Source organism: Hypanus sabinus, chromosome 2, assembly GCF_030144855.1.
Source record: "Hypanus sabinus isolate sHypSab1 chromosome 2, sHypSab1.hap1, whole genome shotgun sequence".
NCBI lineage: Eukaryota > Metazoa > Chordata > Chondrichthyes > Myliobatiformes > Dasyatidae > Hypanus > Hypanus sabinus.
The window spans coordinates 10,329,929-10,618,286 of record NC_082707.1 but is presented as its reverse complement, the minus strand read 5'-3'; the positions used below and the strand labels follow the sequence as shown (position 1 = coordinate 10,618,286).

At 45.1% G+C, this 288,358-nt stretch overlaps 2 protein-coding genes and 2 long non-coding RNA genes across 16 annotated transcripts; 2 read left to right on the top strand and 2 right to left on the bottom strand.

Moving 5' to 3' along the window:
• Positions 1–67,050: 67,050 nt before the first annotated feature.
• On the top strand, positions 67,051–94,613 carry gmnc (geminin coiled-coil domain containing). Of its 2 annotated transcripts, XR_009516150.1 has the most exons (6): positions 67,051–68,034; positions 70,582–70,756; positions 80,023–80,108; positions 85,596–85,712; positions 89,036–93,493; positions 93,980–94,613. XR_009516150.1 is itself a non-coding variant. In XM_059992015.1 (5 exons), the coding sequence occupies exons 1-5, from the start codon at positions 68,032–68,034 to the stop codon at positions 89,645–89,647; spliced, it is 993 nt and encodes a 330-aa protein (XP_059847998.1). In that variant the 5' UTR covers positions 67,051–68,031; the 3' UTR covers positions 89,648–94,613. The 2 variants fall into 2 exon arrangements, 1 of the variants encoding a protein (XP_059847998.1); XM_059992015.1 differs by having other exon boundaries at positions 89,036–94,613.
• Positions 94,614–102,734: 8,121 nt separating this feature from the next.
• LOC132406399 (uncharacterized) lies at positions 102,735–137,707 on the bottom strand. Of its 4 annotated transcripts, none has more exons than XR_009516154.1 (3): positions 137,542–137,707; positions 136,488–136,718; positions 102,735–102,789 (listed from the first exon to the last, which is right to left on the bottom strand). It is a non-coding gene; the product is annotated as an uncharacterized LOC132406399 (long non-coding RNA). The 4 variants fall into 4 exon arrangements; XR_009516151.1 differs by lacking the exon at positions 102,735–102,789 and adding an exon at positions 109,579–112,169; XR_009516153.1 differs by lacking the exon at positions 102,735–102,789 and adding an exon at positions 109,579–112,169 and having other exon boundaries at positions 136,579–136,718.
• A 17,526-nt stretch (positions 137,708–155,233) lies between these two features.
• LOC132406384 (uncharacterized) lies at positions 155,234–171,753 on the top strand. The gene is made up of 3 exons (XR_009516149.1): positions 155,234–155,373; positions 159,795–162,945; positions 171,523–171,753. It is a non-coding gene; the product is annotated as an uncharacterized LOC132406384 (long non-coding RNA).
• A 47,144-nt stretch (positions 171,754–218,897) lies between these two features.
• LOC132406345 (interleukin-1 receptor accessory protein-like) lies at positions 218,898–287,856 on the bottom strand. Of its 9 annotated transcripts, none has more exons than XM_059991898.1 (13): positions 287,650–287,856; positions 267,513–267,589; positions 259,726–260,011; positions 256,401–256,572; positions 249,954–250,122; positions 243,042–243,113; positions 242,293–242,424; positions 234,698–234,824; positions 232,888–233,036; positions 231,542–231,685; positions 227,901–228,044; positions 226,292–226,372; positions 218,898–223,337 (listed from the first exon to the last, which is right to left on the bottom strand). In XM_059991898.1, exons 1-13 carry the CDS (start codon positions 287,673–287,675, stop codon positions 222,919–222,921), a joined length of 1,998 nt encoding a protein of 665 aa, XP_059847881.1. In that variant the 5' UTR covers positions 287,676–287,856; the 3' UTR covers positions 218,898–222,918. The 9 variants fall into 9 exon arrangements, with proteins under 9 accessions (XP_059847881.1, XP_059847876.1, XP_059847897.1 ...); XM_059991893.1 differs by lacking the exon at positions 287,650–287,856 and adding an exon at positions 284,252–284,577 and having other exon boundaries at positions 267,513–267,704; XM_059991914.1 differs by lacking the exon at positions 287,650–287,856 and adding an exon at positions 284,252–284,452.
• Positions 287,857–288,358: the final 502 nt, after the last annotated feature.

Here is a 288,358-nt window from a genome sequence, read left to right as displayed (position 1 = left end):
ACGGACACTCCAACATTGTCCCCTCACACAACGGACACTCCGACAGTGTCCCCTCATACAACAGACACTCTAACACTGTCCCCTCATACAACGGACACTCCAACTCTGTCCCCTCATACAACGGACACTCCAACACTGTCCCCTCATACAATGGCCAGACCAACACTGTCCCCTCATACAATGGCCACTCTAACACTGTCCCCTCACACAACGGCCACTCCAACACTGTTCCCTCATACAACGGCCACTCTAACACTGTCCCTTCATACAACGGACACTCCAACACTGTCCTCTCATACAACGGCCGGACCAACACTGTCCCCTCATACACCGAACTCTCTAACACTGTCCTCTCATTCAATGGCCACTCCAACACTGTCCTCTCATTCAATGGCCACTCCAACACTGTCCCCTCATACAACGGCCAGACCAACACTGTCCCCTCATACACCGAACACTCCAACACTGTCCCCTGATGCAATGGTCACTCCAACACTGTCCCCTCATACAACGGACACTCCAACACTGTCCCCTGATACAATGGTCACTCCAACACTGTCCTCTGATACAACAGACACTCCAACACTGTCCCCTCATACAATGGCCATTCTAACACTGTCCCCTCATACAACGGAAACTCCAACACTGTCCCCTCATACAACGGACACTCCAACACTGTCCCCTCATACAATGGTCACTCCAACACTGTCCTCTGATACAACAGACACTGCAACACTGTCCCCTCATACAATAGCGATTCTAACACTGTCCCCTCACACTAACGGCCACACTAACACTGTCCTCTCATACAAAGGACACTCCAACACTGTCCCCTCATACAATGGCCATTCTAACACTGTCCTCTCACACAACGGCCACACTAACACTGTCCTCTCATACAACGGCCACTCTCCCTTCATCCAACAGCCATTCTAACACTGTCCCCTCATACAATGGTCACTACAACACTGTCCTCTGATACAACAGACACTCCAACACTGCCCCCTCAACAACGGCCACTCCAACACTGTCCCCTCATACAACGGACACTCCAACACTGTCCCCTCATACAACGGCCACTCCAACACTGTCCCCTCATACAACGGAAACTCCAACACTGTCCCGCCATACAACGGACACTCCAACACTGTCCCCTCACACAACGGACACTCTAACACTGTCCCCTCATACAACGGCCACTCCAACACTGTCCCCTCATACAACGGAAACTCCAACACTGTCCCCTCAAACAACGGCTACTCTAACACCGTCCCCTCATACAACAGCCACTCTAACACTGTCACTTCATACAACAACCACTCTAACACTGTCCCCTCACAGAACGGCCACACTAACATTGTCCTCTCATACAACGGACACTCCAACACTGTCCCCTCATACAACGGCCACTCCAACAATGTCCCGCCATACAACGGACACTCCAACACTGTCCCGCCATACAACGGACACTCCAACACTGTCCCCTCATACAACGGACAGTCCAACAGTGTCCCCTCATACAACGGACACTCTAACACTGTCCCCTCATACAACGGCCACTCTAACACTGTCCCTTCATACAACGGACACTCCAACACTGTCCCCTCAGACAATGGCCACTGTAACTCTGTCCCCTCATACAACGGCCACTCTAACACTGTCCCTTCATACAACGGACACTCCAACCCTGTCCTCTCATTCAATGGCCACTCCAACACTGTCCCCTCATACAACGGACAATCCAACACATTCCTCTCATACAACGGACACTCCAACACTGTCCCCTCATACAACGGCCACTCCAACAATGTCCGCTCATACAATGGCCACTCTAACACTGTCCCCTCACACAACGGCCACTCCAACACTGTCCCCTCACACAATGGCCACTGTAACACTGTCCCCTCATACAACGGAAACTCCAACACTGTCCCCTCATACAACGGACACATTAACACTGTCCCCTCATACAACGGACACTCCAACACTGTCCCCTGATACAATGGTCACTCCAACACTGTCCCCTCATACAACGGGCACTCCAACACTGTCCGCTCATACAATGGTCACTCCAACACTGTCCCCTCATACAACGGACACTCCAACACTGTCCGCTCATACAACGGATACTCCAACACTGTCACCTCATACAACGGACACTCCAACACTGTCCCTTCATACAACGGAAACTCCAACACTGTTCCCTCATACAACGGACACCTTAACACTGTCCCCTCATATAACGGACACTCCAACACTGTCCTCTGATACAACAGACACTCCAACACTGTCCCCTCATACAATGGCCATTCTAACACTGTCCCCTCACACAACGGCCACACTAACACTGTCCTCTCATACAACGGACACTCCAACACTGTCCCCTCATACAATGGCCATTCTAACACTGTCCCCTCACACAACGGCCACACTAACACTGTCCTCTCATACAACGGCCACTCTCCCTTCATCCAACAGCCATTCTAACACTGTCCCCTCATACAATGGCCACTCCAACACTGTCCCCTCATACAACGGACACTCCAACACATTCCTCTCATACAACGGACACTCCAACACTGTCCCCTCATACAACGGACACTCTAACACAGTCCCCTCATACAACGGACACTCGAACACTGTCCTCTCATACAACGGCCACTCCAACACTGTCCCCTCATGCAACGGCCACTCCAACACTGTCCCCTCATACAACGGACACTCCAGCACTGTCCCCTCATACAACGGCCACTCCAACATTGTCCCCTCATACAACGGACACTCCAACACTGTCCCTTCATACAACGGAAACTCCAACACTGTTCCCTCATACAACGGACACCTTAACACTGTCCCCTCATATAACGGACACTCCAACACTGTCCTCTGATACAACAGACACTCCAACACTGTCCCCTCATACAATGGCCATTCTAACACTGTCCCCTCACACAACGGCCACACTAACACTGTCCTCTCATACAACGGACACTCCAACACTGTCCCCTCATACAATGGCCATTCTAACACTGTCCCCTCACACAACGGCCACACTAACACTGTCCTCTCATACAACGGCCACTCTCCCTTCATCCAACAGCCATTCTAACACTGTCCCCTCATACAATGGCCACTCCAACACTGTCCCCTCATACAACGGACACTCCAACACATTCCTCTCATACAACGGACACTCCAACACTGTCCCCTCATACAACGGACACTCTAACACAGTCCCCTCATACAACGGACACTCGAACACTGTCCTCTCATACAACGGCCACTCCAACACTGTCCCCTCATGCAACGGCCACTCCAACACTGTCCCCTCATACAACGGACACTCCAGCACTGTCCCCTCATACAACGGCCACTCCAACATTGTCCCCTCATACAACGGACACTCCAACACTGTCCCCTCATGCAACGGCCACTCCAACACTGTCCCCTCATACAACGGACACTCTAACACTGTCCTCTCATACAACGGCCACTCCAACACTGTCCCCTCATACAACGGCCACTCCAACACTGTCCCCTCATACAATGGCCACTCCAACAGTAGCCTCTCCGCTTAAACCACACTTCTGTTTATTGGTTTCTTGCTGATTAATCTTAGTTACTATTAACCCAAACAATCTCCCATAAGATTGAATATGTCCCATCTAGGACATAGGAGCTGAATTATACCATTCAGCCCATCATGTCTGCTCCACCATTCCATGGATGATCACAAATAACTTCACTCAAAGAACACACACAAAATTCTGGTGGAACACAGCAGGCTAGGCAGCATCTATAGGGAGAAGCGCTGTCGATGTTTTGGGCCGAGACCCTTCGTCAGGGCTAACCAAATGGAAACATCAGCTTGAAACGTCGATAGTGCTTCTCCCTATAGATGCTGCCTAGCCTGCTGTGTTCTACCAGCATTCTGTGTGTGTTGTTTGAATTTCCAGAATCTGCAGGTTTCCTCGTGTTTGTAACTTCACTCAATTCCACTTGCCACGTTACTAACTCTTCATCTCATGCTCTCAATATTTCTAGCTTATTTATTTATTATTATTTCTTTCTCTTTGAATTTGCACAGATTGCTGAACGTTCAAATTAGTGCTGTATTTCATTGATTCTATTGTGGTTAATATTCCATTATGGATTTATTGAGTACACCTGAAAGAACCTCAGGGTTGAGTATGGTGACATATGTGTACTTTGATAATACATTTACTTTGAAATTTTGAACTTTGATTTATTATCCCCCTCAACCCCATTCTCCTGCTTTTTTATTTAGAGATACAATGCAGAACAGCACTTTCTGGCCCAAAAAACCCGCACCACCCAGCGACCCAGATAACTAACACTAGCCTAATCACAGTGCAATTTACAATATTGACCAGTTAACCTCCTTTTATCTGGGGCTTCGATTTCCTCCGACAGTGGGAAGAAACTGGAGCACACAGAGAAGCCCACACAGCTCACAGGCAGAACATGCAATTGTATCAGCGTTGCGCTAAGTGCTACGCTAACATTGTGCGTGATGCAATTCTTGCAGACGTTTCCCAGAAAATAATGAAATACCATTCTATTGCCTGCAGAAAAAAATAATCTCAAGGAAGTATATGGTGACATATGCATACTTTGACAATAAGTTTACTTTGAACATTGAAAATGAATATGTAGAGAATGGTGTGATATGGGCTATGTGTAGGCAGAAGAAACGCAAGCAGGCTTTTTCCACTGAGGTTGGGTGAGAGTAGAACTGGAGGTCATGGGTTAAGGGATCCTAACTTCTTTACACAGAGGGTGGTGAGAGTGTAAAAGGAGCTTCCAGTGCAAGTGGTAGATGCAGGTTCAATTTCTACATTTAAGAGAAATTTGAATAGACACGTGGATGGGAGGGGTATAGAGGTCTATGGTCCCGGGGTGGGTCGTTGAGACTAGGCGGCATATTAGTTCGGCTTGGAATAGCTGGGCCAAGGGGCCAGTTTTGGTGCTGTAGTGTTCTATAACTCTCTAACACTCTGAAGGGATCAGTGTAATTAAGCATCATTAGCTTAATTAATTTGCCACAACACCGTGGACAAAAGGGCTTGTTCCTGTGCTGCACTCTGTTGTTCTATGTAATTTGATATTTTAAAGATGCCCCTATAGAGGCAAACCAACCTTATTCCAATGGGGAAATGACGAATTGTCAGACTTCACAATGAGATCTTTCATCGTCTCCCCGTGCTACAAATATTAATCATCTCCAGTTGGAACTCTGGGCACCACAGTAGCACAACTCTATTACTGCCAGGGCTGTTCCAGAGTCTGGAGCTCAACTCTGGTACCTCCTGTAAGGATGTTGTATGCACTGTAACGACATGGGTCCTCCCGTCGGATTCCTCCAGGTGCTCTGGTTTCCTCCCATAGTCCAAAGATGTATGGGTTAGTGGGTTAATTGGTCATTAGGCTGGGGTTAAAGAGGTGGGTTACTGAGAGGTACGGCTCGAAGGGCCTGTTCTGTGCTGTATCTCCAAATAAATTAAAATTTACATAGAAACATAGAAAGCCTACAGTACAATACAGGTCCTTCGGCTCACAAAGCTGTGCCAAATATGACCTTACCTGAGAAATTGCCTAGGGTTACCCATAGCCCTCTATTTTTCTAAGCTCCATATACCTGTCCAGGACTCTCTTAAAAGACCCTATCGTATCCGCCTCCACCACTGCCGCTGGCAGCCCATTCCACGCACTCACCACTCTCTCTGCGTAGTAAACATCTCCTGACATCTCCTCTGTACCTACTTCCAAGCATCTTAAAACTGTGCCCTCTTGTGTTAGCCATTTCAGCCCTGGGGAAAAGCCTCTGACTATCCACATGTCCAATGCCTCTCACTATCTTGTACACCTCTATCAGGTCACCTCTCATCCTGCATTGCTCCAAGGAAAAAAGGCATTCTCATAAGGCATGCTCCCCAATCCAGGCAACATCCTTGTAAATCTCCTCTGCACCCTTTCTATGGCTTCCACATCCATCCTATAGTGAGGTGACCAGAACTGAGCACAGTACTCCAAGTGGGGTCTGACCAGGGTCCTAAATGGCTGTCCCCATTGGGAAATTGAACCCCGGTCTCCCACATGTCAGAATTTAATCTGATAGATGTACATCATATTATAGTGTGTCGAAATGTTGGATACAGGTTAGATCCTCAGATATATTAACACCCAGGAATTTGAAATTGCTCACTCTTTCCATTTCTGATCCTTCTATGAGGTCTGGTGTGTGTTCCCTCATCTTACCCTTTCTGAAGTTCATCATTTGCCCTTTGGTCTTATTGACGTTGACAGCAAGGTTACTGCCGCAACACCACTCAACTAGTTGATATATCTTGCTCCTTTATGCCCTCTCAACACCATATGAAATTCTGCCAACAATAGTTGCATCATCAACTAGTTTATAGATGGCATCTGAGCTGTGCCCAGCCACACAGTCATGAGTGTAGAGAGAGTAGAGCAGTGGGCTAAGCACACACCCCTGGGCTGTGCCAGTGTTGACTGAATGAATCTGAAATTGGCTTTGCTTTGTGTCTTGGTAACTGTGCATTCTGGTGTTGGATTACTGCTACAAAATGCCTCTGTGTTGTTTACAATTACACATCACCTCATTATCAGATTTTCATCCAAAAAAATATTTTCCGGAAATTGTGAAGTTTCCAGCGAAAGCTCCCGGAGCTGTGTTTATGCCATATTACTGGACACCTGTGCCAGGGCGTGTGCTCCACTACACAATACCACCAAAGGCTAGTGTTTCAAATCACTGATGATGTGGTAATGGGGTGGTGCCTGGATTACACTCCAGGGGTTCTTCATTGTGAAGGGTGGCACGTATCAGGGAATCATTGTGGTTTACTCTTCAAGCTGCCTACTTTAACCTACTGCATTGTTTCTCACATTGGCATCTTTAGAACTTGTTGTCTATAATGCTCTTGCCTCTGAGAAACAAATAAACTCGTGATAAAACACACCTCTTAAATGCTCAAGACAAATTCTTGTTTACCCAATCAATCTTCAAAGTTCTCAAGTTGAAAGCACAAAGTAAATTTATTACCAAAGAACAGTGTATGTATGTCACCGTATACGACCCTGAGGTTCATTGTCTGTGGGCATTCTCAGTAGAACTGAGAAATACAATAGAATCAATGAAAAGCTGGGCAAAGACTGACGAGCAAGCAATGTGCAATTCTTCAAATATTACCTAAGAGCTTAGGTAAGAGCTCTACCCATGGTCAACGCACACACACAGAACACACACGCACACACACACACGCACACGCACACATGCACACACGCACACACACACACACACACACAATGCTGAGATACAAGTGAGGATGTGCTGGGACACATTATCAGTGACGTAACCTGGGGTCATTGGATGTTTCACGTCTTTCAACATTGGATTTCCTGGCCCAGGTGACGCAGACAGGGTTGACCAAGCTTGTGTCCCAGCAGCAATGGTCCACGTGTCATGCCTCAATCCATAGCCATCTGGAGACAAGCTCAGCAGCCTCTGTGATGATCCTGAAGGCTCTTCTCGTTGCAGCCCCATGTCTAGGAGAGAGCAGGTTCTGCAGAGTGAGCAACCAGCAAAACCTCTGCACCCCACCTCTATAGGCTCACACTGTTACTTGCTCCCCTGTCTCTGGCACTGGCCTACCAAAATATACAAGATTAAAAGGTCCTTTATCTCTTTGTCTACACTCCCAATCAATGTCATTCATGTTATTTGCCACATGTACATCAAAACATGCAGTGAAATGTAATAAAGTTTACAAACAACTTTACTTAAACAAAGACTGACAACCAACCAATGTCTAAAAGAAATATGCAATTAAAAATACAAACAATACTGAGTCCTTGAAATTGAGTCCATAGGTTATGCAATCCATTCAGAGTTGAGGTGAGTGAAATTATCCACACTGGCTCAGGAGCCTGATGGTTGAAGGGAAATAGTTGTCCCTAAATCTTGGCATTACAGGAGATAAGGCTCCTGCTCCTCCTTCCTGACGGCAGCAGTGAGAAGAGAGCATGGCCTGGATGGTGGAGAGGAATGAACGGATGAGGGAAACACAGATAGAGCAAACCCGATCCCTGCAGAAAGCAGAGAACAGAGGAGACGTAAAGATGTATTTGTTGGTGGGATCCCTTTGAAGATGGTGTAATGTGGAGAATGATGTGTTGGATGTGAAGGCTCAGGGATGGCAGGTGAGGACAAGAGGAACTCTATCCCTGTTAAGACAATGGGAAGATAGGGCGAGGTTGGATGTCTGGAAATGGAAGAGAAAGACGTGGGTGAGGGAAGCATCAATGGTGGAGGAAGAAAAAACCCATTCTTGGAAGAAGGACAACATCTCTGATGTCCTGGAAAGGAAAACCTCATTCTGGGAACAGATGTGGTGTAGATGAAGGAACTGAGAAAAAGTAGACAAAGAGATATAGCCATGTCGAAACAAAATGTTCCTGATACTGTATAGAATGACTGCTTCATGAAAGCGTAATTAAGAGATCAGGCAGAGTAGAGAGATTAAGCATTTAGGTATTGGAGCCTTGCTCCAATTGATCGGTGAGGAATGCATTCCTCAAATACCTCCCTGGTCCCAACAATAAAAGGTCTGCCCTTCACTTTTTCCTGAGTGCAAAGTAATTTAGCAGCAATCCAGGGCTGTTGTTTTATTTGGTTACATGGTAAACCAATTTCATTGTTGGCTTGTTGTTGTTTTTATTCTCTTCACTTACTCTCCTTAATCCGTTCGCTGGCACAGAATCACACTAAAGGTGCACCAGGGCGTCAAGGTCACAGGGATCGGATGACAGCGGCGCCTGGAAATTCACCCTCCAATCAGCGGCACCGACTGTGAACACGTCTTACGCAATCAGGAAGGCTTACTGACGCCTCTGCTTTCTGAGGAGACTGAAGAGAGGTGGACTAGGAACATCCTTCTACAGATGCACAGTAGAGAGGATCCTAACAAGCTGCATTGCTGCGGGGCATGGAGAGCACTGCAGCGGACAGGAGGGCTAGTCAGAACTGCCCAATGCATTGTCTGACCAGTCTACCAGCTGTCAAGGACAAGCTTGTATGCAGTATACAATCCTGAGATTTGTCTTCCCAAAGACAGCCACAAAACAAATACCCTGAGACCTGGTCAGAGAAAAATATCAAACCTCCAATGTGCAAGAAAAAAGAACAAATCATGCAAACAGCAAAAAAAAGCCAGTAATAAAAGAGAATATAAAACACCAAACCATAAAGTTATCAGGAGTCTAGGCACATTCAGTCCAGCTCAGATCAGCCTAACTCATATATACAGAAAGATGTCAGAAAAGGGCCAGTAATATCATGAAGGATCCCACCTTCATGACTGTTTGTCCCATTCCCATCAGGGAGGAGGCTATGTAGGAGCCACACCAGGACCATCAGACTCAAAAACAGATACTTTCCCCACGCAGTAATGCTAATCAACACCTCCACCCACTAACCCACCCCTCCACAGCCCCAACCACCACACTTTATCATTTCCTGTCAGAGTCACCATATGTACAGATACTCCTGCGTCTAGTGTCAACTTATGGACATGCAATCAACCTATTATACAAGCTATATTTAACGTGCTTTTTATTGTTGTGTTCTTTGCCTTATTGTATCTATTTTTTGGTGTTGCATCTATCAAGGAGTAACAATTATTTTGTTCTCCTTTACACTTGTGTACTAGAAGTGACTTCAAGCGAGCTTAAATGTTAAATTTTGAATGTAACTGTGTCGACTCACCAGTGCCAACTCCATTGAAGGCGATGGAGAGTTGATGTGAATGGAACTGGATAACTCTGGTTATTGTTTGGCAATGCTGGGTCAGAAGACAGTCAGTCACCCCAGGTCTTTAAAGGCACAAGAAATTCTGGCAACACACACAAAATGCTGTAGGAATTCAGCAGGAATTTCTATCCAATTTAAATGACAATACCGAACTTGCCTCTACCACTTCTACTGGAAGCTCATTCCACACAGCTACCACTCTCTGAGTAAAGAAATTCCCCATTACCCTTAAACTTTTGCCCCCTAACTCCGAACTCATGTCCTCTTGTTTGAATCTCCCCTCCTTTCAATGGAAAAAGCCTATCCATGTCAACTCTATCTATCCCCCTCATCATTTTAAATACTTCTATCAAGTCCCCCCTCAACCTTCTACGCTCCAAAGAATAAAGACCTAACTTGTTCAATCTTTCCCTGTAACTTAGGTGCTGAAACCCAGGTAACATTCTATTAAATCTTTTCTGTACTCTCTCTATTTTGTTGATATCTTTCCTATAATTCGGTGACCAGAACTGTACACAATACTCCAAATTTGGCCTTACCAATGCCTTGTACAATGTTAACATTACATCCCAACTCCTATACTCAATGCTCTGATTTATAAAGGCCAACATACCAAAAGCTTTCTTCACCACTCTATCTACATGAGATTCCACCTTCAGGGAACTATACACCATTATTCCTAGATCACTCTGTTCTACTGCATTCTTCAATGCCCTACCATTTACCATGTATGTCCTATTTGGATTATTCCTGCCAAAATGTAGCACCTCACACTTATCAGCATTAAACTCCATCTGCCATCATTCAGCCCACTCTTCTAACTGGCCTAAAGCTCTCTGCAAACTTTGAAAACCTACTTCATTATCCACAACGCCACCTATCTTAGTATCATCTGCATACTTACTAATCCAATTTACCACCCCATCATCCAGATCATTAATGTATATGACAAACAACATTGGACCCAGTACAGGTCCCCGAGGCACACCAGTAGTCACCAGCCCCCACCTGACAAACAGTTATCTACCGCTACTCTCTGGCACCTCCCATCCAGCCACTGTTAAATCCATTTTACTATTTCAATATTAATACCTAAAGATTGAACCTTCCTAACTAACCTTCCGTGTGGAACCTTGTCAAAGGCCTTACTGAAGTCCATATAGACTACATCCACTGCTTTACCCTCGTCAACTTTCCTCGTAACCTCTTCAAAAAATTCAATAAGATTTGTCAAACATGACCTTCCACGCACAAATCCATGTTGTCTGTTCATGATCAGACCCTTTCTATCCAGATAATTATATATACCATCTCTAAGAATACTTTCCATTAATTTACCCACCACTGACGTCATACTGACAGGCCTATAATTGCTAGGTTTACTCTTAAAACCCTTTTTAAACAATGGAACCACATGACCAATACGCCAATCCTCCGGCACCATCCACGTTTCTAATGACATTTGAAATATTTCTGTCAGAGCCTCTGCTATTTCTACACTAACCTCCCTCAAAGTCCTAGGGAATATCCTGTCAGGATCTAGAGATTTATCCACTTTTATATTCGTAAAAAGCGCTAGTACTTCCTCCTCTTTAATTGTCACAGTTTGCATAACTTCCTTACTTGTTTCCCTTACCTTACACAATTCAATATCCTTCTCCTTAGTGAATACCGAAGAAAAGAAATTGTTCAAAATCTCCCCCATCTCTTTCGGCTCCACACATAGCTGTCCACTCTGATTCTCTAAGGGACCACTTTTATCCCTCACTATCCTTTTGCTATTAATATAACTGTAGAAACCCTTTGGATTTATTTTCACCTTACTTGCCAAAGCAACCTCGTATTTCTTTTAGCTTTTCTAATTTCTTTCTTAAGATTCTTTTACATTCTTTATATTCCTCGAGCACCTCATTTACTCCATTCTGCCTATATTTATTGCAGATATCTCGCTTTTTCCTAAGCAAGTTTCCAATATCCTTTGAAAACCATGGCTCTCTCAAACTTTTAACCTTTCCTTTCAACCTAACAGGAACATAAAGATTCTGTACCCTCAAAATTTCACCTTTAAATGACCACCATTTCTCTATTACATCCTTCCCATAAAACAAATTGTCCCAATCCAGTCCTTTTAAATCCTTTCGCATCTCCTCAAAGTTAGCCTTTACCCAATCAAAAATCTCAACCCTGGGTCCAGTCCTATCCTTCTCCATAATTATATTGAAACTAATGGCATTGTGATCACTGGACCAGAAGTGCTCCCCGACACATACCTCCATCACCTGACCTATTTCATTCCCTAACAGAAGATCCAACACTGCCCCTTCTCTAGTCAGTACCTCTATGTATTGCTGCAAAAAACTATCCGGCACACCTTTTACAAACTCCAAACCATCCATCTCTTTTACAATATGGGCTTCCCAGTCTTTGTGTGGAAAATTAAAATCTCCCACAATCACAACCCTGTGCTTACTACTTTAATCCTAACTTAATCAAGGATCAATGAACCTAACTGATACATCTTTGGATGGTGGGAGGAAACCAGAGGACCTGGGGAAAACTCAGACATTCCATGGGGAGGGCATACAGAAATTTCTAACAGAACAAAACAACACACAGCAAATGCTGGAGAAACTCAGCAGGTCAGGAAGCATCAATGGAACTGAATTAACAGTTGATGTTTCAGAATCAGAATCAGGTTTACTATCACCTGTATGTGTCGTGAAATTTGTTAATTTAGCAGCAGCAGTTCAATGTAATACTTGATAATATAAAAAGAAAAAAGTAAGTAAATCAATTACAGTAAGTATATGTATGCATGTCGAACAGATTGAAATAGTGCAAAAACAGATGGCAGAGGGGAAGAAGCTGTTCCTGAATCACTGAGTGTGTGCCTTCAGGCTTCTGTACCTCCTTCCTTATAGTAACAGTGAGAAAAGGGCATGCCCTGGGTGAAGGGGGTCTTTAATAATGGGCTTTGCTATTCTGAAATGCCACTCCTTGAAGATGTTTTGGACACCACGGATCCTAGTTCCCAAGATGGAGCTGACTAATTTTATAACTTTCTGCAGCTTCTTTCAATCCTGTGCAGTAGCCCCCTGCCATACCAGACAGTGATGCAGCCTGTCAGAGTGCTCTCCATGGCTCATCTATAAAAGTTTTCGGGTGTTTCAGTTGCAAACCAAATCTCTTCAATCAGCTCTTTCGTCTTACTAACACTGAGTGCAAGGTTGTTGCTGCCACACTACTCCTCTAGCTGGTATATTGCGCCCCTCTATGCCCTTTCATCTCCATCTGAGACTCTAACAACAATGGTTGTATCATCAGCAAATTTATAGATGGGATTTGAGCTACACAGTCATGAGTATTGAGAAGGTAAAGCACACCCCTGTAGAAAGGAAAGGAGCTGAAACTAGGATAAGCTGGCGGGTGATAGGTGAGATCAGGTGAGGGGGAAGGTTTGTGGGGAGGGGGAGTGTAAATGATGTAATAATTGGGGGATGGTAGCTGGAAAAGGCAGAGGGCTGAGGAAGACAAAGAAAGCTTGCCAGTGATTCAACTTCATGAGGAGTTTGAGGAGTTTTTTTTATGTCAGCAAAGAGTAGCAAATTTCTACTGATGTACAGATGTAGATAAGTCACCTGGACCAGATGGTTCTGAAAAAGGTGGCTGAAGAGATTGTGGAAGCATTGATAATGACCTTTCAAGAATCACTCGATTCTCGCATGGTTCCAGAGGACTGGAAAATTGCAAATGTCACTCCACTCTTCAATAATGAAGAGGCAAAAGAAAGGAAATTACAGGGCAGTTAGTCTAACCTCAGTAGTTTGGAAGATGTTGGTGTCGATTGTTAAGGATCTGGTTTCAGGGCATTTGGAGGTACATGATAAAATAGGTTGTAGTCAGCATGGTTTCCTCAAGGGAAAATATTGCCTGACTAATGTTTTGGAATTCTTTGAAGGAATAACAAGCAGGATAGACAAAGGAGATGTAGTGTACTTGGATTTTCAGAAGGCCTTTGATAAGGTTCTTAACAAGATAAGAGCCCTTGGTATTACAGGAAAAGCTCTAGCATGGATAGAGTAGTGGCTGATTGGTGGGAGGCAAAGAGTGGGAATGAAGGGAGCCTTTTCTGGTTGGCTGCCGGTGTCTAGAGGGTCCACAGGGGTTTGTGTTGGGGCTGATTATTTTTACATTATATGTCAATGACTTGGACGATGGAATTGTTGGCTTTGTGGAAAAGCTTGTGGATGATATGAAGCTAGGTGGAGGGCAGGTAGTTTTGAAGAAGTAGAGAGGCTACAGATTTAGACAGATTAGGAGAATAGGCAAAGAAGTGGCAGATGGAATACAGTGTTGGGTAGTGTATGGCCATGCACTTTGATAGAAGAATAAAAGGGTAGACTATTTTCTAAATGGAGAGAAAATTCAAAACTCTGAGGTGCAAAGGGACTTGGGAGTCCTGGTGCAGGATTCCCTAAAGGTTAGTTTGCAAGTTGAGTCAGTGATGAGGAAGGCAAATGCATTCATTTTAAGAGGGCTAGAATATAAAAGCATGGATGTAGTGCTGAGGCTTTAAAAAGCACTGGTGAGGCCTCACTTGGAGTATTGTATTGTGAACAGGCTTGTGCCCCTTATGTAAAAGACGTGAGGACATTGGAGAGGGTTCAAAGAAGATTCATGAGAAGGTTCCGTGATTGAAAGGCTTGTCATATGAAGAGCATTTGATGGCTCTGAGCCTATGCTTAGTGGAATTCAGAAGAATGAGGGGTGACCTCATTGAAACCTGTCAAATATTGAAGGGCCTCGATGGAATGGATGTGGAGATGAAGTCTCCTATGGTGGGAGAGTCTAAGAGCAAAGGACACAACCTCAGAATAGAGGGGCATCCTTTTAGAATGGAAATAAGGAGGAATTTTCTTTAGCCAGTTACTGGTGAATCTGTGGACTTCATTTCTACAGGTGGCTGCGGAGGCCAAGTCTATGTGTGTATATTTAACAACAGAGATTGATAGATTTTTGATTAGTCAAGACAAGTATGGAAATGGTGAGAAGGCAGGAGATTGAGGCTGTGAGGGAAATGGATTAGTCATGATGAAATGGTGGAGCTGACTCAATGGACCAAATAACCTAATTCTGCTCTTCTATCTTATGGTCTTATGGTAGTATGGAGAATATTCTGACTGGTTACATCACCATCTGGTTTGGAGGCTCCAAATCACAAGATTGGAAAATGCTGTAGGATGTTATAAACCCAGCCTGCTCCATCTTGATGAGCACTAGCCCCCACATCATTGTAGACCCCTTGAGAAGTACCTCAAGAAGAAGGTATCCATCATGGAGGACCCTCACTATCCAGGACCTGCCCTCTTCTTATTACTACCATCAATGAGGAGGTAGAGGAGCCAGAAGATACACACTCAACATTTTTAGGAACAGCTTTCCCCTCCACTATCAGGTATCTGATGGGCCCATGCACTAATGCGCATATCCTCACAAATTTTGCTCTCTTTGTGCTCTACCAAATTATTTTTTATATTTATTATTGTAACTTATATTAAGTTTTATGTCTTGTGCTGTACTACTGGATTTTTTTTTGTTTTTCAGACCATTCTCTGTAAACTCTAGAGACTGTTGTGCATGAAAATCCCAGAAGATCCACAGTTTCTGAGATACTCAAACCACCCGGTCTGGCACCAACAATCATTCCACGATTAGATCACATTTCTTCCCCTTTCTGATGTTTGGTCTGAACAACAACTGAACCTCTAGACCATGTCTGTATGCTTTTCTGCATTGAGTTGTTCTCATGTGATTAGCTAATTACATATTTCTAATAATGAGCAGGCAGGTAGTAAAGCGTTCTCCTGCACTCTAGGGAATAAAGTCCTAACCTTTTCAAGTTTTTTCCTGTAACTCAGGTTCTAAAATTATCTATTTCTTATTGAGAGATAGTAGACCAGGTATTCTTTCATCCTCCTACCATCAGGCAGGAGGTATAGAAGCCTTAGGTGCTACAGCACCAACTTCCGGAACACTTACAAGATACACATGGTAACAGGCCCTTCTGGCCCATTGAGACCACACCGCCCAATTACAGCCACGTGGCAATTAACGTACTAAGCCATATGTCTTTAGAATGTGGGAGGAAACCTATGTTATCAGAGAAAGAAGATACAACCATCAGGCTTCTGAACCAGTGTGGATATCTACACTTTGCACTCACTTCAACTCTGAACTGGTGTGTGTGTGTGTGTGTGTGTGTGTGTGTGTGTGTGTGTGTGTGTGTGTGTGTGTGTGTGTGTGTGTGTGTGTGTGTGTGTGTGTGTGTGTGTGTGTGTGTGTGTGTGTGTGTGTGTGTGTGCGCGTGCGTGAAGAAAAGAGAGATGAGCAAATCAGAATCAGGTTTAATATCACTGGCATATGTCATGAAATGTGTTGTTTTGCAGCTGCAGTACAGGACAGTATGTAATAGTAAAAAAACTATAAATTACATTAAGAAATATAGAGTACATAAACATTTAAATTAAGTAAGCAGTGCAAAAAAGACAGCAAAAATATGAGATGGTGTTCATGGGTTCATTGTCCATTGAGAAATCTGACGGTACAGACTTCCTGAAGAACCCATGGCTGTAACAGTGGACCTCAACTGCAGGAGTCCTAGCTGGGAATATTTGATTATTCCCATCAGAGCTGCATGCTAAGAGCCGCCACTTATCGGCACCATCTTCTACGAATCTCCTCAGAGGATCTGAGGCAGTCTGGGCTCATTAATGGTAGGGTTCGGAGAGTGGGGTGGGAAGAGTCGGAGGGGAGGGGGGGTGGGAAACGACAAGGCAGATGGGACCGCCAGGGAGCCTGTTACGGTTGACCCCAGGTGAGCTCCTCGCATGTTGGACGGCAGCTTTCAGTACAAACAATGACATAAAATCGGAAGAAGGGGTGTGAGAGCAGACTGATTTGAAAAGTCCAAAATGCCCAGATGGCCAGTTCGGAGTTAATCAAACAAGCAGCAGCCGGCAGTTCTCTCCAAGATATGACCCGGCCTGGGGCACATCAGACTCCACAGGCGGACGGATAAACGCAGGGTCCAAGAACGACAAGGGATACAGTGTGATGCTATGGTGTCGGAAATGGTGGTTGCTCTGAAAGCTCCCCCTGTTGAGGGGAGCATGCTGATATGGCAGATTTGACATTCTGTTGGTTTCCAGTAACACCTCCACATACCGTACAACTGAAAGAGACTATCTGAAGAAGGTCGACTCTTCTCCAACCTCCTTGTAAGTCTGAGAGAGTCACAGACAGCACCACTGAGGAGGAATAGTTCATTTGGCCCATCTAGTCCATGCAGAACTACAATTCTGTGTAGTTTTATCTAACCGCATGTGGACCCTAACCCTCCATGTTGCTCCATCACGTTCCAATCCGAACTTCACTTAAGTGTTGAAATAAAACCTGCATCCACTACCTCTGCTCAAGGTTACACATCTTCCAATTCAGAATATGCTGCAGGTCTCTCACCGGTGGGAATGAAATCATACAAATATCACTGTGATGATTGTACGCTCTAGCATCAATTGTTTGGTGACAATAAAGTATGTGTATTTGTATACCTTGCTACTTTGAGGGATTTGTGGATGTGGACCCTAAGGTCTATCTGTTCCTCTGCACGGTTAATATTCCTGCTATTAAACCTATATTCTGGCTTCAAGTTTGATCTTCTAAATTAAATCACTTCACACTTTTCCAGACTGAACTCCATCTGCCATTTCTCAGCACAGCTCTGCATCTTGCCAATGATCCATGTAACCTATGACAACTTTCTATACTGTCCACAACATGACCAACCTTTGTGCTACTTTTTGAAAACTTACTAATCCACTCTCCCACTTCTTCATGCAAGTTATTTATAAAAGTAACAAAGAGCAGGGGTGCAGAATGGATCCTTGCAGTACACCACTGGTTACTCTTCTCCTGGTAGAAGAGGCTCCATCCATTACCACCCTCTGCCAATGTGCAAACCAATTTTGAATCCAATCAGCCAGGTTTCCCTGGATCCCATGCCTCCTGAGTCCATAGAGGGGAAGTTGGTTTCTGTGATGTGCTGAGCCCTGTGCAGTTTCTTGAGGTCTCATGCAGAGCAGATGCCATACCAATCCAGACAGAACGCATCAATAAAAGTTAGTCAGAGTCGACGGGGGACATGTTGAACTTCCTTGGCCTTTTGAGTAAGTAGAAGAAGTGATGAGTTTCTTGGCCATGACATCAATGTAGTTGGACCAGGGGAAGGAAATTGGTGATGTCCATGTCTAGGAATTTGAAACTTCATCAACTTAAAAGTTAATGTCGTGTGTGTTGTCTACTTACCTGTCATGCTGCTACAAGAAAGTTCTTCAATGTACCTGCCTGAATGATTTATTTTTTTTCTCTGGGTTTGGGTGTTGGTCTTTTTTAAAATTAGGTTCTTTCAGGTTTCTTATCTTGTGACTGCCTGTAAGTAGATGAATATCAAGGTTGTATAATTTGATAACAAATGTACTTTGAACTTTGAACCTCACCATACCTGTTTACAGGACAATAAACTTGACTTGACTTGACACATTTGACACTTTTGACAGTGAATTTTGAAACTCTTTCTCTAAAAAGCATGTAAATTATCCACCCTGCTATTCTCTGCAGTGTCCAGCCCAACAGGTCTACTTCACGGCACTGATTCATGGGTCCGCTGAGCTCGCTGGTTGTGAAATGTTCAGCAGTGCAGTCCAAGTTACCAAAGTTTTGGATTTATTTATTACATGTACATGGAAGTGTACAGTAAAATGCTTGGAGGTGGCCAGGACCAGCGTCCTTAGGGTCTTCATGATGTGTGAGGTCAGGGCTACTGGACAGTTGTCATTCAAGTCTTTCAATTGGCCTTTCTTGAGTACTGGGGCAACACATAATGTTTCTACACAGTCGAGACCCTTTCCAGGCCGAGACTCAGAATGAAAACGCATCTTTTTTATGATTACGGTAAATGTCATTTTCCTGTACATTATTTTATTATTTGTTAATTTATTTGTGGTATCCATTATTTGTGTATTGTGAATTTGTGGTTCCCATACCCTATGGACTCACTTTCAGAGACTCTTCATCTCATGTTCTTGATACACGAACGTATGTATGTATTTATTTATTTGTCATTTCCATTATTATTACTTTTTTCTCATTCTTTTAGTATTTGCACAGTTTATTGGTTTTTGCATATTGGATGTTGTCCATCCTGTTCGGTGCAGTCGTTCATTAATTCTAATGCATTTACTTGAATGCCCACAAGAAAATAAATCTCAGGGTTTTATATGGTGACAAATAAGACCTTGATAATAAATTTACTTTGAACCTTGAACTTTGATATCACTTTGTTGAGTTATATGTACTGTGTTGTGCACAGTGGTCCAGAGGAATATTGTTTCATGTGTACGGTTGAATGAGAATAAACTGGAACTGGAACCTGGATGTGCTGGGGGCAGCCCGCAAGTGTGGGCACACGTTCTGGTACCAGCGTAACATGCCTGCAACAACAAGAAGAAGAGAGCAAGCCCCTTTCACACTTCCACACCACCAACTCCCCCCCCTACACACACACACACCACCACCCCTCCACATACATACACACACACACACACACACCACCACCCCTCCACACACACACACACACACACACACACACACACACACACACACACACCCCACACACACACACACCACCACCCCACCCCCACACCCACACACACACACCACCACCCCTCCACACACACACCACTACCCCCCCCCACACACACACCACCACCACCACCCCTCCACACACACACCACCAACCCACCCCCCCCCACACACACACACCACCACCCCTCCACACACACACAACCACCCCTCCACATACATACACACACACACACACCACCACCCCTCCACACACACACACACACACACACCACCAACCCCCCCCCACACACACACACACCACCACCCCTCCACATACATACACACACACACACCACCACCCCTCCACACACACACACACCACCAACCCCCCCCACACACACACACACCACCACCCCTCCACATACATACACACACACACACACACCACCACCCCTCCACACACACCACACACACACACACACACACACACCACCAACCCACCCCCCCCCCCCACACACACACACACACACACACACACACACACACCACCACCACCACCCCTCCACACACACACCACTACCCCCCCCCCCCCCCACACCACCTCTGGGCACTCAGCTCGTTAGCCAATGCCAGTTTGGGACATCCCAAGCTCATGAAAGCTGCCTCACAATTTCTGGGTTGTTGCTTCATTCAACAGATAATCGTAGCTTTCAATCTGAATACGATGAGAAAGGAAGACACAGACGTCAGGGCAAAATACTTTCCCTCAATGACAACTAAGCATAAGAGCTGGTCAGCACGGATTCTCCTCTCTACATCAGGAGCAGGAGGTGTTGGGTTTGAAGGGTTGACAGCTTCATGTTTCTAGTTCTGAACATCACCAACAGCCTGTCCTGTTCCAAACACACAGATGCAGGGATCAGGAAAGTTCACCCATGCCTCCACTTCCTCAGGAGGCGAAAGAAATTCAGCACATTCCCATTGAACCTCAACAAGTTTGACTGATGCAGCACAGAAAACATCCTTTCTATATGCATCACTGCCTGTTATGGCAACTGCTCAGCCTGAGCCTGCAAGAAGCTGCAGAGAGCTTCTTTATTTATTTATTGATATGCAGTTGGAACAGTCCCTTCTGGCCCTTTGATCTGCTCCGCCCAGTAATCCCCCGACTTAATCCCCGCCTAATCACTGCACAATTTACAATGACCAATAAACCTACTAACCAGTATGTCTTTGGACTGTGGGAGGGAACCCACACACTCACGGGGAGAATGTATAAACTCCTCACAGACAGCAGTGGGAGTTGAACCCAGGCCACAGGTACCTGTGCTAACCACTACATTACCATGCTGCCCAAAGCGTTGTTGACGCCACTCAGCCTCCCCACTATGGACTCTGAATATACTTCTTGCTACCTTGGTCAAGTAGGCAGCAAGTCCACACCAACCCAGAGCATTCTCTCTTCTCCCCTCTCCGTATGGGTAGAAGATACAAAAACGTGAAGGAACGGATGACAAGGCTCAAGGACAGCTTCTATCCCACCATTATCAGACCCTGGTATGGACACCTTGTACAATAATATGGACTCTTGACCTCACAATCTACCTCGTAATGGCCTTGCACCTTATTGTCTACCTGCTACTGCACCGTCTCTGCAGTTTTGACATTTTATTCTACATTGCTATTCCTTTACCTTGTTCCAACTCAATGCACTGTGTAATGATCTGATCTGTATGAGTAGTGATCTAGTCAAGCATCTCAGTGTAGGTGACATTGATAAATCAATTCCAATACCAAGATGGTGGTTGATGCTGGCAAAACAACATACCTAGTATTCTGGGACGGGGTGGGGAGGGGTTCAGACTTTGGATAAGGGGGCAAAGGGGCAGAGGGATGGGGTGAGGTTCAGACTTTGGATAAGAGGGTAAAGGGGAGGGGAGGTACATTGCATCTTCAGTCTGGGGAGTACAGGATAATGAACAGGGTTAAATGTCACTCGACAGACTGCGATCCGAGAGCCGTGCTGGGCACACACGACTGCTGCTTCACTGATTCATTACCTTTCTATTAAACCAACACAATGGGTTGTGCACTCAACAACTCATGGTGTCCCCCCCTGGGAGGCAAGGGTCTCCGAGGGATTTACAACATGATTCTCCCCACACTGACTCCTCAAACCCCCACCCCGTACCACTTCTACACAGACTTCACACTGTCACCAGTCTAACAAAATCATAAGATTATTGTTATAAACATTTATTTATTTAGGAATACAGTGCAGAGTAGGTCCTTCTAGTCCTTCGAGCAAGCCCACGCCAGCAACCCCTGACAAACCCGATTAACCCTAACCTAATCACGGGACAATTTACAATGATCAATTAACTTATCCCTTACATCTTTGGCTTGTGGGAGGAAACCAGAGAACTTGGGGAAAACCCAGGTGTTCTACAGGGAGACACACAGACTCCTTAGAGATGAAGCCAGAATTGAACTCTGAATTCTGGAATGCCTGGTGATGTAATAGCTCCACAATAATCACTACACAAATGTGTAATAGCTTCCACAATAATCACTACGCCACTGTGTAATAGCTTCACAGTAATCACTACACTACTGTGTAATAGCTTCCACAGTAATCACTACGCTACTGTGTAATAGCTTCACATTAATCACTACACTGCTGTGTAATAGCTTCCACAATAATCACTACGCCACTGTGTAATAGCTTCCACAGTAATCACTATGCTACTGTGTAATAGCTTCACATTAATCACTACACTGCTGTGTAATAGCTTCCAGAGTAATTACTACGCTACTGTGTAATAGCTCCAGGATAATCACTACACTACTGTGTAATAGCTTCCACAATAATCACTACACTACTGTGTAATAGCTTCCACAGTAATCACTACGCTACTGTGTAATAGCTCCACAATAATCACTACACTACTGTGTAATAGCTTCACATTAATCACTACACTGCTGTGTAATAGCTTCCAGAGTAATTACTATGCTACTGTGTAATAGCTCCAGGATAATCACTACACTACTGTGTAATAGCTTCCACAATAATCACTACACTACTGTGTAATAGCTTCCACAGTAATCACTACGCTACTGTGTAATAGCTTCCACAATAATCACTACACTACTGTGTAATAGCTTCCACAGTAATCACTACGCTACTGTGTAATAGGTTTCACAGTAATCACTATGCTACTGTGTAATAGCTCCAGGATAATCACTACACTACTGTGTAATAGCTTCCACAATAATCACTACACTACTGTGTAATAGCTTCCACAGTAATCACTACGCTACTGTGTAATAGCTTCCACAATAATCACTACACTACTGTGTAATAGCTTCCACAGTAATCACTACGCTACTGTGTAATAGGTTTCACAGTAATCACTATGCTACTGTGTAATAGCTTCCACAATAATCACTACACTACTGTGTAATAGCTTCCACAGTAATCACTACACTACTGTGTAATAGCTCCAGGATAATCACTACACTACTGTGTAATAGCTCCAGGATAATCACTACACTACTGTGTAATAGCTTCCACAATAATCACTACGCCACTGTGTAATAGCTGCACGATAATCACTATGCCACTGTGTAATAGCTGCACGATAATCACTATGCCACTGTGTAATAGCTGCACGATAATCACTATGCCACTGTGTAATAGCTGCACGATAATCACTATGCCACTGTGTAATAGCTGCACGATAATCACTATGCCACTGTGTAATAGCTGCACGATAATCCCTATGCTACTGTGTAATAGCTGCACGATAATCACTACGCTACTGCGGCAGCCAAATTTATGCTCTGGTTGGAACTCACAATCAGAAGGGTTGTGGAGCCCTTACACGGGGAAATCAGGCGATGCGATCCTTAAAGGCCTGACGAGCTACACGCGCACCAGCAGGCAGTGACGGGATCCTGCTGAACAGTTTGGATGAAAGAGGGCGAGAGGGACGAGACAACTGCCAGGGCAATCATGGTGAACAGGTCCAGGGGTCTCTTGCAGGTTACTCTGTCGATGGACAGCTAATGGGATGTGGGGTAAAAGAGTGGAATCCTATAGGACCATAAGGCAAAGGGAAACAATTAGACCATTTTGCTCATCAAGCCTGCTCCTTCATTCCATCATGGCTGATTTATTATCCCCCTCAAGCCCATTCTCCTGCCTTCTCCCTGTAATTCTGCTCTGCCATTCCATCATGGCTGATTTATTATCCCCCTCAAGCCCATTCTCCTGCCTTCTCCCTGTAATTCTGCTCCTTCATTTCATCATGGCTGATTTATTATCCCCCTCAAGCCCATTCTCCTGCCTTCTCCCTGTAATTCTGCTCCTTCATTCCATCATGGCTGATTTATTATCCCCCTCAAGCCCATTCTCCTGCCTTCTCCCTGTAATTCTGCTCCTTCATTTCATCATGGCTGATTTATTATCCCCCTCAAGCCCATTCTCCTGCCTTCTCCCTGTAATTCTGCTCTGCCATTCCATCATGGCTGATTTATTATCCCCCTCAAGCCCATTCTCCTGCCTTCTCCCTGTAATTCTGCTCTGTCATTCCATCATGACTGATTTATAATTGCCTTCAACTCCATCCTCCTGCCTCCCGCCTGTAACCTTTGATGCCCTGACTAATGAAGAAGCTATCAGCCTCTGCTTTAAGTATACTCAATGTCTTGACCTTCAGAGCTGTCTGTGGCAATGAATTCCACAGATTCACCACCCTCTGGCTGAAGAAATTCCTCCTCAGCTTTGTTCTGAAGGGACGTCCTTGCATTTTGAGGCTCCGGCCTCTGTCCTGGGCTTCCCCACTGTAGGAAACATTCCTCTCCTTGCACACTCTATCCAGGCCTTTCAAGCTTGTGCTGTCTTTCAGTGGTGTTGAGGAGATGGCTGAGGGTATCAAGCCCTTAGGTGTATTTCAAACAATATATCCTGGTCTATGTAGATGCTTTGGCCAGTGTCTCTCACTGATTTTTACTGATGCACTATAGAAAGCATCCCATCTGGATGCATCACAGCTTAGTGTGCCAGTTGCCGTACCCATGACCGCAAGAATTTGTAGAGCTGTGGACACAGCACAGTCTACCGGGGAAACCGGTGAGGTGGTGCACATGGGTTCATTGACCATTCAGAAACCTGATGGCGGAGGGGAAGAAGCTGCTCATGAAATGTTGAGTGTGTGGTTTCAAGTTCCTGTACCTCCTCCTTGATGGTAGCAGCGAGGAGATGGCATGTCTTGGGTGATGGGGTGTTAAATGTGGATGCCACTTTCATAAGTCTTTTGAAGACATCCTTGATGCTGGAGAGGCTAGCGCCCATTATTATAGCTAGCACAACTCCCTGAGTGGCGTGGCCTGAAGACTGGTGGGTTGTCATAAAGTGGGAGGTGCACTTTTATGTAAGACAGAATAATATTTTTGATAAATCAAGCACACGCTAGGAAGTGCTGGAGGTGACCCACAAGAGTCACCATACAGTGTCATCTTGACAACGTAACATGCCCATCATAGTCAGCAGAATGACACAGTACACAGAACATACCAAAACAACAACAAAATAAGCCCTATTCCTGCCTACCTATACACATACACAGTTGTCTATTGACAGGAAAGGCTGTCTTCTTCAGCCTGCAGCCTCCAGCAGACTCGTAGGTTTGCACACACTGGCACTTTGACACCCCCAGTGCTTTGGCCCTCAGCTTCTGGACTTCCAATCGACTCCGAGCCGGAGATGAAATCCATAGCTCCCTGATTCAGAGGTGAGAATACGAGACACTGAGGCTCGGTGAAGAGCTTGTCTATGCTGTTCAATATGAAAGGTACATGCTTGTACTGGCTTTCAAAATGCACCACTGGCTGTGAAGGAATGTGAGCAACTTTTAATGAATTAAGGGATTTGGGTGGCAGAGTTCAAAGTTCAAAGTAAATTTATTATCAAGGTATGCAGTTGTCAGCTACCTAGAGGCCGGGGTCAAACAAAAATGAGAGGAAAACCGGTTCCTATTCAATGACTGAATTGCAGGGTAAATTTATCAAAGTCTATATATATATATATATATATATATATCTCACCAAAAGCTACCCTGAAATTCATTTTCTTGCAGGCATTCACAGTAGGCCAAAGAACAAAGACTGACAAGCAACCAGTGTGCAAAAGAAGACAAACTGCAAAGACAACCTCCCCCCTCAGAAATAATAAGTAAATAAATACTGTGTTGCTGAGGTCATGAGTTATCAAAATTTTGAAAGTGAATCCACAGGTTGTGTTCAGTGTTGTGGCAAGTGAAGTTATCCACACTGGTCCAGGAGCCTGATGGTTGAAGGGTAATAACTGTTCCTGAACCTGGTGGTATGAGTCCCGAGGCTCCTATACCTCCTTCCTGATGGCAGCAGTGAGAAGAGAGCATGGCCTGGATAGTGGGGTTCCCCGATGATGGAGGCTGCTTCCTTGTTGATGTACTCAATGGCAGAAAGGGCTTTTCCTGTGCTGGGTGCATGTTATCATAGCAGCAAGTGTAATGCTTTACAGTGCCAGTGACCTGGGTTTAAGTCCTGCCGCTGCCTGTAAGAAGTTTGTGTGTTCTTCCCGTGGAGACAGGTTCTCCAGTTGACTCCCACATACCAATGGTTTAGTAGCTAATTGGACTCATGGGTGAAATTGGACATGGGGGCAATACAGGATCGTTGGGCCAAATGGCCCTATTACCTGTATCTCTAAATAATATTATCAAAATTTAAAGATAACCAGGTAGAGCATGGAAGGATAAAGACTACATGCAGGTGAGTAGAATTAGTTCAATTTGGCATAAAGGTCAGACAGACATCGTGGGCCAAAGGGCTTGTATCAAGCTGAGATGCATCTGGATAGGATGTATTCTAAGATGCATCACAAGAAATTGGTGAGAGTTGATGGGGACACGCCAAATTTCTTTAGCTGCCTAAGGAAGTACAGGTGTCGATGATCTTTCCTGGCCAGGTGAGAATTTTACAACTGAAGAATTGCAAAATTCAAGTTTTATTGTGATGCTACCCGACACAAACAAGACTTTGCTTCTCCAGGGCCAAAATGCAGAACATAGTACGCACAGTCATACACAGCACATACGGATACAATGGCACAAAACAATGTTAACACAAGTTCTCAAGTGGCATGGCCTCATCTTTTTCTCTCTAGTCCTGCTGAAGGGTCTTAGCCCGAAATGTCAACTGTACATTTTTCCATAGATGTTGCCTGGTCTGCTGAGTTCCTCCAGCATTTTGAGTATGTGGCCTGAAAATTGATGGTGAATGGGATGTTCTCCTGGAGCCATGTTTCTGCAAGAACAAGCCTGCAGCAGTTCCTCATCTCACACTGTTTCGGCAAATGAAGGCAATCCAGCTTGTCCAGGGAGCGAATACTGGAGAGCAGCACTGACAGGAGAGCTGGTCTGTGTGGCCAACCTCAGCCCAGCACAGATTCCAGTGCCCCCACCACTTGCTGTCCTCCACCCTGTGTGGCTGCAGCATGTGACGCCATAACATGAGGGTCTGCATACCAACCGAGGCCAAACAACTCCCCCATCGTTGGTCTTTCCAATGAATGAATGAACCACATGTTACATTTTGTAACTCTGGAAAGTAATCAAAATAAAAACATGGGAGCCTGGGGATAACTGTGTGCTTTTCGTCTAATATGATGTGCAAATATGATGTTGTGATGTAATGGTGTAATGTTGTTCATGTTCTTCTTACATATAACCTGTAATGGATTTTGTCAACAACAAAGAATGCTTAATCAAACAATAGCTTTACATTATTATTCAAATACTGAATAAACAACACTGTACTTTGAAACACCGATGTCTAACGGGTCTTACGCTCCCAAGAAAAAACATTTGCACCAAGCACGTGGCCATCTCACTGGAAGATACCAGAGGATGGTAAGAACATAAGAACGAGCAGAGGGAGTCAGCCATCTGGCCCATTGAGCCTGCTCTGTCATTCAACAAGGTCATGGCTAATCTGGCCATGGACTCAGCTCCACAAACCTGCCTTTTCCCTATAACCCTTACTTCCCCTGCTTCGTAAATATTTATCTATCTGTGAATTAAACGTAATAAATGAGGTAGCCTCTACTGCTTCCCTGGGAAGAGAATTCCACAGATTTACCACCCTCTGGGAAAAGCACTTTCTCCTAATTTCTGTCTTAAATATATTCCCCTGAATGCTGAGGCCAAGTCCTCCTGTTTCATTGTTGAAGTTGGAGAGCCAGGATCGGGGGTGAAGGATGAAGGGATCTGGCATGGGCCATAAGACACAGGACATTTTGCCCATTGAGTCTGCTCCACCTTATGATCAGGCTGATTTATTATCCCTCTCAACCTCATTCTCCTGCCTCTTTCCCATTACCTTTGACACCCTGACTAATCAAGAACCTATCAGCCCCCTCTTCAAGTATATCTAATGACTTGGCCTCCACAGCTGTCTGTGACAAAGAGTTGAATAAGATTCACCACCCCTGTCTGAAGAAATCCCTTTCTAAATGGATGCCACTCTATTTAGAGACTGTGCCCTCTGGTCCTAGATTCTCCCACTATAAAAAACATCCTCTCCACATCCAATCTATCTAGGTCTTTGAATATTTATTAGGTTTCAATGAAAATTCCACTTCACTCTTCTAAACTCCAGTGAGTATATGCCTAGACCCATCATAAACTCCTCATACGCTAACCCTATTATTCCTAGAATCATTCTTGTGAATGTCTGCTGGACTCTTCCCAATATCAGCACCTCCTTTCAGGATCATTGAGATCTCTTCTGGGGGAAGTATGACGTGCACAAAGTGAACAGGTTACACTTGAACCTGAGGGGGACCAATGTCTTTGAGGGCAGGTTTGTTAAAGCTGTTGGGGAGGGTTTATACTAATTTGGCAGGGGGATGCAAAACAGAGTGATAGGACTGAGGACTGTACAACTAAATGCAGTGTGTAGAGAGGCTGTGAGGAAGGACAGACAGGTGATAGGACAAAACTGCAGTCTGTGGGGTGAGGTGAACTATAACACGGGGACAAAATCTAAAAATCTAAACGGCTGATGCATACAGGACTGAAGATGTTATATTTGAATGCACACAGTGTATGGAATGAGGTAGATGATCCTTGTAAAGCAGCTAGAGATTGTGAGGTTTAACTTTGTGGACATCATAGAATTATGGCAGAAAGGAGACCATAGCTGGGAGCTTAACATCCAAGGATACACATTGTTTAAAAGGAGCAGGCTGCTGGGCAGAGGGGTGGCATGGCACTGTCGGTAAAAACTGAAACCACATCCTTAAGAAGAGGTGGCATAGGATTGGAAGATGCAGGTGGAGTGAAGAAACTGCAAGGGAATAAAGACCCTGATGGGAGTTCTATACAGGCCTCCTCACAGTAGTCAGGACGTGGGTTACAAATTACAATGGGAGATAGAAAAGGCATATCAAATGGGTAGTGCAGCAATAATCATGGAGGATTTTAATATGCAGGTAGAGAGGGAAAATCAGGTTGATACTCTACCCCAAGGGAGGGCATTTGTAGGATGCCTACAAGATGTCTTTTTAGAGCAGCTCATAGCTGAGCACACTAGGGGAAGGGTAATTCTGGATAGGATGTTGTGCAATGAACCGGAATTGATTAGAGAGCTCAAGGTAAAGGAACCTGAAGGGTCAGTGATCATAAAGTGATGGAATTCACCCTGCACTTTGCGAAGGAGTAGCTAAAGTCAGATGTATCAGTATTGCAGTGGAGTAAAGAAAATTACGGAGGCATGAGAGAGGAGCTGGCCAAAGTTGATTGGAAGGGGACATGAGCATAGATAACGGCAGAAAAGTAAAGGCTAGAATTTCTGACAGCAATTTGGAAGGCACAGGAAAGATACATCCTAAAGATGAAGAAGTATTCTAAAATGAGGATGAGATAATCATAGCTGACAAGGGAAGTCGAGGACAGCATAAAAGCTAGAGGAAGGGCAGATCATATAGCAAAAGTTAGTGGGAAGGTAGTGGATTCGAAAGCTTTTAAAAACTAACAGAAGACAACTAAAAAAGCCAAAAGAGAAAAGATGAAACATGAAGGTAAGCTAATGAATAATATAAATGAGGATACCAAAAGTTTTTCAGCAATATAAAGAGTAAAAGAGAGATGAGAGTGGATATCAGACTGTTGTGAAATTACACTGGAGAGGTTGCAATGTGGGACAAAGAAATGGTGCTGAACTTAAGTGTTTTATGTCAGTTTTCGCTATGGAAGACACTAGCAGAATGCCAGAAATTTGAGAGTTTCCGGGGGGCAGAGGTGAGTGCCATTGCTAATACTAGGGAGAAGATGTTTGGGAACCTGAAAAGTCAGAAGAAAGATAAGTTACCGGGACCAGATGGACTACACCGCAGGGCTCTGAAAGAGTCAGCTGAAGGAATTAGTAATGATATTTCAAGAATCACTAGCTACTGGCATGGTTCTGGACAAATGGAAAATTGCAAATAACACCCTTCTCTTCAAGAAGAGAGGGAGGGAGAAGAAAGGAAATTATAGGCTAGTTAGTCTATGCTCAGTGATTGAGAAGATTCAGGGTGCTTGGAAGCACATGATAAAATAGGCCAAAATCAGCATGGTTTTCTAAAGGGGAAATCTTGCCTGACAAATCTGTGGAATTCATTGGGGAAATAACAGACAGAATAGACAAAGGAGAGCCGTGGATGTTGTTTACATGGATTTTCAGAAGATCTTTGACAATGTGCCACACATTGGCTGCTAAACAAGATAGGAGCCCATGGTTAGATACGGCAAAGTTATTTCCCATGGTAGGGGAGTCCAGGACAGGAGGCCACAACTTCAGGATTGAAGGATGTCCATTTAGAGCAGAGATGCAGAGAAATTATTTTAGCCAAAGGCTGGTAAATCTGTGGAATTTGTTGCCACGAGCAGCTGTGGAGGCCAAGTCATTTGGTGTATTTAAGACAGAGATTGATAGGTTCTTGATTAGCCAGGGCATCAAAAGGTATGGGGAGAAGGCAGGGGAGTGGGGATGACGGGAAGAATTGGATCAGCCCTTGACTGAATGGCAGAGCAGACTCAATGGGTCAAATGGCCTACTTCTACTCCTATATCTTATGGTCTTATGGTATTACAGGAAAGGTTTCTAGCATAGATAAAGCAGTGGCTGATTGGCAAGAAGCAAAGAGTGGGACTAAAGGGAGCCTTTTCTGGTTGTCTGCCGGCAACTAGTGGTGTGCTACAGGGGCTGGTGTTGGGACCATTTCTTTTCACATGGTACATCAATGATTTGGATGAAGGAATTAGTAGGTTTGTGGCCAGGTGTATGAATGATACAAAATAGATAGAGGAGTAGCTAGTGTTGAGGCAGCAAGGTGTCTGCAGATCTACTTAGACAGACTGGGGGAAAGGGCAAAGAAGTTGCAGATGGAACATAGTGTAGGGATGTGCATAGTCATGCACTTTGGTAGAAGGAATAGAGGCATAGACTAGTTTCTAACTGGATAGAAAATTCAAAAATCAGAGGTGCAAAGGGATCTGGGAGTCCTCGTGCAGGATTCCTTTAAGGTTAACTTGCAGGTTGGGTTGCTGGTAAGGAAGGTAAATGGAATATTAGCATTGATTTTGAGAGGATGAGAATATAAGGGCAAGAATGCAATGCTGGGGCTTTACTGTTCATTGGCCAGACTGCACTGGGAGTATCGTTTGCAATTTTGGGCTCCTTATTTAAGAAGTTCTGTTGGCATTAGAGAGGGCCCAGAATGATCCCAGGAATGAAAGGGTTAAAGTATGAGGAGTGTTTGATGACTCTGTGTCTGTATTTGCTGGAATTTAGAAGAATGAAAGGGGATCTCATTGAAACTTAATGAATATTGAAAGGTCTACTTAGAGCGGATGTGGAGAGCATGATTCCTATACTGGCAGAGTTTAGGGCCAGCAGATACAACCTCAGAACAGAGCGATGTCCCTTTAGAAGAGAGAGGAGGAAAAATTGCTTTAGCCAGAGGTGGTGAATCTGTGGAATTCATTGCCACATACAGCTGTGTAGGTCAAGTCACCGAGTGTGCTTAAGGCAGAGATTGATAGGTACTTCATAAATCAGGGCTTATGGTCTTATAAACGGCTCACAATGGTCCAAGTGCGGTCTGATGATGTCTTCAACTTGCATCCTTGCATTTATTTATTTATTGATCTATTTATTGAGATGCCATGTGGAGTAGTCCCTTCTGGCCCTTCAATACGTGCCCCCCCATTCAACCCCAGCCTAATTACAGAACAAATTACAGCGGCCAGTTAACCTGCCAATCAGAATGTCTTTGGAGAGTGGGAGGAAACTGGAGCGCCCGGAGGAAACCCACATGGTCACAGGCAGAATGCACAAACTCCTTACAAGCAGCAGTGGGAGTTGAACCCTTGTTACTGGACTGTACTGCGCTGTGCTACCACTACATCATTGTTCCACATTGCACCCATGCTCTTATGTCCTAGTCCCCATGAAAGGAATGCCAACATTACATTTGCCTTCCTTACCACTGACTCAACTGCACGTTAACCCTAATGGTATCCGCACAATTCCCTCTGCAACTCTGATTTCTGAATTTGCTCCCCATTTACAAAGTAGTCTATGCCTTTATTCTTTCTACCAAGGGAGAGTTGGGAGCAGAGTGTTTGGCGGCATTCTTTGTGCACTGAAGTTTAATGAAGGTAGAGTGTTGGGAGAGTGGAAAGGAGACACTGGAACTGTTTAATCTGCCAGTACTGTATGTGAGGAGAAGGGGCAGACTTACATAACATGGCTCATCGTTTGCTGAGCTTTCAGTTCTCAGGAATCTGTGGCCTTTAGGTATTTCAGACACGTCACTCCTTGACCGCGTGACTCCACTGTTCTGAGATATCCAGATAATAATGTCTCCCAGATAGCAGCTTCTCTTTAAGCTGAACTCCCATTTGACGTTTGATATGAATGTTCTGCATACTGCTACTGTCTGGAATTGATTTAGTTTGATTTAGAGACTCAATGTGGTAACGGCCCTTACACTCAACAAGCCCGCGCCACCCAATTACACGCATGCAACCAATTAACTTGCTAACCTGTACGTCCTTGGAGTGGAGGAAACCCACGTGTTCATCAGAAGAATGTACAAACTTGTTACAGATAACAGTGGGAATTGAACCCAGGTTGCTGGCACTGTATTAGCGTTTAGATAAACACCACTCTACCACGCTGCTCCTAAATTATCGGCAGTAATAGTGTCCCCTACTTCTAACCACTCTCTACCATGTGTGCTTACTGTCATTGGACTCTGTTCTCAACACAATCCCACACCACTGCTAGGAGAAGAGCAGAGGAACCCCACAGTATCTTTGACCCATTGCTGTCAGGGACGAAGTCGAGGAGCATCAGGGCTAGGACTGGTAGACTGGGTAACAGGCTGTGAGGCTAATGATGGCAAAACGTTTACTGTTTACTGCCCATGCTGCACACCTCACTTGCATTTTGAATTGTATTTTATTAACTCATTTGTGGTTATATTTTGTTTAATGTGCTGTGTGTGCTATATGTATTATATGTGGGCCATAGAGGAAGTGCAGCGTAGATTCACGAGGTTAATCCCTGGGATGTCCGGACTGTCTTACGCAGACAGGTTAGAGAGTCTGGGCTTGTACACGCTGGAATTAAGGAGATTGAGAGGGGATCTAATTGCAACATATAAGATTATTAAGGGATTGGACAAGATAGAGGCAGGAAATGTGTTCCAGCTGCTGGGAGAGTCCAGTAACAGAGGGCATGATTTGAGAATAAGGGGTAGGTCATTAAGGACAGAGTTAAGGAAAAACTTCTCCCAGAGAGTTGTGGGGGTCTGGAATGCACTGCCTCGGAAGGCAGTGGAGGCCAATTCTCTGGATGCTTTTGAGAAGGAGCTAGATAGGTATCTTATGGATAGGGGAATCAAGGGATATGAGGACAAGGCAGGAACTGGGTATTGATAGTAGATGATCAGCCATGATCTCAGAATGGCGGTGCAGGCTTGAAGGGCCGAATGGTCTACTTCTGCACCTATTGTCTATTGTATTGTGGGTTCACCTTGGTCCTTAGGAGTAGTGTTTCATTCGGTTATATGCATGTACAATCAGATCACAATAAACTCAAACCTGAGCTTGAGTCATTTGGGAGGGATTTAAACCTCAGAGGTACTTGATTGAGCAGATGCAGAATTTCCTGTGTCAGGTCAGGACAGTTAGCCTTCGAGTTATGCAGCACGGTTTGGCCCAGCTCGTCTATGCTCACTGACATACCTACAAAGGCCTGACCCATTTGCCTGCATTTGGCCCATGTCCCTCTAAACCATTCCTATCCATGTACCTGTCATAGAGTCACAGAACACTACAGCACAGAAATAGGCCATTCAGCCCATCTAATCTGTGCTGAACTATTAATCTGCCTAGTCCCATCGGCTGGCATGCAGACCATAGCATTCCATACCACCCCCATTCATGGACCTATCCAAACCTCAACTAAGTGTTGAAATCAAACCTGCATCCTTCGCATCTGCTGGCAGCTCCTTCCACACCCTCACTGCTCTCTGAATGAAGAAGTACCCCCTCATGGTTCACCTTTTACCCTTAAACCATAAGCTCTTTATCCATTGTAACTGTACCCACTTCTACCACTTCCTCTGTCAGCCTGTTTCATACACTGACCACCCTCAGTGTGAGGAAGCTGTCTCTCAGATCCCTTTTTAAATCTTTCCTGTCTCACCTTAAACCACTGCCTTCTCATTTTAAACTCCCCTACCCTGGGAAAAAGACTGTGATTCTCCATCCTATCTATATATCTCCTGACCTTATAGACCTCTTTGAGGTCACTTGTCAGCCTCCTTCGTTCCAGATATAAAAATCCCAGAATATCCAGTCTCCCCTTTATAGACTCATTTGCCACTTTATTAGGTACGCCTCTACACCTGCTCATTATTGCAAATATCTAATCAACCTATCATGTGGCAGCATATTGATGCATCAAAACATGCAGACATTTAATTTTATTTTACTTAGAGTGAGCCTTCTGGCTCTTGGATACGTACTGCCCCAGTAGCCTCCAACAACACTGATTAACCCTAACATAATCACAGGACCATTTACAATGATCAATTAGCCTATCCAGTATGTCTTTGGATAGTGGCAGGAAAACAGCGAACCCGGGGAAAATCCACCCATTCCATGGTCAGGGTGCATGGCCATTGCAGGATAGATTGTGAGGGCAAGAGTCCATCTTATCATGCAAGGAAGTAATTCAATAATCATGTCAAAGGTTCAAAAGGTTCAAAGGTTCATTTTATTGTCAAAGTATACATGTGCAATACAACTCTGATATTTGCCTTCTCCAGATAGCCATAACATGCGGAGAGCGACCACTCCCCACTGAACATTGACGGCTCCTCGACAGAGATTGTTAAGAGCACCAAATTTCTTGGTGTTCGCCTGGCGGAGAGTCTCACCTGGTCCCCTAACACCAGCTCCATCATAAAGAAAGCCCAGCAGCGTCTCCACTTTCTGCGAAGGCTGAGGAAAGTCCATCTCCCACACCCCCCCATCCTCACCACATGCTACAGGGGTTGTACTGAGAGCATCTTGAGCAGCTGCATCACTGCCTGGTTTGGGAATTGCACCGTCTCAGATCACAAGACCCTGCAGCAGATAATGAGGTCAGCTGAGAAGATCATTGTGGTCTCTCTACCTGCCATTACGGATATTTACACTACACGCTGCATCTGCAAAGCCATCAGCATTGTGAAGGACCCCATGCACCCTTCACACAAACTCTTCTCCCTCTTGCCGTCTGGGAAAAGGCACCAAAGCATTCGGGCTCTCACGACCAGACTATGTAACAGTTTCTTCCCCCAAGCTATCAGACTCCTCAATACCCAGAGCCTGGACTGACACCTTACTGCCCTATTGTCTTGTTTATTATTTATTGTAATGCCTGCACTGTTTTGTGCACTTTATGCAGTCCTGGGTAGGTCTGTAGTCTAGCATAGTTTTTTTCTGTGTTGTTTTTTACGTAGTTCAGTCTAGTTTTTGTACTGTGTCATGTAACACCATGGTCCTGAAAAACATTCTCTCATTTTTACTATGTACCGTACCAGCAGTTATGGTCAAAATGGCAATAAAAGTGACTTGACTTGAAAAACCATACATCAACTCTCCCCTGCCCCGAGAAAGAAAAAGAAACAGAACAATAACAGGAGGTATCTAATAAAGTGGCCGCTGAGTGCATGTTCATGATCTTCTGCTGCTATAGCCCATCCACTTCAAGGTTCAACGTGTTGTGCATTCAGAGATGCTGTTCTGCACACCACTGTTGTAATGTGTGGTTATTTGAGTTACTGTCACCTTCCTGTCAGCTTGAACCAGTTTGGCCAATCTCCTCTGACCTTTCTCATTGGCAAGGTGCTTTTGCCTAGAGAACTGCCACTCACTGGATATTTTTTGTTTTCCTCACCATTCTCTGTAAATTCTAGAGACTGGTATGTGAGAAAATCTCAGGAGATCAGCAGTTTCTGAGATACTCAAACCACCCCGTCTGGCACCAACAATCATTCCACAGTCAAAGTCACTTAGATCACATTTCTTTCTCATTCTGATGTTTGGATCTGAACAACAACTGAACCTCTTGACCATGTCTGCATGCTTTTATACATTGAGTTGCTGCCACATAATTGGCTGATTAGCTATTTGCATTAATGAGCAGTTGTACAGGTGTACCTAATAAAGTGGCCACAGCAGAATTAGGCCATTTGATCATGGCTGATTCATTTTCTCTTTTAATCCCATTCTGCTGATGTCTCCCTGTAACCTTTTATGTTCTGACTAATGAAGAACCCATCAATCTCTAGCTTAAAAACTATATACCCAATGACTTGGCCTCCATAGTCACCTGTGGCAATGAATTACACAGATTCACCACCATCTGGCTAAAGAAATCCTTCCACATCTCCACTTCAAATGTTAGCCTCTCTATTCTGACAAGACAACAAGGTAAGAGCCCATGGTATTACAGAGGAGATTCTGCAGTGGCTAATTGACAGGAGGTAAAGAGTGGGAATAAAGGGAGCTTTTTCTGGTTGGTTGCTGTTGATTAGTGGTGTTCCACAGGAGACTATGTTGGGACCGCTTCTTTTTACATTTTATGTCATTAATTTGGATAATAGAATTGATGGTTTTGTGGCCAAGTTTGCAAACAATGCGAAGAAATGTGGAGAGACAGGGAGGCTGCAGAAGGACTTGGACAGATTAGGGGAATGGGCAAGAAAAGTGGCAGATGGAATGCCCTATAGGGAAGTGTACAGTCATGCACTTTGGTAGATAGAGTAAAATCATGGACTTTTTTCTAAATGGGAAGAATCCGAGGTGGAAAGGGACTTGGGAGTCCTCCTGCAGGATTCCCTGAGGGTTAATTTGCAGGCTGAGTTGTGGTGGAGAAGATAAATGCAATGTTGGTATTTATTTCAAGAGTGTTAGAATATAAGAGCAAGCATGCAATGCTGAGGCTTTATAAATCACCTGTGGCATTGCTTGGAGTATTGTGAGTAGTTTTTGGCCCCTGTATCTAAGAAAGGATATGCTGACACTGGATATGGTTCAAAGAAGGTTCACGAGAATGATTTCAGGAGTGAGTGGGTTAACATATGAGCAGAGTTTGATGGTGTTGGGCCTGTACTCATTGGAGCTTAGAAGAATGAAGGGGGATCTCACTGAACCTATTGAATATTGAAAGTGGATGTGGAGCGGATGTTTCCTACAGACAGGGAGTCTAGGATCGGGGCACAGTGTCAGAATAGAGGGATGGCTATTTAGGATGGAGATGAGGAAAAAGTTCTTTAGACAGAGGCTGGTGAATCTGTGGAATTCATTGTCACAGGCGGCTGTAGAGGCCAAGTCATTGGGTGTATTTAAGGCAGAGGTTGTTAGGTTCTTGATTAGTCAGGGCATGAAAGGTGATGGAGAGGAGGTAGGAGAATAGGGTTGAGAGCGATAATAAATTGGCCGTGATTGAATGGGCTAAATGGTTTAACTTTGCTCCTATGTTTTATGGTCTAATGGTCTGATTAATATCTTTCCTATTCCAACAAACATTCTTCTCTAACCCCTCGACCTATCAATGTTCCTGACAATATGTTTCTTGGAACTAGAGCTGTGAGATTAGCTCCTGTTGAATTGTGATGAAATGACTGGTTGGGTTTGGGGTTGGAGCCTCTTGTCATTGTTAGTGGTTTCAAATCCCCATGTTTTTAGCAAACATCCTGGATTGTGGTCGCTCTCTTATGCACTAGAAATGCCTGCCATGACATTCCTTTCAAATGAACCGTTCTCAAATATCCATGTCAATAGATTTTCTGCGGTAAGTATAGGTGCCTCACCACAAGTCTTTCCTGACAATCCATTAAGTTTCCCTTTCATTATTCCTGCATTTGCCTCAGCAGTCACAGAGGGCCGATTTTCACTTATTCCCCAGCGCAGTCCTCCAATCCCCTCCTGTGAACAGAGCTGTCCATCCCTGTTGAACCTACGGTGATGAAAGAGAGCAGGACGTCTGTTCACCGACATACCCACCGCAACTAGCAGGTAACACTACACGCCAAAGGTGCACATTTACCTTGATGGATTCCCCAACCTGCCAAAGGTGGGGGGGAGAGAAACGACAAAAACAAACCAAGATGCCAATTAATAGGGGGCAGCATCGACGTGTGCCAGCCGTAACCACAACATCTCGCCTAATGAAAACCCATGTCATTAGCAAGCTGTTCTCACAACAGCATGCTGTTTGCTAACAAAGGCAGGCCGGGGGCTTTGTGGAGTCACACTAAATCCCACCCTCCACTTCAACCCCCACCCCCTCGGCACCTTCCTCCAAAACACCGGCCCTGCTTCCCAATGGAACAAGGTGACTGCCTTAGCAGAGCATATGTTGGTAATTAAGACCAGCCCTCAACAGAGGCCACAGCACTGCAGGAGATGAGGAGATGGGTGAATTGGGGGGGGGGGGGGACAATCGGCAGTTCCTCAAGGGGAGATCAGCTCAGCGCGTACATACGAGGAGAGTTAAACTGAAGTCCAGCTGTGCATTGTCCACCGAATTAACTTCAGCCTCCATTGAAAAAAAACAGCATGAAATTAGCCTTCCAGCGGAAAATAATCAAAATGTCAATCGGCTAATCTGGCGAGTGGCTGGCTGCCTGGCCAATCACAGAAGCTTAAATATTTTGGCAGCTCAGGGGATATAGTTTATTTGCTTATTTTGCTTTTGTGTTGTAATCGTGGAAGGACGTCTTAATGTTCAGCGGGGGAGTTCTCTGTCTTTGAAATCATGGTAATTCTGTAACTGCTCACCGCGACTGTCTTCTCCCTACACTATCTCATTGGAATGAAAACAGGAGTGCTCCAGGTAGGATAATCACTCGAGCCTGTACGCTGTAGTCAAACGGGGAATGTTTCTAGCTAATCCCATCACAGAGAGCATCAAGGATTGGGCCCTGTTGATATCTGTCTGATTTAACAAGGTGAGTTTTAAGAACTCTCCAGATTCAGGTCTCAAGTTTGTTTAATGACATTTTCTGTGCACAAATCCGAGGAGAATTAAGTCATTGTTACTCCAGATCTGTTGCAGCAGAAGAAAATTGATGATGTTAAAACAGAACAATTCTCTATAATATTATGCAAAAATTAACTCCTGTCGTAGACCGAGCTATCTTGGTCTAGGGTAGGTTCAGGGTGATAATTATCTGCAAATAATACCCTATCACAGATTAATTAACTAGGGTAAAGTTGCCCACCAGGGAGTTATTAATCTGCGAGTGATTGGGTATTTTGTGATCGTTATTCAGGAGTGTTTCGTTCTCCAGACAAGGTCCTCTTTGAAGCAATTGCACTCTTCCCTGGTTCCACTTGGAAAAGTCAACCAGTCCACTGGAAGTGAGGAGATTAAAATCTGTGGCATGTAGAAGGTTAATGTGCAGTGAGAAATGAGAATGTTGAAAGTGAAATAGAAAGCAGGTTTTGAAGAATGAACATAGATCTACACTCAGTAACCGCTTTATCAGATACACCCGTAGACTTGCTCGCTAATACAAATATCTAATCAGCCAATCACGTGGCAGCAACTCAGTTCATAAAAGCATGCAGACATGGTCAGGAGGTTCAGTTGTTGTTTAGGCCAAATAATAGAATGGGTAAGAAACGTGATCTAAGTGACTTTGACCATGGAATGATTGTTGGTGCCAGACAGGGTGGTTTGAGTATCTCAGAATCTGCTGATCACCTGGCATTTTCATGCACAACAGTCTCTAGAATTTACAGAGTATGGTGTGAAAAACAAAAAAAAACAACTCCAGTGAGTGGTGGTTCTGTGGGTGAAAACGCCTTGTTAATGAGAGAGGTCGGAGGAGAACGGCCAGACTGGTTCAGGCTGACAGGAAGGTGACAGTAACTCAAATAACCACACATTACAACAGTACAACAATGTTCTGTACAACATTACAGAAGTGCATTTCTGACTTTACAACACATCAAACCTTGAGTGGATGTGCTACAGCAGCAGAAGACCACAAACATTCACTCAATGGCCTCTTTATCAGGTACCCCTATATCTAATAAAGTGGCCGCTAAGTGTAGAACAATACAGCACAAGAACAGGTCTTTCAGCCCACAATGTCTGTACTGAACACCATGCATAATTAAACTAAATCTCTTCAGTCTGTACATTATCCATATCCTTCTATTCTCTGGATATTCATCAGTCTGTCCAAATGTCTCTTAAACACTCTTGTCTAAGTTCCCAATACCTGTTAAGTTCTCCCAATGACGTGCATCTCAAATAGCCTTTGACAACCAAGTCCAGCTCCTGGCCTTCACGTGTGGCTTAGCTACCAAACCCAGCAGAACCACTTCTACCGACAGGAGAAAGGGCAAAGTCGGGTTACTGGCACCTTAGAACCAGTCACTTTGGGCAGGTGGGGCTCGCCAGACGTGGTTGACAGGAAAACTGATCTCAAGCCTGGACTGCCTTGTGGCTATACTACTCATAGGGAAGGCTTCAGGAATGAACCCTGAAGGACAATCTGGACCTGGAGTCTCTAAGGCAGTCCCATGTTGACTTCAACACTGACTGGCAGCTGCCATTGCAACACTGGTGGCAAACTATCAGTGTCTGCTGTTCCTCTGAAATGATCAGCTGTGTGCAGAAAGGGAGCCTTCCACACGGGCAGCAGCTTGTTCTCCATGTTGGCTTGCATATCATTGAACACTAGGGACACAACATCTGTGCCCATAGTGACCATATGCTCCTTCTGCAAGGACACCCAGGCACAGATGTAACCCTGAAAGCGGGCAGACAGTCATCTTGGGCAGAGCCCTTTACTGCCGGCCGCTTGGACTTATGAATGGCCATCTTGGCCGGGCTCAGAAGCAAGCCCACCAATAGATCCCTGAGTGACCCACCCCCATCTGTACTGGGTGCCCATAGCTTGAGGAACAGGCTTTTAGTGATTCAACCTTTCATACTCCATATAAACATTGTGTACCATCCTCTCCTGGCCACAGAAAGGACAGGAGGATGGGCTGTAGGTATCTTAGCACGCCACTTCCATCCCAGTCCCCAGTGTACAGGGAAGGACTCCTGAATAAAGAGACTTTCACTGGGGACATTCTTCATCGCCAGCCGGTAAAGTACGTCACCACAGCGTGTCCCGATGGCACGGATAAAGTTATTGGCCCATTCAGTCAGCGGAAGTGTATCGCTCCCCGTCTCAAGGATAGATTAATAATAATATTTTTCACTACACAACAAGGAAGATGTAACCCTGCTCTGACCTGAATATAAACCTTTGATGAGTTTGAACCCACAACCTTTTCCTCAGGAGTCTCCTTCGACACCAGTTGTGCAGTGTGTGACCAGGACAAGGCAGGATGCAGGGACACCTCAGCCCAAGACTGGTAGGAGACAGGTGGGCGGTTAAAATGTGAACTTCCCATCTCCTTCTGTGTATTTCCCATTACATGGACCAGGTGTCCTCCACACCATTCTGAAAGACCCTTCACTCTTAATGAGAGCTAGGAATTCTCAGGAGTCCATGGCCTCCTCCACTACCACTCACAGATTTAAGGAGCAATATCACATATTCCATCTGGGTAACTATCACTAAAGAGGTAGTGCTGAGTAAACTTGTGGGCCTAAAGGTACATAAGTCCCCTGATGGAATGCATCCCAGGGTACCGAGAGAAATGGCAGAGGTTATAGTTGAAGCTTGGGTGATAGTTTACTGAAATTCTCTGGACTCTGGTTGTATCTAGCTTTGCAGATAACACTAAATTGAGTGGAAAAGCATATTGTGCAGAGGATACGGTGAGTCTGCAGAGAGATATGGATAGGTTAGGTGAGTGCACAGGGGTCTGGCAGATGGAGTACTATGTTGGTAAATGCAAGATCATCCACTTTGGAAGGAAAAATAGAAGATTAGGTTATTTAAATGGTGAAAGATTACAGCACGCTGCTCTGCAGAGGGACTTGGAAGTGCTTGTGCATGAATCACAAAAGGTTGGTTTGGAGGTGAAGCAGGCTGTCAAGAAGGCAAATGGAACACTGGCCTTCATTGCTACAGGGACTGAATTTAAGAGCAGGGAAGTTACACTGCAACTGTACAGGGTACTGGTGAGTACTGCTTGCAGTTCTGGACTACTTACTTGAGGAAGGATATACTGGCTTTGGTGGCAGTGCAGAGGACGTGCACCAGGTTGATTCCAGAGATGAGAGGATTAGACTATGGAGAGAAATTGTGCTGCCTGGGACTCTCTGGAATTCAGAAGAATGACAGGAGATCTTATAGAAACATATAAAATTAAGATAGCAATAGATAAGATAGAGGAAGGAAAGTTGTTTCCACTGGTAAGTGAAACTAGAACTAGGGGACATAGTCTCAAGATTTGGGGGAGTAGATTTAGGGTGGAGATGAGGAGGAACTGCTTTTCCCAGAGAGTTGTGAATCTGTGGAATTCTCTTCCCAGTGAAGCAGTGGAGACTACCTCAGTAAATATATTTAAGACAAGGTTGGGTAGATTTTTGCATAGTAGGGTTATGGGGAAAAGGCAGGGAGGTGGAGATGAGCCCATGGCAGATCAGCCATGATGGTATTGAATGGTGGAGCAGGCTTGATGGGCCAGATGGCCGACTCCTGCCCTTGTTTCTTATGTTCTATTGTGGTTCAAGTGAAAGTTTATTGTCATTCAGCTGTACACATGTACATCGTCAAATGAAACAACATTTCTCCAGACCAAGGTGCACAACACAGTATGAATACAATAACTCACACGTAAGACATAAAGTAATATTTCCACCATTAAATTAACAAACAATAAGGTGCACTTATGACACCAGTCAAGAAGTAAACAGTAAACACTACTTGCACTTCATAGGTGATGAGACCTAGATGGTGGCAGAGAGTTCAGTAGTCTCACCGGCTGGGGGATGAAGTTGTTTCCCATCTTAATATTCCTTGTCCTAATGCTGTGGTATCTTCTGCCTGATGGGAGGTGGACAACGCTGGACGAATGGGAGGGATCATTGAAATGCGAAGAGCCTGGTGGAACAGACTCGATGGGCTGAATGGCATAATTCTGCTCCTATGTCTCATTGTCTAAATATTCCTGATGAGTGGAAGAGAGATCCCAATAATCCCTTCAGCAGTCCTTGCAATCTTTTCTATGGTCTTATGGTCAGTTTCTTTGTATTTCTTTATTTTCCTGTAAATACCTGTAAGAAAATTAACTTCAAGCTAATATATAACAACATACACTCAGTTGCCACTTTATTAAGTACACCTACTCATTAATGTAAATACCTAATCAGCCAATCATGTGGCAGCAACTCAACGCATTAAAACATGCAGACATGGGAAAGAGGTTCAGTTGTTGTTCAGACCAAACATCAGAATGGGGAAGAAATGTGATCAAAGTGACTTTGACTGTGGAATGATTGTTGGTGCCAGACGGGGTGGTTTGAGTATCTCAGAATCTGCTGATCACCTGGCATTTTCATGCACAAAAGTCTCTTGAGTTTTCAGAGAATGGTGTGAAAAATAAAAAAAAAACATGCAGTGAGCAGCAGTTCTGTGGGTGAAGATGCCTTGTTCATGAGAGAGGTCACAGGGAATGTCCAGACTGGTTCAAGCAGACAGTAACTCAAATAACCACGCATTAACACAGTGGTGTGCAGAACATTGACTCTGAACGCACAACACATTGAACCTTGAAGTCGATGAGCTACAGCAGCAGAAGACTATGAACGTACACTCAGTGGCCACTGTGTTTACTAACATGTGGGGAAGAGGCTTTAGATTAATTAGGTGTTTTGATTTAATTCATTCTGCACCTTATTGTTCTACGTTCTGTGTAAACATTACATCATCTAAAGATCTTTTTAATCTTCTGAAAATTTCAACGTGACCTCCTCATTTGAGTGCGTTCACCTCTTGAATACCATTCTGCAGCCTTACTTCCTTCTCTGCCTCATTTGAATACTACAGTGCATCTCGTTAGTTGAATCCCAATCTGAGACTGACTGGCTCAGTGCCAGAAAGCACTTTGTTACACCGATAATCAATCTGGTTCCATCTCCACCGTGTTGACATTAAGGGACAAGCAATTAACTGGAGAAACTCAGCAGGCCGAGCAGCATCAGTGGGTCCGCAGCACTGCCCACGCTTCAGGTCAAAACAGTGTAGAACATAGAACATAGAAACAGGATCTGGTGCTTTCCTGACATATATGACAAATAAAATCTTCTTGCGCTTCTAGCTGGGTACAGGAATCGATTATAACCAATGTTTCGATAACAAAGATGGCAGAATCTTTCATCAAAATGTCAGTCATAATTGATTCCTGTACCCAGCTGGAAGCCCGAGAAGAGTTTTTAGAACAGAATATAGAACACAGAATATGAAACATAGAACTTAGAGCAGTACAGCACAGTACAGGCCCCTTGGCACACAATGGTATACTGACCTTTTAACCTACTTTAAAATTACCTGAACCCTTCCCTCCCATATCATCATCATCATTGTGTGCCATGTTGTATGGCATTGGCGATCGTGGTCTTTATCACCATGATTGTTCTAGCCAAATTTTTCTACAGAAGTGGTTTGCCATGACCTTCTTCTGGGCAGTGTCTTTACAAGAGGGGTGACCTCAGCCATTATCAATACTCTTCAGAGACTGTCTGCCTGATATCAGTAGTCACATAACCGGGACTTGTGATATGCACCAGCTGCTCATACGACCATCCACCACCTGCTCCCATGGCTTCACATGACTCTGATCGGGGGATAAGCAGGTGCTACAACTTGCCCAAGGGTGACCTGCAGGATAGTGGAGGGACACTTTCTTTGGTAGAGATGTATCTTTCCCCCCCCCCCCCCCCCATCCATCCCTCCCATATAACCTTCCATTTTTTCTATCATCCATGTGCCAATCAAAGAGCCTCTTAACTGTCAGAATCTGGTTTATTATCACCGGCATGTGACGTGAAATTTGTTAACTTAGCAGCAACAGTTCAATGCAATACATAATCTAGCAGAGAAAAAAAATAAAAATTATAATTATAAATAAACAAGTAAATCATTAATGTATATTGAATAGATTAAAAAAATGCAAAAACGGAAATACTGTATGTTAAAAAAAAGTGAGGTAGTGTTCAAAAATTTAAACGCAACACTAGTGAATCTGCAGATGCTGGAAATAAATAAAAACACAAAATGCTGGCAGAACTCAGCAGGCCAGACAGCATCTATGGGAAGAGGTAGTGTCGACGTTTCATTACCTCCTCCCCTAGATGCTGTCTGGCCTGCTGAGTTCTGCCAGCATTTTGTATTTTTATTTGTCTAAAAATTCAATGTCCATTTAGGAATCGGATGACAGAGAGGAAGAAGCTGTTCCTGAATCTCTGAGTGTGTGCTTTCAGGCTTCTGTATCCCCTACCTAACATTGAGTAAAGGACATGCCCTGGGTGCTGGAGGTCCTTAATAATGGATGCTGCCTTTCTGAGACACAGCTCCCTAAAGATGTCCTGGGTACCTTGTAGACTAGTACCCAAGATGGAGCTGACTAGATTTACAACCTTCTGCAGCTTCTTTCAGTTCTGTGAAGTAGCCCCTCCATACCAGACAGTGATGCAGCCTGTCAGAATGCTCTCCATGGTACAACTATAGAAGTTTTCGAGTGTATTTGTTGACATGCTAAATCTCTTCAAACTCCTAATAAAGTATATACACTGTCCTGCCTTCTTTATAACTGCATCGATATGTTGGGACCAGGTTAGATCCTCGGAGATCTTGACACCCAGGAACTTGAAACTGCTCACTCTCTCCACTTCTGATCCCTCTGTGAGGATTGGTATGTGTTCCTTCGTCTTACCCTTCCTGAAGTCCGCAATCATCTCTTTCATCTTACTGACATTGAATGTCAAGTTGCTGCTGTGGCACCACTCCACTAGTTGGCATATCTCACTCCTGTACGCCCTCTCGTCACCACCTGAGATTCTACCAACAATGGTTGTATTGTCAGCAAGTTTACAGATGGTATTTGAGCTGTGCCTAGCCACACAGTCATGGGTATAGAGAGAGTAGAGCAGTGGGCTAAGCACACACCCCTGAGGGGCGCCAGTGTTGATCATCAGCAAGGAGGATACGTTATCACCAATCCTCACAGACTGTGGTCTTCTGGTTAGGAAGTCGAGAATATAGTTACAGAGGGAGGTACAGAGGTCCAGGTTCTACAACTTCTCAATCAGGACTGTGGGAATGATGGCATTAAATGTTGAGCTGTAGTCCAACAACATCCTGATTGTGAAGAGCCACTGAGATCACATCTGCCATTGACCTGTTGTGGTGATAAGCAAACTGCAACAGGCCCAGGTCCTTGTTGAGGCAGGAGTTCAGTCTAGTATTCCAACCCTTCAAAGCATTTCTCACTGTCGATGTCTGTGCTTCTTAGGCACTGGTGCCTTTTTGGAGCAAGTGGGAACTTCTGCCCATAGCAGTGAGAGGTTGAAAATATCCTTGAATTCTTCTGTCAGTTGGTTGGCACAGGTTTTCAGAGCATTACCAGGTACTCCATTGGTACTTTCTGCCTTGCGAGGGTTCACTCTCTTTAAAGACAGCCTAACATCGGCCTCTGAGACAGAGATCACAGGGTCATCAGATGCAGCAGGGGTCTACAGAATGTACAGTGAGTCTTTGTGGGCACACACTCATCCACACAGGTTTTAATGAAGTCGGTAACAGCTGCAGCATACTCGTCGAGGTTCGAAGATAAATCCTGAATACCGATTCAAAGCAGTCCTGTAGGCACTCCTGTGCTTCCCTTGTCCAAACCTTCTTGGTACTTACTGCTGTTGCTGCAGTCTTCAGTCTCTGCCTATGTCAAGGAGTAGAAGTACAGCCAGGTGATCAGACTTTCCAAAGTGAGCGTGTGGAATAGCACGGTAGGCATTCTTGATGGTGGTGTAGCAATGGTCCAGTGTGTTGATTCCTCTGGTATTGCAAGCGATCTGTTGATTGTAGCAGCTTAGTGATTTTTTCAGGCTGGCCTGGTTAAAATCTCTCAAAATGACTCCAGTACTCTCTGTTGTTTTGGAAGCCTTACTGTTCTACCATTAGGAAATCTCCATCCATTCCCACCTCAGCTCTCCCCGTTGCATTGAAACACCAACTGAGTGACATCAGTAGGTTGTTTAGGAAGCCTAACCCTTCCCACCATTATGAAATCGCCATCCATTCACCACCCAGCACTCCCCGCTGCATTGAAACACCCACTTGCCCATGGTGTCATCTAACAGGCCTTTGTGATCCCGTCAAAGGATGAATATCACCTTGCAGCAAGAATCTTGGCTAAGGGTGCAGATTAAGGTCTGTGATATTTCTAGAACATTTAATGCAACCATCCACAAACTTCTTTGAAAGTGTTTGAACACATTATTAAAGCTATCAGATTGCAGGAATTGTAACCCACTGTCCCAGTTACTCCTGTTCCGCTTCCCATCCTGACTTTGCCATGTTTTTGAAGACCAGCTTTATTTGTTACGTCTACATTGAAACATCAAAACAGAGAGTGAAATGCATCATTTCTAACGCAGTCTGACAATGTGCTGGGGGCTTTCCTCAAGAGGTGCCACATTGCTGGCAGCCACATACATACCCATACTTACTAACCCATGCATTTTACAGGGAGAACATACGAAATCCATACAGACAGCATTGTGCTAACCTTGATGGGAAGGAGTGTAATGAGTGCGGAGGACATTGAAACCCCGCAGGGGGACATAGATAGGCTGAGTGATTGGGCAGACATTAGGCAGATGAAATATAATACTGACAAGTGTGAGGTCTTGCACTTTGGCAGGAAAAGTAATAGAGCAAGTTATTATCTAAATGGAGAGAAACTGGAAAGTGCTTCTGTGCAAAGGGATCTGGGGGTTCTGGTGCAGGAAACACAAAAAGTTTGTATGCAAGAAGGCCAATGGAATGCTGGCATTTATTGCTAGGGGGATGGAGTATAAGAACAGGGAGGTCTTACTGCAGTTGTACTGGGTATTGGCGAGACCACACCTGGAGCACTGCGCGCAGTTCTGGTGTCCATATTTAAGAAAGGACATACTGGCTCTCGAGGCAGTGCAGAGAAGGTTCACTAGGTTATTTCCGGGGATGGGTGGGTTGATGTATGATGAGAGGTTGAGTAGATTGGGACTCTACTCATTGGAGTTCCGAAGAATGAGAGGCGATCTTATTGAAACATATAAGATTGTGAAGGGGCTTGATCGGGTGGATGCAGGGAGAATGTTCCCAATGATGGGTGAAACTAGGACTAGGGGGCATAATCTTAAAGTAAGGGGATGCCGTCCCAGGACTGAGATGAGGAGAAATTTCTTCACTCAGAGGGTAGTGGGGCTGTGGAATTTACTGCCCCAGAGAGCTGTGGAAACTACTACACTCAATAAATTCAAAACGGAGATAGACATTTTCCTGGATAAAAATGGCATTAGGGGATACGGTGAGCGAGCAGGTAAGTGGACATGAGGCCAGGTTTAGATCAGCCATGTGATCTCCTGGGCCAGTTTTCGATAGCCTGGATGGGTTGGAGAGGAATTTTCCAGATTTTTTCTCCTCAATTGGCAAATCTTTTTTTCCCCCCGGGTGATCACATGGGTTTGGGCGGGATGAATCATAAAATAAAATGGGCGGCATGGTGCCCTGTGGGTTGGCACTGTTCCCTTGTGGGATTCGGTAAAAACTAGAGTTAAGATTGGATCAGCCATGATCTTGTTGAATGGCGGAGCAGGCTTGAGGGGCCGATTGGCCTACTCCTGCTCCTATCTCTTATGTTCTTATGATGCTACCATGTCATTAAACCATAAGACATAGAATATAATTAGACCATTCAGTCCATTGAGTCTCCCCCACCATTCCATCGTGGCTGATTTATTATCCCTCTCAATCCCATTCCCCTGCCTTCTCCCCGTAACTTTTGACACCCTGACTAACCAAGAACCTATGAAACTCCAATTTAAATACACCCAATGACTTGGCCTCCACACCCTTCTGTGGCAATGAATTCCACAGATTCACCACCTTCTAGCAAAATAAATTCCTTCACATCTCTGTTCTGTATGGACGTCCCTATATTCTAAATCCTCTGGCCCTAGACTACCCACTATAGGAAACATCCTCTCTACATCCACTCTGTATAGGCCTTTCAATATCTGATAGATTTCAACGAGATCACTACTCACTTTTCTTAACTCCAGCGAGTACAGGCCCAGAACTATCAACCATGCCACATCTGTTAACGTTGACATTCGTGGAATCATTTGTATGAACTTCCTCTGGTCCTGCACATCTTTTCTTAGATAAGGGGCCCAAAGCTGCTCACAGTACTCCGTGTGGTCTGACTAACGCCTTGGAAAGCCTCAGCATCGCTTCCCTGCGCTTCTATTCTAGTCCTCGTGAAATGAAGGCCACCTCACCACCCAATGGAACACACAAATTAACCTTTAACGGATTTCAGTGCCATAGTTGTCACATGTATATCAAAAAAATTGAACGTACCTGTACATAAATGTGTTATTTTGCATCGATGACCAACACAGTGCAATGATGTGCTGGGGTCAGCTTCAAACATTGTCACATTTCTGTTGGCAGCATAGAACATGGCCACAGCTTACTAACTCTAACCCGTACATCTTTGGAATGTGGGGAGCACCCAGAGCAAATCCACGCCGTGTGCGAAGAATGTACAGACTCTTGATAGGCAGCAGCAGGAGTTGAAAGCTGATAGGTGATCGTTGGCATGGTACAGCATTGTGCTATCGGCTAACCCACCAGGCCACCTTACTGAGCATACGCTGAGCAGAGCTCCAACAATAAGACTTTTTAAAACTCTGAAACCTATATTAACTCCTCCTACTTCCTTCATTCAGTGCAACTCAGATCACTAACCATTGCCGCACAGTCAGAGCAGCTAAATTGGTAAATTGGTTTAATATTGTCACATGTACTGATGTTTGGGGAAAAGCTTTTGCTTAGCAATGCATCTATATAGATCGTTTCATCAAACCAGTACTGTACATCAAACCAGTACTTTACATCGAACCAGTACTTTACATTGAACCAGTACTTACTTCAAACCAGTACTGTACATCAAACCAGTACTGTACATCGAACAAGAACTTACTTCAAACCTGTACTGTACATCGAACAAGAACTTACATCAAACCAGTACTTTACATCAAGCTAGTACTTACTTCAAACCGGTACCGTACATCGAACCAGTACAATGGAAAAGCATTAACAGAACACACAAAAAGTACTGGAGGGACTCAGCAGCATCTATGGAAAAGAATAAAGAGCCGATGTTTTGGACAAAATTCCTTCTTTAGGACCTGAAACATGAATAATGTTACAGAATAGTATTCATTTCCATACATGCAGCCTGACCTGCTGAGTTTCTTGAGCATTTTGTGTGTGTTGCTTTGGATTTCTAGCAATTGTAGAATCTCTTCTGCTGAGCGCTAGCAGAATACATCCTTATTTTTGTTTAATGATTTAATGGTTCCATTTAATAACAGAGAATGTATACAGATTACAACCTGAAATTCCTTTTCTTCACAGACATCCACGAAACAGAAGAAAAACCCCAAAGCAAAACGTTAGAATCCCAAAGCACCCTGCCATACACAAATAGTATCAAAGCATCAACCCTCCAACTCCTGCTTCAGCAAAAGCATCAGCGCCCCCCCATCGACACGCCCGTGTACAAGCAATAACAAAGCTCCAAAGAGACCATGATCTAGAGTCCATAAAACAAATACTGTTCAACCCACAGGATCTCTCTCTCACTAATGAGGGAGAGAGTTATTGTTCCTGCCACAGCGAGAGGGAAAACCAGCAGTTTGCTGTTCTGCTGTTACAATCTACAGTGTCACTCATTTTGACACCAGTGTACACTGCTGTCTTGATGTTTCAATCTCCAGCAACACTCAGTCAGTGACTTCCACAAGGATTGGTCATCCGCAGGACCACACCCTGAAGACGCATGTCTTCCAGGCTGTTCCTGGAGATATCAAGAATGCTAGGCTGCTTGGCGACCTCCAAGAGCGGGAACCCACTGCCGTGGAAAACCACAGTCTGAGTGCAACTGTAGATCATGGACTCTGACAGAAACCCCGCCACCTTGAAAAGGATAAAAGAGACATTATAGAGAAGAATTTAAACTGTTTCACAGATGAACTGGAAGAAGTCGCCCTCTCTCACCCTTTGCAATTACCTCCATGGCCCAAGTCCACTACAACCTCTGTTCTCTAATTATGTCTGAGAATCCCTCTCCAAATTTAATGGTAATTGACCATGCATCATCTACCTGGGCATTAGGTCTGGAGAGTTATAAGACCATAAGACATACAGTATTGGTTAAAGAAATTCCTCTTCATCTCTGTTCAAAAGGGACATCTTTGTTTTCTTAGGTTGCATTCACTGGTCCTGGGCTCCCCTTCTATAGAAAGGGTCCTCACTTAAGCATTTTCCCCTACCACCTTCAAGACATTTTGGTTGCCCAAGGTTGGTGAGGCCTCATTTGCAATATCGTATTCAATCTTGATCATCCTGCCACAGGGAGAATGCCATTAAATTGGAAAAGGTGCAGAGGAGATTTATGAGTGTGCTGCTGGCACTTGACGGCCTGAGCTATGGTAGGTGTTTGATCAGGTTGGGACATTGTTCATTGAGGGACGGTATACAGCTGTATAAAATAAGAAAGGGTATAGATAGGATGAATGCATTTAATCTTGTACTCAGCACTGAGGAAGCCAAGAGCCAGAACATGGGTGACATTGTCACTTTGCAGATAGTGCAGCACTTTACAATGGCAGCTGTAATTCTGGGGTTCAAATCCCAGCACTGTCTGCAAGGAGTTTGTCCCTTCTTTCTCTTGATCGAATGTGTTTCCTCCAGGTGCTCCTGTTTCTTCCCACGTGCCAGCTTAGGGCTATAAGTTGTGGGCTTGCTGAAAGCGTGGTGACACTTGCAGACTGCCCCAGCACATCCTCAGACTGCGTTAGTTGGTGATGCATTTCACTATATGTTTCAATGTACATTTGACAAATAAAGCAAATGTGTAATCTTTAAATCTTTCTCTAGAAGACAATGGTTTAGTATGAGAGAATTAGTAAGAACCTAAGGGCTAACCTTTTCACCCAGAAGAAGGTCTGTACATAGAATGTGCTGCCAGGGGAAATAGTTGATGCAGGTACATTAACATTTAATATTGACAGTAATAACTTTATTTATCAAGCACTTTTCATACAATCAGTGCAGTTCAAAGTGCTTTACAATGCTTTACAAAGCATGAAAATAAAATAAAAAATAAAAATAAAAATAAGAATAAACATGAAAATAAAAGGTGAAAAGTTGTTCATTAAAAGCAAGGTTAAATAAATAGGTTTTGAGCTGGCATTTAAAACTGTCAAATAAGACTGCATCTGCATCCATTACAGATTTAGGTATTTAATTCCACAGTTTAGGAGCGTAGTTCAAAAAACCAAACTTATCTTTTGAGGGAGTGATGCACCATCAATAACTCTTGGAGACGGGAGGCGAACGATAGGCTTTAATTAGCTGCAAGAGACCACGATTAGCAGCAAGAGACCACCACACAACATCCTGGAGACTGAGGGAGGAGCAGTGCCTCCAATCGCCTTTATACAGGGGTCTGTGGGAGGAGCCACAGGAGCAGTTAGCAGAGGGGCGTGTCCAGACGGGTATATGTAGTTACCACAGGGAGGTTTTTAAATTTTCAGAGACTAGCAGAAGAAGACCTGAGCACTTGAGCAGGATAATAAAATGAAAATGATTCTGTGATGTACTCCAGTTTTAGTGCATTCAGAACTTAAAAATCACAAGGAAGGGAACATAAAAATCAATTCTAAACAATACAGGAAGCCAATGCAGAGTAGCTGGGATGGGAAGTGATATGTTCCCTCATCCTGGTTTTAGTTAAAAGTCTAGCAGTGGCATTCTGAATGAGTTGAAGTTTGTCAATAGAATACTTTGGATAACCAGTAAAGAGTACTTTGCAATACATTTAGTCTATTCAATATAAAGGTGTGAATTTGTTTTTCAGTATCATTAAGTGATTGTAGTTGATGTGCTGTATCTTTTCAATATTTCTTAAACATAAAAATGCTGCTCTGGTCACTTTCATTATGTGGGTTTTAAAATTCAAATCTGAATCAAGGATAACACCCTTGCTTGTTACTCCTGATTTTATGAGGCATTTTGCAAAATACAAGGTACTTAGAAAGTACATTTAAAAGGTACTCTGATAGGTGTACAGATAGAAAAGGTTTAGTGGGATATGGGCCAAACACAGGTAAATGGGACTAACTTAGAAGATAATTGTGGTGAGACATATACCTGTCTGGACACACTGCCCCCCGCTGACTGCTCCTGTGGCTCCTCCCACAGACACCTGTATAAAGGCAATTGGAGGCACTGCTCCCCCCTCAGTCTCCAGGATGTTGTGTGATGGTCTCTTGCTGCTGATAGTGCTCTTCCAGCTGATAAAAGCCTATCTCTCGCCTCACGTCTCCGAGAGTTATTGATAGTGCATCAGTAATCTCGGTTGGAATGGCCCTGTTAGGCTGAAGGGAATTTGCCTCTGTGACTTACCTACCCACAGGCTGTACCATTGCTGAGTCTACATTCTACGGTTCTCCACTCATCACATGCAAATGAACCAGTTCATTAAATAGAGCAGCTCCAAGAACAGGCCAGTGGCTGGATCATTTCAATGGTGAATGATTGCTTTTGCCAGTGCCAGATATTCTCCTCTGGCCTGTGTGATCACTGCTCTAACAGCACCTGAGGAACCCACATCCACCAGGAACCAAGCAAAGTCATAAACATGAAAATTGGAGATTAGTGGTATTTGCCATATGTACATACTCATACAACATGACACATACAACTCACACAAACCAGTGAAGTGAGTTGTTTGCGTCAACAACCACCACAGTTTGAAAATGTGCTGGGGGCAGCCCACAAGTATTGCCATGCTTCCAGTGCCAATGTGCCCAGAACTTATTAACCCTTAATATTGTGTGTGTCTTTGGAATGTGGGAGGAAACTGGAGCACCTGCAGGAAACTCACACGGTCACAGGGAGAATGTACAAGCTCCTTACAGACCACGGCAGGAGTTGAACTCTGATCTTCAGCTTATTTGTGCTGCAAAGCATTACACGCTATTATGCTACTGGGCCAGCAAAGTCAAAGTGGTGTTTATTGGCATAGGTATAAGTATATATCTGTTCTGAGGCATTGAAAAACATACCTGGAGCAGCTTTTCAGGCACATAGCATTAGATAAACAGGTATTCATGGATAAAACATAAATTATACCACATTTACAAGAAAGAACACAATTAGAACAAATCAAAGCAAAGTCTGTTATAGTATAATGTGACAAAAGTGGTCATCATGTTGCTAAATTGTAGTGATTAGTGATTTGCTGGTTGCTTCAAGTACTGTATCATTGATAGAAGTAGCTGTTCTGGAACCTGGTGGTGTGGGGTTTCAGGGTCCTGTACCTCATATGGAAAGGAATGAACAGCTGATGTTTTGGGCTGAGACCCTTTGTCAGGACTGGAAAGGAAGCAAGTAGAAGCCAAAGTAAGAGGGTGAAAGGAAGGAAAGGAATTCAAACTAGAAAGTGATAGATGTCCCCTCCTCCTTCCCTTTCCCCTATTGTCCACACTCCTCTCCTATCAGATTCCTTCCTCTCCAGCCTGTTATCTTTCCTACCCATCTGACTTCACATATCACCTTCTAGCAACCTTACTTACCCTCTGCACATTATTTTATTCTGGCACCTTCCCCTTTCCTTTACAGTCTTGTAGAAAGGTCTCGCTCCAAAACGTTGACTGTTTATTCATTTCCATAGATGCTACCTGACTTGCTGAGTTCCTCCAGCACTTTTTGTGTGTGTTGCAAGTAGAAGACGAGGCCAGGTGAGAGGCAGAGTGCAAGGATGGGAGAAGGGAGGATGAAATAAGAAGCTCGGAGGTGATAAGTGGAAAAGTTAAAGGCTGAAGAAGAAGAAAATGATAGGAGAGTAGAGTGGACCATGAAAGTAAGGGAAGGTGAAGAGGCACCAGAGGGAGGTATAGACAGGTGAGGAGAAGAGAAGGGCTAAGAGGGGTGCTAGAATTGTGGATGGGAAAAGGGAGAACGAGGGAGATTAACCACTGGAATTTAGAGAAATCAATGTTCTGCCATTAGGTTGGAGGTTACCCAGACAGAACATGGGGTGTTGCTCCTCCAACCTGACAGTACTCTCATTGTGTCGGAGTGGGAATAGGAAACAGAATTAAAATGGGTAGCCACTGGAAAACCCATCTTTTGTGATGCTTGGAGCGAAGGTGCTCCAACAGTTTGACATTTTGCTTTTTCATTTCCAATTTCTTTTAGGACAGGCGCACAATAGATGGGTGTTGATAAGTATTGATAGCACAGGTAGAAGTTGCTATGTTTTGATGGGCATATTAGGGTGTTAATGGACGTTAATGGGCATTGATGGGTATTGCTGTTTTGATGGGCATTTGTTTGTTTTGATTGGTGTTGATGAGTATTGATATACATCATTAGGGGTTTATGGCAGTTGATAGGTATAGATGGGTGTTGATAGGCATTGATGCACATTAATTGGGGTTGTTGGGTATTGATGGGCATAGATACGCATTAATAGGAGTTGATGGACGTCAATGGGCATTGACGCACATTTATAGGGTTTGATGTGGGTTAATGAGCATTGATTGGCATTGATGGGTGTTGCTACTGTTGATGGTGATAGATAGGTGTTGATAGGAGCTGATGGGATTTGATGGACATTGATAGGTTTTGATAGGTATTGTTGAGTGTGATGGCTGATGATGTGTGTTGATGGCAATTGATGAGTGTTAGGCATTGATGGGTGTTGATGAGTGCTGATGTTTGTTAATAGGTGTTTATGGAAATGATGTATGATGTTCATTAATATGTGTTAATGGTGCTGATATCCATTAATGGGTGCTGATGGGTGTTGATTAGTACTGATGGGCATTGATTAGTGTTGATTGGCATTGATGTGTGTTGATGGATATTGATTGGTGTTGCTGGGCATTGATTGGTATTTATGGGCATCGACTGGTGTTGATGGATATTGATTGGTGTAGCTGGGCATTAATTGGTGTTGATGAGCATTAACTGGTGTTGCTGGGCATTGATTGGTGCTGATTGGCATGGATTAGTGTTGATGGGCTTTGATTGGTGTTGATGGACATTGATAGATGTTGATGGGCGTTGATGGATATTGACTGGTGTTGCTGGGCATTTATTGGTGTTGATAGACTGACTGATGTTGATGAGCATTGATGGCCTTTTATTGGGTTTGATGGACATTGATGGGTGCTGATTGGCATTGATACACATTTATGGGCATTGATGGGTGTTGATGGGCATTGATGGGCATAGATACACATTGATCGGGTTGATGGACGTTAGTGGGTGTTGATGTGCATTTATGGGGTTGTTGAGAATTGATGGGTGTTGATGAGTGTTGATGGGGATTGATAAATGTTGATGGGAGCTGATGGGTTTCGATGGGCATTCATAGGCGTTGATGTCTGATGATGGTGTTGATGGAAGTTAATGAGTATTGGGCATTGGACGTTGATGGGTGCTGGTGGCCATTAATGGATGTTTATGGAAATGATGGATGTTGATGTTCATTAATGGCATTATTGTGTGTGAATGGTGCTGATGTCCATTGATGGATGTTGATGGGTATTGATTGGTATTGATGGGCGTTTATTGGTGCTGATGGTTACTGATTGGTGTTGATGTGGGTGAAGATAGATGTTAAAGGGTATTGATAGATGTTGATGGGTGTTGATGGAAATTGATTGTTGTTGCTGGGAGTTGATTGTTGTTGCTGAGCGTTGATAATGTTAATAGACATTGATGCATGTTGATGAGCATTGGTGGATGTTGATGGGTGTTGACTGGTATTGATGGACGTTGATTGGTATTGACAGGTTTTGAAGGATATTGAATGGATGTTGATGGGCATTGATTGGTGTTGCTGGGCGTTGATTGCTCTTGCTGGGAATTGATTGGAGTTGCTGGGCATTGATTGATATTGATGGGTGTTGATTGGTGTTGATGTGGACATTGATAGATGTTGATGGCTATTGATTGTTGTTGCTTAGAGTTGATTGCTGTGCTGGGTGTCGATTGATGATGATGGGTGTTGATGGGCATTGATTGGTATTGATGGATGGACGTTGAAAGATGTTGATGGGTGTTGACGTATATTGATTGGTGTTGTTGGGTGTTGATTGGTATTGATGGGCTGTTGATGAACGTTGTTTAGTTTTGCTGGGTGTGATTGGTATTGATGGGGGTGATTGGTTTTGCTGGGCGTGGATTGGTGTTGATGGATGGGTGTTGATAGATGATGAGCATTGATGGGTGTTGATGGATATTGATTAGTGTTGCTGGGCATTGATGGATGTTGTTGGGAATCAATGGTTGTTGACGGGCATTGATTGGTGTTGATAGATATTGATTGGTGTTGATCGGTGTTGATGGGTGTTGATTGATATTGATTTGGTGTTGATGGAATATGATTGATGTTGATGGGTGTAGGTGGATGTTGATGGATTTTGATGTGTATTGATGGCTGTTGATGGGTGTAAATGTGTGCTGAAGGTAATTAATCATTGTTGATTGGGATTGATTGTTGTTAATGGGTATTGACAGATTTTAAAGTGCATTGATGAGTGTTGAAAGATGTTGATTGATGTCAATGTGTGTTGATAGATACTAATTGGTGTCAATGGTGGTTGATGGTTTTGGATGGGTGTTTGGTACAGATTAAATGGGCGGAAGGGTCTGTTTCTGTGCCATATGTGCAATGCCCTGTGCTACTGAAAGTGTGGGTGAGGGAACTTATGCATTAAGATGAGTTCTTTTGAGGATGGAAGATGAGTTACTAATCTCTCTATAGTTAGTGTTGTCACTTGTAATAGAGTGCAAAGCTGCACATGCGTGACAGCCACTGTTCCCTGTAAGATGTGTGGGTGTGCAGCCGTGCAGTAGCTGATCTGCTCCCATGCACGTAGCCTTCGTTGCCGTTCAGCAGGAATTTTTCTTTTATATGATGTCATAGAAGAAATGAGAGGGTTATTTTTCAAATGGAGAGAAAATACAAAAAAAAAACACTGAAGTGGAAAGGGACTTGGGAGTCTCTGTGCAGGTTTCCCCAAAGGTTAATTTGCAGGTCGAGTCTGTGGTGAGGAAGACAAATACAATGACAAATTCATTTCAAGAGGATTAGAATAACAAAATAAAGATGTAATATTGAGACTTTATGAAACACTGGTGTGGTTTCACTTGGAATATTGAGAGCAATGTTGGACCCTCTGTCTTAGAAAGGATGAGCTGAAACTGGAGAGGGTTCAAAGGAAGTTCACAAAAATGATTCTAGGATTGAATGGCTTGTCAGATGAAGAGTGTTTGATGGCTCTAGGCCTGTGTTCATTACAATTCAGAAGTGTGACTTAACTGAAACCTATCAAATAGTGAAAGGCCTTTATTGAGAGGGTGTGGAGAGGATGTTTCTAATGGTGGAAGAGTCTAACACCAGAGGACACAGCCTCAAAGTGGGGTATCCTTTCAGAACTGAGATGAGGAGGAATTTCTTTAGCCAAAGAGTAGTGAATTGGTGGAATTCTTTGCCATAGGCAGCTGTAGAGGCCATCTTTATGTATATTTAAGGCAGTGTTCGATAGATTCTTGACTGGTCAGGGCATGAAGGGATACAGGGAGAAGGCTGAGAGCCGTGATGAAATGGTGGAGAAGACTCCATGGGTCAAATGGCCTAATTCTGCTCCTATATCTTACGGTCTTACATAATTTTGAAATTATGCTAATTTAATTTGAAATCTGTGTTAATATAATTATGAAGTACCCTGTGTTGATGAATATGATCCATAAAATTTCTAAATAACAAATATAAAACCACTCTTACTTTGAAACATTTTAGAGCTTCAACGTATTTACATTGTCAGTGCTTCAAGTTGCAATACTGATACAAATTGAAACAATAAAGATATAGTGGATGTCATTAGCTCATTGTTAATACACCACCGGCCAGCTGAATGCCAATGCTATTTCAAGTGCTGCTTAGCTTTCTGGCGCTATAAAAATTTCCTGTTCCAAGCAATGGTTGGTCCGTGCAGCTGTGTTAAAAATATGGAGAGAATATCTCTGATAGCGTGTACCCACATTACACATGGCAAATTGTATGTTTTGTGATATCATTGGCTTTAACTTTCCAGGCTAAGGTTTTACATCCAAATATATGTTACCAATCCAATGAGTACCACGAAATACATATAATAATGCCACATGAAACAGTTTTTACAGAGTTTTCAGTTTTCAAGGATCACGTTTGTTTATTGTCATTCATCAGTACCAGTACACTAATGTAAAGGAGAATGAAATGATTGTTACTCTGGATCCGATGCAGTGTGTGTGTATATATATAACAAAACAAGCATAAATAACGCAGTAAAACACTATATATATAAGATAGCTTACATACATAACAACATACAATATATTGGATGAAGTCAGCAGATCAGACAGCATATGTGGAAATAAATAGATGGTCGACGTTTGGGGCAGAAACCCTTCTTCAGGACTAAGGAAGGAATCCTGTCAGACTCTCTTCTCCAGCTCTTGATGGTTTCCATGCAATTGGCTTCACCTATCACTTTCCAGTTACCTTCTTTCTCCCCAACCCCACCACTTATTTAATCTGGCAAATTCCCCCTTCCTTCTCAGTACTGAGGAAGGGCCTTGGCTCGAACCGTCGACTTCCACCGAGGCTGCCTGGCCTGCAGAGTTCCTCCAGCATTTTGTGTGTGTACTTTGGATTTCCAGCATCTGCAGATTTTCCCTCTGTACGCGCGCGCCAGGAAGGACTGTTCGGGGCCCTGAATGGAGGTGGATGGGCGGCTGTACACTTGGCCGCTTGCAGGGTTGTGCCGGGTGGGAGATGAGTAGGGAGGGTCGAACGGAATCACAAAACAACACATTTCATGACATATGCCAGTGATATTAAACCCGATTCTGATTTGCTCATCTCTCTATTCTTCACACACACACACACACACACACACACACACACACACACACACACACACACACACACACACACACACACACACACACACACACACAACCACCACCACCACCACCACCACCACCACCCCGTGATTCCGTTCGACCCTCCCTACTCATCTCCCACCCGGCACAACCCTGCAAGCGGCCAAGTGTACAGCCCCCATCCACCTCCATTCAGGGCCCCGAACAGTCCTTCCTGGCGAGTCTGCTGGGGTCGTCTACTGTGTCCGGTTCTCCCGATGCGGTCTCATCGAGACCAGTAGTGAAATGGGGAGCAGCTTCATTGAGCACTTCCGCTCGTCTGGGTACCCTCGAACATGATGGCATGAATATCAATTTCTCCCCCCAGTAACAAAAGCCCCTCTTCTCCCCCCCTTCTTTTGTTCCCCACACTGGCCTCTTACCTCCTCTCACTTGCCTATCACCTCCTCCTGGACCCCCTCCTCCTCTTTCTCCTATGGTCCAGGCTCCTCTCCTATCAGATTCCTTCCTCTCCAGCTCTTTACCTTTCCCACCCACCTGGCTTCACCTATCTCCTTCCAGCCAACTTCCTTCCCTCCCCGACAACCCTTTTATTTTGGTGCCCTCCGGATTTCCAGCACCTGAAGAATCTCTCATGATTATGATCTTTATTCTGTTTAGAGAAATTGCACAGTAACAGGCCTCTCCGGCCCAACGTGCCAGCACTGCCCAGTTGCACCCATTAACCTACTAACTGCTATGTCCTTGGAATGTGGGAAGAAATTCGGGCTCCTGAAGAAAACCTACAAACCTGTTACAGACAGGCCGGAAATTGAACCTGGATCACAGGCACGGTAGCACTGAACTGATTCCACAACCAATACACTCACTTCAAGGACTTTACAACTGATGTTCTCAATATTATCTAACTACCTATCTAGCTAACTAGCTATCTACTTATTTATCTACCTATATACGTACTTTCTTTAATAATAAATTTACTTTGACTTTGAGTGGTGCTGTGCTGTTCTCTCCCCCCTCCCCCCCCACACACACACGTTTGTGATAAGTTTGATTTAACTTCTCAGTCTTACAGTGAAGTAAATGTCACCCAACAATCACACACACGGAGTACAGTCCAGATAGACTCTGTGGAAATGAATCAACAGTTGATATCTGGGGTTGAGACCCTTCATCAGGACTGAAAAGGAAGGGGGAAGTTGATAGGTGGGGAGGGGGAGGAGAATAGGCTAGAGGACGATAGGTGAGACCTGCTGAGGGGGAAGGAGGTTGAAGGGGAGATGATGTAAAGAGATTGGAAGTGATAGGTGGAGATCTGACAGGAGAGGAGAACGACCACAGCGGAATCATTAGGAGGAGCGGCATCATGGGAAAGCGATAGGCAGGCAAGGAGAGTAGGCAGAGTGGGGACTTGAAGAGGGGAAAATCCTGGAAGTCTGAGAAATCGATGTTCATGCCTTCAGGTTGGAGGCTACCTAGATGGAATATGATGTGCTGCCGCTCCAACCTGAGAGTGACCTCATCGTGGAGGAAGAGGAGGCGATGGACCGACATGTCGGTAGGGGAATGGGGATTAAATTAAAATGGTTGGCCGCCGGGTAATCCTGCTTTTTGCGGATGGAGCGAAGGCGCTCGGCAAAGCCCCCAGATCCATGTCGGGGCTCAACAGCCTACAGGAGTCTGCATCGGGAGCAGGCTTGAGGAAGAGAGTGGCCTGCATCGGTTCCTACTGCGGGCACAGCGGTGCCATTTAATGTGGAATGGAGTCACAAGGTTAAAATGCCGGCACAACATGGAGAGCCGAATGGCCTGCACAGGCCAAAAGACCCGACCACTAACGACAGCAATGACTTGCTCCTGTCTACGCTACACCAAAATGTATGGATCCCGGATTGGTCTGTACAGGCAGCCGAGGGGAGCATCAAATCGAGTGTTTGGACTATTACCAGCGTGCTGTAACGTTCAATGTGTTTATTTTAAAATACCGGAGGAACTCAGCAGGTCAGGCAGCATCAATGGCGCAAAATGAGCAGGGTCGTAATGAGGTTTCAGGGCAGGTAAACCCGTCAATGCATCTCCCCCAGAATCAGAATCAGGTTTAATATCATTGACATATGTCGTGAAATTTGTTGGTTTGCGGCAGCAGTATATTATGATACATAATAATAATAATATATAAATAACAATAAGTATTTTGAGAAATAAGTAAGTGGTGCAAAAGCAGCAGTAGTAAAGCAGGCAGACGCTCCCGACTTGCTGAGTTCATCTGGTGTCTTGTGAGCGTTGCTTAAGATTTCCAGCATCTGCAAATTGTCTTGTGTCGGTCAAACGGAAACGAGTCGGAGGCGGCGGGGTAAGTTGCCACTGGGAAGAGCAGTGGGCAGGTCTCGCACGGTAAGTTCCCACAAGCGGCTGCCCGCCCGGTGACCGGGGATGATGGAGTGTATTCGGAATGTGGAGCCGCCTCCTCCCAGGATCAATGTCCGAGTCCCGACTCCAGCTCCCTCTAGGTAATCCCAATACGGTGCGGATTCCAGTCTTTAGACCAGAGCGTGCGCGACTTTCATTAATACTCAGTCCACAACAAGACGCAAGACCATAAGACATAGGAGCAGAATTAGGCCATTCGGCCCATCAAGTCTGCTCCGCCACTCCATCATGGCTGATTTATCATTCTTCTCAAATCCATTCTCATGCCTTCTCTCCGTAACCTTTGACACCTGACTAATTCAGAACCTATCAACCCCCGCCTTAAATAACCCCAATGACTTGCCCTCCACAGCCGCCCATGGCGATGAATTCCATAGGTTCACACCATGTGTCTAAAGAAATTCGTCCTGTCTCTGTTCAATCCTAAAGGCGTGTCCTCTGGTCCGAGACTCGCCCACTATAGGAAACATCCTCTCCACATCCACTCTATCTGTGTCCTCTGATCCTAGACTCCCCCACTATAGGAAACATCCTCTCCACATCCACTCTATCTGTGTCCTCTGGTCCTAGACTCCCCCACTATAGGAAACATCCTCTCCACATCCACTCTATCTGTGTCCTCTGGTCCTAGACTCCCCCACTATAGGAAACATCCTCTCCACATCCACTCTATCTGTGCCCTCTGATCCCAGACTCCCTCACTATAGGAAACATCCTCTCCACATCTACTTTATCTGGGGTTTTCAATGTTTGAGAGGTTTTTAACGAGACGACCAGCCGATTCTCCTGAACTCCACCGAACACAGGCTCAAAGCCGTCAAACGCTCCTCATAGGTTAACCATTTCATTTCCGGAATATCCGGAGCCTCCTCTGGAACCTCACCAATGTTAGCACATCCTTTCTGAGATAAAGGGTCCAAATTGCTCACAACACTCCCGGTACAGTCTGACCCATCTCCACGTTTCGAAGTTGAGAATTAGTTGTGCAGAGGGTCATGTGGAGTTTTGGGCACATTGTCACGGAGAACCCCAGATGTACGGACTCCTACCTCGACTTCACAGAGCCCTCTTCTGCCGGCTAAACGGTCCTTTCCTCCGGCTATCGGGACCCTATCCGCCGGCTGAACGGACCCTTTTTATATCTCCAACAGGACCACAACTTTGTCGATGACCCGATGCCGGCTGGAGTTGGGGCTGTGCTTTGGGTCACCCGTGCCACACAGGTCAAAGGGCAGAGGCCGGACTGAGAGTGACCAACCGGTCCTGGTTCAAGTGCGAAGCTCAGGGCTGACAATCCTGACCGGTCAAACAAAGCTGATGATGAAACTCCTTCTACAACTCAGTGCGACGGTGTTCCCGAGTCTCCACCCGGGACTGGCTAGCAATGAAAACCGAGAGGAAGCTACTGACATGACGAAGGACGCCCTGTACACCCCCGGGGATGAAGGATCTTCATTGCTGCACTGTGTCACCGGCAGTCAGTACGTACGGACCCCTCCTCCCGTTTTCCCCCGGGGGTGTACGGACCCTTTCCCCGTCCGTTCGTGCCCAGCTCCAGGGAGAAACATCAATCATTATTGTTAGTTGGTCAGAGAATGGTACGGTCAAATTCTCAGAAACCTGGTGAGCTCCGGATTCATACATCCCGGTACGTCGAATCCAAGAATGACGATATTCGGCGCGTCGCGTTGGTGCTGTCACTTAGGAACAGTGCCCAGCTTTGCAACTTCTCAAGTGGGTCCGGATATCAGGCCGGTTGAATGGGACCCGCTTTAGAGCATAGAACAGTACAGCGCAGAAACAGGTCCTTTGACCCACAACGTTGTGCAGAAATAATTAAATTCGGAATCAAACGCATATCTAATCTCCTCTGACTACAAAAATTTCCACATCTTTCCATCTTCCTCACCTTCTTGACGTCTCTAATGTGTTTGCCCCAACCACCACCTCGGGCAGCGCATTCCAGGCATCCGCTGCTCTCTGTAAAAACCTACCCCTTGCATATCCTTCGAAATTACCCCCGATCACCCTAAAACATGCCCTCTGGGGGGGGGGGGAAGGTTGTTGTCTCTCTTCTCCATCTATGCCTCTCATAATCTCATAAACCTCTCACAGATCTCGGGCGCTCCAGAGAAAACAGCCCAAGTATGTCCAACCTCTCGTTTGTAGCAGATGCCTTTATTTGTCTTGGCTCTGGGTATTCGATGAAGTTCTCCCCAGCAAAATCTGCCAAGTATCGAAAGGGTCCTTCGGTAAAGGGAGTAAAGAGGATGGTCACGCCAGTGCTCGCATCCAGATCCCCGCTCCGTCGAAATACTCTAGTAGCCACGAACTGGTCTCCAACGCGCGTTTTCTTTTGACTTAGAGCTTCTATCGAGGGTTCCTCTTCGAGCCACCAGACAACCTGGTCTTGGACACGGTGCAATATTGGACAAGTGCCCATTTCCCAGCCCCTTCCCCTTCCCCTCTGACCGACCAGGACCCTTGCCTAAGACCAGCACAGCCTTTGAGCCATGGAAGGAACCCACTTGCAACCCGACTGAAGGCATACCTTTTCGGGCTATTTATCCCAGCACATTCGTTAACCCTGCCCATAGACAAGTCGCCAAGAAAATATCCGGCACCATTAGGGGGCGGTGTCTGAAATATACCAAAGTGAAAACTATAATTTCCCCTAATTTTTATTGCAATACATTTAAATATTTTAATTAATCAAATTTTTACAAATGAACTATTTTTCTTCAAACATCTGAAGATGGGAAATAACACAGGAACGATGCATGGAATAACCTGATATTTTATAAGCACTTGGCAATTCATTATAGTAATTATCATCATATTTAGGGAGAGAAAGCCCCCTTGCAAGTAAAATAGCCTGCAATAATTGGTCACTGCACGAACGATGGTCTTAAAACTGAACGAAATTTTTGAAAAATCTTGCAAAAGTTTTTAGCGTGCTTATTAAATAACACAGCCAAACGAATTATGCACTAAAAACCCAAATTTGTCATATTTCTTCAATAATTATAAACAAAAAGTTTTTTTTGTCTTTGTAAAACTTGCTAGTTTATCTTTCTTCGCTTGGATATGTAAAGGGAATTTGAAATGAACGGAATATGTTAAAATGGTATCGAATATGATGATAATTTTATGGTTCCAAACCAAAAGAGAATAAAACAGATATAATCTTAGACCAGATTGGGCTGTGGCCCGTTTGCAGCCACTTGGAGGTAGAAATTGCTGCTGTTCAGCACTCCAACTAATTTTCATCAGAGCAAATTTTGATTGGTATTTCTCTAGACATTAAGATCAGGGTGGGGGATGGGCAATGTGAATTTTAGCAAACTTTGATAAAGTTTTCAAAAAGTTTGGAGTGAAAGTGGACGCAAAGTGATGACGTCAACCTCAGCCAGGCTTTAACCTTTCAACTCTGCAACATGGCGGCAGTCTCGAGGAGTTTTAGGCCGATATTGGGGGCAATTTGCTGGAATTGTGGAAAAGGGCAGGCGCCCCTGAGTGAGCAGAGGCAGCAGGTCGATAGCTGGGTTTCTCCCCTCTGCATATTTTTATTTGTGACCGATGAAATTGTGGCATTGATGAGTTATTTGGGAGGATTTCATCCCGAGCCGACGTGAGTTGAGGTCTCACAGGGTGCCAGGTTGTACTGCAGATGCAAGGCAGTTAGCATCCATCTATTGCCTAGAACCCACTATAGTTACTGTGATAACTAAGTAGAACACAGAACCAACACAGGACTAATGCAAAATAGAAAAAATATATGCATTAAAATAAAATATTATTTTTTTAAAAATAAATTATTTTAAATCCCATCTCTATTCATTGACAAATTCTCATTGCATTTAGCGCTTTTGCATCTAGATAGTATCTGATATCACAATAAATCAATTTAAAATGTGTGTTAGAATTATAATTTTATATGTAATCGAAACATTTCTCTCTCGTTCCCGAATAACAGGTAAACCTCTTAACACCAATTCAGCAGGTGACTGTGAATTAAAACAGATTAACGAATGTACTTAGTGTTTTTTTCCAGATCCTCTCCCTGAACAAAATGGAAAATGAGCAGATAGATGTGAGGCTTTTTACATACGTGACGTATCAAATATTCGTAATAAAAAACAAATCGGACCGTTTATTTTGAGTCTTGTTTTGAAATGGTATCATTAATTTATTCATAATCTAAATATTTAAGCGTTCATTTCACCGAGTTTAATTCGACTAGAAAATGGAGAATTGAACGGCACAGGCTTAATCTGATCGTTTGCAACCCTCCCTTCCAAAGGGAGACAGACAGAATTGACATGATGTGGGTTAGTAATTAACCTCAGCACATGTTAGCAGAGTGGTTAAGTAGTGTTGTGTTAATGCTAATGGGGAAAGATTTGTCCTATTCTATTCATGCAAAATGCCTAATGGATTAACTTAATGAAACACTCTCCAGGGTAGAATGAAATGTTAACTTTCCATATGTCGGTGTATTTTTTCCACGGGTGTTTTAAGCATCCCTGGGGTTGGATTTACTGTCTCACAGAGGAGAGGGGCGGGGTCAGATTACCTGCACACTCCTCCCCTGACAGCAGGTTATTAAACGCTCTCTCGGAGTCAACTCTAATTGAGATCTCTCCACGCCTTGCTGCCGGGCGCTTTGAAAACCGAAGAAGTCCTGCTGCACAAAGGTGTCAAACACCCACTTGATGGACTTCAGGGCTTAGATGGGCTTCATGTTGGCGTTACACGCTTTAAGTAGAGAACCCGGTTCTCTGTATTTAAAAAAAACGCACCCCGGTACAGTCTAAACCACAACAGTCTGCGCTGAAGGTTATCTTTTGGTGGCCCACTCTTGTATCCTCGGGAGTTCGCTGTGCAGTGCAATGGAGATAAAGGGAGCAGTGACACTCAGAGGAACGGCGGCTCCCCGACAAACTGAAGGCTTTCTTTTTCTGCTTTGCTTTCCTTGACTTTTATTCCAGGAGGTTTGCTGCCCATTGCACGTCACGAAGCTGACAGCTTTTTGCACCAAATCAGATCGCTCGTCGAGCTGCTCCGGGAGGCGTCACTGGTTTAGATTAGAAACTCAGCACCACCCTGGGGCCACACTCCGAGGTCGGTTTAAAGGGCTGTAGGAGTTTAAAACCGAACGTGTGCGCCCGTCTCTGTGACTGACTGCCTGTACTGACCTCTCACTGTACTCTTCAGGATGGTAAGTGAATTTGAATTGGTGACCAAGGTAGAGGGAGGGGCTCTTTTTAATAATATCTACATTTTTTTTTTAAAAAGATGCAACATCAGTGGATAGCTTTTGAGATCTTTCAGTGCAGTGGTGCACCTGGATTCGCGAGTCAAACTCGCAGTAAGTTGTAAAAAAAGCTGTTGTCAGAGTCGCAGAGAAGGCTTTTCTGTTTCCTCCTCGCGAATGCCGATTCTCTGCGCCCCCCCCCCCAGCTCCTTTCCCAAGCAGCTAAATGAAATCTGTGCTCATCACAGTCAGGCCAATGGAAGTCTCTTACCCCGCGAGGGACGCTGTGAGGAGAGAAACTCGCAGCTTGGAGCACTGCAGAGTTGTGTGAGCAGTAGTCTCCTCATTCCACAGCACACGCACAGAGTCCACTCGCAAAGCCTGTCTGGCGCTCCCTCTGCGCTTAGTTGCGCTCTTTTGACGAAACTTGAGGTGTGGAGACTGCACTTTGGTTTGGGGAATCCTTCTGCCCAGAGAAGCATCAGGTCCCGGTGATAGATCGAGTCGAGTGTACTGTTCAAGGCCACTTTCTCTGCAGCTTTCCCCATGTGCCACTGAAGCTTCTCAGCTTCAGCTTCGGAAAGCTGGCAAAGCCCGTCAGCGCGATCTTACAGAAGTATGCGCCGAAACTGTGCGGGACTAGATGAATTGGACGGAGAACCCGGTGTCATGCCCCGAATGAAGAACCCCTCTGAAAAACAGCAGCTGAGGCAAATCCAAAACCTTAACATGTTTCCCAAACTTGTTACCACTTCGTGCCGTGACAGGAGGTGTTTGCTGTGCGGTTCGTGGATTCTGCACTTAGAATACAATATTTCCTCCACTATAATCTGATTGTTGTGGTAGCTTTGTTTATAGTGTGTGGGCGAGAGTACAACTCATTTCGTCCAATGCGTGAAGAAACCTCGAAACTAACGCTCGAGTAAATGGGATTGTATTTCATTGAATTACCAGGGCCTGGCTCTCTTTTCCGCTCCCACTCTCTCTGCCCCTTTATCCTTTCGAACCCCTTTCTCGCCTCACTCGACCCCTCTTTCTCTCCTCCCTCCCACCCCTCTCTTCCATCATCTCCCTCCTCTCCTCCCCCTCCCTCCTCTCCTCCCCCTCCCTCCTCTCCTCCCCCTCCCTCCTCTCCTCCCCCTCCCTCCTCTCCTCCCCCTCCCTCCTCTCCTCCCCCTCCCCTCTCTCCTCCCCCTCCCCTCTCTCCTCCCCCTCCCCTCTCTCCTCCCCCTCCCCTTTCTCCCTCCTCTCCTCCCCCTCCCCTCTCGACCCCCTCCCTACTTTCGTCATTTAGTCGACCTCCCTATCCTCTTTCGACCCCTCTTTCCTCTTCTCCCTCGACTTTTTCTGTCCCCCCTTCTCTTCCCGCTCGGTTCCACCTCCGTTCTGTACTCTTCATCTTCCACGTCTATTTCCACAGCTCCTGCCTCTCCCCTTTACTCTATTCGGCCCTCTCTCCTCCTCCTTTCCTCCTGCTCTGATGCCTCTATACTCTTCTGGCTTTGTTTCCCCTCCTCCTCTCCCCGCCTCCCCGTGCCCGTCCCCTCCCGCTCCCGTCGGCTTGGTGTCTATTCTCTTCGCTGCCCCTCCCTCTTTCTTGCCGTTTTGAGGTTCCCTTCTATGGTACCCAACTCTCCTCGCCATCAGGCTGTGTTTTTTTTACCCACCCCTATATAGTTTTTTCCAGCGCTTGCTGGTCGCAGGAATCCCGCACACCAATTTGTAAAACTGAGAATAGAGTTCTGGATCTTGAAAAGAGGACCAGGAGCAGGAGGAAGGGGGAGGGGGGAGTGGTGTTACGGTCTGTGGTCTGTCTCTTCCCGGTAGGTGGGTGCGTTGTGGGCAAACAATTTCCTCCCGGGATCCCACGATCCCAAAGTGTAGGAACTGGGAACCCGCGCTGAAATTATCACAGGCTCAAGAGCTGGAGGCGTGTTAGGGAGTCTCCAACAAACGGCCACAATCCAGGGACAGAGAAAGAGAGAGCGGCGCTCACACGCCAGACGTGGCAATGGCGAGGGTCCAACCCGCGAAAACACGTCGCCGTCTCTGTACAACTTCGCTCATTAGTCTTTATATTGTGTGTGTGTGTGTAAAAAAAAACAAAAACAAAACTTCTCTCACTCTCCACTTCCTCCTTTTAAACCACCCCTTTCCCACACTCCCTCCACTTCCCTGCTCCCGGTCCCCTCTTTTTTCCCTCTCTTCCCTCCTTTCGCCTTCGCTCCTCTCCCCTCGCTTTGCCATTCTAATCTCTATCCCTCTCTCACCCCTGCCACCCTTCCCCCTCTCTCCCGCCCATCCCCTCCCGTTTCTCACTCCATCCCGTTCGCCCTGCCTCTCCCTTTTCTCTCCTCGTCAACTCTCTTCCCCTCCCCTCTCTCTGTCACACTTTCTCACTCAACCCGCTCTCCCTTTCCCTCCGTCGTCCTCCTTCTTGCTCTCACTCGCCAATCCTCTTACTCCCATCTCTCTGCCCCTTTTCCCTCCTCCCTCTCTCTCCCTCCACAGAACACAGTCCTCTCCTGCCAGGACCAGTCCTTTGTAGGAGACCACAGCTATGAGTGCTCTTCCTCGCTCTCGACGTCAGCCTCTGTTGACATTTCCATGGAAACCTGGTACTCCCAATGGCCGGGCTGTATCCGGGACAACAGCACAGGCAGCCAGCAAGAAGCTCCGCCGCGAGGTAAGACCCGCGCTGCGCAGGGGTGGGAGCTGCGAGCCGGCGAGGGCGAGGCGAACCGGGGCCGCTGCACAGACCCCTGGCGGCGCGCACCCTCGGTGCGTTCACCCTACCTCTCACCGCAGAACCACAGCCGCGACTCCCACCTCGGGTTTAAAACCCTGATCCCTGCCTGAGATTTTTTTTTCCTTAAATTAATTTCTTTGCACAACCTGTTACTTCGACCTTTGGATCGTTTCGCTTGAGAGACTCCATAAATAACCCCGGCTAAACATTAACCGTGCAGTGGCCCCCCTGGCGTGAGACGCGTGGAGCACCTCGAGTGCCCGCTGATTTACAGCCGCTGCAACTGGCTCGGACCGCGGAGAAAGGCAGGGGAGCTGGCACCCGCGACCGGGGCTGAAGCTCCACCGTTCTCGGCGCGGTACAGATCTCAGCGACCATTCCGCTGTCTGTAAGGAGTTTGTGCGTTATTCCCACACCCCAAAGACGGACGGGTTAAGGTTAGCAGGCGCGGTCGGAAGCATGTCGATACTGAGGGGCTCCTCCTCTGCGTACACCTCGGACTGTGTTGGTCGTTGACACAAAACGACGCATGCCACTGTCTGTTTCGGTGTACATGTAGCAAGTACACCTACCCGCCATCAAGAAAATGCATACAGAAAAGTATCGGAAGAGGCCGGCGACATCATGAAGGATCTCACCCGTTCTGCCCATGGATTGTTTGTCCATGAGAGAGGGCGGATACCGAGCATCCGCGCCAGAACCACCAGTCTCAAAAACAGTTACTTTCCCAAGCAGTGAGGCCGATCACTAACCTACCACTCCACACCCCAACCACCACCACTTTATATAACTTCCTGTCAGAGCCACCCTGTACAGGCACTCCTGTGCCTAGCGTCACTTTATGGACACAATCAATCCAACTATGTAAGGCGATAAGATATTGGAGTAGAATTAGGCCATTTGGCCATCGAGTCTGCCCCGCCATTTCATCATGGCTGATCCAATTTTCTCTCTGCCCTAATCGCCTACCTTCTCCCCATATCCCCTCATGCCGACCAGTCAAGAGTCTTTCAAACTCTGCCTTAAATACACATAAAGACTTGGCTTCCACAGCTGCCTGTGGCAATGAATTCCACAGATTCACCACTCTCTGGATAAAGAAATTCCTCATCATTTCTGTTTTAAAAGGACACCCCTCTATTCTGAGGCTGTGTCCTGCAGTCTTAGACTATCCCACCATAGGAAACATCCTCTCCACATCCACTCTATCAAAGCCTTTCACTTTTTTGATAGGTTTCAATTCATTAAGTCACCTCTCATTCTTCTAGGTGCCAGTAAATACAGGCCCAGAATCATCATAAATTCTTCATCTGACAAGCTGTTCAATGCTGGAATCATTGTCGTGAACCACCTTTGAACCCTCTCCAGTTTCAGCACATCCTTTCCAAGATCAGGGGCCCAAACCGGCTCACAATACTCCCAAGTGAGGCCTCACCAGTGCTTTATGAAGTGTCAACATTACATTTTTGCTTTTATATTCTAGTCCTCTTGTAATGAATGCTAACATTGCATTTACCTTCCTCAACACAGGCTCAACCTGCAAATTTACTTATAGGGAATCCTGCACAAGGACTCCCAAATACCTTTGCACCTCTGTTCTCTTTTGTGTTTTCTCTCCATTCAGAAAATAGTCAGCCCTTTCATTTCTTCTACCAAAGTGTATTACCATACACTTCCTGACACTGTATTCCATCTGTCACTTCTTTCCCCACTCTCCTACTTGTCTAGGTCCTTCTGTAGCCTCACTATTTCCTCAAAACTAGCCACCCTCCACCCATCTTCATATTGTCTGGAAACTTTGCAACAAAGCCATTAATTTTATCATTGACATATAACGAAAAAAGAATTGGAGAATATGTTTCCTATGGTGAGGGTTATCTAGAACTATAAGACCAATAGAGAAGAATTGGGCTATTTGGCCCATCGAGTCTGCTCTGCCATTCAATCGTGGCTGATCTTTTTCTCCCCCTCCTCAACCACACTCCCTGTCCTTCTCCCTGCAACCTTTGATGTCGTGTCCAATCAAGAAGCTATCTAGTTCTGCCTAAAATACACCCAATGACCTGGCTTCCACAATTGCCTGTGGTAACAAATTCCACAAATTCACCACTAAAGGCATTTCTCCTCACCTCTGTTTTAAATGAATCCTGAGGCTGTGCCCTCTTGTCCTAGACTTCCCCACCATGGGAAACATCCTTTCCACATCTACTCTGTCTAGGTCTTTAATATTCAAAAGGATCCAATGAGATCCCCCCTCAGCCCTCTAAATTCCAGTGAGTACAGACCCAGAGTTATCAAACGTTCCTCGTATGATAACCATTTCATTCTCAGAATCATCCTTGTGAACCTTCCCTGAACCCTCTCCAATGCCAGCACATCTTTTCTTGGATGAGGAGCCCACAACTGTTCACAATACTCAAGGTGAGGCCTCACCAGTGCCTCATAAAGCCTCAGTATCACATCCCTGCTCTTGCACTCTGGACCTCTTGAAATGAATGCTAACATTGCATTTGCCTTCCTCACCACAGACTCTAGAATGTTCTGCACAAGGACTTCCAAGTCCCTTCGCATCTCAGATTCTTTGATTTTCTCCCCATTTAGAAAATAGTCTTCACATTTATTTCTACCACCAAAATGCATGACCGTGCATTTTCCAACATTCTATTTCATTTGCCACTTTCTTGCCCGTTCTCCTAATCGAAGTTCTTCTGCATCCTACCTATTTCCTCAACTCCACCTGCCCCTCCACCATTCTTCGTATCATCTGCAAACTTGGCAACAAAGTTATCTATTCCATCATCAAAATCATTGATATACAGTGTAAAAAGAGGCGGTCCCAACAGTGATCTCTGTGAACACCATTAGTCACCGGCAGCCAATCAGAAAAGGATTATTTTATTCCCACTCGCTGCCTCCCACCAATCAGCCAATGCTCTAACCATGCTGGTAACTTTCCTGTAAAACCATTCTTAACTTGGTAAGTAGCCTTATGAGTGGCACCTTTTCAAAGGCATTCTAAAAGTCCAAATATACACATCCACTGCATCCCCTTTATCTATCCTCCTTGTAATCCAACAGGTCAGCAGGTAAGATTTTACCTTAGCTAGATGGCATGGCCTTATAATTGAAGGGCGACTTTTTAGAAAAGAGGTAAGGAGGAATCTTCTTTTAGCCAGAGTAGTGAATCTGTGGAATGCTCTGCCACAGATTGTGGTGGAGGCCAAGTCCGTGGGTATATTAAGAGGGTCGTTGCTTAGTTTTTGATCAATCCACACTCTCACCATTGATTTCTTGATTGATCAGGGCATCAAAGGATATGGCGAGATATGGGATCTGGGATCAGCAATGATGGAATGACGGAACAGGCTCAATGGGTTGAATGGCCTAATTCTGCTCCTATGTTTTATGGTCTTATGGTTCCGACAAAGACCACTGTGAAACACCACTAGTCACTAGCAGCCAACTGGAAAGGCTCCCTTTATTCCCACTCTTTGCCTCCCGCCAATCAGCCACTGCTTTATCCATCCGAGAATTTTTCCTGTAATACCGTGGGTTCACAGCTAGTTCAGCAGCCTGGTGTGGTACTTTGTCAAAGGCCTTCTGAAAATCCAGGTACACAATATCAACTGATTCTCCTTTGGCTATCCTGCATGTTATTTCAAAGAATTCCAACATCTCCAAGGAATTTCAATGGCTCCAACATCTTCCCACCACTGATATCAGACTAACTGGCCTGTAATTTCCTTTCTTCAGCCTCTCTCCCTACTTGAAGAGTGCAGTGACATTTGCAATTTTCCAATCTTCTGGAAGCTATCTTATGTATTTATTTTCATTGTTTTATAATTATCATGTTCTTTATCTTATTGTGTTTTCTTTGTGCTGCATTGGATCCAGAGTACCAATTATTTTGTTCTCCTTTACTATCTCATTTACACTTGCATATAGGAAATGACTTTAAATAATCTTGAAGTACATAGTTCTGTGAGAGTGGGTCACAGGGAGGCATGTTGGTGAAGAGTAGCTTTCGCACGCTGGCATTCATCAGTCCGGACAGTAAGTATGGAATCTGTAACATTATGTTGCAGTTGTACAAGATGTTGGTGAGACTACATATTCAAAATTGTGTTCAGTTTTGGTCACCCTCCTACAGGAAGGATGTCATTAAACTAGAAAGTGTGCAGAGGAGATTTACGAGGATGGTGCTGGGACTGAGTTAAGGAGAAGGCTTGAGCAGATTGGGTCTATTTTGCTTGGAGTGTACAAGACTGAGGGGTGACTTTATAGAGGTGTTAAAATTAAGGGGCACAGATCTAGTGAATATACTCATGTTTTCAGGATTGGAGAATCATGAACTAGAAAATATATAAAATTAAATAAGTAGTGCAAAAAGAGAGCAAAACAAGATAAAAGTAGCGAGGGAGTGTACATGGATTTGTTGTCCATTTAGAAATCTGATGGTGGAGGGAAGAAGCTGTTCCTGAAATGGTGAATGTGTGTCTTCAGGCTTTTGTACCTCTTCCTTCATAGTAGCAAAGAGAAGAGGGATATCCTGGCTGACAAGGGTCCTTAATGATGGATGCCAGCTTTTTGAGGCATCGCCTTTTGAAGATATCCACAGGCAGAAGGTGGGAAAATGGGGGTTAAAAAAAATCAGCTACAATTCAGTGGCAGTGAACACCCAATGGGCCGAATGGCCTAATTCTGCTTCTGTATTCTATGCTGTTATTTATCTAGTTCGGTATTCATCCACTGATGATATTGATTTCTCTAGACAGGTCACAGCGTTAGATTTGCCTAGATTTGAGGCAGTTACTCTGTGTGTGTGTGTGTGTGTGTTTTCAACATTTTCACTCAGTAGTACAGTACAGAAACAGGCCCTTCAGCCCAATCCCTCAATGCTGACCAAAGTGCCCATCTGAGCTAGTCCCATTTCCCATATCTCTATAAAACATTCCTATGTACACCTATTCCTTTTAAATGCCAAAAACAAAAGATTCTGCAGATATTGGAAATTCAGAGCAATGCACACAAAATATGGAGGAATTCAGTAAATCTGGGGGACCTGACAAAAGGTCAAATAGGTTAGAGCTTTACTCTCTGGAATGTGGAAGACTGAGGGGAGATTTAATGGAGATATACAAAATTATGTTGGTTTATATAGGGTGAATGCAAGCTTTTTCCACTGACGTTGGGTGAGACTACAACTAGAGGTCATAGGTTAAGGGTGAAAGGTGAAATGTTTAAGGGGAACATGAGAGGAAACTTCTTCACTCAGAGGGTGCTGAGAGTGTGGAGCGAGCTGCCAGTGCAAGTGGTAGATGTGATTTCAATTTCAGCATTTAAGAGAATTTTGGATAGGTACACAGATGGGAGAGATATGGATAGCTATGGTCCTGGTGTAGATTGATGGGACTCGGCAGTTAAAATGGCTTGACACAGACTAGATGGGCCAAAGGGCCTGTTTCTGGGCAGTAGTTTTCTCTGTCTCTAAGTCAGGCAGCATCTTTGAAGTTCAGGCTGAGGCCCTTCAACAAGAGAAGGTCTTTTAAATGCTGTTATTGTGGCTGCCTCAACCACTTCTTCTGACAGCTTATTCTACTTAAATACAACCTTTTTGTAAAAGATTAGTCCCCGAGTTCGTAATAAATATCTCCCGCTCACGTTAAACCCATGCCATCTATTTCTTTACTCCTCTACCCTGGGGAGAAAGTTTGTGTGCATCACACATCTATATATGGTAGGGTGGCAGATAATGTAATGCTTTGCAGTGCCACTAATCACCAAATGGGATTCAGTTCCTGCTGATGGATGTAAGGAGTTTCTGTGACCGTATGGGTTTCCTACGGGCGCTCCGGTTGCCTCCCACTTTCCAAAGACCTGCAGGTTTGGGTTAGGGTTAGTAAATGCTATATTGGTGCCTGAAACATGGCGACACTTGCAGGCTGCCTCCAGTGTATCCTCGGATTGTGCTGGCCATCGACACAAACAAAACCTTTCACTGGATGTTTCAGTGTACATGTGACGACTAAATCTAAGGTTTATCTTTGCATCTCTAAGTTCTTCTGTCTGTCTCCTAAGTTGCTGTGCCCTCTATTAACTCAATTAACATTTAACAAAAAAAAAGCTGGTTATCACCACATTACCATAGGTGGGATAGTGCAGTTATCATATTGGCTGAGGGATGAACATGGTGCCTTGTATACACAAGAGTTTTATTTCTGGGATTGGAGCAGAAGTTGGCCAGGATTAGCTATGGGGACTGCTCCAGGAATGGGATTGTTCTCTGTGTACCAAATATTTACTTACTAATTTGTGCAAGGCAAACTTCCCACAAGCCCCCTCATTCTTTAGGAGAAATAAGACCATAAGACATAGGAGAAGAATTAGGCCATTCAGCCCATCGAGTCTGCTTCGCCATTCCATGATAGCTGATTTATTTTCCCCCTCAATCGCAATAGCCTGCCTTCTCCCCGTAACCTTTGATATTCTTACATATCAACATCTGCATCAACACACCCAATGACCTGGCCTCCATAGCAATCTGTGGCAATGAATTCCACAGATTCACATAAGTTAAAATACAAAGTAGATTAGATGCTACTGATCAGATAATCTAAACTGAGACCCAGTGGTTATCTAAATAATGAATAGCACTGATCAAATTACTTACCTAAGCCCATCACCCCGATTGGACATAGGTGAAAGCAGCTCACCAGAGTCCTCTATCCTGGGCAAGTCTTTCCCAAGTGTAAATCATCTTCAAAGAGTCTTCCTTTCCCAGGGTTGAAGTGTTTGGGGCTTTTGTTGGCATTTTTCCAGCTCTGGGTTTTTATGGATGCGGTTGCTAGCCCCGTCCCAACCCTCCTCCTTTCACAGCCCAAGCTGGCTGTGGAGAATGGACCAGCCATGCTGGAGTTATGATCTGGGATAGTTTACAAGGAATAGATCCAATTATGCAGAACAGGTATCTAACATTGAATCCATGTTTTTGTTGGTTTATGTAGACTGAGATGCAGCATTGATAATTATTAATGCTTGTATCTATGATCTGAGATCTTTATTTGGTCTGGAACTTTGTGATTATAATGGCTTATTTACTTCTGAGCTTACTGATAATGATTTATTTAAAAACAAAAACACAAGGAAGTCTGCAGAGGCTGGAAATTTAAAGCCACTCACACACACACGCTCACTGCTGGAGTAACTTAGCAGGTCAGGCAGCACCTATGAAAAAAAGTGAATGGTCAATGTTTCAGGCTGAGACCCTTCTTCAGGACTGAGAAGGGAGGGGGACAATGCCTGAATAAAAAGTTGGGAGGGGGAGGATGTGGCCAGCCAGAAGAAGATAAAGGAAGCCAGGTGAGTGGGAAGGGTCGACAGCTGCAGAAGAAAGAATCTACTAGGAGAGGAGAGTGGACCACAGGAAAAAGGGAAGGAGGAGGGGGCCCGGGGGAAATGAGAGGTGGTTGAGATGAAGTGAAAAGTCAGAGTGGGGAATGGGGGGGGGGGTAGAAATTTGTTCACTTGAAGGAGAAATCAAAGTTTATGCCATCAGGTTGGAGGGTACCCAGACCTCCACCCTGGTGTTGCTCCTCCACCCTGAGGGTGGATTTATTTAACCTGTATCATTGGTGATTTATATAAACTGGGATTGTTTACCGGGACAAGTATCCCTTGAATAGGCAAGTTGTAGCAGACATTGACTCGATGCAACCAACATAATTAGTTTCATCATCATCATCATCATCATCATCATCATTATGTGCTGTGTTATATGACATAGGCAGACATGGTCAATCCATGACCATGATTGTTCTTGGCAAATTTTTCGACAGAAGTGGTTTGCCATTATCTTCTTCTGAGCAGTGTCTTTACAAGACGGATGACCCCAGCCATTATCAATACTCTTCAGATTGTCTGCCTGGAATCAGTGGTCGCATAACTGGGGACTGGTGATATGCACTGGCTGCTCATACGACCATCCACCTGCTCCCATGGCTTCACGTGACCCTGATCAGGGGTGAAGCAGGTGTGCCACCTTGCCCAAGGGTGACCTGCAGGTTAGTGGATGGAAGGAGCCCCTTACACCTCCTTTGGTAGAGATGTATCTCCTCTCTGCCACCCAAATTAGTGTAGTTGGGCAAAAATGTTAGCATAGAAGTGGTAGGCCTAATGGCCTGTTTTAGTGTTGTACAATGATGTCGCAGGAGGCCAGGGTTGAATCTGGTCTGGAACTCTGAGGTAATAGTTCCTCAAATTGATTTATTACTGTCACATGTAGTGAGGTACAGTTGAAAAGCTTGTCTTAGAAACCATTAATGGAGGTAACAGTGTATGGCGGTAGAACAAAATAAAGCAATAACGGATTGCTGAATAAAGTGTTACAGTTACAGGGTGCGGTGCAGGTAGACAATAAGGTGCAAGGTCATAGTGAGATAGATTGTGAGGCCAACAGTCCATCTTACAAAACTGGGGAACTGTACAGAAGTCTGATAACAATGGTGTAGAAGTGGTCATTGATCCTGGTGGTACGCTCTTTTCGGCTTTTGCACCTTTTGCCCAGTGGGAGGGGAGAATAGGGAATGTCTGGGGTGGGGAATTTCAGAGTCAAAATCAGGTTTAATATCACTAGAATATGTTGTGAAATTTGTAGTTTTATAGTTTTACGGCAGCAGTACATTGCAACACATAATCAGAAAAAAACTATAAATTACAATAAGAAATATATTAATGTATCTGTGTATATACGTACATATGTACTGTATATGCACGTGTTTGTGTATGTATATATATAAAAATTAAATGTAGTGCAAAAGTAGTAAGGTAGTAATCTGATGGCAGAGGGAAAGAAGCTGTTCCTAAAATACTGAGGGTGTGTTGATTTGTGATTGTGCCGGCAGTGAGTTCAGATTGTTCCATTTAATAGAGATTTTTGATGGTTATATTTGATCTGGAGTCAGTGAGAGGAGAAACATGAGAAAATCTGCAGGTACTGGAAATCCAAGCAACACAGACGAAACGCTGGAGGAACTCAGCAGGAGTCCTGATGAAGGACCTCGGTCCGAAACGTTGACTCTTCACTCCTTTCCATGGATGCTGCCTGTCTTCTGAGTTCTGTATGTGTTGCCCGGACAGTGAGAGGGTATTGTTTGCATTATTTAGTGTTTGGTTTTGTCCACTAATCAGCTTCTATTTCTCTCCAGAGTACTTCTCTATCTTTGACACCTCTGCCCAGGATGATCTCAGATGGACAGCCCATTTATCATCTCAGCTCCATAAAAACAAACAGGTAATGTGATGCAAGAAAAGTTGTCCTGCAGGGTCCTGTTGATTTGACTGCAACTATGTGTTGAATACAGATCGTGTGGCCTTTATTTCATTCCAAGACAATAAGACATGGGACCACAACTGGTCATTTGGGCCATCATCTCAAGTTCAATATTCATCATAGGCGATTTTTTAAAAACCACATTCTGCCACCTTAACCCCTTTAATCAATCAAGAACCTATCAATCTCTGTCTTAAATACATCCAATAACTTAGTTAAAAAAGTTAACATAGAACTGGACAGCACAGTACAAGCCTTTTGGCCCACAATATTGTGCCAGCGTTTAACCTGCTCCAATACCAAATCTAACCCTTTCCCTCTTACATAGCCCTTCATTTATTTTTCATCCCTGTACCTATATCTTAAATATCCTTAATATATCTGCCTCTACAACCACTCCTGGCAGCAGGTTCCAAGCACCCACCACTCTCCTCCAAACACCTTAAAATTATGCCCCCTCATATTAGCCATTTCCACCATGGAGAAGGTTTACTGGTTGGCTATTTGATCTATGTCTCTTATCATCTTGTACACCTCAGTCAAGTCACATGTCATCCTCCTTCTCTCCAAAGAGAAAAGAATAAGATCATTCTTATTCTCATAAAATATGCTGTCCAGCATCCTGGTCAATCTCCTCTGCACCCTCTCTAATCCAGGCAGCAAACTGGTGAATCTCCTCTGCACCCTCTCTAATCCAGGCAGCATCCTGGTGAATCTCCTCTGCACCCTCTCTAATCCAGGCAGCAAACTGGTGAATCTCCTCTGCACCCTCTCTAATCCAGGCAGCATCCTGGTGAATCTCCTCTGCACCCTCTCTAATCCAGACAGCATCCTGGTAAATCTCATCTGCACCCTCTCTAATCCAGGCAGCATCCTGGTGAATCTCCTCTGCACCCTCTCTAATCCAGGCAGCATCCTGGTGAATCTCCTCTGCACCCTCTCTAATCCAGACAGCATCCTGGTAAATCTCCTCTGCACCCTCTCTAATCCAGGCAGCATCCTGGTGAATCTCCTCTGCACCCTCTCTAATCCAGGCAGCAAACTGGTGAATCTCCTCTGCACCCTCTCTAATCCAGGCAGCATCCTGGTGAATCTCCTCTGCACCCTCTCTAATCCAGGCAGCATCCTGGTGAATCTCCTTTGCACCCTCTTGAAAACTTCCACATCCTTCCTATAATGAAGCAACCAGAACTGAAAACAATATTTCAAATTCCTCCTCATCTCAGTTTTAAAGGGATATCCCTTTATTCTGAGGCTGTGCCCTCAGATCCTAGACTCCCTCATTAATGGAAGAATCCTCTCCTCATCCACTCTATCCAGGCCTTCCACTGTTTGGTAGGATTCATTGAAACCTCCTTTCATCCTACTTCATTGAGTACACAACCAGAGATATCAAATGCTCCTCATACATTAAAGGCATCTGTGAGTCAAAAGTTTAACAACATCGGTCAATAAAATCATTGAGCACATCGTTTGCTCCCGACTGTGGTAACAGCTGTAGAAATTAGGCTAAGTTGCAAGTTAATTCATTATGTGTCATGTCATATGACATGGGCGATCATGGTCTTGACCATGATTGTTCTCGACAAATTTTTCTACGGAAGTACTTTGCCATTGCCGCCTTCTGGGCAGTGCCCTTACAAGACGGGTGACTCCAGCCATCATCAATACTCTTCAGAGATTGTCGGCCTGGTGTCAGTGGTCACATAACCAGGGCTTGTGATCTGCACCAGCTGCTCATATGACCATCCACCACCTGGTTTCATGGCTTCACGTGACCCGGCTCCGGGAGGCGGTGGGGTGGTGCTAAGCAGGTGCTACACCTTGCCCAAGGGTGACCCGCAGGTGAGCCGAAGCAAAGAGTGCCTTTGGTAGAGACCCCACAAACAAAAATTACAAGTACCTGGGCAATTTATATGAGGAGAAAACTATACTTGTGTCTTTAAGGTCAAGTATGAATGTTATTCACTATGTACATTTATAGCTTAGAAATTTGCTATGGTGAGTTGGTCAGGGTGCAATATGCAACAAAAAACAACATTCAACAATCATAAGCAAATAAAGAATTATGTAAAATAAGTTAGAGATTAAAGTACGGATATGGACTAAAATGTGCATAAATACATAGATACCAGTATGTATTTACTCTGTAATCAGCAATGTAAAAAGCGGTTTAAAATGTTTACAGTGCAGTGACGGGGTAATAGATAGAAGGGGCTGGGGAGGCTAAGATCCGAAGCTATAGGAGCAGAATCAGGCCATTTGGCCCATCAAATCTGCTATGCCATTTCATCATGGCTGATCCGTTTCCCTCTCAGCCCCAATCTCATGCCTTCTCCCCGTATCCCTTCATGTCCTCAGCAATGAAGAATCTATCAACCTCTGCCTTAAATACACCCAATGACCTGGCCTCTACACCCACCTGTGGCAATGAACTTCTCTGCCTAAAGAAATTTCTCCACAGCTCTGTTCTAAATGGATGCCCCTCATTTCTGAGGCTGTGTCCTCTGGTCCTAGATTATTCCACAATTAGCAACATCCTCTCCACATCCACTCTATTGAGGCCTTTCAACATTCAACAGGTTTCAATGGGATTCCCCCTCATTCTTCTAAATGTTTGGAGATATTAACTGCCAAATGGACGAAACTTTTAAGATGGTGTGAGGTTTTTGTTTTAATAGCCATATAGCGTTTTCCAGAAAGGGTGCTCTTTGAAAGGCAAACACGAGGAAATCTGCAGATGCTGGAAATCCAAGCAACAACACACAAAATGGTGGTGGAACAAGCAAGTCAGGCAGCATCTATAGGGAGAAGCGCTGTCGACGTTTTGGGCCAAGAACCTTCATCAGGACTTGAAAGGCAGTTTGCTGGGTGGATGGGTAGGTATGAGCCTGGGGGCTTAAGAGACTGCAGATACTGGAATCTGGAACAACAGACAGCCTGCTGGAAGGACTCAGTGGCTTAGCAGCATCTGTGGGAGGGGGGAGAGAGGAAATGAGTGTTTCTACCACACAGATCCTGCTCTATCTTCTCAGTTCCTTCATTTGTCCTAATGTACCAGTGTTTAGAAGCCAGCTTGATTCATCTAATTTCTACCTCCACTCTGCTCAGTGGTTTAAACTGGAATTATCCTCATATTCTGCTTGGGTAGCTTCCAAGCTGAGGGCACAAACATTGATTTCTCTAACTTCTGGTAATTTCTTCCCTCTTTTTGCATTCCCATTCTGCATCTCCTCTTATCCCTTCTCTTTCCGTTACCTGCTTATCATACCCCTCTGGTGCCAATCCTCTTTCCCTTTCTCACATGGTCCATAGTCCTCTCTTATTAGTTTCTTCTTCAGCCCTTTATTTCTTTCTGCTATCAACTCCCAGCTTCCCAGTTCACCCCTCCCACCTTCCCCCCTCACCAGGGTCTCACCTGTCAGCTTGTCCTCCTTCCCCCCCCCCCCATCTTCTTCTTCTGGTTTCTTCCCCCTTCCGTTCTAGTCCTGATGAAGGACCTCAGCTCAAAATGTGATTATTTATTCCTGTCCATGGTGGCTGCCTGACCAGCATTTTGTGAGTGTTTCTTCAGATTTCTAACATCTGCAAAATATCCTGGGTTTAAATTAGTACATTGGAATATTATCGTCACATACACCAAGGTACATTAGAAAACTTGTCTGGCATACCGTCCACACAGGTCACTTCATTACAACAGTGCATTGAGGTAGTACAAAAGAAAACAATAACAGAATGCAGAATAAAGTGCTGGAGTTATGGCAAAAGAGCAAGCGATAAAGTGCAAGATCACAACGTGATATGAGGTCAAGTGTCCATCTTATTGTACTAGGGGACTGTTCAATAGTCTTACAACAGTGGGATAGGAACTCTCCTTGAGTATGGAGGTATGTGTTTTAGCAATACTATGACCACTTTGCACCAAAGGGGAGTTTCTTTTTGTTCTAATTATGTTCTTTCTTGTAAAAATTAGATATAATTATGTTTAATTTGCTTTTTTCTTGTGAATGTTGTGTCTGTGATGCTCTGTGCCTGTGGTGCTGCTACAAGTGAGTTTTTCATTGCATCTGTGCACGCATGGACTTGTGCAGATGACAATAAACCCAACTTTGATTTTTCCAAGCAAAGTATCATGTTTCATAGAAGGAGGAACGGTTCAGGTTGAGGGCTTATCACCAAAGGTCCTCTGACCTGCAATTCTGATTAACCCTGATTTCCTTTTCACACTTGATGCCCTACCTGCTGAGCCTTTCCTTCAAATTCTATCTTTATTTTAGATCTCCAACATCTGCAGTATATTTTGAATTTCAAGCATCAGCCTCCAGTTTGAAAGTTCCTAGTGAATCATGTGGTGTATCTCACATCACAACTGCTGTACAAAAATAAAAATGACCCACGTTCCCCCGTGATTCAGTAAGACCACAGCACCATAAAACATACAGCAGAATTAGGCCATGTGGCCCAATGAGTCTGCTCTGCCGTTCCATCATGGCTGACTTGTAGCTCTCAATGCCGATCAGTTTAGATGGTTGTTCTTCAGTTAGTGACTCCCTCAGCTTGTAAACAGCTGCTCTACATTCAAAGCCTCCAATGGAGTAGACCACAGATGTTGCATCCTAGCTCTGCAAGCCAGGCCAGTACAGTATGGAGAGCAAGCTGTTGCCCATTTAGCAGGCTCCCTCTCTCTACTCAGCTGGTGAAGCCAAAGAAATGGCAGAGACCGATACAGTTTGACACCAGGGGCACCACAGTAGTTGCCTATCCACATTGAACTCAACATAGGACTGCCTTAGGAACTTCAGCTCCAGATTTTTCCTCGGAGTTTACTCCCAAAGCCCTCCGCATGAGTGGATATAGCTGCAAGACAGAGGTGGTTTGAGATCAGAGCTTTCCTCCTCCTGGATGAGTTGCCAACCATGTCTGATGAGCCCCATCTGCCCGAAGTGACTGGCTTTTGCTGCTTCTCCTGTCAGCTGAAACGATTCTGCACTTTCACTGTAACCGTATCAGTTTATTCTACATTTTGATATTACTTTCCCTTGTATTACCTCAATGCACTGATGTGATGAAATAATCTATATGGATGACATACAAAATAGTTTTTCACTGTAACTTTGCTGCATGTGACAATAATTAGCCAATTTACCAATTTACTTCCTCGAATTAACCATCACCGCTTAATGAACAACCTTAGTGTTTATTCTGAGCTCTAGTAAAAGCTATCAAGAATCTGATGGAAAGCTTCCAGCAGCTGGAATCATGCCAAATGTTTCAGACATGGTTTGGATGTCAGAAGCAATTATTGTGGTTGTTGCTGGAAGTCTTTAGAAGGTCAATATCCCTGGACCAGCCACTTTTAGCTTCTTGTTAAGGCCCAGGATTCTGGAGAGGTTATGTTCCAAAGAGTGACTTGTCTGAAACAATGGTCTTCCTTCATTATTTCCATAGCTCCAGGAGACACTTGAACAAAAGGAGGAAGAACTTGCCCGGCTCCACGAAGAAAACAGCAAGTTGAGGGAATACCTGAACTCCACTTATGTGAAATCCCTGGAAGACAAGGCGAGGGTATGTGTCCAGCAGAAGCTGCCACAGGACCTCTGGTCCTCCTTGCAGCAAAGCATGTTGCAAAAACACTTCAGTTACGGTCAGCCTCCCACAGGAGTCTATTTTGGAGAATGCCTGTACTCATTCACAAGATGATAATGTGAGGGTGCAAAATTTTAATATGATTGGAGGAAATTATAGGGGGTATGTCAGAGGTAGGGCTTTTTTTTACACAGAGAGAGACGGTTGCCTGGAATGCCCTGGCAGAGGCAGATTCCCTAGGGGCACTAAAAAAAACTCTTAGAAGGGCATATGGATGCAATAGTGTTGTGGTTAGACACTATTACAGCTTGGGGCATCAGAGTTCAGAGTTCATTTCTGATGTCCTCAGTACATCATCCTGGGACAGGTGGGTTTCTCCAGGTGCTCCGGTTTCCTCCTCCAGTCTGATGTACCGGTTAGTAAGCTAATTGGTCATTGTAAATTGTCCTGTGATTAAGCTAGGGTCAAATTGGGGATCGAAAGGTCAGCACAGCATCATCGACTGAAGGGCCTGTACTGTGCTGTAATGTTCTGTGTGTGCTGGGCTGTTGGAATGCACCTCCATTTTGAATGTACTGTGCCTACAGCCAGCAGTTACAAGGACCCATTGGGGCAGTGAGCGGAGCTATTGTCTCGCAGCATGGTTTCCTCCTGTCTGTTGTATTTGCCTGTTTCCCTTGTGACCACGGAATATCGAAAGGATGCAGAGCTAGGCGGGGAAGTGGCAGATGGAATTCAATCCAGGCAGCACTGAAGGTTGAAATTTAAAGGAAGAGTACAAGGTTAACGACGGGATTTTTATCAAAGGTGAAGGAACAGAGACATCTTCGGGTCCATGTCCATGGATCCCCCTGGTTGCCCTCAAGTTAATAGGGTAGTTAAGAAGGCATATGGTGTGCTGGCCTTCTTTAGTCAGTGGATTGAGTTCAAGAGCTGTGAAATGATGTTGCAGCTCTATAAAACTCAGGTGTATAGCTTTCTGTTCTGCTCTGGGTTTTTACAGAATGAGGTTGCTGGCCTCATGCCCAACCCTTCCCCTTTTGCAGATGGGCTTGGGGCCTCCCATTACAGAGTTTGCTTGAGAAATGCGGACAATTATTTTATCCATTGGACAAAATTGAGAAAAGTGTTGGTATTTTTTTGGCCCTACCTGGAAGATGTACTAAGATTTGAAGATATTGTCAGAATTTGAGTGCTTGAATTACGGGGAGAGGTTGAACAGATTAGGACTTCATTCCTTGGAGCATAGGAAACTGGAGCTACTGTATAGAGGGGGTAAAGTCATGAGGGACACAGAAAGGGTGAATGTACTGAGGATGGGGAACCAAGCACGAGAGGGATCAAGGGCCATGAGGTAATGTGGCACCTCTGTAAAATCAGATTTAAGGTGAGGTGGGAGAGACTTAAAAGGGGACCTGAAGGGCAACTTCTTAACTCTGGGTGTGTGGTGATTATTTAGGACGAGGTGCCACCAAGTGGCTGAGGTACAAATAATAACAACACTGAACAGGTACTTTGAAAGTTACTACGAAGATGATCACCGGGGTCTCTCTCCCCCCATATTTGTGGCATTTATTGGGAGCATTGTAAAGGCCCTGAAACATTGTTGAGGACCCCTACCACCCACCCCACAATCTTTTTGACCCACTACCATCAGGAAGGAGGTACAAGAGCATCAGGACCAGGACTGTCAGACTGTGAAACAGATTCTCCCTTCACGCTGTGGGACTAATGAGAAGTGTGCCTGCACTGAGGTCTCATCACCAGGTCAACGAGCTGTTTATTGTTCTATTTACTGTTTACCTCTACTAGGCAATAAATGCATTCTAAATTATATTTTATCAACATTTATGGTAATTTTTACGTGCTGTTTGTGATATAAGTGTTGTGGTGCACCGTGGTCAGGAGAAATGGTGTTTTATTTGATTGTGTATATGTACAGTTGTATCAATGATCTGGATGATAATGTGGTAAACTAGATCAGTAAATTTGTGATGACACCCAGATTGGGGGTGTAGTGGACAGTGAGGAAGACCATCAAAGCTCGCAGTGGGATCTGGACCAGCTAGAAAAATGGGCTAAAGAATGGCAGATGGAATTTAATGCAGACAAGTGCGATGTGTTGCTCTTCAGTAAGATCACCAAGGTAGCTCTTTCACGGTGAATGGCAGGGAACTGAGAACAAAGGGATCGGGGAATAAAGATCCATAATTCCTTGAAAGTGGCATCACAGGTAGGCAGGGTCGTAAAGAAAGCTTTGCACACATCGGCCTTCATAAATCAAAGTACTGGGATGTTATACTGACGTTGTATAAGACAATGGTGAGCCTTAATTTGGAGCAGTTTTGGTCACCTACCTACAGGAAAGATGTAAATAAGACTGAAAGAGTGCAGAGACCTGAGTTATAGGGAAAGGCTGAATAGCTTAGAACTCAATTCCCTGGAAGGTAGAAGATTGAGGGGAGATTTGATAGAGGTATTCAAAAGGATGAGAGGTATAGATAGGGTAAATGTAAGCAGGCTTTTTCCACTGAGGTTGGGTGAGACTAGAACTAGGGGTCATGAGGTAAGAGGGGAAAGATGAAATATTTAAAGGGAAAATGAGGGAAATATTCACTCAGAGGGTAGTGAGAACATGGAATAAGCTGCTAGCACAAGTAGTGGATGTGGGGTTGATTTCAACATTTAACACAAATTTGGATAGGTACGTGGATGAGAGAGGCATGGAGGGCTGTGGTCTGAGTGCCAGTCAATGGGACTAGGCAGATTAATGGTTTGGTACAGATTAGATGGGCCGAAGGGCTATTTCTCTACTGTAGACCATGACTCTATGACAGTAAGATGACAATAACCTTGAACTTGAACCTGGATATGAAAGGTCTAGGGAAACATGGGCCAAACAGCTTAGATGGTAGTCTGGGTCAGCATGGAGGAGATGGGCCAAAGGGCCTGCTTCCCTGCTGTGTGACTCTACCTAGGAAGGCACCGAAGAGCAGTGGTTAGTGCAATGCTTTACCAGGCCAGCAATTGTGATTAGTGTTCAGCTGATAGCAGTGTCTGTAAGAAGTTTGTACGTTCTCCCCATGACTGTGTGGGTTTCCTCCCACATTACAAAGACGTACGGGTTAGGGTTAGTGAGTTGGTTACATGCCGTGGGGAGCATGGCGACACTTACGGGCAGCCCCCAGCACATCCTTGCACTCCTTGACGCGAACAATGTGCTTCTGTACACGCTTCGATGTAGATGTGACAATTAAAGCTGATCTTTATCTTAATCATATGATCTTTGGCCTTTTTTACAGAAATTGTTGACGCAAAATACGCAGAAGAAAAGAGGGATCTTTAAAGTTAAGAAGCGTTTGTTTGAGGAACAGGAGGAAGCTGACATTTACTCGACAGACCCCACCTACTTCTCCAAGAGGGGACGGAGAGACTCAGCTCTCACAGACCGAGGTGGCTCGTACCCTGGCCAAGAGGAGCACTGTGTGCCTTGCGTCGACACTTGGGTATTGAAGACTCTAGGATTAAAAGATGCCAACACCATTGATGAGAGTTCCACAGCTAACTACAGTGCCATTGTCAGTGAGGTGTGCCCTGATTACAGCAGGGAGGCTGACTACTGCGCGGAAATCACCGCTCAGGGTCAAGACACTGCCGCCTTGATGGATGTTCACACCCCTTCTTGCCAGCTGGAGTCTTGCTGCAGTGCTGGGCTGGTCTCCGCCTCACCCTACTCCTTACTGCCTCCGTCCGGGGTGCCACCTTACCCCAATAAAACGTGCGTGGCCTTTTCCACCTCCCTTAGCCCTCACCGCAATGTCAAAACGCATAGCTTCTGCCAAGGCCAGGCCTTTGTGCAGAGGGATGGGGGAGGAGGCTGGAGGTTCACCTGGGTGCCCAGCCAGAGGGACTGAACACTCTCACACTCTACACAGTATACCTGTGGGACAATGCCCCCTGACTTCACAAACCAGTCGCCTCGAAGCAGACTCGAGGAATTTGCGTGGATAACTGAAACTGCAGCTTCATTTGGACTCAAACCTGAAGTATTGACTCCGGCCCATATCATCGACTCTTTTATTCTTCTCCATAGATGCCGCCAGACCTACTGAGTTCCTCTAGTGTTTCGTGTTTGTTGATGTTGACTGCAAACTTAAGATAGTGTGTTGTTTGCCCCATGTTAGTTGGAGACTTCCTACATCCCAAGTCCCTCAGGAAGTAGATCAAATGCCGTGAAGCAGCTGAAGCATTTTGCTGTTCTCTGTGATCCTATTGGCTGACTTTTCTTGTTGCTAACCAGGCCCTTGGTAGAGAAAGGAACCCACAGCTTCACTCTGTCGGGCCTTGGAGGATTAGCCAGCAACCCCTCTGAAGGGGCGAGACGTGGCCAATCTCTCGTCCACTGAGAGCGAATTACTCCACAGAGCGAGTGAGGCGGAGCGTCGCGGGATATGTCACGGCCATTGCAGAGTGCAACCTGAGTGAAGCGGCTGTCTTGTGCAGAGCGACCGTCTGGGGCGAACCTCCCACCATGGCGGGTGAGACCTCTCTCTCTGGGAAGAAGAGGTCAACCAACATCAAGGGAAAGGTGGCACAGGCTCACCCTGACCACAATGATCAAGACTGTACCACAACCTGCAGATCTATAATCTGCAGCAGATGCAACCTGACGTTAAATGGTGACTGGATTCTCTTAAAAACTGACCTGGGTCCCAATAGTGCAGGTTATTTCCATGTGCAGTACTGTGGATTGCTGAGACTGGTGACAATGTGCTGGGATGGTTTACTCTGAATTTGAGGGACAGCACAGAGACGCAGCCCAGTGGAACTGGGTTTGAACCTGAACCTTTCCTTATGCCTGACCTGTGTGGCATTTGTGCCATCTCCCAGTGACTGTGCAGGCCTTCCCGGTCTCCTTCCACTTCCCCAAGATATGTTAATAATATGTAATGGCTAGGTTAATAACCGACTGGAAATTGCCCCTAACAAGTAGAATCTGTGGGGAATTGGAGGGTAATAACTTGGAACCTGCTCCGCCCATTTGCTCCCAAGCGACCAATTACTCTACCAACCTGTAAGGTATGGATTGAGGGAAGAAACTCATCCGTCACGGGGAGAATTCTAACATACAGTGGTGGGAAGTGATCCCGGGTCAATTACACAAACCACAACTTTACCGCGCCACTACTTTTGAGCAGGATTGTGAAGTCCTATTCCATTTAAATTCATCTCTTTCCTACCCTGAATATTCCCATGTCAGTGATTTCTACATTCATACTACTTGGTGGAAATGTGCATCCTCTCCATTTCTGCTCCGTCCAGGCCTCGATCAAAATCCCACCTTGTTTGAAGGAAACACTTCCTTTCAACAGAAAAGTGCCCCAGCTTGGTCAGATGTTTCTGAACACTAATTTCTGGTCATCCTCATAAGATTTTTCTGCATCTTCTCTAAAATATCTATAACCTTTTATCTCTGAATATTCATGAGTTCATCCTGAAGAACACAAGATAAGATATAGAGGCAGAATTAGGCCATTCAGCCCATTGAGTCTGCTCTACCACTGAAAAATATTTTTAACCCCATTCTCCTGCCTTCTTCCCTTAACCCTTAACCCATGCTTACCAACCACAAATTCATCAATCTCTGCCTTATCCAATATATTTAATTTAATTAATATCCATAAATATCTAATGCCTTGATTTTCACTGCCCTTCCTGACAACAAATTCCACAAATTCACCATCCTCTGGTTAAAGAAATCAGTCTTTATTACTGTTCTTAAGGGACATGCCTTTATTCTGAGCCTGTGCCTTCAGGTCTGTGATTCTCCCACGGCAGAAAACATCCTCTCCCTGTCCACTCAATCCAGGCCCTTCAGTATTCCGTGAAATCCGTCCCACACCCATCCTTTTAAACTCCATTGAGTGCAGGCCCGGAGACATAAAGCACTCATCCTATTTTAAGCCTTTCATTCCGGGAATCATTCTTGTGTACCTCCTCTGGACCCTCTCCAGGGCCAGCACAACTTTCCTTAAAAAATACGGGGCCCACATTTGTTCACAGAATGGCAAATGCTGTCAGGCCAAGGGCTTATACCTCTCAGCAGTGCATGCTTGGTTTGAAATGACTGAATTTACCTTCCTCACTACTGACTCAACCTGTAAATTAATATTACAAAAATCTTGATCTAAAACTCCCAACTCCCTTTGAAGCTCCTGTTGATGAATGTTCTCCCCTTTTAGAAAATAGTCTACACATTTATTCTTCCTACCAAACTGCAGTCAGTGGCCACTTTATTAGGCACACCAGTTCGTTAATGCAAATACCTAATCAGCTAATTGTGTGGCAGCAATCAAAACATTAACTTATGCTGACATGGTCAAGAGGTTCAGTTGTTGTTCAGACCAAACATTAGAATGGGGAAGAAATGTGAAGTAACTGACTTTGGCTGTGGAATGATTGCTGGTGCCAGATGGGGTGGTTTGAGTATCTCAGAAACTGCTGATCTCCTGGGATTTTCTTGCACAACAGTATCCAGAGTTTGAAAAAAAAAGAAAACAAAAAAAAAAATCCAGCAAGTATGAGTTCTCTGGGTAAAAACACCTTGTTAATGAGAGAGGTCAGAGAAGAATGGTTCAGGTACGGAAGGTACCTCATAAGGTGGCCACTGATTGCAGAATTCCATCTGCCACTTCTTTGTCCACTCTCCTAACATGTCCAAGTCCTTCTGCAGACTCCCTGTCTCCTAAACGCTCTTGGTTCTCCCACCTATCTTGTCCCCATGTCCTCCATACCACTGCTCCTTCATCCATTTAATTACTCTTTGTCCATGTGCATCACTTCCCAGCATGTGGACATTAGTGGTGGTGCCAGAATTTATTGTCCAACCCTTGTTAATATAATGTCTGCAGGAAGAAACCTTTTCTGGTATTATGTGGCGCCGGGTCCCATAATTCTGTACAGAGTCTTCATTCTTGCTTTTATTACCTCTCTGAATGATGCATTCACTGGGTAATTGTGTGTAATTAAATTCTAACACTAATCCTTCTTAAAAAGATTAACAAAGGATGTTTCAAAGGTTTCCTGAAAACCAATGTTGGGTGTACAAATAGAACATGGCATAGCACAGAGCAGACCATTCGGCCCACTGTGATGATTGAGATGATGCCAACTTGGACTAATCCCCCCTGACTGCACATAGCCTCATCTCCCATCCTATCCTGTCTGAAAGCCTCTGGAATCCCACTGTCGCATCTGCTTCCACACCAATAAGTTCCACTCTTAAAACAAAATGTGTCTTGCAAATCTCTCTTCAACTTTCCCCTGCTCTCACCTTTAATACGTGCCTTCTAGTATCAGTTGTTTTGATTCTGGACAGAAACCGTCTACCCTACCTGTGTCTCTCTTAATTTTATAGACTAATGAATGTCAGTGAAGAGGAGATCATTTGACAGCAGGGTTGTGTCATTAAAGATGCAGTAACAGGCCCTCCCAGGCCCAACGAGCCTGCACTGCCTAATTACACCCATGTGACCAATTAACCTATGTCTTTGGAATGTGGGAGGAAACTGGAGCACCCAGAGGAAACCCCCAGGGAATACGTGCCATGGTAGCGTTGGAGTTTGGAGCTAAATTCTGGTGTCGCCTGTAAGGAGTTTGTACGTCCTTCCCTGAGTCTGTGGATTCCCTCTGGCATCCCAGCACGGCATCAGCATGGGAACGGCGTCCCAGAGCAAAGTCACTCTGGGAATGGCTTCCCGGTATGATTTTCACATTTTCATTAATAAATGGGTGTTGTAAGTAAGTGAGAGAAGAAATGTTATTTCCTGATGTTTAGTGTTGAAGTATGTCCCCATAAATATTGATTTTAACTAATTAATTTTACTAATGGTTAAGGCTACTTTGTAAAGTCATATCTCTGGAGATGGGGCTAGAGATATTAGTGTTGTTAAGGATCTCACTTGGGTACACTGCCAAAGCTGATCATTTCTGTATTCAGGGGATGGTTCTCACCACAGTGTTGGTGAGAACTCCATTAATGTTTGCTAAATGCCATCGCTGCCAGAGGATTTTCTGAGTGAAATGTTTACCCTAATGCCTCAATGTCCCCGAGCACTTGTGGAACCCACTCAGTATTCTACAGTAGAGTTATTTATGATCAGGAAGCCATTTTGAGTGCAGTCAGATACCATAGGAGAGGACTTCCTTGCTCTTTGCCTTTGTGAATTTCCTGTCCTCTTGTTAAGGGCACTCTCTACATCCAGCCTCTCTGTGTTCGTGTCTGGACTGGGGCTCGAACTCCCAACCTTTGCACTGAGTGGCAAGAACGCTGTCCATTGAGCCAGAGGCATCGCTAATCGGCTGGATTGCTGCCGGAGCCAATAAATTGTTGAGAGCTGGTGAGGAGCATCGGTAAGTAGTCTCCACGTCCTGACTCATCCTGCCTGGTTTCTCCTCCTTGGTATCTGTGATGACACATGTAATGAGACATTTTCCCCAACTCTGCAATTCCCCCCACCGATGTCCCCCTCTGGGAGGAGTGGAGATGGCTCACCACTTCCTTTACGGAGGGATTTCACTCTCTCCTGATCACCGGTCCCACCAATCTAACACGGGCAGATCAAAGCTGTAGAAATTCTAACCACGAAACTAACAATTGTATATAATTGTGTATTTTGTACAGTTTTTAACATTTTGGTGCGAATTAACAGTGTTTTTTTAACAGATTGTGCCAACGTTTTTGACAATTTAACTGTAGTTGGATTTTTTTTGTACATTGTTGTTCAGTTTTGTTCTGTCTGAAACCTAAAGGAAATTAAAAAGACTAATAGTGTTTTGTATTTGGATATCGATTCTAAATAAAGATTGAAACTGAATTGACTGGTACAGAATGAGGACATTCTGCCCCTTGAAGTGTTCTTGAACCACGCACCCGTTTCTGTGAACCATTAACCGATGATAGCCACAGCTTTACACAACCTGCTGGAGGAACTCCATAGAGCAGGATTAGGCCATTTGGCCCATCAAGTAGGCTCTGCATTCTATCATGGCAGATTTATTATCCTCCTTACCCCCACGCTGCTGCATTCTCCCGATAACCTTTGGCTCCCTTACTAATCAAGACGCTACCAACCTCCATTTTAAGTATCACTAATGACTTGGCCTTCACAGGTGCCTGTGGCAACAAATTCCACAGATTCACCACCCTCTGGCTGAAGAAATTCCTCTTTGTCTCTCTTCTAAATGGACATCCTTGTATTCTGAGGCTGTGTCCTCTGGTTTTAGACTTCCCCACTATAGGAAGCATCTTGTCCACACCCGTCCACTCCAAGCAGGACTTTCAATAGGTTTGTGTGAGGTCCCCCCTCATTCTTCTGAACTCCGGTGAGTACAGGCCCTGAGCCATCAAATGGTCCTCATATGTTAACCCTTTGATCCCCAGGATTGTTCTTGTAAAGCTTTTTTGGACCCTCTCCAATGTCAGCACATTGTTCTTTAATAAGAGTCAGAAAGCTGCTCATAATACCCCAAGTGTGGTCTGAGCAATGTCCTATAAAGCCTCAACTTTCTGTCCTTGGTTTTATATTCTAGTCCTCTCAAAATGAATGCTAACATCGCATGGGCCTTCCTTATAAAAAGTCAAGTTCAGAGTATTAAAGTACATGTATGTCACCATATACTACCCAGAGATCCATTTTCGTGTGGGCATTCACAGTAAATGCAATAGAATCAATGAAAAGCCGCACAGATCCCACAGGGGAGAACTTGCTTGGTCTTTGGCCTTGTGACCTTTTTGTCCTCACATTTACGGCCCTCCCCACACCATTGCCACTGACCCACCCTGCTGTTCAGGGGGTCAGGTAGCACCTGTGGTGAGAATGTGCTGTCGATGTTTTGTGTCGAAACCCTTTATCTCAGTCCAGGTTTATTTATTTTGTTTAGAGGTACAACACTGTAACAGGCCTGTCTGGCCCAATTAGCCCACACTGCTCAGTTATACCCACCTGACCAATTAACCTTCTGCCTAGTATGTCCTTGGAATGTGGGAGGAAACCCCACATGTTGACCGGAATAACAAACAGACAATGGTGGGAATCGAAGCTGGGTCCCTATCACTGTAATAACATTATGCTAATCTCTATGCTACCGTCCCCCCCCACCCCCCCAGGATGAAGCATCTTGACTTGAACTGTCAACTGTCCATATCTCACCAGTTTTGCCTGACCCACTAAGCTGTGACAGTGTTTAGTGAGTTGTGCCAAATTCCAGCATCCACCCCCTCTCTATGTCTCAGTAGATGCTGAGTTCCTCTGGCATTTTGAAGGGCATAGACAGGGTAAATGCAGCAGGCTTTTTCCCTTCAGATTGACTGAGATTAAAATTAGGGGTCATAGATTAAGGATGATGGTAAATAGAGTGGGTGGAGGAGGGGAGAGTGCTAGATGATTGGGGTTGTGGTTGTCAAACATAGAACACAGAATAGTACAGCTCAGTAACAGGCCCTTCACCCTATGCTGTTGAATAGGTTAGGACTTTATTCCCTGGAGTGTAAAGAAGATTTGATAGAGGTGTATAAAATAATGAAGTAAATGCAAACAGGCTTTTTGTGTGTGTGTGTGTGTGTGTGTGTTGCTTGGATTTCCAGCATCTGCAGATCTTCTGTTGTTTATTTTTCCAGAGGTGGTGTGACATTAGAACTTGAGGTCATGCATTAAGCGAGCAAGGTAAAATATGTATGAATGTGTGTATATAGGTATTTGTAGTTTATTTACACATATATTCACTAACTGTGTTGGCACGTGGCCAAGCGGTTAAGGCGTTCATCTAGTGATCTGAAGGTTGCTAGTTCAAGCCTTGGCTGAGGCAGCGTGTTGTGTCCTTGAGCAAGGCACTTAACCACACATTGCTCTGCGACGACACCGGTGCCAAGCTAATGCCCTTCCCTTCCATTGTCCAATGCCCTTCCCTTGGACAACGTCGGTGTTGTGGAGAGGGGAGACTTGCAGCTTGGGCAACTGCCGGTCTCCCATGGAAAAAAAAGACCTTGCCAGGCTTGCGCCCTGGAAACTTTCCAAGGTGCAAATCCGTGGTCGATCGAGACTAACGGAGGCCTACACACACATTCACTAACTTGCTTATCTATTTATTTACTTTTTGATTGATTCATTGAGATACAACGTGGAATCGGCCCTTCTGGCCCTTTGACCACTCTGCCCAGCAATGTAAACCTAGCCTAATCACAGGACAATCTACAATGACCAATTAAACTTTGGGGGAACCTGAGGGGGAACTTCTTTGCTCAGAAGGTGGTGCATGTGTTGAATGGGCTGCCAGCAGGACGTGCTGTGGGACGTGGGTTCGATTGCAACACTTAAGAGAAATTTGGATAAGTACATGGATGGGAGGGGTATGGAGGGCTATGGTGCGAGTGTGTGTCAATGTGGTTAGGCAGAATGACAGTTCAGCAGAGACAAGATGGGCCAAAGGGCCTGCATCTGTTCTGCAGTTGTCTATGACTTATTAATCTATGACGCTGTTTTGATGTGTGTGTTCTGGGTGAGAATGTTGTCTTTCAGGGTCCCTGTCAAGTCACTCACCTTAAATCTAGTTATGGAGCTAGGAGGAGATTAGAGAGAGAATGAGAGGGCATTGTTAAAGCTGGGAAGGATTTGCAAACAGGAATGAGAATTTTCAGGCCAATTTTATGACAATAGACAATAGGTGCAGAAGTAGACCATTTGGCCCTTCAAGCCTGCACCACCATTCTGAGATCATGGCTGATCATCTACTATCAATACCCGGTTCCTGCCTTGTCCCCATATCCCTTGATACCCCTATCCATAAGATACCTATGTAGCTCCTTCTTGAAAGCATCCAGAGAACTGGCCTCCACTACCTTCCGAGGCAGTGCATTCCAGACCCCCACAACTCTCTGGGAAAAGTTTTTCCTTAACTCTGTCCTAAATGACCTACCCCTTATTCTCAATCCATGCCCTCTGGTACTGGACTCTCCCAGCATCTGGAACATACTTCCTGCCTCTATCTTGTCCAATCCCTTAATAATCTTATATGTTGCAATCAGATCCCCTCTCAATCTCCTTAATTCCAGTGTGTACAAGCCCAGTCTCTCTAACCTCTCTGCATAAGACAGTCCAGACATCCCAGAAATTAACCTTGTGAATCTACACTGCACTTCCTCTATAGCCAGGATTTCCTTCCTTAACCCTGGAGACCAAAACTGTACACAATACTCCAGGTGTGGTCTCACCAGGGCTCTGTACAAATACAAAATGATTTCCTTGCTCTTGTACTCAATTCCCTTTGTAATAAAGGCTAACATTCCATTAGCCTTCTTCACTGCCTGCTGCACTTGCTCATTCACCTTCAGTGACTGATGAACAAGGACTCCTAGATCTTTGTATTTCTCCCTTACCTAACTCTACACCATTCAGATCATAATCTGCCTTCCTGTTCTTACTCCCAAAGTGGATAACCTCACACTTATTCACATTAAACGTCATCTGCCAAGTATCTGCCCACTCACCCAGCCTATCCAAGTCACCCTGAATTCCCCTAACATCCTCATCACATGACACACTGCCACCCAGCTTAGTATCATCAGCAAACTTACTGATGTTATTCTCAATGCCTTCATCCAAATCTTTGACGTAAATGGTAAACAGCTGTGGTCCCAATACCGAGCCCTGTGGCACCCCACTAGTCACCACCTGCCATTCCGAGAAACACCCATTCACCGTTACCCTTTGCTTTCTATCTGCCAACCAGTTTTCTATCCATGTCAATATCTTCCCCCCCCAATGCCATGAGCTCTGATTTTACCCACCAATTTCCTATGTGGGACCTTATCAAATGACTTCTGAAAATTGAGGTACACTACATCCACTGGATCTCCCTTGTCTAACTTCCTGGTTACATCCTTGAAAAACTCCAATAGATTAGTCAAGATATGAACCTTAAAGCTTGGAGCTGATGGGTGAAGGAGCCTGCATTTGGGTTAGAACATAGATACCAGACTTTAGAACATAGAATAGTACAGCACATTACAGGCCCTTCGGCCCACAATGTTGTGCTGACCCTCAAACCCTGCTTCCTGTATAACCCTCCACCTTAAATTCCTCCATATACCTGTCTAGTAGTCTCTTAAACTTCACTAGTGTATCTGCCTCCACCACTGACTCAGGCAGTGCATTCCACGCACCAGCCACTCTCTGAGTGAAAAACCTTCCTCTAATATCCCCCTTGAACTTCCCTCCCCTTACCTTAAAGCCATGTCCTCTTGTACTGAGCAGTGGTGCCCTGGGGAAGAGGTGCTGGCTGTCCACTCTGTCTATTCCTCTTAATATCTTGTACACCTCTATCATGTCTCCCCTCATCCTCCTCCTTTCCAAATAGTAAAGCCCTAGCTCCCTTAACCTCTGATCATAATCCATACTCTCTAAACCAGGCAGCATCCTGGTAAATCTCCTCTGTACTCTTTCCAATGCTTCCACATCCTTCCTATAGTGAGGCAACCAGAACTGGACACAGTACTCCAAGTGTGGCCTAACTAGAGTTTTATAGAGCTGTATCATTACATCGCATCTCTTAAACTCCATCCCTCAACTTATGAAATCTAACACCCTATAAGCTTCCTTAACTACCCTATCTACCTGTGAGGCAACTTTCAGGGATCTGTGGACATGTACCTGCAGATGACCCTGCTCCTCCACACTACCAAGTATCCTGCCATTTACTTTGTACTCTGCCTTGGAGTTTGTCCTTCCGAAGTGTACCACCTCACACTTCTCCGGGTTGAACTCCATCTGCCACTTCTCAGCCCACTTCTGCATCCTATCAATGTCTCTCTGCAATCTTTGACAATCCTCTACACTATCTACAACACCACCAACCTTTGTGTTGTCTGCAAACTTGCCAACCCACCCTTCTACCCCCACATCCAGGTCGTTAATAAAAATCACAAAAAGTAGAGGTCCCAGAACAGATCCTTGTGGGACACCACTAGTCACAAACCTCCAATCTGAATGTACTCCCTCCACCACGACCCTCTGTCTTCTGCAGGCAAGCCAATTCTGAATCCACCTGACCAAACTTCCCTGGATCCCATGCTTTCTGACTTTCTGAATAAGCCTACCATGTGGAACCTTGTCAAATGCCTTACTAAAATCCATGTAGATCACATCCACTACCCTCATCTATATGCCTGATCACCTCCTCAAAGAACTCTATCAGGCTTGTTAGACATGATCTGTCCTTCACAAAGCCATGCTGACTGTCCCTGATCAGACCTCTCAGTCTCAGTTTTACAGAGAATGGAATGCAATCACGAAAAAAAAACTCACCAGCGTCTATACTTCATTAGGAGTTTGAGGAGGTTTGCTATATCACCAAAGTCTCCAGCAAATTTCTACAGATTTACCATGGAGAGTATCCTGACTGGTCACGTCACCATCTGGTCTGGAGGGGCCACCGCACAGGATCGGGAAAAGCTGCAACTCAGCCAGCTCCATCATGGGCATTACTTCACCACTGAGGACCTCTGCAAAAGGTGAAGGCTAAGAAGGTGAAGGTATCCATAATTCAGGATTTCCACCACCCAGGTCTTCCCCTTTCCTCAGGGAGGAGGTAGAGGAGCCCGAAGACACACATTCAGTGTTTCAGGAACAGCTACCTCCCCTCCGCTGTCAGATTTCTCAATGGTCAATGAAGCCATGAACACTACCTCACTATAATTGTTTCTCTTTTTGCAATACTTACTTGTATCTGTGTGTATGAGGGAAGGTGACAGTAACTCAAATAACCACACGTTACAAGAGTGGTGTGCAGAGGACCATCTTTGAACGTTGAAGTGGATGGGCTACAGCAGCAGAAGATCACAAGTACACATTCAGTGGTCACCCTATTAGGCACAGAAACAGAGATGGCTGTTCTGGATCAGGAGGTGATTGAGATGGACTCAAATACCGAATAAGTGCTGAAGCTGCTGGACTTTGGCAAGCTTCTTCAATCTACGAGCCACACAGCGTTTATGAGTCCTAATCTCTGATGTCATTTCTGCAATGTTCTTCACATAGTAAAGTGACTGGGTTCCTGGAGTTTGTCAGAGCCGGTGGAGGTGGGTTATGGTGGGCAGTGGGCAGATGCACCCACCACCTATTAAGTGCTCCTGTGTTGTCCATATCAAAAAGCCTCTGATGAACAAGTCCAGCTCTGGCTTTCAAGTGTAGCTTACTTACTAAGCCCAGTGGAACTGTTTCTACCGACAGGAGAAGGCACAAAGGTGAGTTACTAATGCCTTAAAAACTGTCATTTCAGGCAGATGGGCCTCATCAGCCATAGTTGGCAGCTCATCTAGGAGAAAGGAAAGTCTGATTTCAAACCTCCACTGCCTTGTGGCTCTGCCCACTCATGGGGAAGGCTTAGGGAGTAAACCCCGAGGAAAAAATCTGAAGCTGGAGTCCCCAAGGCAGTCCTACATTGAGTTCAATGCTGACTGGTAACTCCTGCTGATACCAAACTGTATCGGTCTTTGTCGTTCTTTTGGATTTATCAGCTGCATGGAGAGAGGGAGCCTGCTACATGGGCAACAGCTTGCTCTCCATATCGTACTGCCCAGGCTTGCATATCACGAAGATAGCTGGGACACAACATCAATAGTCAACCCCAAATGATGGCGGGACTCAACGGCAGCAAGAAAAAAAAAACTTGCATACAATAAAATGTTTAGTGGAAAGGTCAAATGCCTTGGTACCAGGTATGAGGTCAGAAACTTGCACATTGACCCTCCTTTGAAAGATAGGTATAACTAATGGGTTGTAGGGCCAGGTATTACCCAACCACAAAAAATGGGCTTCATAGTAAAATAGGCACACCTTGCAATCACTCACTGGTTGTCATGGCAGCTTCTAAATGAAGTTCAGACTGAATTGTTTACTTTGCATTCTCCTGTTATTAATTTAGGTAATTTGCCTTTGCAGAGCAAGATAAGGACTACGTTCTCGGAAGGAGAGCGTTGATACCTCAACAATTGGTTCAGCTCCACTGACCTCTTCCTTCTGAACTGTCGACATCACCATCTCCTTTTAAAAGGGATATGAGGGTGGCAGATTCACAGACCACAAGCAACCACCAGCAGATCCATGCTGGCCATCAAGCACCCCTTTACACTCAGTGGCCACTTTATTAGGTATGCCTGTACACTGGCTCGTTAATCAGCCAATCATGTGGCAGCAGCTCAGTGTATAAAAGCATGCTGACATGGTCAAGAGGTTCATTTGTTTTTCAGACCATTCATCAGAAATGTGATCTCAGTGAATTTGACTTGGCTGTTGGTGCCGGACGGGGTGGTTTAAATATCTCAAAAACTGCTGACCTCCTGAGATTTTCACGCACGACACCTGCTAGGGTGTACTGGTGCAAAGAAACAAAAGATATCCAGTGAGTGGCAGTTCTGTGGGTGAAAATGCCTCGTTAATGAGAGAGGTTGGAGGAGAACGGCCAGACCGGTTCCAGCTGACGGGAGGGTGACAGTAACTCAAACAACCACACGTTACAACAGTGGAGTGCCCAAGAGCATCTCCAAATGCACAACATGACAAACCTTGAAGAGGATGGGCTACAGCGGTGGAAGACTGAAGATACACGTTGTTGCCACTTTACTAAGTACAGAGTTACCTAATAATGTGGCCACTGGGCACATAGATAGCACACTCAAAAGACTGGAGGAACTATCAAGTCAGGCAGCAGAAAATAAATTTCCTGTTGGATACAAACCCAGTCTGTTCACCTTTCCCTTTTAGATATTCCAGTAAACCTACTCTGAAATGTTCTCAACACTGCTACATCTTGTGTTCAATATGCAGGCAGTACCTGCACTTCTTCAATAAGCAGCACATTGCACATTTAGATGGAGACGTAACGTAAAGATTTTTACTCATGTATATGAAGGACGTAAGTAATAAAATCAATTCAAATTCAAACTTACCATCCACAGCAACACACTCAGAATACTGGAGGAACTTGGCAGGTCAGGTAGCATCTATGGAGGGAAATAAACAGACAATGTTTCAGGCTGAAGCCCTTCGTCAGGACTGGAAAGGAAGAGGGAGGAAGCCGGAATAAGAAGGGGGGGGGGGGGGAGGATGAAGGCACAAGATGCCAGGTGATATGTGAGACCAGGTGAGGGGGAAGGTGGGTGGGTGGGGGGGGGGGTTGTGAGTAAGAAGCTGGGTGCTGATAGGTGGAATAGCTAAAGTGCTGAAGAAGAAGGCCTCTGATAGGAAAGCACAGTGGACCATGGAAGAAAGGGAAACAGGAGGAGAATGAGAAGGAGTCGGGCAAGTAAGGAGAAGGCAAGGGGTGAGAGGGAGAACCACCCTCCTTACCCTACTCCCACCTTCTTATTCTATCTTCTTCCCCCTTCCTTTCCAGTCTGAAATGTTGACAGTTCATTCATTTCCAAAGGTGCTGCTCCAGTATTTTGAGTGTGTGGCCCTGGATTTCCAGCAGCTGCAGAATGTCTGGTGTTTCCCATCAATAATAATCCCATTTATGCCAGCAGTCAGGAGGTATGAGATTCTGTTTTCCATTTGGTTTGCATTTACATTCACACTGAAAATCTCCTCAAGCAGCAACAAGGGGAAGAAAGGAGACTGGCCGCTCACAGCCAAGTCATCAAATGAGTGACTTAGCTTTCTCAGAGCTAAGAGAGATGGCACTTTGATTTAAAATGGGCTATTTGTTTTCTAACTGTGTTCTTCCTTCTAAAAATTTCTTACAATTTGTGTTTATTCTTGCAAACCCTGCTTATCTGACACCATACGCCTGTGATGCTCTGCTTTCATTGCACCTGTCTGCACACGGACTTGAGCAGATGACAATCGACTTGACTTTGACTTTGGCTATGTATTTGCTTTAACAATGATTTAACAGGTATTGTGCATCAGTGACTGGAAGCATCCTGGGTTGAACAGAATTGGCGATTGTCACCAGGTAATTTTATCTTATTTATTTTGCGATACGGTGAGGAGTTGGCCCTGCCAGCCATACTGCCCCAGCAATGCCACAACCCCAACTACTCCTAACCTAATCACTGGACAATTAACAATCATTCGTTACCTACCTGGTATGCCTTTGGACTGTGGGAGGAAATTGAAGGACTTGGGAGAACCCACATATTCACCATTTATTCACACGTGGTTATTTGAGTTACTGTCACTTTCCTTATACACACAGATAAGTAGTGAAAAAAGACAACAATTATAGTGAGGTAGTGTTCATGGCTTCATTAACCATTCAGAAATCTGATAGCAGAGGGGAAGTAGCTGTTCCTAAAACATTAAATGTGTGCCTTCAGGCTCCTTTACCTCCTCTCTGATGTAGGAATGAGAAGAGGGAAAATCCTGGGTGGTGGAAATCCTTAATGATAGGTGCCACCTTCCCAAGGCTTCATAATGGAGCTGGCTGAGTTTGCAACCCTGGACAGCTTTTTCCGATCCTGTGGCCCCTCATACCAAGCAGAGGTACAAGCTCTCCGTGGTACAGAGACTCCTTACAGAACTGCACCGGAATTGAACTCCAAACTCCGATTGCCTCGAGCTGCAATAGTGTTGCACTGACTGCTACACGGCCGTGGCATAATTGGCACTTGGTTCTGAATGACAAGATTGCGAAAGACGTTGAGCCAGGCCTGGTGATCCACACTGGGAAGGAATCCAGAGCAACACACATAGAATGCTGGAGGAACTCAGCTGGTCAGGCCTCATCTATGGAAATGGATGACCAGTCAACGTTTCGGTCCGAGATCTTTCCTCAGGACTGGGAAGGCAGGGGGAAGAAGCTAGAATATGGAGGTGAGTGGAAGGGAAGAAATACAAGCTGGCAGGTGATAGGGGACACCAGGTGGGTGGGGGAAGGGGATGAAGTAAGAAGCTGGGAGATGATCGATAAAGGGAGGTGGAAGGAGGGATCAGAATCAGGTTTAATGTCACTGACAAAAGAGATGGCTGAGTCTACGACCCTCTGCAGCTGTTCCTGATGGTGGATATTGGAGCCTCCAGACCAGGCGGTGATGTAACCAGTCAGAATTCTCTCCACCATACAGCTAAAGAGATTTGCAAGCGACTTTGGTAACATAACAAATTTCCCCAAACACTTAATGAAATATAGCCACTGGAATGCCTTCTTCATGATTGCATCAGTGCGTTGGGTGCAGGATAGATCGTCGGTCCCACCAAAAGGTTTTCGCTGTGCTCTTTTCCGAGATGCCATGTTGCATCCAGCATCCCTCCAGAATTCTGTGTGTGTTCCTCAGATATCCAGCATCTGCAGATTTTCTCTTGTTTGTAGATCCTCTGAGATGTTGACACCCAGGAACTTGACCCTGCTTGCCCTTTCCACTGCTGATCAGTGTGCACTCTCCTGATTTCCCTTTCCCGATGTCCACAATCAATTCCTTGATCTTGCTGACATTGAGCGCAAGCTTGTTCCCACATCACCAGGGTCAGGAACAGCTACTTTCCTTAAACGAAATGGTTCTTGAACTGACTGCGCAACCCTAATACTACCTCATTACCAGAATACTACAGACCACCTTTCACGCTATGATGGACTTCCTCGTTTGCACTATTTTATCTCCATGCTCTTGCGTAACTTATTCATAATTTATGTCAAATGTATTGTCTGCACCGACGTGTCTATGATGCCACTGAAAGCAAGTTCTTTATTGCACTTGTGCATAGGACCTTAAGCAAGACTTGACTTGATGACTTGATATGAGGAGTAATTTCTTTACTCAGAGGCTGGTGAACCTTTTGAATTTGCAACGTCAGAGGGCAATGGAGAGGAGGGTACTGAATATACGCTCAGTAACCACTTCGTTAGGGACCTCCTTAACCTAATAAAGTGTTCACTGAGTGTATATTCATGGTCTTCTGCTGCTGTAGCCCATCCACTTCAAGGTTTGATATGTTGTGCATTCAGAGGCGCTCTTAACGCCTGACTAGTTGAGTTACTTCCACCTTCCTGTCAGCTTGAATCAGTCTAGCCATTCTCCCCTGACCTCTCTCATTAATGAGGCGTTTTTGTCCTTAGAACTGCCACAGACTGAATTTGTTTTTGTTTTTTTTATCTCATTTTCTATACACTTTACAGACTATTTGCATCAAAATCCCAGGAGATCAGAGTTTCTGATATACTCAAACCACCCTGTCTGGCACCAACTATCATTCCCTTGTCAAAGTTGCTTAGATCACATATCTTTCCCATTCTGGTGTTTGGTCTGAAGAACAACTGATCTGGTTTAGGATGGCATATCAAAAGTGTGCAACAGCTTACTGGCAGTAATTCAACTAAAAACATTACTATTAATACCTTTTCTGAAGTAAATTGTGGTAAACTATCACTGCAAACAATGAAGAGACAAGCAAAGGCAAAGCAAATCTGAGAGCTAAGCCGCACAGATGAGGTTGAGCCTGAGGAGTTTTGATGCCTGTCCAATTAACTGGGTATGTGATTAGTTACCTCGCCAAATTAGCTCTAAGTGCCGAGCCGATTTGGAGAGGTCGAAAATGGCTTCAACCTGGGTGGTGAGATCTAGACCCTAAGTGAATTGCTGGGTGTCACAGTCTAGGCACGGTGCGTTTGCTGCGCCAGGACCTGGGTCCCAAAAGCGAGGTACGATCCACGGTTTGGAGTCCAGGTGGACTGAAAGGCAGGGCATTGGGATCGGAGTGGGAGAGCTGGGCCAATTTTGTTTGCTTCTCTTTCCGTGGTGCTGAGACTGCTGCTGTACTTTCTGTCTGCGAGCTTCGCGGTTTCTTGCCACGCTGATATGATGAACTGATACTGAGGCTTTGGGCCTACTCCGGGGAGCTGGATCTAAGGACCCGGATTCCTGTTACATGCTTCTATTGTTTGTATGATTTGTGTTTATTTCCTCTGTTTCTCTGCGCATAAAGAGTTGGTCTTTATTTTTTTAATTGGGATCTTGCAGGTTTCTTGCTTTGTGGCGGCCTGTAAGCAGACAAATCTCAAGTTTGTATAATTTATACATTCTTTGATAATAAATGTACTTTGAATCTTAGAACCTTGAACCTCTTGACCACGTCTGCATGCTTCTATGTATTGAATTGCGGCCACATAATTGGCTGATTAGATACTTGCATTAACAGGCAAATAAACAGGTGTACCTAATAAAGTGGCCACAGAGTGTAAAATTTCTGTTTCTCCAACGTCAGCAGGACAACATTGACTGGTTCTACATCTCAAATCTGCTTCATGAACCTTTGTTCAAAGTGGTTTGTTACTATAAAAATAAGTCATTGTGGTTTGAGGTTAATTCACTGCGTGTGAATAGTTCTGAGATACAATAAGATGTTTCAAAGCCATGGCACAAAATATGCTCTGAGATTACTTGGCACTCAGTGATTCGAACCACAATGGAATTACTTATTAGATGTCTTGATACCTTTCCCATCAGATAATCATTTGGTGGGACTCCATGTCTCAAACAACGTTCAGACTTCCAGTTTCTTTCTTTGTCTTTGAGCTTCCTTGCTGATGTTATCACCAAGTTCAGAGGCAGGATGGTTTGTTCTACTTCAAATCATTACCGCCACTGGCCATTCACACCACCTCGAGGGGCCAAATGGCCTTATTTGCTCCTATGTTTTATTGACTTGTTTTTAGAGTTCAATCCATGACTTCCAATCATCAATGGAGGGTCTGAATTGTTAATTCATTTCCACAGACGCTGCCTGATCTGCTGAGTTCCTCCAGCATTTTGTGTGTGATGCTCTGGATTTCCAGCCTCTGCAGAATCTCTTGTGATCAAGACTTCTAAAGATGATTTCCACAATTTACTCCCGGCTTGCTTCTCTCTCCTGTTCATCCTCGATCTTCCTTCAGCCGACAGAAAAGTGATTCCTCTTCCTCAGCCACCTTCCTTTCATTGTTCATTTCCATTCACCACTGACCTTCCCCTTTGTACAATCCAAGTGGCCCCTGGCTGTATTTGTAATCAAATGCCCAACTATACCACGCCATATCCTGCACGCTCATGTGCCTATCTTCTACTGTTTCTCTCCACCACTACCCCATGCACCCACCAATCTCTGCATAAAGTTCTTGCCCTACACATCTTCTCTGACTCTCCCCCTCTCATGTTAAGTGCATGCCCTCTGGTATTAGACACTTGACCTCTTGTACAGAGGTGCCACTGACACAGCAGCATGGCGATTAGCGTAATGCTGTTAGAGTGGCAGACCCCCCCCCCCCCCACGTTCAGTTTCCACTGCTGTCTGTAAGGAGTTTGTGCGTTCTCCCTGTGACCGTGTGGGTCTCCTCTGGGTGCTCCTGTTCCCTCCTACATTCTGAAGAGCTACGTGTGAGTAGGTCTATTTAGTGGTTGTAATTTGGTGACGCAGGCTCGATGGAATAGAAGGGCCTGTTACCGTGCAGTATTTCTACATCTACTCTGTCTTTGCCTGTCAGAATTTTATAAACCTCTATCAGATCTTCCCTCAGCCTCCGACACTCCAGAGAAAGCAACCTAACTTTGTTCAACCTGGCCTCTCATCCAGGCAGCATCCTGGTGAACCTCTCCTGAACCCTCTCCAAAGCCTCTACATCCTTCCTACAGTAGGATGATCAGAAATGAATGCAAAGATTAAACATTAGTTTTATTTGTTACATGTACGTCGAAACATGCAGTGAATGTGTTATTTTTGACAAATCAAGTCGTCACGATTGCAGCAGCAACATAGGGCACTCACAACTCACTAACCCTAAACGTATGCATTACGAATGCACGGAGCAGGAATGATGACTGAGTGGAATGATTAAATGTTCTTACTGAGTCACGTACACGTTGGGCAGGTTATAGGCCAGGAGAGATGAGCCAGCCCACTGAGACAAATTACATGTGCACTCGAAAGAACGTGCTAAAAGAGAGGGCCTCCCGCACGTCGGAGGCCCAATCGATTTACTGTGCCATCGATCGGCCGTGAGCGCACCTGCTATGGATGATCTGGTGTGGTAGTGTAGGACCTTGGAATGCTGTAGGAAGCGGAGCTCTCACAGGGAGTGTGTACGGACAGCAGTGGGAAACGAACCCCAGCTACTTGTGAAACATTGCAATAACTGTTACACCACAGGTGTAGCTTTACGGGAGTTTTATAAAGACCAGAATTAGGCCATTTCGCTCTTCGAGTCTGCTCCATGGCTGATCTACTTTCCCTCTCAGCCCCGTTCTCCTGTCTTTACCCCGTAACCTTTGACACCCTTACTAATCAATAACCTATCAGCCTCTACTTTAAATATACACAAAGTCTCGGCCTGTAAGTCAAGTGACAATAAGCATCGCCTCAGATTCCAAGATTCACCTCTAGCTAAAGAAATTCCTTCTTATCTCTATTCTGAGGCTGTGCCCTCTGGTCTTAGATTGCCCCACTAGGGGAAACATCACGTCCACTCTATCTGGGCCTTTCAATGTGTCAATGAAATCCCCTCATGTTCTTCCAAACTCCAGCAAGTACAGACCCAGAGCCATCAAACACGCCTCATATTTAACCCTTTTGTTCCTGGGATAATTCTCCTGAGCCTCCTCTGGACCCTCTCCAATGCCAGCACATCCATTCTCAGATAAAGGGCTCAAAACTGCTCGCAAGGATCCAGATGCAGTGAGACCAATGCCTTATAAAACCTCGGGTGCAGCATAACTTCCCGGCTCCTGTACCCAATTCATGGACTAATAGGGGCCATCTTGCTCCATGCCTTCGTTCCCTCACCATCAACCTGTGCAGACGCTTTCCCGATGCTAAACCTCTAACAAACCCTTTGGTGTCTGGTGGGTAGAGATGGATTTTAGTGTTTTCACTCACTGCTCTAAAATAGCTGCATTCCTCCACAGAGACGATATCAGTAAGGAACAGGTGCAGAGTTACTGATAAACCAATTCAATAAGACAAGTAAGTTAATCAGCAATAGACAGTGATTATGGCTTTATTCAGACGTAACTTATTGGGAGCAGTGTAGTGAAGACTGAAGACAGAAACCCTTACCCCCACACATACTAATTTTTATGTAATTCAGTTTAAATAACTTAATTGCATATGCTTATATATGATTACAAAGGCCCCTTGTCAGAGCCAGATGGGGCTTTAGAGGGGCCAAGTCCCCACTACCTATTAAATGTTCCCAATGGTGTGTGCCTCAAATAGCCTCTGACAATCAAGTCCATTTCCTGGCCTTCATGCGTGGCTTAGCTTCTAAGCCTGGTGGACATGTTTCTACCGACAGAAGAAAGGGTTAAGGCAGGTTATTGGCAGCTTAAAACCAGTCGCTTCGGGCAGATGGGGCTCATCAGCCCTGGTTAGCAGCTCATCTCGGAGAAGGAAAACTCTGACCTCAAACCCCCGCTGCCTTGTGGCTGTACCCACTCACAGGGAAGACTTCAGGAATAAATAAGAATAGAAAAATAGAAAAGTTCTATGTTGAGTCCAATGCTGACTGGCAACTCTTGCAATGGTGCTGCTGTCAAACTGTACGTTACTCTTCCATTCCTTTAGATTCATCAGCTGTGTGGCAAGGGGAGTCCTGCATGGACACCAGCTTGCTCTCTATAATGTACTATTCTGGCTTGTGTACACGTAGACAGCCAGGACACAACCAACAGATGGTTTTCTATATCATTCAGGAGACTGGCAAAATCATCCAGCATAGAAACAGGATATTTGGCCCTTCATGTTGATGCTGACCCATCTACAGCAATCCCATTTTCCAGCACGTGGTTCATAACATTCTATAACTTTGCAATTTGAGACTTTGACAGATGTTTCTGAAAAGTTATGGGCCTTTCTAATTGCACCACCACCTCAGGCAGTGTCCCAGATTCCAAAACCCCTCTGGGTCAGCATAGAACGGCACATTACAGGCCCTTCGGCCCACATTGAAACTAGTCCTCCTTCTGCCCCTTTGGATTTCTACACCTCTGCTATGGGGCAAAATTGACTGCTATATGTATATCTATGCCCGTCATAATTGGTACATGAGGTCCTCCTTCAGTCTCTTCAGCTGTAAGAAAACTAGACCATAAGAATGGGAACAGAATTGGGCTGTTCGGCCCATCAAGCCTGCTTCACCATTCCATCATTACATATGTAATTATTTAGACCAATCACCCCTACTGGGCCATAAGACTCGGAAAGTAGCTTGCCAGAGTCCTCTGTCCTGGGCAAGTCTTTCAAATTGTCACCACCTTAGCATACCCTCCCTCTCTCAGGAACAAGGTCTTTAGAGCTTCTGTTAGGGTTTCTGTAGCTGGGTTTTTATGGAACGGGGTTGCTTGCCCCACGCCCAACCCTTGCCCTTTCACAGCCAGGCTTGGGATCTTCCATGGCACAGCTGCCATTCCATCATGGCTGATTTATTACCCCTCTCAACCACATTCTCCTGCCTTCTCCCCGTAACCTTTGGGACTCTGACTAATCAGGAACCCATCAGCCTCCAGAGACCCAGCCTCTCCAATAACTGAAATGCTGCAGTCCATTTTCCCAGAGTGGAGACCAGACCTATCCACACTATGTGACCAGCTAGCTAATGAAAGCAACTCAGAGAGTTTACAGCACAAAACCAGGCCCTTCAGCCCAACCCATCCATGCTGACCAACATGCCTACCTGAGCTAAGCCCATCTGCCAGCACTTGGTGAATGCCCTGGGAGTTGTGCAATTGCTTGCATCGAGGATGATGGTCTCCTCAGGTGTTTGTAGAGGCTGATCCAGGATCCACATACTCTGTTGCAGTGTGGCCAAGAGTAAGTGGTGGCTGTGGTTAGTGGCTGCACCTTTTGGCTGTTCAGTCCCTCCATTTGCAGCTGCCACTCAGCAGAAGGCTTCCTCATGCAGTGTACCTCCCTCTTAAACAGATTTCCTCCAGGTGGACTGGATTGAGTGGAAAATCTTCCCAGTTTTTAGATGTAGATGGATCATACAGCAGAGGTGTAGGCCCTTCACTCCACAAGGTTGTGCCAAGCCAATGAATAATAAGCTGCCTACACGATGTCTGCAGCCTTTCATTTCCCTCACATTCACATAGCTATCTAAACATTTCTTAAAAGTCCCTAATGTATCTGCCTCTACCACCACCCCAGGCAGCACATTTGAGGCCTCCACCACTCTTTGAGTGAAAATATTTGCCCCTCACATCTCACCTTAAGTGCATGTCCTCTGGTATGAGACATTTCAACCCTGGGAAAATGTGTTGAAAACAGATGTAATGCTGAATCTCTTCAGGCTGATTTTGAAGCGTTTCCTTTGCCCACCAGGGCTCGGTGACCTTCCTTCAACTAGGAGAAAGGATCTGTTTGGGGAGACCCGTATCCTTCAAAAACTTTTCCATCCATGTACATTTATAACACGGACCTGTAGAACAGAGAAACAGGCCCCTCAGCCCACAATGTTGTGCCTAAATAATTAAGGTAATGATGCCTAATTACACTAATCCTTTCTGCCTGAAAAAGGCCCATTTGCCTCCATTCTCAGATTTACTGATGTAAGAACTTCTTAAATGTCTCTATTATACTTGCTGCCACCAACCCCCCCCCCCCCCACTCCATCAGTGCATTACAGGTGCCCACCACTCTTCGTGTAAAAAAAAAATTGCCTCACTCTTCTCTTTGAATGTATCCTTTGTCACCTTAAATGCCCTCTGTTATTAGATATTTTGACCCCTGTGAAATATATACCGGCTGGCTACTCCATCTATCCTTCTCATAACTTCAAAAACATCTGTCAAATCTCCTCTCAGCCTTCACTGCTCCAGAGAAAACAGCCCAAGTTTTAGCTAATAACTCATAATCTTTAATACCTTATTAACTTATAGCACATAACCTTTAATTCAGTTAGGATCCCAATAAACCTCTTCTGTATTTTTAAATGTCTTTAAAGCATAATTGTACTTGCCTCAACTACTTCCTCAGGCAGGTAGTTCCATACACTGACCACTCTCTATGTGAAAAACCTGCCTCTTTAAATCTTTCCCTTCCCACTCTAAACCTGACTGCTCAACCTTGGTAAAAGGAATGTGGCCATGAGAATGGTCCTGGGAATGAAAGAGTTAACAGGAGGAGCATTTGATAGCTCTGGGCCTGCAGTCACTGGCATTTTGAGGAATTAACCTAGTGAATGTTGAAAGGCTAGATAGAGTTCATGTGGAGAGGGGATGGGGGAGAAGTCCAGGACCAGAGGGCACAACCTCAGAATAAAAGGATGTCCCTTTGGAACAGAGATGAAGAGGAATTTTTTCAGCTATTGGGTGGTGAATTTGTGGAGTTCATTGCCATGGAAGGCTGCTGAGGGCAAGCCACTGGGTAGACTTAAAGCACAGGTTGATAGGTTCTTGGTTAGTATGGGTGTCAAGGCATAGGGAGAATACAGGAGAAAGGGGTTCAAAGAGAAAGGAAATCAGATATGACTGAATGGCTGATTGGACTTGATAGACTGAATGGCTTAATTCTGCTCCTATGTCTGGTCTTATGGACCATTCACCCTATGCATATCCTTATTGATGTTCTAAGATGCTTACCACTCTATAGGGCCACCTTTGCTCCAGAGAAAGCAGTCCCGGCCTGTCCAATCGCTCATTATAACTTCATCCCCATAGTCCCTGTGAGTCCTTTCTAGTTTAATAATATCCTTCTGGTAGTATGGCAGTTACAACAGGACAGAATATTCCAGGAGCAATTTTGCCAACATTTTGTTCAGCTGTAACATGACGTATTCAGCGTGCCAAGATTCAGGGTTCAAATTTATTCATCACATGTGCATCGCTTGCATTAACGGCTAACACACCCGAGGCTGTTCTGCAAGTGTTGCCACACATTCGGGCGCCAACACAGCATTCCCGCAATACTCACCAGACAACACTGAGCACAATACACAACAACAGTAACAGCAAAAGCAAGCTCCACTCCTCTCTCCCACCCGCTCACACACCCCAGGACACGCCTCTGGCATGAGGGACAGGCCTGCAGACACCTCGCTTCGACCTCCCCAGTGAACCCACAGAGATTCATAGACTTGGCTCCAGCCAACGGGCTATTAGCATTTACTTAATGCCCATTACCCTGCTGGTGTTGAGGGCAACAGTGAAGTGTTCAGGGCTTCCTTCATCGTGTCAGCAGCTTTCTCACAGTTTTCACTTTTTCACTACTGTCAGTTATGCAAGTCCCGGGAAGAGAGTCAGGAATACCGTTGCACACAGATGTAGAAGGATTCTTCATTGCTGTTTCTGTAACAATTTAGTTTTACCAGTCAGGGTTGTTAGCCCAGAGCTGAACCCCTGAACCTGGAGGACAGGTCATCTGGTCTCTTACCCTTTGACCTTTTTGGAGCCAAAGCGTAAATCCGTCACTCCAGCCAACACAGCTCTCTGGGTCATTGAGGCACATAAGCCTACAAACCACAATAAGGTTGTCCTCCTCTTGGAGGTAAATCACTAATGAAGGAAACCAATGGGGTAGAAGCTCGATGAATTGACCAGACAGGATCTTTCTATTGCCAAAGCTATGATGACGAGCTTTCATTAATCCCTCACAATAAACACAAGAGATTCTACTGTTGTTGGAAACCCAGACCAACACGCACAAAATACTGGAGGAACTCAGCAGGTCAGTGAGCATTCAGGGAAGGGAATAAATTGCCAACGTTTTGGACTGAGACCCTTCATCAGGATGAACAGAGATCTCATTTCAGTGCTGTCTAGCTTTCTAGACTATAAGTAAACACAAAGTGCACTGCAGATGCTGTGGTCAAATCAAGACGTACAAAAAAGCTGGATGAACTCAGCAGGTCGGGCAGCATCCGTTGAAAGAAGCAGTCAACGTTTCGGGTCGAGACCCTTCGTCAGGACTAAAGAAGGAGGGGGCAGGGGCCCTGTAAAGAAGGTGGGGGGAGGGTGGAAAATCAATCAGAGGAAAGATCAAGGGGTGGGGGAGGAGAAGCAGGGAGGGGATAGTCAAGAGAGGTGAAGAAGGAATCTAAGGGATCTCCCTTCCCAACATTGAGTCCATTAGTGGCATGGTTAGCATAATGGTTAACAGTGCCAGCTATCGGGGTTCAGTTCCCACCAATGTCTGTAACAAAAGTTTTGAAATCATCTCACACTTCAGCTTACTACAACTACTTCCACTGAAGCTGAGGCCCTGATTTTTGAATGATAAATGATTTTAAAAATGAACAAAGAAGAACAATGAATTTTCACATTTATTGGCTTGTCCAGCTCATACAACTCTAAAAAACTTGTCCCATTAGCTTCAGAATAGAATAGTTCCTGAAGGTTGTCATAGACTGGGGGAGGAAGCTCCCACTGCCTACTAAATGTTCCCAATGGCATGCATCTGAAATAGCCTTTGACAACTAAGTCCAGCTCCTGGCCTTCACGTGTGGCTACTAAGCCTGACAGAACAGCCTCTACTTCCAGGAGAAGGAGAGAAAGTGGGTTATAGGCACCTTAAAACCTGTCGCTTTGGGCAGATGGGGCTCCTCAGTCATGGGTAGCAGCTCATCTAGGAGAAGGAAAAGTTTGCTCTGAAACCTCCACTGCCTTGCAGCTATACCCTTTCATGGGGAAGACTTTGGGAGTAAACACCAAGGAAAAGTCTGGAGCTCGAGTCCCCTAAGGCAGTTTGACATTGAGTTCAACACTGACTGGTAACTCCTGTGATGCTGCTGGTGCCGAAGTGTATTGGTCTCTGCCATTCCTTTGGATTCTGCAACTGTGTACAAAGGAGGAACCTGATGCATAGGGAACAGCTTGTTTTCCATATCATATTGCTCTGGCAGCTAGGACATACCCCGAGCAACAGAGGACCTCAATGTTACAAGACCATAAGACATAGCAGCAGAATTAAGGCATTTGGCCCATTGAGTCTGCTCCGTCATTCAGTCATGGCTGATCCTTTTTTCCCTCCTCAGCTCCACTCCCTGACCTTCTCCTGTAACTTTTGATACCATGTCCTATCAAGAACCTGTCAAGCTCTGTCTTAAATACACCCAACAACTTGGTCTCCACAGCTGCCTGTGGTAATAAATTCAACAAATTCAGCACTCACTGGCTAAAGGAATTTCTCTGCATCCCTGTTTTAAATGGATGCCCCTCTATCCTGAGGCTGTGCCCTCTGTCCTAGACTCCCCCACCATGGGAAGCATCCTTTCCACATCTACTCTGTCCAGGCCTTCCAACATTTGAAAGGTTTCAATGAGATTTCCTCCCCACATCCTTGTAAATTCCAGTGAGTACAGATACAGAGCTATCAAACATTCCTCATATAATAACCCTTTCATTCCCACAATCATTCTTGATGAACCTCCTTTGAACCCTCTCCAATGCCAGTACAACTCTTCTTAGATGAAGAGCCCAAAACTGTTCACAATACTCAGGGTGAAACCTCTCCGGTGCATTATAAAGCCTCAGCCTCACAACCCTGCTCTTGTATTCTGGATCACTTGAAATGAATGTGAACATTCCATTTGCTTTCCTCATCACCAATTCTGCCAGCAAGTTACCCAGTAGGACGTTCTGTAGAAAGACTCCCAAATTGCTTTGCATCTCAGATTTTTGGATTCTCTCCTCGTTTTGAAATAGCCTGTACTATTGGAAGCTGACTTGTTAGATGCTATTATGAATATGAACCCTTCGATGAAAGGTTCTATTGGAAGAATTTATAATTTATTATTACAATGGGCTAAGTGTCCTTTATTTAAGATTAAACAGGATTGGGAAAAGGAACTCAATTTGACTTTTATATGGGAGGATTGGACTCGGATTCTGAACCTGGTTAACTCTTCTTCGATCTGTGCTAGTCATTCACTGATTCAATTTAAAATTGTACATTATTACCATTTGACCAAGGAGAGACTCTCTGAAATATTTCCCAATGTTGATAGTTATTTGTGATAGATGTAAAACTGGGATAGCTACACTGACACATATGTTCTGGTCATGGTCTATATTAAAACAGTTTTGGAAGTCAGTCTTTTCGACAATTTCTAAAGCACTCAGAATCAACTTACAACCTAATAAATTGACTGTGCTTTTTGGAATAATTGCTCAAAATATCCACGGTATTTCTGTGTCTGACCAACATGTTATTGCGTTTGTTACCTTGATAGCAAGGAGGGCCATTTTGTTGAAATGGAAGGATGTATCAGCTCCTACTTTGTCACAATGGTTCTCTCAAGTGATGCTGTGTCTTAGCTTGGAGAAAATTAGAAGTCGAACCTTTGAACCTTTATTTGATTTTGAGAAGAGATGGGGCTCATTTGCTCATTATTATCATTTCAGTTAACTGATAGATGTCCTCCACGATCTAAGTGTATTTTTTTAAATGTCTTTCTTTCTTGCTGGCGGTCTGATGTTTATTTTTAGAAGCTTTCTGTATGACGCACGGCTCCGGGGTTGTGCCCTCAATGGGTTTCTTTTTCTTCTCACTTTTCTTGCTTAGTAGGGTTTTTTTTTATTCACAAAAACCTTCAATCTTTAAGTTAGTTTCTTTTTTTTGAGGCATTGTAAGTGTTGTTACTTCAATGTACATGTGTTATTTTTGAATAATAATAATAAAAAGATTTGAAAAGAAACGAAATAGCCTGCACATTTATTTCTACTACCAAAGTGCATGACGAAGCATTTTCCAGCATTGTATTTAATTTGCCTCTCTCTTGCCCATTCTATTAATCTGTTTAAGTCCTTCTGCAACCTACCTGTTCCCTCAACACTACCTGCACCTCCACCAATCTTAGTATCATCTGCAAACTTGTCAACAAAGTCATCTATTTCATCATCTAAATTATTGATATGCAGCATAAAAAGAAGCGGTCCCAACACCAACTCCTGCAGAACACCACCAGTCACTGGCAGGCAATCAGAAAAGGATCCCTTTATTTTTCCCACTCACTGCCTCCTACCAATCAGCCAATGCTCTAGCCATGCCAGTAACTTTCCAGTAATACCATGGGCTCTTAACTTGGTAAGCAGCCTCATGTCTGGCACCTTGTCAAAAGCCTTCTGAAAGTCCAAATGTACAACATTCACTGCATTCCCTTTATCTATCCTACTTGTAATCTCTTCAAAGATTTCCAACTGGTTCATGTGACTAGTGGTGTGCCACAGAGATCAGTGCTGGGTCCATTGTTATTTTTCATCTATATCAATAATCTGGATGATAATGTGGTAAATTGGATCAGCAAATTTGCTGATGATACAAAGATTGGAGGTGTAGTGGACAGTGAGGAAAGTTTTCAAAGCTTGCAGAGGGATTTGGACTAGCTGGTAAAATGGGCTGAAAAATGGCAGGTGGAGTTTATTACAGACAAGTGTGAGATATTGCACTTTGGCAGGAAAAACCAAGGTAGAACATACAAGGTAAATGGTAGGGCACTGAGGAGTGCAGTAGAACAGAGGGATCTGGGAATACAGATACAAAATTCCCTAAAAGTGGTGTCACAGGTAGATAGGGTAGTAAAGAGAGCTTTTGGTACATTGGCCTTTATAAATCAAAGTATTAAGTATAAGAGTTGGGATGTAATGGTGAGGTTGTATAAGACATTGGTGAGACTGAATTTGGAGCATTGTGTGCAGTTTTGGTCAGCTAATTACAGGAAGGATATTAATAAGGTTGAAAGAGTGCAGAGAAGGTTTACAAGGATGTTGCCAGGACTTGAGAAACTGAATTACAGAGAAAGGTTGAATAGGTTAGGACTTTATTCACTGGAGCGTAGGAGAATGAGGAGAGATTTGATAGAGGTATATAAAATTATGATGGGTATAGATAGAGTGAATGCAAGCAGGCTTTTCCAATGAGGTTAGGGGAGAAACCAACCAGAGGACATGGGTTAAGGGTGAAGGGGGAAAAGTTTGAAGGGAACATGGGGAGGGGGTACTTCTTCACACAGAGAATGGTAGAAGTGTGGAATAAGATGCCAGATGAAGTGGTAAATGCGGGCTCACTTTTAACATTTAAGAAAAACTTGGACAGGTACATGGATGAGAGGGGTATGGAGGTATATGGGCCAAGTGCAGGTCAGTGGGACTAGGCAGAAAAATGGTTTGGTACAGCCAAGAAGGGCCAAAAGGCCTGTTTCTGTGCGGTAATGTTCTATGGTTCTATCAGACAAGATTTTCCCTTAAGGAATCCATGCTGACTTTCTCCTATCTTGTCTTGTGTCACCTAGAACTCCATAGCCTCATCCTTATCAATGACTCCAGCATTTTCCTGCCCACTAAGGCCAGGCTAACTGTTCCAGAGTATCTTTTCTGCTGCCTTCCTCCTTTCTTATAAAGTGGAGTGACATTTGAATTTTCCAGTCCTCTGGCACCACGCCAGAGTCCAATGATTTTTAAAAGATCATTAATAATGCCTCCACAATCACTACTGCTACCTCATGCAGAACCTATGGTCCAGTTCATCTGGTCTGGATGACTTATGTACCCTTAGGTCTTTCAGCTTTTCCCTTGTAATAGTAACTGCACTCCTCTTCCCTAGCACCCCTCAAAAACTGGCACACTGCTAGTGTCTTCCAAAGTCTGATGCAAAATACTCATTTAGTTCATCTGCCATTTTCTTTTCTCCTCTTATTATTTTCCTGAACTCATTTTCTAGTGGTCCTATATCCACGCTCATGTTTCTTCTGTTGTTCTTACATAACTGAAATATCCACTTTGATATTGTTTGCAAGCTTGCTTCCAGATCTTTTCCCTCCTAATAATTCTTTTAATTGCTCTCTGTAGGGTTTTAAAAGCTTGATATTGTCATGTCTGGAGACTTTTCTCATTTCTGTTTGGTGATACCCAAGTCAATGCATTGTGTCAACTTGTTTAATTGAGCTTGGATATTTGGTGATGCCCGGTCTAATAGACCTTGGCTGATTGATAACCTTGTTCAATAGCTCATAGCCTTTGCTTGTGCCCAAATGAATATACCTTGGCTGTCTGATGTCCTTGTTCTCTCAACCTTGGCCCTTTATATGTACCTTGTCTAATGGACCATGGCTGCAGGTATTCTTGCTCATCAGACCTTGGTCCTTTAATTGTGCCTTGTCCAATGGACCTTGGCTGATGGAGAACTTGTTGAACAGAACTTGGCGCTAAGTGGTATATTGTCCAATGGACTGTGGTTTCATGTTCAATAGACCTTAGCTCTTTGATATTGCCCAGTTCAATGAAACCAGATTCTTTGCTGGTGCCCAGTTCAATGGTCTTTGGTTCTTTGATGACTTCCTTTCCAATGGAGCTAAGGTACAGGACAGCCAGTGAATGACAAAGACTTTACTCCTGTGGATAGCAAGAACTCTCCGCATTCTAACAATGAATATGGACGAACAGCCTTAACTCATGTCTATTGTCAAAACTGTTTAAACAGCTTTGTCACCAAAAATGGATTAAAAAAAACCACCTCATGGTGATGAAGTATCTATGAGGTCAGAGCCCAGGGATTTTACAGGAAAGGTACTAGACGATATAGAAGATTAGCCAACTGACAGGAGGCAAAATGTGAAAATAAAGGGGATCTAATCTGGTTAGCTACCAGTGATGAGTGGAGTTCCACAGGGATTGGTGTTGGGACCGTTTCTTTTCATATTATATGTTAATGATCTGGAATAGTCTTTTGCTTGCAGTATGGTCACCTCTGCATTGGTGAGACCCAACATGGACTCAGGGATCGTTACATCAAGCACCTTCCCTCTTGGTGATCACAAAAGGTGGTTACCCATTCTGACATCTCTATCTATGGCCTCCTCTACTGCCAAGAAGAGGCGAAACTTGGGTTAGAAGAGCAACACGTCATATTCTATTTGCATTTCTCCAACTCCTAGCAATTTCTTACTCCTCCCTCTCTCGATCTTTTTCTATTCTCCATTCTAGCTCCATTATCCTTTCCCTCCTCCTCACCTGCCTATCACCTCCCTTTGGTTCCTTTCCTCCTTCCCTTTCTTCCATGGTCCAATGTCCTCTCCTGTTGGATTCCTTCTTCTTCAGCCCTTTACCTCTTTTACCTATCAGCTCAGTTTTGCCCCTCATCCCCTCTTCCCCACCCACTCACCTTGTTCTCCATCTGGTCTCACCTATCAACCCTGATGAAGGGTCTTAGCCTGAAATGTTGACTGCACTCTTTTCCATAGATGCCGCCTGGCCTGATGAGTTCCTTCAGCATTTTGTGTGTTGCTTGGATTTATAACATCTGCAGATTTTCTCTTGTTCACTTATTATCTGTCAGCTTGAACTCCTTCTCAGTGAGTCTTACTTCAGTGGTGGGCAAGATGTTCAACTGAAGAAGATCCTGAGAGCTATGATTTGTGAGCATTTGGAGAGACATAATCTGATTAGAGATAGTCAGCATGGCTTTGTCAAGGGCAGGTCGTGCCTTAAGGTATGATTGAAATCGTTGAGGATATAAGAAGCACATTGATGAAGGTAGAAGAGATGTCATGTATATGGATTTCAGTAAGGCATTTGATAAGGTTCCCCCATGTAAGGCTCATTCAGAAAGTATTGAGGCATGGGATTCGAGGAGACTTTGCCTTGTGGGTCCAGAATTGGCTTGCCCACAGAAAGCAAAAGGGGGTTGTAGGTGGTTCACATTCTGCATGGTGGTCAGTGTCGAGTGGTGTTCCACAGGGATCTGTTCTGGGACCCTCCTCTTTGTGATTTTTATAAATGACCTGGATGAGGAAGCAGAAGGGTGGGTTTCTAAGTTTGCTGATAACACAAAAGTTGGGGTGGGGGGGCAGGGATTGTCAATAGTCTGGAGGATTGTCAGAGGTTACAATAGGACATCAATAGGATGCAGAACTGGGCTGAGAAGTGCCGTATGGAGTTCAACTCAGATAAGTGTGGAGTGGTTCACTTTAGTAGGTCAAATTTGAAGACAGAATATAGTATTAATGGCAAAACTCTTGGCAGGGTGGAGGATCAGAGAGATCTTGGGGTACATGCCCAATGGACACTCAGAGCTGCTGTGCAGATTGACAGTTCTCTTAAGAAGGTGTATAGTGTGATGGCCTTCATCAATCGTGGGATTGAGTTTAAGAGCTGTGAGGTAATGTTACAGCTGTATAAGACCTTAGTTCGACCCCATTTGGAGTACTATGTTCAGTTCTGATCACCTCACTACAGAAAGGATGTGGATGCTGCAGAGAGAGTTGCAGAGGAGATTTACAGGGATGTTGCCTGGATTGGAGACCACGCCTTATGAGAATAGATTGAGTGAACTTGGCATTTTCTCCTTGGAGTGACGGAGGAGGAGAGGTGACCTGATCGATGTGGATAAGATGATGAGAGGCACAGATCATGTGGATAGTCAGAGGCTTTTTCCCAGGGCGGACGTGGCTAACATGAAGGGGCATAGTTTTAATGTGCTTGGAAGTAAGTATGAGTGATGTCAGAGGTAAGTTTTTCACACAGAGTGTGGTGGGTGAGTGGAAACGATGGTGGTAGAGACAGATACAATAGGGTCTTTTAAGAGAGTCTGAGATAGGTACATGAAGCTTAGAAAATAGAGGGCTATGCGGTAGGGAAATTCTAGGTAGTTTCTAGAGAACGTTACATGGTCGGCACAATATAATATGCTGTAGATTTCTAAGCTCTGTGTCAGTCTTCACTGTGGAAGACGCTCACAGTATGGTGGAAGTTCCGGGTGTCAGGAGAACATGAAATGTGGTGTTACTGTGACTAGAGAGAAGATACTTGGAAAACTGAAAGGTCTGAAGTTAGCTAAGTCACCTGGATCGGATGGTGTGCACCACAGGGTTCTGAAAGAAGTAGCTGAAGCTATGTGGAGGTGTTAGTAATGATCTTTCAAGAATCACTGGAAAATTGCAAAATGTCAGTCCACTCACGAAGGGAGAGGCAGAAGAAAGGAAATGATAGGCCAGTTAATCTGACATCAGTGGCTGGGAAGATGTGGAGTTGATTATTAAGAATGAGGTCTCAGGGTACTTGGAGGCACATGATAAAATAGGCTGTAGTCAGCATGGTTTCCTCAAGGGAAAATCTTGTCTGATACATCTGTTGTATTTCTTTGAAGAAATAAGGAGCAAGATAAACAAAGAAGAATCATTTGATGTTGTACTTGGATTTTCAGAAGCCATTTGACAAGGTGCCTCACATGAGGCTGCTTAATAAGCTATGAGCCCGTGGTATTACAGTAAAGATTCTAGCATGGATAAAGCAGTGGCTGATTGGTGGGAGGCAAAGAGTGGGAATAAAGGGAGCCTTTTCTGGCTGGCTGCTGGTGACGAGTGGTATTCCACAGGGTTCTGTGTTGGGAACTGGTTCTTTTTATGTTAGATGTCAGTCAGTTGGATGGTGGAATTGATGGCTTTGTTCCAAAGATTGCAGGTGATCTGAAGATAGGTGGAGGGCCAGGTAGTTTTGAGGAAGCAGAGAGTACACAGAAGGACTGAGACAGATTAGGAGACTGGGCAAAGAAACAGCAAATGCAATATAGTGTTAGGAAGTGTATGATGATGCACCTTGACAGAAGAAATGAAAGGGTTGACTATTTTCTAAATGGAGAGAGGATACAAAACAGTGAGGTGCAAAGGGACTTGGGTGTCCATGTGCAGAATTCCCTAACAATTTATTTGCAGTTTGTCTGTGGAGAGGAAGGCAAATGTGATGTAAGTATTTCAAGAGGACTGGATGTAATGTTGAAACTTTATTAAGCCGCACCTGGAGTATTGTGAGCAGTTTTTGGAGCCCTTATCTTAGGAAGGATGTGCTGAAACTGTAGAGGGTTCAAAGGAGGCTCACGAAAATGATTCCAGGATTGATCAGCCTGTCATATGAAGAGTGTCTGATGGCTCTGGGCCTGTATTCACGAGAATTCAGAAGAGTGAGGGATGACCTCATTGAAACCTATGGAATGGTGAAAGGCTTTGATTGAGTGGACAAAGAGAGGATGTTTCCAACGGTGGGAGAGTCTGAGACCAGAGGACAGAGTCACACAATAGAAGGGCGTCCTTTTCGAATGGAGATGAAGATAAATTTCTTTTGCCAGTGGAAACTGTGGAATTCTTTGCCACAGGCAACTGTGGAGGCCAAGACTTTATGTATATTTAAGGCAGAGGTTTATAGATTCTGATTAGTCAGGACATGAGGGCTATAGAAACATAGAAACACAGAAAACCTATTGCACGATACAGGCCCTTCGGCCCACAAAGCTGTGCTGAACATGTCCTTACCTTATGAAATTACCTAGGGTTTATCCATAGCCCTCTATTTTTAAAATCTCCATGTACCTTTCCGGTCTCTTAAAAGACCCTATCGTATCCATCCCTCCACTTCCTCATCCAGGTCATTTATAAAAATCAAGAAGAGTAGGGGTCCCAGAACAGATCCCTGAGGCACACCACTGCACATCGACCTCCATGCAGAATATGACCCGTCTACAACCACTCTTTGTCTTCTGTTGGAAAGCCAGTTCTGGAACCACAAAGCAATGTCTCCTTGGATCCCATGCCTCCTTACTTTCTCAATAAGCCTTGCATGGGGTACCCTATCAAATGCCTTGCTGAAATCTATATACACTACATCTACTGCTCTACCTTCATCAATGTGTTTAGTCACATCCTCAAAAAATTCAATCAGGCTCGTAAGGCACGATCTGCCTTTGACAAAGCCATGCTGACTATTCCTAATCATATTATACCTCTCCAAATGTTCATAAATCCTGCCTCTCAGGATCTTCTCCATCAACTTACCAACCACTGAAGTAAGACTCACTGGTCTATAATTTCCTGGGTTATCTCTACTCCCTTTCTTGAATAAGGGAACAGCATCCACAACCCTCCAATCCTCCAGAACCTCTCCCATCCCCATTGATGATGCAAAGATCATTGCCAGAGGCTCAGCAATTTCCTCCCTTGCCTCTCACAGTAACCTGGGGTACATCTCATCTGGTCCCAATGACTTATCCAACTTGATGCTTCCCAAAACCGCCAGCACATCCTCTTCTTTAGTATATACATGCTCAAGCTTTTCAGTTCACTGTAAGACATCCCTACAATCACCAAAATCCTTTTCCGTAGTGAATACTGAAGCAAAGTGTTCATCAAGTACCTCTGCTATCTCCTCCAGTTCCATGCACACTTTTCCACTGTCACACTTGATTGGCCCTATTCTCTTACATCTTATGCTCTTGTTCTTCACATACTTGTAGAATGTCTTGGGGTTTTCCTTAATCCTGTCTGCCAAGGCCTTCTCATGGCCCCTTCTGGCTCTCCTAATTTCATTCTTAAGCTTCTTCCTTCTAGCCTTATAATCTTCTAGATCTCTATCATTACCTAGTTTTTTGAACCTTTCGTAAGCTCTTCTTTTCTTCAGCCTTTGTACACCATGGTTCCTGTACCCTACCATCCTTTCCTTGTCTCATTGGAATGTACCTATGCAGAACTCTACGCAAATATCCCCTGAACATTTACCACATTTCTTCCATATGTTTCCCTGAGAAAATCTGTTCCCAAGTTAAGCTTCCAAGTTCCTGCCTGATAGCCTCATATTTCCCCTTACTCCAATTAAACGCTTTCCTAACTTGTCTGTTCCTATCCCTCTCCAATGCTATGGTAAAAGAGATAGAATTGTGATCACTATCTTCAAAATGCTCTCCCACTGAGAGATCTGACACCTGACCAGGTTCATTTCCCAATACCAAATCAAGTACAGCCTCTCCTCTTGTCAGCTTATCTTCACATTGCATCAATAAACTTTCCTGAACACACCTAACAAACTCCACCCCATTTAAACCCCTCGTTCTAGGGACATCACAATCGATATTTTGGAAATTAAATTCTCCCATCACAATAAACCTGTTATTATTACTCCTTTCCAGAATCTGTCTCACTATCTGCTCCTTGATGTCCCTGTTACTGTTGGGTGGTCTATAAAAACACCCAGTTTTACCCCTTCCTGTTCCTAATTTCCACCCACAGAGATGCCGTAGACAACTTCCTCCTTTTCTGCAGCTATGACACTATCTCTGATCAGCAGTGCCACGCACCCACCTCTTTTGCCTCCCTCCCTGTCCTTTCTGAAACATCTAAAACCTGGCACTTGAAGTAACCATTCTTGCCCCTGAGTCATCCAAGTCTCTATAATGGCCACAACATCATAGCTCCCAGTACTGATCCATGCTCTAAGCTCATCTGCTTTGTTCATAATACTCATTGCATTAAAATAGACACATCTCAAACCATTGGTCTGAGAGCATCCCTTCTCTATCACTCGCCTATCCTCCCTCTCGCACAGTCTCCAAACTTTCTCTATTTGTGAGCCAACAGCCCCTTCCTCTGTCTCTTCAGTTCGGTTCCCACCCCCCAGCAATTCCAGTTTAAACTCTCCCCAACAGCCTTAGCAGACCTCCCCACCAGGATATTGGTCCCCCGGGATTGAAGTGCAACCTGTCCTTTTTGTACAGGTCACACCTACCCTAAAAAAGGTCCCATTGATCCAGAAATCTGAATCCCTGCCCCCTGCTCCAATCCCTCAGCCAGGCATTTATCCTCCGCCTCATTCTATTCCTATTCTCACTGTCGCATGGCACAGGTCGTGGCTTAAGGGTGAAAGGTGAAAAGTTTAAGGAGAACATGAGGGGAATCTTCTTCACTCAGTGGGTTGCGAGAGTGTGGAATGAGCTGCCAGCAGAAATGGTATATGGAAGCTCGATTTCAACGTTTAAGTGCAGTTTGGATAGGTACATAGATAGTAGGGATATGTGGGCTATGGTTCTGGTGCAAGTTGATGGAACTAGACAGTTTAAATGGTTTTGGCATGGAGTGGATGGGCTGAAGGGCCTGTTTCTGAGCTGTACTGCTTTATGACTCTATACAAGATTCCCTGAAGGTTCACTTGCATGTTGCATCTGTGGTAAGGAAGGCAAATGCAATGTTAGCATTCCTTTCATCAGGACCAGTATGTAAAAGCAAGGATGTAATGATGAGGCTCCGTAAGGCATTGGTCAGACTATATCTGGCATATTGTACGCAGTTTTAAGCCCCATAACTATGAAAGAACATGGTGGCATTAGAGAGGGTCCAGAGGAGGTTCCTGAGAATGATCCCAGGAATGAAAGAGATATGAGGGGTATTTGATGGCTCTGGGCCTGTACTTGTTGGAAATATATTGACCAGACTAGATAGAATAGATGTGTAGAGGATGATTCCTATAGTAGGAGAGTATAGAACCAGAGGGCACGGCTTCAGAATACAGGATGTCCTTTTAGAACAGAGATGAGGAGGAATTTCTTTCGCCAGAGGGTGGTGAATCTGTGGAATTCATCACCACAGAGAGCTGTGGAGGCCAAGTCATTGGGTAGATTTAAAATGGAGGTTGATTAGTAAAGGTGTCAAAGGTTACAGGGAGAAGGCAGAAGAAGGGGGTTGAGACAGATAATAAATCAGCCATGATGGAATGGTGGAGCAGGATCAATGGGCTGAATGGCCTAAATCTACTCCTATGAACCAATTACCATTGTTAGATTTGCTGAGGAATTGTAATGCTCCAATTAGCCGGTGCAGAAATGGGAAACAATCGGTCAGATGGAGAAGTTCCTACTGAGGAGCAGGTGCAAGGGTCATTTGTTTCCTGAGGTGGTCTATCCAAAGGCCAAGGGGGGATTTGCAAAGGTAATGCTAATGTGAGTGTCTGCTTTCCTCTCTGCCTTTCAGGCAGACCATAAACAGATCAGTAGACAAAGAGGTGTTGCACACACAGTATAAAATGAGCTTTATGGATTTATTACCATCTTTGGATGATAACTCCCATCATTAACCTGAGTGGTGTTTGTCTTCACACTAGGCCATGTGACAGTTTACAACCGGAGCAATGACTTCCATGATTGTATTTCATTCAGGAAATGTCCCATAATTTGATTTAGCCCCGAATCCATAAGTTCATAGTTCAAAGTAAATCTATCAACAACGTATATACTGTATGTATCACCATTTGCTGTACAGTAGCATTTCCTTGTGGGTATTCCCAGTAAATATAAAAGAATCAATGAAAAGCTGAACACACAGATGGACAAACAACCAAAGTGCTTAAGATGACAAACTGTGCAAATACAAACTGGAAAAGGAAAACAAAATAGAAATAATAATAATAAATAAGTAATAAATATTGAGAATTTGAGTTACTGAGTCTGTAGGTTGTGGGATCAGCTCAGTGAAGTTATCCACAATGGTCCAGGAGCTGATGGTTGAGGGGTAACAACTCTGGTGGTGTTGGACCTGAGGCTCCTGTACCTATGCCTGAGGGTAGAGGTGAAATGAGCCTGGCCTGGATAATGGGGGTCCTTAATGGTGGATGCTGTTTTCCAGTGACAGAACTCCTTGTAGATGTGCTCAATTCGTCAGGGGGCCTTACCTATGATGGATCAACACAGGTTCAGAGTTCAAAGTACATTTATTATCCAAGCACGTTTGTAGTATGCAACCCTGAGATCTGTCTGCCCACAGATAGCCACAAAACAAAGAAACACCATGTCAACCATGCAAAGGAAACATCAAACACCCAACCCCGCATAAAAAAACAAATCATGCAAATGGCAGAAAATGAGTGAGAAACACAGAATAGTAAATGACAAAGCATGGAGCCATTGAAACAGTCCCGATGTGTTTATTTTAGGTCAGTTCATTGCAGCTTTGCACTGTGCTATTTGTTGACTGCAGGCCGCAGAGCCAGTCTGAGCCAGTTAACAAAATCATGCCAATTAGCAATATAAAAAGGAGTCACCAGAAACCAGAAACACACTTAACATGAACTGTAATGTCCAATCCACAATCCACACTGATTGATCCTTGCTCAAGATCTAAGACTCCAGCCTTATCAAATGAGAGGGAGAATGCAAGCATCTTCCACAGAAGCTTAGCCAACCAATGCTGATGCCGATCTGAGCTCAAATGGTTCTAATGGCAGCCCTTTAGTATCAGCGAATCCCTGAGAAGGACAAAGGTCGGCTGAAAGTACACGTCTCCACATGTAGACTGAGTCCCTGGTCAACAGGGATCACACAATGTCAGGCTGGACAATAAAACTGAATGTGAAATAAAGAATGAGTTAGCTGTTCTAGCTCATTTGGGCTGTCTGGTATGGAAACACTAATGATTAGGAATGGAAAGGTCTACAGAATGTGCTGGATACAGCCCAATCCGTCACAGGCAAAGACCTCCCCACCACTGAGCATATTTACAAGGAATACAGCAACAAGAAAGCAGCATTCATGCCCCCCTCCCCATACCGACCATACTCACAGCTTACTAATACCATCAGGCAGGAAGCACAGAAACAGGTCCCGCACCACCAATTCAAGAACAGTTATTACCCATGAACTGTCAGGCTCCTGAACCAGCGTGGACACCAAATTGATTCCACTATCTCTGGGCTCACTTTCAAGGAATCTACAGCTCATGTTTTCAATATTATTTATTTATTTGCACAATTTGTCTTCTTTTGCACATTGGTTATTTGTTTTTCTTTGTTTATGTATAGCTTTTATACGTTCTATTGTCTTTCTCTATTCTACTGTGAATGTCTGGAAGAAAATAACTCTCAAGGTAGTACTATGTGGTGACCTATATGTACTTTGATAATACATTTACCCTGACTTTGAATTCCATCTTCACTGGTTTGCAGAGCATGATGTAGTTCCCTATTAACAGCTTTAAAGTGAGCGTATTTCAGTCCTTTGCATTCCTGTTCACCAATCCCTTTCCCAATCTGGATCCACCTCTGTTCCCTCCTTATGCACCCCTACATTTCAATCTAATATACATATCCCTCCAGTATCTTCAACACACATAATCCTTCCATCCAAGGTGAGAAATTTAAAGTTCACAGTAAGATCAAAGTATGTATATGTCACCATGTTCATTTTCTTGTTGGCAATTAGAGTAGAACACAGGAATACAAAAGAACCGTTGAAGAACTACACACAGTGTTGTGTCAAACTAATTAAACTAGTAATTAAATGCCTACCTAAACTAGTCCATTCTGCCTACACAGCGGCCACATCCCTCCATTCTCTGCATACACATTTGTCTATCTTAGAGCATCTTGAACTCCTATATCATATTTGCCTCCCTGGTAGCCCTCTTCCAGCGACCACCATTCTCTGTGCAAAATACTTGTCTGTTCATCTCTTTTTAACAGCCTCTCTCACCTTAAAAGCATGCCCTCTGGTTTTAGACACTTCAACCTGGGAAAAAGATACAAGCCCTCTCGTTGCCTCTGATCCATTTGTACACTGGAATCACATAGGAAGCTTTCTAATCAATCAGTACCTCTCCAGAACCCAAGAAATATTTGGAAGATTACGGCCAATTCATTGGTATCTCTATCAATATCATTATGTATCATGTCATATGACACGGGCCATCCTGGTCTTATGGCCATGGTTGTTCTTGGCAAATTTTTCTACAGAAATGGTTTGCCATTGCCTTCTTCTGGGCAGTGCCTTTACAAGACGGGTGACCCCAGCCATTATCGATACTCTTCAGAGATTGTCTGCCTGGTGTCAGTGGTCGCATAACCAGGACTTGCGATAAGCACCGCTGCTCCTACGACCATCCACCACCTGCTCCTGTGGCTTCACATGGCTCTGATTGGGGGTCTAAGCAGATGCTTCACCTTTCCTAAGGGTGACCCGCAGGCTAGCGGAAGGAAGGAGCACCTTACACCTCCTTTGGCAGAGACGATTCTCCACCCTGCCACTCACTCATCTAGGATCCTTGTATGGAATCCGTGAAACACACACAAAGTGCCGGAGGAACTCAGCAGGCCAGACAGCATCTATGGAAAAGAGTAATTTGTCAACATTTTGGGCTGAGACCCTTTGGCAGGACATGAAGTCCAGCAGACCCATTAGGTTGCCATGATTACCAGGATCGTTTTGGTCAGAACTCAGAAAGTCCCTTGGCACGATTTTGAAGATGTTTTCCCAGTGTAATGGGGTAATATTTATCTATCATCAACGGTATTGATGAGATGGCAGCATGCACCGTGGCCTCTCTGGGTCCAACAAGAGGTGAAAATGTTTGTCTATTAAGCATTTCTGTTGTTGTCACAAGAACCTGTTGGACACTGGTAATACAAAATACTGCAAATCCATTTTTTTGTTTTTTTGGTGAGACCGATGGGGAAGGAGTTGCATGGCCTCAGATGTTTCACAGTCCAGGCCCTCATGACATGGCATCACCTGTTACAGCTGCCCAGGAGAGGAGTTGGGTGGACGAGAACAGAGATGCAGCTGGTACGCTGGAATCTGTGTTGGGATTGGGGCTGGCCAGGCAGGCCAGCTCCCTCGTCAGAGGTACTCTCCAGTCTTCACTCCCTGGAAGACAATCTGGATTGCCTTTGTCTGCAGCTGCAGGAGATGAAGAACTGCTGAGTGCTTGTATTGCAGAAACGTGGCTCCAGAATAATATCCTATGCACCATCAATCTTCAGATCATGCCACTGTGGGACCTTTGCTGATATTATTCATGACTGACTGTGACTGTATGTACTCTGTTTTGCACGTTGGCCCTGGAGGAACACTGTTTCATTTCGCTGTATACATGTGTATGGTTGAATGCCAATTAAACTTGAATTTGAACTTGAACGTACACCAGAGACCGTGCCCATTTTTACTGTATTTGTAAAGGCAGATATTTCCTGCTGTAGTTCCACCTGAGTCACTTTGACTAGATCCAAATCACTTCACAACAAGTCAGCGAATCATACAGCAGAAAAACAGGCCATTTGGCCCATCTCATTCATGCTGACTGTGTTGCCCAGTGAGTTAACTCCACCTGCTGCTGCAAAGCAGCATATCCTGTATGACTGTGATAATAAGCCTAATTCTGATTCTGAGGTATTTGAATGAGCAGGATAGACGGATACTAGTGAAAGGGGTTTGCATGGTCAGTGTAGGTGAACTGAAGGGCTGTATGCTTCAATAAGCTGAGGTCATTATTGAAACAAAGAGGAGATCTGATAGTGATGGATCTGAAGGCAGTGCAGATGAAATTAGTTCCCTTAGAGGGTCGCCCAAGGGGTAGTGGTATCAAGCGGGGCTTCAGGGAAGGGGCAGAATGATTTTGTGTGGATTGCTTTAGAAGGAGCCAGTCTGAATTGACTCCTTCTGTACCAGAACAAAACATATTCATGCAAGGTGCACACCTACACATGTCCAGGTACCCATGCACTTGTGCACATGTACAAATACACATGCACATGTATACGTGCACGGGGGCACATTCAGATTGTGCAGCCTGCGTATAAACTCAGGAATCAAAATGTCGAGCATGGTGGGACTAACGTTCTGAGCTGCTTATACTTCAATTGAAGGAATCATAGAATGATAGAAAAATACAGCACAGAAACAGGCCCTTCAGCCCATGTCATCCATACCAAACCGTTTAAACTGCCTACTCCCATCGACCTACATCAGGACCATAGCCCTCCATATCCCTACAATTATGTACCTATTCTAACTTCTGTTAAATGTTGACATCAAGCTCTCGTGCACTACTCGTGTTGGCAACTTGTTCCTTAAACAGTTCACTTTTCACTCTTAACACATGACCTCCAGTTCAAAGTTAAAATTTTAGAGTTCAAAGTATACATAGAAACATAGAAAATCTACAGCACAATACAGGCCCTTCGGCCCACAAAGCTGTGCCAAACATGTCCCTACCTTAGAACTAACTAGGCTTTACCCATAGCCTCTATTTTTCTAAGCTCCATGTAGCCATCCAGGAGTCTCTTAAAACACCCCATCGTTTCCACCTCCACCACCACCGCCGGCAGCCCATTCCATGCACTCACCACTCTCTGTGTAAAAAACTTACCCCTGACATCTCCTCTGCACCTAATAATATGTTAATAAAGTATGTATAAATTATACAACCTTGAGGTTCTTCTCCCTACAGGCACTACATATCAAGAAATCTGAAAGACTCTATTAAGGAAAGACAAACATCCAATGCAGAGAGAGAGAAAAAAGAAACAAATTGTTCAAACAATCAAAGCAAGTAACCACATTCAGAATGACAGTGAGTCCATGGACATGAAGCCCGGAGCAGGCCACAGACCCAGCCTCAGTGCTGCGGAGAGTGCAGTAAACGTCGCAGAGCAGCGAGCAGAACCGGTTTAATCCTTGCCTCTATTCCTGACACCCGGCCTTTTCAATCCATCCAACCTGGCGTTTAGATTCTCCAAGCACTGGTTCATTCCTTGCATTAGGACCTAGGTCTGTTGCTTGGATATGTTCTGGGCCTGGTCCTGCCATCACATTTCGACCCGTGTCCAACCTTTCCAAATTGACCCGGCACTAAGATCGATCCAGCCTTGCTCTCGATTTAGGTGGATGAGCTCCAAAATTCCTCAGTTCCGTCTTTTCTCCACTTCACACACCCCGATTCCGTCTAGAACATTCCTCGATCTCGCTCCAACTTTGCTTCTGACACATATGCCCTGACCCTTGAGTCAGCCTCACCTTCACTCATTTCTTCATTGTTTGCAGTGATCATTTACCAAGATTTCCCACAGAAAAAGTGTTATTAATAAAGTTGTATTTCTTGCATTATGAACCACCAGTAAGCTGTCACCCATCTTAAACCGGAACCAGAACTCTCAAGTAACACCACCCAAGCACTATGCCTGCTTGCATTCACCCCAGCTAGAGCCTTCATATTCTTGTATACCTCTATTGGCGCCGCAGGAAAGGTGGATGAGCTTAGGGCATGGATCAGCACGTGGAATTAAGACATTGTAGCCATTAGTGAGACTTGGTTGCAGGAGGGGCAGGACAGGCAGCTCAATGTTCCGAGGCTCTGTAGCTTTAGATGCGACAGAGTGAGAGGGATCAGAGGAGGAGACATTACTCGTCAGGGAAAGCTTCATGGGAGTGCTCAGTCAGGACAGACTGGAGAACTCAACTGGTGAGGCTTTGTGGGTAGAACTGAGAAATAAGTAAGGTATGACCACATTAATGGGATCATATTATTGCCCGCCCAACAGTTCCTGGGATGTAGTGGAGTAAATTTGTAGTGAAATTGGATTGTTGCAAGAAACATAAGGTTGTTATAATAGATTATTTTAATTTTCCACATATTGACTGGGACTTCCGTATTGTAAATGGACTAGATGGAATAGAGTTTTTCAAATGTGTTCAGAAAAGTTTCCTTAATCAGTAAAAGTCCCGATGAGAGAGTGCGCAATACCTGATCTGCTATTAGGACAGGTGACAGAAGTGTGTGTGGGGGTACAGGTTGCATCTAGTGATATAATGCCATTAGTTTCCTAAATATGGAAAATGATTGGTCTGGTCTGTGAGTTGAGATTCCAGATTGGAATAAGGCCAGCTTTGATGATATCAGAAAGGATCTCACAAGTGTGGATTGTGTCAGGATGTTTTCTGGAAAATGTGTACTTGGTAAGTGGGAGGCCTTCAAAAGTGAAAGTTTGAGAGTACGGGTTTTGTATGTGCCTGTCAGAATAAAAGGCAAGGGTAACAGCTTTAGGGAACCTTTTGTTTTCGAGAGATATTGAAATCCTGGTTAAGAAAAAGGAGGTTCATAGCAGGAATAGGCAAGTAGGAACAAATGAGGGATGAAGAGTGTATAAGAAATGCTTGAGAACAATTAAGAAGGAACTGAGGAGCTGAAAAGATGACATTAGGATTCTGTAGCAGACCAAGTGAAGGAGAATCCCAAGGGATCCTAAGGATATATTAAGAGCAAGAGGTTAGCAAAGGACAAAATTGATCCTCTGGAATATATGAGTGGTAATCTATGCATGGAGTTGAAAGAGATGGGGGAAGATCTTAAATAGCATCTTTGCATCTGTATTTACTTGGGAGATGGATGCGGAGTCTATAGGTGTGAGGCAAAGCAGCAGTGAGCTCATGGACCCTATACAGATTACAGAGGAGGTAGTGCTTGCTATCCTGAGGCAAATTAGGGTGGATAAATCCCTGGGGCCTGACAAAGTGTTCCCTTGAACCCACTTGGAAGCTAGTACTGGGCCCTAGCAGAGATATTTAAAACATCCTTAGCCACGGGTGAGGTATCAGAGGACTGGAGGATAGCTAAGGTTGTTCCATTGTTTAAGAAAGACTCTAAGAATAAGCCAGGAAATAATAGGCTGGTAGGCCTAACATCAGTAATGGGCTAGACAAGAGTCTGATCACAGATAGTCAACATGGCTGTGTGTGTGGTAAGTCATGTCTAACCAATCTTATAAGTTTTTTTGAGGAAGTTATCAAGAAAGTTGATGAAGGCAAGTCAACATGGACTTCAGCAAGATTTTTGACAAGGTTCCGCATGGAAGGTTGGTCAAGAAGGTTTGGTCGGTTGGTATTCAAGATGGGGTAAAAATTGGATTAGACATTGGTTTCAAGGGGGAAGCCACCTCTCTGACTGGAGGCCTGTGACTAGCGGTGAGCCATAAGGATCGGTGCTGGATCCACTGTTGTTTCTACATCAGTCATCTGGATGATAACGTGATTAACTGGATCAGCAAATTTGAAGATCACTTCAAAATTGGGAATGTAATGGACAGCAAGGATCTGGAAGATGCGTGTGCGTGTACATTTGCAGAGATGTTACATGGTGCATACTCACAATAAACAGTGGAAAATGGGCTTGGGCTAGCGTGTACAATATGTGCACTGATACACACAAGCACATACGCACATGTAGATATACACATGTCTAACTCCATAGAGCCCCACACATGTAAACATCTACCATCATAGAAATACAACATTTCTTTAAAGCTTCTCAGACATTAGTACTACCAAGTTACCCTAGACCGCTTGTTCATGTTTTGTGATACGTCGTGCCCTCATCCCAAATAAAGCACTTCCATTGTTTGAAGACAAGGACCAATGTCTCCACTCTCGCTGTGACACCACTCTGTGAGAGAGTGAGAGAGAGCCTGTGGTACTGTCAGGCGAATAATTAGTTTTTGTTGTACTGCAGATCATGGTCTTTCTTGGGGGCTTTGCTATTGCTTGCTTGGCGCGTGGAGGGGGCTGATGCTTTTCTTCTGAAGTAAATGGAGGAGGGGGAGGGCTGATGCTTTGCTGTTGCCTGTGTGTGGGAGGGGCTTTAGGGTTCTAACATTCTTACTGTCACTCATTCTTTGGGGCACTCTTCTGTTTTATGGATGTCTGTGAAGGACAAGAATTTCAGGTTGTATATTGTAGACATTCTCTGATAGTAAATGGAACTATTGAACTATCAAACCATTGAACCATGCTGGATTCACACCATAAGACCACAAGACATGGCCATTCAGCCCATCAAGTTCTCTCTACCATTCCATCATGGCTGATTTATTATCCCTCTCATCCTCACTCTCCTGCCTTCTCCCTGCAACCTTTGACACTCTTACTAATCAAGAACCTATCTACCTCCACTTTAAATATACCCAATGACTTGGTCTCCGCAGCTGCCTGTGGCAATGAATTCCATAGATTCACCTCATTCTGGCTAAAGAAATTCCTCCTCATCTCTGTTCTAAAGGGTCATCCTATTTTGAGGCTGTGCCCCCTAGTCATAGACTCCCCTGTTATAGGAAACATCTTGTCCATGTCCACTCTATCTAGGATTTTTATGGCACCTCAGCCATCTCTGCAGTCCACAGATGTCCTGTTCTTTCAGGTCTTTTACCCCGGTTCCACCACCCACACACCCACTGACCGATGGAGGCAGAAGAAGGTGAAATATCTCCTCTGGAAGATAACATGCTCCATCGTTGCCCTTCCTCATCAGAACCCAAGAGTTGCCGTACCGGGGTTTGAATTCTGGACATTCTCGCGGTCAAGGTTGCTTCCCACAAGCTGGAGTCAGGACCTGGGTACTACAATACATGAGAGGTGCTGGAAATCTGGAGCAACATGCACTGGAGGAGCCCAGCATGTCAGGCAGCATCTATGGAGAGAAATAAACAGTCGCCATTTCAGTCTGAGACCCTTCATTCTCTGGAAGGAATGAGAACAGAAACCACAGTAATCAGGTGAAGGAATTGGAGGAGGAGGGGGAAAGCATGAGCTGGTGAGGGAATCCAGGTGTGGTGAACTACATATACCTGTCTGGACACGCCCCCTGCTGACTGCTCCTGCGGCTCCTCCCACAGACCCCGGTATAAAGGCGATTGGAGGCACTGCTCCTCCCTCAGTCTCCAGGATGTTGTGTGATGGTCACTTGCTGCTTGTGCTTTCTTCCAGCCAATAAAAGCCTACCTTAACCCACATCTCAGCGTTATTGATGGTGCATCACCAGGTGGGAGGGGAATTCCAGTTTCCTCTGTAAGAAACTTGTACATCATTCCTATGAGTCCCAGGGAGCTTCGGTTTCCCCCCACAGTCCAAAGACCAATTGGTTAGTAAGTTACTTGCTCACTGTAAATCGTCCTGTGGTGAGGATGGTGTTAAATAGGTGGGTTGGTGTGGTGTCAAAGGGCCTTTTCCACGCTACATCTCTAAATAATAAATAAATAAATACGCTCCATGGATCAAGCATCGTCTGTGGGAGGAAAGAAACTGTTGAAGTTTGGGTCGAGCCCACAGTTCTGATTTAAGGCTTCAACCTGAAACATTGAAAGTTCCTCCCACAGATGTTGCTCGGTCTGCTGAGTTCCTCCAGCAGATCGTGTGTTCCTCCAGATTCCTGCACCTGCGGTGTCTCGTGTGTCTACTTTCGCTACAGCCCTTCCCTGCAGTCACAGCCACCTCCTGCCTGGCCTTGTTATTACCTGGGTTGTTGAATGGTGTCAGGCTTCACTTTGGGCCTAGTGGAGTCCCGAAGCGTTGCTTGCTGGCTCCTTCTTCCCTGTGTAGTCAAGTGCTCCCCTCCTGGATGAGAGGGCGGACAGGCACGCTGCTTAGATTGACTGAAACTCCTTACTGGTGTCAAGCCGCCCTCGGACTCGAACCAGTGATCACAGGAATGCAAAATGAATGCCTCACTAGCAGCTCGGAATCAACTGGCCTGCAATCTCAACAGCTACTGCCTAAATCATGGAATACTTGATATATAAAGAGGCAGAGGCGTGCGGTAACCATCTCGCACTGTGAGCTGTACCTCAGCAGGTCACACTCCCAGGGTGTGAAGCACAAGATTCTTGGCCGGGGTACTGGCTGGGCACTGGGACGTTGGCACGCTGCTCTGTCTAAACTAGCATTTCTCAGACGAGGCTTTAAAATGACAGGGAAGGCAGGTGCAATGTTGGCATTTATTTCAAGAGGACTAGAATATAAGAGCAAGGATGTAAGGCTAAAGTTGTATAAGGCATGGGTCAGACCACAATTTGGAGTATTGTGAGCAGTTTTGGGGCTCCTCACTGAACAAAGGATGTGCTGGCATTGGAGAGAGTCCAGAGGATGTTCATGAGGATGATCCTAGGAATAAGAAGCTTCATGCATGAGGACTTCTGATGGCTCTGGGCCTGTACTCGTTGGAGTTTAAAGATGAAGGTTAGCTTTATTTGTCACATGTACATTATTTTGAGGATGTGACTAAACACACTGATGAAGAGCCGTAGAAGGAGCGTATATGGATTTCAGCAAGGCATTTGATAAGGTACCCCATGCAAGGCTTATTGAGAAAGTAAGGAGGCATGGGATCCAAGGGGACATTGCTTTGTAGATCCAGAAATGGCTTGCCCACAGAAGGCAAAGAGTGGTTGTAGATGGGTCATTTTCTGCATGGAGGTCGGTGACCAGTGGTGTGCCTCAGGGATCTGTTCTGGGACCCTTACTCTCTGTGATTTTTATAAATGACCTGGATGAGGAAGTGGAGGGAAGGGTTAGTAAGTTTGCTGTTGACACAAGGGTGTTGTGGATAGTGTGGAGAACTGTCAGAGGTTAAAGCGGGACATTGATAGGATGCAAAACTGGGCTGAGAAGTGGCAGATGGAGTTCAACCCAGATAAGTGTGAAGTGGTTCATATTGGTAGGTCAAGTATGATGGCAGAATATAGTATTAAAGGCAAGACTCTTGGCAGTGTGGAGGATCAGAGGGACCTTGGGGTCCAGGTGCATAGGACACTCAAAGTTGCCACGCAGGTTGAATCTATGGTTAAGAAGGCATATGGTGCAGTGGCCTTCATCAATCGTGGGATTGAGTTTAAGAGCCAACAGGTAATGTTGCAGCTATATAGGACCCCGGTCAGACCCCACTTGGAGTACTGTGCTCAGTTCTGGTTGCCTCACTACAGGAAGGACGTGGAAACCATAGAAAGGGTGCAGAGGAGATTTACAAGGACGTTGCCTGGATTGGGGAGCATGCCTTATGAGAATAGGTTGAATGAACTTGGTCTTTTCTCCTTGGAGCGATGGAGGGTGAGGTGTATAAGATGGTGAGAGGCATTGATTGTGTGGATAGTCAGAGGCTTTTTCCCAGGGCTGAAATGGCTATCATGAGAGGGCACAGTGGGTCTTTTAAGAGACTTGTGGATAGGTACATGGAGCTTGGAGGGCTATGGGTAACCCTAGGTAATTTCTAAGGTAAGGACATGTTCGGCACAGCTTTGTGGGCCGAAGGGCTTGTATTGTTCTCCAGGCTTTCTATGTTTCTATGTTTCTAAGAACAGGCTTTGTCAGTAACCGAACTGTGTGCATTTTTTTTACAGGGCAGGGCACCTCTACAACCCGCAGCTCCAATTTAATCTCATTGATAGGAACACCTGACTCCAAATAGCTTTTGTAGAAGGCATTGAGTGAAGTTATTCAGTTTGACCATCAGACATAGGAGCAGAATTCCGCTATTCAAGTCTGCTCCGGGTCTGCTCCTCCATTCAATCATGGTTCATCCTTTTCTCCCCTCTTCAGCCCCATGCCCCGGCCTTCTCCCTGTAACCCTTGATGCCATGTCCAGTCAAGAAACTATTAAGCTCACCCAAAGATCTGGCCTCCACAGCTGCCTGTGGTAACAAATTCCACAAATTCACCACTCTCTGGCTAAAGGGATTTTTCTGCAGCTTTGTTTTAAATGGACGCCTTTCAATCCTGAGGCTGTGCCCCCTTGCCCTAGACTCCCCCACATTGGGAAATATCCTCTCTACATCTACTCTGTCTAGGCCTTTCAACATTCAAAAGGTTTCAATGAGATCCCCTTGCATCCTTCTAAATTCCAGTGAGTACAGACTCAGAGCCATCAAACATTCTTCGTAGGATAACCCTTTCATTCCCAGAATCATCACTGTGAACCTCCTTTGAACAGTCTCCAATGCCAGCACATCTTTTCTTAGACGAGGAGCCCAGAACTGTTCACAGTACTATTAAGTGTTCTTGGGTTCGTTGTCCATTCAGAAATCTGATGGTGGACGGGCTGAAGCTGTTTCTGAAATGTTGAGTGTGTGTCTTCAGGCTCCTGTACCTTGCCCTTGATGGTAGCAATGAGAGTTCTGGCTGTTGTCCATGCAGCTTCTTGTGAAGACACCCTGTAGAGACTACTTTTGAAACAAACTTTTGGACTCCAACCTTCTTCTGTGGCTCTGTGATGGGCTTTGACTGATAAATGCTTCTGTGGGTTACTTGGGGCATTTGAACTGCATCAGTTGTAGATTGTTGAAAGGTTATGAAATACAAGCTGTTGTTCCTGCTTGTGCTGAGGCAATCGTTGGCCTGGTCCCAGATTACCCAACTGATGGAAAGGCACTTAACTTCGAACGTTTCTTACTACCCAATTGTGCTCTGGTCATGGTGACCTGAGAGAATCTGGGCATCACCACAAAGGTCACTCGGTTCGAGGAAATCCATTTTGCTTGTTGGCCTCCACCTGAGGCTGCATCACCAACTCATCGTGGCAACCAGACTTCTGTTCATGGCCATCTCCCCACACCCACCCGCCTGGTTTAGTGGCACCTTCGCAGCTCTATTGAACCTATTTGCAAAGGCCATTTCTTATTTCGTCCGGAGTTCAAAGCTGGCCTGTATTGTTTTCAGTGATTTTCATGCTACAAGGACACAGATCGAGACACAGTTGCTGGACTCAATTGCCACGTGACTCCACACACTGCTGAAAAATCTCTTCAGTTTGACTGCGATTGTATTTCACTCCTGACAAACCTGATTGTTCAAATGGGTTAGAAGTTCCAGGAAGGCTTTTGAACCAGCAGTTTATCAAACATATAATGAAATGACCTGCGTCTTAGCCAACGACTGCTCACCCCACTGCTTCCAGCTAGGTTTTCCACCTGACCACTGGATGGTGGGAGTGACAGGGTGGTGCAATCACTCAAATCGAGTATGATGTTCTTTCAAGGGGTCTGAGGTATCCATTTGCTTCAAGGAGGCCCAAGAACAGCATGGTGACCTGCCACAATGGCAACTCCCCAGCAGCACTTACATCCACAGTGATGAAGTGTATTGAGTGGTTGGGTGAAATATATCAACTCCTGCCTGAGAAGTGATTTGGATTCACTTCGATTTGCCTACCAGAGCAACTGGTCCACAGTAGGTGCCATCTTATCAGCTCTTCACTCAACCCTTGAACATCTAGACAGCAAAGGTACATACATCAGGATGCTCTTTATCGACTACAGCTCAGCATTCAGTACCATCACCCCCTCAAAACTAACCAGAAAGGTCCAAGATCTTGGCCTCAGTACCTCCTTGTGCAATTGGATCTTCGATTTCCTCCCCAGTCACTTTGGATTGGCAACAGCATCTCCTCCACAATCTCCATCAGCACAGGTGTACCACAGGGCTGTGTGCTTAGCCCCCTGCTCAACTTCTTTCCACTTAAGACTGTGTGGCTAAGCAAATCTCCAAAGCCATGTTCAAGTTTGCTGACGACACCACTGTTATAGGCCCAATCAAAGGTGGTGACAAATCAGCATGTGGGGGTAGATTGAAAATCTGGCTGAACGATGCCATAATAATAACCTTTTACTCCATATAGTCCTATGTTGAGTTTAACACTGCCTGGAACTCCTGTGATGCTACTGGTACCAAGCTATATCGGTCTCTGCCATTCCTTTGGTTCATCAGATGCGTGGAGAGAGAGAGAGAGAGAGAGAGAGAGAGAGAGAGAGAGAGAGAGAGAGCTTGCTACGTGGGCAACAGCTTGCTCTCCATATCGTACTGCCCCGGCTTGCATATGTATAGATAGCTAGGATGCAACACCTTGACCTATGGACGCCTCACTCACTCACTCAACGTCAGCAAGACCAAGGAGCTGATTATTGACTTCAGCAGAAGGAAACCAGAGGTCCTCATTGGAGGATCAAAGGTGGAATGGGTCCTCAGAGGACCTGTTCCGGGACCAGCACGTAAACGCAAATACAAAGAAAGCAGGGCAGCACCACTATGACCTAAGGAGCTTGCAGAGATTTGGCGTGACATCCAAGACTTTTTTTGTTAAACTTTTTTTTATTGTATTTCAAGTAGTTACAAAATAAAAGTAGTGAAAAAAAATGTATATTACCCATCCCCCCTCCCCTTAACCCCTCCCCCCTAGCATCCCTATAGAAAAAAAAGAGAAAGAAAGAAAGGAAAAAAAAGAAAGAAGGAGTGCCTGGATATTGGAAGATCCCCACATGCTCCATGGAGTTCATAATAACTTTAATATATATATTTATTTCTTTCCCCAAATAACCAATTATTTCATCTTCGGAGCATCTATATATTTAATCCTGTCTTTTGCAAATAAGGGCGCCAAATTTTCAAAAAGGTTTCATATTTATCTCTTAAATTATAAGTAATTTTTTCAAGTGGAATACAGCTATAAATTTCTTTCTTCCAGTGATCTATACTTAAATATGTATCCAATTTCCAAGTAACTGCAATAGCCTTTTTGGCTACTGCCAATACAATTTTTATAAATTCTTTCTGATATTTATTCAATTTGGGTATCGGTTTTATCCCTTCAATATCACCTAATAAAAATTATATTGGATTATGTGGAAGTTGTATTCCAATAATTTGTTCCAATAAAATTCTTAAATTTGTCCAAAAAGGTTAAATTTTAGAACAAGACCAAGTAGAATGTGAAAAAGTACCAATTTCTTGGTTACATCGGAAACATTGATCAGATAGATTTGGGTTTAATTTATTTATTTTTTGTGGTGTAATATATAATTGATGTAAAAAGTTATATTGCACTAATCTTAACCGGACATTTATTGTATTTGTCATACTCTCAAGACATAGTCTTGACCAATTATTTTCTTCAATTTTAATATTCAAGTCACTTTCCCATTTTTGTCTTGATTTATGGACTCCTTGTTTAATTGCCTGTTTTTGAATCAAATTATACATACAAGAGATAAATTTTTTAATCTTTCCTTTTTGAATTAAAGTTTCTATTTCATTAGATTTCGGCAATAACATTGTTTGACCTAATTTTTCTCTTAAATAAACCCTTAGTTGAAAGTAACAAAAAAGAGTGTTGTTTGATACTTTATATTTATTCTTTAATTGATCAAATGACATTAATATACCTCCTTCAAAACAATCACCTATATATCTAATCCCTTTTTGAAACCAATTATATAAAAGTTGATTATCCATTGTAAAAGGAATAAGTCTATTTTGAATTAAAGATCTCCTTGCCAATAAGGATTTCTTTATCTCATCGTCAACATTTATCTTATTCCATAAGTCAATCAAATGTTTTAATATAGGAGATTCTTTCTTTTCCCGCATCCATTTAGATTCCCATTTATATATAAAATCTTCTGGTATATTTTCTCCTATTTTATCTAATTCTATTCTAATCCATGCCGGTTTATCTTTCTCAAAAAAAGATGCAATAAATCTAAGTTGATTTGCTTTATAATAATTCTTAAAATTTGGAAGTTGTAACCCTCCTAGATCAAATTTCCATGTCAATTTTTCCATCGATATTCTTGACATCTTACCTTTCCCAAGAAACTTCCTCACATATTTATTTAACTCTTGAAAAAACTTCTGGGGTATTTGTATTGGTAGTGATTGAAATAAGTATTGCAATCTAGGAAATATATTCATTTTTATGGTATTTACTCTACCTACTAATGTTATTGGTAATACCATCCATTTATCAAGATCTTCTTGAATTTTTTTCAATAGTGGTAAGTAATTTAATTTATATAAATTCTTTGTATCATTATCAACTCTTATACCTAAATATTTTATACCATTTGCCGGCCATCTAAATTGGGTTATTAATCGACATTGACTATAATCTCCTTTAGTAAGAGGTAAAATTTCACTTTTATCCCAATTTATTTTATAACCTGATATTCTCCCATACTCTTCTAATCTATAGGATAATTTACGCAACGAATGTAATGGGTTTGTTAGATAAAGCAGAACATCATCAGCAAATAAGTTAATCTTGTATTCTTCATGATTAACTCTAAAACCCTTAATATCTGGGTCCACTCTAATTAACTCAGCTAATGGCTCTATCGCCAACACAAATAAAGCAGGTGATAATGGACAACTTGCCTAGTTGACCTTGTTAACTGAAATGGTTTTGAAATTTGACCATTTGTCACTACTTTAGCTTTGGGATTAGTATTTAAGGTTTTAATCCATTTTATAAAAGATACTCCTAATCCATATTTTTCCAATACCTTAAATAAAAAATCCCATTCCAATCTATCAAATGCTTTTTCTGCATCTAAAGCAACTGTCACGCTCATTTCTTCCCTCTTTTGTGCTAAATGAATTATACTAAATAACCGAGTTACATTATCTGCTGATTGTCTGTTTTTAATAAATCCTGTTTGATCCATATGTATTAATTTTGGTAAGTATTTAGATAATCTGTTAGGTAAGATTTTTGCTATTATTTTATAATCAGTGTTTAATAAAGAAATAGGTCTATATGATGCTGGCTTTAAAGGATCTCTATCTTTTTTTGGCAATACTATTAAGATAGCTGTCGAAAAAGATTCTGGAAGTTTATGTGTTCTTTTCGCTTGATGCATTAACTCCATAAAAGGAGGAATTAATAAATCATTAAACTTTTTATAAAATACAGGCGGAAAACCATCTTCTCCTGGGGATTTATTACTTTGAAGTGATCCTAGGGCTTCTTCGACCTCCTTCAATGTGAAAGGCATATCTAATCCCTTCTGTTCTTCCGTATTTAATTTTGGAAGAGTTATTTGTGATAAAAGTCTTTCTATCTTGACATTGTCATTTTGTGATTCTGATTTATACAACTCAGAATAAAAATTCTTAAAAGTTTCGTTAATTTCTAAAGGTTTATAAATAATTTTATTTACTCTTGTTCGAATTGCATTTATTGTTTTAGAAGTCTGGTCTGTTTTTAACTGCCATGCAAGGACCTTATGTGATCTTTCACCTAGTTCATAATATCTCTGTTTAGTTCTCATAATTGCTTTTTCTGTTTGATATGTCTGGAGACATCCAAGACTTTGACAGACTTCTGTAGATGTGCAGTGGAGAGTATATTGAATTGAATTGACTTTATTTCTTACATCACATACATGAAGAGTAAAAATCTTTACATCTCCGTCTAAATATGCAATTTATAGTAATCTGTAATAAATAGTATGTACAACAGGACAGCCAATATAACATAGAAATACAATTGTATCAGCATGAATTAATCAGTCTGATGGTCTGATGGAAGAAGCTGTCCCAGAGCCTGTTGGTCCTGGCTTTAATGCTGCAGTATTGTTTCCCACATGGTAGCAGCTGGAACAGTTTATTGTTGGGGTGACTCGGGTCCCCAATGATCCTTCAGGCCCTTTTTTCGCACCTGTCTCTGTAAATGTCCTGCATCGTGGGAAGTTCACATCTCCAGATGCGTTGGGCTGTCACACCACTCCCTGTAGTATCCTGTGATTGGGCGAAGTAGAGTTCTTGTACCAGGCGGTGACACAGCCAATCAGGATGCTCTTGATAGTGCCCCTATAGAAAGTCCTTAGGATTTGGGGATTCATGCCAAACTTCTTCAACCATCTGAGGTGAAAGAGGTGCTGTTGTTCCTTCTTCACCACACAGCCTGTATGCACAGAACATGTGAGATCCTCGGTGATGGGGTTGAGAGCTGTTCACCTCTCAACCCCAGGTCCATTGATGTCAATAGGGGTTAGCCTGTCTCCATTCCTCCTGTAGTTCACAACCAGCTGCTTTGTTTTTGCGACATTGAAGGAGAGATTGTTTTCTTGACACCACTGTGTCAGGCAGATGACTTCTTCTCTGTAGGCTGCCTCATTACTGTTTGAGATTAGGCCAATCGATGTAGTGTCATCAGCAAATTTAATTAGCAGATTGGAGCTGTGGGAGGCAACACAGTCATGGGTATACAGAGAGTAAATGAGGGAGCTAAGGACACAGCCCTGAGACAGACAGACAGACAGGCAGACAGACAGACATACTTTATTGATTCCGAGGGAAATTGAGGGTCTCCTGTATTGAGGGTCAGAGGGGTGGAGGTGAGGGAGCCCACTCTTACCACGTGCCGGCAATCTAACAGGAAGTCCAGGATTCAGCTGCACAAGACAGGGTGACGGCCGAGGTCTCAGCTTCTTGTCGAGCCTGGAGGGAATTATGGTGTTGAATGCTGAACTGTAGTCCAAGAATAACATTCTCACATAAGCATCCTTCTTCTCCTTTATCTCTCACACCAACCAATTTCCCAGTTCTTTGTTTCACCCTTCCCGATCTCTCAGTTTCACCTATCACATACTACCTTGTACTTCTTCCTTCCCACCCCCACCTTCTCAGTCTGACTTCTCATTTCTTCTTTCTGGCCCTGTTAAAGGGTCTTGGCCTGAAACGTCAATTGTTTACCCTGTTCCATAGATGCTGCCTGGCCTGCTGAGTTCCTCCAGCATTTTGTTTGTATTACTTTGATTTCCAGCACCTGCAAGTTTTCTCTTGCTTGTAACTTCACTCAAATTCGCTTGCCCCGTCAGTGAAATGTTCCTACAATCAAACTGACTCATTTTCAAGGACTCTTCATCTCGACTCCTCAGTATTTATTGCTGATTTATTTATTATTATTATTTCTTTCTTTTTGTACTTGCATAGATTGTTATCTTCTGCAGTTTGGTTGAATGCCCAAATTGGGGCTTCTTTCATTGATTCTGATCTGATTATTATTTATAGTTTATTTATTTTATTGAGATACAGTATGGAATAGGAAGCCTTACAGCCTTTTGAACCATGCCACCCAGCAACCGTAGCCTAATCATGGGCCAATTTACAATGACCAATTCACATACAAACCCATACATCTTTGGAGTTGGGAGGAAACTGGAGGAAACCCACGTGGTCACGGGGTGAATGTACAAACTCCTTACAAACTGTGCTGGGAATTGAACCTGGGTCACTGGTACTGTAAAGTGTTCTGCTAACCACTACGCTACCGTGCTGCCCCTCTTCTGTAGATTATTGAGAATGCCCACAAGAGAATGAATCTCAGGGTTGTATATGGTGACATATATGCACTTTGATAATAAAATTACTTTGAAATTTGAACTTTAACATTAACTTTCAGAAGGCCTTTGACAAGGCACTATGCTTGAGTCTGCTTACCACATCAAGAGCCCATGTTATTAAAGGAAAGTTTCGAGCATTGGTTGATTAGTAGGAGGCTGTGAGTGGGAATAAAAAGATCCTTTTCCGGTTGGCTGCCAGTGACCCCGCAGTGGTGTTCCTCAGGGGTCAGTGCTGGGACCACTTCTTTTTATGCTGTAGATAAATGATTTAGATGATGAAATAGAAGGCTTTGTTGCCAAGTTTGCAGATGATACGAAGATTGGTGGAGGGGCAGGAAGCGCTGAGAAAACAAGTAGGATGCAGAAGGACTTAGATTAGGAGAATGGGCAAGAGAGTGGCAAATGAAATACAATGTTAGAAAATGCAAGGTAATGCACTTTGGCAGTAGAAATAAATGTGCAGACTATTTTCTAAATGGGGAGAAAATCGAAAAATCTGAGATGCAAAGGGACTTGCGAGTCCTTGTGCAGACCACCCTAAGGGTTAACATGCAGGTAGAGTCGGTGGTGAGAAGGCAAATGCCTTGTTAGCATTCAGTTCAAGAGGTCCAGAGCAGGGATGTGATGCTGAGGCTTTATAAGACACTGGTGAGGCCTCACCTTGAGTATTGTGAACAGTTTTGGGCCCCTCATCTGTGCAAAGGTGTGCTGGCATTTTAGAGAGTCCAAATGAGGTTCACAAGGAATGAAAAGGTTATCCTAAGATAAGGCCATAAGATATAGGAGCAGAAGTAGGTCATTCAGCCCATCGTCTGCTCCGCCATTCAAACATGGACTCATATAATTCATCCAGTCATCCCCACTCTCCTGTCTTCTCCCCATACCCTTTGATGCCCTGGCTAATCAAGAACCTATCACCTCTGGATCATTGCACAGCACCCAGTCCAGCACAGCCAATCCCCTAGTGGGGTCAACAATAAACTACTCTAAAAAGCCATCCCTTAAAACACTCTACAAATTCTCTCTCTTGAGGTCCAGTACTGACCTAGTTTTCCCAATCAACTTTCATGTTAAAATCCCCAACAATTACCATGACATTGCCCTTCTGACACGTCTTTTCTATCTCCTGTTGTAATTTGTAATCCTCATCCCGGCTGCTGTTTGAAGGCCTGTATACAACAACATTAGGGTCCTTTTACCCTTGCCATTTCTTAACTCAACCCATTGACACTCTACACCTTCCGATCCTATGTCATCCCTTTCTAAAGATTTAATATTATTTCTTATACACAGGGCCTCACCACCCCCTCTGCCTACTAACCTATCATACGAGGAACCTTATCATACGAGGAACGTTTGATGGCTCTGGGTCTGTACTCACTGGAATTTAGACGGATGAGGGAGAGGGATCTCATTGAAACCTAACTCAAACGTTGAAAGGCCTAGACAGACTTTACTGCTGTACCATTGAGAGCAATTGCATCTCAGTGTGGTATGGAAATTGTCCCTTATTGGACCGCAAAGCACTCCAGCGTGTGGTGAAAACTACCCAGTGGATTATCAGCACCCAATTGCCCACCATTGAGAACACCTACCATAAACGCTGCCTGGGCAGGGTGAAAAGCATTATCAAGGATGCATCTCACCCTAACCATGGACTTTTTACTCTCCTCCCATCCGGTAGGCACTACAGAAGCCTCCACTCCCACACCAGCAGGCACAGGAAGAGCTTCTTCCCTGAGGCTGTGACCCTGCTGAACCTCACATCACAGCGCTAAGCAGTATTGCACCCATATTGTACTGTCTCAGTACTTTTATATTTGTGTGCTGTAGCACTTACTTTTTATTCGCAGTTATTTTGTAAATAACACTATTCTTTGCATTTCTGGTTAGATGCTAACTGCATTTCATTGGCTTTGTATCTGTACTCGGCATAGTGACAATAAAGTTGAATCTGATCTAATCTAATCTAATCAGAGTAGATGAAGAAAGGGTGTTTCACACTGGTGGTGGAGCTTCTGACAAGAGGGCACAGCCTCAGGATTGAGAGGCCCTTTCAAAACAGAGATGCAGAAAAATATCTTTAGACAAAGGGTGGTGAATTTGTAGAATTTGTTGCCACGTGCAGCTATGGAGGCCAGGTCATTGGGTGTATTTAAGGTGGAGATTGACAGTCTCTTGATTGGACATGGAATCAAAGGTTACAGGGAGAACTTGGGGAACTGGGGTTGAGGGGGAGAAAAAAAAGGATCAGCCATGATTGAATGGTGGAACAGACTCGATGGGCCAGATGGCCTAATTCTGTTCCTATGTCTTATGGTCTTCTTCTTGTCTAGCACTATACTCCGGCCACAAAAGAACAAATTTCATGACATATGTCAGTGATAATAAACTTGATTCTGCCTTCTTCTCATAACATAGAACACAGAACATTACAGCACAGGACAGGCCCTTCACCCCACAATGTTGTGCCATCTTTTTAACTTACTCCAAATTCAATCTCTCAGACAGCCCTCCATTTGTCCTTCATGAGCCTGTCTGAGAGTCTCTCAAATGTTCCAAATTTATCTGTCTCTACTACCACACGGGCATGGGCTCACAACAGCACAGAATCAGGACTTTTGACCCATACCAAAGAAAATGCCCATCTAAGCTTGTCCCATTTGTTGAAGTTTGGCCTAGACCTCATTAAATCTCTCCTGTCCATATATCTGTCTGTGTTTTTTAAACATTGTTAATGCACCTACCTCAAATATAAGACCATGAGATATTGGCACATAATTAGGTTATTTAGTCCATCAAGTCTACTCCCCTATGACTTTGTCTCCACAGAATTCCACAGATACATCACTCTTTGGGTAAAGAAATTCCTCCTCATCTCCATTTAAGTAGATGTCCCTCTATTCTGAGGATGTGTCTTCTGTTCTTAGACTCCAACACTATTGGAAACATCCCCTCCACATCGACTCTATCAAGACCTTGCTACATTCAATAGGTTTCAATGAGATTCCGCACTCCTCACCCCCCCCACTTTTTCTTTTAAATTCCTGTGAGTACAGGCCCAGAGCCATCAACCGTTCCTCGTATGATAAGTCTTTCAATCCTGGAATCATTTTCGTGAATCTCCTTTCAAACCTCTACAATGACAACAAATCTATTCTGAGATAAGGGGCCCAAAACTGCTCACAGTATTCTATGTGAGACCTCACCAATGCTTTATTAAGTCTCAACATTATATTCTTGCTTATTTCATATACTGACTACATTCTGGGTGGAAAAGTTGCCTCTCGGTTTTCTATTAAATTTTTCCCTTATCCTGCTTGATTCCCCAACACTGGGAGAAGATTCAGGGTTCTCTCCTTATCCATGCTGCACATGATTTCTATAGACCCCACAGTTCCCCAATATATCAATGAATTTACATCTGGTACATAACTACACTGAAAACTGCAAATAACCATGGATGTTATAGTCATTGAAAATTATAGCACAGAACCAGACACTTGGGCCCATCTGATCTCTGTGGTCTGTGTTGGGATCGATATTTTTTACGTTATATGTCAATGATTTGGATGATGGAATTGATGGCTTTGTTGCAAAGTTTGCCGATGATATGAAGATAGGTGGAGGGGCAGGTCGTTCTGAGGAAGTAGAGAGGCTACAGAAGGACTTAGATGGATTAGAATAGGCAAAGAAATGGCAGATGGAATACAGTGTCAGGAAACATACGGTCATGCACTTTGGTGGAAGAAATGAACAGGCTGACTATTTTCTAAATGGAGAGAAAATTCAGAAGTCTGAGGCACAAAGGGACTTGGGAGTTTTCGTGAAGGATTCCTTAAAAGTTAATTTGCAGTTTGAGTCTGTGGTGAGGAAGGCAGATGTAATGTTAGCATTGATTTCAAGAGAACTAGAATATAAAAGCAAGGATGCAATGTTGAGACTTTATAAAGCACTGGTGAGGCCTCACTTGGAGTATTGTGAGCAGTTTTAGGCCTTTTATCTTAAAAAGAATGTGCTGGAACTGGAGAGGGTGCAAAGGAGGTTCATGAAAATTATTCCAGGATTGAATGGCTTGTCATATGAAGAGTGTCTGATGGCTCTGGGCCTGAATTCACTAGAATTTGGAAGAATGGGAGGTGATCACATTGAAACCTATCAAATAGTGAAAGGCCTTGATGAGTGGTTGTGGAGAGGATGTTTCCTATGCTGGGGAAGTCTAAGAACAGAGGGCACAGTCTTATAATAGAGGGACGTCCTTTTAGAATGGAGATGAGGAGGAATTTCTTCAGCCAGAGAGTGGTGAATCTGTGGAATTCTTTGCCACAGGCAGTTGTAGAGGCCAAGTCTTCATACTTAAGGCAGAGGTTGATAGATTTTTGATTGGTCAGGGCTTGAAGGGATACGAAGAGAGGGCAGGAGATTGAGGCTAAGAGGAAAATTGAATCAGCCATGATGAAATGGCGGAGCAGACTTGATGGGTCATTTGGCCTAATTCTGCTCCTATATCTTAATGTCTAATCTGTGCTGAACTATTAATCTGCTTAGTCCCATTGACCTGCATCCGAACTATGTTCCTCTATACAACTCTCATCCCTGAACTTATCCAAATTTCTTTTAAATATTACAATTGAATCTGCATTTTATTTATTTATTTACTGAGATACAGTGTGAAACAGGCCCTTTGGGCCCTTCGACCCGCACTACCCAGCAATCCTCCAGTTTAAAGCTAGCCTACAATGACCAACTATCTACCAACCGGTACGCCTTTGGACCGCGGGAGGAAACCGGAGCACCCAGAGGAAGCCCACGCGATCACGAAGAGAACGTACGAGATCCTCACAGGCAGCGGTGAGAATTAAACCCGACTCCCCGACTCACCTGTACTGTAAAGCATTGTGCTAACCACAATGCTATCATGCCACACTTCCAGCAACAGTTCGTTCCACATTCTTAATCCCATCTGTGTGAAGATGTACTCCTTAAACTTTTCAACTTTCACCCTGATGCACCATCAATAACTCTTGGAGACGAGAGGCGAACGATAGGCTTTTATTAGCGGCAAAAGGGAGCATGGCATCTTGGAGACTGGGGGCGGGGGGGGGGGAGCAGTGCCTCCAATCGCCTTTATACAGGGGTCTATGGGAGGAGCCACAGGAGCAGTCAGCAGAGTGGCGTGTCCAGACAGGTATACATAGTTTAACACACACCCTTAACACATGACCAGTCTCATCCAATCTCAGTGGAAAAAGCCTATTGGCATTTATCCTATCTCATAATTTTGTAAACCTCTGACAAATCTCTGTCATTCTCCTAAACTCTGGGGAATAACGTCCTAACCGTATCAACTTCCCCAATAACTCAGGTCTCCAAGCCCTGGCAACATCCTTGTGAATTTTCTCTGTACTCTTTCAACTTTATTGATATCTTTTCTGTGGCTGGGTAAACACAACTGGACAGAATACTCCAAATTAGGTCTCACCAAGGTCTTATACAACTTCAGCCAAACATCCCAACTCCTGTACCCACTACTTGGAGTTATGAAGGCCAATGTGCCAAAACTCTCCTTATGACCCCATTTACCTATGATGCCACTGTCAAGGAAGTATGGACCCAGACCCCTCTGTTCTACTGCACTCTGGTGTGCCCTACACTGTGTAAGTATCTCCCCCAAAGTGCACCATCTCACATTTTTCTGTAATTAGTATTTTCCAGCCCATTTTTACAGCTGGTCTTTCAGCAAGTTCCAAGATCTATCTCTTTTAACTTCCATGCCCGTCGTTCCACGAACCTGGCTTCTGTCACATTAAAGGAAGAATGTGGAGGCTTTGGAGAGGGTGCAGAAGAGGTTTACCAGGATGCTGCCTGGATTAGAGGACATGTGCTCTAACGAGAGGCTGAATGAACTTAGGTTGTTTTCTCTGAAGTGGCGGAGGCTGAGTGGAGATCTGATAGAGGTTTGTAAGGTTATGAGAGGCATAGATAGAGTAGACAGTCAATATATCTTTACCAGGGTTGAAATATTTAAAACCCGAGTACATGCAATTCATGTGAAGGGGGTTAAGTTCAAAGGAGATGTGAAGGGTTAAGTTTTTTACACAGAGAGTGGTGGGTGCCTGGAACACACTGCCAGGGGCTGCTGATTAAGATTTTTAGATAGGCACAGTGTATGTGCAGCAAATAGAAGGATGTCGGTATTATATAGGCAGAAGGGATGAGTTGAGTTGGGCATTTGATTACTCATTTAATTGGTTCAGTACAGCATTGTGGGCTGAAGGGCCTGTTCCTGTGCTGTACCGTTCTATGTTCAGTCATGGTCCATACTGACCATCACCACCCCTCTGTGCTAGCCCTATTTAATCCTTTACCATCTGTCCACAATGTTCCAGAGCCCAACACTTACCCACAAACTTGGAACAATCTACAACAGACATTTACCCTGTCAATTTGCATGACTTCGGGACGTGGGAGGGACCTGGAGAACATGAAAATTCCACACAGAGCTCATGCATGAGGGTGCAAGGTGAAAAGTTTAAGGGGAACTTGAGGGAAAACTTCTTCACTCAGAGTGTGGTGAGAGTGTAGAATGAGCATCCAGTGCAAGTGGTGCATGTGAGCTTGATTTCAATGTTTAAGAGAAGTTTGGATAAGTACATGGATGGTAGGGGTATGGAGGGCTGTGGTCCTGATGCAGATTGATGGGAGTAGGCAGATTAAATTGTTCAGTCATGGACTCGATGGGCCGTTTCTTTGCTGTACTTTTCTATGACTCCATGATTTCTATAACAGCAACTGAGGTCAGGATCAAGTTGGGTCTCCGAAGCTGCATTAAATCATGGCAAGAAGGTTATTGCAGGTTACAACAGGAAGCAGAGCTGGGCTGAGAAGTGGCAGATGGAGTTCAGTCCTGAAAGGTACAAAGTGACTCACTTTGGAAGATCAAACCTGAAGACAGTGTGCAGAGTTAATGGCAGGATTCTTAGCAGTGTGGAGTAAGAGAGGGTTCTGGGGCTCCACCTCCATACACTGTAAGCCTCAAAGTTGCCACACAAGTTGATAGGGTGGTTAAGAAGGCGTATGGTGCACTGGCCTTCATTAGCCAGGGGACTGAGTTCAAGAGCCACGAGTGATGTTGCATTTCTAAAAAACTCTGGTTAGATCAGAACTCAGAATATTGTGTTCAGTTCTGTTTGCCTCATTATAGGAAGGATGTGGAAGCTTTACAGGAGAGATTTACCAGGATGCTACCTGGATTAAAGAACATGTTTTATGAAGATAGGTTGAACAAGTTAGGCCTTTTCTCTTTAGAGCAAAGGAGGATGAAAGGAGACTTGATAGAGGTGTATAAAATGATAAGAGGCACAGATAAAGTGGACAGCCAGAGAATTCTTCCCAGGACTAATATGAGAGGGCATAATTTTAAGATGATTGGAGGAAAGTATCTTGGGGGGGGGGGTAATGTGAAGGGTGAGTGTGCTGGGTGCATGAAATGCGCTGTGGGGGTGGTGGTGGAGGCAGATGCATTCGGGTTATCTAAGATACCCTTAAATAGGCATGCGGATGTTAGAAAAATGGAGGGAAGCATTAGACTCAGCTTGGATTACGTTAAATGTTGGCACCCCATTGTGGGCTGAAGGACCTGTACGGTGCTACACAGTTCCATGTTCTAGTGTCACCATACTGTCTAAGTTAGCACGCTGTCACTGATCCAGTAACCTCAGTGTTGGCTGTGAGATCTTACATCATCCATGTTCGTGATACCAACTACGATCTACCTTCAAGCTATTCCTGCTGGATCTGGTGTGTAAGACCAAGAATTTTCTTCAAATAAAAAAAAACGATTTTTTCCCTATTCAGAAGTATTATTGGAATTCTGCGAGAAGCTTCATTCAGAACTGTCAAAACACCAGCGTACGATGGTTTGATGCCTGAGTGAGGACGAGTTAAACTATAATACATTAATTGCTGATTTACGGCAATGTTGGCAGTGTTTGGATCACCGAGATTCCTGCTCAAACTCAAACCCTTTATTGAGCAACAGTAACACAGCGCGGATACAGTCCCTTTGGGCTGACCAGTCCATCCTGACCATTGCGCAGGAATGACCAGACAATGATCTATTCCATTTTGCTGATCAGAGCAATGAGGAAGATTGAAACATTGAGGCAAACATGGAAGGTGAGTGAGAGGATAGCGGCAACTACCTGCCTTTTGATCACTGATGGGATCCCTCTGCTGCCGGAGAAGGAAGCATTGTGGTGTATCGCTGCGCCTGCAGGTCAGGCCTTTGTGTTCAAGCAGCATTTCTCTTTCCATGATGTCGGAGCATGTTACTGAGGTTCTGCGTTTATAGATTTAGACTATGGACTGTTGACAGTTTCAGCTTTATGGTTTTTATATTGTGTGTTGCCATCTGTTCTTTCTTGTTATTTTTTGTGTGGGGGGGTTAGGGATCAATGTTCTTGTTGCATTTTGTGCAGGGGGAGGAGGGATAGGGGCCAATGTTTTATTTTGCTTTTGGTGGGGGGGGAGGAGGGTTTGGGGGTCGATTATTTTGTTTTTGGGTTTATTGTTGCTCTTTGAACTGAGTTCCATGGTTTTCTTTGTTTCTTGGCTATCTGGAGAAGAAGAATCTCGGAGATGTATACTGCAAACATACTCTGATAATAGATGAAACTTTGCACTTTGAACTTTAAACATTCCAGCGTCAATGTAGCATGTCCCCATTGTTCAGCTGAACAGCACAAGCAACAACAACAGAACAAAAGCAACTAAATGACAGTAAATCAAAAACTCTTTCCTCCCTACTACCCACCCACCAATCAGACAGCCCTTCAGCCGCAGAACAGGCCACCTCCAGGCCTGCAGTCTCCACTGCACTCACGATATCAAGCTCCGACTTCCCCAGTGACCTCGCAGACTTACAATCCCAGGACTTCGGCCATTGGGTCTTGACCTCTGTGGTGAACTAAGTATACCTGTCTGGACATGCCCCCGCTGACTGCTCCTGTGGCTCCTCCCACCAGACCCCGGTATAAAGGCGATCAAGGCCTGAGCCCGGCCTCTCAGTCTCCAGGATGTAGTATGGTGGTCACTCATTGCTTGTTCCTTCTTCCAGTCAATAAAAGCCGATATCTCGCCTTTACGTCTCAGAGTGAGTTATTGATGGTGCAGCAACCTCCAAACATGTCAACTTTAGCCTTTGACCTTAGGGCTTCAGTTTTTGGTATTAACCCATTTTCCTCCATCCTCTCCCTCATGTATCTATCCAAGTGCCCCTTAAATGATACTGTTGTATAAGCCACAATCACTTCCTCTGACAGCTCGCTCCATATAGTGACCACCCTCTGCATGAAGAAGTTGTCCTTCATGAACCTATTAAATCTTTCTCCTCTCACCATAAGCCAATGCCCCCAAGTTTTGGACTCCCCTACCCTGGGGAAAAATGAATTACCATCCACCACATCTTAGTCTTTCATATAAGGTCATCCCTTAAGTCCTCCTAAAGACCCAGCCTCGTCAACCTCTCCTCATAACTTAGACCCTATAGTCCTGGCAACGTACAGAATCAGAATCAGGTTTATTATCACCAGTATGTGTCATGAAATCTGTTAACCTAGCAGCAGCAGTTCAATGCCAAACATAATATAGAAGAAAAAAAACAAAATAAAATAATAATAAATAAATAAATAAATTTACAGTATATATTTATTGAATAGATTAAAATCCTACAAAAAACAGAAATAATGCATATTTAAAAAGTTAGGTAGTGTTCACGAGTTCAATGTCCATTTAGGAACCGGATGGCAGAGGGGAAGAAGCTGTTCCTGAGTTGCTGAGTGTGTGTCTTCAGGCTCCTGTACCCCCTTCCTGATGGCAGAGGGGAAGAGGCTGTTGCTGAATCGCTGAGAGTGTGTCTTCAGGCTCCTGTACCTCCTCCCTGATGGCAGAGGGGAAGAAGCTGTTCCTGAATCGCTGAGTGTGTGTCTTCAGGCTCCTGTACCTCCTCCCTGATGGCAGAGGGGAAGAAGCTGTTCCTGAGTTGCTGAGTGTGTGTCTTCAGGCTCCTGTACCTCCTATCCGATGGTAACAGTGAGAAAAGGGCATGTCCTGGGAGCTGGAGGTCCTTAATAATGGATGCTGCCTTTCTGAGACACCACTCCTTGAAGATGTCCTGGGTACTTTGAAGGCTAGTACCCAAGATGGAGCTGACTAGATTTACAACCTCTGCAGCTTCTTTCGGTCCTGTGCAGTAGCCCCTCCATACCTGTCAGTGATACAGCCTCTCAGAATGCTCTCCACACCACCTTTATAGAAGTTCTTGAGTGTACTTGGTGACATACCGAATCTCTTCAAACTCCTAACGAAGTATAGTTGCTGTCTTGCCTTCCTTATAACTACATTGATATGTTGGGACCAGGTTAGATCCTCAGAGATTTTGACACCCAGGAACTTGAAGCTGCTCACTCTCTCCACTTCTGATCCCTCTATGTGGATTGTATGTGTTCCTTCATCTTACCCTTCCTGAAGTCCACAATCAGCTCTTTGTTCTTCCTTGAGTGCCTGGTTGTTGCTGCGGCACCACTCCGCTAGTTGGCATATCTCACTCCTGTACATCCTGTCATCACTATCAGAGCTTTTAGCAGCAATGGTTGTATCATCAACAAGTTTATAGATGGTATTTGAGCTCTGTCTAGCCACACAGTCATGTGTATATAGAGAGTAGAGCAGTGGACTAAGCACACACCCCTGAGGTGCACCAGTGTTGATCGTCAGTATGAAGGAGCTATTATCACCAATCCCCACAAATTGTGGTTATCTGGTTTGGAAGTCGAGGATCCAATTGCAGAGGGAGGTACAGAGGCTCAGGTTCTGCTACTTCTCAATCAGGATTGTGGGAATGATGGTGTTAAATGCTGAGCTATAGTCGATGAACAGCATCCTGACGTAGGTGATTGTATTTTCCAGCTTGTCGAAAGCCGTGTGGAGAGCCATTAAGATTGCATCTGCCATTGACCTATTGTGGTGATAGGCAAATTGCAATGGGTCCAGGTCCTTGCTGAGGCAGGAGTTCAGTCTAGTCATGACCAACCTCTCAGAGCATTTCAACCTGGAACATGTCGAAGCCATACAACCTAGAAAAAGACCCTTTAGATCAACTTGTCCAACCCAACTGCGTTGGCCATTGAACTTGCCCCCGTAGCAGTGAGAGGTTGAAAATGTCCTTGAGTACTCCCGCCAGTTGGTTGGCACAGGTTTTCAGAGCCTTACCAGGTACTCCATCGGGACCTTCCATCTTGCGATGGTTCACCCTCTTTAAAGACAGTTTAACATTGACCTCTGAGTCAGAGGTCACAGGGTCACTGGGTGCAGCAGGGATCTTCACAGCTGTCGTTATATTCTCCCTTTCAAAGCGGGCATAGAAGGCATTGGGTACATCTGGTAGTGAAGTATCGCTGCCATTCGTGCTATTGGGTTTCACTTTGCAGGAAGTAATGTCTTGCAGACCCTGCCAGAGCTGTTGTACATCCGATGAAGCCTCCAACCTCATTTGAAACTGTCCCTTCGCTCTTGAAATCACACCTGGTTTTCTGGTACAGGCCTTGGTTGCCAGACTTAAGTGCCACAGATCGAGCCTTCATCCTTGGAAATCTGCTCCGCACTCTTTCCAGTTTAGCCACATCTTTCGTATTTTAGGGTGACATCTTCAGGTGGTGGTGCCTCAGGACAGTGTTATCCATCATTAACCAGGGCATATACACTAATGAAACCCACCCTCAACAATTCAGGACAGCTTCTTCCCTCCGCCATCGACTCCTGAATGGCCCGTGGACTCATGAACAACACTTATTGCTCTTTGTGCACTATTTATTTATCTTTAATATTTCCTATTATAATTTATAGATTATTTTATGTATTGTTCACTCAACAGCTGCAAAGCAACAAATTTCACAAGATGGTAGTGATAATAAACCTGAATCTGGTCCTTTCGACCATGAAGGAATTCTTTCTACACTTCTGTAGAAAGCTTTGACAAGAACAGCCACGGTTAGGTGAAGACCCTGACCACCCACGTCATATGACATGGCACATAATGAACGAATGAACATGCCTCAAGTGTGAAATAATGCTGGAATAACTGGTCACGCAGTGGTTAGTGTGACTCCCTCACATCTCCAGTCACCCTGGGCTGAACCTGATCTCTGGTGCTGACTGTGTGGAGCTGGTGCGCTCTCCCTTTGGAGACAGAGCACACAGTTAATGCTCAAGAACTAGAAAATAGGAACGAAAGTGTTGAATTTCCATAGCATCACACACACATCCTCAGCACATCGCAAATACTTTATGGTCTAGATGACTATAAAATAAAGATTTCTACAAATGGAGGCATCTATACATTGGAAACTCTTCTGATCAGTGATGTGGAACTAATTGTTAATGTTAAATCTGAGGTTGATAGATATTCCTTAACCAACGGTAATAAGGGACAAACTGTTGGATTACAGATCAACTAGGAAGGCTGCTGTGCTAACTAATTGCTTGAAGTGTGTTCCTTTAGTTTCTGGAACGTTGAACCAGCTTCTGTCTGCTCCCTGCAGTTTGACCGAGCAACTTGGATCAACAGACCTGCCCAGGACTGAGGACTGCTCTTAATCTTCCTACAAAGCCTGAATTTTCTTTTGCTAAAGGCTGTGATTGGAGGTTTCAGCTGAAGTAATCCTAAACTTGAATATATTACGACTCCCCTCAGAGCTGCATGCAAAGAGATGCCACTTTCCAGCACCATCTTCATCTTGATCTTAGCCATTGTTGGTTCAATGACTTGCAATGCTGTCTCAAGTTCAAGTTTATTGTCTATCTGACTGCGTGTGTATATAGCCAAATGTAACAATGTTCCTCTGGACTATGGTACACTCACTAAACATTTATCACACATAGCACATAAACAAAATATTACCACAAACAAGTTAATAAAATATAACTCAAAGTGTATGTATTGCACAGCGCAGGCAAACAGTGAACAGCTCGCCATCCTAGTGATGAGACCTCGGTGCTGACAGGGTTTTTATCAGTCTAATTTTCTCCTTGGAGCAACGGAGGATGAGAGGTGACCTGATAGAGGTGTGTAGGATGATGGGAGGCTTTGATCGTGTGGATAGTCAGAAGCTTTTCCCCAGGGCTGGAATGGCCAACGTGAGGGGGTATAGTTATAAGGTGCTTGGAAGTGGATACGGAGGGATATCAGAGGGTGGTGGGTGCATGGAATGGACTGCCAGCGAAGCTGGTAGGCAGATACAATAGGGTCTTTTAAGAGACCCTTAGAGAGGTACATGGAGCTTAGGAAAATAGACTATGTGATAGGGTAATTCTAAGCTGTTTCTAGAGTAGGATGCACAGTTGGCACAACATTGTGGGCCGAAGGACTTGTAATGTGCTGTAGATTTCTATGTTCTATGTTCTCACAGCTTGAGGAAAGAGGCTGTAAAATCATAGAAAAAAACAGAATACCAATCTGAATTACTTATATAGAGAGAAAGGAAATAAAAGGCAAAAATTTCACCTTACAGTTCTGAGGGAAATAGTCCGACATGGAATATTCAGTTCACAGACAATTCTCAGAAAGGGATCTCTTTGTTAAGTTTATTGTCATATTGAAGATATTGTCATTGAAGATATAGGAGCAAATAAGGCCCATCGAATCTGCTCCGCCATTTCATCATGGCTGATCCATTTCCCTCTCAGCCCCAATCTCCTGCCTTCTTCCCGTACCCCTCCGTGCTCTGACTCTATCAACCTCTGCCTCAAATATACACAAAGTCTTGGCCTCCATAGCCACCTGTGACAACAAATTCCACAGATTCATCACTTTCTGGCTAAAGAAATTCCTCCTCATCTCTGTTCTAAATGGACATCCCTCAATTCTGAGGCAGTGTCCTCTGGTTTTAGACTCCCCCGTCACGGAAAACATCCTCTCCACATCCAGTCTATCAAGGCCTTTCAATATTTAATAGGTTTTAATGAGATTCCTCCTCATTCTTCTGAATTCAAGCAAGTACAGACCCAGAGCTGTCAAACGCTTCTAATATGATAAGCCTTTCAGTCCCAGAATCATTTTTGTGAACCTCCTTTGAACCGTCTCTAATGTTAGCACATCCTTTCTTAGATAAGGGGCCCAAAACTGCTCACAAAACTGACCGATCTCTTATAAAGGCTCAACATGGCATCCTCACTCTATGTTCTAGATCTCTCGAGATGAGTCCATGTACGCACAGGCGCATTAAAAAAACTGGCAACGGCATCACAGGCTCATAGCATCAGGTAATCAGCGTTCACAAGAAAAGCATAAATTAAATAAAATTATGCATGCCTTTTTACAAGGAAGAACACAAATAAGACAAAATAGTCCATTGTAGAACAAGTGGTCACAGTGTTGTAATAGTGAAGTAGTGAGTGGGGTTGTGAGAGTTGGTCCATGAACGAAATGGTTGAAGTGAAGCAGTTGTTTGTCCCTGAACAATGATGCAACCAGTAAGTACACTTGCAAGAGGACATCTGTATGATAAACCGGAAAGAGTTGTGAACTCAGCCAGCTCCGTCATGGGCACTAGCCTCCGCAGGATCCAGGGCATCTTCAAAGAACAATGCCTGAAAGAGGTGGCGTCCATCACCCAGGTCATGCCTTGTTCTAGTGTTACCGTCAGGTAGGAGGAACTGGAGCCAGAAGGCACACACTCAGCTATTCAGGAACAGCTTCTTCCCCTCTGCCATCCTATTTCCGAATGGATATTCAACCCATGAACACTGCTTCACTACTTATTTAATGTAACTCTTTAATATATATTTACTGTAATTCACTGACTTTTCCCTATTATTATGTACTGCATTGTTCTGCTACTGCAAGGTTAACAAGTTTCACAATGTATGCTGGTGATATTAAGCATGATTTTGATTCTGATGTTTGAGTATTTAATGCGACTTACCTTCTGAACCTTCTAGGAAAGTTACCGGCATGTTTTCCATCTGTGTGCTGGGTCCAGGACATACACCTATATACCTGATTGTTAATGCAAGTATCTAATCAGCCAATCATGTGGCAGTATCTCAATGCATAAAAGCATGCTGACACAGTCAAGAGGTTCAGTTATTGTTTTGACCAAGCATCAGAACGGGGAAGAAATGTGATCTGAGTGACTTTGACAGTGGAATGATTGTTGGTGCCAGACGGGGTGGTCTGAGTATCTCAGAAACTGCTGATCTCCCAGGATTTCCACGCACAACAAACTCTAGAGTTTACAGAGAATGATATGAAAAGCTTTAAAAAAAATGCAGTGAGAGGCAGTTCTGATGGCCAAAAACATCTTGTTAATGTGAGAGGTCAGAGGAAAATGGCCAGACTGGTTCAACTTGACAGGAAGGCAATGGTAACTCAAATAAGCAGAAGAGCATCTCTGAATGTACAACACGTTGAACGTTGAAGTGGATGGACCACAGCAGCAGAAGACCATGAACATGCTCTCAGTGGCCATGTTATCAGGTATTGGAGGGACCCCTCCGTCAAGATGCAGTCTTTCATTGGAGATGGTAAACTGCAGAAAACTTTGAGACAGAGATCCTGCAGCAACCTGTCATGTAATGGAGCAGGGAGAAGCTCTTTCAGAGAGCCGCCACAGGCTGCCTCCCGTGTTCTGTGAGCAGAGGCTCCTCCCCTGAACATCGAGAAGCATCAGTGCAGTGACCGTTCCAAACAGGGTAAATAAATGACTCCACTCCCTGACAAGAACGCTGTGAAACTATAACCAGGGCTGCACTCAGGCACAAGTATGGGGTCTGGCCTCTCATAAAACAGACACACAGATGCCACAGCCTGCGTTAAATCCAAGCAAAGCCCTGACAATGGGATGGGAGTTAATGTTTAATGATGAGTGCATTAGACTGATCCTGGTCAGTGCCTGAACGTGACACAGTGTGTGATTGTGGCACAGGCTGGCAGGTATCCACAGCACACGCGTGTACACACACACACACACACACACACACACTTTCCAGAAAGGACCAGTAACATCATGAAGGATCCCACCCCACCCCCCTGCTCACAGACTGTTTGTCCCACTCCCACAGGGAGGAGGCTATGTAGCATCCAAACTCAAAAAGTTACTTTCCCCAAGCAGTGAGGCTGATCAACACCCCCCACCCACTAACCCACCCCTCCACACCCCCAACCACCACTGCTTCATCATTTCCTGTCAGAGTCACCTTATGCACAGACGCTCCTGTGCCTAGTGTCACTTTATGGACATACAATTAATCTACTATAAGCTATCTTATATTTACTGTGTTTTTTTTATCTTACTGAGTTTTTTTGGTGCTGCATTGGATCTGGAGTAACAATTATGTCATTACACTTGCGTAAAGGAAACGCTCTGGAATCTCAGCCGGCCAGTGGCGCAGTGACGTCAGCCCCAGACTTTGGGACGAGTGGTCCTGTGTTTGATTCTGACCGGCTACTTGCATGCTTTCCATCTGTGCTTCGTCGATCATTGAGCAAGCAACTCGGCCTCATAAAAAACAAGACAAAATGCTACGGAAATGGCAAAAATGCCACCCGATGTGCCACAAGGTGTGAAAAGGAACAACAAAGATCTTGAATCTTGAATCTTCTCAAGCATTCCGGGAGTTGACCTGCTTCTCCCTGGCCTGTTCATTCCGAAATCCCTGATGAGTCTAGTGTTGAAGCTGTACACGCTGTTGTTGATGGGTCTGTAAGGATGGGTGGGTGGGTGTGTATTTTGTGAAGGAATGTCCTCTTTCCACCTCTACACAGGTCCTCTCCAAAGAAATATAGCATATCTTCTCCCAGTGATCACAGTGAAAGAGGGGATGAGCTGGATGATGGGGGCCTTGATGCCTTCCTGACGCAGCGACTTCTGCAGGTGCTGTCAGTGGTGGAGAAGGCTTGTGCCTACGATGGACCAGGCTGTCTCCAGTACTCTCCGCAGTGTTCCGGAGTGTCGGAATCGCATCCCCGGCCATGATGCAGTCTGTCAGGATTCGTGCTGCTTGCATGCCCCTTCAGAAGTTACAGAGAGTCAATGTCAAAGTGGCAGCAACGGCCTTGCACAGTAAGACCTAAGAAATTACTGTGAGCTTCAGAAAGGGTAATATGAGGTAATATGAGGGAACACACACCAGTACCCACAGAGGGATCAGAAGTAGAGAGAGTGAGCAATTTCAAGCTCCTGTGTGTCAATATCTCTGAGGATCTATCCTGGACCCAGCATATGGATGCAGCTATAATGAAGGCATGACAGCGGCTGTATTTCACTCAGAGTTTGAAGAAATTTGGATCGTCACCAAAGGCTCGCAAATTCTCTGAAGTACCACAGAGAGCATTCTAACTGCATCGCCATTTGGTACAGGGGGTGTGGGGTGGGGGCCTGCTACTGCTCAGGATCAAATTAAACTGCAGAGAGTTGTAAACTCAGTCATCTCCATCATGGGCACCAGCCTCCATAGTATCCAGGACATCTTCAGGGAGCAGTGTCTGAAAAAGGCAGCATCCATCATTAAGGGCCCCCATCACCCAGGCCATGCCTTGTTCTCATTGCTGCCATCAGGGAGGGGGTACAGGAGCCTGAAGACACACACTCAATGATTCAGGAACAGCTTCCCCTCTGCCATCTGATTTCTGAATGGACGTTGAACCCATGAACACTACCTCACTACTTTTTTTATTTCTACTTTTGCACTACTTATTTAATTATTTTATATAATATATACTTACTGTAATTCACATTTTTAAAATTGTTACGTATTGCATTGTACTGCTGTTGCAAAGACAGCAAACTTTGTGACAGTGCTGGTGATATTAATCCTGATTCTGAAAGTGAAGTTTTTGGTCAGACGCACAAGTCACTGTAGAAATGCGCGTAGAAATTGCAGAGGCCCTAGCAGAGATATTTATATTATCCTTAGCAATAGCTGAGGTACCGGAGAATTGGAGGATAGCTAATGTTCTTCCGCTGTTTAAGAAAGGTTCTAAACATAACAGAAAATTGTAAACCATTGAGCTGAACATCGATAGTGGGAAAGCTGTTGCAAGGTATCCTAAGCAACTGGACATACTGTATGAGGATTTGGATAGACATGAACTGATTAGGGATAATCAGTATGGCCTCCTGCATGGTACTGATCTTACAGAGTTTCTTGAGGAGGTTACCAGGAAAGCGGTTGAAGCCAGGGCACTTGACAAGGTCCCACATGGGAGGTTGGTCTAGAAGGTTCAGCCATTCGGTATTCAGGGTGAGGTAGTAAACTGGGTTAGTCATTGGCTTTGTGGGAGAAGCAAGAGAGTGGTGGTACAGGGTTGCCTCTTTTGACTGGAGGTTTGTGATGGCTGGAGTGCTGTAGGGATCGGAGCTGGATCTCCTGTTGTTTGTCATCTATATCAATGATCTGGATATAATGTGGTGAACTGGATCAGCAAATTTAGGGATGAGATCAAGATTAGGGGTGTAGAGGAAGACTATCAGAGCTTGCAGCAGGATCTGGACCAGCTGGAAACATGGGCTGAAAGATGGCAGATGGGATTTAATGCAGATAAGTGTGAGGTGTTGCACTGCAGTAGGACCAACCAGGGTAGGTCTTACACAGTGAATGGTAGGAAACAGAGGAGTGCGGTAGAACATAGGGATCTGGGAATACAGGTCCATAATTTGTTGAAAATGACAGGGTCAAAAAGAAAGCTTTTGGCACATTGGATTTCATTAAAGTATTGAGTACAGGAGATGGGATGTTATTTTGAAGTTGTATAATAATTTGGTGAGGCTTAATTTGCAGTAATGTATACAGTTTTGGTCACCTAACTAGAGGAAAGATGTAAGTAATGTTGAATGAGTCCAGAGAAAATTTAGCAGGGTGTTACCAGTACTGGGACCAAAGTTATAAGGAAAGATTGGCCATAAGACCATAAGGTATAGGAGCAGGATTAGGCCATTTGGCCCATCGAGTCTGCTCCACCATTTCATCATGGCTGATCCAATTTTCCTCTCAGCCTTAATCTCCTTCTCCCTGTATGTATGACTTCATGATCTGACCAATCAAGAATCTATCAAACTCTGTCCTAAATATATATGACCTGGTCTCCGCAGCTGCCTGTGGCAAAGAATTCCAGAGTTTTACCGCTCTCTGGCTAAAGAAATTCCTCCACATCTCCATTCTAGAAGGATGCCCCTTCATTTTGAGGTTGTGTCCTCTGGTCTTAGACTCCTCCGCCTCTCCACATCCACTCAATCGATGCCCTTCCCCATTCAATAGGTTTCAATGAGGTCACTCCTCAATCTTTTGAATTCTAATAAATTCAGGCCCAGAGCCATCAGACACTCTTCATATGACAAACCATTCAATCCTGGAATCATTTTCATGAACTGCTCACAATACTCCAAGTGAGGCCTCACCAGTGCTTTATAAAGTCTCAACATCACATCCATGTTTTATATTCTAGTTCTCTTGAAATGAATGCTAACAATGCATTAGAGTTTCCTCATCAGAGACTCAAACTGCAAAATAAACGTTATGGAATCCGGCACAAGGACGCCAAAGTACCTTTGCCCCTCAATTTTTTGTATTTTCTCTCAACTTAGAAATAGTCAACCCTTTCATTTCTTCTACTAAAGTGCATGACTGTACACTTCCCAACACTGTATTCCATCTGCCATTTTTCTGCACATTCTCCTAATCTGTCTAAGTCATTTTGTAGCCTCTCTACTTCCTCAAAACTACTTGCTCCTCCACCTATCTTCATATCATCTGCAAACTTCGCAACAAAGCCATCAATTCCATCATCCAAATCATTGACATATAACATTAAAAGAAATGGTCCTAACACAGACTGTGGAACACCACTAGTCACCAGCAGACGGCCAGTAAAAGCTCCCTTTATTCCCACTCTTTGCCTCCTGCAAATCAACCACCACTTTATCCATGCTAGAATCTTTGTTGTAGTACCACGAGCCTGTAGATTGTTAAACAGCCTTACATGTGGCACCTTGTCAAAAGCTTCTGTAAATCTGTAAATCAACCAATTACCCTGTATGTCTTGCTTGTTCAAAGAATTCCAACAGATTTATCAGGCAAGATTTTCCCTTGAGGAAACCATGTGAAAATCATCTATTTTATCATGTGCCTCCAAGTACCCTGAGATCTCATCCTTAATAATTAACTCCAACATCCTCCCAATCACTGAGGTTTGATGAATTGGCCTATAGTTTCCTTTCTTCTGTCTCTCTCCCTTCTTGAAGAGTGGAGTGACATATACCATTTTCCAGTCTTCCAGAAGCATTCCAGAATCTAGTGATTCCTGAAAGATCACTACTAATGCATCCATGATCTCATCAGCTACCTCTTTCAGAACTCTGGGGTGTACAACATTTGGTCCAGGTGACATCTAACTTCAGACCTTTCAGTTTCTCAGGAATCTTATTTCTAGTTATGGTAACTACACACAATTAATGCCCATGACATCTGGAACTTCCGCCATACCGCTAGTGTCTTCCACAGTGAGGACTGATGCAAAATTCATATTCCAATTCATCTGCTATTTTGTTGTCACGCCATTACTACATCTCCAGCATTGTTTTCTAGTGGTCAATATCCATTCTCACCTCTCTTTTACACTTTATGTATTAAAGAAGCTTTTGGTATCCTCTTTAATATTACTGACTAGCTTATTTTCATATTCAATCTTTACCTTCTTAATGACTTTTTCAGTTGCCTTCTGTTGGATTTTAAAACTTTCCCAATCCCCTTACTTCCCACTAATGCTTGCTCTATTATATGACCTCTCTTTGATTGTTATATTGCCTTTAACATCTCTTCTTATCCACGGTTGTGTCATCTTTAGAATGCTCCTTGGGATGTACCTCTCCTGTGCCTTCTGAATTGTTTCTGGAAATTCCAACCATTGCTGCTCTACCATCAGCATGCCAGTGTTCTTTTCCAATCAATTCTGGCTAACTCCTCTCTCATGCCTCTGTAATTCCCTTTATTTGTGTGTGCCATACTCTGCCAGAGCCTTTTTTTCCCAAGTGGTTGTCTCGGAGGAAAGATTCGGTGATCCTTCTCACAGCGCAGTGTTTTTTTTTATGAAGCCAAGTTGTGAGCTTGACACTCAACCCAGCATGAATGGAAAGCGTGTCCAGGAGCAGCATGGACTGGATTCGAACTTGGGAACCTTCGTTCCGGAGTCCGGCGCTGATGTCTCCGTGGCCAGTTCTGGCCAATTCCCTTTACTCCACTCTAATACTGATACATCTGACTTTAGCTTCTCTTTCTCAAAGTTTAGGGTGAATTTGATCATATTATGATCACTTGCCCTTAAGAGTTCTTTTACCTTAAGGTCTCTAACCAATTCTGGTTCATTGTACAACAGCCAATCCAGAAGAGCTGAACTTCTAGTGAGCTCAACCATGAGCTGCTCTAAAAAGGATCTTGTAGGCGCTCTAGAAATCCAGCACCAACCTGATTTTCCCAATCTACATGAATATTGAAATTCCCCTTGACAATTGTAACTTTGCTCTTTTGCCGTGCATTTTCCATCTCCCATTGTAATTTGTAGACCACATCCTTACTGCTGTTAGAAGGTCTGTATACAACTTCCATCGGGGTCTTTTTACCCTTGCAGTTCCTTTGCTGCATCCACAATGATTCAACACCTTCCGACCCTTTGTCACTGCTTTCGGCTTTTTACCAATAGGGCAATGCTGGCCCCTCTGCCTTCTTGCCTGTCCTTTCAATACAATGTGTATCCTTGGGCATGAAGCTCCCAGCTATAATCTTTCAGCCAGGATTCAATGATGCTTACAGCATCATACCTGCCAATCTGCAACAGTACTAGATAGGTTAGGACTTTATTCCTTGGAACAGAGAAGATTGAGGGTAGATATGATAGAGGTATACAAAACTATGAGGAGCATAGATAGGGTAAATGCAAGCAGGGTTTACCCACTGAGGTTGGTGGGATTAGAGGTCATGGTTTACATTTTAAGGGAAACATGAGGGGAAATCCTTGATAATGCTTTTTGCCATGGACTTTTTACTCTGCTCCCATCCGGTAGGCACTACAGGAGCTTTGTATCCACACTCAGCACAACGACAATAATGTTGAATTTAATCTAATCCAATTTGTCACGTAGAGGGTTGTGAGAGTGTGGAATGGTCTGCCAGTGGAACTGGTGCATAAAAGTTTGATTTTCATGTTTAAGAGAAGTTTGGATAGGGACATAGATGATAAAGATGTAAGACCATAATACTATAAGAAATAGGTGTCATGGTCCAGATCATTTATTCCCTATCTTGCTCCTAATTTCCTTCGATTATGCCACGGTCCTGATCATTAATTTCCCAATTGCATCCTATTCTTTTTGATGATGGCACACCTGGTTTCCATCAAGAACTCAGTATAAGAACCCCAAGTCTGGGCCAGAGCCCTGAGTTGGAGCCTGAGCTAGAATGAAAGAGTAATTAGCTGGAACACACATACTCATGAGTGTGCTTGCTGAAGCAGTAATGAAGCCTGTGTCCGTGGGTGCATAGACTCTGCAGCAGAGTCTGTGTCTGTGGGTGCACAGACTCTGCAGCAGAGTCTGTGTCTGTGGGTGCACAGACTCTGCAGCAGAGTCTGTGTCTGTGGGTGCACAGACTCTGCAGCAGAGTCTGTGTCTGTGACAGGAACCATGTAACAGAAACACAGACAGAGCACAGAGAGTTAGGGTCATCGGTCGGGGGATGGAGAGTTAGGGTTACCAGCTGGGGGGGACGGAGAGTTAGGGTCACCGGCCCGGGGACGGAGAGTTAGGGTCACCGGCCCGGGGACGGAGAGTTAGGGTCACCGGCCCGGGGACGGAGAGTTAGGGTCACCGGCCCGGGGACGGAGAGTTAGGGTCACCGGCCCGGGGACGGAGAGTTAGGGTCACCGGCCCGGGGACGGAGAGTTAGGGTCACCGGCCTGGGGGACGGAGAGTTAGGGTCACCGGCCCGGGGACGGAGAGTTAGGGTCACCGGCACGGGGACGGAGAGTTAGGGTCACCGGCCCGGGGACGGAGAGTTAGGGTCACCGGCCTGGGGGACAGAGAGTTAGGGTCACCCGCCTGGGGGACGGAGAGTTAGGGTCACCGGCCCGGGGATGGAGAGTTAGGGTCACCCGCCAGGGGATGGAGAGTTAGGGTTACTGGCCTGGGGGATGGAGAGTTAGGGTCACTGACCCGGGGATGGAGAGTTAGGGTCACCCGCCAGGGGATGGAGAGTTAGGGTTACCGGCCCGGGGATGGAGAGTTAGGGTCACCGGCCGGGGGGGGAGGGAGAGTTAGGGTCACCGGCCCGGGGATGGAGAGTTAGGGTCACTGGCCTGGGGGACGGAGAGTTAGGGTTACCGGCCGGGGGGGAGGGAGAGTTAGGGTCACCGGCCTGGGGGACGGAGAGTTAGGGTCACCGGCCCGGTGACTGAGAGTTAGGGTCACCGGCCTGGGGGATGGAGAGTTAGGGTTACCGGCCGGGGGGGAGGGAGAGTTAGGGTCACCGGCCTGGGGGACGGAGAGTTAGGGTCACCGGCCCGGTGACTGAGAGTTAGGGTCACCGGCCTGGGGGACGGAGAGTTAGGGTTACCGGCCGGGGGGGAGGGAGAGTTAGGGTCACCGGCCTGGGGGACGGAGAGTTAGGGTCACCGGCCTGGGGGACGGAGAGTTAGGGTTACCGGCCGGGGGGGAGGGAGAGTTAGGGTCACCGGCCTGGGGGACGGAGAGTTAGGGTCACCGGCCCGGTGACTGAGAGTTAGGGTCACCGGCCTGGGGGACGGAGAGTTAGGGTCACCGGCCTGGGGGACGGAGAGTTAGGGTTACCGGCCGGGGGGGAGGGAGAGTTAGGGTCACTGGCCTGGGGGACAGAGAGTTAGGGTCACTGGCCTGGGGGACGGAGAGTTAGGGTCACTGGCCTGGGGGACGGAGAGTTAGGGTTACCGGCCGGGGGGGAGGGAGAGTTAGGGTCACCGGCCTGGGGGACAGAGAGTTAGGGTCACTGGCCTGGGGGACGGAGAGTTAGGATCACTGGCCTGGGGGACGGAGAGTTAGGGTCACCGGCCCGGTGACTGAGAGTTAGGGTCATTGGTCAGGTTTCTGATATTAGAGCCATCGGTTGGTGCATTTAACATCACGGTGATCACGTCACAACCATGTATTCGGCAGGGCAGCAGATTTGGCATTTGTGCTCATGAATATGCATATATCAGCTAATTAGACTCCATTGTGATGGTACTTAACTCCATTCTTTTCCTTGCAGTGCTTGTCGAAACTTGAGCCAAGTACGCGTCGTTACCTGCTTGCATTCGACCTTGCCTGAGGAATTGGACTGTCGAGTCAACTGACTCTGAAGATTAGCAGTGTTTGTTTTGTATTCAGTTATTCCTTTCAGCCACAGTGTTGGCTTTGTTTTCCATGAGAATTTTTTTTTAATTAACAGCCCTGTTTGGCCTAGCATTTATTGTTTTCCTTTCCCTCTACTCTGTTCGCATTAAAGTCTGTGAGCTATTGGACCTCTTCAGTGTCTCTCTGTCTCTCCACACTTGGGCAATATCCCAACATAGTGACAGCAAGTCTCAACCACACAAAGATGAACCCACCAGAGAGAGAGCAGCAGATCTTGGCCCTGAGATTGGGTAGGGGACAAGCTGCAGGCAATTGAATCTATACTGGGTGAAGTTATGGAAGCAAGGAGGCAGATAATCTCATGCGAATGAACCCAGTCTTATCTGGAAGAAGGGGCAACATCCTTGGCCACAACTGTTCAACGGCTCACCGCAGACAATTGGACTCAGGTGTCTATGATTTCCGCTCTCACGGTTGCCGTCCATGAGCTTGCTGTGGACAGCCAACATCAGCTGACACCCATTAGCTTCTTGCCAATAGCAATTCAGCAGCCTCTGTCAGCACCAGTCTCAGCTTCTGAGACTGATGCTGTCCCAGTATCTCGTAGGTCCTCCTTTTCCGCTGCCCCGACAACCTCTGCTACTAAAGCTCTCACACCCTAGCCAGAACTGACAAACACCTTCGGACCCCCATACACTTCCGTGTCTGTACAGGAAACTGAGTATTCCACCACCAGGCAGGTATTCCGGTGATCCCAATGGCTGCAGGAACTTCCCAATGCGAACTGACAAAAGGATGTAGAAAAACTAGGAAAGAAGAAAAGAAAACCTATTAAAGGTTTTAGAAACTAGGCACCGTCAGAGCTCTAGAAAATTACAAGGGTACCAGGAAAGAGCTCAAAAATGAAATTAGGAGAGCCAGAAGGGGCCATGAGAAGGCCTTGATGAGCAGGATTAAGGAAAATCCCAAAGCATTCTACATGTATGTGAAGAGCAAGAGGATGAACCGTGTGAGAATAGGACTGATCAGGTGCGATAGTGGAAACGTGCATCGAGCTGGAGGAGGTTGCGGAGGTACTTAATGAATACTTTGCTTCAGTATTCACCAGGGTCCTTGACAATTGTGGGGATAACTTGTAGTGGACTGAAATGCTTGAGGGAATGTGCTGGAGATGTTACATCTGATAAGTCGCTGGGTCTGGATGAGATATACCCCAGGCTACTGTGGGAAATGAGGGAGGAGATTGCTGAGCCTCTGGCGATGGTCTTTGCATCATCAATAGGGATGGGAGAAGTACTAGAGGATTAGAAATTCGCAAATCTTGTTCCCTTCTTCAAGAAGGAAGTAGAGATCACCCAGGAAATTATAGACCAGTGAGTCTTACTTCAATGGCAGACAAGTTGTTGAAGATGCTGAGAGGTAGGATTTATGAGTATTTGGAGAGACATGATCTGATTAAGGATAGTCAGCATGGCTTTGCCAAGGGCAGGTCATGTCTTACGAGCCTAATTGAATTCTTTAAGGGTGTAACAAAGCACATTGATGAAGTTAGTGCAGTGGATGCAGTGTATATGGATTTCAGTAAGGCATTTGATAAGTTTCCCCACGCAAGGCCCATTCAGAAAGTATTGAGGCATGGGATCCAAGGAGACCTTGCTTTGGCTTGCCTACAGAAGACAAAGGGTGGTTGTGGATGCCCTATCAAAAGTGTCTCCTCACTACACAATGCCTCTGTTTGTAAACAAGCTACCTCATCTTCAGCACTAATATCCACCTTTCCTACAAAACTTCTTGCATTGAGGTATCTGCAGCTCAGGCCACCAGTCACAGCCTGCTCAACCCTTTGATTCCTTACCTTGTCTGAGGGCTTACCAACATCTACCTCCACAACCTCTCCACTATCTGTTCTGGCACTCTGGTTCCCATCCCCCTGCAACTTCAGTTTAAACCCCACCATGCAGCATTAGCAAACCTTCCCACTGGGATATCAGTCCTCCTCCAGCTCAGGTGCAAATCATCCCTTCTGTATTGGTTTTACCTTCCCTTGAAGAAAGCCCAATGATCCAAAAATCTTATGTCCTCCCTCCTATACCAACTCCTTAACCACGTATTAAACTGCATAGTCTTCCTAGTTCTAGCCTCACTTCCACATGGCATGGGTAGCAGTCCTGAGATCACAACCCTGGAGTCTTTCCCTTTAACTTAGCACCCTGAACTCCCTATGCAGAACCTTGTTACTCGTCCTACCCATGGTATTGGTACCTACATGGACCACGACTTCTGGTTAAGAGTGCTGAAGACTTAATCCGAGATATCCCGGACCTTGGCAACCAGGAAGGAACATACCATCCAGGAATCTCGTTCACATCCTTAGAACCTTCTGTCCATTCCCCTCGCTGACAAATCACCCATCACCACAGTGTGCCTCTTCTCCTCCCTTCCCTTCTGAATCACAGAGGAAGACACAGTGCCAGAGACTCGACACTACGGCTTCCCTCGATTAGGCCATCCTCCCAATAGAATCCAAAGTGATTTATACCTGTTGCTGAGTGGAGTGGCCATGGGGTACTCTACACTGGCTCCTTAACCCCTTTCCCCTTCCTGAATGTCACCCAGAGTCATCAGTAAAGAGGTGGAAAAGCGCATCAAGGAGCACAGGAAGTGTATCGGTTTGTGCTACCTGAAGAAATCACAGGTAGCAGAATATTGCATTTGCAATGGCCATAGGATTGACTTCGGCACAAAACTATTGTGCCACGTGGTGGCTTTTGGGACTGCCTAGTGAAGGAAGCCATTGAAGTGAAACCAAAGAAAAAGAATTTTAACAAAGATGAAGGTCTCGCTCTAAGTAAGAACTGGAATTCAACTGTAACAAAGGTGGGACAGTGGAAACCTGATTGGATGAGGATGGAATCAGGAGGGACGGATGACGGGGGTAAATATACCACCAGGCTAGACATGCCTAGGCATCATCCCTGAAAAAAATGGCAGAATTTGTCACTGAAATGCCAATTAAAGTCTTTCCCTGTACTCGGCTGGAAGCCCAAGTTTATTCACCCGGAAAGCACCGTATCGTTTTCTTTCTTTTGATTATTAGAGCCACCAGCCGGCCAGTGTGTGTGAGAATCATCGGTCCCAGCTCTGAGAATGATCTGTCCAAGCACTGAGTATAGGAGTCGCCAATCACGGTACTGAATATTACAGTATTCAGACAGAGCAAGAGTCATCAGCTGGGGAATTGAGTATTAGTCACTTGTCTGATGTCTCTAACACTCAGTGACCTGCTAAGTTCCTCCAGCATTTTCTGTGTGTTGTAGAATCTCTTGTGTCTACCCTTCATTCTCCTACTGTCCAATGAAAAAAGACCTTTCTCCTCAATTCAGTTCCTCGTGTTGCAACAGCACCTTTGTAAACCTCCTTTGCACTCTTCCCAGCTTAATGACACCCTTCATATAACAGGGTGGCCAAAACTGGGCACGTTATTGCAAATTCAATCTCACTAATGTCCCGTCCATTATGAACATTTTTTAAACAAAGCATGTTCAGGAATTACACGTCCAAGAATGGTTTGAAGCTCAGTGTGAAAGAATGAGGTGGGGAGGGGCACTGGGCTTGCAGCCCCATCCTGTAAAATCCCAGTGCTACAGAAACATCAACAGATATGTGAAGTGGTTCATTTTGGTAGGCCAAATATGATGCCAGAATATAGTATTAATGGTAAGACTCTTGGCATTGTGGAGGATCTGAGAGATCTTGTCCATCGGACACACAAAGTGGCTGCGCAGGTTGACAGTTTGTTAAGAAGGTGTATGGTGTGTTGGCCTTTATCAACCGTGGGATTGAGTTCAAGAGCTGTGAGGTAATGTTACGGCTATACAAGACCTTAGGTAGACCCCACTTGGAGTACTGTGTTCAGTTCTGGGCACCTCACTACAGAGAGGATGTGGATATTATAGAGAGAGTGCAGAAGGGATTTACAAGGATGTTGCCTGGATTGGAGAGCGTGCCTTATGAGAATAAATTGAGTGACTTGGTCTTTTCCCCTGAGAGTGACGGAGGGTGAGAGGTGACCTGGAGGAAACTCACATGGTCTCGGGGAGAATGTACAGACTCCTTATGGACCGTGGCTGAGAGGCATCGATTGTATGGAAAGCCGGAGGCTTTTTACCAAGGCTAAAATGGTTAACACAAGGGGGCATAGTTTTAAGGTGCTTGGAAGTAGGTACAAGGGGGATATCAGGGATAAAGGTTCCACAGAGAGTGGTGGGTGTGCCGAATGCACTGCCAGTGACGGTGTAGAGGTGGATACAACCGGGTCTTCTATGAGACTCTTACATGGTTATATGGAGCTTAGAAAAATAGAGGTCTATGCGGTAGGGAAATTTTAGGCAGTTTCTAGAGTAGGTTACATGGTTGACACAACATTTTGGGCCAAGGGGCCTGTTATGTGTTGCAGATGTCTATATTCTATGTTCGTTGTTCAATTGGGCAGAATCCACAGCTACCTGCAGCTTCTTGAATAGTTGTGCATTCAATTTGATGTACCAGACCAGGATACTTGTGTTGGAGTCATGCAGTCATAGAGACGTAGAGCACGGGTACAGGCCCTTTGGCCCAACTAGTACCTGCCAACCACAGTGGTCAGCTCTAATTTCCTGCTTTCAGCCCATACCCTCCAAACCGCGTCCCCTCTGAGACCATTGCACCTGCCTCAAACCATTTCACCTGGCAGCTCCTTCGATATAACACCCACCTCTGCATGAAAAAGTTGCCGTGCAAGTCCCTTTTAAGTCATTTCCCTCTCACCCTAAATGATGCCCTGGTTTTGGACTCCACTAATCTGGGGCAAAGACTATTACCATCTGCCTTATTTATACCCCTCATGATTTTAAATAAGTTCACCCCTTCTTCTCCTTCATTCCAGGGAACTGAGACCCAGCCTGGCCAAGCACTCCGTATAACTCAGACCCTCTAGTCCTGGCAATATTCTGGTAATTCCTTTCTGCACTTTTCCCAGTTTAACCTCTGTTTTCCGAAGACAGGGGTGAACAAAACTGTGCACGTGTGCAGCCTTGCCAATGAATTATACAGAGGCAACACAATGTCCCAGCACCTATACTCAATGCCCTGACAGTCCGCCAGCACGTTAAATGTCTTTTTTACCACTCTGTCTCTCTGTGACACCACTTTCAATGAACTTGTAATCCTCCATCCCCTGTTCCATTCACTGGCGGCCTACCATTCCCAGCGGAAGTCCTGCACTGGTTTGATTTTCCAAATGGTATTGGCTAATTTTGCTACTTAATTTTAGAGGTACAGTGCAGAACAGACACTTCCAGCCCAACGAGCTGCTCAGCCCATCTATTTAACCCTAGCCTAATCACGGGACAACTTACAATGGCCAATTAACCTACTAACCCAATATATCTTAGGACTGTTAAAGGAAACCAGAGCACCTAAAGGAAACCCATGCAGTCATGGGGAGAACATGCAAACTCCTTACAGACAGCAGCTGTTTGAAATGGGTCAGTGGTTCTATAGTAGTTGGACTGCAGGAAACTGGAGCACCTGGGAGGAAACTCACATGGTCTCGGGGAGAATGTACAGACTCCTTATGGACAGTGGCTGTTTCAACCTGGGTCAGTGGTTCTATAGTAGTTGGACTGTTGAAGGAAACTGGAGCACATTGAGGAAACTTACGTGGTCATGGGAGAAATGTGCAGTCTCTTTACGTTGAGATTGAACCTGGACCTCTGGTTCTGTAATGATATTACTCTAACCACTACACTATCACGCTGCCTGATAGAGCTATGGAGCACAGACACAGGCCTCTCCGCTCAAGCGCCCGTGCCAACTGCATTCAGCCCATGCCCTCTGAGACGCACCCCCTCCAAGTGCTTCAACCACTTCCTCTAGCAGCTCGTTATGCACTCTGTGTGAAAATGTTGCCCTTCAGGTCCTTTTAAGTCTTTCCCTTCTCACCCTGAATTATACCCCCTATGTTGGCAAAAAGACCGTTAACATCCACCTTATCTCTGTCTCTTTTAATTTTAAACATTTCTGTAAGTTCATCCTTCTTCTCATATATTTCAATGAACGAAGACCGGGCCTGAACAGCCTCTCCCCATAACTCAGTCCTGGTGAGATCCTTGTAAATCTTTTCTGCACTCTTTCCAGTTTAACCCACAGCTTTTCTGTAACAGGGTGACCAAAATTTTACAAGTGCTGCCTCACCAAAGGCAACATTATGCCCTGGCTCCTATTCTCAATTCCATGACTAAAGGCTAAACACCTTTTTCTCCACCATGTCTCCCTGTGATGTCACTTTTAATGCACTATGCACTTCTTCTGCTACGTCCCTCTGTTCCATTACATCTCTAGTGCCCTAGCATTCCCAGGAGAATCATAGAAACATAGAAAACCAACAGCACAATACAAGCCCTTCGGCCTACAAAGCTGTGCCAAACATGACCTTACCTGAGAAATTACCTAGGTTCACCCATAGCTCTCTATTTTTCTAAGCTCTGTGTACCTGTCCAGGAGTCCCTTAAAAGACCCTATCATATCCGCCTCCACCACCGTCGCCAGCAGCCCATTTCACACATTCACCACCCTCTGCATAAAAAACTTACCCCTGACATCTCCTCTGTACCTACTTCCAGGCATCTTAAGACTGTGGCCTCTCGTGCTAGCCATTCCAGCCCTGGGAAAAAGCCTCTGACTATCCACACGATCACTAGGAAATCTGGCACTGGTTTGACTTTCCAAAATGGTATTGCTTTTAGTTAATTATTGTTTCTGGCATTGGTTTGTATTGGTACAGACCCTAAAAGCAGCTGATGAAAATAAGTTGACAGCATTTGAGATGTGGACATACAGACGGATCCTCAGGGTGTCATACATTGAAAGGAGATCCAACAATTTCATCCTAGGAAAGATTGGTGCGAAACCAATAATTCTGGAAAACGTTATCCAAAGGAAACTTCGCTATTTTGGACACCTCTCAAGAACTGATGACACACAGGAACGCACTGTGCTTGAAGGAAGAATAGAAGGAAGCCGCTCCCGAGGCAGACAGAGGGCAACGTGGATCGACAACATCAAGAAGTGGACCAGAGATGCAAGAGGTTTGACTGCAGTGGAGGAAAGTGGTCACCGAGGCTCTGGCAGAATATGGCACATGATGGTGATTGGTCTGTTTGTGCTAACTGAATCAGAATCAGGTTTGGCATAGGTCATGAAATTTGGTGTTTTGAGGTGGCTAACATTGCAATTAGAATGCAAAAGGAGAACAAGGAAGGAAAAATAGTGAGTCGTGTACATGGGTTCCTCATCTATTCTGAAATCTGATGTTGGGCTGAAGAAGCTGTTCTTAAAACACTCCTGTACCTCCTCCCTGATGGTGGCAATGAGAAGAGGACATGTCCTGGGTGATGTGGGTCCTTAATGATGGATGATACCTTGATTTGTTATTGTCTCGAGGTACGATACTTGTAAATCCTCACTGCAATCTTTCTGGTTGTGACCGCGTTCATGTCCAGGGGATCAAATTGTAATTTTACACCAGAGGTTCCATTTCAAGGGAGCTTTTGAAGTATCTGTCGTGTGGACTTCACTTGACCCTGACTTTGTCTGAGATAAGGAACATGGCTCGCTGTGAAATGGTGAACACAAATAGCCTGAAGGAACTGGCAACCATCGTCAAGTGGAGACACCTGTTGCGAACCACCAGGTTAATGAACTTTTAAAAGAGATACGGTGTACTGTCTGTACTGTGCTCAGAGCCGCGTTTTTGGAATCCTGGGCTGCTCTGGAAGCGCGCCAGCTCGAGCGTGTTGGAAGAAACAAGAGCTGCAGTGTGCAGAATGCGCTCAGACAGAACGGTGACACCCCCCTGCATTGCCACTTCCTCCCTGTTGTTCATTGTTTGTCGGCCGGCCACACTCCGGCAGCCCTGCCCCCTCACGCAAACGGCACGCTGTCACCCACACTGCTTGAGGGAAGCCACAGGTCAGCATTCACACCAGGGCATCTGCTTGGAAAAAGGACCCAAAGAGGTGGCGAGGTCTCGGAGAGACGTGGCTAGGGGAAGAAATGTGGCAAGAGAGGACAGTGTGGTCCGTTGGCTGTAGATTGTGGATAAAGTAGGGGCCTGAGGAAGGGTCTCGGCCTGAAATATCAACTGTTTACTCTTTTCCATAGATGCTACCTGGCCTGCTGAATTCCTCCAGCATTTTGTGCGTGTTGCTCGGATTCTGTTGATGGTCGGATCAATTTTCATTAGATTTTGGAACGGCAGGGATGATAATTCTGGATGCTTCTTCCACGGGAGGCTAAGAGAATTTGGCACGGCCTCGTCAACTCTTGTGGACGTGCTACATTGGGGCTGGAATGTGTGACGACACCTGCAGGCTGTTCCATGGCACATCCATCGGTTGTGTTGTTTGGTAACGCTAATGACACGTCACACTACAAAGTCTGAATCTGAGTGTACCCATGATTGATGCGCCATAGAAAGCATTCTGCCAGGATGCTGCTCAGTCCATCTCAGAAACCACGGGCCCTGTCTGCATTTCTCACTGCCACGGCAAAGCAGCCAGCAGAATCAAAGAGCCGATGAAGCCATGGGCATTCTCTTTTCTCCCCTCTCCCACCGGGCAGAAGAGACAAGAGCCTGAGAGCACGTTCCACCAGGCTCAAGGACAGCTTCTACCCCACCGTTACCACACTCCTGAACAATAAGATGCATTCTAGGCCTCACTATCTACCTCGTTATGATCTTGCTGTTTATCGTTTACCTGCATTACATTTTTTCAGTAGCTTTAACAATTAATTCTGCATTGTTATTGTTTTACCTCGATGTGCTGTGTAATGATTTGCTCTGTATGAACAGTATGTAAGACAAGCTTGTCACTCTATCTTGGTACGTGTGGCAATAATAAACCCATTCCAATTCCAATACTAATGTCTTTGTAGATCTGCCCCAATCTTGAATAACATCTGCATATGCTGGAAAGTTCACTGAGATGTAAGGTTGACTAAGAACTTATGGGAAAGTAGAACAAGCATGAGGGCCCAAATGGCCTGGCCCGACTCCTGATTCTTATCTGTTCTAATGTGTGATGGAATTTTACTATTTAAGTGAGGCACTCACCTCGGTCCATCATAAAAGCACAGCCTCCTCTCCATAGACTCCATCTACACTTCCCCGTTTCGGGAAGGTAGCCAACATTAGCGAGGGCTCCTTCCTCTTTGGTCATTCTCTCTTCTAGCCCTCTCCCATCAGGCAGAAGGTTCAAAAGCCAGAAAGCACAGACCACCAGGCTCGACAACAACTTCTACTTCGCTGCTATAAGGCGCTTGTATGGAATCTTTGAATGATGAAGATGATCATTTGATCTTGTCGTCTACCTCGGCATGGCCCTTGTTCAAGCGATCGGCGTTTTCAGGTTTTTGTATCTTCTGCCTCATGGGAGAGGGGTAGGAGAGAGAATGACCAGGGTGGGAGGGATCCAGATTGTGTTGGCTGCATTTCTGAGACTGTAGGACGTGTAGATAAAGAGGAGGCTGGTTTCCATAATGGACCAAGAAGCGTACCTCAGTTAGGTGGTAAAATTCCATTGTTATTGGAATTGGAGGTGTCGGCACAGCCCTTACTCTGTTGCTGTAACACATTAACCTACATTCTGTTATCCTTTTCCCCTGTATGGCCACAACGTGCTGATGTGATGAAATGGTCTGTATAGAGGGCACAGAGTAAACAATGTATTTTTTACTGTACTTCAGTACAAGTGACAATAATAAACCCATTTACCAAATTGTTCTTCACACAAATCCAATTTGCAGGGGACATCCAGAACAGAAACAAAACTAATCTGCCTAATGGGGACATACAAGGTCATAAAGAGACAACCCATCTTTCTGTTAACCAAACTTTCTCGGTGGGACCCATTGTCATATCTTGGTACGTGTGTGAATAATAAATGAATCCAATACCAAATGTATTGCCAGTGACTGTGTATGAGTGTGTTTTTGTGTAGGTTGTTTGTGTGTGTGTTTGTATGTGCATCTGTGTGTACATTCAATGACCTACCTCATAAAGTGGCCGCTGAGTGTATATTCATGGTCTTCTGCTGCTGTAGCCCATCCACTTCAAGGTTCGACGTGTTGTGCATTCAGAGATGCTCTTCTGCACACCACTGTTGTAATGTGTGGTTATCTGAGTCACCTTCCTGTCAGTGTAGACCAGTCTGAACTTTTTCCTTCCAACTCTCCTATTAACAGGCAGTTTTGCCCACTGAACTGCCACTGGCTGGATCCCTTTTGCTTTTTGCACCACCCCCTGTAAACTTCAGAGACTGTTGTGCATGAAAATCCCAGGAGATCAGCAGTTTCTGAGATAATCAAACCACCCCATCTGGCACCAGGAATCACTCCACAGTCAACATCACTTGGATCAGATTTCTTCCCCGTTCTGATGTTAAGTCTGAACAACAATGCATGCTTCTATATGTTGAATTGCTGCCACGTGATTGGCTGATTAGGTAATTGCATTTATGAGCAGGTGTACAGGTTTAATCTAATAAAGTGGCCATTGTGTGTGTGTGTGTGCGTGTGTGTGTGTGTGTGTGTGTGTGTGTGTGTGTGTGTGTGTGTGAGTGTGTGTGTGTGTGTGTGAGTGTGTGTGTGTGTGTGTGTGTGTGTGTGTGTGTGTGTGAGTGTGTGTGTGTGTGTGTGTGTGTGTGTGTGTGTGTGAGTGTGTGTGTGTGTGTGTGTGTGTGTGTGTGTGTGCGTGTGTGCGTGCTTTGAGGGGTTGGTACTACTGTTCTGAGGTACATTCACACTTCACTACATCCGGCCGAAAATTCTTCACTTGAGTTTCTGACTCAATTGCAAACATAATTTATCTCAGCATTGTTTACCTGCTTCTTAAAATACGCGATTCTGTTGAACAAGAGTTGACTTTTATTGGAAGTAATTGAAGGGGAGAATGATATGAATGAGTGGCAGGTGTGGGGGTGGGGGAAGAAATATTACTAGGTCACTCTACCCAGTGACGCTACCTGAAACTGACCGAGGTTTTTTTATGGAGGAGAGGTAAAGAGGAGTGTGGCTGACCTCGCACAGAATGTTCCTATTCCTCGCGAACAATGCAAGACACACGCCAAGTTGGTCCCCTGCCAACAACTATACAATATTCACACTTTAAACAGCCAGGAACACAAAGGAAGGGGGGGGGTTAGCACTCATTACTCCCAAATGTCACCCATCACCCAGAGTTTCCTGGTCTTCACCATGCACTCTCTGTAAAGGTTTTGCCATGGTGCTGCCGTTGGGAGGGAGGTGCAGGAGTCTAGGGTTCCACACCACCCGGTTCAGGAACAGCTGCTGACCTAAAACCAACAGGCTCCTGAACCGGCATGGAGGGCTTCACTTGCCTCGGCGCCGAACTGACTCCACAACCTATAGACACTCTTTCAGCGATTCAGCCGATGCTGGAAATCCAGAGGAACACACACATGCAAAATGCTGGCGGATGTCAGTAGGTCAGGAAGCATCTATGGAAAGAAAGAAATAGTCGATGTTTGGAGCCTTGGCTGAAATGACGACTGCTTATTCCTTTCGGCAGATGCTGCCTGATCTGCTGAGTTCTTGTGTGACGTTCTCAGTGTTACTTGTTTTTCATTTGCACGGTTGGTCATCTCGAGCACATTGGATGTTTGTCAGTCTTGGTGGTTTGTGTAGTTTCTCTTGGATTCTATTGTATTTCTTCATTTTACTGTGGGTGCCTGCGAGAAAATGAATCTCAGCGTTGTATATGGTATACATACTTTGATAATAAATGAATTTATTTATTTATTGACATAGAGTCAGAACGGGTCCTTCTGGCCCTTTTAACCGTGTCACCCTGCAACCCAGTGATTTAACTAGGCTAACCATGGGACAACTTACAATAGCCAATTACCCTATCGACTGGTATGTGTTTGGACTGTGGGAGGAAACTGGAGCACCTGGAGGAAACCCATGCAATCATTGGGAGATTGTACAAACTGCTTACAGACAGCGGGGCAGATGAACCCAGATGATTGGTACTGTAAAGGATTGTGCTAATTGCTATGCTGCTTTGAATAGCGGACAATGGAGGACAGAGTTGAGGAGCTTTTGATGGAGGTCCCATGAACCTTCTCCAGGTCAAGCTAGTGGTTCTTTGCTCTTACCCAAAGCAACAATCTGCTGGAGGAATTAATGGGTCGAGCAGCACCTGTCAAGGAAAGGAAGCAGTCGTGACCCCACTTGAGAATTCTTTGCCTCCCCAGCAGATGCTGCTCAACATGCTGAGCTTCCGCGCAGTTTGTGTGTTGCTTCAGATTCCAGCGTCCATTGTCCAGACTCAACCAGACTGGTCTGCACCTACACACAGTCACTTTTCAGCTGTTTAGGGCTTGAGTTCAAGAGCCACGAGGGATTGTTGCAGCTCTATGAAACTCTGGTTAGACCACACTTGAAGTATTGCGTTCACTTCTGGCCCCATTATAGAATGGAGAGGATGCATAGGTTTACTAGGATGCTGACAGGATTAGAGAGCATGTCTTATGAGGTGAGGTTGAGTGAGGCAGGGGTTTTTTCTACAGAGCAAATGAGGATGAGAGGCAATGATAGAGATGTATAAGATTTCAAGAGGCACAGACAGCCAGTGATGTTTCCCCCAGGTGGAAATGGCTAATACAAGGGGGCATAATTCTAAGCTGTTTAAGTATGAGGAGTATCTATTTTTATACACAGAGAGTGGTGGGTGAGGACTATGTGGGAAGGAAGGGTTAGGTTGATCTTGGAATGAGTTAAAAGGCCAGCACAGAATTGTGGGCTGAAGGACCTGTACTATCCTCTCATGAGAAACCAGCGGGCCACTTTTGTGCATGTTGTACTATTCTATGTTATGCTTTTCTTGTGACTGTTGCTTATCTGATACTAGGTGTCAGTGATGCAGCTGCAAGTGAGCTTTTCATTGCAATTGTGCACACGAGGACTTGTGCAGATGACAGTAAACCCGAGTTCAATTTTGGCCCTGGCCTATCAGTGGTCCATTTTTGCCTAGTCCTATTTCTTTGTCTCGAATAGTTAATGTATGATTGTGTTCTGCATGTTATCTGTACCCATGTGCCTGTGATGCTGCTGTGAGTATGATTTTCATTGCAGCTGTACAACCTCAGCACTTCACAATAAGTTCAACCTGGACACTATCGGCGTTGGTCGGTAAGACCAAAGAACTTCAGAAAGGGTAAGGTGAGGGAACACACACCACTCCTCATAGAGGGATCAGAAGTGGAAAGAGTGAGCAATTTCAAGTTCCTGGGTATCAATATCTCTGGGCGCGACATATCAATGCAGCTACACAGAAAGCAATAATGCAGCTATTTCATTAGCAGTTTGAGGAGATTTGTTATCTCACTAAAAGCACTTGGAAATTTCTACAGATGTACTGTGGAGACTACTCTGACTGGCTGGTGTGAGGATGCAGGGGAGCTACTGCTCGGAATTGAAATAAGCTGCAGAAAGTTGTAAACTTAATTGGCTCCATCATGGGTACAGCCTCTGTAGTATCCAGCACATCTTCAAAAAGGTGGCATCCATCAGTAAGGACCCCCATTACCCAGGCCATGCCTTGTTCTCATCACTACCATCAGGGAGGAGGTACAGGAGCCTGAAGACACACTCTCAATGATTCAGGAACAGCTTCTTCCCCTCTGCCATCTGATTTCTGAATGGACATTGAACCCATGAACACTACCTCACTACTTTTTAATTTATTTTTTCACTATTATTTAATTTAACATTTTATATACTGTACATCATTTACTGTAATTCAAGTATTTTTCCATTATTGTGTATTACATTGCACTGCTGCTGCAAAGACAACAAATTTCATGACACGTGTCCGCGACTTTAAACCTGATTCTGATCCCAGCTGACTTGAAGGAGTCATGACACTCTTTGACCACTAGATGGGGTAAAGTGGAGTTGTCGTAAATAGGTTTGTTATTATGTGTACCGGGATGCTGGGAAAATATATCTCGTGTAGCATCTATGCATGTCAATTCATGATATTGAGGTATTGAAGTAGCACAAAGTAAAATAATATCAATATGCAGAAAGAATGTTGCAGTTACAGAGAAAATGCAGTGCAGGTAGACAGTAAGATGTAAGTCCATAACAAGGTAGGTTATGAGATCAAGAATCCATTTTATCATACCAGAGAGCCATTCAATAGTCTTATAACAGTGAATTGGAAGTTGTCCTTGCGTTTGGTGGTCTGTGCTTTCAGTCTCTTCTGCCTTCTGCCTGATGGGACTGGTGGCTGTGTGGAGATACGTCTCTACCAAAGGAGGTGTGAGGTGCTCCTTTCCTCTGCTGGCCTGCAGGTCTCCTGCTTAGCCACCCGATCAGTGTCACGTGAACCCATGGGTGCAGGTGGTGGGTGGTCGTATGAGCAGCCGGTGCACATTACAAGTCCTGGTTATGTGACCACTGACACCGGGTGGACAGTCTCTAAGGAGTATTGATAACGGCCGGGGTCACCCATCTTGTAAAGACACCGCCCAGAAGAAGGCAATGGCAAACCAGTTCTGCAGAAAACGTTGCCAAGAACATTCATGATCAAAGATCATGATCACCAAGTCATACAACACATCACATAGTGATGATGATCCCCCAGGGGAAGGTGCAGGGGATCAGAGGAAGGGGTTAAAGGTCAGCTGAATCAATACATGCAGGAGACGAGGACGCTGAGAAACAGAACATAGAATATTACAGCACAATACAGGCCATTTGTCCCACAGTGTTGTGCTGACCCTTAAACCTACTCTAAATCCATCTAACCCTTCTTCCCCACATCAACCTCCATTTTTATATCATCTGTGTGCCTAAGAGTCCCTTAAATGTCCCAAATGTATTCCTCTACACCCAGCACTCTCTGTGTAAAAATAACCTACCTCTGACATTTGCCCCTACTTTCCTCCAATCACCTTATAATTATGCCCCTTGAACTGGCCATTTCTGCCCTGAGAAACAGTTTCTGACTATCCACTTTATCAATGCCTCTTATCATCTTTTACACCTCTATCAGGTCACCTCTCATCCTCCGTCGCTCCACAGAGAAAATCCCCAGCTCACTCAACCTTTCCTCATAAGACGTACTCTCTAATCCAAGACTGAAAGACCGGGTCCTGGAGTGCTGCTGTCGATGGCACAAGCTGATCACCTAGATGCCTGACACAAGAGTGTGGAAAAGAAAATGACCTGGAGGGGTGGGGTCTTTGATTATGTCGGCAGTGAGGAGTGTGGACAGAGTCCATGGAGGGGAGGCTGGTTCCCGTGACGTGCTGTGCTGTGTCCACAACTCTCTGTAGTTTCCTGTGGCCATGGGCAGAGCAGTTGCCATAACCAAGCCATGGTGAAGGTAGGATGCATTCTGTGGTGCATTAGTAAAAGCTGATGAGGGTCGCTGGTGGCATTCAAAGGTTGGAAAAACATGGGATTGAATGGGATTTTCGGAGAGCTGACCTCAACTCAATGGGCAGCATGGTCTTTGCTTATGTAATAAGGAGCAAGAGAAAATTGAATAATATGTGAAATTCTATTCTGGCAGCAGAGGAATTAAATTTAAAAGGCTACAAATGTCAGGAATTTAATGTAAATCCTGTTAACGAAAACAGAAAATGCTGGGAGTGCCGGTGGGTCAGGCAGCGTCTGTAGAGAGAGGACTGGTTTCTGTCTCTCCACAGATCCTGAGATTCATTGGGTATATTTAAAATGGAGGTTGATTACTCAGGGTGTCAAAGGTTAGGGGGAAAATGCAGGAGAATGGGGTTGAGAGGGATAATAAATCAGCCATGATGGAATAGTGGGGTAAACTTGATGGGCAGAATAGCCTAATTCTGCTCCTGTATCTTATGATCTTATGGTCTCACAACCAACAATGTCTCTTATTAACTCGCAAACATGCCCTCCAAACCAAGCAACATTCTGGTGAGGTCCTGAAGTAGGACCCATGACCCATGACCCAATTCCCCATGACCCATGACCCATAACCCATGACCCATAATCCATGACCCATAATCCATGACCCATGACCCTGTACCGAGGAAGGGAGCTTCATAGCTCGAGGAATAAGGCTTTATATAGCATTGGTCAGACGTCATTTGGAGGACTGTGAGCAGTTTTGGGCCCCTTATCTAAAAAGTATGTGCCAGCATTGGAGAGGGTCCAGAGGAGGTTCACAAGAATTATCCCAGGAATGAAAGGGTTAATTTATGAGGAGTGTTTGATCACTTTTGTCCTGTACTCAGTGGAGTTTAGAAGAATGAGGCAGGTTCTTATTGAAACCTACCAAATACTGAAAGGCCCCAGATGGAAAGTATGTGAAGAAAATGTTTCCTATAGCGGGTGAGTCTGGAATCAGAGCACAACCTCAAAACAGAGGAACATCCCTTTAGAACAGAGATGAGGAGGAACTTGTTTAACCAGATAGACTCATAGAACGGTTCAGCACAGAAACAGTCCCTTCGGCCCATCTAGTCTGAGCTGAGCCATTTGAACGTGATGGTCTGTGGAATTCATTGCCACACACAGCTCTGGAGCACAGTCACTGGGTATATTGAAAGCATCTGTCGATTGGCTATTGATTACTAAGGGAGTCAAAGTTTGCTGGGAGAAGGCAGGAGAGGGATAATAAATCAGCCATGATGGAATGGCAGAGCAGACTAAATGGGCTGAATAGCTCCCATTTGCTCCCATTTGTTATGGACTATGGACTTATGGGTTCCAGCAGTTTAATTTCAGATTTCTAGTATCTGCAGCTTCATTTTCAATAAGCTAATTTAGTGAAGGTGGTCACAATAATACCTCTGACATCCTCCCATACCTTCCTCCAAAAAACTTACAACTATTGTCCCTGGGAAAAAGTCTCTGACTGTCCATTTGATCTATGCCTCTTATCATCTTGTACAACTCTTTCAGGTCCACCTCTCATCTTCCTTTGCTTCACAGCAAAAAAGCCCGAGCTTTATGTCTCTCATACATAGTTGTCTCTCCAGTCCAGGGCAATTAGGGATGAGCAATAAATGCTGGCATGTATGGAAGAAAAGAATGGGATGGGCTGACTGCTTTCTCTCTCATTAGTGCTCTTTCAAAAGGAACAGGATAAATGTGTGTGTGTATATATATATAGAGAGAGAGAGAGAGGGGGGGGAGGGAGGGAGGGAGAGAGAGAGAGATCCGGGATCCGGTGTTCTCTCAACGGGACAGCAAGCAAACATGCCTCAGGTCAATGGTAATGGGGTAGACACCAGGAATGAAAGGGTTAATATATGAGGAGTGTGTGATGTCCCTGGACCTGGACTTAATGGAGTTCAGATGGATGGGAAAGTGACAGATCTCATTGACACCTACTGGATATTGTAAGGACTGGACAGAGTGGATGTGGAGAGGATGTTTCCTATAGTGGGGGAGTCTAGGACCAGAAGACACAGATAGAGAGGATGTGGAGAGGATGTTTCCTATAGTGGGGAAGTCTAGGATCAGAGGACACAGATAGAGTGGATGTGGAGAGGATATTTCCTATAGTGGGGGAGTCTAGGACCAGAAGACACAGATAGAGTGGACGTGGAGAGGATGTTTCCTATAGTGAGGGAGTCTAGGACCAGAGGACACTGATAGAGTGGATGTGGAGAGGATGTTTCCTACAGTAGGGGAGTCCAGGACCAGAGGACACAGCCTCAGAATAGACAGACATCCCTTTAGAACAGAGAGCAGGGAGATTTCTTCAGCGAGTTGGTGTGGAGGCCAAGTCAATGGGTTTGTTTAAGGCAGAGATTGATAGGTTCTTGACTGGCAAGGACATTAACAGTTACAGTGTGAAGGTGGGAGAATGGAGTTGAGAAGGAAATCACCAATGATGGAATACTGGAACAAACTCAATGGGCTGAATGGCCTAATTCTCATCCTATATCTTACAGACTTCTGGAGAATGCCCAGACACCTGTGGTGCTCTGCTACTGATTGAGGTGCAGGCTCACTGTGACCTGCCTCTGCCTTTCCAGCCTTCATAACCGTAGCTAATGAAGTGTGTCGGCCTCAGACTTCAAATTAACAATTGGCAAAGGCAACACTTTCGCTGTGTCGTCTTCACTTTTACACAGACAGACAGACTGATTGAGGCTGATAATTAACATCCCTGAGGTAAGCTGAAATGGGAGATGATGTTAATGGCTATTAAGATTGACATTGAATTACTGATTCAAGATTCAAGATTGTTTAATGTCATTTCCAGGACACAAGTGTGAAGGAGAACAAAATAATTGTTACTCCGGGTCTGATGCAGCACAAAAAACACAATAAATATAAATACAAAGATAGCTGATATAGATTGTATGCCCATGAAATGACGCTAGGTACAGGAGTGTGTGTACATAAGGAAGGAATGTGATCTAAGTGATTTTGACTGTGGAATGAGTATTGGTGCCAGTGAGAGTGGTTCGAGTGTGTCAGAAACTGCTGATCCCCTGGAATTTTCACATACAACAGTCTCTGGAATTTACAGATAGAAACAAAGAAAAATAGAAATTCTACAGCACAACACAGGCCCTTTGGCCCACAAAGTTGTGCCGAACATGTCCCTACCTTAGAAATTTACCTATAGCCCTCTATTTTTCTAAGCTCCATGTACCTATCCAAAAGTCTCTTAAAAGACCCTATCGTATCCACCTCCACCATCGTTGCTGACAGCCCATTCCACGCACTCACCACTCTGAGTAAAAAACTTACCCCTGACATCTCCTCTGTACCTACCCTCCAGAAACTTAAACCTGCGTCCTCTTGTGGCAACCATTTCAGTCCTGGGAAAAAGCCTCTGACTATCCACACGATCAATGCCTCTCATTGTCTTATACCCCTCTATCAGGTCACCTCTCATCGTCCATCACTCCAGAAAAGGCCGAGTTCACTCAACCTATTCTCATAAGGTATGTTCCCCAATCCAGGAAACATCCTTTAAATCACCTCTGCACCCTTTCTATGGCTTCCACATCCTTCCTGTAGTGAGGTGACCAGAACTGAGCACAGTACTCCCAGTGGGGTCTGACCAGGGTACTATATAGCTGCAACATTACCTCTCAGCTCTGAAATTCAGTTCCACAATTGATGAAGGCCAATGCACCATACGCCTTCTTAACCACAGAGTCAACCTGCACAGCAGCTTTGAGTGTCCTATGGACTCGGACCCCAAAATCCCTCTGATCCTCCACACTGCCAAGAGTCTTACCATTAATACAATATTCTGCCATCATATTTGACCTACCAAAATGAACCACTTCACGCTTATCTGGGTTGAACTCCATCTGCCACTTCTCAGCCCAGTTTTGCATCCTATCAATGTCCAGCTGTAACCTCTGACAGTTCTCCACACTATCCACAACACCTCCAACCTTTGTGTCAACAGCAAACTTACTAACCCATCCCTCCACTTCCTCATCCAGGTCATTTATAAAAATCACGAAGAGTAAGGGTCCCAGAACAGATCCCTGAGGCACTCCACTGGTGACTGACCTCCATGCAGAATATGACCCGTCTACAACCACTCTTTGCCTTCTGTGTGCAAGCCAGTTCTGGATCCACAAAGCAATGTCCCCTTGGATCCCATGCTTCCTTGCTTTCTCAAAAAGCCTTGCACGGGATACCTTATCAAATGCCTTCCTGAAATCCATATACACTACATCTACTGCTCTTCCTTCATCAATGTGTTCAGTCACATCCTCAAAAAATTCAATCAGGCTCGTAAGGCACGACCTGCCTTTGACAAAGCCATGCTGACTATTCCTAATCATATTCTACCTCTCCAAATGTTCATAAATCCTGCCTCTCAGGATCTTCTCCACCAACTTACCAACCCTGATAAAGGTTGACAACCCTGATAACCCTGGTGTAAAATAATAGAGCAAAAAACAAAAAAACACCCAAGTGGGTGGCAGCTCTGTGGGTGAAAATGCCTTGTTAATGAGAGAGGTCAGGGAGAATGGCCAGGCTGGTACAGACTGACAGGAAGGTGACAGTAACTCAAACAACCTCACGTTACAACAGTGGTGTGCAGAAGAGCATCTCTGAATGGACAGCATGTTGAACCTGGAAGTGGATGGGCTGCAGCAGCAGACGACCACAAACAAACATGTATTATGAATTTGCTGTGGTGTACTGGCATGACCAATTGTGGAATGTAAAACGTACAGCACAGCAACATCATACCCAGCTAATGTCCAATTAAAATAATCCCTTTGAATTTTGGAATTTGAATTCTCTTTGAGTTTTTGAAGGGGTTGTTTCTCATGACCTGCCTGCACTTGCACCCCACCATCCTGGTTGCTGGTCTAAAACAAAAACACAAAATACTCAGCTTATCGAGCAGCATCCATGGAGAGCAAAACAAGTGTTAACATTTCAGAAACACAAGGGGTTCTGCAGATGCTAGAAATCCAGAGCAACACACACACACACACAATGGTGGAGGAACTCAGCAGGACAGATAGCATCTGTGGAAATGAATGAGCAGTCGATGTTTTGGCTAACACCCTTCAAGACCGGAAAGGAAAGGGGGAAGTCACCAGGAAAAGAAGTTGAGGAGAGGTAAGGAGGATAAGCTGGAAGGTGATAAGTGAAGCCATATTGGTTGAAGTAAGAAACTGGGAGATGATAGGTGGAAGAGTAAAAGGGCTAAAGAAGAAGGAATCTGATAGGAAAGAACAGTGGACCATGGAAGAAAGGAAAGGAGGAGGGGTACCAGGGGGAGGTGAGATTTCAGGCTGAGGCCCGTCATCAGAATGAGGATGGAGAGAACACAGAGTTAGGTTTCAGATGTAGAGAGAGTGAAGGATGGATGGAAAGGACGAAGGGAATACATCTGATAGGGAGAGGATACTGGTTCTGGGTCAGAGGTCTATACGAAGTGGAAAGTCCCATGATGTTCAATAGCCTTCCCCACCCAGGTCACCACTGTTTGAGGTCTGTTTGGAGCATAGAAGGTTGAGGGGGGACTTGATGGAGGTATTTAAAATTATGAGGGGGATACATAGAGTTGACGTGGATAGGTTTTTTCCATTGAGAGTAGGGGAGATTCAAACAAGAGGACATGAGTTGAGAGTTAAGGGGCAAAAATTTAGGGGTAACAAGAGGGGGAACTTCTTTACTCAGAGAGTGGTAGCTGTGTGGAATGAGCTTCCAGTAGAAGTGGTAGAGGTAGGTTCAATTTTGTCATTTAAAAAAAAAATTGGGTAGGTATAGGGACAGGAAAGGAATGGAGGGTTATGGGCTGTGTGCAGGTAGGTGGGACTAGATGAGAGTAAGCGTTCGGCACGGACTAGAAGGGCCGAGATGGCCTGGTTCCGTGCTGTAATTGTTATATGGTTATATATGGTTTGAGTCCACAGGTCGATGCCCAAAAGTCAAATCTGGTGCAACCTGGAGCACACAACTGAAGTTTGAAGTCCATAGCATGGTGTCTGGAGGTAGAAACTTGTAGGCTGAAGATCAAGAGTAGAGGCCAGATGGAGTCACAGGGATGCAAATGATTCATGAGGGCCTGGTCACTGGGGTCGAAGGTCCTTGTAAGTTCAGTAGCCAAAGCATAGATGTCAAACACATGACAGGTGAGGCCTGGAGTGAAGTCTGAAGTTGCACCTTTGATGTTTGTGAGTCTGAAAGTCGGGACACAAGGACTGGAGGCCTGCAGGTGACCTGTCCTTGGCTTGGAGACCTGTCTGTGTGTGTGAGTGGCTGGGGGATGGGCAAAGGGCTTGTTTGTCCTGTCATTTTGTTGTTGCTGGTGTAGTTCTCCTGAACATGATGGACATACTGTGTTGGGGCTGGAATGGTGCTGGCTTCCCCAACACAACTCTCCGACTGGGTTGGTTGTTAACACAAGTGCCACATTGTTTCAATGCACATGCAAATCAAAATGGCTGTGGTGATGCGTCTAGTGTGGTAGTGTAGTGCGTAGTGCTTGTCACTCTCACTTTCAGCAGCCTTGTGGAAAGGAGAGCTGAATGTGTAATTCTCTCTCTACCTCTCCACAGCAAACACAAGTAGTGCCTCCTTGTTGGCAACACACCGAAACTGAACTCCTTTCAGAGTCCAGCTGAAGTACGGAGGTCGGGCAGCAGGTCTGGCCCTGCACATGCAGCACGCAGGTGTGTGTGAGACGCCCTGGTGGTCATGAATCAGGTCCCCAGCTATGGGTAAAGGCAGCCTCTGGAGAGACAAAAGCTATGGAGTAAACTCAGACAGCTGAACGTCCTTCCAGCAGCTCTTGCAGCCACAGACTTTCCTTTGGACTACACTGGAGAGGCCGAGAGGGGGATCTTGACCACTCGGCATCTCAGGATCTCCATACCTTCCGCCCAGGCTTGTGGTGACGATCATCACCCATTGTCCTTCGAGACAGATGGATGCCAACCACCACATGTGAATCTGAATCTGATTGTAAAAGAGGGGTGTAAGTCAGTCAGGGGAACCTTCTGTCACGGTCTGCATTGGCAGACGGCCGAACCCAGGTGTGAAGGAATGAGAGATTCCTTTGTAAAGGCAGAAACAAGAGTTGATTCACAGGAACTGAACATTGGAGGCTTGACTCTGTGAGATGAATCTTTGTCCAAATACAAGGCCCCCCATGACAAGCGCTAATTGGGAGCCCTCTTTAAGTAATCACAGTATGCTGAAAACCTGTGCCAGTCGAAATAAACTTAACAAAACTAAACAGAAAGCAGGAGGGCTTAGCGACTCTAAAAGATAATAAATAAATATTATTGAGAACGTGGGTTGTAGAGCACTTGAAAGTGAGTCTATAAGCTGGAGAATCAGTTCGTTGTTGTGTTGAGTGAACTTATCCCCTCTTGTTAAAAAGCCTGATGGTTGAGAGGTAATAACTTCCTGAACCTGGTTGTGCGGCTCCTTCTTGATGGTAGCAGTGTGAAGTGTAGAGCCTGTCATGGTGAGGATCAAAACCCATACCTGTTTATTTATAACCACTAAATCAACACACTTTCAATTGTTTCACCTTGCCCGCTGATTCAATCCCTGCATGCTGCTCCATCAATAAATCTTGGCAAGAATTTGGCGCTGCATACTTGGCACATTGTAGAAGAGCTTTGCAACTTTGTATGCTTGAGAGGGGTCACAAGTCTGTTGCAGAGACTGGAGGGCTTCAGTTATACGGAGAGACTAGACTGCTTTCCCTGCAATGAAGGACACTGAGTGACAATTTGAGGGGCATAGATAGTTGATAGTCCTCTACCAGAGTAGAAGAGATAAAACTAGAGGGAATCTACAAGGAGCACCTTCAGAGGAAAGCAGCTTCCCTGCACCAAAGTCATGCTGTCTTCTTGCTGCTCCCATTGAGAAAGCAGCACAGGAGTCCCAGGACCCACACCACCAGGTTCAGCGACAGTCATTCCCCCTCAACCATCAGGCTCCTGAACCAGAGGGGATAACTTCACTCACACCACCAGGTTCAGCGACAGTCATTCCCCCTCAACCATCAGGCTCCTGAACCAGTGGGGATAACTTCACCCAACTTCATTCACACCAACACTGAACTGTTCCCACAACCTACGGACTCACTTTCAAAGACTCTTCAGTTCATGTTTTTGATAATTATTGCTTATTTATTTATTATTGTAATGTTTTTCTTTTGTATTTGCACAGTTTGCTGTTTTCTGCATTCTAATTGAACATCAAAGTTGGGTGGTCTTTCTTTGATTCTGTTATGGTTACCATTCTATATGTTTACTGAGTATGCCCACAAGAAAATGAATAAGATATCATATAGGTACTTTGCTAATAAATACACTTTGAACTTTGAACATTTTATAGGTTTCAGATGTGAGGATAGTGTGATAGAGTCATAGGGAAGTACAGCACAGAAAAATTGAAAAGAACCCTGGGTATATGGAATGAGAAGCCCGAGGAAGGGGTAGAGGCAGGTTGTTAAAATGTGTATTATACGACCAAAGCAAACAATGGCTGAAGCTGCTTAGCACCTCAGTGCAAGAGTGTTTATTAGGTGCATCAAAACTCAAACACAAAAATTAGCAAAAATAGTGAAAAGAAAGCTGTTAATATTTACAAAATGATATCTATCAGAAAACACAATAATAGCTCCGTATTTATATTCTTGTCCAGTGTGGCTCAAATCAAATCAAGTTTAATTATCATTCAACCACACAAGGATACAGCCAAATGAAACAGTGTTTCTCTGGGGCCAACAGCAAAACATACACAGCACATTCAAAACGGCGAGCAAAAATAACCCATAGTCACACAAAACACACATATGTGGTCCAAGGCTCTGAGCGACGTATCCCCCAAATTGATGGTACAATTCCAGGCCATCCAGCCTGTCATTCCAACAATCAAACACTAGAGGGCAGCACTGACAACAAAGGCCAGTCCCCAACTGAGCATGGACGCCATGCTATACCGCCTTCAGTGTCCCCACCTGGATTACAGTAGCAGGCAAATTCGCAGCTTGAGACCCAGTCCTTGCTATAACTGAGCTCCCACAGCTCCCATGCCACCTGTCTCACCACTAAACAAGGGAAACGGGCCTGTGGCATCTTACGTTATCAATGTCCAACAGGGCTTTGCGGTCATAAGGAAAACACCCAAGACAGTCACTCCAATAGCTTCGAGTAGCTGGCAGGACCCTGGTCAGCTCCTCTGAACCCAGTCCAGCTCCCTTGAGCATTCCGGCTGCCTCTTCTGATCAATGACCAGCTCACTGATGCTGTAGACCTGCTGTACCCGAAGTTCTTGGAGTCCAGTATAATCTAGCGACTATAAAAAATGTATTTAATAAAGAAAAAACACCTTTGGTTGGCCCCCAGGAGGCCGCTGCATCTGAACATGCCGCCATTTTACTGTAAGAACTCCTGGCAGCCTGAGTCTCTCTCTCTTACTGAGCACAATCTTTAATTACCAACAAAGTTAACTTATGACTACACATGAATCAGAATATGATGCACCCCACAGTGTCGTTACAATCATATTACAAAATAAACAGAAGAATCTCCCCTAACTACAGTCTACAGACAACATATACACATTTACACATCCCCACGGCTAAAGGAATGTAAAATTCCAACATGTATGACGTGAAAGGTAATGTAAAGCCAATCGGATGCGCATCAACTCGGTTTGGGACCCATTTTGAGAAGATACAGGGAAGACATTAAAGGGCACAATTCAGCACGACAACAGCAAGGAAATGTTTGTGTGTGTGAGGAGTACGTTTACCGAGTGCTCTCCATCACTTAGTTGCAATACATTGTACCTGCATCTGCCACATATAAACTCACCTATTTGCTCTCGACCAATGACTCTACAAATCATGTTCTCAGTATTATTTAATGCTTCATGAGCACAATTTGTTTTCCTTTTCATATTAGTTGCCTTTTTAGGTATAGTTTTTCATAAATTCCATTGTATTTATTTATTTTCCTGCAAATGCCTGCAAGGCAATTGATCTCAAGGTGATAAAATCACTCAGTGGCCACCTTAGGTACCCCTGTGTACCTGCTCATTAATGTAAATATCTTATCAGCCAAATACATGGCAGCGTGTCAATGCACAAAAGCATGGACAAGAGGTTCAGTTGATGTTTAGACTAAATATCAGAGTGGGGAAAAATGTGATCTAAATGACTTTGACTGGGGTGGTTTGATTATCTCAGAAACCTCTGATCTCCTGGGATTTTCACACACAACCGTCTCCGGAGTTTACAGAGACTGATGCAAAAAGCAAAAAAAAAAATCCAGTGAGCGGCAGTTCCGTGGGCAAATACGCCTTGTTAACGAGAGAGGTCAGAGGAGAATGGCCAGACTGGTTCAAGCCGACAGTAACTCAGATAAGCACGTGTTACAACAGTGGTGTGCGGAAGAGCATCTCTGAACACACAACACGTCGAACTTTGAAGTGGACGGGCTACAGCAGCAGGAGATCACACCGGGTTCCACTCCTGTGGCCACTTTATTAGTTACAGCAGGTACTTAATAAAGTGTTCACTGAGTGTACGTACTTTGATAATACATTAGAATTAAAAAGACTTTTGGACAGGCACATGGACAGGAACAGTTTACAGACAAATGGGTCAAGACAGATTTGTTGAGCGGACGAGTTGCGCAGAAGGGCCTGTTTTTGACCTCTATAACTCCGTGACTCCATTGTCCTTGCTCATGTTCTCCAATGGCAATTTGCACCTGCAACTCGGTTTGGTTTCTCTGGACCATTGGAGGCTGATGGGAGGTCCGATAAATGTTTACAAGATTCTGAGAGGCGTGGACGGGGAGAATTCGTATCCAAGGGCTGAAATCTCTAATACCAGAGGTATGCATTGGAGGTGAGAGGGGGGTAGGTCCAAGGGGGATGTGAGGTGTAAGTTTTTTACAGAGAGAGAGGCGGGTGCCCGGAATGCGCTGCCTGCAGTGGTGTAGAGGCAGATACATTAGAGGTTTTTAAGAGATGGGGCAAGGATAGAAGGAAGATGGAGGGATATGGGTGTGTTTTAAGTAAGAGGGATTTGTGTTAGATTGTATTTAATTTGCTTTTTGGCTGGTATGGTACAACATAGTGGGCCGAATGGCCTGTTTCTGTGCTGTACTATTGTATGCTCTAGGTTGCTCCTTCAGGTAACAGCCCAGGTGTCATCACACAGACACAGACATGTCAGGTAGTAGGATGCTGTCTGGATTAGAGAGCGCGTCTTATGAGGAAAGGTTGAGTGAGCTGGGGATTTTCTCTGTGGAGCGACGGAGGATGAGAGGTGACCTGATAGAGGTGTAAAAGATGATAAGAGGCATTGATAAAGTGGATAGTCAGAAACTGTTTCTCAGGGCAGAAATGGCCAGTTCAAGGGGCATAATTATAAGGTGATTGGAGGAAAGTATAGTAGGTTTTTTTACACAGAGAGTGGTGGGTGTGTGGAACACCCTGTCAGGGTAGTGGTAGAGGCAGATACATTTAAGAGACTCTTAGGCACACGGATGATATAAAAATGGAGGTTGATGTGGGGAAGAAGGGTTAGATGGATTTAGAGTAGGTTTAAGGGTCAGCACAACACTGTGGGACAAATGGCCTGTATTGTGCTGTAATATTCTATGTTCTGTTTCTCAGCGTCCTCGTCTCCTGCATGTATTGATTCAGCTGACCTTTAACCCCTTCCTCTGATCCCCTGCACCTTCCCCTGGGGGATCATCATCACTATGTGATGTGTTGTATGACTTGGTGATCATGATCTTTGATCATGAATGTTCTTGGCAACGTTTTCTGCAGAACTGGTTTGCCATTGCCTTCTTCTGGGCGGTGTCTTTACAAGATGGGTGACCCCGGCAGTTATCAATACTCCTTAGAGACTGTCTACCTGCTATCCAGGCCCAGAGCATATTAATGCGACAGGTCCCGGGTCTATCACAAGGAACGACCCCATGTTGGGATGCCAGGCCAGATAGATAGAAAAGGTGCCAGGACAGGAGGCGAGAATCGGGCCAGTTCGGCTCACTGCTCCACAGCATTTACGTTGCTCGGTGTTTATGTCGCTCGGTGTTTACGTCGTTCGGTGTTCATATTGCTGGGTGTTAACATCGCTCGGTGTTTACGTTGTTCGATGTTTACGTTGCTCGGAGTTTACGTCGTTCGGTGTTTAACTCGTTCGGTGTTTATGTCGCTCGGAGTTTACGTCGTTCGGTGTTTACGTCGCTCGGAGTTTACGTCGTTCGGTGTTTATGTCGCTCGGTGTTTAGGTCGTTCGGTGTTTACGTCGTTCGGTGTTTACGTCGCTCGGTGTTTACGTCGCTCGGTGTTTACGTCGCTCGGAGTTTACGTCGTTCGGTGTTTAAGTCGCTCGGAGTTTACGTCGTTCGGTGTTTACGTCGCTCGGAGTTTACGTCGTTCGGTGTTTACGTCGCTCGGTGTTTACGTCGTTCGGTGTTTACGTCGCTCGGAGTTTACGTCGCTCGGTGTTTACGTCGCTCGGTGTTTACGTCGTTCGGTGTTTACGTCGCTCTGTGTTTACGTCGTTCGGTGTTTACGTCGTTCGGTGTTTACGTCGCTCGGTGTTTACGTCGTTCGGTGTTTACGTCGTTCGGTGTTTACGTCGCTCGGTGTTTACGTCGTTCGGTGTTTACGTCGCTCGGTGTTTACGTCGCTCGGTGTTTACGTCGTTCGGTGTTTACGTCGTTCGGTGTTTACGTCGCTCCGTGTTTACGTCGCTCGGTGTTTACGTCGTTCGGTGTTTACGTCGCTCAGTGTTTACGTCGTTCGGTGTTTACGTCGTTCGGTGTTTACGTCGCTCGGTGTTTACGTCGCTCGGTGTTTACGTCGTTCGGTGTTTACGTCGCTCAGTGTTTACGTCGTTCGGTGTTTACATCGTTCGGTGTTTACGTCGCTCGGTGTTTACGTCGTTCGGTGTTTACGTCGCTCGGAGTTTACGTCGCTCGGTGTTTACGTCGCTCGGTGTTTACGTCGTTCGGTGTTTACGTCGCTCTGTGTTTACGTCGTTCGGTGTTTACGTCGTTCGGTGTTTACGTCGCTCGGTGTTTACGTCGCTCGGTGTTTACGTCGTTCGGTGTTTACGTCGTTCGGTGTTTACGTCGCTCGGTGTTTACGTCGTTCGGTGTTTACGTCGCTCGGTGTTTACGTCGCTCGGTGTTTACGTCGTTCGGTGTTTACGTCGTTCGGTGTTTACGTTGCTCCGTGTTTACGTCGCTCGGTGTTTACGTCGTTCGGTGTTTACGTCGCTCGGTGTTTACGTCGCTCGGTGTTTACGTCGTTCGGTGTTTACGTCGTTCGGTGTTTACGTCGCTCGGTGTTTACGTCGCTCGGTGTTTACGTCGTTCGGTGTTTACGTCGCTCAGTGTTTACGTCGTTCGGTGTTTACATCGTTCGGTGTTTACGTCGCTCGGTGTTTACGTCGTTCGGTGTTTATGTCGCTCGGTGTTTACGTCGTTCGGTGTTTACATCGTTCGGTGTTTACATCGTTCGGTGTTTACGTCGTTCGGTGTTTACGTCGTTCGGTGTTTATGTCGTTCGGTGTTTATGTCGTTCGGTGTTTACGTCGCTCAGTGTTTACGTCGTTCGGTGTTTACGTCGCTCAGTGTTTACGTCGTTCGGTGTTTACATCGTTCGGTGTTTACGTCGCTCAGTGTTTATGGCACTCGGTGTTTATGTCATTCAGTGTTTAACTTGTTTTTTTTAATTACAAAATCCTTTATTACAAATTTCGGTGCTATACAATATATACAAAACAGTGGCAAACACAATTACTGCACTACAAATAGATAATGGACATTACACCAGAATGTTGCCATCCCTATCCACGATGGCATTTACACCCCGCGGAGCCCAACGGTCTCGAAACTCCTCCAAGGCCGCTGTGGACTGCGCGTGTTTTTTTTCAATAGTTACCCGGGCACGAACATACCCCCTAAACATTACCAGGCAGTCTGCCCGGGGAGATCCTCCCGCCACCCATTTCCAAGACCCACGGATGGCGGATTTCGCCAGCTCCAGGAGCAAGTTGACTAGGACATCCTCATCCCTCCATGTCCCCTTCCTTACTGGATGACCATATATAAACAGGGTGGGACTAAAATGCAGCCAGAAGGCGAGAAGCAGCCCACGCAAATATGCAAAAAGAGGCTGCAGCCTCATACACTCCATGTACATGTGGTACACGGTCTCCTCCAGCCCGCAGAAGTGGCATGTGGGTGGGAAGTCCATGTACAAACTGAAAAACTTATTGCAGGGCACTGCCCAATGCAGTACCCTCCAGCCGAGATCCCCCAGGTGCATGGGAAGAACCCCGGCGTAAAGGGACTTCCAGTGGGGACCCTCCTCACCTCTGGGTGGAAGGACCGACCGCCATGGCGTGTCAGGACAGTGTACAAGGGCAAGGAAGTGGAGGATGTGGAGTAGCAGCCCATACAGATACCTCCTACTTGCATCCCTGAATGGGACTGTGGGTATCGATGAGAGACGGCTCAAGTTGTGTGGACACGGCTCCCGGAGAAGATTGCGGGGTCTGGGCCCGACCAGCAGCTCGGCCTGAGTCGGTCCACACAACTGAGCCGCACCGACAGCCACTGAGGTAGGGCAAGGGCCGGCCAGGACCCCGCCCTCCGCCTGAGGAGGGGATTCCCAGCCTGAGGGGACCATGTTCCAGACTCTCAGTAGGTCCTGATAGAAGCTGGGCAGACTCCGCAAAGCAGTACGGCTGACACCCGCCGGTGGTAGCCGCATATCTTCATGAAGACAGCAGGCCCTCCGGAGGAAGAAAGTCGCCAACACGTGCCACCTGGGAGGGTGCTCAGCGCACAGGAATCTCTGCAGAGTCCTGAGGTGGAGAGCCGCCAGTTGCGTTCGGACGCACACCAGCGACTGTCCGCCCTCTCCCACTGGGAGACTCAAGACCGCTGCAGAGACCCAGTGTTTCCTGTTGCCCCAGAAGAAGTCCACTAATTTCCTCTGCAGTCTTGCAACAAACGGGGCAGGAGGGGCCAAGGTGACCATCCGATACCACAACATGGAGGCCACCAGCTGGTTTATGACCACCACCCTGCCTCGATAGGAAAGCACCCTGAGAAGGCCTGACCAGCGCCCCAGCCGGGCCATGACTTTCGTCTCCAGGTCCTGCCAGTTTGCCAGCCAGGTTTCCCCAGAAGGACTCAGGTAGACTCCCAGATAACTTGTTTGGTGTTTACGTCGCTCTGTGTTTACGTCGTTCGATGTTTACATTGCTAGATGTTTACGTCGCTCGGTGTTTCCGTCGCTCGGTGTTTCCGTCGTTCGGTGTTTACGCCGCTCGGTGTTTAATTTGCTAGATGTTTAAGTTGCTAGATGTTTACGTTGCTCGGAGTTTACGTCATTCGGTGTTTACGTCGTTCGGTGTTTACGTTGCTCGGAGTTTACGTCATTCGGTGTTTACGTCGTTCAGTGTTAATGTCGTTTTTTTTTATTACAAAATCCTTTATTACAAATTTCGGTGCTATACAATATATACAAAACAGTGGCAAACACAATTACTGCACTACAAATAGACAATAGACATTACACCAGAATGTTGCCATCTCTATCTACTATGGCATTTACACCCCGCGGAGCCCAACGGTCTCGAAACTCCTCCAAGGCCGCTGTGGACTGCGCATGTTCCTTTTCAATAGTTACCCGGGCACGAACATACCCCCTAAACATTGCCAGGCAGTCTGCCCGGGGAGATCCTCCCGCCACCCGTTTCCAAGACCCACGGATGGCGGATTTCGCCAGCCCCAGGAGCAAGTTGACTAGAACATCCTCATCCCTCCATGTCCCCTTCCTTACTGGATGACCATATATAAACAGGGTGGGACTAAAATGCAGCCAGAAGGCGAGAAGCAGCCCACGCAAATATGCAAAAAGAGGCTGCAGCCTCACACACTCCATGTACATGTGGTACACGGTCTCCTCCAGTGTTTACGTCGTTCTGTGTTTACGTCGCTCGGTGTTTACGTTGTTCGGTGTTTCCGTCATTCGGTGTTTATGTCGTTCGGTGTTTACGTCGCTCGGTGTTTACGTTGCTCAATGCTTACGTTGCTCGATGTTTACGTTGCTTGGAGATTACGTTGCTCGGTGTTTAACTTGTTCAGTGTTTACGTTGCTCGGTGTTTATGTCGCTCGGTGTTTAACTTGTTCAGTGTTTACGTCGTTCAGTGTTTACGTTGCTCGATGTTTATGTCATTCGGTGTTTACGTTGCTCGGTGTTTATGTCGCTCGGTGTTTAACTTGTTCAGTGTTTACGTCGTTCAGTGTTTACGTTGCTCGATGTTTATGTCATTCGGTGTTTACGTCGCTCAGTGTTTATGTCGCTCGGTGTTTACGTCATTCGGTGTTTATGTCGCTCGTTGTTTATGTTTTTTTTATTACAAAATCCTTTATTACAAATTTCAGTGCTATACAATATATACAAAACAGTGGCAAACACACTTGTTCGGTGTTTATGTCGCTCGGTGTTTACGTTGCTCGGTGTTTATGTCATTCGGTGTTTACGTCGCTCGGTGTTTAACTTGTTCGGTGTTTATGTCATTCGATGTTTATGTCATTCGGTGTTTACGTTGCTCGGTGTTTACGTTGCTCGGTGTTTAACTTGTTCGGTGTTTACGTCATTCGGTGTTTACGTCGCTCGGTGTTTAACTTGTTCAGTGTTTTCGTCGTTCGGTGTTTACGTTGCTTGATGTTTATGTCATTCGGTGTTTACGTCATTTGGTGTTTACGTTGCTCGGTGTTTATGTCGCTCAGTGTTTACGTTGTTCGGTGTTTATGTTGATCGGTGTTTACGTCATTCGGTGTTTACGTCATTTGGTGTTTATGTTGTTCGGTGTTTACGTCGCTCAGTGTTTACGTTGCTCGGTGTTTATGTCGCTCGGTGTTTATGTCGTTCGGTGTTTATGTCGATCGGTGTTTATGTCGCTCAGTGTTTATGTCGTTCAGTGTTTACGTCGCTCAGTGTTTACGTTGCTCGGTGTTTAACTTGTTCGGTGTTTACGTCATTCGGTGTTTACGTCATTCGGTGTTTATGTTGTTCGGTGTTTAACTTGTTTGGTGTTTACGTCATTTGGTGTTTACGTCGCTCGGTGTTTATGTCGCTCGGTGTTTATGTTGTTCGGTGTTAACGTCGCTCAGTGTTTACGTCGCTCGGTGTTTATGTCGCGCGGTGTTTATGTCGCTCGGTGTTTATGTTGTTCGGTGTTTACGTCGCTCAGTGTTTACGTTGCTCGGTGTTTAACTTGTTCGGTGTTTACGTCATTCGGTGTTTACGTCGCTCGGTGTTTACGTCGCTCGGTGTTTATGTTGTTCGGTGTTAACGTCGCTCAGTGTTTACGTTGCTCGGTGCTGAACGGAAGCTGAGGCTGTGGCCTGCTCCGACTGCTCTGTGTATGGACTCCTTTTTGTTCTGAATACTCTTTGCTTACGTTTGTTGTTTGCACAGTTGGGTTTGGTTGAGCGAAGTAGGGCTTTTCCCTCTAGAACAGGGGTTCCCATCCTCAGGCCCACAGACCCCTTGCTTAATGGTATTGGACCATGGCATGACATGTCTGGGCCCCTCTGCCTTGGAGCGAGGAGGTGGGGGGTAATGGGTGGGAATGTGATAGAGGTGCACACGATGATAAGAGGTATAGATTGAGTGAACGGCTAGAGACACTTTCCCAGGGCAGAAAAATTTTAAAGTGTTTGCCAGAAAATATAGGGGGGAGGTCTTTTACACTGTGAGTGATGTGATGAGTGTGTGGAACAACCCCCCCTCCCCCAGGTGGTGGTAGGAGCAAATATTAAGATAGCCACATGGATGAAACTAAAACGGAGGGTTAAGAGGAAGGGAAAGGTTAGATTGATCTTGTAGGGTTAGCACAACAATGTGGGCTGAAGGGCCTGTACTGTTCTATGTGCTATGTGGCCCAGGGTTTCCGAGGCATGATTATTGGTAGTGAATGATACAGGTGCACTGTAAGCAGTGACTCACTGCTGGACCCCCACTGAAGATGGAATTACCTGGCGTGTGTACAGCAACGCACCTAAAGCTCTTAACAGTAGTTAATTTAATTTTCTGAGCAGGTGAGGCTCCTGACTCAACCCTAACCTGTCATTAGGCACACCCACTGCCGAGGCCCCACCTATAATTTCAGCTGTCACACTTCAGCGGACTCTGAAAGCCGGGTCAGCGGAGTGACAGGATGTGCAAAATGCACCCCAGACTCTTCTCTTCCACAAAGTAACACAGAGAGCTGATCAGACGGAGGTTTATAACATTGTGAGAGGCATAGAGTAGGCAGACAGTATCCTTTCCCTTGGGGTGCAATCTCTAATACCAGAGGGTATTAGATGAACAATAGTTTCATTAACTACTTACAGTTTCAAATGGAAATACAGTTTTTACTATCTACAACACACTCAAACGCCTGGGAGTTACACTGTGCTCCCCCACTGTGTCCACAGAGACTGTGTGCTCCTTCCCCAAGGTCAGCCGGGCACAGACGTCACCCCAGACAGGGGCAGGTAACCAACTCAGGCAGACCCTTTGACACAACCCACCCACTTGCTCTTCCCCCGTCCCCCTGAGGGAAGAGCCCCACTCTATGCCCACAAACTTTACAAAGTGCAGGCAGGGGAAATCTGAAACAAGAACAGTGCTGGCAACACTCAGCAGTTCATGCAGCGTCTGTCACTCGAGAAACCATCAGCGTTTCAGATCTGCGAGAGAGGAAGGGAGGTTAGTTCAGGCCAAGGGCCACTGCACTTCAGGATTAAAACAGAATGTCAGGGACTGGTCCCAGAGCAGCTCAGTTCCTGAAGTCCAGAGAAGGTTTCCAGGAATGATCCCGGGAATGAAAAGGTTAATGATGGCTCGGAACCTGTACTCAATGGAGTTTAAAAGAAAGAGGGGGTCTCGTTGAAATACTAAAACACCCAGGTCTAATGGACATAAGACCATGAGACACAGGGGCAGAATTAGGCCATTTGGCCCATTGAGTCTACTCCGCCATTCAATCCTGGCTGATCCTTTTCCCCCTCCTCAGCCCCAGTTCCCAGCCTTCCCCCGTAACCTTTGATGCTGTGTCCAATCAAAATCCGATCAAGCTCTGCCTTAAATACACCCAACGACCTGACTCCACAGCTGCCTGTGTAACAAATTTCACAGATTCACCACCCTCTGGCTAAAGTAATTTCTTCCATCTCTGTTTTAAATGGACTACCCTCTATCCTAGACTCCCCCCACCGTCAGGAACATCCTTTCCACATCTGCTCTGTCTGAGCCTTTCAACCTTTGAAAGTTTTCAATGAGATCCCCTTCATTCTTCTAAATTCCAATGAGTACAGACCCAGAGCCATCAAATGTTCCTAGTATGATAACCCTTTCATTCCCAGAACCATCCTTGTGAACCTCCTCTGAACCCTGTCCAATGCCAGCACATCTTTGCACAGACGAGGAGCCCAAAACTGTTCACAATACTCAAGTTGAGGCCTCACCAGTGTCTTATAAAGCCTCAGCATCACATTGTAGTTTCCAGTCAGGAATCAGTGCTGCTAATCTTAGTATTAAATACTTTGTAAGATTACGTGCATTATTACTGAATACATTGAGCTGATTTTAAATGAAATTCTGTGTAGATAAATGGAAAGAATGTTTCCTATAATGGGGAGTCTAGAACCTGAGGGTACAGCCTCAGAATAGGTCATCTCTTTCGAACATAGGTGTTGGGGTGGAGATACGTCTCCACCAAAGGAGGTGTAAGGTGCTCCTTCCCTCTGCTATCCTACAGGTCACCCTTGGGCAAGGTGACGCACCTGCTTAGCCCACCTGATCAGTGTCACGTGAAGCCATGGGACCAGGTGGTGGGTGGTCGTATGAGCAGCCGGTGCATATCACACATCCTGATTATGCGACCACTGACACCAGGCAGACAATCTCTGAAGGGTATTGATAATGGTTGGGGTCACCCATCTTGTAAAGACAGGAGAAGGGAATGGCAAACGACTTCTGCAGTAAAATTTGCCAAGAACAATCACGGTCCTGGAAAGACCATGATCGCCCACATCATATGACAAGTCATAGTGAATGACTTTTGATGAGATGAGGAATTTCTTTAACCAGAGGGCACTGAATCTGTGGAATTGCTGTGGAGGCCAAGTCATTGAGTATATTTAAAGTGGAGGTTGATGGGTTCTTGATTGATCAGGGCATCAAAGGCTATGGGGAGAGGGCAGGAGATTATGGTTGAGAGGGATAATAAATCATAGTCATTGAAAGGCAGAGGGCACTCGATGGACCGAATAGCCTAATTCTGCCTCATTGTCCTCGGATCGATGTTACAGCAGCTAACCACAGGGAGACAGATTTACAGAGTAATAATATGCAGAAACAGACCTGTTGGTCCAAAACTTCTGCCAATCAAGATGCCTGTCTGAGCTGGTCCTATCTGCCTGTATTCAGCCCAAATCCCTCCAAACCTCACCAATCTATATATCCGTCCAGATATCTTTTCAACATTGTAATTGTACCTGCCAATGTAAATTATGACTTGACAATTATTGTCATTATTGTACCTGTCTCAACCATATTAGCTGCAGCTCGTTCTGTATTCTCTGTAACTTAGGGCTCAAGTGCACCTGATGTGAGAGGGGAGTAATTCCTTATCTAACTTTAAAAGAGATGGTTGTTGACTTCAGGAGAGCATGGAGCAGCCACTCTCCACTGAACATTGATGGCTCCTCGGTAGAGATCGTCAAGAGCACCTAATTTCTTGGTGTTCACCTGATGGAGAATCTCACCTGGTCCCTCAACACCAACTCCATAGCCAAGAAAGCCCAGCAGCGTCTCTACTTTCTGTGAAGGCTGAGAAAAGTCCATCTGCCACCCCCCATCCTCACCACATTCTACAGGGGTTGTACTGAGAGCATCCTGAGCAGCTGCATCACTGCCCCGTTCGGGAATTGCACCGTCTTGGATCACAAGACCCTGCAGCGGATAGTGAGGTCAGCTGAGAAGATCATCGGGGTCTCTCTTCCCACTATTACAAACATTTACACCACATGCTGCACCCACAAAGCTAACAGTACTGTGAAGGACACCAAACACCCCTCACACAAACTCTTCTCCCTCCTGCCATCTGGGAAAAGGTACCGAAGCATTTGGGCTCTCACGACCAGACTGTGCAACAGTTTCTTCCCTTGAGCCATCAGGCTCCTCAATACCAGAGTCTAGACTGACATCTACATCATTTATTATTATATTGGAATTTGTCCTCTACTGTGCCTATCGTCTTGTTTATTAATTATTGTACTGCCCTGCAATGTGCTGTACACTTTTTGTAGTCCTGTGTAGGTCTGAAGTCTAGTTCAGTTTTCATGTTGTTTTATGTAGTCTAGTGTAGGCTTTTGCTGTCTCACATAGTCTAGTGTAGTTTTGTGTTGTTTCTTGTAGCACCATGGTCCTGGAGGAACGTTGTTTCTTTTTTACTGTGTACTGTACCAGCAGGGGGCTAAGCAGGTCCTACCCCTTGCCCAAGGGTGACCTGCAGGCTAGTGGAGAGAAGGAACGTCTTACACCTCTTTTGGTAGAGACGTATCTCCACCCCAGCACTTGTGCCTCCTTAAACCCCTCTATCAAGTCACCTCTCATCCTCCATTGCTCCAAAGAGAAAAGCTCCAGCTCCCTCAGCCTATCCTGATAAGACATGGTCACTATTAAAGGCAACATCTTGGTGATTCTCCCCTGCATGCTCCGTAAAGTTTCCACATTCTTCCTATAATGCGGCATCCCGAATAGAACACATCTATAGACAGTAGAAATCTCCCTTGGTATGATGCTATGAATGTTGGGTTGGAATGCAATGTGACTGAAACCATAGCGACGATCCCTCAGCATCATGACCCCTGACATCACAATCACACACGGCTCACCACGGAAACCACCAAAGGACTCGACAGAACCAAGATGTCTGTGGGTCTGTGCTGCCTTTTGAAGAACTCCCTGCCCCACAAAGTGCGGAGATGCCTCGGTGCAAGGCTGTTCCAGCTTCCGGGTACAGAAGGTCGGAAGATGTCCAGTGGATCGATACGAGACAGTGGAGGCATCTTTGCAAAAAGGGAAGAGGCGCTGGAGGAAATGTACTTCAGGAAAAGGGAGAAGGAGCTGATTGACTCACTTAAGTCCCACCACGAGGAACAGATAACAGCTCAGCACAAGGAGATTAAACGTCTACAGAAAGCCATTAATTGGCATAAGTCTAAACTGGAAGAACTTGAAAATAAGAAACCATCATCAAAGTAATTACACCAAAGGACTCACAGCTCATGGAGAGCCCTCAGTATTGTACAAAATCAGGGTGCGTTCTTTGAATAAATTTCATCTTTTCAAACACCAAAGGCAGTGATATGGGATCTATAATAAACATCAGGCATCAGAGTGACAGAAATTGATTCACTGGGTCACACTCTCTCCTCAAACCACAGTCAGATTTATCTATTTTATATATAGATGTGTGTGTGTGTGTGTGTGTACATTGAAACACACAGCGGAGAGGGTCCAGAGGAAATTCACAACAATGAACGTAAGGGTCATGTATGAAGAGCATTCGATGGCTCCTGGCCTGTATACGGTGAAGTTTAAAAGAATGGGGGGTGGGGGTCTCATTGAAACCTATCAAATGCTTAAGTGCCCACATAGAGTGGACGTGCAGAGGATGTTTCCTATAGAAGCAGAATCAGAATTGGGTTTAATATCAGTGGCATACGTCATGAAATTTGTTCCTATAGAGGGGGAGTCTAGAACCAGAGGACACACTCAAAATATAGGGACATCGATTTAGAACAGAGATGAGGAGGAATTTCTTCAGCCAGAGAGAAATCTGTGGAATTCATCACCGCAAACAGTCGTGGAGGCCAATCCTTTGGGTATATTTAAAGTGGAAGGAGGTAGGGTCGTGATTAGTCAGGTGTGGTGAACTATGTGCCTGTCTGGACACGCCACCTGCTGACTGCTCCTGTGGCTCCTCCCACAGGCCCCTGTATAAAGGCGATCTGAGGCCTGATGCTCGGCCTCAGTCTCCAGGTCATAGTATGATGGACACTCACTCCTGGTTCCTTCTTCCAGTCAATAAAGGCGATATCTCGCCTTACGTCTCAGTGTGAGTTATTGATGGTGCATCATCAGGGTGTCAAAGTTTACAGGGAGAAAGCAGGAGAGTAGGGTTGAGAGGGATAATATATCAGCCATGAAGCTGACTCGCAAGATCAAACAGCCTAATTCTGCTCCCATGTCCATTTGTCTTCATGTCTAATTTTGATCGTCATTTGCAACATGCCAGGGACAGTCCTTGTGCTTACTAACCCTAACCAGTTCGTCTTGGAATGTGCGAAGGGACCGGAGCACATGGAGGAAATCCATCAGGCCATAGAGACATGGAAAACCTACATCACAATACAGCCCCTTCGGCCCACAAAGTTACGCCGAACATGTCCCTAACTTAGAACTACCCAGGCTTACCCATAGCCCTCTATTTTTCTAAGCTCCATGTATCCATCCAGGAGTCTCTTAAAAGACCCCATCGTTTCCGCCTCTCCCACCGTCGCCGGCAGCCCATTCCACGCACTCACCACTCTCTGCATAAAAGACTTAGCCCTGCCATCTCCTCTGTACCTACTTCCAAGCACCTTAAAACCGTGCCCTCTCATGCCAGCCATTTCAGCCCTGGGAAAAAACCTCTGACTAGCCACACAATCAATGCCTCTCGTTATCTTATACACCTCAATCAGGTCACCTCTCATTCTCCATCACTCCAAGGAAAAAAAGGCCGAGTTCACTCAACTTATTCTCATAAGGCATGCTCCCCAATCCAGCCAACACTCTTTTTGTCCCTCTTCCCTCCGAGAGAAGGTTCAGGAGCTTGAAGATTCATACAGCCAGATTTGGGAACAGTTTCTTTCCAACTGTATTAAGACTGCTGACCAGATCCTGACCCGGATCTGGGCCGTACCTTCCAAATATTCGGACCTGACTTGCACTACCTTACTTTCCCTTTTCTAATTATGATTTATGATTGAAGTTTTTATTATATTTACTTCGATTTGTACTTCAGGGAGCACAAAGCGCAGAATCAAATATCACTGTGATGATTATACACTCTAGTATCAATTGTTTGGTGACAATAAAGTAAAGTAAATCTCCTCTGCACTCTTTCTATGGTTTTCACATCCTTCCTGTAGTGTGGCAACCAGAATTGAGCACAGTACTCCAAATGGGGTCTGAAGGGGGTCCTATATAGCTGCAATATTACCTCTCAGCTCTTAAACTCAATCCCATGATTGATGAAGGCCAATGCACCATATGCCTTCTTAACCACAGAGTCAACCTGTGTAGCAGCTTTGAGTGTCCTATGGACTCGGACCCCAAGATCCCTCTGATCCTCCACACTGCCAAGAGTCTTACCATTAATATTTGACCTACCAAAATGAACCACCCCACACTTACCTGGGTTGAACTCCATCTGCCACTTCTCAGCCCAGTTTTGCATCCTATCAATGTCCCGCTGTAACATCTGACAGCCCTTCACACTATCCACAACATCCCCAACCTTTGTGTCATCAGCAAACTTACTAACCCATCCCTTCTCTTCCTCATCCAGGTCATTTATAAACATCACGAAGAGTAGTGGTCCCGGAGCAGGGAGAGTGTACAAATCGTGGTGGGAATCAGATCCCAATCAGTGATTGTTGGCACTGTAAAACGATTTTGCTGCTATGTTATCGTACTGCCCGACACAGGAACTCTCAAATAATGGTGTGTGTGAGCCTCTTGCTCCCTCAGTAAAGCAGCTAACACATCCTCTCTGCTCCTCCCTCTCATCAGGCAGAAGATACAAAAACCTGAACACACGTCCCACCAGGCTCAAGGACAGCTTCCATCCCACTGCTTAAGACTTGCTTGGACCTCTTGTGTGACAATAACAAAGAGTATAGGCCCATCAGCACACAATGTGGTGCCAACCTTCTAACCTACTCTAGGGTCAATCTAACCCAGAGGTTTCCAGCCTGGGATCCTCGCTGAATGTACTGGTTAATGGCATAAGAAAGAAAGGCAGTGTACCAGAGAGTGGCCATGCTAACAGCTACTTGGAGCCACAGGTGAGAGCTGAGTGTCCTCTGGGGACCAAAGATGGGTGAGCTGGCCCTGAGTGAACATGACAAGCCCCTTCACCAGAAGAGGTCGCCCTCCCTGGACAGTGAAAAGCTCATCTTGCAAACTGATCCAGTACCTGCCCCCTAACGGTAGTAATGAGGAGAGGGCAATCGGGAGGGCCCCAAGAGCTAGATATCGCATTCTGGAAGCGCTGCTTCTTGGAGGTGTCCTTGAACGTGAGTCTACAGCACTCTGCAGCCTCTTGCAGTCCCGTGCACTAGCCTCCATTCCAGGCTATGGTGCAACCAGCTAAAGAAATTTCTAAGTCTTTTGGTGACAAACCCAATCTCTTAAATCTTCTAATGAGATAGTTGGCGTGCCTCCTCTGCGATTGCATCAATGTGTTGGTCCTCTGAGATGTTGACGCCTTCCAAGTTTGTAGGCTGGTGTGATTAAAAAAACGATTATGTTGTAGGGCAAAAGTTTGGGGAGAGGCACGACACTGAATAAACCTGTTCTCTCTCCTGGATGGACCCCCTTCTGTAATTACTGGAGTGCCCACCAGATGTCAGACATGGTCCATTTGCCACAAAGTCCACGTTGCCTGTGAGCACACAAAATGCCGAAGGACTCGGGGAAGCAAAGTAACTGTTTTTATTATTGACGTACATATATGCCATCGTCCATGAATCTATGGAATAGTAGCTATAACAGAAACAATGAAAGACCACCTCACTCTGCACCTCCTGAGCTGTGCAAATACAAACGGCAGAAATAATAGTAAATAAATAAGCAGTAAGTATCGAGAGCATGAGATGAAAAGTGCTTGACATTGAGTCCACAGGCTTTGGAAACATTTCGCTGATGGGGCAAGTGGAGGTGAGTGACCCTTTGGGTCAAGAGACTGATGGTTGAGGGATAGCAACTGTTCCTGACCTTACTGGTGTGAGTGCTGAGGCTCCCATAACTCCTGGCAGCGGTGAGGAGAGAACATCTACTGGACGGTGGATTGACGCTGCTTCCCTACGACAGCTTTCCAGGAGGATGTGAGAGAGCTTTTCCAGCGACGGACTGGGCCGCGCCCACTACTTTCTGTAGGACTTTCCGTTCAAGGGTATTGGTGTTTCCACCCCAGGCAGTTAGTGTTCTCCCCACTACTCACCAGGCAGCGTATGGAAATGAATAAACAGTCAACGTTTAGAACCGAGGCTCTTCATCAGGACTGGAAAAGTATGGAGGAGAGGCTAGGAACCATGTTGCCTTTCTCCAGCGCGGGATGTCCTCCAGTGACGCGTCTGGCGAGTTCTCCTAATGCGCATAGGGAAAGTTTCCTTCACTTTCTGCACAGCAAGAGGCCAGGTACAGGAGGGAGATGGCAGAACCGCAGATGCAGCACTCTGGGGGGGGGGGGGGTGGGGGAGGCCACCCCTTCCTCAAGAACTTTATATACCACGTGATGGTAACTGGAGGATAAAGAGATAAAGATTTAAAGATTAGCTTTATTTAAGCCATAAGACCATGAGATATAGGAGCAGAAGTAGGCCATTTGGCCCATCGAGTCTGCTCCACCATTCAGTCATGGGCTGATCCAATTCTTCCAGTCATCCCCACTTCCCTGCCTTCTCCCAACACCCTTTGATGCCCTGGCTAATCAAGAACCTATCTATCTCTGCCTTAAATGCACCCAATGACTTGGCCTCCACAGCCGCTCGTGGCAACAAATTCTGACTAACTTCTTCGCATCTCAGTTCTAAATGGACGTCCTTCAATCCTGAAGTCGTGCCCTCTTGTCCTTGACTCCCCTACCATGGGAAATGACTTTGCCGTATCTAATCTGTTCAGGCCTTTTAACATTCGGAATGTTTCTATGACCAAAAGACCGTAAAGCAGAAGAGCAGAATTAGACCACTCGGCCGGTACAGTCTGCTCCCATTCCAACATAGCTGATTTATGATCCCTCTCAACCCCATTTTCAGAATCAGAATCAAGTTTATTATCACTGGCATGTGTCATGAAATTTGCCAAGTTAGCAGCAGCATTACAATGCAATACATGACAAACATAGAAGGAAGAAAAACAATAAGTATATTGATTACAGTATATGTATATAGAATAGATTAAAAATCATGCAAAAGCAAGTAATATATAATTTTAAAAAGTGAGTTAGTGTTCATGGGTTCAATGTCCATTTAGGAATCGGATGGCAGAGGAGAAGAAGCTGTTTCTGAATCGCTGATTGTGTGTCTTCAGGCTTCTGTACCTCCTTCCTGGTGGTAACAGTGAGAAAAAGGCATGCCCTGGTCGCTGGGGGTCCTTAATAATGGACACTGCCTTTCTGAGACACTGCTCCTTGGAGATGTCTTCGGTACTTTGTAGGCTAGTGCCCAAGATGAAGCCGACTAATTTTACAATTTTCTGTTGATTCTTTTGATCCTGTGCAGTAGCCCCCCCCCCCACCCCCATACCAGCCAGTGATGCAGCCTGTCAGAATACTCTCCACGGTATGGCCATCTAGTCCTGCACCAGGAGTACAGCCCTCCATACTCCTACCACTCATGTACCTATTCAAACTTCTCTTAAATGTTGAAATCGCGTTCGCATGCACCACCTACACTGGTAGCTCATTCCACACTCTTATGACCCTCTGAGTGAAGAAGTTTCCCCTCATGTTCCCCTTAAACTTTTCACCTTTCACCCATAACCCATGACCTCTGGTTGTAGTCCCACCCAACCTCAGTGGAAAAAACCTGCTTGCATTTACCCTATCGATACCCTCCATAATTTGTATACCTCTATCAAATCTCCTCTCTATCTTCCACATTCTCGGCAATATAGTCCTAACCTATTCAATCTTTCCTTATAACTCGGGTCCTCCAGACCCAGCAACATCCTTGTAAATTTTCTCTGCACTCTTTCAACTATGTTTACATCTCTCCTGTAGGTAGGTGACCAAAACTGCACACAATACTCCAAGTTAGGCCTCAAAGAAAGCATTGTGTCTGGATGCATCAGGCCCTCTCTGCTTGTGATTGCAAGAAACTACAGTAAGCTGTGGACTCAGCTCAGTCCATCTCAGGAACCAAACCCCTTCATGCCTACACTTCTCACTGCCTCAGCAAAGCCTCCAGCATAACCAGAGACCCCACCCACCCCGGGCATTCTCTCCACTCCCCCCTCCCAAGGTACACAGGCTTGAACGCACGTCCCACCAGGCTCAAATGCTGTTGTCAGACTTGTGAACAGACCCCTTGCAGCAAGATGGGCTCTTGTCCTCGCGTTCTACCTCGTTCCAATCTTGCACGTTATTGTTTGCCAGCGCTGCCCTCTCTCTGTTGCTGCTTCGCTTCATTCTGCATCGTCAATCTTCTACCTTGTTCTATCTCAGCACACTGTGCAACGATCTGATCTGTACAAACAGTCTGCAAGACAAGCTTTTCATGGTATCGTGGGGGAGGTGACAATAATAAACCCATACCAGTAATAATGAAATGTGTCTTGCTATGCCTGGTCAGTACCTCTGGAGATGGGGGCTGCCATGTTGTTTGGGATGGCCTCTCTTGCTTCAGAGCTTGTCAAGAGATCATTTGGGGTCTCATAAAACTCGCTCTGGAGGCCCAGCATCTTCCAGAACAAAAACAGACACAGACATAAATACGGGGCATTTTCTAGATGCTGGAACTCTTGAGCAACACACATAAAATTCTGGAGGAACTCAGCTGGTCAAGCAGTATCCATGGAGGGGAACATGGAGCTGACATTTCAGGCCGAGACCCTTCAGCAGGACTGGAAAGGAGCGAAAAGAAGCCAGAAAAACAGTGTGTGGTGAGGGGGAACATGGCTGGGTGGAGGGGAAGGTAAGATGCTGTGAGGACATTGGTGGAAGAGGAAAGGTCTGAAGAAGAAGGAATCTGATAGGAGGAGAGGCACCAATGGCAGTTGAGAGGAAGAGGTAAGAGGGTAAGGAGAGTGAGGAATGGGGGAGGGGTAGAAGTTACCAGAAGTTTGAGAAATCGATGTTTGTGCTGTCAGATTGAATGCTACCCAGATGGAATACGAGATTTTGCTCCCCCAACCTGAGCATGGCCATGGACCAACATGTCGGAATGGGAATGAGATGTAGGATATCCTGCCTTCTGACAGAGCAAATGTACCCACCCATCATTGCCCCTTCTCCTGACACACAGGCTGTGTCAGAAACCCAGTTTCACGGGGAAGGTTCACTCTTTGCATCTGCCAAAAGGTTAAAGTTTAACTAATCAGAATCAGGTTTCATATCACCAGCATACGATGTGAAATTTGTTGTGTTTGTGGCTGCAGTACAATGCAATACATGATAGTACGGGCCGTAAATGACAGTAAATATCTATGAGTAGTGATGTCCATTTAGAAATCGGATGGCAGAGGAGAAGAACCCCTTCCTGAATCGTTGAATGTGTGCCTTCATACCTCCTCCCTGATGGTAGTAATCAGAAGCAGCCATGTCCTGGGTGACTATAGTCTTTAATGATGGATGCCGCCTTTTTGAAGCATTGCTGCTTGAAGGTGTCCTGGGTGCTACGGAGGTTCGTGCCGGTGCTGGAGCTGACTGAGTCCATCTTTCTGCAGCTTGTTTCGATCCTGTGCGGTAAGAAGAATGTGGTACCTGCCTCCATGACGATCATCCAGTAGCTCTGACGCCCAAGGTGATGAAGTGCTTTGAGAGGTTGGCGATGAGACATATCAACTTCTGCCTGAGGTGCAACCTGGATCTGCTCCAGTTTGCTTATACCAGTATCACAGGCCCACAACAGATGCCATCTCACTGGCTCTTCACTCAACCCAGGAACATCTGGTCAGCAAAGATGCTCTTTATCAACTGCAGCTCAGCATTCAATACCATTGTCCCCGCAAAACTAATCAATAAGCTTCAAGAGCTTGGCCTCAATACCTCCTTGTGCAATTGATACTCTGATTTCTTCACTTGCAGACCCCAGCCAGTTTGGATTGGCAACGTGTACTCCACAATCACCATCAGCGCAGGTTCACCACAAGGCTGTGTACTTAGCCCCCTGCCTTACTTGCTTTACATTTACAACTGTGTGGCTAAGCACAGCTCCAATGCCATGTTCGAGTTTGCTGCTGTAGGTCGAATCTAAGGTGGTGATAAATCAGGCTACATGAAAATCTGGCTACATGGTGTCACAACAACTACGTCTCACTGAATGCTCGCAAGACCAAGGAGCTGATTATTGACTTCGGGAGGAAGAATCCAGAGGTCCGAGAGCCAGTCCTCATCGGTGGTGGAGAGGGTCAGCAATCTTAAATTCCTCAGTGGTATCATTTTAGAGGGCCTGCCCTGGGCTCAGTGCATAAAATCAGTTATGAAGAAAACACGGCAGTGCCTTCACTTCCTAAGGAGTTGCGAAGATTCGACATGATATCTAAAACTTTGACAAACTTCTATAGCTATGTGGTGGAGAGTATATTTACTGGCTGCATCACAGCCTGGTATGGAAATACCAATACCCTCGAACAGAAGATCTTCCAAAAAAATAGTGGAAACAGCCCAGACTATCACAGGTAATGCCCTCCCAACCATTGAGCACATCTACAAGAAACATAGTTGCAGGAAAGCAGCACCCATCATCAGGAACTTCCACCACCCAGGCCATGCTCTCTTCTTGCTGCTGTCATCAGGAAGGAGGTACAGGAGCCTCAGGGCTCACACAACCAGTTTCAGTAGGAGTTATTACCCCTCAACCATCAGGATCTTGAACCAGAGGGGATAACTTCACTCAACTTCATTTTCCCCATCATTGAAATGGTCCCATAACCTATGGACTCTCTTTCAAGGACTCCTCATCTCATGTTCTTGATGCTTATTGCTTGCTTGCTTGCTTATTTATTTATTATTTCTTTCTTTGCACAGTTTGTTGTCTTTTGCACACTGGTTGAACGCCCAAATTGGTGCAGTCTTTCACAGGTGCCCCCCCCTTTACAAAGGCAGAGCGTTCCTACGAAACCTTTCTTAAGCCGAAATGGTGTAAAGCGAAAATTTATATGGGAAAAATTTTCGATAAAGTGAAATCCTCTTTGTAATGCGAAAACAGGTTACCAATGTAGGTCTTTTGGAAAAGTGAAGTGGCATAAAACAAACATTCGTAAAGCAGGGGATACCTGTATTATGATTATTATTCTATTACGGTTTTTTTGAATATGTTGTGTATGGTGGCATTAAACTAAATTTACTTTGAACTTTGTACCTGCTGAAGTTTAGAAGAATTGGGGGGCTGGGGAAGAATCTCATTGAAACCCACTAACTATTGAAGACCAGATAGAGTTGTTGATTAGTCAGGGTGTCAAAGGAGAAGGCAGGAGAATGGGATAGAGAGGGATAATAAATCAGCCAATGATGAAATGGCAGATGGGCCAAATGGCCTGATTCTGCTCCTACTGGGTATTTTATGATGTTATTGCCTCACATCCAACACTATCCCTGTCACTTACTTATAAACTACATTTCAGTTCCTACCATGTGGACTCTAAATTCGATTTATAAAGTTCACATACAAGTTCAAATTGAAGTTTATTGTCAGTCAGCCATATACATGTACATCGCCAAATGAAGTAATGTTCCTCCAGACCAAAGTAAACAACACAGTACATATAACTCACACAAAACACAAAGTAATATTACCACAAATAAATTAATAAATATTCAAATATATTCCAGAAGTTTGACATTCAGCATAAGGTGCATTTACAACACAAGTTAAAAAGTAAACAGGGTGCCATTACTGGCACTTCATGTGTGATGGAGCCTGGGTGGTGACAGGAGGTTCATTAGTCTCACTGTTTCCCATCAACACAGTTCTTGTCCTAATGCTACAGTACCTGTGACTGATGGTAGGGGGTCAGAGAGATTATTGGACAGGTGGACAGATCACTGACAATACCAAAGGCCTCTACATACACAGATAAATATTTTGATGGGCGTAAGTGATACCCCTTTCAGCAGTCCTCACAACCCTTTGTAGAGTTCTGCGTTAGATGCTTTGCACTTCCTGCTGGAGCTTGTCAGAACGCTCTCAATGCTGCTCCTGTAAGAATTGGTGAGATTGGGGAGGTGAGTGGAGCCTCACTCACCTCTATCTCCTCACAGAGTGGACATTCTGACGTGCTTTCTTGACTAAAGTGATGATGTTAAGACCCCAGGTGAGATCATTCACTGTGGAGAATTGATGTTCCTCTCTTTGCAGGGGAGCCATTTATGTGCACTTAGAGGTGGTCAGCCTGCACCTTGCGAAAGTGCACAATCATCTGTTTGGTCTGGTCCACGTTGAGACACAAGTTGTGCTCACTCCATTCTACCAGCTGCTCCAGCTCCTGTACACTGTCTCATGGTGGCTGACGAAGCCAACCCGTTATGTCAGCGGGTTCCGGTTAGTACTGGATCTACTGGGCAACAGCTGAAGGTGCGGATAAACTGGCTGATGGAATAGAGTTTCTTTTGGTTTTCTTAGGAGATTGAGAGACAGTAACGTGCGGCTTCTCTGCATACCTTATCCTGGTGAAACCATCAGAGCTGTTACACTACAACCAGTCTCTGTTTAATAGCTGTTCTGTTGCTGGACCTCTGGCCACAGTTGGCAGTGTCACAATTTTTGACTCTGTTTGTCAGGGAGGCAATGAAACCCACTCCAGCCCCCACCCTCTCCTTCTTGTACTCCCAGCTGAACCACACGCTGTTCAAGAACAACATATACACACAGTGGCCACTTGATTAGTTACCTCCTGTACCTAATAAAGTGGCCACTGAGTGTATGTCTGTGATCTTCTGCTGCTGTCGCCCATCCACTTCAACGTTCGATGTGTCGTACATTCGGAGATGCTCTTCTGCCCACCACTGTTGTATCGTGCGGTTATTTGAGTTACTGTCGCCTTCCCGTCAGCTCGAAGCACTCTGGCCGCTCCCCGCTGACCTCTCTCGTTAACGAGGCGTTTTCACCCACAGTCCTGCCGCCCACTGGATGTTTCCGTTTGTTTTCACACCATTCTCTGTAAACTCTGCTGTGCGTGAAAATCCCAGGAGTTCAGCAGATTCTGAGACGCTCAAACCAAAAATCATTCCATGGTCAATCACTTGGACCACATTTCATCCCGTTCTAATGTTTGGTCTGAACCACTGAAGCTCCTGACCATGTCTGCATGCTTTCGTGCATCGAGTGCTGCCACGATCGGCTGATTAGACATTTGCATTAAAGAGCAGGTGTACCTAATAAAGTGGCCACTGCGTGTATGTCATCTCTGAATGTTTAACCCTTCCTACTCTCAGGTAATGTTCATGAAAAGTTGTGAGACAATCTACCAGCACGGGTAAGAAAGAGAGGCTCTGTCCGTGACTGTAGGGAAGCACAGAGAGTCAAGGACACAACGGAGCACTCCACTCCATGGTCACTCTACACTCCTCACTGCCTCAGCAAAGCAGCCAGCATCATAAAGGTGCCCTCTCACCCCAGACATTCTGTAATTGAAACTACCTTTACCTGCACAATATAAGCCTCTTTACTCCTCATTTAATCTCCCTACATTGTTTAGAGGGACCTCGGTGTCTGAGTCTGTAATTAGGCCATGAAACACAGTCATAGAATTAGGCCATCTGGCCCATCAAATCTGCAATGCCATTCTGTCATGGGCTGATTTATTAACCCTCTCAATCCTATAATGTCTCTCCCCCACCCCGCCCCACACCATGACCTTTGGAACCCTTACTAATCAAGAACCTTTCAATCTCCACATTAAACGTACTCAATGACTTGGCTGTCCATGGCAATCAGTTCCATGGATTCTCTACCCTCTGGCTAAATTCCCCCTCATCTCTGTTCTAAAGGGATATACTAATATTCTGGGACTGTACCCGCTGGTCCTAGACTCACGCATTATAGGAAACATTCTCTCCATATCCACTCTATCTAAGCCTTTCAAAATTCAATGAGATCCCTCCTCAGATTTCTGAACTCCAGCGGGTACAGGCCCAGAGCCATCAAACGCTCCTCTTTTTCAGGATCATTCTCGTGAACCTTCTCTGGATTCTCTCCAATGGCAGCACATCCTTTCTCAGGTAAGGGGCCCAAAACTGCTCACCTTATTAACTGACCAATGCTTTATAACTTTGATAGGGGCAATGTGTCTCCATCACTCACTGAACACAATCCAGGCTCCCACCTCACTGTGTGTGGGAACTCCCGTCGCACACATTCTCCACTGAACGTATCCCCATCTCATCTTAAATGCATACCCTCTGGTGTTAGACTGTTCAATCCTGACAGAACGATACTGTCTATTCTGTCAGTGCTTCTCATCACTGTGTAAAGGGCTAGAACTCCTTTACCACAACTGTGTGCCAATCCGAGCTAAGGCCTCCATAATGTACTGGTTAGGCACAGGAGTACATTCAGCCAGAGACTCATTCCACCGAGATGTAACACTGAGCGTCATAGGAAGTCATTCTTGCCTGTGGCCATCAAACTTTACAACTCCTCCCTCGGAGTGTCAGACACCCTAAGCCAATAGGCTGGTCCTGGACTTATTTCCACTTGGCATAATTTACTTATTATCATTTAATTATTTCTGGTTTTATTTTGCTATATTTCTACTCTATTCTTGGTTGGTGCGACTGTAACGAAATCCAGTTTCCCTCGGGATCAATAAAGTAAGTCTGTCTGTCTGTGTGGGAGACACCGTTCAGGAAACAAGAACACAAGGTAAATTCAGTTACTTAGTCAAAAGAATATATTATATCATTCTTAAAAATCTGGCCACTTTGTGGGGCACCTTCGCTCTGTCCACAACAAACACGGATTTCCTGCGGCCAACCATTTTAATTCCAAACCCAGCTCCCATGCCAATTCATGGCCGCCTCTTCTGCCAAATAGACCCACTCTCAGGAGGAAGACGTGTGTATCCTCCAGCCTGATGGCATGAATATCAATTTCTCCAGTTTCTGGTAATTTCTCCCCCTCCCCTTCCCTCTTCTTCTAATGCACCTGGGCTCCCCTCTTACCTTTTCTCTCTCCTCAGCTGCTGATCACTGCCCCCTGGCGCCCCTTCTCCTTCCCTTTCTCCCTTGGCCCACTCTCCTCTCCTATCAGGTTCCTTCTTCTCTATCCCTTTACCTCTTCCACCTATCTCTTCCCAGTTTCTTACTTCTTCCCCTCCTGCACCCACCTACCTTCCCCCTCACCTGGCTTCACCTATCACCTTCCAGCTTGTACTCCTTCCCCTCCACCCACCTTCGTATTCTTTCACCTTCCTTCCCAGTCCTGATCAAGGGTCTTGGCCCAAAATGTCGACTGCTTTTCCCTCTCCATAGATGCTGTCTGACCTGCTGCGATCCTCCAGCATTTTTGTGTATGGTACTCTTAAAACATCTGGATTGTCATACCAGGTAATTGAGACAGTGGCAGCCCCCACTCTTCTCCAGGGCAGTGATCCCTGACCATGCCTGCAGTGTCCACACGTACAACCGCTGTCCCCATTGCTTGGGTCTCTACGTGGTTGTTTTGCACAAAGCAGGTTCCACAGAAAGGGTTAAAGCATGGAGGACTCAGCCTGTAGCAACTCCTCGGGACACGAGTCAGTTGTGCTTGGCCGTTTCTCGTGGCCGATACGACCATCGCGGGAAAGCGACTGGTCATCTGAAACCAAAGGTCTAGGGAGATCCGAGGAACCGAGTTTCTTGTAGATCAGCCTGGAACTCTTTGCCGCAGGTGCCCTGGTCGCTCGCCGCGTGGGCAGGGAGACACGGAGCTGCTTCCAGAACTTGCTCTTGGGGTCCCGTGATTGCTCCCCTCTCCACTTGATAGTGGCCATCACAGCTTTCAGTCTCCTCAGCTCGGCCACCTGACTGACCTTCTCCACCGGGCGGAACTCCACCAGGATCACCCGGATCTGGCCTGTGCTGGCCATCCGCTCCATGCCTGCCCTCAGCTCCAGGAGCGCCTGGGTACCTGCAAGGAAAGAGTTAAATCTAATTCCTCCTTGGTACATGCCGAAATAAAGTTAGACAAAATCATGTTAGCTTACAGGGGCTTTCAAGATTTTTTTAATGTAAGATTGTTTGAAGCCTTTTCCAGTACACGTGTAAAATAGAACAAACTAATTGTTACTCCAGATCTGGTTCATACTGCAATCTGAGAGAGTGAGGCATAACTCACTCGTATCAGTATCGCAGTGGAACAAAGGGAATTACAGAGGCATGAGAGAGCAGCTTGCCCAGGTGGATTGGAGGGGGATACAGGCAGGAATGACAGCAGAGCCAGTTCCTGGGAATAGATCACAAGGTGCAGGATTGAATGTCCCTCAGAAGAATGACAGGGGAAGGCAACTGGCTAACATGGGAAGTTAAGGACTGCATAAAAGCCAAGGAAAGGGCTGAATAGGTAGCAAAAGTGAGCAGGAAGTTGGACGATTGGGAAGCTTTTAAAATCCGACAAAAGGCAACTGAAAAAACTATAGGAAGGGAAAAGCTGAAATATGAAGGCAGACTTGCCAATAATATAAGCAGGATATGAAAAGATTTTTCAGTTGTATAAAGAATAACAAGGAGGTGAGAGTGGATATTGGACCACTCGAAAATGCTGGTGAGATAGTAATGGGGGACAAAGAAATTTGCATCAAGCTTTGCTGTGGAAGACACCAGCAATGTGCCAGGGGTCTGTGAGTGTCAGGGAGCAGGAGTGAGCGCCATTGCTGTTACAAAGGAAAAACTGCGAGGCAAACACAAAGGTCTTAAGGTGGATAAGTCACCTGGACCAGATGGACTACTGAGTCCAGTGGAAGGTTGCTGAAGAGAATACAAATACACTGGTCATGATCTTTCAAGACTCACTTGACTCTGGCATGGTCCTGGAGGACTGGAAGATTACAAATGTCACTCCACTCTTTAAGAAGGGAGGAAGGCAAAAGAAAGGAAATTATAGGCCAGTTAGCCAAACCTCGGTGGTTGGGAAAGTGCTGGAGTCCATTATTAAGGACGAGGTTTCGAAGTACTTGGAGACTAATGACAAAATAAGTCAAAATCAGCAAGGTTTCTGTTAAGGGAAATCTTGCCTGAAAAATCTGTTGGAGTTCTTCAAGAAGTAACAAGCAGGGTGGACAAAAGAGAGGCAGTGGATGTCATTTCCTAGGATTTTCAGAAGGCATTTAATAAGGTGCCACACAAGATCTGCTTAACAAAATAAAATCCTATGGCGTTACAGGAAGGATACTGGCATGGATAGAGGAATAGCTGACAGGCAGGAGGTAGTGGGTGGGAATAAGAGGCCTTTTCTGGTTGTCTGCCAGTGACTAGTGGTGTTCCTCAGGGGTCAGTATTGGGACACTACTTTTCACATTGTTTGTCAATGATTTAGATAATGGAATTGATGGTTTTGTGGCAACGTTTGTGGATGATACGAAGATAGGTGGAAAGGTAGGTAGTGCTGAAGAAGTAACGCGATTGCAGCAGGACTTAGACAAAAAGGCAAAAAAGTGGCAGATGGAATACAGTGTTAGGAAATGTATGATACTGTATTTTGGTAAAAGGAACAATAGTGCAGACTATTACCTAAATGGGGAGAAAATCCAAACATCAGAGGTGCAGAGGGACTCAGGAGTCCTTGTGTAAGACTCCCAGAGTCTGTGGTAAAGAAGGCAAATGCAATGTTGGCATTTATTTCATGGGTATAGAATATAAAAACAAGGAGATAATGCTGAGGCTTTATAAGACACCAGTCAGGCTGCACTTGGAGTATTGTCAACAGTTTTGGGCCCCGTATCTCAGAAAGGATGTGTTGTCATTGGAGAGAGTCCAGAGGAGGTTCACAACAGTGTTCTGGATTGAAGGGGTTAACATATGAAGAGTGTTTGGCAGCTTTGGGACTGGACTCCCTGCAATTTAGAAGAATGTGAGGGGATTTCATTGAGTCCTGCAGAATGTTGAAAGGACTGGATAGGGTGGATGTGGAGAGGATGTTTCCTCTGGGGGGTATCCAAAACTGGAGGGCACAGTCTCAAAGTTGAAAAGGAGACCCTTTAGAACAGAGCTAAGGAGGAATTTGTTTAGCCAGAGAGTAGTAAATATGTGGAATGCTCTGCCACAAACTGTGGTGGAGGCCAAGTCCTTGGGTGTATTTAAGGTGGAAATTGGCTGAATGGCCTAATTCTGCTGCTATATCTTGTGGTCTTCATCGCAGAAAAAACACAATAAGTTAAAGAACGCAATAATAAAAAACACAAAAATATAAATGCATAAGATAGTTTATATACATAGACCGATTGTACGTCCATAAAGTGACACTAGGCACAGGAGAGTCTCTACATAAGCTGTCCGACAGGAAATGATCGAGAAGTGGAGGTTGGGGGGATTAATGGGTGCAGGTGTTGATCAGCCTTACTGCTTGGGGATTATTTTGAGAAAGTACAAGAGAACCAGCCACAGCAATATTTTGAGAACTAGAGGGGAGTACAGGTCTATCACCGTTATCATAATAATGAAAAACATGAGTGGGTGGGGAAGTTGAGCTCATTGTGCTGGTGCCGGTACATAATGTCATGGGAAAGTACTAGTGCTAGGGTTTGAAGGGTATCAAAAGTTGCAATTTCTTTGTGCAAGAGAGAGAGAGAGATATTTTACGAATATAGAGAGACAGATGGAGAGACCATTTTTAATGTTAAATTGGAGAAGACAGGGACAAGATAGGGAAGATAGGGCACCACAGTAGCACAGCAATTAGCAGCGTTCAGAGTTCAATTCCCACGTGGATGTTGGTTTCTTCCAGGTGCTCCGGTTTCCTCCCACAGCCCAGAGGTGGTTAGTAGTTTGATTTGAGTCAGCTTTATTTGCAAATTGTTACGCAAACGCCTCCTGCTGAATCAAAAAAACGATGTGGAACAGATTTTAAAGTAATTTTCATTACAGTACCGTTCGTCAGGTAGTTTGGGCTCAGCACCACCACCAGCCTGCGGCTCCTCCAGATACAGGCCAGGGTCTCGTCCGTGATGACTGGAGAAAATGGAAAAAGACAGGTCAGGGGGTTGGTGTGAAAGTTCACTGCGGGGACAACAAAGTCTATTGGGAATGAAGCACTGACCCTCCCACAGCCCACCACCGGTTAGCCCACTGTGTTCCCACACAATGACATCTCGATAGTGAACGTGAGGAGAATGGAGGGATATGGAATTGTGTAGGCAGAAGAGATGAGTTTAGTTGGCCATTTGATGACTAATTTAATTAGTTCAGCACAACATTGTGGGCCAAAGGGCCTGTTCCTTTGCTGTACCGAGGTAATACAACAAATGCAGAATAAAGGGTTTTGGCCCAAAATGTCAACTGTACTCTTTTCCACAGATGCTGCCTGGCCTGCTGAGTTCCTCCAGCAATTGGTGTATGATACTCGGATTTCCAGCATCTGCGGATTTTTTCTTGTTTATACGGAATAAAGTGTGCCAGTTACAGATAAAGTTCAGTGCAGGTAAGCAATAAGGTGGAAAATCATAACAAGGTGGATTGTGAGGCTGAGTGCAATTTATAGTACTAGGGAACTATTTCATGGTCATACGTCATCAGGGTGGAGGCTGCTCCTGTGCCTATTGGTTTGTGTTTTCCGAACATCAACCAGTAGAGCTACAGAGAAAGTACAGAGCACTCAAACAATCGTCAGGTAAGACAAAGATAATAAAATTGATTCTGATTCTGTAAGAGGTTCAAATGAAATGTTTAGAAGATGATTGAGATAAAATATTAGGTTTATTTGTCACATGTGTATCGAAACATAGATGGAGAATGAGGACGGCATCTCATTGAAACTGATCAAATTTTGAAAAGTCTAGATAGAGTGGATGTGAATGGGATGTTGGGGGAGTCCAAGACCAGGGGACGCAGCCTCAGAATAGAGGGACGACATTTAGAATGGAGATTAGGATTATCTTTCACCAGTGATGGTGAATCTGTGGAATTCATTGCCACAGGTGGCTGTGGAGGCCAAGTCATTGAGTGTATTTAAGGCAGAGGTTGGTAAGTTCTTGATTAGTCAGGGCATGAAGGGATATGGGGAGAAGACAGGAGATTTTGGGCTGAGAGGGAAAATGGATCAATCATTATGAAATGGCAGAGCAGACTCAATGGGGCAAATGGTCTAATTCTGATCCAATATGTTATGGTCTTACAAAGTGAGATGTGTCATTTTGCATCAAGCATCAACACAGTCCGATGGTGTGCTGGGGGTAGCCCACAGGAGTTGCCATGCTTCTCGTGCCAACGTAGCATGCCCACAACGTACTATTCCTAGCCCATTGTCTTTTGGCTGTGAAAGGAAACTGGAGCACCCGGAGGAAACCAAAAGGGTTATGAGGAGAACATACAAACTCCTTACAGACAGCAGCTGGAATAGAAACTGGGTCACTGGCACTGTAAAGTATTACGCTAGCCTCTGCACAACCATGCCATAATTTTCGATGGAGAGTAGGGTGAGGAAGATTATGAAGTGACAGTGGCGAAGAGAATGATTATCCGCTAGAAACCGCACACATACCTCCACCAGGCAAACTGTCCCGGTCGTAAATACAGATCTTATAACCATACTCGTTTTCCAGGACAGCTTGAAGAGTCATCAGGACAAACTCCTCCTCTTCGGTGCTCCGTGCGTATGACACATAGGCATCATATTCCTTCCCATCTGTAGAGCATACAAACACTGGCAGTGCACTAATGCTCAGCTGTCGACTGTTGTCCTCCCCTTGCACAGGGTCCGGTGTTAACTGGTCTGGGCCAAGGCTACACTACGGAGGGCACGACCACCAGAAAACATAGGAGCAGAATTAGGCCATTCAGCCCATTGACTGCTCCACCATGGCTCATTTACTATCTCTCTTAACCCCATTCTCCTGCCTTCTCTGCATAACCTTTGATTCCCTTTCTAATCAAGAACCTATCAACCTCTACTTTAAATATACCGCATGGCTTAGTATCCACAGTCATTTGTGACAATGATCCACAGCTTCAACACACTCTGGCTAAAGAAATTTCTCCCCATCTCTGGTCTAAAAGGATGTCCCTCTTTTCTGAGGTTGTGCCCTCAGGTCCTAGACTCCCCCAATTATGAAACATCCTCTCCATATCCCCTCTATCCTGGCCTTTCAATATTTGATAGAATTCAGTAAGATCTCCCCTCATTCTTCTCAACTCCAGCAAGTATAGGCCCAGAACTATCAAACATTCCTTTCATTCTCGTGAACTTCCTCTGGACTCTCTTCAATGCCAGCATATCCTTTCTTAGAAATGGGACCCAAAACTGCTCACAATACTCCAAAATGTGGCCTGACTAACGCCTTATAAAGTTACATTCCTTGTGAGTTCACCAGAGAGCCAGGTCAGTTCTTGGTAAGTTCCATATAGTGGGCTCTGTGATTGACCCTGGCTTCAGATAGATATGGACAGAGACTCTCTTGCTAGCAGTCTCACTACACCAAGTGCATCATCCTAACACTGTCACTCCAGTCCCCAACCCCCTGCAAAATTAGTTTAAACCCACCTGAATGGCTCTCTCCTCCAATGACCTTAAAATTATTTCCCAGGCCACTTCCAACAGAGAAAAAGTCTCTGGCGGTTCACTCGATCAATGTTCCTTATCATCTCCCACTCCTCTATTAAGTCATCTCTCGTCCTTCACCCCAAACAGAAAAGCCCGAGCTCACTCAACCTGTCCTTATAAGACGTGCTCTCTAACCCAGACAGCATCCTGGTGAATCTCCTCTGCACCCTCTCTAATCCAGGCAGCATCCTGGTGAATCTCCTCTGCACCCTCTCTAATCCAGGCAGCATCCTGGTGAATCTCCTCTGCACCCTCTCTAACCCAGGCAGCATCCTGGTGAATCTCCTCTGCACCCTCTCTAATCCAGGCAGCATCCTGGTGAATCTACTCTGCACCCTCTCTAATCCAGGCAGCATCCTGGTGAATCTCCTCTGCACCGTCTCTAACCCAGGCAGCATCCTGGTGAATCTCCTCTGCACCCTCTCTAATCCAGGCAGCATCCTGGTGAATCTCCTCTGCACCCTCTCTAATCCAGGCAGCATCCTGGTGAATCTCCTCTGCACCCTCTCTAATCCAGGCAGCATCCTGGTGAATCTCCTCTGCACCCTCTCTAATCCAGGCAGCATCCTGGTGAATCTCCTCTGCACCCTCTCTAACCCAGGCATCATCCTGGGGAATCTCCTCTGCACCCTCTCTAACCCAGGCAGCATCCTGGTGAATCTCCTCTGCACCGTCTCTAACCCAGGCAGCATCCTGGTGAATCTCCTCTGCACCCTCTCTAACCCAGGCAGCATCCTGGGGAATCTCCTCTGCACCCTCTCTAACCCAGGCAGCATCCTGGTGAATCTCCTCTGCACCCTCTCTAATCCAGGCAGCATCCTGGTGAATCTCCTCTGCACCCTCTCTAACCCAGGCAGCATCCTGGGGAATCTCCTCTGCACCCTCTCTAACCCAGGCAGCATCCTGGTGAATCTCCTCTGCACCCTCTCTAACCCAGGCAGCATCCTGGTGAATCTCCTCTGCACCGTCTCTAACCCAGGCAGCATCCTGGTGAATCTCCTCTGCACCCTCTCTAATCCAGGCAGCATCCTGGTGAATCTCCTCTGCACCGTCTCTAACCCAGGCAGCATCCTGGTGAATCTCCTCTGCACCCTCTCTAATCCAGGCAGCATCCTGGTGAATCTCCTGTGCACCCTCTCTAATCCAGGCAGCATCTTGGTAAATCTCCTCTGCACCCTCTCTAATCCAGACAGCATCCTGGTCAATCTCCTCTGCACCCTCTCTAATCCAGGCAGCACGCTGGTGAATCTCCTCTGCACCCTCTCTAACCCAGGCAGCATCCTGGTGAATCTCCTGTGCACCCTCTCTAACCCAGGCAGCATCCTGGTGAATCTCCTCTGCACCCTCTCTAATCCAGGCAGCATCATGGTGAATCTCCTCTGCACCCTCTCTAACCCAGGCAGCATCCTGGTGAATCTCCTCTGCACCCTCTCTAACCCAGGCAGCATCCTGGTGAATCTCCTCTGCACCCTCTCTAATCCAGGCAGCATCCTGGTGAATCTCCTCTGCACCCTCTCTAACCCAGGCAGCATCCTGGTGAATCTCCTCTGCACCGTCTCTAACCCAGGCAGCATCCTGGTGAATCTCCTCTGCACCCTCTCTAATCCAGGCAGCATCCTGGTGAATCTCCTCTGCACCCTCTCTAATCCAGGCAGCATCCTGGTGAATCTCCTCTGCACCGTCTCTAACCCAGGCAGCATCCTGGTGAATCTCCTCTGCACCCTCTCTAATCCAGGCAGCATCCTGGTGAATCTCCTCTGCACCCTCTCTAATCCAGGCAGCATCCTGGTGAATCTCCTCTGCACCCTCTCTAATCCAGGCAGCATCTTGGTGAATCTCCTCTGCACCCTCTCTAACCCAGGCAGCATCCTGGTGAATCTCCTCTGCACCCTCTCTAATCCAGGCAGCATCCTGGTGAATCTCCTCTGCACCCTCTCTAATCCAGGCAGCATCCTGGTGAATCTCCTCTGCACCCTCTCTAATCCAGGCAGCATCCTGTTGAATCTCCTCTGCACCCTCTCTAATCCAGGCAGCATCCTGGTGAATCTCCTCTGCACCCTCTCTAATCCAGGCAGCATCCTGGTGAATCTCCTCTGCACCCTCTCTAATCCAGGCAGCATCCTGTTGAATCTCCTCTGCACCCTCTCTAATCCAGGCAGCATCCTGGTGAATCTCCTCTGCACCCTCTCTAATCCAGACAGCATCCTGGTGAATCTCCTCTGCACCCTCTCTAATCCAGGCAGCATTCTGGTAAATCTCCTCTGCACCCTCTCTAGTCCGGGTAGCATCCTGGTGAATCTCCTCTGCACCTTCTCTAATCCAGGCAGCATCCTGGTGAATCTCCTCTACACCCTCTCTAGTCCAGGCAGCATCCTGGTAAATCTCCTCTTTGCCATCTCTAACATCCTTCCTATAATGAGGCAACCAGAACTGAACACAATACTCCAAATTGTGGTCTAACCGAAGAGTTAAACCCCGGTTGACCTAAAACAGGTAAGTGGGGACGAGATGGGCTGAAGGGTCTGTTTCTGTTCTGTCATGCTCTGTGATTCTATGACTGTGTGGAAGGATAGATGGCTCACCTCCTATCGTTTCATCAGTGCCGAAGTACAATCTGTAGAACAGAACGATTTCAATCCACCAGAAGTGATATACAGCGACTGACGTGACAACAATCAGCAACGTGGCCCCCAGTGCACAGCCGAGTCCAATCGCATAGCTGGGCCCTGGGTTCGGACAGATCAGAAGATGTGGGTTAAAGGGGAAAGGACAGCAGAAGGAGTAAGGAAGGAAAAAGTCAAAAATCTCTGCGGATTCTGGAAATCTGAAATAAAAAACCCGAAGCACTGGGGAGAAAAGCTCTGTAGGGCAGGCAGCATTGCAGAGATAGGAACTGTCAATATTTCCATTCCAGGACCATTGCAGAATTCGATTCGAAATGTTGACAACCCCCTTGATCAAAATCAGAATCAGAATCTGAAGTTTCCCCTATAGATGCTACCTGACCTGCGAAGTCCCCAAGAAGATAACGTGTTGTTCCTGTACGTGAAGAACTGTTAGCTTCATACAGGTCCGATTCCTGCCACTGTCTGTAAGGAGTGTGTACCTTCCTCCCATGACATGTGGGTTTCCTCTGGGTTCTCTGGTTTCCTCCCACAGTCCAAAGACATATGGGTTAGTGGGTTAGATACAATGAACACTTGACCTCACAGTCTACCTCATTACGTTCTTGCACCTTTTTGTCTACCTGAACTGCACTTTCTCTGGAACTGAAAACAGTTTATTCTGCATTCTCATTATTTCTCTTTATCCTACCTCAATGCACCATGTAATGAATTAATCTGTATGAATGGTACATAAAGATTAAATTAATTAATTAGTGATCAACTTCGCTTAATTGTCACATGAACATTGAGGCATCAAAATACACCACAGTGTGTTCCATTGCTTGCATCAAACACCAACATCTTCCACGGATGGGTGGGGACGGCCTGTTGTCGTCAAGGCCATAAGACCATAAGATATAGGAGCAGAATTGGGCCATTTGTCTCATTAAGGCTGCTCCGCCATTTCATCACATCCCTTCATGCCCTGACCAATCTAGAATCATTTAACCTCTGCCTTAACCTTACCCAACGAGTTGGCGTTCACAGTTGCCAGAGGCAATGATTTCTACAGCGTCACTACATTTTGGCCACAGAGTATGCCCACAGCTTAATCATCCCAGCCGTACTTCTTTGGGATGTGGGAGGAAACCTGGAGCACCTAGAGGAAACCCACACGGTTATGGGGAGACGCACAAACCCATTACAGACAGTGGTAGGAATTGAACCTGGGTCCCTGGTACTCTAAAGTGTTCTGCTAACCACTGAGCTGCTGTGCCACACATTCCAATTCCAATCCCAATCCCAATTCCAAGTTCAGGTACCTTTCCAGACTAAAACCGCTTGGATACTTTTGGATCCCTTGCTATTCTGGGCAAGGCAGGTGTAGTTCCGCTGAATGTCAGCCCTTGTCACCGCTCGGATGTTCAGAGTACTGGTAATTCTCTTGTCCCTGAGTCGCTGCTTCTCTTCACTAGGAGAAGGAAAGAAAACCATTGACATGTTAGACAATTATTGACATGAAAGACAACTCATTGAAAGTGGCGTCACAGGTAGATCGGGTCATAAAGAAAATCAAAAAAGTATTGAGTACAGGAGATGGGATGTTATGTTGAAATCGTATAAGACATTGGTGAGGCCTAATTTGGAGTATTGTGTGCAGTTTTGGTGTCTGACCTTAGGAAAGAGGTAAATAAGGTGAAAGAGTAGTGGTGAAATTTCTATTCTAGGGTTGAAACACAGTAGCGACAAGGAGGTGATAGACACCAGCCTCGGCAATGGTGGTAGAAAATAGTGTGGCTTTGGGCTCAAGTATTAAACTAGGGCTTGCTCCACTTCGAAAGCCTTAGCTCTGCCTCAGCTCCACAAACACTGTCTGACCCACTGAGTAATCTTGGCATTTTTTGTTTTAAATCTGATAATCTGATTTCTGACATCTGTAAAGATGTCAACAATACAGAGAGAGTACAGAGAAGATTTACCAGAATGTTACCTGGGTTTCAGCACCTAAGTTACAGGGAAAGATTGAACAGGTTAGGTCTTTATTCTTTGGAGCGTAGAAGATTGAGGGGGGACTTGATAGAGGTATTTAAAATTATGAGGGGGATAGATCGAGTTGACATGGATAGGCTTTTTCCATTGAGAGTAGGGGAGATTCAAACAAGAGGACATGAGTTGAGGCTTAGGGGGCAAAAGTTTAAGGGTAACATGAGGGGGAATTTCTTTACTCAGAGAGTGGTAGCTGTGTGGCATGAGCTTCCAGTAGAAGTGGTAGAGGCAGGTTCGGTATTGTCATTTAAAGTAAAATTGAATAGGTATATGGACAGGAAAGGAATGGAGGGTTATGGGCTGAGCGTTCGGCACGGACTAGAAGGGCCGAGATGGCCTGTTTCCGTGCTGTAATTGTTATATGGTTATATAAGTCTTTGCTGGTATTTCACCGGGTTCTGCAATCCCTGACTGAGCAGTCATGAGGCTCCTACTCACCTCCTGAGAAGACTGATACGAGCAAGACTGTTCCCCACCCCCCCACTGCACAAATTCTAACTAATTTGTGTGGGAGCGCCATCGAAAGTGACCTAACAAGCTGCTTCACGGTCTGGTATGGGAGTTGCAAGGCAGCGGACTGTCAAGTCTCTAAAAGGATTGTGAGGACTGTTTAGAGGATCATCGCGGTCCCTCTTCCACCCATCGGAGATATCGATCAGGACAGTGCCCACGGCATTACCAGTGACCCCTCCCATATGTCCAACTGTCCCTTTGACCCTGCCTCCCCCCCACTGCCAGGAAGGAGGTACTGTAGCATTAGGTCAAGGACGGTTAGGCTGGGAAACGGTTTCCCCTACAGACTATAAACCTACTGATCTCTCTGCCATCACCCAGGTCTCATCACTAGCGTCAGTCATGTTAAACCATTTACCTTTTTAAACTTGTGTCATAAACGCACCTTAATTGTTGTTACTTTATGTGTGGTAATATTACTTTGTGTAGTGTGTGAGTTATGTGTACTGCACTGTGCACCTTGGTCCGGAGGAATGTTGTTTCGTTTGGCAGTATGTAAGGCTGAATGACGATAAACTGCAAATTGAACCTAAATACAGAGATGGAATATGAAGACAGCTCAGAGAAAGGTACCTCAGAAATACTTGCATAGCTGGTGCCAATTCCTCCGCCTGTCTCCCATCAACAGACCACTGGACTGTTGTGGGTGACTCCAGGATGTAATGGAAGAATGCACTGCAGGTTAAATTTACTTCCTGACCTGGACAAGAATTGAACACTAAAGGTTAATGTACAGAGGAAATAAGACCATAATAGACCAAAAGACATTGAGGATGAATTAGCCCTTTCAGACCATCAAGTCTGCTCCGCCATTCCATCATGACTGATTTATTCTCCCTCTCAACCCCATTCTCCTCGCAACCTTTGACACCCTTACTGATTAAGAGCCTCCCAACCTCTGCTTTAAATATACCCAATGACTTGGCCTCCACAGGTGTCTGTAGCAATGAATTCCACAAATTCATCACCCTCTGGCTGAAGAAATTCATCTTCATCTCTGTTCTATTTTGAGGTTGTGCCCTCTGGTCCAAGACTCTCCCACTGAAGGAAACATCCTCTACATGTCTACTCTATTTAGGCCTTTCAATATTTGATAGGTTTCAATGAGATTCCCCTGTCATTCTTCTGAGCTCCAGTAAGTACAGACAGGAGAAAATCTGCAGATTCTGGAAATCTGAGCAACACACACACAAAATGCTGGAGGAACGCAGCAGTCCAGGCTATTTTTCTATGGAAAAATGTACAGTCGATGTTTTGGGCTGAGACCCTTTGGCAGGACTGAACTAGTCAAAGACCCTACTCAAGGACGGACAAACAACCAATATGTAAAAGACAATGAAATTTGCAAATACAAAAAAGAGAAAAACTATTAATAATAATAATAAATAAGCAATGAGTATCAAGAACATGAGATGAAGAGTCTTTGAAAGTGAGTCTATAGGTTATGGGACCACTTCTGTGTCGGGGTGAGTGAAGTTGAGTTGAGTGAAGTTCAAAAGCCTGATGATTGCGGGGTAATAACTGTTTCTGAGCCTCCACCATCAGATTTCTGAATGGACAATGAACCAAGCCATGGAAACAACCTCACTATCTTTGCTCTTTTTGCACTATTTATTTAATGTAATTATTTGTAATATTTAATATTTTTCTTTCTGTAACTTATATGGCTGGGAACTGCAGACAGCTACAGTGGACGTGCAGGATGACTCTTTATATTGTGAGGATAGACAGTACTACTGTCAGAGTCAAAGCCAATTTACTATCGGAGTGCTTACAGTACGTGTCTCATGAACTGTCTCAGCGTGAAATGTCGACTGAGCATTCATTTCTATCGATGCTGCCTGGCCTGCTGAGTTCCTCCAGCATTTTGTGTGTGTTGCTCTGGATTTCCAGCATATGCAGTGTCTCTTGTGCTTTTGCTACCATATACTACCTTGAGATTGTCTTTATTGCAGGCATTTAAAGGAAAGTGAACAAATACAATAGGATTTATGAAGAACTATAAATAACAAGGACTACGTTGAAAGTGGCGTCACAGGTAGAGAGGGCGTGAAGAGAGCTTTTGGCGCAATGGCCCTCATACATCAAAGTACTGAGTACAGGACATGGGATGTTATGTTGAAGTTGTACAAGATGTTGCCGGGACTGGATGATCTGACTTATGAGGTAAGTTTGAATAGGTTAGGACTGTAGCTTTAGAACACAGAAGATTGAAGTGCCGTTTGGTAAAATAATACAAAATTATGAGGGGGATAGATAAGGTAAATGGAAGCAGGCTTTCCCACTTAGGTTAGGTGAGACTATAACTAGAGGTCATAGGTCAAGAGTGAAAGATGAAATATTTAAGGGGAACATGAGGGAAAACTTCTTCATTCAGAGTGTGGAATGTGCTGCCAGCGCAAGTTGTGAATGTCATTTTGGTTTAATGGCTTTAGAGAAGATTGGATAGGTAGACCGATGGGAAGGGTATGGAGGGCTACGGTCTGGATGCTGGTCAAATGGACTAGGCAGTTTAAATGGTTTGGCATTGTCTAGCTGGGCCAAAGGGCAAGTCTCTATGATTGAAAAACTATGCAAAAGAATATAAATTAGGCAAATAATTTAAAAAAGTAAATAAATAATATTGAGAACATGAGTTGTAGACTCCTGGAAAGTGAGTCTGTAAGACGACTAGAACCAGGGGCTTACTGTCTCAGTGACAGGTGCACCATGCAGAACTGAGATGGGGAGAATGCTTTTTTCTCTCAAAGGTTTTGGAATAACGGAGGCTGATTGTTTGAGATCATTCAAACCAGAGATAGATAGGTTTCAGGATATAAAAGGACGCGTGGTTAGTGTGGGAAAATAGCGCCAAGGTCAAAGATCAGCCGTGGTCTTGATGAATGTTAGCGTAGATCAAAGGACAGGATGGCAGAGAGCTGCTCCCAATTCTTATGCTAATGTCTCTGTTAGTGTGTGCAGCCTTGGTATTTATGCATGCCACCATTAACCCACAATGTTGTGAAGCCACTAATCAAGAGCAAGAGATTATGTTAAAAATTCCATCTGGACCCCAAGGTTCATGGCCAGGAACAGCTCTCCGAGGCTGTGTTTGAACGCACAGCATGATGGGGGGATCTTAGTGTGTCAGCAAGTCTCAACGGTCGGCGTTTCAAGTTGACACCCTTCATCAGAACTTTGGAGTCATGTTGTACTGTCCATATTTCTCAACTGTAATTGAAAGTGTCCGATCCAGCTTGGTATGGTAACTGTTCTACCTGCGACCACAGGAAAATACAGGGTTGTGGACACAACTCAGCAGATTGTGCAAACCTGACTCCCCTCCATGGACTCTGTCTACACTCCTCACTGTCTCTGTAAATCAGCCAACATTTTCAAAGACAGCATCAACCTCAGACTTTTCGCCCTTCTGTTGGGCAGATAGAAAAGCCTGAAAGCACATGGTACCACCAGGCTCAAGGACGGCTTCTACCCCGCTGTTAGTATGACAAGGTGGACTCCTGACTTCACCATCTACCTTGTGATCTTGCACCTTATTGACCACCTGCACTCCATTTTTATTTATTTTTTTGTTCTTTAAGATATAGACTATAAGATCAGAATTAGGCCATTTGGCCCACTGAGTCTGCCATTTTATCATGGCTGATCCACTTTTTCTTTCAGCCCCAATCTCTTGCCTCCATGCCCTGACCAATCAACAAGCTATCAACCTCTGCCTTAAATATACATAAAGACGTGTTCCCCAGAGCTGCCTGCGGCAGTGAATCCCACAGATTCACCACTCTCTAACTCCCTCTTCATCTCCTTTCTAAAAGGATTCCCCTCTATTCTGAGGCTGTGTCCTCTGGTCTTAGAATCTCCCACTATAGGTTTCAATGAGGTCACCCTTCATTCTTCTGAATTCCAGTGAATACAGGCCCAGAGCCATCAAATGTTCTTCATCTGACAAGCTGTTCAATGCTGGAATCATTATCGTGAACCACCTTTGAACCCTCTCCAGTTTCACCACATCCTTTCCAAACCGGCTCACAATACTCCAAGTGAGGTGCCAGACAGACAGACATACTTTATTGATCCCGAGGGAAATTGGGTTTCGTTACAGCCGCACCACCAAGAATAGTGAAGAAATATTGCAAATATAGCCACTGATACATTATAAAATCTCAACATAACATCCTTGAAATGAGTGCTAACAATGGATTCGCCTTTCTCACCACCAACCCACCCTGCAAATTAACCTTTAGGGAATCCTGCACAAGGACTCACAAGTTGCTTTTCACCTCAGTTTCTTTCTCCATTTAGAAAATAATCAACCTTTCCGTTTCTTCTACCATGCTCTTCCCTACACTGTACTCCAACTGCCATTCTTTGCCCATTCTCCTAATCCATCTAAGTCCTCTTGTAGCCTCTCTGCTCCCTAAAAACTACCTGCCCCTCCACCTATCATCTGCAAACTTTGCAACAAAGCCATCAATATCATCATCCAAATCATTGACATATAATATAAAACAAATCAGTCCCAAAATAAGACACCTGTTGAACACCAATAGTCACTGGCAGCCAGTCGGAAAAGTCTCCCTTTATTCCCACTCTTTGCCTCCTGCCAATCAGCCACTGCTTTATCCATGCTAGGATCTTTCCTGTGATACCATGGGTTCGTAGCTAGTTCAGCAGCCTCATGCAAGACACTTCGTCAAAGACATTTTGCAATTCCAAGTACACAACATCAACCGATTATCCATTGTCTATTCTACTTGTTACTTCTTCTAAGAATTCCAACAGATTTGTCAGGCAAGATTTTCCCTTGAAGAAACCACGCTGACTAAGGCCTATTTTATCATGTGCCTCCAAGTACCCTGAGACCTCGTCCTTAACAATCGAGTCCCACATCCTTCTGACCACTGAGGTCAGACTAACTGGTCTATAATTTCCTTTCCTCTGTCTTTCTTCCTTCTTGAAGAGTTGAGTGACATTTGCAGTTTTCCAGTCTTCTTGAACCATTCCAGAATCTATTGATTCTTGAAAGATCACTGCTAATGCCTTCACAATCTCTTCAGCCACCTCTTTCAAAACACCAGGGTGTACATCATCCAGCCCAGGTGACTTATCTAACTTCAGTCCTTTCAGTTTCCCAAAGAAACTTCGATCTAGTAATGGTGTCTTCACACTCTTCATGCCCCCTGACATGTGGAACTTCCACCCTACTGCTCGTGCCTTCCACAGTGAAGACTGATGCAAAATACTTATTCAGTTCATCCACTATTTCCTTGTCCTCCGTTACTAACTCTCCAGCATCGTTTTCCAGTGGTCCGATATCCATTCTTGCCTCTCTTTTATACTTTATATATCTGAAGAAACTTTTGGTCCACTATTTAATATTATTGGCTAGCTTTCTTTTGTATTCTATCTTTACCTTCTTAATGACCTTTTTTAGTTGTCTTCTGATGGTATTTAAAAGCTTCCCAATCCTCTAACTTCCCACTAATTTTTGCTCTATTATAAGCCCTTTCCCTGGCTTTTATGTTGGCTTTCACTTCCCTTGTTAGCCATGGTTGTGTCATCTTGCCAATGGAATACTTCTTTTTCTTTGGAATGTATATACCAAGTGCCTTCTGAATTGTTTCCAGAAATTCCAGCCATTGCTGCTCCGCCACTATCCCTGCCAGTGTTCTTCTCCAATCAATTCTAGTCACCTCCTCTCTCACGCCTCTGTATATCCTTTACTCCACTGTAATACTGATACACCTGACTTTAGCTTCTGCTTCTCAAATTTCAGAGTGAAGTCGATCATATTATGGTCACTTACCCCTAAAAGTTATTTTACCTTAAGCTCCCTAATTAATTCCGATTCATTGCACGACACCCAGTCCAAAATAGCTGGTCTCATAGGCACTCTACAAAATCCCCCTCTTGGAATCCCACACCAACCTGATTTTCCCAATCTACCTGCATATTGAAATCCCCATGATAATTGTAACATTGCCCTTTTGGCAGGCATTCTCTATCCCCCACTGTAACTTGTACACCACATCCTTACTGCTGTTTGGGGTCTGTATATAACTCCCATCAGGGCCTCTCCACCCCTGCAGTTCCTTAGCTCAATCCATGATGATTCAACTACTTCCGAACCTATGTCACCTCTCTCTGATGATTTAATTTTTTACCATCAGAGCAACACCACCCCCTCTGCCTTCCTGCCTGTCCTTTTAATACAGTGTGTATCCTTAGACATTAAACTCCCAGCTATAATCTTCCTTCAGCCTATGACATCACACTTGCCAATCTACAGCTGTACCGCAAGTTCATTGACCTTATTTCATATACTGCGCACTTTCACCTTTTCCAACTTCGTCCACCTTTTATGTTGCAACTCATCTTCTTAATTTTGCTCTCTCATCTGCCTCTCTTTGCTAGGTGTCTCACTGCACATTACCTCTGTTTATAAACCAACTACCTCATCCTCAACACTATCACACCGGTTCCCATCCCCTTGCCAGATTAGTTTAAACCCACCCGAACAACTCTTAGCTGTAACCAGTCCCTTTTGTACAGGTCATACTCACCCCAGAAGAGATCCCAATGATCCATAAATCTGAAACCCTGCCTTCTGCACCAGTTCCTCAGCCATATCATCTTATTCATACCCTCACGTGGCACAGGCAGGAATCCAGAGATTAATACCCTGGAGAGTCTGTTTCTCAGCTTTCTGCCTAATTCCCTAAAATTTCTCTTCAGGACCACCCCACCTTGTCTACCTATGTCACTGATGCGACTATAGACAAGAGGTGCAGGAGTGGGCCATTTGGCCCTTCCCTGTACCAAGACTTCTGGCTGCTGGCCCTCAGCATTGAGAAGTCCATGGTCACGATCTGAGACATCCCTGATCCTGGCACCAGGGAGGCCTCATACCATCCAGGTGTCCCTATCGTGCCCACAGGACCTTGTCTCGGTTCCTCTGACGGAGGAATCTCCTATCAACTCTGCAGTCCTTCTCACCTCTCTGCTCTTCTGAGCCACATGACCAGACAGTGTCAGAGACCCCATCACAGTGGCCCCCACCGGTAGGTTGCCCCCTCAATAGTCTCTAAAGTTGTATAATTGTTATTGAGGGGAACAGCCACAGGTTACTCTGTACCGGCTGTGCTTTCCCCCACCTTTTCCTCACAGTCACCCGGTAAACCTGTCTCCTGCAACCTAAGGGTGACTTCCTCCCTGTAGTTCTTGTCCATCACCTGCCCATTGCCCAGTACGAGTCAAAGGTCATCAAGCTGCCGCTCCAGTTCCTGGAGCCCTCAGTGTCTGGAGCTGCAGTTCGGTGCACCTGGTGCAGATGTGTTTATCAGGGAGACTGGCAGTTTCCAGGACTTCCCACATCCCACATACAGTACAAAACCCTGCCCCGGAGCTCTATGCAATGAGAGAGAGGGGAGAGGGGAGAGGGAGAGAGAGAGAGAGAGAGAGAGGGGGGGGAGGGGGAGGGGGAGGGGGAGGGAGGGAGAGGGAGAGGGGGAGGGGGAGGGGGAGGGGGAGGGAGGGGGAGGGGGAGGGGGGAGGGGGAGGGGGAGGGGAGGGGGAGGGGGAGGGGGAGGGGGAGGGGAGGGGGAGGGGGAGGGGGAGAGGGAGAGGGAGAGGGAGAGGGAGGGGGAGAGGGAGAGGGAGAGGGAGAGGAAGAGGGAGGGAGAGGGAGAGAGAGGGAGAGAGAGACTAACTTGCAAGACAACGTATCTCGCCTAAACCTGATGAGCCAGACTGGCACAATCCAAAAGAATGGCTGCGCTGCTTACACTTGAACTATTCTTATTGGCCCTAGCTAAGTGGTCACTCCTCAAATCAGGAAAATTGCCGCAAAACTCTGCTTCCAAAATCTCAACTGCCACCCTGATTAAAAAGTAGCTCTTTTCACGCACCCCTGGTGTAGATTATCCAACTTTTAACATAACATTTTACTCTGCGTTTTGTTATTATTTTCCCTTCTACTACCTCAATGATCTGATCTGTATGAAGAGAATACAAGACAAGATCTTCACTGTACACGCGACAATCATAAACCAATTTGCCAGCTGCAATTGTACACCCCGGCCAGCCGGTGGTGCTGTCGAGCAGTACGCCTCGCTTTCCTATTGAAATGAACACTGAAAATGCAATTAAATTCGTTACTACAAGCTCACCTTGTAAGATAATCTTAAGGGACCTCCTTAACTGCAGCACAGTTATCGAGAAAGCAAATAACGTGCAAGGGCCACGACAACGTAGCTTCAGAGATCGTGGGCACTTGCCTCTCCATCTTCGAAATACCATGCCTAGGAAGGCAGAATCCATCATGAAGTACCCCCGGCACTCAAAACATGCTCTCTCTCATCAGTACCATCCGAGAGGAGGTAAGGGAGCCTGAAGAAACACTCAACATTTTAGGGACATCTTCTTCCTCTATGTCATAATATTTCTAAAAGGTCCTTAAACTCATGTATATTACCTCTCAAATTTGGCTCTTTTTTCCCAGTTTTGGGGTCCGTATTTACGGATGGATATGCTGCCGTTGGAGAGGGTCCAGAGGAGGTTCACGAGCTATCCCGAAAATAAAAGAGTTAACGTATGAGGAGCATTCGATGGCTCTGAGCCTGTATTCACTGGAGTTTAAAAGAATGGGGGGGGGTGGGGAATCTTATTAAGACATCCAATATTGAAAGGCCTAGATAGAGCACAGATTCTTGACTAGTCAGGGTGTCAAAGGTTGTGGGCCGAAGGCAGGAGAATGGGGTTGAGAGGAATAATAAATCAGCCATGTTGGAATGGTGGAGTAGACTCGATGGGCCGAATGGCTGAATTCTGCTGCTATGTCTTACGTCAAATTCACAGACAACTCACTGACACTTGTTGGCAGAAAGCAAACATCAGCCGACAGAGCGAATAAACCCACCGTACTCCACTTCCACTCGAAGGCCTGCAGCTAGTTGGTTTAGAATCGGGGGCTTCAGTTCACGCTGGCTAGCTGCAGTGAGAGAAAATCGCCCGTCAGGAATTAGCGGCATGGCATGCAATCTATCAGACATTACCCATGACAAAAAGAAAGCAAGATACTTCAGGAAACAGTGGACTCTATGCACTACATGACAGGCACATCCCCACCACTGGAGGTATCTACAGGAGGTGCTGCGTTAAGAAGGCAACATCCATCATCAAAGATCCCCACCACCTGGGCCATGCCACCTTCTCACAGCTGCCACTGAGCAGGAGGTACAGAAGCCTGAAGTCCCACACCACCAGGTTTAAGAACAATTACTTATTTTCAACCATTCCGCATAACCGTAATCACTATGGGTTAGCTATACTAGGAGCACTTCGATCACTTCCATGACATTACTTGTAAATCTTGTGTACAATTTGTGTTTTTCTTGTGAATTTTGCCTATCTGACACTCTGTGCCTGTGAGGCTGATGCCAGGCTTTTCATGCACTTGTGCAGATGACTTTGAGGCACAGCCATATTATGGGAGAGGGGGAATGTTACATTAATTCGATACATTCAATGCTAATGTGGTCAAGGTCAAGTTCATTGTTGTTCAGGTTGAGGATCCCGCATCCGAAATGCTCGAGGCCGGAAATGTTTCGGATTTCAGATTTTTTGGGGATTTAGGTATACTTGCATCTGTATGATGAGATACCTTGGGGACGGGACCCTAGTCTAAACATGAAATCCATTCACATCTCTCATCGACAGCTTATGTACAGCCGGTGTGCAGCTCACAGAGTGAACGGTCTGCAGTCTGATGTGATGGAGCCGGGCCCTCCACAGACTGTCGGAATTAAGCGACCTCTCCCAACCATGTCTATTACCGGGTTCTAGCACTGCGGTTAGCTTCATAACCGCCACTGATTTCAAAGAGTCACCCATTCTACAGCAACTATGATGGGAGGCAGCTCGGTTCATACGATATTTTAATAATAGTGTGCATTAAACAATACCTTCAATTTTCAGTTTGTCATGATAGATCGTTGCCTGCTTTACGATCAGCACACCATTAGGTGGCATTATGGTCAGACTGATGCTGACGACTCCACTTTTTCAGTTGAGGCCCTTTGTTGATCGGTGTCGACCATGGGTGTTGTGATCTAGCTGTCTACATGATATCCAAGCCCCCACAGCAGGCTCCCCCTCTCCACTCAGCTGATGGAGCCAAAGGAAGGGCAGAGACTGCACTTTTGCACCAGCAGGGTCACAGGAGTTACCAGTCAGCATTGAATTCAACGTCGGATTGCCCTGGGGACTCGGAGCTCTGGAGCTCTGGAGCTCAACACAGGACCTACATCCAAAGCCTTCCTCAGCTTTGCGACTTCTTGCAGTAGAAACAGTTCCACTGGGCTTAGCAGCTAAGCCCCACATGAAGGCCAGGAGCTGGACTTGCTTGCTACTTGCAGCATCTAATAGGGACTGGGAGCTTATTGTCATCACCATCCCTAGCTAGGACAACCTTAACCAGATTGAGACCTTCAGCTTTCACTTGATGCATTAACTCCAGTTCATCACATAGGTGAAGCCACGTCTCAGAACTGTGTGAAGTGCAGAAGGCCGCCCATCTCCTGAGACCTTTTCCAGCACCTTGTGGAATTTTCCATTTGTGGCATCATTCAGTGAACGTGCTCTCGTGTGTGACTGTTGGCCCTGTGTTTCAGCACCTTGACTCCCACAGGAACGCTGTCTCGTTTGGCTGTATTCATCAGCGTTCGTGTATGGGTTGAATGACAATTAAACGTGAGTTGAATTGAACTGCATCATGCTTGCACTCAAAACATTTTGGATTTGAGATTTACGGATTTTGAAGTTTCGGACAAGGGGTGCTCAACCATACACCATGTCTACCACCAAAATGGACCTGGTGTACAACACAGTGGAATGGATGGGTCGACACCTTGTGGTGATATCGAGTAACACACACAAAATGAGTAAACTGCTGATGTTTCGGGCTGAGTTAACATTGAATTCTCCTTCCAGTACAAAAATAGGAAGTAGAATTGAAGTGGTTGGCACTGGGAAATCACTCCTTTTGTAGTGGGCAGAGAGAAGGTCCTCAGTGAAGCAGTCTCCCGATCTACGTTGGATCTCACCAATATACAGGAGGCCACACCAGGAGCACCGGATACGGCAGATGAGCCCAACATACTCATAGGTGAAGCAGTGCCTCAGGGGGAAGGACTGTTCGGGGTTCTGAATGGTAGTGAGGGAGCAGGGGCAGGTGTAGCACTTGTTCTGCTTGCAAGGCTAAGTGCCAGGAGGGAGATCAGTGGGGAGGGTCGAATGAACAAGAGAGTCATATTGCGAGCAATCCCCGTGGGGGGAGGTGGAAGATGAGCTTGATGGTGGGAGTCCAGTTGGAGGGCATAAGTTCCAGAGAATAATGTGCTGGACGCAGAGACTGGTGGGGTGGTAGGTGAAGTCAAGAGGGACCCTATCCCTGGCAGGATGGCGGAAAGATGAGGTGAGATGGAAGAAGTGCAGGTGAAGGCAGAGCTGATAGACAACCCTTTTCTTTGAAGAAGGATTCTGGAATGAAGAGACTCACCTTGAGAGCAGATACAGTGGAGATGGTGGAACTGAGAGAAGGTGATGGCATTTTTACAAGTGACAAGGTGGGAAGAGATATATACAAGTGACAGGATGGGAGACCACTTCATCCAGCACTTTCACTCCATCTGCCATAAAAAGTGGGATTTTCCAGAGACAGCCATTTCTATTCTTCTTCCCATTCCCATTCTGACACGTCAGTCCATGGTCTCCTCTACCACCACAATGATGCCACACTCAGGCTGGAGAAGCAAAACCTTATATTCAGTGTGGGTAGCCTCCAACCAGATGGCATGAACCTTGGTTTCTCCAGCTTCCGGTAATTTTCCCTCCCACCCCCCCACCCCACCCAGCAGTACTCATTCCTGGTCCCCTCTCTCACCGAATCTCCTTACCTGCCCATCAACACACTCTGATGATCCTTCCCCCCTTCCCTTTCTTCCATGGTATCCTGACCTCTCCAAGCAGATCTCCCCTTCTCCTGCCCTTTATCTCTTTCACCAATTGATTTTCCTGCTCTTTATTTCACCCCTCTCCCTCTCCCGGTTTCACCTTTCACCTGCCACCTTGTACTTCTTCCTCCCCTCCCCCTGACTTCTTACTCTGACTCCTTCCTTCCTGCCCAGCCTTCGTGAAGGGTCTCGGTCCGAAATGGCAACTGTTTATTCCCCTCCCACAGATGCTGCCTGGCCTGCTGAGTTCCTCCAGCATTTTCTGTGCTTTGCTCTGGATTTCCAACACCTGCAGATTTTCTTGTTTTTGTGATACATTCCAGCTAATCTTCCTTCCCCTCCCACCACCTTCCCATTTAGCATCTTCCCCTTCCTTTCCAGTCGTGATACTCAGCCCAAAACGCTCTTTATTCACCACATAGCTGCTGCCTGACCTCCAGCATTTTGTGTGTGTGTTGCTCTGGATTTCCAACATCTGCAGAATCTCTTGTGTTGATGATATCAAGTGTATTGTTCCAGAGTCCTAAATTTAAACCAAGATCCTTACTCATCGTTATCGCAACACAGACAAAATACTGAAGGAACTCAGCAGGTCCATATGGCCATGAGGCCATAAGATGCAGGAACAGAATTAGGCCATTCAGCCCTTTGAGTCTGCTCTACCATTCCATCACGGCTGATTTCTTTTCCCTCTCAACCACATTCTCCTGCCTTCTCCCCTCAATCTTTGACTCACTTACAAATTAAAACCTATTAACCTCCACTTCTTCCCCTTCACAGCCATCCTTGGCAATGAACTGATAGTCACCACCCTCTGGTTAAATAAGTTTATCCTCATATTTGTTCTAAATGGACGTCCCTCTATCTGAGACTCTCCCACTATAAGAAGCATCATCTCCATGTCCATTCTCTCTAGGCCTTTTCAATATTCAGTAGGTTTCAATAAGATTTCCCACCTCATTCTTCTGAACGCCAGTGAGTACATACTCAAAGTATCAAACACTCCTCATACATTAACCCTTTCATTCCTGGGATCATTCGCATGAACCTCCTCTGGACCCTCTCCAATACCAGTACATTCTTTCTTAGATAAGGGGCCCAAAGCAGACCTGGAGACCACTTTGCTGATCACCTATACTCTATCCACCAGAGAAAGTGGGGTCTTCAGGTGGCCACCCATTTTCATTCTATTCCTACTCCTATCCCGACATGGCCTCCTCTACTGCCACAATAAGGTCATATTCATGTTGGTCATATTCCAACTGGGTAGCCTCCAGCCTGATGGCATGAGCATCAATTTCTCAAACTTTTAGTAATTGCTTCCTCTCCTCCTTCACCATTCCCCATCCCCCTTTCCTTCCCTCACCTTACCTGCCCATCACCTCCCTCTAGTGCTCTTTCCCCTTCCCTTTCTTCCAGGCCTTCTGTCCTCTCCTATCAGACTCCATGAGACCATAAGATAGAGGAGCAGAATTAGGCCATTTTGCTCATCAAGTCTGCTCAACCATTTCATCACGATTGATCCAGTTTCCTCTCAGCTACAATCTCTTGCCAAACCCCCCCCCCCCCACACCGTCCCACCCCAGCATATCCCTTTAAGCCCTGACTAATCAAGAATCTATCAACCTCTGCCTTAAATACACATAAAGACGGCCTTCACAGCTGCCTGTGGCAATGAATTCTACAGATTCACCACTCTCTGGCTGAAGAAATTCCTCCTCATCTCTATTCTCAAAGGACGCCCCTCTGTTCTGAGGCTGTGTCCCATAGTCTTAGATACTCCCACCATAGGAAACATCCTATCTATCAAGGCCTTTCACCATTCAATAGGTTTCGATTAGGCCACTTCTCATTCTTCCAGATTCCAATGAATACAGGCCCAGAGCCATCAAACGTTCTTAATATGACAAGCCATTCAAATCCTGAAATCATTTTTGTGAACCTCCTTTGAACCCTGTCCAGTTTCACCACATCCTTCCTGAGATAAGGGACCGAAACTGCTCACAATCCTCCAATTGAGGCCTCACTATTGCTTTGTAAAATCCCAACCTTACTTCTTTGCTTTTATATTCTAGTCCTCTTGAAATGAATGCTAACATTGCATTTGCCTTCTTCACCACAGACTCAACTTGCAAAGTAACCTTTAGTAATCCTGCGCAAGGTCTCCCAAATCCTTTTGCACCTCAGATTTCTGTATCTTATCTCCATTTAGAAAACAGTCAACCCTTTCATTTCTTCTACCAAGGAATACAACCAATACAACTTCCTGACACTATATCTCATTTGTCACTTCTTTGCCCATTCTCTTAATCCAAGTCCTTCTGTAGCCCCTCCCCTCATTTCCTCAAAACTACCTGCATCATCTGCAAACTTTGCAACAAGGCCATCAATTCCATCATCCATATTATTGACATATAACATAAACAGAATCGGCCACAACACAGACCCATGTAGAACACCACCAGACACCAGCAACCAACCAGAAAAAGCTCCTTGTCCAACCCTCAACCCTTTATCTCTTTCACCAATCCTACTTCAGTTTCTTAAGTCACTGCTCCACCTCTTCCCAGTTTCACCTATCACTAGTTCTTCCTCCTCTCCCCCCACATTCTCACTCTGACTTCTCATCTATTTTCTCCAGAACTGATGAAGGGTCTTGGCCTGAAACGTCGACTGTTTACTGTTTTCTATAGATGTAGCCTAACCTGCTGAGTCCCTCCAGCATTTTGTGTGTGTTGCATAATACTCTCAAGTCAGGCAGCAATCTGTTGACATTTCTGGCTGAGACCCTTTATTGGAACTGCAGGTGCCAGAATGAGAAGGGTGGGATGAGTACAAGATGTCAGGTGATTGGTGAAATCATGTGACCAGGAATAGCAGATAGTTGGAGGAAGGAGAGTGGGACGAAGCTGGAATGTGATTAGTGGAGGTAAAGGGCTGAAGGAAGGAAGGAATCTGATAGGAGTGGAGAATGGACCGTGGGAAAAATGGAAGGGGGAGGGTAACAAGATGGAGGTGATGAGCAGGTGAGAAGGGAAGGGGGTGAGGAGGAACCAGAAAAATTACCGGACGTTAAAGAATTCAGTGTTCATGCCATCAGGTGCAGAGGGAAAATAAGGTGTTGCTTCTCCAATCTGAGTTTGACCTCACTGTGTTAGTAGAGGAGGCCGGGCAGGAATGGGAATGGGATTCCTGCCATCAATGCCTTATAAAGCCTCAGCAGTAAATCATTGCCTTTATATCCTAGTGATACAAAATGAATAGTAACATTATATTTGAATTCATCACTGCCACTTCAACCCGTGAGGGTCTCCAGCAGGAACTGAACCACGATCACTGGCGCTGTGAAGCATTGCGCTACCTTGTCACCATGCCGGCGACCAGTTTATTCATTCATTCATTCTGAGGTACAGCACGGAACAGACCCTTCCAGCCCAATGAGCCATTCCGCCAGACCCCCACCGATTTAACCCCAGCCTAATCACAGGACAAGTTACAATGACCAATTAACCTCCTAACTGGTACACCTTTAGACTGTGGGAGGAAACCAGAGCACCCAGAGGAAACCCACGAGATAATGGGAAGAATGTACAGACTCCTTACGGACGATGTCAGAACTGAACACGAGTCCCCGACACCCTAAGCTGTTATAGCATTGCGCTAAAATGCTGCTGTGACTGGCAGGGGACTGCATCCAACTTTGAGAAGACTGCACGCGTTCCTCCCCCCCAACCCAGCTGAGTACGCTGCCCCTCCTGACCGAATATTTTAGAAAATTTGCAGCCAGTTGACTTCGACAACTGAGAGAGAGCATTTACCTGCGATGGTGGCACAGAGAATCCTGGTCAATTTGAAAGCCAAGCCCCTACGCATCACAGTTACGATGCAGGTGTAATTTCCTTCATGGTGTTCCATGACAATATTGACCCTCAGTTGTCCGTCAATGTTGTTCAACATATTGCTGCCACTGTCAATTATTTGGCCCCTCTGGGTGATGGAGAGAGAGAGAGAGAGAGAGAGAGAGAGAGAGAGGGAGGGAGGGATTATCACAATTAGCAGTGCCAGGGGTGAGACCATAAAATCATAAGACATACATAGGAGCAGAATTAGGCCATTCAGCCCATCATATCTGCTCCAACATGATTGATTTATTATACCACTCAACTCCATTCTCCTGCCTTCTTCTTTGATGCCCTAACTAATCAAGAACCTACTCCACTTCAGATATACTCAATGACTTGGCTCAATTAATTCCCCAGATTCATGACAATCTGGTAAAATAAATCCTTCCTCACCTAAAGGGATATTTATTAATTCCGAGTCTGTGACCTCTGGTCCTAGATACACCCAATATAGGAAACATCCTCTTCACATGCACTATATCTAAGCCTTTCAAAATTCATAGGTTTCAACGAGGTCCCCTTCATGCTTCTAAACTCCAGTGATTCCAGGCCCAGAGCTGCAAGATGCTCCACGTGTGTTGAACCTTTCACTCCTCTGGACCCTCTCCAATGCCAGCACATCTTCTTTAGATAAAGGGCCTAAAGCTGCTCACAATACTCCAAGTACAGTAGTGCTTTATAATGACTCAGCATTACATCCTCGCTTTTATATTCTAGTCCTTTCAAAATGAATGCTAACATTTACTTTCTTCATCACTGACTCAACCTTCAAGTTAAACATAGAAACAAAGAAAACCTGGAATATCATACAGGCCCTTCGGCCCACAAAGCTGTGCCGAACATGTCCTTACCTCACAAATTACCTAGGGTTACCCATAGCCCTCTATTTTTCTGAGCTCCATGTACCTTTCCAGGACTCTCATAAAAGACCCTATCGTATTCACCTCCACCACAGTTGCCGGCAACCCATTCCATGCACTCACCACTCTCTGCATAACAAGCATACACCTGACATCTCCTCTGTACCTATTTCCAAACACCTTAAAACTGTGCCCTCTCATGCTAGCCATTTCAGCCCTGGGCAAAAGCCTCTGACTATCCACACGATCACTACCTCTCATCATCTTATACACCTCTATCAGGTCACCTCTCATCTTCCATCATTCCAAGGAAAAAAGGCTGAGTTTACTCAACCTATTCTCATAAGGCATGCTCCCCAATCCAGGTAACATCCTTGTAAATCTTCTCTGCACCCTTTCTATGGTTTCCATATCCTTCCTGTAGTGAGGCGACCAGAACTGAGCACAGTACTCCAAGTGGGGTCTGACCATATAGCTACAACATTACCTCTCGGCTCTTAAACTCAGTCCTATGATTGGTGAAGGTCAATGCACCGTATGCCTTCTTAACCGCAGAGTCATCCTGCACAGCAGCTTTGAGTGTCCTGTCTCGGACCCCTAGATCCCTCTGATCCTCTACACTGCCAAAAGTCTTACCATTAATACCATATTCTGCCATCATATTTGAACCACCTCACACTTAATCTGAGTTGAACTCTCAGCCCAGTTTTGCATCCTATCAATGTCCCGCTGTAACCTCTGGCAGCCCTCCACACTATCCACAACACCCCCAACCTTTGAGTCATCAGCAAATTTACTAACCCATCCCTCCACTTCCTCATCCAGGTCATTTATAAAAATCACGAAGAGTAGGGGTCCTAGAACAGATCCCTGAGTCACACCACTGGTCACTGACCTCCATGCAGAATATGACCCGTCTACAACCACTCTTTGCCTTCTGTGGGCAAGCCATTTCTGAATCCACAAAGCAATGTCCCCTTGGATCCCATGCCTCCTTAATTTCTCAATAAGCCTTGCATGGGGTACCTTATCAAATGCCTTGCTGAAATCCATATACACTACATCTACTGCTTTACCTTCATCAATGTGTTTAGTCACATCCTCAAAAAATTCTATCAGACTCATAAAGCATGGCCTGCCTTTCACAAAGCCATGCTGACTATTTCTAATCATATTATGCCTCTCCAAATGTTGATAAATCCTGCCTCTCAGGATCTCCTCCATCAGCTTACCAACCACTGAAGTAAGACTCACTGGTCTATAATTTCCTGGGCTATCTCTACTCTCTTGAATAATGGAACAACATCTGCAACCCTCCTATCCTCCGGAACCTCCCCCATCCCCATTGGTGATGCACAGATCATTGCCAGAGCCTCAGCAATCTCCTTCCTCGCCTCCCACAGTAACCTGGAGTACAGCTTGTTCAGTCCCGTTGACTTATCCAACTTGATGCTTTCCAAAAGCTCCAGCACATCCTATTTCTTAATATCTACATGCTCAAAGCTTTTCAGTCTGCTGTAAGTCATCCCTACAATCACCAAGGTCCTTTTCCATTGTGAATACTGAAGCAAAGTACTCATTAAGTGCCTCTGCTATCTCCTCCAGTTCCATACACACTTTTCCACTATCACGCTTGATTGGTCCTATTCTCCCACATCTTATCCTGTTGCTGTTCACATACTTGCAGAATGCATTGGGGTTTTCCTTAATCCTGTCCACCAAAGCCTTCTCATAGCCCCTTCTGGCTCTCCTAATTTCTTACTTAAACTCTTTCCTGCTAGCCTTATAATCTTCTAGATCTCTATTACCTAGTTTTTTGAACCTTTCGTAAGATTTTCTTTACTTCTTGACTGGATTTACAACAGCCTTTGTATACCATGGTTCCTGTATCCTACCATCCTTTCCCTAGCTCATTGGAACAAACCTATGCAGAACTCCACGCAAATATCCCCTGAACATTTGCCACATTTCTTCTGTATATTTCCCAAGATCATCTGTTCCCAATTTATGCTTCCAAGTCCCTGCCTGATAGCCTCATATTTCCCCTTACTCCAATTAAATGCTTTCCTAACTTGTCCCTATCCCTCTCTAATGCTATGGTAAAGGAGATAAAATCGTGATTACTATCTCCAAAATGCTCTCCCACTGAGAGATCTGACACCTGACCAGGTTCACTTCCTAATACCAGATCAAGTACAGCCTCTCCTCTTGTAGACTTCTCTACATATTGTCTCAAGAAACCTTAATGAACACACCTAACCAACTCCACTCCATCTAAACCCCTCAGTCTCAGGACATGCCAATTGATATTTGGGAATATCTGTTATTATTACACCTTTCCAGAATCTGTCTCCCTATTTGCTCCTTGATGTCCCTGTTACTATTGGGTGGTCTATAAAAAACACACAGTAGAATAATTGACCCCTTTCTGTTCCTAACTTCCACCCACAGAGACTCTGTAGACAATCCCTTCATGTCTTCCTCCTTTTCTTAACCTTTGGGGAATCCTGCTTGAGGACTTCCAAGACCCTTTGAATCTCTAATTTCTGAATTTTCTCCCCATTTATACCTTCTACCAAAGTGCATGACCAGACACTTCCCTACTCTGCCACTTCTTTGCCCATTTCCCCAATTTGTCTAAGTCCTTCTGCAGATTCTTTACTTTCTTAATATTGCCCCTCCAACCATCTTTGTATTTCTCACAAACTTAGCCACAAATCATCAATTTTGCCATTCAGGTTATTGACATACAAGCTAAAAAGAAGTGGTCCCAGCACACACACCCCTGAAGAAAACCTCTGGTCACCAGTAATCTAAAGGCTCTCTTTATTCCCACTCTTTCCCTCCTCCTGGCAGCCAATCTTCTATCCATGCTAGTATCTTTATCTTTCCTGTAATACTCTGGACTCTTATCTTATTAAGTAGCCTTATGTGCATCAGCTTGTCAAAGCCCTTATGAAAGTCCAGGTGAACAATTTCCACGACTTTGTCTATTCTGCTTATTATTTTCTCAAAGAATTCCAACAGATATGTCAGGCAAGATTTCTCTTTAAGGAGACAATGCTGACTTTGGTCTATTTTATTATGTGCTTCCAAATATCCTGAAACCTCTTCCTTAATAATGGACTCTACCATCTTCCCAACCTCTGAAGTCTGGCTAACTGGACTACAATGTCCATTTCCGGCCTCCCTCTCTTCTTAAAGAGTAGGGTGTCATTTGCAATTTTCCAAAGCTCTGGAACCATTCCAACATCTACTGATTGTTGAAAAATCATTACTAATACCTCCACAATCTCTTCAGCCACCTTTTTCAGAACTGTGGTGCACACCATCTGGTCCAAGTGACCTATCTAACTTCAGACCTTTCAGTTTCCCAGAACCTTCTCTCTAGTTATGGTAACGTCACACAGTTTGTGACCCCTGACACGTGGAAATTCCACCATACTGACAGCATCTTCCACAGTGAGGAGTGATGCAAAATACTTTTTCAGTTCATCTGCCATTTCATTGCCCCCCCCACATTACTACCCTCCAGCATCGTTTTCCAGTGGTCTGAAATCCACTCTTGCCTCTCTTTTACACTTCAAGTATCTGGTGAAACTTTTAATATCTGGAAAAAAAAGCCTTTTGGTATCCTCTTTAATATTATTGGCTAGCTTACTTCTGTATTCCATCTTTAGCTTTTTAATTATATTTTTTATTGCCTTCTACTCTGGGAATGTAGTCCATCTGATCCAGGGGACTTATCTACCTTCAGTCCTTTCAGTTTCCCCAGCAGTTTCTCCTCAGTACTAGCAACCGCACTCACTTCTGCCCCCAATGGTCTCCAATTTCTGGCATACAGCTAGTGTATTCCACAGTGAAGACTGATGCAAAATACATATTAAGACTGTCTGCCATTTTTTTGTCCACCATGACTACCTCTCCAGCATCATTTTCCAGTGGTCCAATATCCACTTTTGCCTCTCATTTTCTCTTTATATATCTGAAAAAAAAAAGCCTTTTGGTATCCTCTTTAATATTATTGACTAGCTTAGCTTCATATATCTTCTTTCCGCTCATTTTAGTGGCCTTCTATTGGTTTTTAAATGATTCCCAATTCTCGATATTTACATTAATTTTTGCTATATTATATTTTCTTTCTATACTGTCTTTGACTTCCCTTGTCAGCCATTGTTGCCTCATCCTCCCTTTAGAATATTTCTTCATCTTTGGGATGTATCTATCCTGCACCTTCTGAATTGCCCCCAGAAACTTCAGCCACTGCTGTTCAGTCATCTCTGCTAGTGTACCCTTCCAATCAACTTTGGCCAGCTGTAATTTAAGAACATAAGAGCATAAGAATTAGGAACAAGAGTAGGCCATCTGGCCCGTTGAGCCTGCTCTACCATTCAATATGATCATGGCTAATCTGGTCATGGACTCATATCTCCACCTTCCTGCCTTTTCCCCATAACCCTTAATTCCCCTTCTAAGCAAAAATTTATCCAACCTTGTCTTAAATATATTTACTGAGGTAGCCTCCACTGGGAAGAGAATTCCACAGATTCACCACTCTCTGGAAAAAGCAATTCCTCCTCATCTCCACCCTAAATCCTGAGGCTATGTCCCCTAGTTCTAGTCTCATCTAACAGTGGAAACAACTTTCCTGCTATCTTATCTACTCTTTTCATAACTTTATCTGGTTCCATCAGATGTCCTCTCATTCTTCTGAATTCCAGTGAATACAGTCCCAGGCAACTCATCTCTGGATTCAACCTGGTGAACCTTCTCTGAACTGCTTCCAAAGCCAGTATACCCTTCTTCAAGGAAGGAGACCAGAACTGCACACAGTTGCCCTCCAGGCACCTACTCCAGGTGCCCTCTGCCTACCTGTCTCTTCTTTCAATACAAAGTGTACCCTTAGATATTAAGCTCCTAGCTATGATCTTCTTTCAGCTCCGACTCAGTGATGGCCACAACATTATACCCGCCAATCTTTAACCGTGCTACAAGATCATCTACCTTATTCTTTATACTGTGTGCATTCAAATATAACATCTTCTGACCTGTTTTCATCGCCCATTTTGATTTTGCCACCATGTTACATTTCAGCTTATCCGACTTTGCCCTTTCACCTGCCTGTCCTTCCTCAAAGTTTCACTGCACACTGATTCGACTTGTATGCTGACTGGACCATCCTCCACCCTATCCCATCAGTTCTCATCGCCCCTGCCAAATTGTTAAACCCTCCCCAACAGCTCCAACAAATCTGTCTCCCTAGGGTTCAGGTGTAACCTGTCCCTTTGCACAAGTCACACCTTCCCCCAGCAGACAGTGCAAGCACTTGGAGGGGCAGGATTTTGAGGGATATATGCTGAATAGCAGGGTGGGCGCTGTGGTCGGTTGTGCTCTATGAGTGAAGAGAGCTCTCCTCATCTCAGTCCCTGAAACATGACACAGAGCAAAGGCACAAATCCCCACAGGAGGGGTTTTTAAATTAAACTCTCCTGATTGATCGTACCCAGTACCAGATAGTTGACATGTTGAATAATTCTGGGGAGAAATCGCTGGTTCCCGGACATTGCTGGAGGCTCAGATCACCAAGATAAAGCTCGACGTTCCTAGCACATCTGTTGGGTCTCTTCTGGGTAATGAACAGTGATACTGACACCCTGAGACAACCAGACGCATTTCTGGGATGGGAGAAAAAGGGCAGAAGATGCAGTAAAATAGAAAATTTACAGAACATAACAAATTTAGAGCTTTCTCTCCAACAAATTTCACAACATATGTCAGTGATAAAAAACCTGATTCTGATTCACACACACATCAATTAGCCAGCTTTCATCTTCCAGGAAAAGAGTCAACTGACTTATTCAGAGTTCAGAGTAGAATTTATTATCAGAGTACATACATGCCACCACATACAACCCTGAGATTCTTTTTTGGTGGGAGCCCCTCTTGTACTAGAAATCTCCGGTCTGAATCCCACTCCTTAAGATAGATTCGTAGAACACTACCACATAGAAACAGGCCTTTTGGCCCACCTAGTCCATGCCAAAATATTATTCTGCCTGATCCCCACAACCGGAACCCAGACCACAGCCCTTCATATTCCTCCCATCCATGTACCTATTCAAATTTCTCTTAAATATTGAAATCAAATCTGCATCCGCTACTTCTGCTGGCAGCTCATTCCACACTCTCACAATTATCTGCATGAAGAAGTTTACCCTCATGTTCCCCTTAAATATTTTGCCCTTCACCCTTAACCCATGACCTCTGGTTCTCGTCTCCCCTATCCTCAGTGGAAAAACACTGATGCATTTACCTTATGTCTATCCCTCATTATTCTGTATGCCTGTATCAAATACCCCTCATTCCTCTACGCTCAAGGTAATAAAGTCCTAACCTATTCAACCATTCCTGATAGCTCAGGTCCTCAAGTCCCAGCAACATATATAGAAACATAGAAATCTTGAGCACTTTACAGGCCCTTCGGCCCACAATGTAGTGCTGACCATGCAACCTACTCTAGAGACTGCCTAGAATTCCCCTACTTTAATAGTCTTTTATTTTTCTAAGCTTGATGTACCTATCCAAGAGTCTCTTAAAAGACCCTATGGTATCCACCACTACCACTTTCACTGGCAGAGCATTCTACGTGCCCACCGCTTTCTGTGTGAAAAACTTAGCCCTGACATCCCCTCGGTACCTGCTTCCAAGCACCTTAAAACTATGCTCCCTGGTGTAAGCCATTTCAGCTCTGGGAAAAGCCTCTGACTATATCCACATGATCAATGCCTCCCATTATCTTATTCATCTCTATCAGGTCACCTCTCACCCTCCGTTGCTCCAAGGAGAAAAGGCCGAGTTCACTCAACTTATTCCTGTAAGGCATACTCCCCAATCCAGGCAACGTCCTTGGAAATATTCTCTGCACTCTCTCTATAATATCCACATCCTTCTTGTAGTGAGGTGAACAGAACTGAACACAGTACCTCCAGGTGAGGTCTAACAATGACCTTATATAGCTGTAACATTACTTCACAACTCTTAAGTTCAATCCCACGGCTGATGAATTCCAACACACCAAACACCTTCTAATCAACACAGTCAACCTGCACAGCAGCTTTGAATGTCCTATGGACACAGACCCCAAGATCTCTCTGATCCTCCACATTGCCAAGAGTCTTACCATTAACATTATATTCTGTCTTCATATTTGACCTACTGAAATGAACCACTTCACACTTATCTGGGTTGAACTCCATTTGCCATTTCTCAGCCCAGTTCTGCATCCTATTGATGTCCTGCTGTAACCTCCAGACTGTCCACAACACTCCCAACCTTTGCGTCATCAGCAAACTTACTAACCTACCCTTCTACTTCCTCATCCAGGTCACTTACAAAAATCAGAAAGAACAGAGGCCCCAGAACAGATGCTTGTGTAATACCACTGGTCACCATCCTCCATGCAGAAATTGAACCATCTTTGTAAATTTTCTCTACACTCTTCCCATCTTATTGGCATCTTTCCTAAAGCACAGTAACCAAAACTACACACAATACTCCAAATTTGGCATCACCAACGTCTTATACAACTTCAACATAACATCCCATCTCCTGCACTGAATGCATTGATTAATGAAGGCCATTGTGCCAAAAGCTTTCTTTGTGACCTTATCCTCACTGCCCTATGCTCTCTGTGGAAGACCTACCCTGGTTGGTCCTCCCAGACTGCAACACCTCACACTTGTCTGCATTAAATTGAAATGCTGATCAAGGAAGATTTCTTCCCAGTTTGATCCACTTGGAAGGATTGAAAAAAAACATGTACTCAAACTAAATCCTCAGGGTTATGAAGGAAATATGATTTGCTGGAAACACTCAGCAGGTTAATTGGTATCTATGGAGAGAAAAACAGGTTAAAGCTCAACTCCAAGAACATTTCAAATCGTCTTTGACCTGAAATGCTGACCATTTTTCTTTCCAAATGTGCAGAGTGTTTCCAGCATTTTTGTGTTTTTCTCCATACACTCAGTGGCCACTTCATTGTGAAGCTCCCGTGCCTAATAAAGTGGCCATTGAGTTTGGGGTCTTCTGCTGCTGTAGCCCATCCACTTCAAGGTTCGATGTGTTCTGCATTCAGGAATGTCCTTCTGCACACCGCTGTTATTTGAGTTACTGTCGCCTTCCTGTCAGCTTGAACCCGTCTGGCCGTTCTCCTCTGACCTCTCCCATTAACGATGCTGACTGAACTGCTGCTCACTGGTTGGCTTTTGTTTTTCCACACCGTTCTCTGTAAACTCTACACGCAGCTCAGAAAAACAGAGGGCTATGGGTAAGCCTAAGTCAGGGGTGGGCAACCTTTTATGCTCCATGCATCAATTTTTTCACCCACGAGTTCAGATGCAACTTTTTCACGCACAAGTTCTATAAGAAAAGGACTAACTTGAGAGCTTGTTCGTAGTGCGAGAATACAGTGTGAAATTCCACCCTATGCCCCATGCCTCCATGGCAAACCTGTTCGAGAAGACAAGCTGGATTGTTGCTGTACTTGAGCGAAATGAGGAACTGCTGTGGGCGTGTTCTTGCAGAAACGTGGCTCCAGGCTAACATCCTATGTGCCTTCAGTCTACAGACCATAACGCTTGGGGACTTGGGCTAGATTATTATTATTTTTAATTTTGTTTTGCAACAGTATATTTTTCGGCTATATGCACTGTGTGGTGTGTGTGACTGTCAGTACTGTGTTTTGACCCTTGGCCACAGAGGAATGCTATATTCATATGTATGGTTTAATGACAATTGAACTTGAAAGTGAAATTAATCAACTTCTGTACCTCAACATGCAAGTGTAGTTCCCAGAATCGTTGACAAATGCAGGCCAGAACCACAGCCCCTCCTCCTCATTTGACACCCGCTCCTCCGCCTGGCGAAAATCAATGGGCTCGTCCAGTTCTTCGCCCTGCCTGCTTCTGTACCACGATAGTGTCAGGCCTGACTCGTGGGCCATACTGTGGTTAGTCCTGATGTCCGCCAGGGGGAGAGGGCAGCTCACTTTCACTGGCTCCCCATCATAGGCCTCCACTGCAATGCTGGTGTTGGCACCCCAGACCACACATCCTCCTGAAACAGCATGCACAGGGGAAGACTGTAGTACAGGTAAACATATTACAGGCAGAGGACAACCAGAATTAAAATCAGGTTTAATATCACTGGCATGCATCTTGAAATTTGTTGATTTGTGGCAGCTGCACATTGCAATACATAATAATAAAAGATATAAATTACAATAAGTACATATATATAATTAAATAAGTAATGCAAAAAGAGGAAACACACAGTGAGGCAGTGTTCCTGGGTTCATTGTGCTTTCAGAAATCTGATGGCAGAGGGGAAGAAGCTGTTTCTGAAACATTGAGTACGCGTCTTCAGGCTCCCGTATCTCGTCATCGATGGTAGCAATGAGAAGAGGATGATGGGGAAGACAACTTCTTCCACTCAGTCATCAGGCTTTTGAACAATTCATGAATCCATAACCATTCAATTTCTCTTTCGTACTATTTATTTGCTTGTTCATTTATTAACAGAGCAATTTTTATGCCTTGCTGCCACAGAACAGTGATTTCGTTCCATGTCAGTTCTCCCCGTGACCAAATTAGATTGCTCTGGGTTTTGTGGTTTCCTCCTACAGTGCAAAGGCATGGCATAATTGGGCAGAACAGGCTCATTGGAACAGAAGAGACTTTAGCGCAAAATTCTAGCAACAACTTCTTCCCCTCCACCATTCGATTTTAGAGCAATGCATAAACTCACGATTATAGAGACCGCTGCTCACCCTAGGGTGCATATGGGGCATCCAGGGAGGGCTAGTACTTCTGGTGAAGGGGCTTGTCATGTCAATTCTGGGGCAGCTCACTCACTTTGTTCCCCACCAGACACTCAGCTCTCTCCGGTGGCTCCAAGCAACCGTTTGCATGCAAGAGCAGCCACGCCCCGGTACGCCACTTCGACAGCCGGCCAAACTGGGTGAGGGTAGCCAGTGAGATTAGGACATGCCTGCCCTAGCATGCAAAGTCAGCTTCAGCAGACTGGTCAGATGAGATGAGCAGTGAGATCCCACGGCCAGCGAGTCAGTTCTGCAACACTTTGTGGGAGCAAAAGACATGACCAGACATGGTCATCCAAGAAAGATTCCAGTTGTGATAGCTGGACCAGGACTTCCGAAGTCGAGAAGGTGTCACTGCCCCAGTGCAATGGCTTTTCCACTTTAAAAACTCTCCCACACAGGTTCCTTGTGTCATCGTCAGATACAAGGGACAACCAATTATTACAGTGCCATGTGGGGTTCAGTTCCCACTGCTGTCTCTAAGGAGTTTGTATGTTCTCCCCTTGACTGTATGGCTTTCCTCCCATTCCCCTCATTTATTCCAGTGACGAGGAGGTTAATTGGTCATATGGCTGTATTGGGCAGCATGAGCTCATGGGGTCAAAATAGTCATTACTATGCTAAATCTCTCACTAATTCTCACTCAGAAGCCCAAAAATGTTTTAATCTAGCCTTATAGTGTTCTAGTCCTGTAGCCTGTCCACCAGGGCTTCCTGCAAAGGAAAAGCATTCTTACATTTTAGCAATTCTAAAGTCTAACCGGAGATCATTCTAACTGGCTGCATCACCACCTGGTAATGGAGGGGCCAAAAGCAGCAGGAATCTGCAAATTCGGCTAATTTTATCATGGGCAGTGGTGCCTGCAGCATCAAGGGCACCTTCGAAAGGAGATGATTCAAAGTGAGGGACCCTCATCAACTGGGACATGCCCTCTCCTCATTGCTCCCAACAGCGGGGAGGGAAAGGAAGCTGAAGGCACACACTTCAGTGGTTTAGGAACAGATTCTTCCCCTCTGCTATCAGAGTTCATTTTTTATTTTATTTATTGAGATATAACATGGAACAAGCCATGCTACCTAGCAACCTCCAATTAAACCCCAGCCTCATCATGGCACAGTTTACAATGACCAGTAGGTCTTTGGACTGTGGGAGCACCCAGAGGAAACCTTTGAGGTCATAGGGAGAACATTCAAACTCCTGCTCATTGTCTTCTGAAGAGACAATGAAGACATGTACATATCTTTGCTCTCTTTTTTTCCCTCTAATTTAATTACATATATTCCTTATTCCAATTTATAGTTTACTTTGTGTATTGCACTGCACTGCAGCCGCAAAACAATAATTTTTATGACATGTGCCAGTGATATTAAACCTGAGTCCGATTCTGATTATTAAAGTAAGAAGACTGAAGCCATGCTAGAAGCTGCTGATCTGATTACTCAGAAGGAACACAGCCACAGGTAGCACAGCATGTTATCTATCATGTGGAGCATTTCTCTTGCCTTGTATATAATACCAACAACAAAACTGCAGAGTGAACCACAGGAATTCTTCACACTCCTGGACGAGTTGACTACAAACTGCTTTGAATTTTATTGTCCAAGCAGCATTGCTTGGTATGTACAACTGTGCGACTCCGACCAAGAGCATTTATACTGTGTCCTACTTTACGGTTTGTACAATGTTTAAAGCAATGCTTGGAATTTAAGTAGTCTAAGGCAGTTCATATACATGGTGGCCTCTTTATTAGGTTAATTAGAGAATTAGTTAATATTACAATCAGATTGCTCTGTGTTTGGCTCCTCTGATCATTCGCAATGTTTCCAAGCACTGGGAACTTAAAATGATTTGCTATTCCAGTTAAGATGGCGCTGAGCTGTAGTCTCTCTCCATTGAGGTAGTGGCTCAGACTCAGCTGTCTGTTAGTTTTTTTAAGTTCGTAAGGATTGTTTTGGGACAGAAATGGGAGTTAAATGCGAGGTTAGGGTTTAGGGACGGGGATTTGAGGGAATTAGAGGACAAGCCACAGTCTGAGCCTCCTCTCCACGTTAGAAGAGGGCGTAGTCAGATGTCAGGCCTGCAGACCAGTGAGGATGTTTGGGGTAATGTCCAGAACTCAAGGCGGAGAATTTGGGTCCTCATTGAGGGGCCTCATTCGTTGTCATTGATGTGTCCTTGCGTAATACTAAAGATCAAAGCCTGTAAGTCCAGCAGAAGTCCAGATCAAAGCGCAAAGGCCAACTGAAGATCCAGAAATTGAGGACTGATGGCTGAAGCCCCAAGTTTGCAAATCTCCATGAGGATGCTGGGGAAACTGAAGGTCCAATGTCTGTGAATCTACAATGCACTGCAGGACTGTGTGTATGCAAGGAGGAAGGGGGCTTGATTTGCTGTTGTTGCTTTGTCACTTAGGATGTTGTTTTGTTCTGCGTTGTTCAGCCGAACAATGTGGGTATCCTTCCACAGGACATCCAACGCTGTAATGAGGCAAGGAGAAGGAGCGGAGGTCAGATTACACCGAGGTTGGAAGGCAGTGATCTCCGAAGACCAAGGTCTGAAGCCCTGACCTGAAAAATGAGAGCTGGAGACTCCCGAGATCAGTGAATCCTGGGCGCAGAGGTCCAATGCCAGTTCAGACCCGGGACTGGAGGTCCGATTTCAGTCAGCGGACCCAGAGGTTGGAGGCCTGTGATTGGTGAGTCCAGAGATCAAAGGCTAGAAGTTGGCAAATCCAGAGTTTGAAGTCTGAAGGTCAAAGTCCCGAAGTAGGCAAGTATGGACATTGGAGGCCTGCAGTCACGGACGACTGGGGGCGGCTTGTTGGTGTCGGAGGCCTGTCCACGTGTGTGCATGGATGTACATGTGATAAGTAAATCTGAATATCAATATGATGTTCAAGATCACAGACCAGGGAACAAGTACAACGAAATGTGAACAGGAAGACAGGAAGAGATTGTTCCACAGGACATCCAACACTGTAATGTGACAAATGTAGGGGAAGGAGCCGGAGGTCAGAGTTCAGGTTGGAGGACCCCAAGATCAGAAGGCTGTGTGTGGGTGGAGGCAGGGTTTGGTGGAAAAGTGGTCTGCCCTTCTGCTGCTAATTGTTGTATATTGGCTCAGTGACGTTAGGCTGAATTTTGTGTGTGTGCTACATTGGGGCCACTTGTGGGCTGTCCCCACAAGAGTGAGTGAGTGAGTGTGTGAGTGTGTGAGTGTGTGAGTGTGTGAGTGTGTGTGTGTGTGTGTGTGTGTGTGTGTGTGTGTGTGTGTGTGTGTGTGTGTGTGTGTGTGTGTGTGTGTGTGTGTGTGTGTGTGATAGATGCTGCCTGTCCTGCTGAGTTCCTCCGGCACTGTGAGTGTGTGTGTGTGTGAGTGTGCGTGTGTGTGAGTGTGAGTGTGAATGTGTGTGTGTGTGTGTGTGCATGTGTGTGTGAGAGTGTGTGTGAGTGTGAGAGAGTGTGAGTGTGTGTGTGTGTGTGTGTGAGTGAGTGTGTGAGTGTGTAAGAAGGAGGGGTGGTTGGGTCAGGTTGTATTCTGGTTTCTGCCCCCTTTCTTCCCAGTCCTGATGAATAGTCTCTGCCAGAAACTTTCACTGTTTTCCCCCTGCATAGATGCTGCCTGTCCTGCTGAGTTCCTCCGGCACTGTGTGTGTGTGTGTGTGTGTGTGTGTGTGTGTGTGTGTGTGTGTGTGTGTGTGTGTGTGTGTGTGTGTGTGTGTGTGTGTGTGTGTGTGTGTGTGTGTGTGTGTGTGTGTGTGTGTGTGTGTGTGTGTGTGTGTGTGTGTGTGTGTGTGTGTGTGTGTGTGTGTGTGTGTGTGTGTGTGTGTGTGTGTGTGTGTGTGTGTGTGTGTGTGTGTGTGTGTGTGTGTGTGTGTGTGTGTGTGTGTGTGTGTGTGTGTGTGTGTGTGTGTGTGTGTGTGTGTGTGTGTGTGTGTGTGTGTGTGTGTGTGTGTGTGTGTGTGTGTGTGTGTGTGTGTGTGTGTGTGTGTGTGTGTGTGTGTGTGTGTGTGTGTGTGTGTGTGTGTGTGTGTGTGTGTGTGTGTGTGTGTGTGTGTGTGTGTGTGTGTGTGTGTGTGTGTGTGTGTGTGTGTGTGTGTGTGTGTGTGTGTGTGTGTGTGTGTGTGTGTGTGTGTGTGTGTGTGTGTGTGTGTGTGTGTGTGTGTGTGTGTGTGTGTGTGTGTGTGTGTGTGTGTGTGTGTGTGTGTGTGTGTGAGAGAGACAGAGACACACACACACACACACACACCCACGGGTGGTGATAGAGGCAGATACATTAGGGATATTAAATAAACTCATAGGTTTATTGTATAATAGAACAAAATGGAGGATTATGTGGGAGGAAAGGGTACGTTGATCTTGGAGTGGCTAAAAGGTCAACATAACATCATGGGCCTGTATTGTGCTGTAGTAGTCTATATTCTATGTTCTATTTGGGCAAGTACATTGTCAGTGGGATATGGGCCAAATGGGACTAGCTTAATTGGAATCTTGGTCAACATGGATTAGATGGGCCGAAGAGCCTGCTTTGATGATGTATTGACTTGAATTGACTTTATTTCTTATATCCTTCACATACATGAGGAGTAAAAATCTTTATTTTACGTCTCCATTTAAATGTGCAATATGCAATCATAGCAATTTATAATAAATTGAACAGTCAATGTAACATAGAGTACACTCAAATCAGCATGAGTTAATCGGTCTGATGACCTGGTGGAAGAAGCTGTCCCGGAGCCTGCTGGTCCTGGCTTTTGTGCTGCAATACCACTTCCCGGATGTTAGCAGATAGAACAGTTTGTGGTTGGGGGGACTGAGGTCCCCAATAATCCTATGGGCATACACAACTGTCTTTGTAAATGTCCTGAATCATGGGATGTTCACAACTACAGATGCGCTGGGCTGTCTGGACCCTGCGATTGAGGGGGGTCCAGTTCCCATACCAGGCAGTGATGCAGCCAGTCAGGACACTCTCAACTGTGCCTCAGTAAAAGTTCTTAGGATTTGGATACCAAACTTCTTAGGATACCAAACTTCCTCAACCGTCTGAGGTGAAAGAGGCGCTGTTGTGCCTTTTCTGCCACACAGCTGGTCTCTGTGAAGCAAGAACTAACTCAGGGTCACTGTGAGGTTGTGTCAATGAGGCACTTACTGTGCCACTCACCACATTAGGTACCACAGAAAAGGAACATTAATTGGCTGGTTAGTTCTCCATGGCCTCCAAGTGCCACAGACAAGTTAAATTCAGGAGATCCAAAGGCTGTTAAATGCACCATGTCATAGAAACATAGAACATTACAGCACAGAAACAGGCCTAGTCCCACTGACCTGTACCTGGGCCATATCCCTCCAAACCCCTCTCATCCATATACCTGTTCAAGCTCTTCTTAAATGTCAAAAGTGAGCCCGCATTCACCACTTCATCTGTGAGAGACTTTCTGTTTCAAGGTTGAATCACAATTTTAATGGACGAACTCCGGGTACCCAACCAACAACTCACTAGCAACCATGGATAGAAATGTCCATGCCCATGTCCCTAAAGCATAAGAGAAATAAGCATCGAAAAAAAAACCCTTCAGGATCGTAAAGAGTGCTTCTGGCACAGTGGCCTTCATGTGTGGGTTTTCCCCAAGTGCTCTGGTTTCCTCCCACAGTCCAAAGACGTACCAGGTAGGTTAATTGGCCATTGTAAGTTGTCCTATGGCTAGGTTAGGGTTAATGGGGGTTGCTGGGGTGGTGTGTCTTGGAGGGCCAGAAAGATCTGCTCTGTGTCGTGCCGTTAAATAAAACTAAAATGTTGAGGTTGTACAAGACATTGGTGAGGTCCAACTTGGTGCAGGTCTCATCACCTGCCTTCTGGAAAGATGTCAGTAAGAGTGCAGAGAAAATTTAGAAAGGTGTTGCCAAGACTTGACCTGAGCTCTAGGGAATGCTTGAATAGGTTAGGCCTTTATCCCCTAGAGCACTGCAGAATGAGGGGAGATTTCACTGAGGTATACAAAATTATGAGCGGGATAGATAGCATGCAGACTTTTTCTACTGAGATTCAGTGGAGCTAGAACGAGAGGTCATGGGTTAGCGGTGATGGGTGAAATGTTTAGGGGGAACATGAGGGGGGACTTAACCCAGAGGGTTGGGAGAGTGTAGAACGAGCTGTCAGTGGAAGTGGGGAGTGTAGGTTTGATGTCAGCAATTAAGAGAAGTTTGGATAGGTACTTGGATGGGAGAAGTATGAAGGGCTAGGGTTCAAGGACAGGTCAATAGGATTTTGTTTTCTTTCTCGCAGCATTCTCTGTAAATTCTAGATTCTGTTGTATGTGAAAACTTCAGAAGATCAGCAGTTTCTGAGATACTTAAACCACCCAATCTGGCACCAACAATCATTCCATTGTCAAAGTCAGTTAGGTCACAGTTCTTCCCCATTCTGATTTTTGGTCTGAAAAACAACTGAACCTCTTGACCATGCCTGCATGCTTTTATGCATTGAGTTGTTCCCACATGATTGGCTGAATAGATATTTCCATTAATGAGAGGATATACGGGTGTACCTAATAAAGTGGCCACTGAGTACAGGTGAAGAGGAGGGATTTGCATTAAAGCTCATTGGACACCAATTCATAGGCTTGCCTTAAACCAGATGGGCTGAATGGCTCCATTGATTTGGCCAAAATATTGCCTACAAGGTTGGTTGCATTCTGACACTACTAAAAAAGTCAACCGATCGCAGTGTCTCACTCACCAGATTCACCGTGGATCTCCCTCACTTCAGTGCTGAACAACAGGCCCAGGACCAAGATCGAGAGGGCACGACGCATCCTGGTACAAAGCAAGAGCAGCCTTAACACTTCATTACAGAACACAGTTGAAGCTGAAGGCAAGAGAGCTGTGACCACAGGCACAGAGCAGGTTTCCTGCTGTAAACGCTCCAACACTGTAACGGAGAAGAGTTTAGGAAACTGTTCCTCAGAATTTCTAACTGCTGGATGAGCTCAGCAGGTCAGGCAGGATCCGAGAAAGGAAATGGACAGTTAACATTTTCAAGTGAAGACCCTTCATCTGGACTGAACGAGAGGGGATTTCAAAAGGCTCTTAGATAAGCCCTTGGATGTACAGAGAATTGAGGGACAGATAGGTAAAATGGATCTGTTGCACATTTAATTACAAGTTTAATTACTTAGGCACAACTTTGACACAGAGCATAGAAAGAGGCACTTCGACCCATCAAATCCATGACCAACTATTATCCTGCCTAGTCCCATCAACCTGCACTGGGACCATAGCCCTCCATATCCCTCCCATCCATACACCAATCCAACTTACTTTCAAATGCTGATACTAAACCTGAATCCACCACTTCTGATGGCAGCTCGTTCCACATTCTCACCACCCTCTGAGGGAAGGTATTCCCTTCAACAGTTTGTCTTTCACACTTTACCTATGACTTCTAGTTCGAGTCTCACCCAACCTTATTGGAAAAAGCCTGCTTGCATTTACCCTAACTATACCCCTCATAATTTTGTACACCTCTTTCAAATCTCCCCTCATTCTCCTACACTCCAGGAAATAAAGTCCAAAACTTTTCAACAGCATGGGGTGAAGGGTCTATTCCTGAGTTGTTCTGTTCTGTGTTCTATGTTCCACAACCCCAACCCCAATCATCTAGCACTCTCCACTCCTCCATCTGCCTATCATCCCTCCTCACCTGGATCTACCCATCACCTCCCAGCCTCTATTCCCACTCTCCCCCCCCCCCCTCTTATCATCCCTCCTCACCTGAATCCACCCAACACCTCCCAGCCTCTATTCCCACTCTCCCCCCCCCCCATCATCCCTCCTCATCTGGATCCACCCAACACCTCCCAGCCTCTATTCCCACTCTCCCCTCCCCCATCATCCCTCCTCATCTGGATCCACCCAACACCTCCCAGCCTCTATTCCCACTCTCCCCTCCCCCATCATCCCTCCTCATCTGGATCCACCCAACACCTCCCAGCCTCTATTCCCACTCTCCCCTCCCCCATCATCCCTCCTCATCTGGATCCACCCAACACCTCCCAGCCTCTATTCCCACTCTCCCCTCCCCCATCATCCCTCCTCATCTGGATCCACCCAACACCTCCCAGCCTCTATTCCCACTCTCCCCCCTTATCATCCCTCCTCACCTGAATCCACCCAACACCTCCCAGCCTCTATTCCCACTCTCCCCCCTTATCATCCCTCCTCACCTGAATCCACCCAACACCTCCCAGCCTCTATTCCCACTCTCCCCCCTTATCATCCCTCCTCACCTGAATCCACCCAACACCTCCCAGCCTCTATTCCCACTCTCCCCCGCCTTATCATCCCTCCTAACCTGGATCTACCCAACACCTCCCAGCCTCTATTCCCACTCTCCCCCCTTATCATCCCTCCTCATCTGGATCCACCCAACACCTCCCAGCCTCTATTCCCACTCTCCCCCCCCCCATCATCCCTCCTCATCTGGATCTACCCAACACCTCCCAGCCTCTATTCCCACTCTCCCCCCTTATCATCCCTCCTCACCTGAATCCACTCAACACCTCCCAGCCTCTATTCCCACTCTCCCCCCTTATCATCCCTCCTCACCTGGATCCACCCATCACCTCCCAGCCTCTATTCCCACTCTCCCCCCCTTATCATCCCTCTTCACGTGAATCCACCCAACACCTCCCAGCCACTCTCCCCCCCTTTTATCATCCCTCCTCATCTGGATCTACCCAACACCTCCCAGCTCTTGCTCCACCCTTTCTATACTAACCACCTCCCCTCTATTTTTCAGTCCTGATGAAGGGTCCCGACCCAAAATGTCAACTGTCCATTTCTCTCCACAGATGCTGACTGACCTGCTGAGGTCCTCCAGCATTCTGTGCGCGTTGCTGCCGATTCCCAGCACCCGCAGAATCTTTTGTGTCTCCATTTCATCCACACCAGGCATTTTGTCAGAATCCCTCATAACACTTTTATTGTACCTGCCCCACTAACTCCCCCCAGGTTCTACCACTCAGCTTGAGCACTGTTCTCTCTGAAACGCGCTGGTCCACGGCAGCACAACTAAAATGCTCCCATGCATGTAGGCTTTTTTGCCGTGCAGCTGAATTTTCTTTCCATAATGTTAATATAATTTTGAAATCTGTTAATATAACTGTGAATTTACTTGTAATCAATTACGTGTTAATGAATATAATCTGTAAATATTCTAAATAATAAACAAAACACAACCTTTACTTTGAAACATTTTAGAGCTTCAACGTATTTACATTGTCAGTGTTTCAACACTGATACAAATCATAACAATGGAAGTTGGTAGCTCATTGTTAATAAACTGCTGACACCATCTAATTATTCATAGTATGTATAATTACAAAAAAAATCATTTAAAGTGCCACGCCTACTTCAGGCAGTGTAAAACTTTCCCGCTCAGAGCAGTGGTTGGTTCACGCAGCTGTAAAAAAAAATTAGAGGGAACATTGCTTACAGGACAGACTTTACCACAGGCTCGGGAGTCAGGAGCTGAACGACATAGATCTAGTATGAGAGGGGAGAGATTTAACAGGAACCTGAGAGGCAACTTTTTTCACCCAGAGGGAAGAGCTGACAGAGGAAGTGGTTGACACAGGTAGAGTCATAGACTCATAGGACACTACAGCACAGAAACAGGCCCTTTGGCCCATCTGGTCCATGCTGAACTAGTTCCATTGACCTGCACCTGGACGGTAGCCCTCCAAAACCCTCCCATTCATGTACTTACCCAAATTTCTCTTAAACGCAGAAATCGAACCTGCTTGCATAATTTTGCTAGCAGCTCATCTCACACTCTCACCACTCTCAGTCTCACTCTCAGTGAAGAAGTTCCCTTTCATGTTGCCTTTAAGTATTTCACCTTTCACCCTTAACCCATGACTTCTAGTTGTAGTGTAACCCAACCTCAGTGGAAAAAGCCTGGTTGCATATACCCTCTCTACACTACGCATAATTTTCAATACCACTAACAAATCTCTCAATCTTCCGCACTCTAAAGAATAAAGTCCTAACCTGTTCAACCTTCCTCTATGGCTCAGATGTTGGTCCTGCTACATAAACAACAACTGAAAGGTACTTAGTCGTGAACATGGATAGGAAAGATTTCGATGGAAACCTTGGTTGGCATGGACTAGATGGGCCGAAAAGCCTAAACCCAGACTGTATTTTTAATTTTATTTAGAAAAACATCATGATTGCAAGGCAGCAAGGTAGTGTAGTGGTTAGCAAGATGCTCTCTGGAGTTTGGAATTGATTTCCGCAGCCACCTGTAAGGAGTCATGTAAAAAGGGTAATGTCAAAATTGTAATGGAGGACTTCAGTACGCAAGGGGATTGAGAAAATTAGGTTTGTGTCGAATCGCAAGACAGGGAATACGTTGAATGCTTACAAGATGGCTTTTTAGAGCAGCTTGTCCTTGAACCTACTCAGAGAAAGCCAATCTTAGATTGGGTGTTGTGTAATAATATTAGGGAGTTTGATGTAAAGGAACCTTAGGAGACAGTGATCATAACATGACTGAATTCATACTGCAACTTGAGAGCGAGAAGCATAACTCACACGTATCAGTATCGCAATGGAATAAAGGGAATTACAGAGGCATGAGAGCGGAGCTTGCCCAGGTGGATTGGGGGAGAGCACTGGTGGGGATGACATCAGAGCAGAGATGGCTGAAGTTTCTGGGAATAGTTCACAAAGTGCAGGATAGATAAGTCCCACAGAAGAAGTAGTTCTCGAAAGGCAGGGGGAGGCAACCGGGGCTGACGAGGGAAGTTAAGGATTGCATAAACAAGGAATGGGCATGTAAAGTAGGAAAAGTGAGTGGGAAGTTGGATGATTGGGAAGCTTCTAAAATCCAACAGAAAGCAACTTAAAAAGCCATAAGAAGGGAAAAGATAAAATATGAGGGCAAACTATCCAATAATATAAAGCAGGATACAAAAAGTTTTTCTTCAGTTATATAAAGAGTAAAAGAGAGGAGAGAGTTGATATTGGACCACTGGAAAATGATGCTGGTGAGGTAGTAACGGGACAGCAAAGGAATGGCAGATGAACTTAATGACTACATTGCATCACTCTTTACAGTGTGCCAGAGGTCCATGAGTGTCAGGGAGCAGGAGTGAGTGCCATTGCTATTACAAAGGAAAAAATGCTACACAAACCCAATGGTCTTAAGGTGGATAAGTCTCCCAGACCAGATGGACTACATCCCAGAGTCCTGAGAGAGGTTGCTGAAGAGATGATGGAAGCATTGGTCATGATCTTCAAGAATCACTTGATTCTGGCATGGTCCCGAAGGACTGTAAGATTGTAAATGTCACTCCATTCTTTAAAAAGGGAGGCAGGCAAAAGAAAGGAAATTACAGGCCAGTTAGCCTAATCTCAGTGGCTGGGAAAGTGTTGGAGTCTATTATTAAGGATGAGGTTTCAAGATACTTGGAGATTAATGATAAGTCAAAGTCAGCTTGGTTTCTGTAAAGGGAAAATTTTTGCCCGACAAATCTGTTAGAATTCTTCAAGAAAGTAGCAAGCAGGGTGGAGAGAAGAGAGGCAGTGGATGTCATTTACTTGGATTTTCAGAAGGCATTTATTTAGGTCCACACATGAGGCTGCTTACAAGATAAAATCCTGTGATGTTACAGGAAGGATACTGGCATGGATAACAGAATGGCTGACAGGCAGGAAGTAGTATATGGAAATAAAAGAGGCCTTTTCTGATTGGCTGCCAATGACTAGTGGCGTTCCTCAAGGGTCAGTATTGGGACCACCACTTTTCACATTGCTTGTCAATGATTTAGATAATGGAATTGATGGTTTTGTGGCAACGTTTGCGGATGATACGAAGATAGGTGGAAAGGTAGGTAGTGCTGAGGAAGCAATGGGATTGCAGCAGGATTTAGACAAATTAGAAGAATGGGCAAAGAAGTGGCAGATGGAATACAGTGTGGGGAATTATATGGTAATTTATTTTGGTAAAAGAAACAATAGTGCAGACTATTATGTAAATAGGGAGGAGGTTCAAACATCAGAAGTGCAGAGGGACTTAGGAGTCCTTGTGAAAGACTCCCAGAAGTTTAATTTACAGGGTGAATCTGTGGTAAAGAAGGGAAGTACAATGTTGGCGTTTATTTCAAGGGGGATAGAATATAAAAGCAAGGAGATAATGCTGAGGCTTTATAAGACACTAGCTGGGCCACACTTGGAGTATAGTCAACGGTTTTGGGCCCCACATCTCAGAAAGGATGTGTTGTCATTGGAGAGAGTCCAGAGGAGGTTCATGAGAATGATTCTGGGAATGAAGGGGTTAACATATGAGGAGCGTTTGACAGGTTTGGGCCTGTACTGACTGGGATTTTGAAGAATGTGTATGGATCTCATTGAAACCTACTGAATGTTGAAAGGTCCAGATAAGGTGGATGTGGAGAGGATGTTTCCCATGGTAGGGGCATCCAGAACTAGAGAACACAGTCTCAAAATTGAGAGGTGACCTTTTAAAACAGAAGTAAGGAGGAGTATTTTTTTGCCAAAGAGTGGTGAATCTGTGGAATGCATTGCTATAGCCTGTGGTGGAGGCAGTCTGTGGGTATATTCAAAGTGAAAGTTGATAATTTCCTGGTTGGTCATGGCATCAAGAGATATGGTGACAAGACAGTGCATTTGGAGTATTGTCAACCCCTGGGGGGCTGAAGAGGGGTAAAAAGTTTCAAAGGATCAGCCATGATTGAATGGCGGAGCAGACTTGATGGGCCAAATGGTCTAATTCTGCTCCTGTGTGTGGACTGTGACTCCAAGGGCAATTTACTGCAGCCAGCTAACCTATGTCTTTGGTGTGTGGGAGGAAACCAGGATGGAAAGCCAACACCATCACACAGCACAGGGGTGGAGATCAAACCAGGGAGTCACATGGCAGTGGTTCAACCGACTGATGAGTAACCCAGCTATGTGCTGATACTGTGTGGAAAAGCAGGTCACATCATGCTTGCTGTCAACAACTGCTTGATGCTCAGTTTCAAAAGGCAATTGATTGATCTGATCGCATCTGGTGCACAGTGGGATCAGCACCAGACTTTGGAGGTGAAGGCTCCCGAGTTCAAACCCAGTCAGCACCCCCGGGCACGCTTTCCATCTGTGCCAGGGTGAGCGTCGAGCTAGCCACTCGGCCTCGTAAAAAACAAGGGTCGAGTCAGGAACGTTCATACCGTGACCCGGTTAATCCGAAAGGAGACCAATCCTGACACCACGCGCCAGACAAGAATGGCTGACTGTCTGGTGCGACAAACTACGAAAATGAATCTGGTAAAATGTGTTTTGCTACTAACTAGTGAGATGCTGGAGCTATTTAATTTTAATTAAATTTCCCCGGACAGGGACAGCACTGGTTAGGTAGAAAGTGAAGATCCCTCTCTGCTGTCCCATCTCCTCCTCCCCAGGACAGGGCCAGCAAAGGTTAGGTAGAGAGTGAGAATCCCTCTTTATAGGGTATTATAAGACCACATTTAGAATATTGTGAGTGGGTTCGGGCACATGATCTAGGAAAGGATGTGCTGACATTGGAGAGGTTTCCAGAGCAGGTTCAAAAGGTTGATTCTGAGACTTAAATAGTTAATGTTGGGTGCATTTGATGGCTCTGGGCCTGTACTCGCTGGACTTTAGAAGAATGAGAGAGGATCTCACTGAAATCTTTCGAACACAGGAAGGCAGAGTGGATGTGGAAAGGATGCTTCCTATAGTAGGTGAGTCGAGGACCAGAGGGCACAGTCCCAAATTGTGGGTTGTTCCCTTAGAACAGAGATGAGGAGGTGGTGAATCTGTGGAATTCATTACCACAAATGGCTGTGGAGGCCAAGTCATTGGGTGTATTTAAAGTGGAGGGTGATAGTTTCTTGGTTAGTAAGAGTGTTAAAGTTTATAGAGAGAAGGCAGGAGAATGGGTTGAGGAGGGATAATAAATTAGCCATTATGGAATAGCAGCAGACTCGATTGACAAAATGGCCAAATTCTGCTCCTATATCTTATGATCTTGTGGTCTTTAACATGCCATCACACACACGGGGTGAGACAGTGCAAGTTAGACTCAGAGTGAAGTTCCCTTTACACTGTCCCATCACATACTCCCAGGGCAGGGACAGTATGTTAGGTATAAACCTTCCCTCCACACCACCCCAATCAAACACCTCCAGAGGGAGAGGTGGAGGAAAGCTCCCTCCACACCACCTCAATCAAACACCTCCAGAGGGAGAGGTTGAGCAAAGCTCCCTCCACACCACCTCAATCAAACACCTCCAGAGGGAGAGGTTGAGGAAAGCTCCCTCCACACCACCCCAATCAAACACCTCCAGAGGGAGAGGTTGAGGAAAGCTCCCTCCACACCACCCCAATCAAACACCTCCAGAGGGAGAGGTTGAGGAAAGCTCCCTCCACACCACCCCAATCAAACACCTCCAGAGGGAGAGGTTGAGCAAAGTTCCCTCCACACCACCTCAATCAAACACCTCCAGAGGGAGAGGTTGAGGAAAGCTCCCTCCACACCACCCCAATCAAACACCTCCAGAGGGAGAGGTTGAGGAAAGCTCCCTCCACACCACCCCAATCAAACACCTCCAGAGGGAGAGGTTGAGGAAAGCTCCCTCCACACCACCCCAATCAAACACTTCCAGAGGGAGTTGAGGAAAGCTCCCTCCACACCACCCCAATCAAACACCTCCAGAGGGAGAGGTTGAGCAAAGCTCCCTCCACACCACCTCAATCAAACACCTCCAGAGGGAGAGGTTGAGCAAAGCTCCCTCCACACCACCTCAATCAAACACCTCCAGAGGGAGAGGTTGAGGAAAGCTCCCTCCACACCACCTCAATCAAACACCTCCAGAGGGAGAGGTTGAAAGCTCCCTCCACACCACCCCAATCAAACACCTCCAGAGGGAGAGGTTGAGGAAAGCTCCCTCCACACCACCCCAATCAAACACCTCCAGAGGGAGAGGTTGAGCAAAGCTCCCTCCACACCACCTCAATCAAACACCTCCAGAGGGAGAGGTTGAGGAAAGCTCCCTCCACACCACCTCAATCAAACACCTCCAGAGGGAGAGGTTGAAAGCTCCCTCCACACCACCCCAATCAAACACCTCCAGAGGGAGAGGTTGAGGAAAGCTCCCTCCACACCACCCCAATCAAACACCTCCAGAGGGAGAGGTGGAGGAAAGCTCCCTCCACACCACCTCAATCAAACACCTCCAGAGGGAGAGGTTGAAAGCTCCCTCCACACCACCCCAATCAAACACCTCCAGAGGGAGAGGTTGAGGAAAGCTCCCTCCACACCACCCCAATCAAACACCTCCAGAGGGAGAGGTTGAGCAAAGCTCCCTCCACACCACCTCAATCAAACACCTCCAGAGGGAGAGGTTGAAAGCTCCCTCCACACCACCCCAATCAAACACCTCCAGAGGGAGAGGTTGAGGAAAGCTCCCTCCACACCACCCCAATCAAACACCTCCAGAGGGAGAGGTTGAGGAAAGCTCCCTCCACACCACCCCAATCAAACACCTCCAGAGGGAGAGGTTGAGCAAAGCACCCTGTCACCTACTTCCACAGGGATAAAATAGGTTCGCTGTCAACCTAAGCACAGTGTCCCGTCACCCACCCACAAAGGGATGGGACAATTTAGATATATGGTAAAGCTAACCCGCCCCCAACACCATCCATGACACTCACCCACAGGATAGGACAGGTTGATGATCTCTCCATTCTACCATCCACTCCCAAGGGGACAGGGCAGGCAAATAAACCTCCTGCACCATCCCATACCACACTTTCTAGGTACAGGTTAGCAGTGGATTAGAGCTCCCCCCGTCCTGTGCTATCACACACACCAGGGGAAGGGACAAGCACCAGTTAGATACAGAGTGAAGCTCCCTCTGCACTGCTCCTCGTGGTCAACCCTGGGTTGATACTGCGTCTGAAATGAGCAGATAGTTACAGGATGAAGTGCAGACTGTCAAAGTTGATAACAACAGTTCGTAGGCCAAACTTCAGGAGAGAAACGTGGAAGTGAATTATCTCTGCAAGCCTGGTAATGGCACCAGTCAGGACATGTCTCAAGCATTTCCACTGTCAACGGGAAAGAAAAACCAGTCTTATTTATAAATCACTTAATACAGCCTCGTTAACATAGCAACCCAGTTTGAGATGAATCACGCTAGTGTTTAACAAATACAGAATCACACATGGAAGAGCAACACCCACAAAATCTGGAGGAACTCAGACAAAATATAACCCAGGGTTGGCCATGAAGAACAGTGCAGAGGGAACTTCACTTTGTATCTAACAGATCCTGCCCTTCCCCTCGTGCGTGGGTAGGTGACCTTCACCAGGACTGGAAAGGAAGGGGAAGACAACAGAGTAAGAAGGAGGGGGTGGGGCAGAAGAAGAAGTACATGCTTCCTTTTCAGACCTGATGAAACTTCTTGGCTTGAAACGTCAACTATTTATTCCCCTCCAAAGATGCTGCCTGATTTGCTGAGTTCCTCCAGCATTTTATGTACATTACTCTGGATTTCCAGCATCTGCAGAATCATTTGTCCTAATATCTTAAATGAAGGAAGTGGGTTTTAAGGAGGAAGTGCAGGTAGGATAGGAAATAGTTTGAGGGAGATATTCTAGAGATTAGGCCCGGGCAGCTGTTGACATGGCAACCAAAAGTGGGGCACTGGAAATCAATAATAATGATAACAACAAAAATAACTTATTCATAGAGCACTTTTTGTATAGCTGATACAGTTCAAGGTGCTTTACACTGGGATAAAGTGCAACATGTTAGTTAAAAGCAAGGTTCAGTAAATAGGTTTGAGCTGGTGTTAGAAAGTGGCAACCTTTACAATTTTAGGCATTGAATTCCACAGTTCAGGAGCATAGTCTAAAAAAAGCTAAGCTGACAATTGTCTTTGAAGGAAGATTGTTTAAATTTAAGAGGTTGGTGGAGGAAGGAGTGAGAGAATGAGCAGGATTTCCAATTGCTCAAAGTAAAAATTATTATCAGAGTACATTCATGTCACCACATACGACCCTGAGATTCTTTTACTGCAGGCATACTCAGCAAATTTATAGAACAGTAACTGTAAACAGGTTCTGTAAACTAAACAAACTATGTAAATGCAGATAATAAATAAATAGCAATAAATAATGAGCATGAAATAACAAGATAAAAGAGTCCCAAAATGAGTGTAGCTAACCCCTTTTGATCAAGAGCCTGATGGTTGAGGGAGAGTAACTGTTCTTGCACCTGGTGGTGAGAGTCCTGAGGCTGCTCTACCTTCCACCTGATGGAGGCAGCAAGAAAAGAGTATGGCCTGGGTGCTGAGGATTGTTGATGGATGCTGCTTTCCTACGGCAACGTTTCGTGGAGGTGTGCTCAATGATTGATAGGGCTTTACCTGCGATGTACTGAGCCGAATCCACTACATTTGGTAGGATTTTCTGCTCAAAGGCATTGGTGTTCCCGTACCAGGCCGTGATGCAGCCAGTCAGCACTCTTTACACCACACATCTATAGAAATTTGCCAAGGTTTTCGATGACATGCTGAATCTCTGCAGACTCCCGAGGAAGTACAGTTGTTGTTGAGTGTTGTTCTTCACAATTATATTTATATGCTGGGTCCAGGACAGGTCCTCTGAGAATGTAGCGCTGAATATTACTAGCTCATGGACCTCTGGTTTCCCTCTCCTGAAGTTTACAATCAGCTCCTTGATCTTATTGACATTGAGTGAGAGGTTGTTGTAATTACACCACTCAGCCAAACTTCCAGCCTCCCTCCTGTATGCCGATTCATCAACCCTTTTGATACAGTCCACAACACTGGTGTCATCAGCAAACTTGTATATGGTGTTAGAGCTGTACTTAGCCACACAGTCATAGGGTAAAGCAAGTAGAGGAGAGGGTTAAGCACACATCCCTGCCCTGCTCCTGTGCTGATGGAGATTGCGGAGGAGGTGTTTTTACCAATTCAAACTGGTTAGGGTCTACAACTGAGGAAAGCCAGGATCCAATTGCACAAGAGAGTACTGAAGCCCAGGTCTTGGAGTTTGCTGATTAGTTCTGAGGGGGTGAATGTGTTAAATGCTCAGCTTCAATCAGTAAAGAGCATTCTGATGTATGCGTCTTTGTTATCCTGAAGTGCCGGGGTTGTGTGAAGAGCCAACGAGATAGCATCTGCTATAGATCTGTTACTTCAGTAAGCACGCGATAATCATTTAGACAGGTTAATACGCTCTTCTTGGACACCCATATTATTGAAGCTTATTTGAAGTAGGTGGGTACCACACCCTGCTGGAGAGAGAGGTTGAAGATATCCATGAATACGCCAGCCAGTTGGTCAGCACACAGTCGTCAGTACTCGGCCAGGTACTCCGTCCAGACCGGATACTTTCCTTGGATTCTCTCTGTTGAAGGCAGCCCACACATCATCTTCCGATACTGAGCCTAAAGAATCATCAGGATCATCAAGAGTGGATAACGTAGATAAGAGTGGGTGGATAACGGTTCCTCCCAGTTCTGGTGATCAGAGCAAGCATGGAAGGCATTAAGCTCATCTGGCTGTCCCCTATGTTCCAAGATAGGAGGAGGTTATGGCATTCAAACCTTGCCATAACTGACAAGCATCCCTCATTGACTCCAGTCCAGTCAATTGGAAACAAGGGGTCAGAATTTCCGGAACGTGGGAATTTGAATCAATTTTGCTTAAAATACGTTTGGATAGGTGCATAGATATGTGAGGTTTAGAGGGTTGGGGATTAAACACATGAACATGTGACAAGTTTAGAAGGGCACCTTGCCTGGCATGGCTGAGTTATGCCGAAGGGCCTGCTTCTGAGCTGTATAACACTGACTCTAAATGGTGAGGGATTGGCGGAGGATGGCGTTAAAAGCCTAGAAATTCAAAATTCATTCATTATTTAGCTCTAAGTAAGCACAAGAATGGTGGACAAAATGAAGTGGTTTGAATCACCAGAAATGAACTTTTGCAGAGGGTTATAACCTCAGCCCACTCCAGCATGGGCATTAGCCTCCACAGTGTTGAGGAAATCTTCAAAAGGTGATGCCTCAAAAAGATGATGCCAATCATTAAGGGCCCCATCACCCAGACATACCCTCTTCTCATTGCTACCATCAATGCGGAGGTACGGGAGCCTAAAGGCACACACTCAATGTTTTAGGAACAGTTTATTCCCCTCTGTTTCATCTTGTGTGTGTTTAAACATGTATACGGACAAACAGTATTTCTTATTGTAATTTATGTATTGTAACACGCTGTAAGGTTTCACTGCTGATGTAATAGCTTCTTTGTAATGTTCACTGCTGAGTTAACTGTTTCTCTACAGCATCAATGTTTGGGTCATGGCTGGAGAGAACAGGATGCATGTTAGCCAATAAGAGACTGTTGCTGTGTCTTGTGAGTCTGGAAAGATGTTTTTTTGCGGTCTTTTGTCGAGGAGAGATGAAGAGGGAAGACGCGTGTGGAGAGAGCTGGTGGACCACCGGACGGAGTGGACTGGGATCTGAGGGTCCAAAGATCAGCGACACTCGGAGGAGACCGATGGTGGAAGAATGGCTACTGAGTGAGCTCCAACGTGACTTTGACTTGACTTTGGGCCCTTTCTTTTTTTTTGTTTATTTTCATTACTAACCCTACAGTCAGATTAAGATGCAAAAAGTTCAATCATTTAATTGCATATGGTGTACTGTCTGATATTTTGCATTGCGGGTTTGTAACCGGGGGTATATTACGCAGCATCCACACAAGCGTGATTACCCAGTTTGGCGGGGCCGAAGGTTGATTCCCCTAGACAGACGCAAGCTGGGAAAGCCTGAGGGTTACATTATATTATGTATCGCAATGTACAGCTGCCACAAAACAAAAAATTCACAATATATGCCAATGAAATCAAACCTGATTCTGATTCATATTCTAAGATTCTGCAGAAGGTGGAAGGAGAGGACGGCACTGGAACTGTCAAATTATAGACAGACTGAGATAAGACCTTCCCATAAAATCTCCAGTTATCACTCACACGCTCAGGTAATGAACTATAACCAGAACAACCAATATCATGAGACAGAAAGATGGAAGGATTTAACTCAAGGCCAAGGGCATTCCAACAATGCATCCACTTCAGCACAGTTGAAGCCTTACTGATAATCCAGTTGATTTTTATTCTAATATTCAATGAATCTGTTTATAGGTTCCAAGAGCTACAACAGTAAAGTTATCAGCTGCTCAAGGAGGAGGAGAAGATGGTACTGACCTCCTTAAGGCAACAAAGTCAAGAAGAAGATTTAATAGGTGTTCACGATTACAGAATAATGAAAGAACCAAAGATTTGCCTTTATGTAGCACCTGCCACAACCCCAGGACCTTTGCAATGCATTGTGGGAAAGACTTGGGCACAGCAAGCTCCCATAAAAGGCAATGTCTTCATTTACCATTGAGAATATCTACAAGGAGCGCTGCTACACAAAAGCACCATTCTCCATCAAGTACCCCCACTGCCCAGGCCACGATCTCTTCTCACTGCCACCATGGGGCAGGAGGCACATGGTGCCACAGCAACAGGCTCTAGAACAGTTATTATCCTACAGCAGCAATTCACCTACAACCGTTCGAGTTACATAGATTAGATAGGTAGATAGATTAGCTTTATTTGTCACATTCACTGTGAAATGTGTCGTTTGCCATCAATGACCAATACAGCCCACATGATTCCAGTGCCCAGTACTAACCCTCACCTGCAGGAGCCAACATGGTCACGGGCAGGACGTACAAACAACATCAGGGATTGGACCGCTGCAGGCACTCTACAATGCTATGCTCACCGCTACGCTACCGTGTCAACTCGTTCATTTAAGTCTATGTTATTATATGTTTGTAGTGCACTGTGCTGCAGAAAAAATCTAAGTTTCATGATATTTACACCCTGGGTGTGGTACGACCATGGCAATAAAATTGAACTTTGTTACTTGAACAATATTAGTCCAGCTGAGTAGATTGGATTACAAAGAGAATGAGAAAGGAGGCCAAAATATTCAGGGCTGTCAAAGGCACTCCAACTTCACCAGCCATATAACATTGTTAAAGTCAGCCTGTTAAAAAAATGATACTGCACGTATCCCTACAATTCATTTAGTTCTCAATAAATATCTCTGTGTTATATTTCAGAGGACCTGTCCCTGGGCCAACATGTAAGTGCAGTTGTGAAGAGAACAGGGCAGCACCTCTACTTCCACAGGAGTTTGCAGAGATTCGGCATGACAGCTAAAACTTTGACAAACTTCCATAGATGTGTAGTGGAGAGTATGTCAACTGACTGCGTCACAGCCTGGTATAGAAACACCAATGCCCTTGAATGGAAAATCCTACAAGAAGTAATGAATATGGGCCACTCCATCATGGGTGGCCCTCCCCACCATTGAACACATCTGCATGGAGCAAAGTTGCAGGAAGCAGCACCCGCCATCCGGGAGATGCTCTCTTCTCGCTGCTGTCATCGGGAAGGAGGGAGAAGAGCCTCAGGACTCGCACCAACAGATTCAGGAACAGTTGCTACCCTTCAGCCTTCAAGCTCCAGTACCAGAGGGGATAACTTCACTAGCCCTATCATTGAACTGTTCCCATAACCTATAGACTCACTTTCAAGGACTCTTCATCTCATGTTTTCAATATTTCTTGCTTATTTATTTATTATAATTATTTCTTTCCTCTTGTATTTGCAGTTTCTTGTCTTTTGCTCACTGGTCGAATGCCCAAGTTGATGCACTCTTTCACTGATGGTGCTAAGGTTACTGGATTTATTGAGTGTGTCTGCAAAAAGTGAATCTCAAGATTTTTTGCTGTGACATATATGTACTTCAGTGATAAATTTTCTTTGAACTTTGAGAACAGAGGAAGAAACTGGAAGCAGATCAAATGCGATTAAGGTTATTACTATCAAGATACTAGAATCTGAAGAAAAGAAACAAACTGCTGCAGGACCTCAGCAGGTCAAGCAGCATCTGTGGAAGCAAAGGAATACACAATATATCAGAAATGCCAGAGATCGTGGTCCACGTCGGGAGCAATAACGTCGGTAGGGATGGTGACAAATCCCTGCAAAGTGAATTCAGGGAGTTAAAGAACATGACTCCAAGGTTATAATCTCAGAATTACTACTTGTGCCACATGCTAGTCAGATGAGAAATAGACGGATAATACTGTTTAATATGTGGCTAAGGAAATGGTGTGGGTTGGAGGACTCCAGGGTTTTGGGTGATTGGGCACTCTTCCAGGAAAGGTAGGACCTGTACAGATGGGGAGGTTGGCAACTGATCTGGAGGGAAACTAATATCCTTGCTAGAGCAGCTAAGGGGAAGTTAGACTGGAGTTGTAGAGGATGGGAGCCCGAGTGCCAGGGATGAGAGTGCAGAGGGGAAATGGTGGACATGCTATGTTGGCACCAGAATGCATAGTGGCCCACCCCCCCGTGCATCCTCGGGTGTGTTGGCTATCAACACAAACAATACATTTTAATGTACATGTGATAAGTAAATCTGAACCTGAATCAGAAAATAGCTGGTAGGAAAAGATGAGAGGGCAGGGTGAGAGATGATTGTTAAATTTGTGCAGGAGAGACACAAGGTTGTATAAGACAACTACTGTTTGTTTCTAAAGCAGGGGTTCCCAAACCCGAGGTCCACAGACCCCTTGCTTAATGGTATTGGCCCATGGTATAAAAAAGGTTGGGAACTCCTGCTCTAAAGAGACAACATATCAACGTGGCCCTTCTGCCATTTTTGTACCTGTTATATACATATTATGCCACTTTTCTGGCACAGTGTTCCTTCTGCCTACCACTCTCTGTGTAAAATACTTGCCTTAGAAATCTTATTTAAACATCCCCATTCTCACCCCGTCCATAGGAGCAGAATTAGGCCATTCAGCCCATCGAGTCTGTTCCACCATTCGATCATGACTGATTTATTATCCCTCTCGACCCCATTGTCCTGTCTTCTCACCATAAACTTTGACACCCTTACTAATCAAGAACCCTTCAACCTCCATTTAATAGAGAGAAAAGAGATGGTGGATTCTGGTACCTGTAGGAACACACAGCCTGCTAGAGGAAGTCAGCGGATCGAGCAGCCTCGGTGAGCGGAAAGGACTGTCAATGTTTCAAACTAAAACTCTGCATCAGGACTCTGAGTGTGTGTGACCTTCCTCCCCACAACGACCACATCTTTCCTTAATTGTGTGGCATTCTCGTTCACTCATTCACAATCGCTCTCTCGGCTGTATCTCACCCATCCCCCTCTGTTTTCTTCCCCAACACTTCTCTCTCTTCCTCTCAACTCGAGCTCGCAGCCCCCGACGGAAAATACCTAATCCGTCCCCCCGACAGCGCTCTGACGCTCCGACTCACTGCGGTATTTGACGGGGAAACTCCGCTCCGGGGCCGAGAGAGAGAGTCCGTCACTCCCACTTCCCGAAAATGTTGTGTTTGCTTGAGGCCTGTTGGGCAACGCCCTTCTGCGGGCCGCTCTTTCCTGGACGGTTTCGTACGCTCTGGCCAATTCTGTCCGCAGCTCCTCCCTACCGTCGTCAATCTCTCCTCCTCCCTCCCTCCTCAATGCCAATCTCCACCATCCCTCCCTCACCCTCCTCAATCTCTCCCCCTCTTCAATCTCAGCCTCCACCCACTTCAATCCCTCCCTACACCCTTCTGAATCTCTTCCCACACTCCTTAATCTCTCCCCATCCTCCTCAATCTCAACCTCCACCTTCCTCAATCTATCCCAATGCTCCTCAATCATTCTCCCTACTCAATTTATCCACCAACCCTCAATATCTCCCCATATTCCTCAATCTTTCCCTCACCCTCCTCTATCTCTCCCATACTCCTCAATATGTTACCCACCTTCCTCAATTTCCCTCCCTCCTCAATCTTCCCCTCACCCTCCTCCATCTCTCCTTCCCTCTCCAATCCTCTCTGCTTCTCAATCTCTCCCTACTCTCTGCCTGTCTCCCATACCCCCACCAGAGGAAACATGCACCCTATCTAGTCCTTTCAACATTCAGTAGGTTTCAATGAAATCCCCATGCATGCTTCTAAATTCCAGTGAGTACAGGCCCAGAGCTGCCAAATGATCCTCCCATGTTAACCCCTTCATTCCCGAATCATCCTCGTAATCCTCCACTGGACTTTCCGATGACAATATATCCTTTCTGAGATATGGGGCCCAAAACTGTTGACAATACTTCAAGTGCAGCCTGACTACTGTCATATAAAGGCTCAGCATTATCTCCTTGTTTTTATATATTCCATTCGCCCTGAAATAAATGCCAACTGTGCATTTGCCTTCTTTACTGCAGACTCAACCTGTAAGTTAACCATCTGGGAGTCTTGCCCAAGGCAAGTCCCTCTGCACCTCTGATGTTTGAATATTCTCCCCATTTAGATAATATTTTGCACTATTGTTCCTTTAACCAAAATGCATTATCATACATTTCCCAACGCTGTATTCCATCAGCCACTTTTTTGCCCATTCTTCCAATCTAAGTCCTGCTCCAATCACATTGCTTCCTTAGCACTACCCACACCCCCCTCCACCTATCTTTGTATCATGCGCAAACTTTGCCACAAAGCTACCAATTCCACTTTCAGAAGGTCTTTGACAAGGTGCCACACATGAGGCTGCTTACCAAGTTTAAGGCCCATGGTATTACAGATGAACTACTGGCATGGTTAAAGCATTAGCTGATTTGTAGGAGGAAACGAGTTAAAGGAATTAAAGGATCCTAGTCTGGTTGGCTGCCAGTGACTAGTGGTGTTCCGCAGGGGTCGGTGTTGGGACCACTTCTTTTTACGCTGTATATCAATGATTTAGATGATGGAATAGATGGCTTTGTTGCCAAGTTTGCAGAAGATTGGTGGAGGGGCAGGTAGTGTTGAGGAAACAGGTAGGATGCAGAAGGACTTAAACAGATTAGGAGAGTGGCAAATGAAATACAATGTTAGAAAATGCATGGTCATGCACTTTGGCAGTAGAAATAAATGTGCAGACTATTTTCTAAATGGGGAGAAAATCCAAAAATCTGAAATGCAGAGGGACTTGGGGGTCCTTGTGCAGAACACCCTAAAGGTTAACTTGCAGGCAGAGTCAACGGTGAGGAAGGTAAATGCCATTCATTTCAAAAGTTCCAGAATACAAGAGCAAGGATGTGATGCCGTGGCTTTATAAGGCTCTGGTGAGGCCTTAGCCTGAGTATTGTGAACAGTTTTGGGCTCCTCATCTAAGATAAGGCATGCTCGCATTGGAGAGGATTCAGAGGAGGTTCACAAGGATGATTCCAGGAATTAAAGGGTTATCTTACAAGGAACATTTGATAGCTCTGTGTATGTACTCGTTGAAATTTAGAAGGATGGGTGGGGGAGGAGGGGAGGATCTCATAGAAACTTTTTGAATGTTGAAAGGCCTAGACAGAGTAGATGTGGAAAGGATGTTTCCCATGGTTGAGGAGTCTAGGACAAGAGGACAGATAGAGGGACGGCATGATTCAGTCAATTGTCTTCACACCATCAACGTGGGACTTTTCTCACGAATGATGACAATCAGGGAGGAAGTACAGGAGCCTGAAGACACACTCCCTGTGTTCCAGGACCAGCTTCTTCTCCTCCACCATCAGATGTCCAAATGGTCAAATACCTCATCAGCGTTACTTCACTATTTTTGTACTCTTTTGCACTAATTATTTAACTACAGACCATGTGACCACTTTACTACATACCTCCTGTACCTAATAAAGTGGCTATTGAGTGTGTGTTTGTGGTCTTCTGCTGCTAGCTCAGCTACTTCAAGATTCAACATGTTGTGCGTTCAGAGATGCTTTGCTACACACCGCTGTTATCTTCTCCTTCATCCTACCGGGGCCTAGTCTGCCAACAGCAGCCTACCAGAGTCCTCGGCCCTGGATCAAACTTTTAAATTGTCCCCACGTATAGCCCATCTGCTATCATTCCCCTCCCAAGGATGAGGAGTTTAGAGCTTCTGTTGGCAGTTTTGTGGCCCTGGGTTTTTTATGAAATGGGGTTGCTAGCCCCATGCCAAACCCTCCTTTTGTCAAGCCAGACTGGTGACTGTCATGGTAGAGTTACATCAGTATTGTAATGTGTGGTTTTTGAGTCACTGTCACCTTCCCGTCTGCTTGAACCAGTCTGGTCATTCAACTCCAACCTCTCTCATTAACACGGTGTTTTCACCCACAGAGCTGCCACTCACTGGATGTGTTTTGTTTTCACACCATTCTCTGTAAACTCTAGAGAGTTCGATTGCATGAAAATCCCAGGAGATCTGCGGTTTCAGAGATAGTGAAACAACCCAACCACCCTGTCTGGAACCAACAATCATTCCACGATCAAAGTCACTTAGATCACATTCCTTCCCCATTCTGATGTTTGCTCTGAACAACAACTGAACCTCTTGACCATGTCAGCATACTTTTATGCAATGAGATGCTGCCACATGTTTGGCTGATTAGATATTTGCATTAACAAGCAGGTATATAGGTGTATCTGGTAAAGTGGCCACTGAGTGTGTATAAATATATACATATAAATAAATAAACATAGTTAATTTGTTTTATTTATTTATGTATTTACTGTATATTTTTGTAATTTTCGTACTTTTATGTATTGCACTGTACTGTTACCGCAAACAACAATCTTCACAACGTGTTAGTAATAAAAAAGCTGATTGCAATTCTGATGCACTGATTCTAAAAAATAATTGCGAAAGTTTGCTGTGCATGAGCACATATTACCTCAGGAAATCTCCACCTTCCTGCATTTAACGTGTCTTCTATTCGATTTTCCAGCCAGGAGCCTTTGTGGCGACGTCGCTGCTCTTTCTCTCCCCTCTCATGCCCGGCGCTCCCTTCATTCCCTGTTTTGCCTTCGGATTTCCCAGCTGCTTGCTCCAAAAGTAGGTGAGCTATGCATTCAGAGATTGTGAGAGATTGCTGATTTCCATTTGGTTGCAGAACTACCCGCATTGCAACACTTCAAAACCACGTTATTTGACCCCATTGCAACTTCAGGATGTCCCAATACTGTACCGTGAAATTCTGCTTCTAATGATTGACGTATCATGCTTGTTGCAGTGTTGCACAAGGTATCATAATCCACCTGACCAATCTCCCTGGTCTAAATTGAAGGATTAATTTTGATGTTAAAGAACTTGCACAGAGTTTCTGCCAGTACTACTGAGGACGTAGCAGCCTCTTACAAAATCTGAGGGTGGGTTTCCTGTTTACATCTCCAGCCCACAAAGTGAGGCACTTTGTTCTTGCTGATTCACCATCTCTGCGGTGCTCTGCGGGGGTGGGGGGTGGAACCCGGTTGCTTGTGTGTCTGAATCCCTTTCTCACAGTTTGAATCAGAATCATATCTCTGGCATACGTCATGAAATTTGTTAACTTGCAGCAGCAGTACATTATCATGCATTGCAAAACATTACAATACCTAGTAATA

Bases quoted from the DNA above. Each gene is read 5' to 3' on its own strand.
- LOC132406345 (XM_059991893.1), bottom strand. The intron at 226,373-227,900 runs GTATGTGTGCGG...CATTTTCTCCAG, and splicing joins GGACAGTTTGCCTGGTGGAG to TCATCACGGACGAGACCCTG. The intron at 223,338-226,291 runs GTACTGTAATGA...CTTTCCTTGCAG, and splicing joins CCCAAACTACCTGACGAACG to GTACCCAGGCGCTCCTGGAG.
- gmnc (XM_059992015.1), top strand. The intron at 70,757-80,022 runs GTAAGACCCGCG...ATTTCTCTCCAG, and splicing joins GCAAGAAGCTCCGCCGCGAG to AGTACTTCTCTATCTTTGAC. The intron at 80,109-85,595 runs GTAATGTGATGC...TTATTTCCATAG, and splicing joins AGCTCCATAAAAACAAACAG to CTCCAGGAGACACTTGAACA.